The sequence below is a fragment of the Leptosomus discolor genome, chromosome Z, assembly GCF_034619465.1.
Source record: "Leptosomus discolor isolate bLepDis1 chromosome Z, bLepDis1.hap2, whole genome shotgun sequence".
In the NCBI taxonomy this organism is placed as follows: Eukaryota; Metazoa; Chordata; class Aves; order Leptosomiformes; family Leptosomidae; genus Leptosomus; species Leptosomus discolor.
In genome coordinates this window covers 6,561,356-6,832,596 of record NC_141419.1, presented here as the reverse complement: position 1 = coordinate 6,832,596, position 271,241 = coordinate 6,561,356, and the positions used below count along the sequence as shown (strand labels likewise).

Here is a 271,241-nt window from a genome sequence, read left to right as displayed (position 1 = left end):
TTTTCAAGTATCGATTCAGCTCGCCCCCCCTGGCACTGAGGTGATGCCGCTGGGCTAGCGGGGAGAAAAATCCCCCTCTCTGTTGCTGCTTGAAGCGCCAAGAGTGGTCTGGGGCTGGGAAGGAGGGGGTGGCTGAGGGTTGGGCAGAGAGGGGTGATGGTTTCTGCCCAAGTTAGGCAGCTGTAATAGCTACACATCCCTGTGCCTCAGTTTCCCTTACCCGCATGAGGGACAGGAGAAACAAAGCCTTTCCGACCTGAGCTCCTGCTCCTAGACTGCACCGCGGGAGCCTCGGTGAGAGGAGTGCTGCTACGTATGCGGTATCACTCGCTGGGTTTGCGGAGAGAATGAGCTCTTGGGAACCTAAATGATAGTGAGGAAATTAAAAAAGAACTTAGCAGCGGAGGAAGGAGCGGCCCTCGGTCCGTGTTAAAGGTTAACATTGCAGACACGTTTATAATCATAGCTTTCACCACCGCACAGCTCCTCAGGGGCTCAAGGCAGTCACTGAATTATGTTTTCTTTTCCTTTTTTTTTTTTTTCCTTTTTTGCCAAGAGACTGAAAGGGGGAGAGAAAAAAAACTATTTGTTTGTCTTGTCTAATTTAATTTATGTTATTTATCAAATAGACAGGTTATTTGGGAAACCAGATGGACCCAGGCTAAAATCATCTGTATTTCCAACATGTGAAAAATTATGTCGGAGTGGACACATGAAGAGAAGCGTGCGGTATGTTTTGTGTGTGCCTGTCACGTGAGCTGCTGCACCTCATCTGTCCTGGAACTTTAATCAGTCGTCCCAGACCCAATATGAGGGTTAAAGGACAAAAAGACCCCCAGGCATCCACGCAAGTGTGGACGGGGAGGGTGTCTTCTAGACCAGCCGTGTCACAATTATTTACCCTCTCTGGCTTTCAACCTACTCGTTAGCCGGTGCATCCTTTCTCCAGCGGTGATGGATGGGGAGCATTTTTGGGCCCGTGAAAACATCTTTAACGTGCACCTGGTTTTGGAACGGAGCAGGTGATGTTTTCAGTATCTGTTTCTTTTCCTTTGGGTTCTCCGTTATTAGAAAAGGAAACACAGAAGACAGAAAGCAGCAGAAATAGGCAGGAGTGGCTGTAGTTTGGCTGAAATGGAGGAAGAAACACAGAAATGCGACATAAGAATACAGTAAAAGAAAATGAGAGCCCTCTGTTACTGACGGGTGAGCGCTTTCCTCCCTCAGAAGCAAAAGATAACAGCAGAGAGGGGAAAAAAAAACCCTGCCCTGCAGGACTGAGGATGGGAAGGTGTTGCCTTGTGCAGGTAGGAGCGAGCCGGCGGTGGCAGAGCCGGCGGGGAGGATGGCTGCCTGGGCTCGCTGCAGGGTCCCCTCCTTGCCCCTGTCCCTGTGGCCATTACTCCTGCTGCATTAACCTGCCGGGGCAGAGCTCAGGGCTGTGGATCCACCTCGGCCAGCACCGGGGTCCTGAGGAAGTTCCTCCTGCGAGAGAGCGGCCCCAGCACACCCCGGTGCCCCCGCTTCGGCAGGGGTCTGAAACCAAACGGGAAACTTGGCGGAGACCTTCCCTCCCTGGGACCCCGCTGCGAGGGGCCGTGCGCGGGTGGGATGCCCCGACTGCCGCTTTGGTACCAAGAGCTGAGCCTTGGCAGCCCCCCTTGCCGGGCTTCCCTGCGCCCCGGGCCCCCAGCGCTCCGGGGCAGGAGCCGGGCAGGTGGGAGCAGAGCTGTGGGGGCTCTGCAGAGTCCGGCCGAGCTCGTGACATGGAAAACAGCTCTGATTCTTGCAGCGGGGCTGGGTTTATTTGGTGACCTGTAAAGCAAAAGTTTCACTCTATATTATCTATAAGTCATTAATATTAATTATAACATTGCGTGTGCTCCATGTGGACAGATGTTTGGTCCTTGGGGGTTATTATTTTCTCTTGTATCATCCAGAAGCCCAATTTATGGCTAACTCCAGCTATGCTTCTCCAGGCAGCAGAGATCTAAACCAGCTGTAATTAAAGAAAATGACATAAAAGATTGCAGCGCAGGGGGGAGGGGTAAGGAGCAAATCTTACAGCTTTGCGAGAGATTAATTTTATTTTCAGCTAATATTTTTTCTCTGCTCCTCAAGGCTGTTTTCGTGCAACATGCTCTGTGCTGCTTCCCTTACAGTGGCCCATTGATTTTCAATATTTGATGGTGTTCGTGCGCGCGGTGATGGAGGATCAGCATCCGAGAGGTGTGTTCCCTTGGAGGGCGAGACGTGCACGCGTCCATGTGTGTCCTCACACCCACCCGGCACCCTGAAAGCCGCCTGCAGCATCCAAGCCCTCACCTCTGCCATGGGTGATGATGCTACACAGAGCCCAGACCTCCTGCTGCATCCTGGGGTGGCTGGTTGGGCCGTGCCATGCTCAGCCCCGAGGTCCCGGCTGGAGGGTGGTGTGGGCCAGCGCGGCAGCGTCTTTCTGCGTTGCCTCATTTCCAGCTGCAGCGCTTCGTGGAGACTCGTTTCTGTGCAGGAAGAATAATTAACCACCGAGGCGCTAACGCCACCTCCCCGGCTCCTCAGGATCTGCGGAGGTGGTATTTCCACATTCCTCTTTTACACGAAGCCTGAAGGAGGGCTTTGAAAACCCCCGACCTTTTGCAATTAAACACCAGATTAGAGGGAAAAAAAAAAAACCGCGCCTTTTCCTTCCTCCCTCCTGCTCCTCAGCCCAGTAAGCCTAGATGGGGTGCAGGGGCCTGATCCTGCCTTGTGCAGTCCCCATCCCTGCCTGTGGGTGCGAGGTACCGGAGCTGCCCCTTCAACGGGCTTTTTCCCCCCTTGCAGTCCCAGGCTGGGATGGTGCCACTGCTCAAGGCTTCTGCGGGGCGAGTCGCTGAGGCACCCCGAGCCCGCCTCAGCGGGCTCGGGGTGCCTCAGCGACTCGCCTCACAGCAGCAGCCCAGTCAAGGACCCACGTAGAGGTTTTGGCATCCAGGACATTTCCCATCCCCTCCTGGCTCTGGTGACAGGGCAGTTGTGACCACAGCCAGCATCTTCCCCAGGATGCACATCCCAGCTCCGCCAGCTACGGCTGCAGCTGCTCCAACCAAAGGCAATGCAAAACCATCCAGCCCACTGCTCTCAAGAAGATAATTAAAGCAACAGGCAATTATACCTGCCATGTGTTCCCTATTCGGCATGACGTGAGGGCGATGCTCTTGGTACAAAGCTCTGAGCCAGGCATCGGGGAGGATGATCTCACAGGCAGAGCTGACCTTATTTTGGTAGCCTTCGCTCCACCTATGAGTTTGCTGAGCCTGTGTGATCTTCAGAGAGGGGATGACATGAGCCCCAAAGAATGATAACAGTTCCCGAGGTGTTGCTGCCGCTGCCTGACCACAAACAGCCCCCAGCCCGACCTGCCGATGTCATCCCATTCCCTTCTGCTGCAAAGGGAAAAGAAAAGGAAGGAAGAAAGGATTAGATGGGGTCAATGCAGTTGGCAAAGACCCCCGAACATCTGCAGGGGGCAAAAGCAGGGCTGGAGGAGCTGGATTTGATACTCATCAGCCTGCACCAAGGCCCTGAACCTGACTGAAGTCTGGAGGGGTTGGGATTTGTCCATGTGCTGGCTGGGTCTTCTCTGTAGCTCCTGCTAAAAGCCTCTGAGGGCTGCTGCTGGTGTCTCCAGCTTGAATGGAAACTGGAGATGTCAAAACAAACCCCATCACAGTCCTGGCGATGCCCCCACTCCGGCAAGACCTTGAGAAACCATCAGGCATTAAAGGGCACAGCGGGGAAGTGCTGGGGATGGCACAGCCGAGGCTGGTGCCCTTGGGCTGATGGGGAAGCCAGGGTGAGCTGAGCACGAGCTCTGCTCCGTAAAGCAAAGGCTTCGTCCCTAGAGCTGTGCTGCGTTGTCCATGGGATATTTTTAATTCAAAGATCCGCACCCAAACTTTGCCGGCCGCGTTGGTGTTTCCTGACCATCCCGCAGCAGGGGCTTGGCTCTCTTGGCCAGCTTGGCCACAGTGTCAGTGGAGCTTCCAGAGCCTGTGGCCACCTGTCCCTACTGCCAGGCACTGGCGAGGATGGCAAGTGGAGAGGGGACACGTCCCCACCTTCCCCTCCCAGGGCACCCTGTGAGCTGCCTCCCCTGGTGCTTGTTAGAGTTTTGCCCCCAGGAGGCTTCTTGGGGCCGCTATCGAGGGTGTGGGGCTGATGCGGCACCACTGCCCTGGTGTGAACCCCAGCAATGGGAGACAAGCAGGAGAGGACATTGTTCCCGGCTCTGCCTGGGTCCCCCTGTGCCCCATGGTCCCCCAGGCTCTCGGGGTCAAGGCCGGTGGAGCCGGCATCGCCGGGAGCTGCACACGCATCCTGCGAGGGGAAGAGCACCGCTCCCAACATCTGCTTGGCGTTTGTTTGTCTTTCATTCCCATTCCTACCCTGCCTCCCCCCTTCTCTTTCATCCTTCCATCTGCACGGGCCTAAAAATAGGGCCATAGCCCGACTTGGTCTGCTCCTCGTCAGCCCTTGGTGACTTCGTTGAGCTTCTCAGCAAGGAGGGGACAGGACCCGCTGGTGTCCCTCCAGTGCCACTTTCCTTCCGCAGAGCAGCGATGCCGTGCGGCTGTGTTGGTATCCCCGCACCCCCTGATTTTTGCTCCATGTGAGTGAACAGATGAGCACCGATCCCAGCTCCGAGCCCTGGCCCCGCACGCCCAGCTGCTGCAGCAGGGACACCTGCATCCCACTGGGAAGGACCCCGGCCGGTGCCGGCACCAGCCGCTCTCCCTCCATGCACCCAGCCATGTGCTGCCACCTTTTCACCCCTCCCACCCCCCTGTTCCCACGCTGAGCCCCAGCTTTGTCCGGCCACCACCTCTCCTTGTTTCAGGCCATTCATTTCGGATCTGCCTTGAGTTTGCTCCCCCAGTCCCCTGCTCCATGAAGGCTTCTCTTGTTGGGTGGCGGGTGCAGCTGGGGGGTGGCTGAGCCCTGTGCCCCCGTTGTGTGACCACTGGCCTGGCACCTGCCCGCTGCTGGCCTGGGGATGCTCAGCCACCCCCCACCAGCCCAGGCTGCCCACCCCGGTGGGACGAGGGTCCTGTCCTGGCTGCAGCATCCTTCGGTGGGACAGCCACGGCAGCCTGAGCTCATTTAACCCCGGACACCAAGCACAGCCTTCCTTCCTCCATGTCAGTCCCAAAACACTTTGTCCTGGGCATGGGGGGGTCACACGCTGAGCCCTGTGTTGGCCACTGTGTCTGTGCCTGTGCATGACCCTGCTGCCGTGCCCAGGGCTGGGGGGGAACCGGCTGCCACCTGGCTTTGCAGAGGTGCCCATGTGGCAAGGGAAGAGCAGAGGGGCTGTTCCCCCACCCCTGGCTCGTGCACCTCCCAAAAGGTGCCCAGGGCTGAGGGAGCAGAGCCACAAGGACCCCCTCGCTGCACGGCTGGTCTGCAGCGGGACTTGGTTCTGCCACCTGGGCTGCTCCGGGGGTCCCCATGGGCTGCTCTGGGGGTCCACGTGCCTCCCGCTCCCCAGGAGGACTCAGCCCCTGAGCCTCTCCCGGGCACAGAGCAGGGCAAGCGTCACTTTGGCACTTCCCCGTATCCCCCCACCCCCTCCCCAAGTCGCTATGAATAAATCATTGTTTTATTAAAGAGAAGCAGCTGCTTTTTTTCTTCTTTTTTTTTTTTTTGACACTCCAGCCATACCCACGCGAGCCCCTTGGCACATGCTCGAACGCCAAAAGCCCCATTGAGGGCCCCTGGAGCATAGCAATTGATACACAGAGATCCCCAAATCCTATTCAGGGCCTGCTTTTCTGCACGAGCAGCCTCTAAACAGCTAATTCACTGCTCTTTTTGTCACCGGGGTTAAGTGGTTAAGTGTGTGTGGATCCCATAAAAGGCCTTTACTCCATGAAAAGCTATATTTACATTGTAATCACCAAAGAACTGTTTAGGCAGTCAATAGCGGGGATAGAAAGGAGCAGCGATGGCGGGGGCTCGGCAGCGTGCCCCTCACCTCTCCCGCTCATCCCCCTGGAGCAGGACTTTTGTGGGATTACGTCCCCCCGCGCCAGCTGCCGGGGGGCCACGGGAGCCGACGCTCTTTGTCTCGGTGCGGAGCCGGGGACAGCCCAGGCACCCGACCCACCGTGTGTCCCAGCCGCAGCACCCAGCACCCTGCATCCAGGTGGCCCTGGTCCCCCTGGCAGGGATGGCACCGTGGGGTCCCACTGGTCCTGGGGTCAACCCTGCACATCGGGGCCAGGGCCAGCAGTACGGGGCAGGAGCCCCTCTCCCACATGTAGGGCCTGAGCCCCCATGACCCCATCATTACCTAATCGCCCATCGTTATCAGCCAGGACCTCCCTGGTACCTCTGTGTGTAAAGTGTGAGCTAAAATTATATCAATTTAACAAGATTAATTGAGCACAGCGAAGAATGGCAAAAGCTAAATTAATTCATTGAGAGTAAGGCGAGGGCTTCCCTCTCCACCAGGAGCAATTTCCACGTAATCAATTAGATGATGTTCCAACTGATATCCCTGTTAGCGAATGCGCCTGCTCTCCCCACGCGGGTGAGAATATTCCTAACAGCTACAGTTTAAGAGTAAGTATAACAGAACCCCCTCCATGTTCCCCTGCAAGCCCCCATGGGGTTTGCCCAGGAGGGGCTAGCACTGGGGCAGCTGGCAGGAATGGGATGCTGCATCCCACCGGGCACAGGGATGGGGATGGGGAAGAGGATGGGGATGGGGACGCTGCTACCGCCGGCCACATGCCAGTGGACATCACTGTTGGGGAGCAGTTGCAAACCACACTGGTCCCATTACAAACTGCCTGGAGTGAGGTAGCCACAGCCCATGGGACATTGCCACCAGCCCCTGGGTGCTGGAGCGGTGGCGTGGGGAGCTGCAGGGGACACGTGTGCAGTTGGTGGGTGCTCCCTTCCCCCTGCTGTGTTTGTCTTGTCTGCTCTTGAGAAACGGAAATTAAAATGGTTTTATAGTTATCAATTACACACTCTGACTTCTTCTGGTGCCGAGTGTGAGCTTTACAACAGAACAAGTTTAGAAGTGTTTTACTGCACCCTCCAGCCCTATGGAAACGGTAATTATGAGGCAGAACAGACTGGTTAAGCAGAGGAGGCGATTTTCCCCAGCGAGCAGCAACAACCCCCCCATGGATGGGGCTCTCGGCTCCAGGACAGCCTGAACAATAATTTTCCCCCAATACAAGCTGGAACCCGGGCACCTGGTGCCCCTGGTGTCCCTGAGCCATGCCCTGCACTGGCAGCACTGCGGCTCTTTCCAGCATCACCCTTTGCCCAGTCAGCACAGCTGGAGCCTGTGGCACCAGCACTGGCACCGACACTGGCACCGGCACTGGTGCCAGCCCGCAGCCCTGCGTCACCGAGCAGTTCACATCATTGTGGGGTTTTGTTTTCCCTCAAGTTTGGCTCCCGCCTGGATTTTTCAAAGGCTCCGGAGCAGCGAGCGCCCTTCCTCCCCCGGCCGGCGCACATTGTTCAAATTAGTGCCTAAATGAAAGGATATTGTTGGTTCCTGTTCGGAGATAATAACCTCAGTAGCGGAGGGAATTTCACCCATGCAGAGAGAATTTGCCGGGCCGTTCCCGCCAGCAGAGCCCCTCGCCGGGGTCCGTCTCGCTGGGACCCAAACAGGCTGATGGGAACGGACCCGCCAGGAAGCGGGAGTTTATCTTGGCGTGCTGCTCCAATTGATGAAAACTCTGCTTTCTGACCTCAAAAATGTGCCACCGCTCCCTGTCCGGCACAGGGGCACCTGCAGCATGGCAAAGCCGTGGTTGGGATTAGCACCGAAAAGCAGCGGGTGCAGGGTGCCAGCTCACACCATCCCTGAGGAAAAGTGCTCTTGTTCCCAAATGCCCATGGGATTTGGGTTTCCCTCTTGCTTTCCATCCCTCGCCTTCTCTCACGGCTTGGGGAGGTTGAACGCCCTCACCCTGCCATGGAAAAGGAAGAAAGAGGAAGGAGAATGAACCCAATCCTGGAATTCCAGAGTTTCTATTTTTATTAAAAAGCAGAGGATTTCAAGCACAAGGAAAACGTTGTTTTCAGTTCCAAAGGCGCCTTCTGCCACAAAGGCCTTTTCTGCTGGGGGCAACCTGGCCAGCAGCGGCACACACTGAGCGACGCCCTGCACCACACCGGGGCTGGCACCCTGCTGCCTCGACGGGCTGTCACCATCATCCCCAGCGATGGCATGCCCGGCACATGCCGGTGGAACCGTGCAGCTCCTAGCGATACAGGGCCAAGTGTGGCAGCGGTGGGGACGGGGTGGTGGGATGGCCCCCATGGGACCCCTCTCCTCGCAGGCTGCGCTGGCCAGATCGACACCCTGCGTGCGGAGCCCTCATGCCGCCATCCCACCTGGCTGCAACGTGGACAGCCGTTTAATTGCACACTCGGAATTTTAATTTTTTCAGCCAGTTTTGCTCTGATTGAATTTTAACAGATGTTTTGACTTGTTATAGGTGAAGGGGAAGCTGAGAAAAAAAAAAGAAACAAACCCAAAGTGTTTTTTGATTAGAGCTTGTTCAAAGTTCTCCAGTGGAGCAGTTTCCACATCAGAAAGTTCTGACTATGTGCAATCAAACATGTCATTTCCACGAATGCAATATAAGACGATTCCTTCAGGTTAGAATCTGTTACAGTTATTAATCAAAGCAGGGCAGCTGAAACAAAATCTTTTATCAAATATTGTGACAAAGGGATAAATTAAAGCATTTATGGAATGTATCAGATTTGTGTCCAAGACTGAAATTTCAAAATCCTGAAGTTTTCTGCGTTATGAGGTCCAAATGTGGAGCCTTTCTGTTTCAGGACAAGTGTGCAGCAGTTGGGGGGTGCAGGGAGCTGTGCTGCCGTGACCGTTTCATCTGCTGGGAGGGAGAGGATGGTCCCGTCACTGCCGAGAGGTCTGTGCCGCAGGACGTGGTGGTCGGGGACCAGTACGGGACGAGGACGGTGCTGCCCCAAGCGCTGGCACGGACTGTTTGCAGCATCGGTCCTGTTACACCAGCCCTTCTGAATTAATTACACCAGCCTATCTGAATTAATTACACCAGCCCTTCCTATAGGGACCCTCACTGCAGGGGCTTGTTTTGCTTGAAATGTTTTGGTGAGGCCATCAGCACAGTCGTTCCCAAACACAGGCCAAGCAGCAATCCCTGATCCACAGGCATCGCTGCCTTTATCGGATTCTGTGCAAGCTGGGAGCCCCCTGCCCAGAGCACCCCCATGTCACAGGCTGGGAGCAACCGACGGCCGGGTCTGCCTGGGGCAGGACACAGCCCAGGGATGGGCAGTGCTTGGGCACGAGCCGAGGAGCTCATGCTCAGAGGCTGGCGAGTGCCCAGCCGCAGATAGCAAACGAGGGAAAGATGGACAGCGATCAAAGAAAAAAAAGATACGCTTGAATGTACGCAGTGATTTTCAACCCCAAATCCTCACAGACAGCCAAATCCATCCGGTGGTGAACTTTGTTCGCAGCCAGACTCAGATAGCGGCCTGTGGCCGGAGCAGACGTGGGGACCCCGAGGCAGGGACCCGTCCCATGGCACAGGGAGATGACGCCGAGGGGCAAAGCCACCTAGAGCCACCGGCCGAGGCGGCGAGCGCCTGTCCCTCCCCCTTCCTCTCCGTTTCCCAAACAATTTCCTAATCAGACCTTGCTGTCTGGAGTTTATTAGTGATTCACAGGCCAAGAGGAAATGGTGATTTTTGCGTCCTGATCTGATGGAAGGGGTGGAGCTGGCGTCAATATTACCCTTTTGTAGCTCGGCAGCAGATAAACCCCAGAGGAAGCGTCTGTGGGACGCCAGCTTCTCTCTCTTGGCGGAGCACAGCTCCAGACCAAGATAAACCCCCATTTGGGGAGTCAGGGAAGCCAAAAGGAAGGAGGCTTCTCCCCCAACACGGGTGGTTTGGAAAGGGGGGTCTCTCCCACCGCTGGGTGATGGGGTCCCGAGGCAGAGCTGGGTCCCCATCACCGATAGCTGGTCCCTCCAGTGGGAGGTTCACACCTCCACAGCCCCTTTGTCCACTTCCTCCTCTTCCCCGGTACCATCCCAAGGGCTGATCCTCGGCACTGGGAGCTGTTGGGGGGAGTGGGCTCTGACCTCCAGTCCCATGGAAGCAGCCTGGCCTCCGCGGGATTCCTGGCTCCTCTGAAATCCAATCTGGCTGCAGATTCCTGGCATTTTTCACCAAATACGGTGCATCTGTCACTGCCTTTGAGTGTGATTGAAATATAATTTGTTTTACAGGTAGATGGCAGGCAGCAGGGACCAGCCCAGGGGCTGGGGCTGGGGCTGCGGGGCAGAGGAGCGGGGCTCGCCCGGATCCAGCCCCCTCTGCCCCTTCCCCTACCATTGAGTCGTGCTTTCCCCAGAAAACCCTGTGGGAAACGCAGATGATGGGATACTGTGTGTGAGGGCCACCGGAGGACAGGGATGGGGATGGGGACAGACATGGAGACGGGGACAGGGATGAAGATGGAGCAGGGACGGGGACAGGGCCAGGCTGGCAGCAATGCTCAGCTCCCGCTTCCCCCCTTGAGGCCGGTGGCTTTGCCGTCCCCTCTCCAGAGAGGAGCGCCAGCACTCGTACAGCCTGCGGTTGCTTTTCTTTCCCCCAGCTTACAAAAGCAACCAGGATCTATAAAAATAAGAGCGTTGGTTTTAGATTTTGTGAGGCCGAGAGGACAAACCCTTTACAGCCTCCTCCTCCCTCCGTCGGCAGGACCCACCAGTGCTCTTGACGTTAGGTTTTCCAACCCCAACCCTGCAGTCACGGGGCAGTGCGATGGTCCCGGTGGCTCCCATTCCCGCCGGCAACGTCGTACCCCAAGCCTTGGCCATGCAAAGCCCCTCGCAGCCAGGCACACGGCACGGCCACGCAGCCTGCAGCCGTGGGTCCATGGTGTTGCCCATGGCCACGTCTTCACCCAGCGGACCCAATGCTCAGCCCCGCTTCCTGCTGGGTGCTGAGAGAGCTGCTCCCGCTCTGCCATCAGCTCCCCCAGGACCCCCCATTGCCCCCCCTCGTATTTACCCGAATGTGTTTACAATTACACCGAATGCCGAGCCGCCGGTGGCCGCCGCAGCCGGGCCGAGTCAGCAGCGGGGCAGCGTGGGGTTGGAGGTCAGCACGCTGTTTACTTTAATTTCTCTGAGAGCTTTTTGGGAGATTTCCCTCCTCCGTTATTAAACTCAGATGAGCCGCTGGGGAGGTTAGGTCGCATGTGGTTCAGGGCACTTTTTACTTTTGTAATTTTTTTATTTTTTTAATTTTTTTTTTGCAATGTTTCACCCTTAACTCTTTCGAGACGGGTTTCCCATCTCAGTACCAGGTTCCTGGGCTGAGCCTGCTGGTGGGGCGAGGTCTCCCTGGGTGACCTGTGTCCCCGGTGGCCCGGTGCCTGGGTGCTCTCGGTCATGAAGGCGCCCGGCCAAGGCTGTCCCAGCATTGCTGTGTGGGTGAGCACAGCCCCACCACAGCCATCACCCATGAGAGAGGCCCAGACCAGCTCCCGCCACGTGCTGCCGGGCCGGTGCTCCGTGTAGGACAGGGTGGGAGATGGGAATCGACAGGAGACCAGGGAGGGGAAGAATGTGGAAATCTCCCCAAAACCATGTTTCATTTCCTTCTAGCACTGCAGCCTCCCACCCACACGCCTCCTCCGGCACACAGCCGCCCTGTGCACCGGCGCTCGCTCGCTTTCCCAGCCCGGGCGCTGGCGTGCACACAGTGTGGGCAGGCAGCGGGTGCATGTAGGGGTGCATGGCACGTGCACGCTGGGTGAGGGGCTGCAGGCAGAACCTGGGGAGCAGCAACGCCTGCACTCACCTGCTCCTGCACCCCACAGCTCCCCAGCAAGGCCACGGGGTCCCTGCCCTTTCGTCTTCCTTCGCCGTCCTGGTCCCCGCTGGCAGGGGTGGCCGTGGCCATGCATAGGTCTGTCCCGCTGCGGGTGCTGCAGCCCCTAACCCATCCCACACTGCGTGGCTTTGAACTCCCCTGTGCCTCCTTCCCGGCAGAGGGGTCGGGCACCCACCATGTCGGTGACACGGGGCTGACATCTCGCGGGTGCGGGGCCGAGCACGAGGGCTCCTTCTGGGACCAATTTTGTTCAAAGCCCGTGGCACATTGCAGCAGTTAGCGGGACGCAGGGCAGACCAGAAGCAGATGGCAGCCTGCCCATCGCACGGGGCGAGTGCGGGGTGCAGGGAGCCGGGTGCTCATTTTGAAGGACGATTTCCACCATGGCCAGTGCTGGGCTCCCATATCTGGTGTTTCCCCGTGGAGGTCTGCTGGTGCAAGGTCCCAGCAGCCTTGGAAGTCCCCTGGGTGCAAGGGGCCTCCCGCAGCCAGGACAGCTGCTGAGCCCAGGGGAAGGGTGCTGCATCCAGGGTCCCAGGGACCTGCTTTGGTGGAGAAATCTGGTACCAGTGCCTTCTGGAGTGGCGCTGGGGGGGCGTGTCACCCCAGCACCCTTCTCCCCTCTGAGCCCTGAGGTGCACTGCCCTTATCTCGCCCAGCTCTGAAACTCCAGCACATCAGGTCTTGCTCTCAGTCTTCTTAAATGGTTTTTAATTTCCTGGAGGGAGAGATTTCCATTTATTTTTGGAACAAAGTGGGGGAAGGGGAGGGGAAGACGACTCTGAAATCCATCACTAAGCCCCCACACCTCCAAACCTTCCCTTTCCCCCTGCCCCCACAGGGATCAGCCCAGCCTCCCTGTGTCCCCATGTCCCCTTGCTCCTGTGCCCTGAGCTGGGCTTTCCTGCAGCCATCTGCGCTGGCAGCGCCCTTGGGCAAGGGGCAGCAGGGCTGAGGGGATGGCTGGTTCACAGGGAGACGGAGCTGTTTTCACTGCAGGCAGCAAATCCCTCTGGTCTCCATCAGATACAGATAATCCAGGGGCTGGGGGTGCTGGGGAGAACCTGAGCTGCACCAGTGCAAAACTAACCGCAGCAAGACAGACCCCTGCAACCACTGCTCCCAGCTCCCTCCGTGAACCCAGCACCGACCCAGCTCCCGCCATGCTCAGAATTTGGCAGGGGGGAACCTCCCAAACGTGAGGGAGGTTCTCACCAGTACTGGTGGAGCTGGAGCTGAGGCAGCAGGTTTGCAGCAGGCTTCAGCATGTCCACACCCACCGCCCCCGCGGGAATTCCTGGGCTGGGGACGAGTCAGGCGGCCGAGAGAGGAGCAAACCCCGCTCCTGCCCCACGAGCCAGACTCCAGGTGAACTTGTAGTTTTCTTTTGCTCGTTGAAGTCTAAAGCGGGGATGAAAAAGCCCTGTTCCAGCTGTGCCTCCTCTCGGTAAACCAGGGAAGAAGGTCCCCAAACATATGAAAATTTCCTCCTTGCTCTCAGTGATGAGTATTTTGCTTTGCTTTGAGTTCAGGCCCCGAAACCAGCACTGACAAGCTCAAGCTCAAGGCAGAGCAGAGCAGAGCTGAGCTGAGCCCATTATTTGCCCAAACTCTTTTTTCTTTCCTGCCTGTTCACAGACGCGTCTGAGTCAGTTTCTGCCTTTCCTGTGTGACGGGAAGGTTTTGTTTCTTTAATCTCAGGCTTTCCTAGGAGGAGTGCCGCAGCCCGAGTGCCCCAGTTACAGCTCTTGGTCCTGCCCTGCTGATTTCTCCTTGACAGCGGCATTGAAACCTTTGGGGCTGGAGCAGCCTGGAACAGGAGAGGCTGCCTGGGGGCCTGTCAGGCAGATGGGAAGTTAAAAGAACTTATTTATCACTTATTAGCACTGTTGCACTGCTCCGAACCCTTGCAATGTCGTGGGGAACCATCTGCCCTTAGTGTTTCTCTCTCACGTCCCACCTCCAACAGTTCAGAGCTTCGGAGAGGATCTTGGGAGGATTTGGTCCACCCTGAAAGCACCTTCATCCCCCTCCTTCCTCCTCCTCGGGGCAGATGGGAGGTGCCGAGCTTTCGGCTTTGGACAGGGTGGGCTTGGGCTGTGGAGCCCATGGGGTGGCAGAGCCGTGCTCATGCCACGTCTGTCCCAGAGCTACCACGGGACTCTGGTGAAGGCCACGTTGGGTGGACCCAGCAGGAGATGAGACCATCCCCGCTTGAGGCAGCTCTGAGGGTAACAGGGAGCCTGTGGCACCTCGGCTGCCCCTGCCCTGGCACCCAGCCCAATCCCAATGCCCCCAGTGGTGAGTCTCCCCCCCCCCCCCCCCCGAACATGCACCCCCCAGCCCCACAAAGCCTCTTTATCTCCCCAAACCCTCATGGTGCTTCATGTGACCCCCCAGCGCCGTCCCGCTGCCCGTGGGAGCTGTTTGATGTTGCTGAGCCTTTTCCTTTCCCAGCGGGCGCACGCCCCGGCTCCGGGCGAGTGGAATAAAGGTCCCATTGAGACCATGGGTCCCACCGCCCCCCTTGTGTCCCCAGGGACCTGCTGAGGCTCACGGGACCGATGGGGCAGCGGCTGGGAAGCCATCGGCATGTCCCAAACACGGGATGCACCCACACGCACCCAGCCCAGCCCACGCTGGGGGCTGTGGGTGACAGAGGGGGGCTCCAGCCCCCAGCACCAGGGCCCCTCTCTGTGGCACGGGTGGGAATTTTCCTGCTGGATGCTGTGGGTGCTGTGGGATCCCGGGGGTGCTGTGGGATCCTGTGGGTGCTGTGGGATCCCGGGGGTGCTGTGGGATCTTGTGGGATGCTGTGGGTTCCTGTGGGATGCTGTGGGATCCCGAGGGATGCTGTGGGATCCCATGGGATCCCGTGGGATGCTGTGTGTGCTGTGGGACCCCATGGGGTGCTGTAGGATCCGGTGGGTGCTGTGGGATCCCATGGGATCCCGTGGGATGCTGTGTGTGCTGTGGGACCCCATGGGGTGCTGTAGGATCCGGTGGGTGCTGTGGGATCCCGTGGGATGCTGTGGGATCCCGTGGTGCCGTGGGTGCACCCAGGCGCACGGCACGTACGGAGCGATCGACACGGTCGCCCACGTTCGCGCGGCCCAGCCCGGCCCCGGGGCCGCCGCTCCCCGCTCAGCAGCCCCGCGGCGCGGCCGGGGGCTGGGGGGGGGGGGTGGGGGGGGGGGGGCGCGGGGGGCGCGGAAGTGCGGCCGTGACGCCTCCCCACGCGGGGCCGCTTCCGCTCCCACCCGCGGCGGCGGCGGCGGCGGCGGCAGCGGAGCGAGCCCGCGGCGGCGGTGAGTGCTGGGCCGGGGCGCGGCGGGGCCGGGCTGGGCCAGGCTCGGGGGTCGCACCCGCCCCCAGCCCCGCTCCCCGGCGCCTCCTTCTCCCCCCGCCCTTTCCCGGCGCAGCGCGGCCGCGGGCAGCGGCACCCACCGCCGGTACCGGGGGCGCTGCGGGTGCGGAGGGATGCTGCACGGCTCGCCTGGGCACGCACCCCCCACCCCCCGCCACGGGGCACCCCCAGCCCCACGCCTGCACGGGGTGGAGCAGCTTTATGGCCGGGGGCGGGGGGGGGGGGGGGCTGCGGTGCGCGGTCCCCGGGTCCCAGGCCTTCGGGGGGAATCCCAGGCCTTGGGAGGGGTCCCAGGGGTTCAGGGGTCCCATGCCTTCGGGGTGTCCCAGGCCTTTGGGGGGGTTCTCAGGCCTTTGGGGGGGTTCTCAGGCCTTTGGGGGCGTCCCATGCCTTCAGGGGGTCCCAGGCTTTCAGGGGTGTCCCAGGCCTTTGAGGGGATTTCAGGCCTTTCGGGGTGTCCCAAGCTTTCAGGGGTGTCCCAGACTTTCAGGAGTGTCTGAAGCCTTTGGGGGGGTCCCAGGGCTTCAGGAGCCTCTGGCCAGGCGGAGGCTTTTGCCCTCCTCTCTCTGGTGTCGTCCTTGCCCTTGCGAACAGCACTTGTAGGTCGGAGCTCCCCTTCCCCTGCCCCGGGCATCGTGCATGCTTGCGGGGCACCACCAGCCATGGTGCATCTTTATGGCTCTTCCCCTTGCTGCTGCGGCCTGCATCCCACGCCCCGAGCTGGGCACGCTGCACCCCAGACCCCTCCTGCCTCTGTGCTGCTTTCCAGGGGTGAAACTGGGACACTCGATGGGTTTTCCTTCGTGCGATGGTTGTGAGCATGTCCTTGCTGGGAGAGAGCTTGGAGATCAGCTCTCAGCGCCAATGACCCAGCAAGAAATGCTTTGTTAGCCTTTCTTTTTCTGGTCCTGCAGCCCAGAGGGTTTACTGGTTTGGGCGCTGGTGGAGACGAGACCCAGCCCACAGCCTGACCCAGGCAAGACGGCAGAGTTTGTGCAGAGGAGCCCAGGCAGTCTCACCTGCTTAAGCTGATTTATTGCTGCTGGAAAAGCAGCTCCTTCCAAGCAAACCTCTGCTGGCACTGAATTAATTGCATCTACCACAAGCACAAACGCTGCTGGAGCAGAGCGTGCCGGCTGCGTGCCTGCGCCATGCGATGCCCTGGCAGTCACTGAAGGGAAGCCACGGCAGCGTGGGTTTGGGCTGGAGCTCACAGGGAGAAGAGATGGGTGGGGGGTGCCTGCCCTGAGCTTCTGCATCGGGAGAGACGTTGTCCCTGGGTGATGTTGCCTGGGGCCACGCTGAGAGCAGCAGCCAAAACGCCCGGGAAGGGCGAGCCCTCCTGCCTTGAGCAGTCGGGCTTTGGCCTGTGACTGGGATTCAGCTGTTTTAAGGAGAGGCAAATTAGGAGAATATTTTATCTCGCTGTAGCTGATCAGAGTTCTGGTTGTGCCAGCCTGCCTACCCCACAGGCACGTTACGGCTCTGCGTCTCTCTTGCAGGCAGGAGACCGGCGAGATGTTTGCCATCTGCCCGCCTGGCGCCCCGGCGAATGCCCCGTTCCGGCAGGGCCGGGGGGGCTCGGTGCTGGGCACGGCCATCCCAGGGCCCGAGCACGGGCAGGACTCCAACTCCAACTTTGTGGGAGAGGTGTGTGACAGCAACGAGAACTGGAGCCAGCCAGTGCTGGGGACCCCGCCGGACGAGGGCTCCAGCCGGAGCGAAAACACAACAAATCCGTCTGATAATCTGCTGTTATTAGTGCAGAGACAGATGGTCCAGGGCCGGCTTAGGGACGCCGCCCCGAGCCTGGGTGCCGCGCGGCTGTTCCTCCCCGAGCGGGGGGTGCGCAGCCCCCCCGAGGGAGCGGAGGTCGGCGGGGCAGGGGGCCAAAACGCCGCCGTCGAGGAGCCGGCAGAGGGATGTGGCAAGACCCTGAGCTCCCCCGCAGAGGACAACGGCTACGCCAGCAGCTCCCTCAGCATCGACAGCCCCGACAGCGCCTGCGGGAGCACCTGGGACCCTCCGACCGCTGCCCCCCTCCTGGGGAGCCCACCCCAGCCAGGGGCGACCGAGCCTGAGCCGGGGACCCTCTTCCCAGCGCTGGCAGAAGCCGTGCAGCACCTCCAGGACAAGGAGCGCTTCAAGGAGCGGGAGAAGGAGAAGCACCACATCCAGCTGGTGATGTACCGGCGCCTGGCCCTGCTGCGCTGGATCCGCGGCCTCCAGCAGAAAGTCGTGGACCAGCAGAACCGACTGCAGGAGAGTTTCGACACCATCCTGGACAACCGCAAGGAGCTCATCCGCTGCATGCAGCACGGCCCGGCGTGCCCCGCCGGCACGGCTGCCCCCAGCCCCTGAGGTGCCACCGGTGCTGCCCCGGCCCAGCCCTCGTCCTCCCGGCAGGCATGAGGCTGGCTGGTGGCTTCTCCGTGCCACACGCCGGTGCAGAGCACTTGCTGGATGCCTGGGTGCCCGCCCTGTCCTTCCCATCTCTCTCCAGCGTAGCTGAGAGCCCCCCAAAGCATTCATCTCAATTTTCCCCCTGCACGGGAGCTCACGTCCCTCTGCACTGTGTCCCACCGGTCTAGGGGCTGTGGGGTGTTGGGCTGGGTAGACCTCAGGACCTTGGGGTTCGCTGAGCCCGGGGTGATGAGGCTCATCTTTTAAAGCTAATTTACGGTCATTTGCGTGAGCCTGGCTGAGCCACGCTTGTGCCGGGCCGGGCCCTGTGGTGAGACCTGCCTGGCAGCGAGGGCCTTGGGGCAGCGAAGCTTTTAAACCTCCCTGGGCAAAGCACCTCAGTGCCTGCTCGAGCACAAGCACAAGCTCACTTCATCCCCCCGCGTCACACCCGCACCGGTGTGCCCGTGCGGAAACAACCCAGCCACCGTTAAACGTTGTCGGTGGGAGCAAGGTGTCCTGAGCTGTTCCTCGGGACTCGCCCTGGTGCATCGCCTCATGGAGCACGTGGAAAAGCTTTGCAGATAAGATCTAAACTCGTGGAGAGAGAGGAAAAAAAAAATAATTCTGAAAAGTGACTTCAGAGTGCTTAAAAATAAATATGAGCGTCAACTGATTCAAATCCGACATATTTTTTTTAGATTCAGTATTACAGAAGAGTTAATTTATGTTTTTTCCTGACAGCCAGTGTGTATATGTGCACATCTGTCTGTAACGGGAGATGCTTTAACACGGTGCATGATCAGGAAGCTGCTCACAAACTTGTGCTGTTGGTGTTTATATTAATTTATCATTTGAAAGCAAAGAGAATATTTTTTTTCTAATCTACATTTTATCCAGTGAGGTCTGCACACAGAATACAGTCTTTAAGTCTTCTTAGATAGAGATTAAGAAGGAGGTGCTATGTTTGCTTGCTGTGTCTTACTAAGTGTTAATATCCCATGTATGCTGTTGGAGTTGCTGATGTGGAAGGAGCAGCAGCGGGGCGGTTTTGCTGCAAGCCGAGGGCTCAGCTGGGAGGGGACTGCGCTCCCTGTCCTGCCCGGAGTCGCTGTGCAAAGCCAGGCTCTCCTTTTGCTTCTCGTCTGCAAAAGGAGGGTGATGAGAGATTTCAGCGTTCCCCCAGCCAAACTCCTTCCAGCCGTCGGGGGAGCTGAGAGGCGGACGCGACTTCGCCTAGACCCCGCTGTGGTGCCGGGGTGCAGCGCCCGGCCAGTGGGGTGGCACAGCCTGGCAGCCCGGGCACATCCCGGCGTCCGCCGCCCGCTAGATGTTACTGCACTGCAAATAGCTAACCGCGGCCGAGCCCACCAGCCACCCGTGGGGGCAGGGGCTGCGACGAGCCTCCTCCTGTCCCGCACCGAGGCACAGCCGTGCTCTGCCTCCGCCCGGGGCTGCTCCCACGCATAGCTAAAATACGGATCTCTCTCAAACCCTGCTTCAGAAAAGGACATTTTGGTGGCAAAGGGTACATTTGGCTCAAAGCGACCTGTGCCGGCCTCTGCGCCCAGCGCTGGGGCCGGAGGGGTCCGGCAGCACCCCTGCAAGGCTCCCGCTGCTCTCATCGCCCTGCTCGCTCGTGTCCAGCGCCTGCTGCCTGTGTCGTGTCCCAGACGTGTGATCGTGAGCATGTCGCACACCTTAATAAAAGCCTTGGAGGTGAAAGAGCTGAGCCCCGGGTGCATTTGTTCCTCTTTTTTCCCTCCACAAGCCTGCTGGGCTCGCAGCCGCCTCATCTTCGCCACAGGGTGCTGGAGCGTGGGCGAGCGGCAGGTCGAGGGCGCGGGTCTTGGCACCCTCCTCCCAGCCCTGGGTACACGCGAGCGGGTGACACGCCATACCGACACTGGCAGTTAAGCCATGCTCAATTTAAAAGCCTTTTTGCTTTTTAAAACTCAAGGGTGACACCGCTCCTGGCTCTCCCCGTGGCCGTGGGGCGGCAGGGAGCCGGCACTGGGGTGAAGGATTTACCCTCTGCCCCAGGGAGAGCCTGGCTTGAACCGGGGGGACCGGAATCCCCGGGGGCACCCACCCACCCTGCCCTGTGGCCTCTGCTAATGGGGAGGGCTGGGGAGGCAGCTCGGGCAGATGGGGATGGCAGATAAAAACACCTGAGTGTTGACCCAAAGGTGACTTTGCCTCAGGCCTTGCAGAGATTAACTAGAGATGAAAAACCCGGAGCTGTAGCAGGCCTTTGAACCTTCCTTCACCTTTTTTCCCCTCCTTTCCTGCTTCTCCTTTACAGCCTCTGACTCTGTGGGAATTCAGGGGTGCAATAGCCCCTTGCACAGACACGGGCTGGGTCAGAAATTCGCCAAGGGCAGAGCGGCTGCACTTTTCTATCCTTACGTGAGCCCTGCAGCTACCGGGAGGTTTGTCCCCAGCCCTTGGCAGGTTTGTTGGGACATGCGTGTGCTCGGCTTTAAGGCCTGTTGTCCGCCTCGGCAGCTGCCCACGGAGCACACGCTCCAGCGGGTTTAGGGGAACATGAGACCTCCCAGCCCTGCAGAGAGACCGAGCGATTCTCTGTTTATCTTGGTCAAATGCTTTACACAAATAATTATTTCCAAGGTAAATATTGTGAAAATCCAGATTATTTGCTCAAGAAATGAAAGAATAACTGCGGGAGCACATCAAAGTGGCGGATCTGCTCCGCAAGCAAGAGGCTTCCTCCTCGGTTATTGGGAGCCCCGATGCTTATGCCCCCAGAGCTGGTTCGAGATGGCCAGTACTGATTTGCAAAATCAACTTCAGACAAGAGTTTTTTCCACCCCCCCCTGCTCCGGTGCCCAAATGAGATTTGGGAATTAATTAAAAACCCGACCAACTGCAGGGGGAAAAACAATAGACACAAAAAGCTGCAAGGCTGAGCCTGGGCCAGCTTGAGGGGGGAGCTGGGACCCCACTGTGCCCCCGGGCACTCACGGCCTAGGGGACTGTAACTCTGCAACCCCCCACCCCTGTGCCCAGTGCTCAGCTCCCTCTGCGAGTGCGGATCTGGCCCCTGATGCAGGCACTGGCTCAGGGCTGGGGACAGGGATGCACCCGAGGACCACACCAGGGCCATCGGCGATTTCCAAGCCTCAATAAATAAGGGGCTGGATTCTCAGCTCGCAGATGGATAACGCAGCTCTTGGGGGGCTTGGAGGAGATACTCCGGCTCCGAACACCCCCCCCCCAGGTCAGTGGGAAGGCTGAGCATTGCCAGCAGGGTCTGGATCGGGCCATTGCATGGGGTGGGCAGAAGTGGGGAGCCATGTCGGGGCTGGGGCTCGCACGTGATCGCTTCCACGGCACACGGGAGGGGAAAGGAGCTACAGACCCCGGGGCATGTGAGTTTGAATTTCCATGCACAGCAGACAGGGCCCTTTTTTTTTAAGGTCTCCTCTGAAAGTTTATTGTTATTATTGTATTAAATCCCTGTAACACTGGACTGGTTTTACTGCACAAAGCAAGATTTGGCAAATGTTGCCTTTCTTTGAAAGTTAGAATAATAGCATTTAAAAAAAAATCAAGTATTTATGAAGCTTTGGAGGGAAATATTTTACCTTGTAATTTGAATCCATTCTAACTCTTTCCAGTATTTTGTGGGCTTAAAAACCAGCCTTTAAAAGTAAAATTGAATGATGTGATAACTGATGCCATGAAAGCACAGAAGAAAATTAGTCATCTCGGGCCATTAACATCCAGAGATCCAGACTGGGACACACTTAAAGCATCCCGGGATCCCCTGTTTATTGTGTCTCGGAGACTTCCAGATCTCACATGTTGGGTTTGCAGCGGTAAAGGGGCTTTCCTTTGCTCTCAGCTGGCAGGGTGAGCCCAGCTGGGGCTGCTTCCCTCGCCCCAAACGCCGCACCCGGGCAGCACCCAGCGTGGCGAGGGGCTCCGCACCCCTGGACAGCCCCAGGTTCCCACTGCCACCGTCCCTCCCTGCTGCATGGAGGAGCGAGACTGCCTGAAGAGATGATCTCAGCCCTTATAGGATCCATATGTGCCGCCATGCTGGGAGCACCTGCCACTGCCTGTGAGGTCCTGGAGGTCAGTGGGGAACAGAGGGGGGTCTGTCCTCGCTGCACCCCGTGCAGGGCTCAGCCATGCCGCCTGCGGGCACCTGAGCCAAGGGCTGAGGGCCTCTTCCATGCAGCCCCTTGTCTGGCACGAAGCAGCACGATCCTGAAGCCCCCTCCAGAAGGGTGGGAGAGGAAAAGGGAGAGGGGGTCCGGGTCCAGGGCAGGAGTCAGAGGGGACCTGCCCTGCTCCTGCCTGGTGAGCATTGCCCGTGGACTCCCAGATGGGTGGCCTGGAGAGAGCCCTGAGCACAGGACGCCTTTGCTGCTCCTGCCTCTTAGCAGGGAGACGCTCCTTGCCCAGCCAGGCTTCGTTTTCCTGAAGCCCTGGGTAAGCGACACCAAGCAGTGGGCACCCGAGGGCTGGGGGCAGGTCCTGGGGACTCGTGTGTGGCCCCAAGCCTCGGTGCATCCCTTCTCTTCCAGCGGTGTCCGCTGGGACAGACCCCCCACAGATGCCCGACCTGTCCCTGCAGTGTTTGGGGACTGTCCCAGAGCGATGCCGAAGCCGTCCTGCAGCCCAGCACCAGCACTGCACCGGAGCCATCGTCTTTCCTCCCTCGGCTGGGCGATGAGCCGGGGCCGCATCCTGCACTGCGCTGGTTGAGGTGCTCCTGCACCCCACAGCCTCTGCGCAGCCGCCGGTTGGTGACCTCTGCGAAAGCTAAATATAAACCCAGCAGCACTCTGAGCAATTGCATGCCAGCCCAGCCAGAGCACCGCTGACATTTCAGCTTATTGGGGCAGCAAGCGCCGTGCTCTGGATTCAACCAAAACCGCTCAGCCCCTTCCCTACCCCAGGTGCTCTGGTGCGTGGCTGAACCACAAGTCACACGATTTTTCAGGGTCCCTGATATTTTGTGTTTGATTTTAAATGCATTAGATGGTTGGTATAAACACAGTCGCCTCGGCCTCCTGCTTGAAATGGAACAAAGCGGCTCTGCTGCTGGGAGCTCGGGATGGATGGAGACCGCAGGCAGGTGTGGGAAGTACCAGGGTCTTCCCCTCCCGCACGCACTCCTGACGTGTCAGGACACATTGCCAAACCCCGCTGCCCTTCCAGGGCGTTTCTAAAACCTCAGGATCCATGAAAACCCGGGCGTCGTCCCAGCTGGATGGCGCAGGCTCGCAACACGCACACGTGCGCCTGGACGCAACCCTCCCCAGCCAGGCAGGCGGCTGCATGCCCTGGCACAGCCCAGCTCGGCGTGCGGGTCCTCCTCACCCTGGCTGGCGTGTTTCTTTTTTCCAGAGCTGGCTCCCGCTCGTCCTTTCCAGCAGCGGCGGGATGGGCAAGACCCCGAGTGCTCGGCTCTGCCGCGGTATCTGATGAAAACACAGTTTGAGCCTGCCTTCTTTAATGATTCCCTTTGAAATGTTGTTGCTTCCGCACATCCCCCTTCGGGGTAGAATATTAAGCAAGAGCAACTCGGCTGGAAATTCAGATTGTTTTCGTGTCTGTTTTCATTTACATTTTAATGATAGAGAAATCTTAGAAATCTGGCTATTTGCAGCACGGCTCCTCAAAAAAGAAAAGATAAAAATAATCACCTGCAACCGTCTAACCTTTGCCCTCCACAAACCGCACCAGGAGCTAGGGATCGCCACAACTTTCTGTGTGAAAATGCTCTTTGCTCCCTTTTCCTGCCCAGGCAGCAGGGATTTCGGTGGGCAGAACCCGGCTCTCCGGCGTCGCTGCCATCGCAGTGGCTTTGCACCAAGGCGCAGGCATGCTGGTTTGGGGACGCATGCCCAGGCGCAGGCATGCATGTTTTGGGTGTTGGTGAAGGGGATGTGGTGAGAAGGGGCGAGCGGCCGGGTGCTCTCTGGTCGGTATGGTTGGGTGCTGGAGCTAAGGGTGCTGGGTGCTTGAGCTAAGGGTGCTGGGTGCTGCTCCAGGAGCTCTGCGCATCCGCAGGAGGAGGGGGAAAGGGGCTCAAGACGTGCCCAGGTGTCATCACCTGCCTTGGGCAGAGGTCAGGGGGATTTTACCGCAAGGATCCAGCCACATCCCAGGAACCAGCTACACTCAGCACCTTGCCAGCAGCCCATGGCTCTTCGGATGAGGTGTAGGGATCCAGGCCTCCCTGAGAAAACAGCTGGGAGTAAAGATCACTAGAAGAGAAGCAATAAACTCTCGGTTATTCTTCTGCCATTGAGGCCAATCAAGCTGCAAAGAGTGCCTCAAGGCCAGTTGTACATCATTATTTCATAGCGCGTTCCCCGTATGATGTAGTGGCTGTCTTGCTGGAGGGAATGCCTGCCTGGTTTTAAGCATCAGCACTGAAATATCTAGAGCCCTGGAACCATCGGTTTGAATCCCAGAAGCCTCAATGCTGCATTTTATTCCTCCAAAGGGATAATAATCCGGGTGCCACGCAAGCTGCCTGTCTATGAGCATTTGATTGAGGGCTTAAAAACAAAGGTTCTGCTTGGATGGCCAAGAAACACCTACCCGGCCCCAAACGGGGCTCGCTGCAATGCTCTGCTGGCTCCTTTTGGCCAGGACAGGGGAAACGATGCCCCAGGGGCTGCTGCATGTTAGAACGGGCCTGGGGGCTGCTGACATGGGCGCCAGCTCAGCTGTGGCACACGTGGGACCGTGGGATTGCCACCCTCTGCAGACATGGACCCCTGGGGCTGCAGACCCCAGGGACCAGGCTCAGCCCGGCTGGAAGCTGTGGCCACCCCAGCATGGCTGGACCAGCTGCCGAGCTCCCTGCGGGCCAGGGGATGCTGCGTGCTGCTGGAAGGGGAGGAAGGCTCAGGTCGGGGTGGGTGGAGGGAGGCTCCCAGCTTGTCTGTGCTTAGAGTCAAACTGAAATGCTGGCTCTGAGCAAGCCTCACTTGGCTGCGTTCGCAGGCTCTATCTGTGTTTTCCATCTTGGGATCTTCATTTTCCTCCATCCTGCCTTCATTTCTCTGCTCTCTGGACAGGGCCAGGAGGGAGAAGGTGGCTTCCAGTTCCCAGTCATGGATGGAGGCTGCATTTTGCACTAGAGCAAAACAGCAAAGAAATGCATTAGTTTTGGGTTTTTTTTTTAAGTCCATTGAGGGCTCAGATAGTTTTGGTTTGCCTTACAAAAGTCTCCTTCCACCCCACAGATCCAGCCCTGCCCTGCAAGCGGCACCTTCTATATTTTCACATTGGAGTCATGCTGCCAGGAGGAGCAGCTGCTGCCAGCGAGAGGGAGAGCACGGTGCCACTGGGCTGTGCCAGGACCTGAGTGGTGTGGATCTGATAACCATGCGGGTCCTTTCATCTGCCGACCTGCAGGAGAGTTTATTTCTCAAGCCCTCCAAAAACTTTCCAGGGTGAGGAGATCCAAGCTGACTTTCCATCTCCTTTGTTTTCTCCAGGAGGGCGAGGAGGGGGTGCCGAGCCCAGGCAGGCGCAGGGGCACGCACGCCCCGGCAAACCCGCCGAAACCTGGTGGATAAGACGGAGGCATGGAGAGGAATGGAAACTTTTTAAAAATTCATGAAAAACGAGGAATACAAAGACGAATTAAGAGAAGCCAGTAGCGTTGGGCTGAATCTGTTTGGTGTTGATACTGTGCAGAATTAAGCCACACTGGTCTTTCTTGTGGCCAGAGGGTAGGAAAAGGGCTCCCAGTGGAGAGGACCCAGCCCGGCGCTGGTGATGCTGAGCAGGGATTGATAACCCGGCGCGGGGGCGGGGGGGCGGCACGGCTCTGCCGCATGCTGCTCCGGGCCGAAAAGCCTGCATTTATCCCAGCGATAGCAGCCAAGCCAGCGCTGCGGGCCTTGGGGGTAAAAAAGGCTTAAAAACCCATCCTTCATTCATCAGGCAGCTGAGATGGAGAGGGGGAGGAGGGGAAGGCAAAAATAATGGAGAAGGAATTAAGAGTTGGGGGAAATCGGGGCGGCGGGGGGGGGGGGGGGGGGCTGCAATGCCATGGATGAAGGGCTCAGCCCTGCCCAGACCCTTGCCCCCAAAACCAGCAGCGGGCAGGAGCTGCGTGGGGAGATGCCCAACCCACACCATCCCCAGGAGGGACTCAGGACATGCCCTTGAAACCCAGCTGAGGTGTCACTTCCCAATCCCCAAATAATATCCCTTCCCAATCCCCAAATAATATCCCTCCCCAATCCCCGAGCCACCCGCGCCACCTCCACAGATGCTGGCAAGCAGGGGGGCAGCGATGGGTGCTGAGGTCTGGGTTGCCCTCGCCCGCTGTCCCCCTCCTGCGCCCCGGCGATGCCGGGCAGCTACCAGGAATTTTGCAGGCAGGGGAAGGGGGGAGGAAGGTTCATCAGTCACTTCTCGTCGAGCAAATAACGCAATGTGACAGCGAAAGGCTGCTGCGCGCAGCTAAGAGGGGATGCACGACTCTCCTGCACAGAAAGAAACCCGCCATGCAGAGACAATGCTGCCTGACAGTGCAGGCAGCAGGCAGGCAGGGACCTGCTGGGGTGGCGGGCTGGGGGCTGCCTGCACCGGGGGATCGGGGTGCACAGGGCGGGCAGCAGGGAGGGGACCGGGCGGGCGTCTTGGGGCTGGATGTGCTCACCACCGGGACATGCTGACCTGCTGGGAAGTGGGCCTCCCCCCAAAACGCCCTGCCTGTGGTGGGGAGGTTTCTGCTGCCCATGGTGGGCTCTGCCCGCAGCCCCCAGCTCTTTGGGACGTGCTCATGTCTGGGTGACTCACCATGGAAAACTTTCAAAAGGATGCGCTTTGGTTGCGCGCTGGAAGAAAACCAAGTTTTAAAACCTTGAACGTTTGATGAAACAGTTCTTGTTCCTCGGCCAACCCCACTTCTGAGCCCATCGGCTGCAGGGCCAGAAGGGACCACGATGAGAATCTAATTTGACGTTTTACCCGACACGGGCCAAAGAAACTCACCCAGTACCTTCTCCACCAGCCCCACAATTTCTGACAGCAGCTTCGCTTTCAGGAAAGCATCCACCATCTCTGCAGCTACGAATGAGGCCTTGGGCACATCAGTTAACTTCTTGCACCCTCCCAGGTTCAAAATGGGGATGACCACAGTGGGTCTAAGAGCCAATGTGGGAATCCCCCTCCTTATTCCTCTCTATGGGATCAGACATCTAAAGGACATTCAGGAACCTGCCCGACTCCGGGGAAGACCCTCTCAGGGTGCTGGGAGTGAGCTGGTAACACCCCGTGGTGGTCACCATGCTGGTCACCCACACAAGGAGCAGAAGTGCCACCACCTAACTTCTCCCCAGTGACAAGGGAGTCTCCTGACAAGTTGCTCGGTAGGGTCCAAAGCGCTAGGATTGCACTCTGGAAATAATTCAAATTAGGCATGCGTGTAATTACAGATATTTTATCCAAACAGGAGGAGCTGGAACATCACCGGGTATCTAGGGAATCATCGTGCTAGATGCAAAGTGGGAAGCGATGCAGCGGATGGGGGACAGGCTCACACACACACACCCCCCTCTCCAGCACCATGGTGCTGACCCTGCCTGGGGCTGCCCGGTGGGACAGTGTGACAATAACTGTCCTGAATCTGCAGCACTCACTCGGGCATCCCAGCCAAGCTAACTCCATTGGTGGGTCCTGCCTCCTGAAGGCAGAGCCTTCATCCCTCTCTGCCTCTGCTGTCCCTCCCACAGACATAGTATATCGTGGTGGGACAACTGCCCAGGCAGCAGGTATGCACCGAGGGTGTCTTGCATCCTACATGCTTGGAGGTGGCATGCTCATGTCCCACCCTCCTCATTTGCCACCTCTTTTCTCTCAGAGGAGAGCTTTCTCCCCCTCATCCTCTTTGCCACCCAATTTTTCCTCTCTCCCTAATTTATTATTTAGTTTTCACTCTTATCCAAGGGCTGGGCATTCAGGGGATGAGGCTTGGCTGAGGAGATGCTGTGAGAAGTAAAGATGTCCTGTCATGCCAAAGTTTCTTGCAGGGGAGCTGGGGTCCCCTGAAGGTCCATTTGTCCAGACCGCAGTGAGCTGGCGTGCATCGGGCAGGAATGCCTCCCTGCCTGCCCCGCCGGGCCCAAGTGTGCACCTCCCTCGGCAGCTCGTGTGCGGAGGACGAGGCCGTGGCAGCTCTCAGCCGGAGAGGTCAGGTCTGGAGACCTTCCAGGACCATGGCAGGAGCTACCAGGAGAGGTGTCGCTCGAAACTGGCCATGCTTCTCCAGGCCATGCCTGCTCTGCTTCAGCTCTGAGCAGGTTTTGCATGCCCTGGGGTTTGTTTTTTGGTGGTTTTTTTTTGCTTGGAACCAGCCCAATCTACCAAGTTTTGCCTGATTTTCTGCCTCTGGCTCCCAGCTCTCCAGAAACTCAGCCTCTGAGCTCGTGCCAGACGCCTGCCGCTGGCTCTTGGTGCTGCCAAGGCTGCTTGGGAGTCGCCAGCTCGAAGCCTGGGCACAAGCCTTGCCCTGTGCTCAGCAGCGGCCCCGCGGCTCCGGGAACAAGGTGGGGACAGACCCCGGGACACAGGCTCATCCCCGGTGCTTGGGCGGCTGCGCCCGTGCTGGCGCAGAGCGTGTTGGAGCAGGTTCCTCGCCATAAAGGTGAAACTCACAGGGAGCTTCTCTCAAATGAAAGGCAGCCCCTGGAGCAAGCTTTCCTCAGGAATTACCCTGCTGATTAATCTCTCCCGAAGTGACTGGTGATAAATGAAGCGATTAAGGGACAGACCTGCCAGTGGGGTTGGATATTTTCGGAGGGGGTGGGCAGGGAGGGATGCTCCCCTCGCTGCCGCGTTTTGGGCTCTTTGCAGACCCAGCATCTCCTAAATCTGTATCGCCAAACCAGCCCTTGCCTGGTTCCTGCAGCCTGGGCTGCACTGGGAGAGGGTCGTCTATGGCCACTGGCCATGCAGGGTCTGTCCCTGCACAGAGGGGGCTGAGGGGATTCGGGGAGAGGGTGCAGAGCCTGGTGAGGATGGAGCAACCCCCGTGTGGCGGGGGCCAGGGCAGAGGGACGGGGGTGCTGGTGCTCTCAGCTGCGTTTGGTGGTCCCTGAGTGTACCGCAGGCTAATGTGTGTGAAAAGCAGATTTATTTTTGCCTACGTTTCATATTCTTCACGCTCCACGGTGGGAGACAAAGGATGAGCTCTTCAATGGAGTCCTAAGAATAAACCTTAAACCTCATCAAATCCAATCCGGCAATAAAAATTGCCTAAACAAAAGGCCAGGGACTGAGGGTGGTGGCGGGGGCCTTTTCGCCACGATAACAAGTTTTCACAAGACTGTTTATCCGCACAATTCGGAACGACACTTAAAATCTCTAATCCCAATAGGCATGAAAGTGCTTGTCCTGAGCAAGCAGGTGGATTGTCCCGGAGCGGCCGAGTTGCCAATGATGCTCGGTGGCCGCCGCGGTGCCGTGGGGGTCACGGGGAATGTGCTGAGACGGGGCAGCTGCAGCCTGAATGCTTCTCTTCAACCTCAAAGCCTCGATTCCTCTCCCCCCACTCCACCCCTCTCCATCCCACCCCCTATTCAACCCGGTTTTAAAAGGCAGCAAAATGGTTACAAGGTTTAAAGCAGAGGCGAGCAAAATGCTCCACAATAGGGAGGACAAAGGAGTGCTGCGGGGCCGGTCCCTAATCCAGCGCCCATGGCAATGCAGCCCGGACCCTGTGGCTGTGAGGATTAAACCCGCTGCCAAGGGGAGGGTTTAGCGGCAGGCCTGGAGGGGGTGCGGAGGGGTGTCCCCGCCACCCTGGCTCACCAGAAGGGGCTTTCTGCAGCAAGAGCCCTCCAGGGAGGTCATCTCCTCCTGGTGGCTTGATGCAGGAGGTGGGGTGGAAGCAGCGAGGCAAAGCGGGGAGCGGTGCCCCTCTTTCCCTGGGGGGAGCGCGGCCGATTCTCAGGCTGGTGTGGACCCTGTGGAGGCTGGAGGTGGGATGTTGGGAGCCAACTGAGGATGTGAAACCACTGATGCCGTTGGCCTCAGCTGAGATGCTGAGGGTGGAGCAAGAGCCACCGTATCCACAGCAGCATCTCTGACTCCAGGGAATAATTGCAACAGCCTGCGGAACCGCAGAGCAGGATCCGGCCCTGGCCAACATCCCGCAGCCGAGACCTTGCACCCAGGGGTTCCCCTGGCCCACCCCAGGTGGCCGCTGCTGTTTGTTACTGCCCATCTGTGGGCACCCACAGTGAGGCTGAGGCCGTTGATGCCGCATTTACATTTGCCGATTATTGTGAGAAAGAAAAAGCATAAAGACATGAATGATCTGAAAAAAAAATTGCACAGGGCTGCACCAAGGGGTGAAAGAAGTGAGCAAGGACTGGCAGAACAGCATGGCCACGGGGCAGAGTCGTTGTGTCCTGGAGAGTCCTTTTAGCCCTGTGGGACAGGCAGTGGGTGCCCTTTGGACAGGGCTGCCGCATCTGACACAGTTCAGTAAATGTCTGTCGTTGGTCGGAGCGGGTCACAGCCGCCGCTGACAACCAGCCAGCCGGGTTCCTTGCCCTCCAACTACTTTCCCACAATAAATCCTTTATTCTTCCTGTTTTTGCACAAAATCCCATAAAGTCTTAACAGCAAACAGCAGCTAAGTTGCCTAATGGGGGCCTTCCAAGGCTGTGCCATGAGCCACTGGACTGGCTGGTTTTCCCTTACGGCTCTTGCCTCTGTGCCCCCAACTCAGTTCAGTGTTGTGCTGGGAGCTGATGCCAACCACCCCAACACAAGGCTGCGGCGAGGGGGGAACTCCCCTGCGGGTCAGGGACACGGTGAGCCACAACTCCCCCTGAGACCAGCAGTCCTGTGACCACCAGGACGGGTGACCCGGGATGCTCACACGCCTGCCCCACAGACACCTCGCAGCATCCTGCAAAACCTCGGCTCCTGGTGCGTGCTGCCCGCCCTCGTTTCTCTGGGCCTGACATTCATCCCGGTGCTCAGGAAAGGAGCCATCTTGCCATAGCATCAGGCTTCTCCTCTGTCTAAAGCTGGTCTTGAAATTAAGGTAATTATTTTCACAGTCTCCGCTTCTGCATTGCTGCTCCCGCATTATCTGCCAGAGCAAGGCGCCGTGCCCACCCGGAGTGCGCAGCAGACGGCAAGGGCTGCTAATCCCTTTAGCACCCCATAACTATCACCAAGACAGTAGCAGGGCTTGGGATGAAACCAAACTGACATCCCTTTCGCACATGGAAGCAAGGAGAGAACCGTCGGAGGGTCCTTGCTGGGAAGTGAGGGGGCTCAGACTCAGCTCGGGCGCTGCAGGGTGTCAGGGGACGCGTTACAGTGGCAGTGACACGTCCCACCGACTCCTCGCTGGCACTCAGGGCGGATGAGCGTTAGCACAACGCCACCAAGCCATGTCTGCGGGTGACAACTGTGGCACCGCTAATTGGCACCGCTGCCCAAGCCCTGCACCCCGCTGCAAACCGGCTGCGGTCAGGGCACGGCTTGTCCATGATGGAAAGCACCACCGGGCTCGTGGTCGACAGATGCCCCGGGTGTCCCAGGGGTGGCTGGGGCATCCCATGGGAAGGACGTTAGAGGAGAGGTGAGGGATGTGCTTCATCCCACTCCCCAGGGCTCCGGTGTGCCGCACTCCCTGGCCGCAGCTCCAGCCTGGGATGCTCCAAGGCTCCTGCTCGCTGCAGAGTCATTTAATTACTGTCAGCACCCGAGTCCCACGACACGTGAACTGCTCCCTCCTCTCCCCAAAGACGGGTCGGGGGCAGGTCAGGGATTTGGGCCATTTTCAGGCACAGATTTGTGATCCAAGGGGAAGGACAGAGATCCTGGGCACATGCTGTGACCGCCGGTGTTAGCGCAGCACGGCTTGCTTCTAACCAGCAGGTAGCAGCAACTCAACCCTGCCCAAAGCTGCCCAAGGTACCTCTGGTGAGGGAAAATTTCTGAGTGAAAAACTCTTCTATGCACAACTGTGGACACTGGAACCATGTTTTGACACACTCGGTCTGAGCCAGGCCACCCTCTCCTTCCCTAAAACAATCCACGTTTAAAACAACCTCTGTGAAACCAAAGCAAAAGCAACTCTGTATTTGGCCAAGTCGTGTATTTTTCCTTCCCAAGTTCATGGCAAAAGGAAAGCACTTGAATAAAGTTGAAAAAAAAAAAAAAAAAGACACTGAGGTTGTGCTTTAAATTAGCATTAATTTACAAAGCCCAGAAAGACCCGCTAAGCAAATTGTGCCCATTAATATATTAACAACAGATTTTCCCCTACTGCTCCTTTGGATCCAGAGTGAAAACAGGGGCTGGTGATTAAGGCTTTTTAAAATTTATTTTCTCCTAAGAGCCTCTATGACCGGGCTGGACCCAGCACAGCGTGCCCACGGCTGCCTGCTTTCGGGAGGGTGTCAGGGTGACCTCAATAAAGTAGGTGACCACGGCACCTTTAATCCCCTCTTTTAATTGATTACTCTCCCCCAGCCCCTGAGGCCATGAGAATGGGGGACCCACCCTCTATAGATTAGCACCCTTTAGTTTACAGATCAGCCACTTTTTCAGTCCTTTGCCCTGCAGCAATGCATGAAAATAACACTAATCTCATTAAGGACAGAAGGGAGCCCTTCAAAGTTTATTAATAATGGGAGCAGACAGGGAGAGAGCCAGGCTCTGGGTCAGATTTCAAAGCTGGGGAAGTGGCAGGAGCTTTCCAAGGGCTTGGTTTTGCCAGGGAAGAGGGGTTTTGCCATGTTTCAAGCCGGGTCTGGAGGCTGCAGAAGCTGCTGGTGGGCAGCAAGGGGACAGAGTGAGGAGCATCAAGGCTTCCCAAGCACCCAGGAAACCCCCCTAGATGTGGCTGAGCAGAGAAGGTCAGCGCTCCAGCTCTCTGCTCTCGGGCACACTGGTTTGGCTGCTCCCGGGCTGCTCCAAGCTATTTTCTTGCATTGCACATGGCTGTCTTTCATGCAGCCCCCAGCTAAAGAATTTCTTAAATGACTGCAAGATCTCAGCACCTGGAAAAACCTGATGAATAAGACCTTAAACTTTAAATGCCAGAAGGAAGAGGCCTGCACTAAAGAAGAGAGTAAGATTTTCAAGGCCAAAGCAGCATCATGCCACTGGTTTTGGTGTTTTTATCTCTTTTAGGCAGGACAGCAGCGTTCCTCCCAGTGCTACCTTTGCTGCTGGGGTCTGTTCAACTTCTGGCTGCATCCACCAGTGAGGCCAGCAGTGCACAGCCCCCAGCCCAGCATCCCTGACCCGAGAGAAGGCTGAAGGCTTGGTGTGCATCAGCTGGGCAGGAAAGCAAAGCTTTGCTCCTCTCCAAGCAGGACAGACCTCTGGGCTTCTCCCTCCATTTACCCTTCCACCAGCAGGAGTGGGACAAGCCTCTCCCATGAAAAGATGCCCCACAGGAGCTGCACCATTAACCCACTCCCTGTCCAGCAAGAGAAGAGCACAAAGGAGCAACCCAGCTTGCAGACACCCCCGGACAGCAGGGGCAGCTGCCAAGGCCCCCCCAAGGAAGAAGCCTCCAACTCAGTGCAAAAGCCCCTGCTCCTGCTGTGCCTCCTATTTATGCTCCTTCCCCTCCCGCTGCCCAATTATCACCCTGTTAAACTGCACAGCTGCCGGGACTTTCATCTTCAGACTTTTGCACTGCAGGTTTTAACCCAACCTCACACCACTGGTGTTAATGGGAGCTGTAGGATCAGTCACTCTCCGGAGGCTCAGCTCCTGCTCTGCAGAGGGGTGGGCTCCTGGAGGGGCACCTCCATCTGCCTGGGCTTTCGCCAGAGCAAGGTATTAATTAGTGGAGAGGAATCCAAAGGATGGTCTGAAACCCCAAGGGCTGGAGCAGCGCGGTCCCGGCGAGCTGATGCCATGCCACCCCGTGGGGCTGGGCGGGAGGTGAAACCCTGGCGTGGGGGACAGGCTGCCCATCGCTGCAGCCAAGGGGGGGAGCGGCTTGCGGGGGGGGGCTACTGGCACCTGAATCTGGGTTTGCTACATGCAGTTTGCTTCATCTCCCCCTTCCCTCACTGTGGGACAGGAGACAGAACACCTTTGTCGAGTGCTTTCAGACTCAGAGGTTTGAAGATCTATACAGGTGATGAGCAGGCAGTCAGTGCTCCAGCGGAAGCGGTTTATGAGAGATCACCCGATTCCTTTTAAGCTGCCTGAATCCCCACAAAAAAGGCTGTGCATTTTTAAAAGCATATTCCACGTACGGTGTTCCTGGGCTGAGATGTACTTTCAGGGATGAGCCTTGATTTACTACCTGACTTCAAACAGGAGAGACGACTGTACAGATGCTTTCGCGCCAGCCAAGCCCGCTTGTGCAGAAGCGGGATCCCGGTGCTGCCAGCCCCAGACTCTGCAGCTGGGATTTCCCAAGGAGCCTGCGGGATCGGGGCACCCCTGTGGAATGCTGAACATCCCGGGGCATCTGCAGGGGCCAGGGAGGCTCCTCACCTGCGAGGCGGCTGAACGCAGAGGGAGGATTTCCTCCAGCTACCGACACGTGTGGGGCTGGAGCATCCCCTGCCTCGCTGCCGGCGCGCGGAGCTGCACGGACCACGGAGCTGCCCCAGATCCGTGGGGCTAAACCCACCGATGCACTAACCCTGCAACTGGGCCGGCTTTCAGGCTGGGGGTTTGGGGTGTAACACCGAGGGTTTGAGGGGGGACGAGACAGAGCGAGAGAGGAGGGAGGGTCCCAGGCTGCGATCCCTCCAGGCCTAACCTAATCACCATCGCTCTGCATTATTACCCTGCCTAACGCGGCATGCTTTTAAATAAAATATGCAAAGATTTCTCAAATTATTTCCCCGGGGCAAGTGCGTTTTCTATCTTCGCTCGTGCATGTTAATCTGAAAAATGCAAATTCCGCACACACCCCCATCTGTTGGGGCTCGGCCATTTATTAACTTTTTCTTCGAATATGAAATGTTTCTTTCTTTTATATATATATGAAAAAGCAATGAGTTTTGTTATCTCTGCCACTATTTTATTTCATTTAGAGAAAACAGGTTTTAATGGATAAAAAAAAAATAAAAATAATAAAATGGCCCTGAGGTGGCAAGGATTACGACTCACTCAGCACCAAGAGTTTTAATCAGAGATTGGTGTTGGGGAGGATTATGGCTGTGAGAAGGCTGGGCCTGTTTTAAGAAGAAATGTTAATGTTCAGGGGACAAGATTTGCTTATTTATTTATCCCGGCTGACTTTGATGCTCTGGGATGAGCCAACAGCACATCCTGAGAGGCTGGCAGCCTCCCTAAGGCTGCCCAGACTTTGGTGGCACGTTCCCAGGGCTGCAGGGCTGTCCCTGTCACTGTCCCCATTGCCTGCCTGGGGGGGTGACCAGAGCTAGGGGGGTGATGGTCCCCGGGGTGCAGTGGTGCCACCGGGAGCGAGAGCAGCACCCTCACCCCCATTGTTAGGGCTCCTTTGCAAGATCATTAAAAACATTGAGGAAAAAGCAACCTCAGACAAAAAAAAGGGGGGAAGAAGGACCCCAGCGCAGTGTTTTCCCTGACAAGAACCCGATCTGACAGAGCTCGGCGTATTGAGCGTAATTGGCAGCCTCTGCCCAGGAGAGGCCCACGGACAAACTTGCTCCAAGACAAAATGATGCCCCGTCCCCGTGCCTTCGGGTCGCGGCGACCGAGGCTGCCGTGCGGGGCGAGATGGGGACTGTGGCTCTGGCACAGCTGCCTTGGGGGACATCAGACTTCACCTGAGTAATGAGACAAAACCCAGGGAAAATACACATGAAAAGGAAGGGAAAGAGAAACTCTTAGGAAATAAGATCAAAGTCCTGCCTTCAAAAATGTTGTCCTGCAGCGACGAAGAAACCCAGATAGCCCTAATTGCGGCAGTAGCGCACAGCGCTCGGCACAGCGCCTGAGCAAGTGCTGCCCATGCAATGGAGGACGGGCCTGGGGGGACCCTGAGGTCCCAGCACCCGGCCGGGAGGGACAGGAACACCGGGGCAATGCTGAGTTTGCTTTTTTTAAAATTTTGGTGTGCTCCCACTCCGATTCCCACAGGCCCAGGGAGCTCCGGAGCAACGTGCAAATGAGAAGAAACGTGGTGCTGGTCCTTGTGCAAAGGGTGGGTGAGGGTCAGTGGGGTTGGCACTGCCCACCTTTAAACCAGCTGCTTCTGACAGTGCCTGCGCATGCGGCTGCAGGAGACACGGGGAAAAACAAGCCCTAAATCTCCCGTCATTGGGTTTGCAAGCTGGGGTGGGATGCTCAGTCATCAGAGCCAGATTTTAGTGCGGACACGCTGAATTCCCTGGGTTAAACCAGCCCCCTGCTTGCTCACATATGGACTAGCCAGATTTGATGGGGTCCTGTGGAAGAGCCCCGACAGGGACCCACAGCACCAAGCCCAGCATGGAGCAAGGCTGCCTGCGCCAGGCAGCAGTCCCAGCTCAGGCACCCGCACGGCGTTTCTGCTCCGGAGGCAGGGGCTGTGGTGCAAGCAGGACCCTGCCAGCCTCCAGCACCCAAAACGCTGCCCATCCCCTGCCTGGCACCAGCCTCGCCCCCTCCTCTGTGGTGGTTAACGAGTACTCAGGAGCCGGGTTGGGCGAGAACAGGCAAGAGCTTTGTATTAATCCGTTTTGAACAGCTCAGCCCAAGTTTGCTCGGGCTTTGGGAAGAGTCCTGGTTCCTTCCCCGCCCTCGGAGGGGGACACTGCTCAGGGCACTGCTGGGGTGACGGCAGGTCCTTGCCCCCAGCTCCCCTCCTGTGCCAGCGGGCCCCTTTGTAGCTGTGACTTTTCTAAGGGATATTCATGCATGTTTTTTTTAATTTTCCCCTCACTGGATGAAGGAGCAGGCGGAAGCTGCTGGCTTGGGACACATTACACATTGTATTTAATACAATTGTATTAAATACAATTTTATTAAAATGGTTCTCTCTAGACATTTGAAAAAGAAACACTGGATAAAGCTCGTGGCCAACTGCTTGGACACGGTACTGATTAGAGCAAGTTTATCCATGGGAAATGGTTACAAAGGAGAATGGAAAAGGAGCTGCCCAGAGCCACTGGAGAACAAAGTCTCTCTCTTGGTAAACTGCAGAGAAACTCCAGAACTGAAGCTCTCCCAGGCTCCCCGTGCAACTTCCCGAGGCAGAACCAAGTGATGGAGCAGAGGGAGCCCAGCCCCAGCATGGGGCAGCGGGGGACAGGGATGCCCCAGGGGGACTCTACCTGCAGTGGGCCGGGGCAGCTCCGGATAGCGTGGAGAGTCACTGACCTGGGCTGGCTATTGCAAACCCCCTCTGTTTATTAAGATGTTCAATGCACAGATTTATTCTGCAGGCAGACACTTATTGCTCGCCTTCAAACAGGGTCTGGCGCACGGTGATGGATGAGCCGACAGGTTTGCCTCCTCTCGCTGCCGTTTCTGCAGGTCGCCTCTCCGGCCCTTCCTCTGCCACGGGCCCTGCAGCACCCTGCTCCTCCAGTGCATGAGCAGCAGCTGGTCCCCAAGAGGGGGGGACATGGGCCTGGGAGCCACTGCACCAATCCAGCCTGATCCCCAAGACAGGTATCAGGGTGCCTGGGTCCCTGCTGCGGTGGAGGGAAGCAGCTGGCTGGCCCTTTAAAGCCTTTTTTTCCCCTCTCTTGTTAAAAGATGTCTGGGAGGGGAACTGCCAATCTGAAAAATGATCCTTTCTTTTTTCCATTTTCTTCCTTCTCTCCTTCTAGCTCGTGCTCATCTGTTCAGGTGAACCGCAGGCACATTCATTAAATCTCTGTCTTTGACACCTCAGCTGCTTTGGAGCCCTGGGCTCCTCTTTCTCTTTCCTTTCTGTGTTTTTTTTTTTCCCTTTCCCCATCTCCAAGCCCGCCTGATCAGCACACTAAAGCAGCGCGAGCAAGCTGCAGAATAGTTAACTAAGCATAACTTTAACTGTGAGGTGCTGAGTGGCCAGTTTTGCGGAGGGCGCTGGGTGCAGCCACTGTTCCTGCCCGGGGACCCAGAGCATCGGGGCACTGCGTGGTGCCACCACTGGCACCGGGGTGGCAAGGAGGGGAGCCGAGCGTGGTGATGGCACAGCCTGTACCCAGCCAGCGCCCCAAGGCTGCGGCCGGCAGCCAAGAGCTTGGCTCACTCCGCTTCCCTCAGTTCCACTAAATCCTGTTACTCCTTGCAGGATCTCCTCCTCTGGCCCCCCTGGGATCCTCGAATCCGCCCGGGGCTCGCTGGAGCCCTCTCTGCCCATCCTCCTTCCCCTTGTGCACCCACTCCTTGCCTCTCACATAAATCCCATCCTGCCGGGGAGGCACTGAAACAGCTCAGCCTGCCGCAGATTTGCTGCTCGGCCAAGAGGGCCAGAGCTCATCTCCAGCAGCACGGCTGCGGCTGCCGCTGGATCGGCTTCTGTTGGCCTCCCTGGCTGAGCGGGGCTGGAGCGGGGAGATAACCCGCCCGGCTGCCGCCAGGAATGATTTGGCCTCGGCTGCGCTGGCCACGGGCCGGGGTCCCCGCCGGCTGCTCGCAGCCCTGGAAAGCCCTGGCGTCAAGTAGTGGAGGTGGCAAGGGGATGAGATGCTCTCCCACGGCCTTGGCACGTGGGACAAGGGAGGGCTGTGGTCTCAGCATGAAGGGGCAGGAGCAGGAAGCATCCCTTTCGGAGAGGCAGAGCCCCAGCAAGGAGGGCTGGGGCCAGACGCAGACACCTTGGGAAAGCACATGTCCAAATCCCAGCTCTCCCTGGGATGCAGAGCCTCGCACCCTGGGCACGGCAGGGCCGTGGGTCTGATGCAGAGATGCGTGTCCTGCCGGGAAGGGGACCAGCCCTGCGCGGAGGATGGGGGCCGAGCAGCGAGTGCGGCTCCGGGAGGCTCAGCGGGGCTGAGCCCCGTAAAGCTGTGAATTCCTGTGGAGTTTTGTTAGCGGGATCGGCACGCAGCCTGGTGCCCTGCTCCGAATTAATTATCCGCTGACACGATTTCGCTTCTTTCCCTTTGTGTTATTTTAATTAACAGAGATCTCCTCCAAGCAAGCCAGCTGTCATGTAAATTGTAAAACTGTCAGCATGTACAGGAACTTAACAGGGATTTTAAGAAAGCCTTACACAAAGGGATGTGCTACTTTCCCTTTCTGTTTTTTCTCTTTTTTTCTTTTTTTTTTTTTTTTTTTTTAATCTGGCACATTTGTAAAGTTGAAAAAAAGTGTGAAGACCAGGGTGGGGCTACAGACGGAGAAATCCCAGCTTTTACTTTAGATCCATTTCTTGAGGCAGAAGCGAGGGGCAGAGGTACTGCCCAAGTACTTTTGACCAGGATCATTTTCTTGCCGCCGCGCCGACGTGGCAAGTCCCTGCAGCCCGGCCGTTCCTCCCAGCTCCCCTCCCCTCCGTCCGAGCAGACTGCAGGTGGGACGAGACCTACCATAGGAAGGGCTCAGCATTAAGCTGGGCAAAAGGAAACATCAATGGCTTTGCTATCATTAATCTGGTCTGTGTCCATTGCGGGTTCAACCTCATCCGCATTCGTCTCGAGCTTGACATGACTGTGTGTGCCGATGGGCAGCTACCAGGATGGTATCAGCTCTCCACTCTCTGCTTCTGCACCCAGTTGTATCTAGGCTTGAGATTTTTAGCTGTGAGCTGAAATCAGCCAGTTCTTCCTAAGATTGGGCTCTGCAAACAAGCAAAACCGTGTTAATGGGCCCCATATGTCTTTGGTTAAAAGCCGCTTCAGCAGCAAGAGCAGCAGATGCAGAACTGAACGCGTGTAGATGGAGGTACAGCGGGAGTTCATGCGAGGATACTCCGTGGACATCTCATCTCCCCTGAATGCAAGCAGAAGCCTGTGGTAACCCTGCAGCGATCAATTAATAAATGTTTAGGGGAAGTCAATGAAGGTTAGCAAGGCCCCAGCTCAACGGGAGGCTCAGAGAGGACAGCGAAAAGCAGAGCTGCTCCGGAGCAGTGGATGGCTCCGGTAGACCTGCGGGATGTGGGGAGCCAAGTGGGAGATGGGCCGGGGCAGCCAGGGGTCTCTGCACCTTGGTGGGACCTCACAAGGACATGGGGCAGCAGGGATGCTCACAAAACCTGCTCCCTGCAGAGAAATGCCTCAGGCACCCCCAGGCTATAAGAAAGTCTGTATTTTTCTCCCTGCCTGATTTTAGGTGCAGAATAATGGCTCTGGGAAGGGCTCAGCTTTTCTGCAGTGTGGCTTTCTGTGCAAGTCCCTTGTCCCTGTGGGCTACAGACCTGGGTTAAGTCTGGATAAGGACTGAGCTACTTAATTCTATTTCCTCCCTTCCTCATCTGAAATGATTTTCCTCGTCCTTTCAGAACAAAGCAAAAAAGATTTCAAACCACATTTTGGTGAAGGAGGAGGCCTTTTCTTTCCCAGCAGCAGCCAGAGATAAAAGCCTCAAGACAGCTGAGAAAGCTGCAGCATTAAAGCCCAAATGCCAAGCTTATCCAGCAAGCACAGCCGGGCTGTGAGGGGTCCAGCATGTTGCTGAAGGTTTCGCAACGAGGCCAGTTTCCCAGGGGCTTGGATATGCCTATCACATATGGAGGTTCCCTCCTCAGCTCTGTTTGCCATGCCAGACATGCTGCCTTGTCCACTGAAACAAATGACCTTGAGCAGAGCTGCGGGTCAATAAAATAATTTGCTAACTGATCCATCTTCTGTGGCAAACAGATGAATCAGCTTCGGCTCCCTGGGCTGTTTTATGTACGGATGGGAGAGCCGTGAAGTTAAAATAACGTGTGCGTACACATCCATCTCCATGCAATAAAAGGATGGCTCCAAGTGAATAAATTTGTGTATTTCAAGATGGAAAAAAAGCACCTCTGTGTCTTCTGACACTTGACTTTCTAAGGTCGGTGCTCTTCCCCGGGACAACACGGCTTGGGCTGCCCTCCCCTGGGTGGTGCACCGTGCCTCCCTGTCCCCACTTTTGGCCTGTCTTTTCCAGCAGCTCTGCTTCTCTGGCCCATCCTCTGATGGCCCTTCCTGGGGGCTCAACCTCCGCGCAGCCCTTGACCACCCTGCCCTTGCCACCTTCATGAAGGACGGATCGAAGATTCGGGTCCCCAGGGCTGGGCTGAAGTTTCAAGCCCCAGGAAGGTGACTTACAGCTGGGGGCTGGAGCAGCGTGGGCGGCAGACTCTGCTTTTACTGGTCTCCTGTGCAGCAAAGCACTAAAAGCAATTAAGAAATGGCCATTTCCACCGTGGTGACACATCCTCCTGTGACACTTGGCAGAGGGTGGAAAGGAGCTGGAACCAGCGGGGGGAATGCAAACCAGCCAGCACTCCCCGGACCGAGGGTCTTGTGTGCGCGCCCGGACTGTGTCTCTGAGAGCACGGCAAACTGGGGCACTCGGAGGTACGGGAGCAGAAAGACCCTGAGGCAGCCTGTGCTCAGTGAGCCCCTAATCATGGAGAGGTGATTAATGCCCTTCTGCTCCCGTGCATCGCTGCTCCGTTCCCGTGCTCCCCTTGCTCAGCCCTGCTGCCTCGGCAGGTCCCACACCGGTGGGCACCAGGCAAGGGGCTTTGGAGGGGATGGCGCTTGGTTTTCCTGGTGCTGAAAGCAGAGATGGAGCTGGCAGCGTGGGGAAAGAGCAGGGCAGAGCCAGGGTTCTCACCCAGGAGCTCGTCCTTGGCCATGAAACAGTCTACGAATTAACAGCTGTCCCCAGGACACTGCCACCTTCCTTCCCAAAGGATCTCAGCACTGTGGGCCAGTGGGTTTTAGGAATCCCAGGGCTGAGGCTCAGACCCGGTTCCTGCCACATTCACACTGTTCCGACAGGCTGGAGCTGCTCCACATTGATCTGTTTGCAGATCAATCTGATGAACATGGTGCCTTCGGTTTTTGACTGGTGCGAAGAAAGCGGTGTCTGGGAGCAGGAGACAGCCCAAATTTAAGCTCAAGAGCTCCCCAGGGGGTTGCATCCCAGGTTTCAGTGCTGAGGCAGATGTTGCTGGGGATAAAAAACCCCTGCATCCTGCTCCTCTACCTGTTCATTTTCCAAATTCTTTATTAAAATTGCTGGTAAAAACGCAATTTTGCAGGAGGCCCCTGCAGCCCCTGCGAGCTGCTTGTGGAGCGGGAGGAGAGGTGCTGGTGACCATCCTCTGCGCCAGAAACAATCCTGGTGCCCAAACTCCTCCTCTGACAGCTGGAGAACAGAGCTGGGAGCAGAAAGGGGGAGTCCTGGCCCCCCCTTGCTGCAGCAGCTCTCTCCAGCTGCAGGACAGAGCCCTTCCCTGGGGATGCAGGTGGGATGCATCTCCCCTCTACTCTCCCACAGTGAGGGGCAAATTACCTGGCCCTGCTCCCCCGGCTCTCCCCGGCAGGTTAACAAGGTTAGGCACAGCTCAGCAAGGTTAGGCACAGCTCAGCAAGATTAGGCACAGCTCAGCAGCAGCAAATAATAAGTTAGTGAGTGGCAGCGAGCGGCCGTGCTTATTACGGGGAGGTGAGAGGTCACCCTTTGCCTGTCCCAGAGGTTAACAAACCCCGCACAGCTACCCCGAGGGCACAGGAGCTGCTTTAGCTGGACACCAGAGATAAAAGAGAGCTGCTTGGAAGGCTCAGAAAAATGGGGTCCCTTCCACAGGGCCATGGGAAACACCTTGTGCCCCCACAGCTTCCCACCGTGCTCCTCTTCCTCGGCTGGCAGCCCAGGGGCTGTGTACACACCGGGCAAAGCTCGCTCCGCACCGGGATTGCTGCGGGGCACTTCCTGCGAGCCATTAAAGCGAGCTGGGTAATTAATACCTTCCATGCATGAGGAAAAATGAAAGGCAGGTGGGAGGAGGAGGGGAGGGGAGCAGGGAGGAGGCAGCTGCCTTTGGAGGGCAGGTGGGGTGGTTTTCCCTTGGCATGTTGTTTCTCATTTGGAGCCTCCCGTACGCTGCAGCGTTCACACCTCTCGGGCACGTTATTCACAGCCAGGTCCCACGTGGCACCACGATGCTGCTGCCTGGGCACCCCAGAAAGCCGGGCAGGATCTGTGCTGCCTGGCCCGAGCAGGTCTCCTCCCTCCTCTTCCCCCCAGCACCAGTCCAGGACAAGCTGGGGCTCAGCACCCTCCAAATCCCCTCTGAAGCTGCCTGGCTGCGGAGGGTTAAGGGAAAGGCTCCTCAGTGCTAAAGAAATCTCCATTTCAGCACCTTAAATACAGTTTCTTAACAAACAAAATGTTTATTTTCTAAATCATAATAAAAAAAAGAATTCCAGCCTCAAGGCATTTAGTGAAATGGCTGCAAGCTCATTCGAGCGTGTGTCCATTACCGTCCCCCCGCTCCAAACCCTGCCACATCCCCAGCACTTTATTCCGGCAGAGTGACTGACAGAGCCCAATCGATGCTGATTTTGGTCTTAAATAAACACATTGGCCCCGGATTGCAGGAGAAGAGTGAGGTGTCGGCATCTGGCTGACAGGCAGAGAAAGGGCAAACTTTGCCAGATGGGCATTTCTTTGCAATATATTTTCTCTTCTATCAGCATTGTGGCATGGGAGCCGGGCAAAAGCTGGGATGAGGCAGTTAGGAAGGTTTCAGGACAGGGGTTATTTTGCATTTTTCTCCTGTAACGTGTGTTTTCTGTAGGCAGAAAGATAACTGAGATGGAGTTCAAATACTTAAATAGCATTTTCCTGCTGAAAGCCATCAGGCATCGCACTGTTGGCTGATCAGGCTATCTAGCAGGAAAAGGTGCCTTATTGTCGACAGTTGCTGTCAAGAGAAAAGCCCTTTGATAATTTGCTGAGCTATTGCAATTCACATCTGCAAGAGCCATAGAGCTCCAAGAAACCCCGAGATTCTTGGAAATGCAAAATGGGAAACTCCTCTCTGGCTTTTGCACCAGCGTCATGTACTTCTTGAAAAAAATTATTGGAAAAGGCACTTGAGAGATGAGTGAACTCGGGCTGCTGCAGGTTTGCAAAATATCACTCAGGCAATTTCCTGCCCCCCTCTTTGAGTACCATTTTGTCCAATCCATCAGTTCAATAAATCTCTAATGCCCGTTTCTTGCTTTACTGCAGTGTCAGGCATCAGCATCAGAATAGCAGCAGATAAAGTCTGTTGCTGCCACAGCCCTGACAATCTCCTCTGCGGCCACCCCGAACGCTGCTGTGCACCCGCATTCTGATGGCCCACTCATGAGGTGACTTCTTTATCTCTGCATCTCTGACCCCTGCGTGCCAGGCAGACTCCAGCCTGGTCAGAAATGAAGGTGCTCTGACTCGAAGGTCACAAGTAACTGAGCTGAACTGGGAAAGAAATTCCAGGAGAGCAGATTGGTATTGTTTTAATTAAAGGAGAGAGGCAGGGGAAGGGGGGCAAAGAAACACTTGAGCAATCAAACAACGTTTTCCCCTCGCAAAGACGCACAGTTAGGATTAAGAAGGCTGAAATTGTCTTTTTAAAGGAATGTAAAAATGTGGATGTTGAATGATTGACAAATAAAGGGCACTCTCCTTTAATTTAAATATGCTCCTAGTTTGTGCAGAATATGTTAATTTATACATTGCCTAAATAGCCAGTAGCTATTGTCTGTAAAACCACATCAGATCAGGGCAGCAGGGCAGTTAATGTACTGGCTAGATGTTATGGCTGGTCAGTGAAGCGATCCGAGCTTCCTTCCACTGGCTCCCAGACCCTAAATGGAATAGCTGAGCTGTAAAAAACTGCCAGGGGCATAAACTGAAGTTCATTCTGTCAGCCTTCAATAGGCCGAGGCTCTCCTTCCCACAAGGACCTATACGGCCCCTGAGACCCAGCCCAGCTCCTGCACCCTGGTGACCCGGGAGCTGTTCCCCTTCTGCTGGAGGATCCTCCGGAGCCCTGCAAGCCCCCCCGCCACCCTCCGCAGGGCTGGTTTCTCTCTCTCAAGGTCCCACAGCAGCTCTTAGCTGCTGCGAAAAGTCCTCCTCCCCTGCTGCCACGCCATGCCCTGCCGTGGGGGTCCTCAGCTTGGCTTCCAGAGCAGCCCTGGTGGTCCGGCTGTATTTTTAACAGTGACATTTGGCAGCCTCTGCCCCAAACAAGACCTGGGTGTGATCCATCCCTGACCTGCCTGTACCTCTGCCTGCATATGTAGCCACAACTTGGTCTGGTCACTGGAGCAATTTTTAATGCAGAGAGGCTTCTAATTAACAGGATTCTGAAGTTAATTAAGACAATCCTTCTCATCTCGTTTAGATCTCTCCACGAGCACTCACCAGGGCAATGCTGCTTCCCTGGGCTCCTGAGGAGCCTTCGCCCACCCCGCGGCTCACATCCCAGGGGCTGTCGTGTCTCAGGGCAAGGGTCTGGGATGTCGCCCTAAAGGCTGGCAGGTCCTGGAACATACGTTTGTCTAAAGGACCAAACGATCAGCACCGAATCTCAGAGTCCAGAGACTCCAGGACTATGTTTCAGCCTTCCTAGTCCCCTCCATTCATTTCTTGTAAAACCTACCGGCCTCAATAGGTGACTCCTAAGGGGAAACTGGCCTCTTGCCTCTCATGTCAGTCCAGCAAACTGGCAATGTTATGGACTCATCTTGCTTAAGAAAGGTCCGTCTTCTGCATTCCCAATGCCTTCCCATAGATCAGTCTGGATTAAGTTGAGAGTGATATGATAAGTAGTAATAATACTGCTGCCTTGCCCCTAATTATTTTCAATATAATTAGGTACCCTCAAGAAACCTTTTAAATAGCACACTCTCGTCAGTGCTCTGGTCCAAGGGATTCATTTGTTTCAGGAAAGAAATATTCTTGGGGCTGAATCCTTCATTAGTCTTTACTAGAGAGACTCCTCCTGAAGTCAGCAGGGTAACGTGTGCCCCATTCGAAGATGCGGGGCTATGCCCATCTGGGCAGCTGGCCACCAAAGGGAGATTTTGCAAGTGCCTCAGAATTTGGTTTGTTGGCAGCATAAAGCATTTGGCAAGAAAAAAAAAGCCTGGAAGTCTGCTGGAAAGTATCAGCGAAAGACTCCGAGTTTCACTGTCTTTTATCAGCTTATCACGCTTTCTTTTCTCATGTTTTAATTCCACAGAAGTGCTGCAGCTCTGATGTGTGAAAGAAAAAGAGAGATTAGATCCCTTGGCTGCTTAGCTCTGAGGCTTTATTCCCGGTATCTGCCTGGGCACGGGGAGGTGCTGAGTTGCCATTTCATCTCTCGGTGCTCTCCAAACCAACTCGGTCTGCCGGAGAGCCCGGTGCCCGGTGGACGTGCGCCTGTGCCGGTACACCCGTGGGTGGACTCCGGGGTGCGGCACGCAGACCTGTGCAGACTTGGCTTCTCGCCGTTGGGATTAAACTGCAGCTCCGCGCGAGTGCGAAGGCTGTCAAGGGAAGCTCCCCAAGGCACACGCTGTGTCTGGGATAACGCTTTGCCTGTGCCCCTACAGCCTGTGTGAGCGGGCGCTAAGGGTGCCAACCGAACCCACGTACCCTCGCAGTACCGTGGCACGCTGCCCGACCTTGAGATCAAAATCGGGAAGGAACAGCAAGGGCCGGCGTGTTTGGAGGGGAGGAATTAGAAGCATACATTGAATTCATGCCATGTATTTTAAGGGTGGCCATTGTTTTTTCCAAGCAAATCGACTCTTCCTTCAAGGTGCTTTCAGGTGGAGACCTGACTCTGGAAGCCCTGCGGAATTTCCTATAAAAGCAAGATGTCCTTGGCTGAATGTTCCACTGTCCCCGTTACCTGCTGCCCTCCCACCCCACCGCTGGCAGCACATCCAGGGGCCGGGATTCCTGTGCATGCTCACAGCCCACATCTGTCCCGATGTGCTCCCACCTTCCACACTCAAACCTCTGGGGGGCTCAAAGCAGAATCCGGTTTGTGAGTTTTAAGCAATTCATGATCTTTTAAAGATGAAAAATCTGTATAAATGGATGTTTTCCTACGATCTTTTGTTTTATTCTCTTGCTAGCACAATGGTTGAGAGTCCACCAGGACTTGGATCCTGCAGAGACTCTTCTGTGCCTCCTGGGGTGTCCTGAGTGCTCCCCTGGAGTCAGGGGGTTATTTCTGGTGAAGGAAGCATCTGTGTAAACCTGCGCTCAAGCCTCCAGACCAGGGACCAGGTACAGCGACATCGCCCTGTCTGGATCCCTGAAATCCTTCTGGGAAAGGGAGGACTCTAGCTGGGAACAGAAAGCCCAGCCCAGCCCTCTCTGTGCATCCCCGCACAACTTTCATTTCAGACTGTCCCTGCTCTGCACCAGGGTTTGAAAACTGAGGATGAGTTTCCGAGGAAGTTACCTCACTGAAATAGTTAATGAGAAATTATACCATCCCCCACCTCCCTCCCCCCAGCTCACCACCCCTCTGAAAAAAAAAAAAAAAATCAGAATAATAATTAAAAGATGCCTAGAAACGCTCTTGGAAGAGCATAAATTCTGAAGATGAAAGTAAATGATTAAAATAATTAAATACTTCAAGTTGACAAGCAGAAGCAGAATCTTGCCAACGGACATTTGTCGGTAATTAGTTAATTAATCCTAACACAAATTATAAGCCATAACAAACCAGTCAGGCTGAACGCAGCCGGCTGTTCAGAATTAAACTTAGAAAAAGAGGGAGCGAGAGAAAGAAGAAAGAAAAGTTTTAAGATTCTTGCGGATCTGAAGGAGGATGCTATGCAGAGGCCGGTGGCCCTGTGGGAAGCCCAGTTAGGGAGATGGGCCGGTTTGCTGGGGCAGGAGAGTGGCTGCTGGAGTGCTCCCCTTCCCTCCACCGCTCTCGGGGTCTCCCAGCTGCTCTGCCTGCTCAGCCCTCCGCTCTCCCCGCTCAGCTCCTCGCCAGCCTGCCCTCAGCCCTGGCTGCACACGGCATAGACCTTCGAGCACCTCTCGGTCCCCTCCGTGGCTCCCATGCAGCATCTCTGGGGATCGCCCAGCCCTGCCGTGCCACCGGCACCCTGAGCCCATGGGGGAGCGTTTGTGTCCTCCTCGTGCCCTGGTGTCTGGACGCTGCTCGGTGGATCACCACAGCGGTGTCAAATAGGAAGCACAGAAATCAGCACCCACTGGGAGAGGGGACTGGGAGGTGCTGGTGTCCCAGACAGCTCCGGCAAGGCTTTTGGAGGTGATGGATAGAGCGAGGATGGGGAGATGAGCTCTGGGCTGGGCTGCATTCCCACCCAGCAAGGCCACGGTGGGATGGGACGGTTGGAGCGGGTAGTCCAGAGCAGGACTCAGGATTTCCACCCTTTTTCTGTGAGTAAACGTGGAACAAAGGCTTCCCAGCTCTGCTTCCAGCTCTGCCACTGATGCCAGTGTGCGACTCGACTCACATCACTTAGCGAGCCAAAGAAACACGCTGGTCTGTGCAATCGGGGTCCCCTCGGGTCCCCAGGCAGATGGTGACAGTAACCCAGCGGTTTCTGGAAGACAGACACAGGCCAGCATCTCAGAAAGGCTCCATCTCAGGCTGTTGAGAGGGGAGCTGCAAACCAGCTGCCCATCAACACCCTGATTTAGAAAACATTTCTAAGACAGGCTGAAAAAGCAGGGTCGGTGCTTGGGAGCCGGGTCCAGCCAAGGGAAACTCGGTGCAAATGACAGCAGGCCACGTGCGTGGTCAGCAGGGACCTGGCGTGAGCCTGGTGCACGCCAAATCGCTGGAAAGATGGGGAAGACGGAGCTGCCGCTTTACCTTGAGCAGTGGGAAGAGGTTAATGAGCTGCAGTCTGGTTTCCCACCTCCAGTCACCTCGGCTCAAGTCCAATTCTCAGCCCCAGATTAAGTGAGCCCAGTGATCCACGGGCAAGACATGGTGAATGACAGCTCATATGCGGCAGCGTACCTCTGCATTAACACATCGGGCTAGGACTGTGGATGCACTGAAGGGCCAGGCTTTGCCCTTCCTCCAGCACAAAAAGGCTCTTGAACAGACAGGAGTTGGTGCTCCTAGGGAGAGGACCTGCACGTCCCCAGCACAGGGATATTTCTGTGTGACAAACTGGGCCAAAAGACAGCTGGCAATGCAGTTTAAGGGATGAGTGCGACATACAAGTTGCAAACGGGCTTTTATCAGTAAGGAAAAGAAGCCGGGAAATATTTTGAAAGAATAAACAGATGCCAGGGAAGTGTGACTTTCCTGCAGATTCCAGATTTTCAGAGGAATTGCCAGTGACTGATGTGCCACGTCTGGGTATGTATCATGTGAGTGGAAGCACGAACATGTGAGCACACATGACCATCTACTGATGTGTCTTACATGCAGGGGAGGAGAGAATTTACAAGACAACGAGAACTTAACACTAAAGAAATGTAAGGCTCATCTTTCTCAGCCAAAATTCTCTGAGACGTGTGCAAAGCGGGTTCCTGTTTGCCATAAAATCTATCTAGAGCTCTGCTGAGGAGAAAGTTTTATTCCGCATGTGTGTGAGCATGTGTACGCGCGTGTTCTAAGTGTTTTGCATTATGTGAGCTCTGACCTTCAGAGGGGAACAGAAGGAATATTTTCCCCCCTGGGGCTAGAGTTGTCAGTGAAATGTCTGTCTTTCTTAATAATTTCAATCCGGGTGACAGGGGACAGGGCATTTTGCTCTGAACGAACGTACTGTAAAAACTGTCAGATAGAATTTGTCTCAAGAAGCAACATTTCTATCTATTCAGGGTCATAATTACAGACATCTTATGACCTGTGGAGCAGCACATTTTTCTCAACCGAAAGAAAAAAGGAGTCCTAAAATAGCTGGTTTGGTCCTCTGCAGAGCTTTGGATTAAACCTAAATGGATTCTAACAAGCAATGGTGATATCCAGCAGAACGCTTTCTTCATTTGTTTGTTGGTTTGGGTCTTTTTTTAAATCCAGAACAAACCATGCACAGAAGTGACGTAGCAGTAAAGAAGGGATATAAATTGCCATTCACTGGGCCGGAGTAATGGCCTATTTTGTCCTATATCCTGTCTCCTGCCTGCCTGCCTCTCTGAATTTCCTCCAAACTGACAGTGGCCAGCGTCTTTTTAATGAACTGAATAAGTAACTAAATGGGTAATTAGCCAAATGAGCATGACGGTAATTTGATTGTGCTTTCCCCACTTTTAAAGCACAGGAAATAGTAAGAAAAGTAATAATTCAGTGACCAGGAGGAATTCAAACAGAAGGACAGAGCTAGAGGAGCTGGGGGGGAGCTTTGACTAGATGTTGCTGTCCATAAATCTCCCACAGCATTGCAGAAATCTGTTTGTTTTGTTAAACACTCAGATTTCTTGATTTGTGCCTCCTCAGTGGGGAAAAAAAAAAACAAACAATGACTTGAAGCAGCTTTTCTTTTTATGGTTTAATTCTACAATTAGCAACGGTTATGACGTAGATCATCCCACTGGACCCACTGTACAGTCACAGGTCACCACTCAGAGCTGGACGTCGCATTGGGATCACCAACCTGGTTTTGCACCACTGAGCTTTTGCAATATTAGCCTGCAGTGCCTGTTGCGTCCCCACCTCACCGAGCAGGTCTGAGCCGACATTCAAACTGGGAGAGGGAACCAAAAGTTACCACAGCGGGAAGCAGCCATGATGCTCTGTGCTGCTGGGGCGGGGGGGCTCCAGAAACGGGAAATCTGAGAAATAACGCTCCCTGTCCCTGGCCATCCCAGCTGCTTGCGGTGAATATCCTCTTGCCCACCGCAAGGAGACAATGATGACCCGTGCAGAACTGCTCAGGAAGGAGCATCTCGCTGAGGAGCAGGGCCCCAGCTGGCCTCTGGAACATTCTCACCTGCAAGATCAATCCTGCCAGAGACACATACAAGTGCTAATCAGCTCTATCGACACGACAGAGGGCAGGTTACAATCCATTTTCACCTGCACACTCCAACGGATGCCCCGTTCTTGCCATCACAGGTGGAGGGTAAATATTCTGCAACGGACCCGGGACCAGGGGAGCAGAGCAGCCCGCTCACCCGCCGCCGGTAGCAGGATGCAGGGCCCACAGGACCAACACTGCCAACACCGACAAGCTTGGTAAGATTGAGGACTCTTAGGAAGGAGTTTTGCTGGTGGCGGGCAGGGAGGACATACTCCCTCCACACTGACCTCAGCTTGCAGGAGAGGTGAGCAAAACAAACACGGGAAAGAAAGACTCGGCAGCTTTTGCTAGCTAAAACTTCAGCAAGTGCTGTTCTCCCTGGTGACCCAGAGGCATCTTGGTGAGGAGGACAGAGCCAGAATTGGCGCCACAGACTGCCCATTGGCCTGGGCATGGGAGGAACAACGCAAGGTTTGCCCCTGCCCGTCCCTAAGGAGAATCTGTTTAAATATACCGTGTTTAGGCCCGCAGAAAGTCAGCTCGAGGAGCTCTGTGGAGCCCAGACGGAGAGATTAAGAGCAAAGCTCCATGTAAGCCTTGCAGAGTTCAGTCCGGGGTTGTGTGATCCAAACGGCACGCCTCAGCAGCTAGAGAGGAGCTCGGTGAATCAAGACGTTTCTATTCCTGTCCAGTCTGCTAACCTGCCCTGTGATCTCCACTAAATCACTTCTCCCCTCCACGCCTTCATTTCCTGCACCTGAAATAGCAGGAACACGAGGATCCTTTTCTTCTCTGGAAAGCAGTGAGCTCCGAGCAGGAAACCTTGTCTAGGCATTACAGCAACTGTAACATCGACTTTACTAATACCATATTGAGACAGAGGACAGCAAAGGGCAAAAGGCAGTGCAAACACTAGACAAACAATCCCTAGAATGAAAAATACCTCCCACGCCGCAGTCACGCATCATACCACGGCCCCATGCCTGCTGGGCTGCCTTGTGAGAGGGGGACAGAGCAGAAAGCTGAGCCCAGGTGTTTCAGGCCAGCACTGCCCAGCTTTGGTTTAGCACTAGGCAGCAGCAATGCACCCAGGAGGGCTCAGGAATTTGGGATCACCTGGTTGGGGGACAGGGGTAGAACCTGCAGAGCTTTTCTCCTCCGCTGCCACGTTTAGGGCACTGTGTCCCCTCCAAAAATATGTTCTGCTGTTGTAACAGGTGGAAGAGGGACGGATGCCAGTCGTCAAGCCATTAGACAGCGGTCTAGGAGATCAGCAGGCAGAGCGCTTGCTCCTGGCCGAGCGGTTGCAAATGTCTCACAACTTCTCTGCACGGCAGATCTTCTGTCCGTGGCAGAGCTGCATCCGTACAGCGCGTGAGTCCGCACAGTCCCTGCGCCCATGGGCTTGTGCAGACCTGGGGTGGGCCCTGTGGGGAGCCCCCGTAAAGTGAGTTGATGTTTACAAATGTCAGGCGCGGGGTACGTCGGCTAAGCACCAACACGAGCACCACACACCGCCGGCGAGCAATTGCACTTGGGGTAGCCAGGCAGCCGACGCCTGGCTGGCGCAGCAGCGTGCAGCTGATCAGGTACATGGGAGCTCGTTGTGCAAAGGTAAGAACCACATCTGCAGTATCTCGTGGACAATGCGTGAAGAAGGGGTAAAAAAACAGCAGGGAAGAGAAAGAAATGCTGAAAGGTTTGCGAAGCCAGCTTACGTCTTCACGGACGCTTGTTTTCCAACTGTTGATGTAATGACTCCTCCGCGTTTTCTGCTCAGCTCTGGGCTCTCTGCCGGAGCAATCAGCACCCAGTAAAGAGATGGTGACGTTTTCCTCTGTGAATATCATCGTAAATGAGGAAGTACCGATCTGCCCAGGTCACTGGGGATGGACAATTACTGCCCAGGCCAGAGCCACGGTTGGCGTCAGCCCGACTGGCTCCAGTGGCTGTAGCAGGGCTCGGTGGGTTTGTGCTCCGTGCAGAGCTGACTCTCTGGACTCCACTGAGGACTCTACTAACTTGTACTGTTTCATAGGTTTCCCCACATGACTAACTACTTGCCTGCCTTTGTACAGAAAACATGGCAGCTATCCATCTGTGACAGCTTTTCCATCTACCTCTCAGCCCTCCCATTTTTTTGTTTCTCAACCAGTCTGTCCTTGACGAGTTTCCTTCGTGGCAATGCATCTTCACACCGATTTGCTGGTGTAGAGCAGTCCAGGGACTTAGGGCAAGTTACACAATAAATTGAAGCTGCTTCCTCCTTCATGGGTGATCTCTTTTTTTTTTTTTCAACTTCAGGGTTCCTTACAGGAGCAACATTCCTTTTTAAGATATCACATTTCCAGCTAAAGCACACTTTACTGGCCAGAAGCTGTGATGGGAGGACGTGAGGGCAAGCTCCCCTCTCTGTCACAGCCTCTCGCTTTCTGTGCTCCCATTCCTGCTTTGTACTGGGATGCTTCAGCCCCACAACTTATCTGGACCTACTGAGAAAAGACACTCCGAGGACGCCAGAGTCTTTGGATATCTCCATATATTTGGTACAGGATCTCAGTATCAGAAACTGTGTATCGTGTATCAGGTATCTCAGTACCTGCGAGAGTTTTGCATAGGCTGCTTAGCACCCCTGTGCTACCCACAGCTTTTGTTCCTGGGGTAACCCCCACCAAGGCTGTGTAGCACACACAGGTATAAATACACATAACTGCAGTGTTTGTCTTGAAAATAAAATAGGAAAAGGCACGTTCGATTTTAAGGCACACTGCAGCCTGGACAATTTCCCTTTAATGGTGGAAAACAGTCCCCAATTTCTGCTAGGCAGAGATGTCCTGCTGTCCTGACACTGATGTAACAATGTCAGAAGCGCCTTCACCCCGGGAAGAGGGGTAGGTGTGTACTGGATGCACGCGTGCTTCCTAAACAGGGAAATCCAATCTGTCAAGAAAATTCAATAACAACCTTAACATTTAATCGTACCCTAGGGCCCAATAAAAATCAACAAGGACGGTAGCTGTTGATTTTTCGTTAACCTTCTCTTAAAAAGGTCTCAAAAAATAACTGCGAAGTTAGGCTGGCTGGCTGCGCGTACATGTGTGATACGTACGGGGATCTACAGGGAAAAATGTGTTTCAAACTTCGGATTGGATCCACACAGAAAACACTCACGCACTGGCACAGGGCTGGGCCATTGTTAGGTAAAAGAAAACATCCTGTTTTGATTTATGCACGCAGCACTCGATTTAACAAGTGTAGCTACAGGCGATTGGAAAACAGTCAAAATGGTGAATTTGCTGCTTACACTCATTTATACTGTTTCCTGAAGACAATTTGCTGTTGCTTTTTGGCATGCTTCATATTTTTGAAACCACACAAAGGTTATGCCCAGTTCTCATAATTACACAGTGACTTTCTTGGTATAGGTGCCGTTGGGCGCTCGCCATGTGCTGTAGCATCCAGAGGTTTGTTTCCTGGGGCTGCCTCCTTTACGGCGACTGCCGCGGGGTTTTAATGCTTCGGTGGCCCCTTTCATTAGCGCGGGGCTGGGTCTTTGTGGAGCTGCACTTAGTGACCGATTAGACAGGGCTCAGGCAGGGGCAGAGGCTAATCAATAACCCAAGTGCCAGTTGGAGTTACTCTGCTCGTCGGGATGGCGCCCGCAGTTAGACAACGTCCAGGCAACTAGAGTATTTGTTTCGTTTCTCTTGTTGTTAATTACCTACATCACAGACACGCCTGGAAGCTTCTGGGTGCTGCACAGCCACCTAAGACAAGGCATTTTTTGCCCTGAGAAATGGAAGTAGACCGAATCGGGGGGGAAAGAAGGGAATAGCAGAGAAGTGCATTTGCTGATCAGCAGCTGTCAGAACCCACGTCTAGCCAGGTGAGGAAACAGATCCGATCCAAGCTCTCCACCTGAGCTCACGGAGGAGCTCTGAAGCCATCAACTGATAAGAAAATCTGCTGACACATCCGCAGCTCAAGAGTTTTCCCTCGCTGGCTGGCACGGACGCGTCAGTCAGGGTAAAAATGGGCTCAATAGGTGAGTCAAGCTAAGGCTCATCCCTTTGGCCGCGGGGGATTCTGCTCACGATGGTGCTTGGGGCAGCAGGAGGGACTCCGGACCAGACTGGCTGCAGACCAGCAGGCTGTCGCCGCAAACCGCAGCAGGAGCCACAGAGAGCCTTGCACAGCGGCTCAGGGCTCGGCTCCGCTGGCACCGCTGGCTATTCCTGACACAGAAAGATGGGCAGCAAATAAATCACTCCATCGCTCCTGGAAGGATTTCACTGTCTCTTCACAGCTCAGTTCCCTTTGACTACACAGGTCAGAGGCTGCAGGGGCACCCGCCATTTATTTCCAAAAGAATTTGTGCCCAAGGAGCAGCTGCCGTACAAGGAGGGTTCATAGAATTTTCCTCTTGGACCTCAGAGACCGCCAGCAGTGAGCGGCAGCCGCTCGCTCTAGCCGAGACCACCAACCCACTTTGGTTTTACACCGCAGAGCGTGGGGCAGAAGCAGGATGCGTGATTGCCCCCGCTCCATCTTCTGCATCGAGACTGCCTTGGAACTGTGCCCTTCCATAGCAAACACGGTGTGTTTTGGCCGGGAATGGCACCAATGACCCCGACTCACAGGATTTTTGCCCAAACCAAAAGCCCGGGACATCTCCCCGACAGGGATCCCAGCTTGCCCAAAACTCCCACCGTCCCCAGAGCACACGCGCAGCCCTGTCCCGGGGTGCGGGACACCACGCCAGCCTCGGGCAGAGCGCTGTGGGAGCCGACCGGCCGCTCAGCTCCTCCCTCCCGCCCCGAGCTCCGCTCCCGACGGCTGAGGCCTGCGGCCCGGAGCAAAGGGCTCCGTGAGGGGCCCGGGGGACGCCCACCGACCAGCCAGAGCCCCACGCCGGCCCCGTGCCGGGTGCCGCCCCCAGGCTCGTTAGGGCCAGGCCTGGAACCGGCGAAGTGGGCTATAAAGTGGGGAGGGGGGAAGGGAACGACGGACGGGGAGGGATACGGTTCCCGGCTGCCGCCTCCGCCGCCGGTTGCCCCGGGCAGCGCGCGCCGCCGCCGCCCCGCGCCACGTGACCGCTCGCCCCCTCGGCAGGCGGCTCTCGCGAGCGGTGGCGTCATCGCTGTGCGCCGGCGCCTGCGCACGCGAGCGGGTGGGGAGGAGGCGGAGGAGGAGGCGGGTGGCGGCGGCGCTTCGCTGTGTCACGGCGCGGCCTGAGGGGACGGCGGAGCGCGGGCGGCCATGGAGTACCTCATCGGCATCCAGGGCCCCGACTACGTCCTGGTGGCCGCCGACACGGTGGCGGCCTCCAGCATCGTCCAGATGAAGCACGGTGAGGGGCGAGGCCCGCGCGGCCAGAGCAGCCCCGCTGCTGCTCCGGTGTGTGGCGGGGCCCGTTAGCTCTGCCCTCCCCGGGGCAGGCCCGGCGGGGAGCCCCGGCCGAGCCGGGCCGGCCCTGGGCGGGCAAGGTGCCGCTGGGCTCCAGCTGGGAGCCGCGGCCCGGGGTGAGCTGCCTGTGCGCGGTACGGGAGCGCTGGCTCTGGCGTGGCCGAGGAAGGGCTGTGGGAACAGGCAGGTGCGGGGGAAGGTCGGCGCTGCTGGACGCTTGAGTGTAGGTTTTATTCGTTGTAGGGGCCGGTCTGTGTCACTCAGGTCCCAAAGGGCCGGTTGATCAAAGTTGCCGAGGCAGAGTGCGCTATGTTGGGTTGTCACGTTAACGTACCGGCTGAGGTAAGCGTTGACTTGTTAACCCAAACCTGGCTCTGTACCGCTATATGGATGTGTTAAAAGCCTGTACAGGGATAACAATTCATTAGTTGTGTCTATTCACTCGTAAAATGTCATTCATGGAAAAAAGGAAATATCGGAAGTAAAAGCATCAGGGAAATGCGTAGCATATGAGACAAGGTGTAATGTGTTTTTGGTTTCTTTATGTGGTAATACATCTTGGGGATTATCAAGCCTTTGGCATTCTCTAAAATTACTTTTTCTGCCTACTGTTGCAGTGCAAAACTTCTTACTGAGGGAAGAAGAGAAGATGCTTGAGTTAGACTGAAGCTTGTTTACTCGGTGTAGTGATCTTTCTACTCTAAATACTGTGGTTTAGAAGCTCTTTTTTCTTAAAAGTCATAGATTTTAGTGTTGATAAACATCCCATAAAATGATGAATGTTGCAGCTAGCAGTGCTTTTACTCAAAATCTTTCACTTCAGGGCTGTGAAAGTCAACTGGAGTAGTGTTAGAAAGGTGGTTGTGGAAGGTGGTGGCGCACACGAAATACAAATATAATCAGTTTAAACCCTCTTTATTTTTAAGTTAACATTGGTTCCAGGTAGGTTCATTGATAAACTTTAAGGAAAATAGGACATAGGATTTATTTGACTTTGGGTGGGGATAAAAAAACAAACTTCAGGTATTTATTTAGAGTATTGGCACTTACTAATACTTGCTTTAATTGGTAAATCGATTGCAAGGGCTGACCAGTGTCCCTGGCCTTTCCTGAACTCTCAAGACCTGCAGCTTCTGTGCAGCTGCTGGGCACTTCAGTGACTCTTGAAATCGCGGTAGAGGATTGTGACATTTTGTACTTGTCCTGCAGCAGAGATTATTCAGCAGCATTTAGTAAACTGAAAGAGAAGCTCAGAGGTGGAGGTGTAGTGTTGTTCCGTAGACCTGCCTTCAATATAGAGAAGTGGCCTTCCTTTCACACCAACAGCTACTTGAATTTTTCTGCCTCGGGTATCTGAGTGCCAGTCTGCTCTAGTTACACGAGACTGCCCTGTCTCACGGGAGCACAGAATTGTCTTCAGTCATCAGGACAACTTGGATTCCCTCAAATACACACAGACAAGTTCTTTAAACTGTGGTTGTGAGTAAAAGCGTAGCTCACTGTTTCTTACTTTCCATGTGTATCAGTGGGCTGTTTTATAGTTACTTAATATTTTTTTTTTTACAGTAAGTTGTGACAGGCAAAAACCTGTTTCTGAAAAAGTCCCGCTTGCCGAAATTGCTAATTTTTGAGGCAGTGGTGGCTAGCAGGAAGAGGGGATCAAGGAATTTGGTTCTGGATTTCCTAAGATTGCTTTTGCTTGATGTGTTGATATTTCAGCTTTATACGAAAGGGTTTGCTTCTGATGCAGTGCATTTAGATAAAGTGTAACGGTCACTGAGCAAAACTCATTCCCACATGCTGGAAGCACCATGTGTTATCTGAACGCAACATTCTGTGTCAAGTTTTAGTCTTTCTTTCTCTGTAGGAAAGACCATGTGATCTCTGAAACGCCTCCCTTCCCGAGGGAAGCACTTTGTGTGTTTCAGCTTGGTTTCTCTTGGTGATGTGGTTAACAAGTCTTGTGTACTGTGCCACCAGCTGCGAGAAGCTGGGCATTGGGGTTTGCTCAGGAAGACTTTTTATTAGTATTGCAGGTCATAACGTAGTTATCCAAGTCTCTGGCTTTCTTGCTTCTGAAAGAAGTCATGATGTGTTATGATATTGGCGAAACAATTTATTCTTTCTCATGACTATGCTCTTAATGTTACTTTTCTTTGCCTAGACCATGACAAAATGTTTAAGATGAGTGAAAAGATCTTACTCCTGTGTGTTGGGGAGGCTGGAGACACTGTACAGTTTGCAGAATACATCCAGAAAAATGTCCAGCTCTACAAAATGAGAAATGGTGAGTGAAGGAGAACAGTTACTCACTGAGGGTTTGGAAGCAGAGTTAATGATTTACAGTTTACAGTTGAATGCTGGCGGAAAGCGCTACATGCCCGTAGTATTTTCATTTTTCGAAACTAAGTATTTTAATGGTCCATACAAATATGAGCTACGTGAATGTTGGGGGCCCTTTTGTGGTTGTAGCTTTCAGAATAACCTGGATTTAAACAAATGTCATAACATTTTGTCACTAGAGAATATCTTGTTATTTCAAAATAGGAATGGGAAGTCAGGAAGTGAAACATGAATATGGATTTGTACTTTTATCAAATGTGCACGTTTCTTCTCCAGGTTATGAATTGTCTCCTACGGCAGCTGCAAACTTTACGCGACGAAACCTGGCTGACTATCTGCGGAGTCGAGTGAGTAATAGCTGAAAGATTTTGGCAAAGGCTTACAGGGGAAAATTTGAATTTTTGAGTCATGGAGTCTGGTGGAAAAGGTGGCAGCTTCTCTCTTTAGTAATGAATTCACTTTGCTGAAAGGATGTTTTCTTAAAATATAACTTGATTTGCTCATTTAAAAAACTTATCACATCACTTATCAATAACTGATACAACTATAGTCTTAAAATTCCGGCCTCAGGCCCAATAAACATTTTGTCACAAACACTGCGGACGGCTAAGTGAATTAAGCCTCTTTAACATCGAGATAAGGTTGTCAGTTTTCATGCAAATGCACTGAATCCGTTTAATCTTCTTGAAAATGATTTAGTAGAGCAAAGCTGTTTGATGTACTTGGCAAAACAAGTCCCTTTTGTAAACAACAACGTGAGGCTTTCAGTAAATATCAAATCCGAGCTGGAGCTGTATTTTCCAGTTACTAAACTGCAATTACTGATTTTTCTCATGGTATTTTTTTCAAAGTATGAGAAGATCTCAGGAAGGAGCAAACGGACATTTGAAGATCCGGGGTTAAGAAGCGTTTCGTTAGCGTTCTTCTCAAGGTGCTATAGGGAGGAAAACAAGAAGGAACAGGATGTTGAGGATAAAGTTGATCAACTGTGTCAGGAGTAGGGTGTGGGGTGAATGGTGTTGCTGCTCTAACAGTTTGCTGCACAGGCCTGACGTGATGTTTCACAGTAGCCAGTAAAGGCCAGTGTTAAGGTCAGAGCTGTAGTGTTGAGAGTTACACGTGTGGAGTGAGGCCCAGACCCTTCTTCACGAACTCATCTGGAGGGACAACCCAAGATCATTGTTCTCCCTTCTGACATGGCTGACAGCTGGAAGGAGCAAGCTTTCAAGTCACTGAAGTTGGAGCAAGTCAGTGAAAGAACTGAGTGCAGGGTCCTGCCTCAGTCTCGGACACGAAACGCTGCTCTGGCTGACGTGACTTCAGCCAGCTACGTGGGTTAAGCATGGTTGGGAGATGGTGGTTGGCAGTGGTGCTCCTTGCTTTAACCTTTGCTCAGATGTGGTTGGGAAGGTCCGTGTGTGTTTTGTGGAACTGTGCGTGGTTTTTGAGGTTGATGTGGAGCAAATGCTGCTCGGTGCCTGGCCCAGATGGCTGTCGGCTGCCTGGTGCTGGTGGCTCGTCTCAAGGGCATCTGACCCGCACAGATGGCGTAGGTGAGGCTGACACAGAGTGTCCTGCCCACTTAAGCAGGGTCAGCTATTGTTTAAAATGGATTTAAAGTACCTCTAACAGGACTAATTTAACAGGCTTTTTGGTAAACTTGGCCAGCAGGATGTGGCATTGATGTGATGCTGTCATCTTTCTCTGTTCCATGTCCCTTGAGGCCTGATCCTCCCTGTGCCTCCCCTCCTTCCTGAGCCCACGCCTGTCTTCCAGCTCACCTGCTCCAGATGGGCAGCACAGTGGGGAGGACACTGGCAGAGGCAGATGTGTTTGTTTACCGGAGACAAAATGTTGTGCTGTTGCAGATGGCAATGCCCTCGAGCAAGCGGCGCACTCTGACACTGCCGTCACACTACAGTGATCTCTGTACTGCAGGGAGAACTCTTTTCCTTTAAACATAGCGCTTAATGATTTGTTTGTGGGATTTAGAATTTGATGATACAAACCTTGCCATCAGAATTTTTTTCCTCTTGAGTTTTGTTACATTTTTGCCATAATTCGTAGGATACCAGAAGGATTAACACTACCCCTCTAGCTATTTAAATTGCATATGGGATTCCTGGAAGCTACTGATTTAATTATGCAGATGATAAAAATAAAAAATGGAAAGGTAAAACGTGCCCCCGCCTCCTGTTAGGAGCAGGAGAATAGTTTAGAATAAGAAGTTTGGTGGGGGAAAAGGTAGTTTGTTGCTGTGTTGCCACTCACCGTGTGAAGCTGTTTTGGTTGTGGAAGACTAGAAGGTGCGTGCAGGGGCGTGGCCAACGCTGAAACAGTACTTTTTCAGGCATTATGCTGTTGTTGTGGCCCAGCCCATAATAGATCTTGTTCTGCATCGTTAATCACCGTCTGGTTCCTCCCTGGGTTACCTAGTTTGGTTGCATTTATATACCTGGTGGCTCATGTAGCCCAAGTTCTGATACCTTGGGCATGGCTGTCTTGTAAGGCAGGGCCTTGAAGTTGTTCTTTTGGTGGAAAGTATCAAGTTGATGACACTGGGCTTGTAACTTAAGGCCATTACCTTGTTGCGCTCTTTTCTTCTGCTGAATAGTCAACACGTGGCTTTTCATGACCTTTCTGTTCTTAAAACATCGGGCTTGTGCTCCAGAGTAGGATCTAGACCACTTAAGCAACCTGGTCTAGTGGGAGGTGTCACTGCCATGGCAGGGGGGTTGGAACTAGATGATCTTTGAGGTCCCTTCCAACCCAAACCATTCTGTGGTTCTCTGATCTGAAGAGCTTCGTTGTTGACTTCCATTTATATGTCGCAGTTGAGGCAAAGCTAGAAAATGCTTTGGAGCCAACTGGCTTTCGTGTAGGTGAGGGGTGGGGGTGCTGTAGTTCCACTGTTACCTACTCCAGCCTCTCACTTGATTCACCTGCCGAATCCAGTGGTGGGTTTAGTACATTGAACATCCTGCTGAGGTTGCATGGTGGGGAGGAATAGGAAAAATAACCCCCTGCCCCTCCAAACGCGATGAAGTTCAGATTGTAGTTGCGATGCTGCGTTTAATTGTAGGTGACAGGGTCTGGCCTGAGTCCAGAGGAGGACTGTCAGCTCCTCGCTCCTTGTCCACGCTTGGCAGGATGCTTCCTCGCGCCCACCTTTCCCCCCTTGCTGTGACTTTGGCTTCCGCCAGATGTCACAGCGCTGCTCGTCGCCGCCCAGCCTCCTGCTGCTGATCTGGGTGTTTTAATGTATTTATTGCAACTGCTCCCTTCAGCTGTAAATTCTGAAGAAGTTCACACGTCTCTTAATTGCTGTAGTTACTTTAAATCAAATGGCATAAAGTGCAAAGCTACTTGGGATGAGAAATACTGCCTCTAATAGGAAGGTAAATTTGGAGGGGGGTGTGTGGAATTAATCTATCCTGGAGTATCAGTCATCCCCTCATTTGGTAGCCCTTTGATCACACCAGTCTTCTAAAGAGTTTAGGGCTGTTGGCATGGATTTAGTTTCAAAAGCCAAGGCTGCCTTTGGAATGGACGAAGGGATTGAGATGTACGAGGAGTACCAGTCCCAGCACGGAGGTGTTAGTCCCACTAAGAGGTGCTGTCTGCAAATTTCATTGGTGATCATCGAAGTAGTAACTAATTATGTGTCTTTTCTGATGGTTAAATCCTGCCTTTCTTGAATAATAGGAAGGCATGGGGGATACTCTATTTACATTTGAGTTCTCAGAAGTTGTCTCCTAGACCGTTAGCAGGAGAACTTACAACTGAAAAACAGCTTACAGATTTATTTAATGCCATTTATTTATGGTTGAGTATCTCGCATATGCCAATGTTGGTAATTCAAAGTCACACAATAATTTGAGTGATCTTGTGTCATGGCTCTTAAATATCAACTTGTGTGATGTTTCAGAATAAATAAATGATGAAATACAGACTAATTAAATGAGTACAGCTGCATGGTAACTTGTTTCCAAATATTCTTGAATGCTTTGAAGATTAAATCACACATTTTGCAGTGATATGTTTGATATAGAAGTGTAGCTTGCTTTATTCTTTCTTACTGCGTGGTGAAACTAAAAATACAATATCCTGTGATTTTTTTTTTTTTTGAGTGCAAATTCATTGTGCTTAGTATCAAAACGAACTTTTTTTCTATGATAAAAGTTAATGTTTTGGCTTTAGGGTGAAATTGTGTTTGCTTGTTCTGATTTATTGTTAGTTGCATCATCATTTTTTTTCTTATTTTGTTGCTTTGTTGATCTAGGCTTTCCAGCATTTTAAGAGATATCCTGTTAGGATGGTTAATAAGAAACAGTATGTAAACACGAAAATACTGGAAGTATATAAAAGCTGTTTTAAAAAATACATTCAATTCCAAAATTTTCTTCTGAGCCTACATTTAAAAATAATCCAGTGCATGTGTGTTTCACGATCTTACAAAGTACGTGTCTTGGAAGACGATAGAGACACCTGCTTTACTCATTTTGGTGAGACACTGAACTTAAAAAAACACGAAGGAAACGGCTAAGGAATTGCTAAACTTGCAAGTACAGCACAGGAAAAAGGCATGGTCGCACTGATGCGGTTACATGGTCGTTCTGGATAAGGTGCAGGTATTTCTCGCTTGTATGTAGCAGAGCATAAGCAAGAATCAGAGAAGATAGCAGCTAAAGCAGACTCCATTTCTAGTTTAAGAAAACTGTTTCCAACCAAACAAAAAAGCTACTGCTGATGTGGTGTTGCTGTATCTTAGAAGTTGGTTTTGAATAGAAGTAAGCCAGTTCCTTAGATCTTCGTTCTCGTGGTCAAGCTAGCCTGGCGGTAAAGATTCAGCTTGGTACGCGCAATAAAAACCTGCCTGCCAGTTAACGAGACGGCGCAGCACTGTGTGCGACTGTTTGCACTGTGTGTAAGCTTTCACGTGTGCTAAAATGGTCTGTGGTTAACAGTAGTGTGACTGAGAAAAGAGCGTGCTAAATTAACAAAGAAGTTCTTACAAACTGCAAAATGTTCACATTGTGCTCACATGTTGACAGTAAAAATACACGAGTTTTATGTTGAGATGAAAGAATCTGGTGTGAAAACATAATTAAAGTTTTCTTAGGTTTGAGTGCGCCGTGAAAGCTTTTTAAAAAATAAAAAAACAAAACCACACTGGTTTCCAGGAGAATCGGAGTTTTATGTTTTTATTTGCTTATGCATTCCCTGTTACCAAAAGACCTAATCGCTTTTAGGTTGAGACCCGTAGTCTCCTGCAGGCAGCACTGGCGTAGCCGCTAGTGGCGTTTCATGGCAAAGAACTGTGAAACCGACTGCGTTGCTGTTCCGTCGGTGGCACGGGGCATTCGGATTCCAAGGTTTGAGTGTGGCTGCTGTAATGAAAGCATCATTTCTGTTTGTAGACCCCTTACCACGTCAACCTTCTCCTGGCTGGCTATGACGACCACGAAGGTCCTGCCCTCTATTACATGGATTACCTAGCAGCTCTGGCGAAGGCTCCCTTTGCAGCACATGGCTATGGTGCATTCCTTACCCTCAGCATCCTGGACCGCTATTACAAGCCAGGTAAGTGGAGTCTATGGAGAAGAAAATTCTCCTGTTACCGATTAATAAAATAAAGGCTTAAAACTGAGGGATTGATGTCTGCCGAGTCAGATGGTCCAGCGCAATTGCTGTGGTGCTACGGATTTGAATTTGACCTCTTGTTAGAGTAAATGTAGCTTTAAAGATTGCCTTCTGGTTTTGCTGAAATGATAATGTGAAACTAGTCAGCTCCTTAAAGTGTTTTCCTGTTTGAAGCGTAACAGACTGTAAGTGAAGGAAGTTTCAATTTATTCGAAAACATGACTAGACTTCCCTGGACCATTAGCTGCTCGTAGTCTGTTTTTAATAAATAACGTTTTGATAACTTTATCTTCTATTTGCTCGTCTGTTGGCCATGACACGTACATTTTCCCAGAGTATCATTCTTCAGAGGGCAGTCCCGGATCCTATTGCTCCGCATCGTGGACTGGCTTTGTGGGCGATGTATTGAAAACATACGAGTGAAAAGATATTCCTAGCAAGGTTGTCTTCAGTACTCTGAAGTGGTGGTGATGAAGATTGGTTGGTTTGGTTTAGTTTTATGTGTGTGGTAGCTGTTGATCATACTTGTACCTGCCTGTACCTGTCTAAAGTTTTAATTTTAGAATCCTAATCTGATTCTTACCTGCCAAGGGGTAAATGTGGCCCCATCCCCACTTTACAGATGGGGATATGTACAAAGCTTGGAATATTGTTCATCTGACATCTTTGGCTTTAGCTACAAAGCTACTTTACTCCTGTGTGCAGAGCAGAGTTTAATCTCACAGCGAAGATGTTCGCTTAGTAATGCTTTCATCTATCTCCTGCGAGGACTGTAGCTCTAAACCGACAGTTTTATTCTGATGGGACTTCTGCCTGAACGGTGGGCGCAGGCCTGGAACAAACTCCAGGAGCAAGTGTTGTGGGATCTGCGGAGCTTAGTTGTTTTCTAGTCACGGCCCTTGAAAACGCTGCTGCTCCCTTTTCACCATTCCTTGTGCCAAAGAGAAGAATGGTGAGCCACAGCTCGTTGTCATGGCTTGTCGTCCCTATAGAGCGCTGGGTTTCCTCCTAATGTGCGAGAATAGCAGGGCCATCGCACACGTGCCTTTCCCATTATTAAAACTAATACCCAGCAGGGAACGCAGCACTAAAACCAGTCTCCGCCTACTGTCACTGACTCGCAGCCGGCTGTGGACAGATGGAGCTGATTTAAAACTGTAATAAACTCGAGGAGAGAGAGGCGGCTGGACTTCTCCGAAGCCCAGTCCCTGGCCATGGGAGGCAAAATTCCGTCATGCTTCCCGTTCAGTGTAACAAATCGATTCTCAATGGCTTGTTGCAGCGTGAGCGCTTCGGTGCAGGGTGTCCTCAGTACATCTGGAAAGTGTTTTCTGTGAGCTGGGAAGGAGAGTTCTTGGTGCTCAGCTGAGAAGTTGTTTAAATTTAATAAAGTTTCTGTTGAGAGAGATGGCCTCTAATTAAATCAATCTGTGGATGTTTGCTCTTTCAGGCATCACACGTGAGGAAGCTGTGGAGCTCCTAAAAAAATGTCTAGAGGAGGTGAGTTGCCAAACTTAGGCCGTTGTGATCTTGAGAAAGGACTGTTTGTTTGCATTCACTTGCTGATGTTTTCATGTTCCTCTTGTCGCATTTTTTTGCCGTCCTTGCCAGAAGGGGTAGTAAATGCACATTGAGCAGATGGGGAACAGCTACTGAGGAAAAGGATTTGTGGGCACTTGCATTGTCTTAGCACGGTTCACGTCCTCCAGAACGTAAACTTGAGGCTTAATTGCTTTTCTTTACTTCTGCTTCTTCCATGCTCAGCATAATATTGATACAGACGGTCTTTGACTTTTTCTCCTTATGTTTCTTCTGAGCATGATGCAAGCATCCCTCTCTTGTGTTACGCTTCACGAGTGTATGCTTCTAAGTGTACTTCTCTTCCAGCTTGTGAAGTGATCTCTGAGGTAGTGATTTGACCTTAAAGTTCATGATCAATTCTAGTGTAAACATAACCTTTTGGACTCTGAGGCTTTTATTGCAGGAAAATAGTCTTTATCCTTGTCTTTAAGAGATTGAATTGAATGTAACTGGGAAGAAACATCTGGGAAAACATCAGGAAGAAGTATGCTAAAGAGGTTCTGTTTGAAGTGTCTTTGATACGTACACTTTGTCCCTAAGCTGTAGCCCACTCTAGTCTTCCTGCTTAAATGCCTTCCTTGTTAACAGGCTTGTGTGTTCTGCGTCTCTAGCCTAGGCTTGTCTAACATGGAGAGTCCCATAACAGAGAGCGAACTCATGATAATTGATTCCTGAGCAGTGAAAAAACCCACTGTAGTTCCCAGTATTTCAAGTCTAGAACCAGGATGGAAATTTTGATGTGCAACAGCATATCCCTTAAATTGTGTTCTGCTTTTTTATTGAAGCTTTGAATGAATCTCATCTCTTTTTTTCTTTTTTTTTGTCTCTTGTTGAACAGCTTCAGAAACGCTTCATCCTGAATCTGACTTCTTTCAATGCCCGGTTCATTGACAAAGATGGCATCCATGAAGTGGACAATATACCTCTTGCAAAAGCGATGTCCTAACCCTCGAGATCTTTCTTCATCAGTCCTCTTTTTTGTTCGCTTTTGGTTTTTTCTATTCGTTTGAAGCCCACAAGTCATGTACTGCACTGGGAGATCAAATAAAGATTGACATTTATATAGCCAGTTTTATCTTTTTATTCCACTGATGCTTACTGAGAGCATTTAAGGAAATGGTTCCACAGTGAAGGTGAAACATGATTTACTGTTAATGGGTGCACATTCAGGTTTCTGATCTTTCTTTTCTCTTCTGGGATTTTACTCACTGCCTGCCCCGGGTTTTCTTTTGTGTGGGAAAACTGGTACTATATTTTCTAGATGACAATGCGCTGTCATCTGCTCTCATAATTAAAGCTCAGCAAACAATGGGCAAGTGTTTCATGCTAGACATACAGCATCTACTTTATTTTTCCAAAGACGTTACCACTGTTTGCTTTATAAAACAATCATAATCAGGTTTTCAAAGACTTAATTTGCTTTTGTTATACTTTGCTTCATTCTAACCCAAGTGAAAGGTGAAAGAGAAGGTTTCTAAGTAGAATGGATTTTAAAATGCTAGTGTCACTTTTAACTCACCTGGCCATGGTTCTGTTACTGGGAAAAAATATTCTCCTGCTGGCACAGTAGGAGTAACTACATGAAGTAGTTTAAAATATAAACTGGTGTACCAATTGTGATTTTTTTTTTTTTCTTGATTGCTGTATCTGTACATTTAGAAGTACTTGAAGGCAGTTCAGTGTGAAATAAAACTGCAGCACTTCTCATAAATCTTTGAATTACTCTCAACTAGCTAGAGCTTTGTTTCCATGAGAATAATCACGGAACTGTCTGGGCTCTAGATGACGCTCCCATATAAAAACTCCATTCATGGACCAGCCTCAGATAATTACCGTGTGGCTCATACTCGCAGTCTGCCCAGAAGTGATTCTGCTGAGAATAATTTTCATGGAGACCGCTTCCCTGCTTGAATTTGCATTGCATGAGTTAACCACTTAAAATGCTCCTTCGAATGCTTATATTATGTTTTGAATAAGCTTGGAGAAAGAATCTGTGAAACAGAAGGGTGGATGTGCACAAGGTTGGGTGCAGACTGTATTGCTTGTGTGGCATGGCGTAACACCGACACTCTCGGCTGGGAAGGTAAGGGACAGACCTGACTGTGTGTGCCAAAGCTTTTTTGGTCCTTCCTCCGTAGAGACTCCCCCGAAGAGTTGTCAGTCTTAAGGACCGAGTGTTCCTATCGTATCGAACAGGGGAGGGCTGGGTTAGAGACTGATGACACTTGCTTAATGTCACAGAAGAAATTGGCGGCTCCAGTGCCTTAACTCATCCTGCCTCTTAAGACTGCCCTTACTTAAATCTAGGTCTTAGCTGAAGTCCCATCAGGCCTTGTAGTTTAATTCTTTCCAGAACGAGTTTAATCATCAGCTGGTTTTGTTGTGGTCACGGCTGCAATGGCTCTTGTTTAAGACCCATGGCATATAACTCTGGAACATTTTGCTAAAATTTACTTTGTCTTTTCAAAAACCTCTTCAAACTTTTTCACACGAGGAGAAGCAGTCCCCAGCCTGGTTATTTTCTCTTGGCAGGTCACGCTTAACATGAGCAGAGCCCCAGTGTTCTAGCTCTGCGATTGAAATCTCACCCCTTCATGTTGCATTAATGTATTTGTTTAGCTTAATATGCAGCATCTCTAATTTATTTTACCACTGATGTTGACTATTTTTGCAGGTTTCTTGTCTCTCTTTTCAAAGTCGTCACTGCAGAGTGGCTGAGCTGATGTGCTGTTCTTGTCACCGCATATCAAAGTAGCGATGCCCCCTTCTTGGAGGTATGCGTTATTTCAGACCCCAAAACCAGGGTGTGGTGCTATTAGATGATGTGAGTCTGGCAGAGAATCTGCCTGGAGTTTTTATTGGCACCTATTTGCATGCAGGTGATTAATAAACATAAAACAATTATTCCCCTGCAAACACCCTTGTTGGATTCAGGTTGGAGTGGAACATATGTTTTGCCTGAGGGCAGGGCCCAGGATCTGAATCCCCTGTTGAGCGAGAGATAGAGGGGGTTGCATCAGAAGCCAGCGGAGCAGCAACCTCTAGGAATGAATAAATACAGACCTTTATTTCAAACCAGTAGAACAAAAGCATTGGCCCACGATGAGGTTGGACGGTAGCCTCTGATGAAGAAGATTCTTTTGAGGATTTGCCAAGAATTTATACTTTTAAGGAAAGGTGGGATACTTTTGCTGTATAACTTTGGATTGTTTCAAAGGTCTACAGTGCTGATCTTTGAATTCAGGAACACTCAGCTCTCATTTTTGACCATAATATATGGAATCTGGTTGAAAACTTAAACATTTTAAGTTTTCTGTTCACGTTACTTAAGGAGAAGAAAACTTCTTAGCACCTTCAAGTTCAGCCGTAAAGCTTTTTGGAAATCATATTTTGCCTAGAATCCAGGAATCCCTTTTGGAAACAATTCACCTTTCCATTTGAAAAGCATCTGTATTTATCATGACAGGCCTCTCCTTTCATAAGAAATCTCTGACGGGATTGAGCACGGCAAGTACTGCTTTCTACTAATAAGTTCTTTGGTTCTTCATAGTATAAAAAATTAACGTAGTAAACCAAGGTAACGTATTCCTGGGGCATTGTAGCCACAGTGAGCTGTTTGGTTATGCTTTGGCTGGTAATTCTGACCATATGTTTTACTACCAAAGCCTCAGGGCCTAAAGAGTTAACAAGGTACTTTTTCTCATTTCAGGTTTCCTGTTTAAGGACGGTCTCTTCCTGAGCACCACGCACGAAACAGATCGCTGCACCAGCTCATCCCTTCAGGAGCTTGGAGCCTGCTCTGAGATCGGTTTACAAGGGCACAGAGCCTCTGTGCCTTAGGCCACGTTACAGTGGGAGTGCTTTGCTGAAAGAAGTATGTGAGTGGTGGTGCAGCGCTTATAGGTCTTTTTCTTGGTGTTAATTATACCTTTTCACAGAAGAAAATCTGCGTTTTGTTGTAGACCTTCTCGCACACTAGAATCGTTGGCATGGAGGAGGTCATCCGTGCTCAGACAGCTGGCTGGCATAGTTGTCCTTCACACAAGTTTGCGGTGTCGTCTGGACAGTTCTGCTGTCCTAAAAGTGAGTCGATGACTCAAAGTTGTCTTGAGTGATGAAGCTTCTCCCTTCGTGGGATGGCAAGTGGCTGCTGAGCACAGACACTCAATTAAAAGTTGGAATGGCTGAAAGGTTAACAACAGCTACGTCCCCTACTGCTGTGTTCAGCCTTTATGTGGAACTGCTGGGGCGGGAGAGCGCCCCAGGATGATTCACCTATGTGGTTCCCCAAGATTTCTCCAGTCCAAGAAATCCATGACCCTGTTCAGTTAAACAAGAGACACTTCAGCTGTGGGTGTGTGAAAAGCTTGGGCAGGGGCTGCTTTTTCTGTGTAAACCTGTGCCCTCGGCAGGTCTGCTCGTAGAAATGAGTGAGCCAATGTAGAGACTACAGAGCGATAGAATAATCAAAGATAGAGAAGTAAAGCATGTTTGGAGCAATCCTACAGAGTGTTCTCAGCAGTCTTTGACTTCTGTTCGTGGTGGGGTGGTGAAACGGTTGCTGGCAGAAACTTTGTCTGCAACAAATGGAGCTTTCGCTTTTCAGACTAGAGATGGAGGAGCAGAGAGGAGGGATCAGGCTAAACTCTCCCAAGGATGTGTTTCCATTTGCTCTTGTCTCTAGTTTTGACAGTAAGTTCCTACAAGAGGTCTTAGCTGATGCCAGGGCTGATATTATGGATTACGTTCATGGCGCTTAGGATTTGGTTGATTCCATTTTCCAACCTGAAGCAAGGACAGAATATTCCTTTTGTGTAAAATAGCTTGACATCAAAGGAAGGAAAAACCTCCGACTTTGCTACCTGTGAAGCACTGTGCATATTGTCTGTGAGGAAAAATAAATTTATCCTACTTGTAAAAACCTTATCCTTCAAGCCATTTTAAATTCTTTTTCTTTAAACGTTTAACCTTATACAGAGTTTCCATGTGTTGTTATCAGTCTGCCATCAACAGTGATTAAGTGCAGGAAATTTTCATGTGAGCACTGATCAAACTAAACAGACATAAGTTGTTTTAACAGATCTTTAAAAAAAGCAAACTGGAAATGGTGGAATTAAAATACGCAATTTCTCTATTTTCCTGTGCTCTTGACTATAGCGGTTTGAATCTTTGTGTAATACTGACTGGCTGAGGACTATGTTAAAAAATAAGTTAGTTGTCTTGAAAATACGAAGTGACAGTTTAAGTGGTTTGTGTCTGTGCTAATGTGCAATTAGATAGTTATCCAATAAGCTTATTCATGTAGTCTAACTCAAGACAGCTGTGGAAGGAATCGAGAAAACCCTTTACTGTTGAGGAATGGTGAGAGGGGAAAGGGTGTTTAAACGGAGCTCTTTCAGAATTGCCAGTATGTTCTTCTTCCTCATGCAATATAGTAAAGCATTAAAGGTTAGCAAGGTTCATGAAAAATTAAATTCTGCTGGTCAAATCTACAGAGAAGTGAAACTAAAATGTGGATAGATGTGAATGCCAGTAGACGTAGCATGAGTTTGGATCTATAAATTAGCTCTAAGGCAACCATAGGAAGTGGGGCCAACCTAATAATCTAATTGTCTGAAATGATGACTTGGCTGAACATATTTTGATTTGGGTAAAGCGCCTTTTGCTTAATAGAGGCTTCCTTGGTGTCGTCAAATATTTCTCGTGTTTATGCATGAATGTGAAAATAGTGCATGTCCTGTAGTTAATGTACAGAAGACAAAGCAGGCTCCGTCGCACTTTGTGGCGGTATTTTTAGGATTATTGACAGAACCCTACTACAGCACCACCAAAATGCCTGTGGGCTTAAGCGATGCTTGATCTCCTCTTGCTAAACGTTGCACTTGAAATGCAACAGATGCCATTACCCTGCTACCAGCGCTCTGGGGACTCTGAGTTTGTGGCGAAAACCTGTGCATCTCGCAAGCCTCTTCACTTCAGCAGAGGGCAGTGATCCTGCACGCACACCGTGCCGCCCTGCAAACTTGTTGGGCCTCTTCATCTCTGAGCAGATATCTGATGGTCACAGGAACTCAGTGTTACGGAGAACGGGTCAATGCCTTGTCCAGTAGTGGCAGATAACATGTACAAGGCTGTTTCTTCCCTTGGAAGATGCACATTTTATTTTTCACAGGTGTTGGACTGTTGTCCCGTCAAACAGATAATTATCCACGTTTTACTGACCTTCCAAAATGACCAAAAAGAGTAGCTGGAATCCATCCTCTACTAGTTAGTCCAGGCACTAATGAGCAGGGATGTAAAGTTAAAGTACATCTTTAATTTTTTTTTAAGATAACACCATTCTCTCTTGCAAAAGCGCTCTTGACATTTACTGTGCGCTTGAAGTGAGGACGCTCACAGTGTTTTATCAGCAACAGTATGCTGGGGAGGAAGGGCTATAGCACCATGTGATGCTGTTTTCAAAGAACTTTCTGTGGTCCCATAGCAGAATTTGCTTAAGGAAAGAAAAAAAAAAAAATCAGGAAAAGTCTGTTTTGGAATGTGGAATATTATAACATGCTCGTTTGCCCTTACCCAACAAACATGTAGTGTGTTGGGCCATGCTGAAAGATATCGTTATGGTCCTGGGTTGAGCAGAAAATGCACTTGTCTGTGTAATGAAAATGTCCACAGCTGGAGTATATGGGAATCAGAAACTTTAAAGTACATAACCAGACTGACATCTGGGAACTGGGAAGCCTTTTCCTAAGCTGTCAGATCGTTTTGTGGTTTTCTTTTTTTGAACAGCAATTTCTTGAATCTTTGAAACCTCTGTTACTGGGCAAGGCCAAGTAGGGAATATAAAAGGATCTCCAGGGTTTACTGAGTTCTTGTTTTCTCTCATTTAAAGTGATACGGTTCAAACCTGTATCTCTTTTCATCTTTTTTATAATCATCCTTAAAATCATGTAGCTCCGAGTGGGCACCTTCAAGAAGAAGATGACTACAACTGGGTTCTAATTTCATTTGTCATGCAGTATTCCCTCAAAGCACATGAGACCTGTCCAAATCATCACACCCGGGGCTTCGGTCCGGTACGTCTGATATTCCTAGGCTTGTGTACTAGTATTTACCTTAGTGTTTATTGCCCACGCTTTGATGAAACATCAGGAAGGCTGGTTGTGTGAGCATTGCCAGAGGTCAGCTTGCCTTCATCTCAGATGTTTACATAAGCTGGTTGAAGATTTGAGGTTAACCTCTGCTGATGTTTTTAGGAGCCGTAGAGCCATACGTTTTTGGTTTTGGTTTCCATGTTGGCTCCAAAATTTGCAAAGAACTGAACCAAAAGGTTCTTTATGTTCAAAAGCTGTGAAAAAGCTTATTAACACATGACATTAATAGAAAAAAAATTTTGCTCCGAGCTGAACAGAGCTGTTTTTCCTTGCAGCACTCGGCTGAATTACTCCTTAGCTCAGCAGATTCTAAGGCACTGACAGCGTTTTTTCAGAATGCTTTAAAATGGGAATGTTCCTTTATTTTTTTCCCTTTTCATCAAAGACTTCAGCGCAGATTCTCTAAACTGTCCATCTTTCTTCCAAATGTTATGAATGATCTTCCATAGGGTGGACAGGTTTCCCACCTCTTTTGCCTTCTTCATTTTCCTGAGGACAGCTGAACGCTTCTCAGCATTCCTGAAACCTGTCTCTTGGCCTGGTGCACGCGTGGCTTTGCCATGCCGAGGCGGCTATGGACTCCTTGTCCCATGCAGGGCTGCAGGTGCACTTGCCCCCATTTTGGCTCCGGAGAAGCGTGCCAAGCCCAGTCTTCCTCACAAAAGAGGATCCTGAATGGGGCAGGGTCAGAGTTATCTGTGCGAAAAGACCAGTCTGGTTTAGCATGGTAATGACTGTGTTCTTCTGGAGGCTCCCTGTGATGACCAAATTAGCAGGAAACTGAAAGGTGTAATATGCTCCTGACATATGACAAGGCTGGGGGAGAGGAAATGAAATGAAAATGGGTCAGGAGTGGGAGGTCTGGGCTGCAGCAATTCCATGTGGTGGTGCCAGGGTCCATTTAGGAGTCAAAACAGCAGCACATTACAAAGAGGGTGTAAGAAAGGCTGTTTTCATTGTCCGAACTGAGCAAACTGGCTTTTCCACTTGTCTCCTCCTCAGCAGTGCCGGTAGCACCTGCAGCACAAACATTTCATGTGTTGCCTTCCTAGTTTGAGTGCTGTTCTGCCAACAAACCAACAGACAGCAAAGCAGAACAGGGATTCTTAAAGGAGATAACTTCTTATCAATGGAAATAAAGTAATAAACTTGTAGTCTGTCTTTGTCTGAAACAAACTGTTGAAACTGGTTTTGGGTTTTTGTAGCAATGGTGTTAGACTTGAATTACCAGGGTTTGGATCCCAGTTCTTTCCTACACTCCCTGTGTCTCCCTCCACAAATCACTTGAGCTCTATATGTCACATCTGTTTTTCTGTAAGATGCAGGTAACTTTTTTCTTTGTAATCTCATCTTCTGACACAGAAATTCTGGGGTAAGATCTCTTTGCACAGGGCCTGATACAATGAGGATTTGGTGTCTGATGGCACAACAAGGTCCTACTGGAATGTAAAAGTAGCCCCCCTGAAACCTAGTCAGATATGTTGATTGGATTGGGTTGGATGAAATGGTCTCACAGGAAATGCTGCTCTTTTGAAAATACTTGCTGAATGCTGAGAAGTAAACCCCTTGGAAAAGAAACGTGCCTGGATGATACAACCTGTGCAGGAAACACGGCTAAGTGCCCGCGTAGCTGTCAAAGTCTCCGAGGTGCGATGAGACTCTTATGAAGTCCAGAATAAAAGCATGCAGTATTTCAGCCACTGATGTTCCTAAGCTCATCCAGTAAAATACTCTGTGGATCCGCTTTGGTGGAAGTTTGACTGCCGAGTGTCCAATGGAAAGAATGTGATTTACTTCTTATAGCACGCACTTGAGGATAAATAAATCCAAGATGCCATTGCAGAATTAGCCAAAACTTATCTGTTCTTTGAGATAACAAATAGAACCACACAGAACACACAACATTTTGGGTGTGGACAGAGGATGGTGGAGTGATTGTCAGTTTTTATTGAGTGCAGGTCATTTGGTCACACCAAGAACATGCCGCCTCTTGAGGATTCTTAACCTGGTTTAAGGCTCTTTACAGTGGAAAAACTCAAGGGGAACCCAAGGCGCTTCTGCATGGACAGACCCATCATCAGGTGAGGATACTGAGGTGTCCAGATGCATCTTGACATGCTGCAGAACTTCTTGACTTGGAGAAATAGCTTGATCTTCCTCTGAACTCATTTCACACCCAAAAACCCTGAGTTGTTGCCATTTAACGAATCTTCTTTGGCTATAGCCTTTGCTGCTAAAATTAAGCTATCCTTATGGGAAATACTTCTAAATTTCAGGGTATAATTTTAACCTTTTCTCCACTGAAATGAGAAGCACCTGAAGGTGCCAGGATAAAAACATATAAAGGAGCCATCCAGAGTAACACTGGCAAAATTTTTGCTGCCTGCCTGCCTGCCTCGGAGAGGTTACTGGGATGCTTCAGCCCTGCGATTATGGGGTCAAAGATTGGGTGGATATTCACCGTCTGGAATTTTTATTGGTATTTATGGTATCCTGTTGAAAACGCAGTGATGCTCAGGTGGCCACAGTGGGAATTCTTTGCAATATAAAGGAGGTCAGGCAGGAAGACCAAAATGACACCTTCTGGCTCAATGTGTTCAGATTCTGTGTAATGACTGGCTGTAGACTCTTTCTCCCAGAGCCTGTTAGACTAATTGGGGCTACGGTCATACGCTGCACATGACACTATGCTATCTGTCTAGGCAGCTAAATCAATGACCTCTGAAGTAAGCATTTTGTCAACCTTGCAAATAACATTTGTTGTACTGCCTGATTTTAAAATGTTTTCGGTTTTGGTGTTTTGACTCACTTGCTCTAACAGGAAAAACTCCTTTTGTTCATGATGATGTGGCTCCTTGGGTCCTGTACGTAAAGTCTGGAAGTTAATGAACTCTCTCATATATGAAAGAATGCATTAACTACAGGTCAGCAAAGTCTGTTTATTGTGTTGTTTTACTACGGAGAGCTATTATTACCCTGTTGCTTTTAAGGTAGCCTGCTAAAAGGTAATTATTTAGTCTATCCAGAGCCATGCAGAATGCCAACACAACCTCTGCTTGTTTGCGTTAGTGATACAGCACAGAGTCACAGTTCAAGGTTAACCTCAGTTTACCCTTGGGATAGCTGACTGTTGGGGAATGAGGAGTTTTTGTTAATGTTCTTTTTCATTTTCACTTGTCAAGGATTGTCATGTGGTTTCCCTGGACTTGCCATTCATTCAAAATCAATTCAAAAAAAGATTTCTTTTCAATTCCCCTTTAGGATTGAAATTCCAGAGTGTTCTATAACAAGCGTAGAAACCATGAGCCTGAATCTATTTTTACTCCTTGACACAATCCCAAATATTTTCCCACGATAATATTTGTAATCAGTGTGGGAATTTATACCAGGGTTGAGCCCTGAATGGTGTAAAATGCCTTTTTTTCTCTTAGGATGGAAAGGCAAAGAACACACCAGGGGATGGCCTTGTGTGACAGTGAGCCGGGAGGGGAACTCCAGTACTAGCTCACTACGAACAAGAATTGGCCTGGCACAACCTCTGAAAGCTGTGCTCTTCTCAGGTATCTCTGTGGGCCTGCAGAAATGAAGGTGTCCCGAATTTTGGGAAGTGGAAGCCTCGATGCTTTTAGCAAGTTGCTCCTACATGACACGTCCATCGTTGAGCATCTGTGGCAGAATCAACAAGTGAATCCAAATCATCAAACTTCCTCCCAGTTAAAAGGTAATTGGTGGCATCCTGGCCTTTCAGGCACCAGACTGTTCCTCATAAAACATTCAAAAGCCTTGCAGTTACCCAAAGAGGAAAATGAGGAGGGAGGTATTTTTCCGCCCGATGGACATGGCATGTAATTACTGCAGGCATATCCTGATTCCTTGTCTGCATTGCTCATCGCTGCTATGTCTAAGAATTCCTTGATATTCAAAGAGTGCCCTAACTAAGTCAGGTTTTCATAATACGATTACATTATGAAATGGTATTTCACGCCTGTATGTTACAGTGTGCACACACATATTCGCTCTTCTCTGATACCGTGCACCAGGGGATGTCTACAAATTGAATTATTTCAGGATAGTTACCCTAAATAACTCTGTGTAGGGAAACCTGTATTGTAGCACAAAAGCACCTCACTCTGCTTTATCATAATCCATTTTAAACATGGATTATGCTGATGCAGAACAGGGCACTCCTATTTTGGAATAATTTTAAACAGGAATCGTTTTTGTGCTTTCAGCTCACACCCTGCATTACCCAAAATAGCTTTGAAGTGTAAACAAGCCTCTGATGTGTCTCTAGTATTTCCATTCTGCTCCCTGGCTCCTCCTTGTTCCCTGACTCTTCCTTTGGAAAGGTCCAGAGCAAAATCAGACCTGCAGAGCCTGTAATTTAGGTCTTTGCTTTCACAAGCTTCATACCAAGGGACATTTCCACTCCGATTCCCAATTTAAATGCATCCCTAAGCTTTTGAAGGGCGTATTTGGATGCAAGTTTCTGACTCTGAGTCATCTCCATGAATTATATTTGTACATAAAACATTTCCTTCCACACTTTTCTGAAAGGGAGAAGGGTTTGTATTTCTAACCTCCCGTCGTCCCTTTTGGGACCGTTTGGTTACTTCTCTGTTACCAGCCTATTCTGAAGCCTCCAGAGAAAACTGATGGGTACAACTCTGAGAAAGGTCCAAAATAATGAGTGCTGTAATGACTCAGGCCCGTGTCCATCTGCCCCATCTCTAGCTGTGATGAGCAGTGGATGTGTAGCAAAAACTGCGACCATGCTCTCTAAAATCACCCCTCTTCCATTGTGTCGAAAGCCTTTGACACATCTGCTTCCATGAAATGCCACGGCTTCTTGCTCGTCTTCTGTTCATTTATTTAAACCCACTTCCTGGCTATTTCATTTGGCGCCCTGCCTCTACTTCTAGTGTCATCTTGCCCTGTTTGTGTTCTTTCATGCCGTTGTTTTCCCCGCCTCTCCCATACACTGCTCGTGTCCTTCACAGCTCTAATCCCTTGGTCTTCCCTCGCCCAGAAGTCAGTTCCCACCTGAGATCTCCCTGGCTGCTTTTCTCCATGGCTTTACCAGTTGGGCTGTCCAGATCTGCGAGTGGCACTCAAGACAGAGCAACACTGTGCAAGCACACCTATGTCATGCAGCATAATCTTATTTCTGGTTTGTTAATCCCTCTTTAACAATTCCCATCATTTTGTTTATTCCTAAACTACTGTGAGTACAAGGTGGCTGGTTTAGAGTCCTATCCATAATGATGCCACAAACACAGCAGCTAATCTGGAGAGCTACATTGCATGTAGGTTAGTAGGGTTATTTTATCTGCTAATTTATCACTCATTGTCTCCATACCATGAGGTCCTTCTGCAGCTCTTCACAGACAGGTTTAGATTTGACTATCCCGAGTAGTTCTGAAACATTTGCAAACGCATCGTTTCACTATTCATCTCCAGCATCACCAGAGGCGCCGGCCGGCTTGGCTGAGAAGGCTTGTGAGATCAGGGCATTAACGCCAGCTCCTGTCATTCTCCGAGCTCTCTGTGACTGCACAGGGCAGTCAAACGTCAGCCATGGAACTGGAGGATGTTGTTTCTTAAAACTATGTAATATTTCCAGATACAAGCACAAAGGCAGAAGGATCCTTGTTCACAAAGACGATGGAGGTGCTTTCTTCAAATAAAAAGAGGTTTATTAAGGTAATGAGAATGACATTGTGGTGTGGGTGTTGTACATCTATTGCAGCATTAAGAGAAACAACAGCAAGTACAAAATCCTGCAGAACTTCTATAGTCATTATCATCACAGCCTATCTTGTCCATGCTACAGTTTTGTGTATCCAAAACTTCATTCCCATTTCTAATGGCAGAAAATCCAAAGACTTTCCTCTTTCAAAAAAAAAAAAAACAACCAAAACCCCCAAAACCAACCAACCAAACAAAAATAAAGGCAAAACAAAAAAACCCAATTCAATTTAATATAAATAACTTGCACTGGACATTTTAAAACTTTCAGATTTTAATTACACATAAATAAATATATACAGATTTAGAACAGTTCAGTTTGGCCTGGTTCAAGTTCTGCGCCTTGTGCTTTATTAATTATTATTAGTTTTAGAGACTTGTGTGCTGTTATCTGTAAGTTGTGGAGTTTTAATTAGTCCTGGGTTTAACTTAGCCTGCTTTATCCCCAGCTGTGACCGTAACAGTTGGGAAGGCTCTCCTTGATCGGTGCCTGCCCTGGGAACCACCGGGTGTGTGGTTCGTTCCTCCCCTCGTGGTACAGCTCAGGGCTCCTCAGCCCAGGGGAAAATCTGCCTTCAGTATCAGTTTGGAAACTGTAAACGAAGTCTGAAACTGCTTTAAATCCAAAGCAGCTCTGCTGGCAATTTTCTCTTGGCCTGGCTTTAGGACTGGGCAGTAGGTGGGGAAAGAGGAGGGTTTCCTGCGTGTTTGCCTGTCAAAACCAGCAGATAAATCCAGGTACAGCCAGCGACCCCCCTCCCTGCCCTCTGCTGCTCCTGCCTCTGGTTCGTGCTTTGATGAGGCTTTTGCTCTTTCTTCAGTTTTTCAGTTGGAACACATTCCTGGAGCGTGTCAGGATTTCACTATGGGTTTTTAAAAAACAAAACAAAGTAAAATTGCACATGACTTGGCTTCCTGCATCCACGAGTTATTAAAAAAAAAAAAAAAAAAAAGGCAAAACCCAAAAGCCATCAACCTGGCTTCTTTTCTCAATCTCCCGGTGTCCCTTCGAGTTGTTTTCTTCTCAAATTCTTTAAATCTTTTTTTTTTTTTTTTTTTGTCTTTTCTTTGTTTGCATTACGAGTTTCATCCCAAGTTCGAATGTCACAGTTCAGAAAACAGTGCACCAGGTCAGCTTTCCCCCCAGTGCGATCTGTCACGACTGGGGAAAGCTCCCGCCAGGGAGAGGGAGGGAGACAGCATGTTATTTCCGATGCTTCACTTCTTTTTCTGACACTTTGGAGTCTCCGGCCGTGTGCCCGTTCCCTGTGCTGTTCATGAACATTTTATCCAGCCCCTTCAGGGACTCTACCAGGTAGTTCTGGAAGGCTGTGAGCGCTGCGCAGATGGCCGGGCCCCCAAAGCCGTGGGTTATCAAGCTGAAATGAGTCAAACAGCTCTGGACACCGGGCTCTAGGATGAGTGAGGGGCGGCTGTTCCCCAGCGGCGAGCGATCCTGGGCTATCAAGTCTGCAAACTCTTTACAAATTTGCCTGAAAGAGAGAGGTTTGCGTTACCATAAATGCGGTTGGAAAGCTGCAGGGTCGTGGGTGTGTTTGGGGTTTCTTTTCCCTCTCCCTGCCCAAGCAGCTCTGTCCCCTCCAGGGGTTTTCGTCTCCAGCCTGCGGAAAGCCCCTGGGCGCAGAGTCGGAGCTGGTGCAGCTGCTGCTGCTCCCAAGGGGCAGTGCCGAAATGCTCCCCGGGGTTAGGGTAAGCTCTCCCGTGTAGGAGCAAGCCTTTCCGTCCATGCTAACTATGCACCTCGCTGCACGCCTTTCAGATCTGTGTGCAGCATACGAGGCCATCTCCCCCCTGCAGAAGAGTAAGCTTTTGGGGGTAACACTGCCCTTCCAGGCTGCGGGTGCCTGGTGCAGCGGTGGCTCGTTGCCGTCTGTACTCACTTGGTAGCCAGCAGCATGTTTTTCCTGGTGTGGAGCTCCGTGGGATCGGAGTGCTGCCGGCACAGGTACTCTGCTGCCGCCTTGGCCGGGAACTCCGTTTCACACACGTACCCGAAATCCCGAGCCAGGTGAACGGCTTCACCTACGAGCAGGACAGATTAGCAAGCTGTGTCAATACCTGCATGAAAGGGGAGCGCTTTCTGCAGCAGCCTCAGCCGTCTCGCTGGTGTGGCTTATTTCTGCTGGGACTGGAGCTCTTTCCTTTCTCAATCGCCACCCAAGAGCTCTCTCCACCTTTGGCTCTTGGGTTGCTGCAAAGACACCACTAGGAGTTTCTTATACTCATCTGTAAGACAATGAGTCTACATGGGTTCAAATGAACCACAGCCAACTCTGAACAGAAGCTGGTTCCTTCCCTTGATAGCTTTTAAAAAAAAGGATCAAGATGGTGCTGGAGTTGGAGCAGGTTGAGGTGCGACTCTCTGGGCTACTGCTCCACAAGGAAGAATGGCAGAGGTGTTTCTCTCTTGGTTCCTTCCCTTGCTGGATCTTTCTCTCCCTGCTTCTTCCAAAATGTTCTGCTTGGCCTCTCCAAATCGAGCAGAGATTTAAACAGGGGCTGGAGGGTGAAAAAGCGACCTTAGCCCCATGACCGCTTGACAAAATGGGGATGTGAGAAACAGGCAGAAGGAACGGGTTTACATCCTCCTGCAGTGAGCAGGGGCCCTCGGGCTGGACGTGCAGGCAACGTATCCATCACCCCGTGGAAGTGCCCACCCATTGATGGAATTGATCCATCTCCAGGCGTCCCCGTGGAAATAATCAGAGCTGATGGCAATTGATCATGCCCAACACCCGAAATCCTGGTCGGGCAGGCAGAGCTAATTTGACTTGCCCCCCTGCTGCTCATACGTATTAGGCCATCCATCCTAATAGCATTAACCTAGATCCCATCACAGCCTCCCCAGCTCCCGGAGCTCAGTCTGTGAAGCCATGTTATGGGAAAGTGTCTGTGCTTCCTGTATAGCATATAACTATGTGGCAGAGGGGCCACAGGAGCCTGTCTGGATGCACATCTCTTTCTGAGAGCTTAAGGATGTTTCTGAAGTGGAAACATAGCCCTGCTGCTCCCCTGGGCCCATGCTGGAGCTATTCTCACGGAGCAGGTGCCCAAGAGAGGGCACGCACTTGGTGGACCTGGCAAGGGCTCCCAGAGGAAGATGCGTTTCTACCTGCAGCCCTCATAGTGCCCCCTGGGTTCCCCAGTACCCACTCTCCCCCAGCTACATGAGTGGCTGTGGGTCAGCGTAAGAAAAAGTATATCATTAGCCCTCAAAAAAGCACCCAGTGTTTTTGGTTTTTTAAATTAACAGACATTGGGAAGGCAGAGGGGAGGAAACAAATTAAACCAAGACAGCAAATGTCCAGGAAAGAGGGTGCCTGGGGCGTAGGGTCACGAGCCAGTTCCTGCGTGCTGAGTAATGGCGATGCAGCAGCACCTTCCTCTGGGTGCAACATCTCCCAGTACCATCACCCGTATGTGCAGGAGGAAGCTATAGCCATCAAGTACACATGGCACCACTCTTTTGTTTACTATGAGCTGGGGAGCAGTAACAAAAACATCAGCAGCCACCTGAAATCAGAATGTACATTTCTTCCTTCCTTTCTTTCTTCCATTCTTTTCTTTCTTTTCTTTTAATGGAAATCAGCCTTTCATTCAGCAAGAACCAACTGCCCTCAGTGACAACCTCCGCCTAATGAAGCGGGTCATTTAATTTGCTGGCAACAATGGAGATGATTTTCTATTCAGAAACTGCAGGCAGCTGCCTCCAACACGCTGGGCGCAAACACAATGGATTCCAAAGCTCGAAGGGAGCCGGAGCTGTCATTGCATTTGTTTGCGTCCCGTGTCCTTTTCTTCCAAGATGCAGCGGCGACATCATCATTTCCATAGCGCGAAAAGTAGGAGGGGAGCAAATAAAACATGCGGCTTTAAGCAGGGGCACCTCACACGTCAGGGCAGGTCGCACGCTGCCTGCCAAGGCTGTGCTGCCCGCAGCCCTCCATGCCACGCTCCGAGGCTGGCTACGACAAACTCCACCCGCAAGATCTCAGAGCTCTGCGGCATCTGCTCGATGTCCTGCTTGTCCCCTGCTGCCCCAGGGGGACAGGACTCGGCTACGGGGCATCTCCTTCTTACGGGAGACAAGACACAAGCCTGAGTGTGGTGATGGAGCCTCGACAGAACAGGGCGACACTGCCCAAGGGCGGCACGGTTGGTGGCACTCGAGTTGTGTCGTGAGTGGGCGCAGAGAGCTACAGAACAGCTGCTAAATTCTTGGCACCTTTATTCAAGCTTTTTTGGTGTTTGGTTTCTGTGGACCTGGCTAAGTGTTATCAGAACTAGCTCACAGAAACAAGCGGCACACTTGGATGTAGCCAAAAGGAAGCTCGCGGCCCCGGTCAGGCTGTGGATGCCTTTTCCCCACGGGCTATGACTGGTCCGACAGAAATGTCTGAGTTTTGGGAGACAGACATGCTTGAATCAGCATGGAGACTTACACAGGGATATTTCCAGTCTCGGTCGGTGGTGACCGCTGCATACTTTGTTTTAAGCGTTCTCGTTTGTGGAAAGCTGCAAATGAGGGGTATTGAAGTTTCGGCACTCCCATCCTTTGCGAGAGTGGAAAGCGACTCTTACCTTCCACGAGGGATGTCAGCAGGGTGACGTTGGCAGCTTTGCGCCTTCCTGCAGGTAGATTTAGTCCAATTTTCTCCAACCTTTCCCTTAAACACCGACCCCCATTTTTTGATTTCGCTCTGTAAAGAGAAAACGAGGAGAGGGAAAAATCATAATGTAATTAATAACTATAACCCCAGTTTAAGCTTTTAGGTTTGAAAGGAAAGAAGCAAAAGCAACAAAAATGCTATTCCCCAACATACCACGGACCAGAATTTCCCATCTCTTAATCTGAGAGGTAAGAGCTGGTGCTGAGCACAAAGCCTGCTTCAGCATTACCCCCTGAATTTCAGTGCAGCCCTGTGCCCTTGGGCTGTCCCAGAGCTCTCAGGAACAGCTTACCTGCGGAGGACTCCGCCGAGGAGAGAGGCGTTGAGACACTCGGGGGGCGAGAGCCTTCTCTGCACCTCCCCGACAGTCACCTTGTACTTGGAAGTGGAGCTGAGAAGCGAGAGGCGGCCAGGCACGGAGCAGAAGACCTCGTTGGGATTCGTCACCCCTCCGATCAGCCCATCTTTGTTCATGGACAGGGTGGAAATGGTGGTGCCATTGGCCTTCGAGGGGATGGGCACTGGGAGACAGGGAAGGGAGAGAGAAGAGGAGACCGTGGCTGAGAGACTCCAGAGCCAGGGAAGCCACTCGGTGACTCTCCTGGCAGCTTTCTAGCCCCCCCGGACCCGTGCACTGCTGTCCGCAGACGCCAGCGTGGCTGGCTGGGATATCTCAGTTAGTTCCTTGTTTTCCTCAATAAAAGAAGAGAGGTGGGGTGATGAAACTAAACTAAATAAAGAAAAAAAAAAATGGAAGAAGCCTGGACTCTGCTTTCGCCTGCTTTCCCACGCCTCCCAGCTCTACTGTAATTAACCCCAAGGTTTTGGGCTGGTCTCCTGCGAGGCTGAGGACTGTCCGCAGCATCGCTGTCTGGACCTGTGACCAGCTTCCCCTCCCTGTCTCCTCTGGGCGCTCCGTGGAGGAGGGTGGCAGGGTGAAGTGCTGGCTCGTCGCGCTGGCCTGGGTGCCGTTCCTGTCCTGCCTGGGCCAGCCGCACACGGCTGCATCCCACCGGACAGCAGGGCTGAGCTCCGACCGTCATGCCCTGCATAAAACCCGGGCAATGCTGGGGTGGCTGAGAGCCATGTTTGCCAGCGTGCGCCAACAGAAACCGGTGGAAAGGGTTTCTTTGACTTCAGCTTTGGGATTAGCCCCACAACAAGCCGCAGCCCTAAACTTTCATCATCTCTGGCTTAAAGGAAGCTCGAGAAGATCAAACCAAATTAACCCAGCACAGGCTTCCTTCTGCTTAATGGGCAAAAGTCAATTAACACAAGAGGTTAGACAGGCAATGGTGACTGCAGCATCGCATCGGGCCCGTGGCATCGCACCCGGGGTGAAGTGGGCACGGTTTTCCCATACGTCATTCCAGTAAGAAACATGCTTAGACGCAATAAAGGTTTATAGGTTAAAACTGTGGCTGAAACATGTGCCAAATCTCTTTGGCTTTTATGTTTTGAAATTAATAACCAGCTTAACTCTGGAAAAAAGCAGGTTTTGAAAGAATCCAAAGAGGACTGCAAATGCCATCGCTCCAGATCATTTCGGCCCTGGCATTCTTTGTGGTTCCTCGGTAATGACTGTTCCACAACGCACCTTCAGATGGGTCCTGCAAGAAACGCAGCGACGAATACCAGGGCGAGATGCAGGTTTTATAAAGGAAATACACATGCCCAAAATGAAACAGAAAACCTGAAAATTAATTGGGGAGGGCACATAGACTGGGCCTATTAGGGGGCGCTTACAATCAGCATATTGTAAACACAGCTCAACAACTTGTTAGTGTGGCAATAAAAAAGTAGCACGTGTTACATAAAAATGGTTCTTGTTTTAAGACTAGAAGATGAATGGAAAAGAGCAAAGGAACATTAAGTTTCCTCTCAGCGTGGAACTTGTACAAAGTCGGGCGACTGAAGGGCAGGAGGCACCGGTGCCCTGCTGCAGTCAGCAGCTGTGGTGTTGGCATTTGCCACGACTGTAGCTGGTTGAGGGACAGCAAGGGGCGAACAAGCATGGAAACATCACCACGCAGTGTAGGAAACCAGAGCTATTTCCAGGAAGTAGCAACGTCAAAGCTTTCTTCTACAGTCCCAGAACAGGTTATATTTGTCTCTAGGGGACACCCTTAAAATAAAAAGTCAGAGCGTGTTTCACAAGTATCCGTGCATTGCTGCATGTGTCACTTCAGGTCCAGGTGCCCAGCGGATGTGGGTTCTGCTGCAGCAAGGGCCACCCCCAAACCAGACACCCCTGGAGAGCAGGTGTTGCTTGTAGCATCATATACTTTGTCTGTTCCTGAAGAGCTCTGTGTAATTCATACACTCGCGTATTTGTGCATGCCTGAAATCATGCGGTGGTGTGCATTCGAGCCGCATGCATGGCTGAGGACCTGCGTACACACGGGGGACTGAACAGCCATGCAGGAGAGAGGGGAATCGTGCCTCACCACACATGTCCATGAAACAGGGCACCTGGGGAGGGGGCAAACCCAGCCGGCACCAGTGTGAGTTAACGCCGGAGCTGGAGGTTGGTGCGACACAGCTCTGGTGCGTTCGCGAGTCGCCCGGCAGCGTGCGGGAAGGTGCAGGGCAGGGTGGTGGGAAGGCACGGATGGATGCCGATGCGCAGCACGGAGACACCACAGCACTTTTGAAACACGTACTGGCATTTTTAGGAACGATGCTACTGTCAGAAACAAATCCCCTTGAAAGCCATAACCCAGAGCCTACCGCTGCGGAGGTTAATGCCCCGAGCAGTTGGGTCAGCCCTGCTCCGTGCCACAAGCAAACCGTGCAGGCACCGGGCACCCGTAACAGAACATGGCTGTTGGCATTGCTCTTCTGCCTCGAGGCCCCAGCCGAGGCCAGAGCCCCGTCACGTTTGGCACGTGCAGGCGTGGGACGGGGCCGCCTGTGCCGTTGGGAGCCAGCACCCCCAGCAGCGGGTCAGCCAGAGTGCGAAGGGAGAAACAGGGCGGGTGGCTGGCCCAGCATCACGCAGAGGTTAAGCGGCAGCGCTGGAAACGGAGCCGGTCTCTTGAGTCCTGTAACAGTGCTTCAGCCATTAGACAACGTTGCCTCAATACAACAAGAATAAACATAGCCACGTTCGCCATTAAGTATTAATTATTGTTATTTGGCCTCACCTGCTGCTGTTTGCCTGGTCTGATCTGCAGCTTGTTTGCCCATAAACATGCTGCAGGAGGGAGACAAGCTACCATTAAAGCCTGACAGCTTTGTTTCCTTGGCTTTTGGGGAACCAAAATTGTCTCTTGTCATCTGAGTAAACCAAAAGTCCCCCTCGATCTTCAGTTGCTGCTTTCCTGTTCCCGCAAGCAGCAGGTGATCGGAGCACCTGAGCCAGCCTGCAGACAAGAAGGAAGCATGAGACCGTTGCGGGTCGGCACGGCACACAGCCGACAGCCCAACGCCCCGGCGCGCGAGCACGCCGACCCGCTGCGTCCGCTGCCGCCGCGGGCAGGGACCCTTCCAGACCAAGACAGGTGCATGCAGGTGCCTGCTACGTGCTGCTTCGCACGGCCTCGCATCAAGGGTTCATCCGAGCTACGGGGCAGAGAAATAAACGGCCAGAGCGGAGACGGGGTTTTCACGACGAGGTTTCTGGGCGCCTGGCTCCGAATAGCCATGACCCGAGTGGGAGGCACTCAGTGTCACTGTGCCCAAGCGGAGTGGCCAGCCAAGGCACGGACCTGAGCCCCGCACGGTGCTTTGCAGCTGGAAATAGAAATTTCACATTGGTGTCACTGCACTGGTCACCTCTTCTGAGGTTTCCTGGGTTCAGGAGATACCCGTCCTTGGCACAGGGGCAGGACGTCGCCTTTCCCTCAACGAGCCAGCTCTCACCCTGCTCATCCCCATGGACAGCTCCCACTCATGACCGTGGAGGACAGGGTTTTCAGCAGAAACACACCCCAGAGATGCTCATTCATACAGCGATGGACGGACGCACTACACAGGCTGATGAGGAAAGGGTTAAATGCTGGTGCCCAAATCACCGTGTGCCCATGGGCTTGGCCCCCTCACACCCGACCTTTCCTGATGAGTGAGACAGGGCTCAGCTGGGACACCCCCTCCCCCAGGAAGATATAAAGGGCAGGACAGAAGCTGCCTTTTCCTCTGCAAGGCTGTGTTTGGGTTGATTCAGCCAAAGAAAGGGGCAAAAGGGGGCGTTGGGCTTTTAGCAGCTGCTCGGAAAACTCCTAAGGAGTGCGAGGTCTTTTTCTCTTATGCCTCTCTTTGCTATCTGCTCTTGTTATTATTATTTCCTGATTGGCCCCGTGCGAGCTCTGCAATCAGCAGGTAGATGGATGAATGGAGGGTGAGCTGGGGAGCCTGCGGCAGCGTTGGGAAAAGGCTGGTCCCAAAAGCCAGGAGCTGCAGCCGGACCCACCAGTACTGGTGGCCTCAGATCAAGAGCCTCATGAAAAAGACACAGCTGAATCTGGGGCAGCCAGAGGGTGAACAGCTCTGCTGTGCTACTGCCAGACCTGTTCTCAAGCAAGAGGTGCTGTGAGCGTGAGGGGCTTTTGAGGAAAAAAGCTGCAGATTTCACAAACTAAAGCCCCAGTGAAGCATTTTGCCCTGGTGAGCCTCTGATCCTGGGGATGCTGCACCTGGGCTAGGGAGCAACACAGGTAAGCACTGCAGAAAGTGTCAGAGGGGTCTGATTTGAAAGTGAAAACTGATTTTGAAATAAGGTTATACTGACAGATCTCGAAGAGCTTCACATGTTGCTAATCCCCAGTCCAGTGCTGATACAGGATCAGGTACTTCAGTCATTAACTCAGTGCCTGGGTGAGCTGGCTTGCTGTTGCAGCTGGGGAGAATTGAGGTAAAGTATTTAAGTGAATTACCAAAGATCAGGCATATGGGCATGATCTGAATGCACACACTTCTGGTATATGGCAATGCTTTTGTAAGCAATCTGGGGTTTACAGCCCTTCCTGACACTTGGGCAATATCTATAGAAAACTGATTAAGTATGGCCTCTGCTTTTACAGCTCCAGACTTTCTTTCCAATGCTGTGAAATATTTGTCACTGCGTCATCTTGTCTCATGATGCTCTTGTGTTTGGAAGCTGGCTCCTGGGAATGGCAGCGAGTCAATAATAGGTGTACGATGTCTTGTTGAACATGGGAAGGGAAACTATCCTCATCTCACCCGTATAATGTCACAGGAAGCATTTCCACGAGGCTCAGCATCTCGCTGCCTCCTTTGATGTTGCCAGGCAGGTACCTCTTGCAATACATTAAGCATTTCACATTGAGCAGCACTGCAGAGTGACACAAACTGCTAGACGAGGCGCCTGCCCTGGTGCTACGCAGCAGGTACACGTGGCTTCATCTTCCCTTCGAACCCGCGAGGCTTGTGTTCTCCCATCAGAGATGCTTTTCTTCGTGCTGAGTTGGATCTGGTTTGTCTTTTAAACATACCTTGAGTGGAACTGTTGGATGATGAAACTTGCATGTCTCTGTCTGCTGTGTCATGAAAACCCCCGATTCAGAGAGCATGAGCGATTTCAAAACAGGCCTGGGTTTCCAAGAACACCAAAGGCTTCGTCCCTCGACTTCCCCAAGATTGAGGGCACCCTGCCTGCATGCAGTTGTCCCCCCATGTCCTGCCCAGCCAGCAGCCTGGGGGTGGTGGGGAGCCCGTGGGCTGGGATGGCCCCAGCCGGCTCCCTGGTCCACCGGAGAATTGTTTTATGACACTGAGCAGGTCACCTCCACAGTTTGGGCTTGACTGTCTCCATCAATAAAATGGAGGTAACAACATCTACCTGGGAGGGATGCTGCAATACCCAATTAAAACTTGCTGAGTGATCCCTGCTTGAAAGGGATCTCTGGGTGAGAAGTCCCTGGGTGGTAAATGTAGCTGGAAGGAGTCAGTCCAGAGCCGAAGCACAGGATGTGCTGACGCTCCCTGGGGAGGCAGACAGGCATGGGAAGGCAGTCCCCATGAGCACGAGGTCTCGGCACCTCCAGCGATGCTGCGGGTGTGACAGGCGCCTCAGCCCTGTCTCTGTGAGGGCTTTTCAGGAGACACCAGGCAGCAGGGTGAAAGAAGAGAAACGCCCCCAAACTGATGATCGCTCGGTTGTGAATCTAGTGGGTGGAGGAAGGAGCCTTGTGCCTTCAAGGTGTCCCAAGATAAAGCATAAAGTTTCTGACACTTTTGTTCTGGTTTGCAGAGGTGGGTCCCTCAGCTTTTAAGTTCCACGTACAAAGAAGAAGGAGCAAAAGGAACCTATTCCTTAAAGGCTTTTTACCCAAGGAACTAGAAAGCCTCGGAGAATTTCCTGCTTTTCCCCGACGAGTTTCAGCACAGACTGATCCGCAGCCCTCTGCCTCTGCTGCCTCATCGTCCCTCTCCCACGTGGTCCAGGGTGACAATGTTCTGCCCCCAAACTCCTGCGCTCCCTCTCATTCCTTGTCTGCATTCACGAACATTTGTGTCTCAAGTTACCACTAAGATTCCTGGAAACAGCCACTTTTACATGTAAATATTCAGTGCAAAAAAGTGCATCTGCAGCTCAGGCTGGGTGTGCAGGTGCTGCCAGGAGCTGCATGTGCCCGCGCTCGGGGGCTGACTGCAGAGCGTCGACTTTTGCTTTGAAGGGAAAAGAGACTTTACCTACAAAAAGATGAAGTACTGACTCATTTCCACACGAGGAAAGTGCTACCTGCTTGCAAAATGATTTGTAAGCAGGAAAATTTGTGGTACTTGGAAGCTGAATCGCTTGTCGTGGTGTTATTTGTTCGGTTCTATTTCCAGCTGGAGCTCAGGATGCTGCAAGGGGAAAAACAAGTCCAGAGGCAACATGCAAATCGCTGCCCGTCTTACGAGTCTGTTTTCTTCTCTCCTTAGATACGTTACAGGTAAATCCTCCTCCTCAGCAGCACCAAATCCCTGGATATTGGAGCTTTTGTTGCAACATCTGTGTCAAAAGTAGGAGTGTGCTACAGTTTAGATGGCGTTTTAAAGGGGTGTCTGTTCATCCTTTTAGAAGACTACCTGAGACAAAACAATCTCTCATCTCCAGGCACAGCACTGTCTCCAGCCACCCCAAAAGCACCTCAGCCCCCCTGGTCCCTCTCCAGGGCCATGCACTGGTCAGCTTGGCTGCGTCAGGGATTGCTGCGGGTTCAGGGCAGCCCAAAAAAAGGCTGCGGGAGGCCTGGGTCATGCTACCCTGCAAGGGGACGCCTGAACCTTGCAAACCTCTTTCGGCCACTCCTCGCTGCAGCTGCTGGGGTTTTGCTTCCACAATACTGCAGGTCAGTGGGGACAGCCCTGAGCCCCCCAGGTTTGTTCCCCGCCGTGTTCAGGTGTTCCTGCGGCTCTGCCCCGCTCCAGGCAGGCAGCGGGGGCAGCTCTGGCCGATGGACGGTTGGGCGCAGCCCCTGGTGAAAGGTGCTCCAGGAAGGCAGGGGATTACTGCTGTCTTTCAGGAAGAGCTTTCAGTGAACTAATCTCGCCTTCGTTTGAATGTCTCTGATGTAAATTATAAGACGGAGATACATATATAAATAAAGAAGTATCTGCATGTGGGTGTGAGCCAGAGGCAACTGCTCCTACCATCCCTTTAAAAGCCCTTTTTCACTGAGGAGGTGCTGCAGAGTTCAGCTGCTTCAATTTCCTGGTGTTTCAGCAGAGAGGTATTTATTGATGGTCCAGGGAAGGAGGTCAGTGCCATCAGCTGTATTTCAAACCCGCAGTCTGTAATTATCCTTTCTTCCCAGAGGGGATTATACAGGTATTTTCTTTATCTTGAATGCACAACCTGAACCAAGTCCCCATGTCAAAGAGCCTCTCTAGGAAACACCGTAATGGGCTCGAAGGCCTTTTCAAATGGAAGGATGGAACGAATCTTGGTTTTTATCTCTGGGCTTTCCAGATTGCAGAGTCCTGATAGGGAAATGGATCTGAGACCCTCGGAAGAGGAGAGGGAGCAGGGATACAACTCCAACTATTCCCATGAGAAAGCTAATCAGGAGAGGTCCCATGCCTATGCAAAACTCCCATACTCAACATTTTGTTTCCCATGCAAATCAATACATTAAGTTATGAACTACATGCTGAGGTGCCATGTGATATTAATTGCATTTTTCTTTCTGTGCCTCTGTTTCAGCCAGCAAAGTACCCGCCGTGTGTCACTGCAGGTCTCTGCTCCTGGGCAGCTTTGGGATGGCTCAATGGGCAGGAAGGTTCAGCCTCCCTGAGACTGGCGGATACAACATCTCAGTTAAAGACAGTACCTGCTTATTATATCGTGTCTTGATAAGAATGGCCAATCAATATCATGGCAAAATTCACTCAGACCTTTGCAAAAGCACCCCGTGCTCCTTCAGGACTGGGAAGGGGATTAGTAAGCAGTTTGTAATTAATAACTTCAGCTAATGCATTTCCCTGCTTTACCATTTAGGAATGATTCAGCCTGGAATGGGCTGCTTGCTCAGAGTATCTTGTGAATTTTTTTGGAAACTGCTCACAAACCATTTGTTGTGAGATCCCACAGGTTTCCCTGCCGTACTTCATGTTGTGGGTTGGGCCGTGCTGTCTGGGGTGCCTCTGATGTAGCAGCCTGAACTGTAACCTCAGGAACACACTGGAAAGCAGCAAATATTAATGGTTAAAATGTCCTCCCAACCAGTGAACCTCAATTGCTTGAACCTTCGCAGGAAATAAATGAAAAAGAATTTGGATTCTGCTTTTGAATGTCAAAGTGTATTTGCAGATATTTACTGCACATGGGTTTTGCCCTTCGATGAAAGAGCTGCTCTGGCACTGCGGTGCCCCCAGCACCCTCAACGCTGCATTTCTCACTTGTTCCTCTACAACTCCATTTCAAAGGTCAGTTTGTGCAGTAATTCAGATTATTTCACTCCCTCTGATTCAAAAATTTTTTTTTTTTTCTGAATCTGCAGCTAAGCGCCTTAGGAAAATAACTATTTAAAATTGAGCTCCATTACTAACTGCCCTGGAAGGGCCGAGGCAGCTCTGCCTCTGCTCGTGTAGAGCCCATGTGCTTCACAGCATGCAGGTGTTGGGAAGGCAAGAAAGGGAAATGGGAGGCTGCAGAGCCCGAGGATTTAAGCCAAAGGAACTGGAAACCCGTGCTGCTCTGTGCTGACGCCAAGGAAAGTTTCTCATCCAACGTCACCCCCGGCCCGGTTCAGCCGCGCTGTGCGGCAGCGAGTGCTCCCGGACTCGCACACACTCCACCGCTCTGCCCCGTAGCATTAACCATCACAGGTTGATTCATTTAGCAGCGCAAACTCCCATTACATTTTGGCAACCAGTCTACGGGATCTTTATGTGTTTAAACAGTATAATCCATTTTACAGTAACACGCTTGAGAGGTTTTCCCTGTATTCCCTATAGAAGCGCCTGAATTTGTGTGGCTTGGATCTACATAATCTAAAAAGGGAGAACAAAGATGCAGTGTCTTTTGCGAACGGCGGCGGATCCCACGTAAGCCACGGTAGTGTTGCTATCAATTTGTTAAAACGTATTTAGATTATTGAAGGGCAAAAGACCCTTCAGCAGAGATTAGGCATGAATAATAACAGAAAAATACTTCTCTTCATATAGAACTTGCTGCCAATCTGCAGAGCGTGCGGGAGGGTCTTGAGCTGAGTCTCAGACCGCAGCAATGTCAGTCTGTCGGGTACCTGTCGTTCTGGAGCCGCCGGCTCGCCCGGGGATCGCTCTGGGGAGAGGCATCGCTCTCCCACTTATCACAGTGAAAGTGCTTTTGCTTGTCCTTGCTCAGAAGGTGCTCTGGGTTTCTAATGCCTGGCAAAGCAGACGTGTTGCAGCCTGGTCAGCACCGTGCTCCAGCCAGGGCACACACTGGGGAACACCTCCACAGTGGCCGAGGCCCACCACGGTGCCCGGGAGGAGCCGTGGGGAAGGATGTCTGCATCTTTCTAAGGGGAAAACGCCAACCAGCCACAGAAATTGCATGGGAAGAAGTCAGCTGGCTGCGTGGGAGCATGCAGGAGACTGCAGCACAGCTCTTGCAGCATCTACGAACCCTCTGATGACGTTTCCTTGATAACTGCCCCTGTCTCCTGTTAACTTGGATCTTGTGCTTGAAGACACCCTCAATACCCTTGCTCCGATCCTCTGCTCACACCTCACCAGCCCCAGGACTGTGGCCCCACTTTCCCCAATGCACGGGGCCATCTTCCAGGGAGCCCTAGGGACACGCCATCCCTGCACAGCCACCTCGCTGGGGACACCGCTTGCTCCCTGGGACCTGTCCGACCAGTCCAGAGGGAGTAGGGCCTGACCCGATCCCTCACTCCCTGGCGCCTCGGCACTTGGGTGACTGATGCCAGATAAATGCCTGAGATAGAGGGTGGGGAGACTCAGCGCGGCTGGAATCCCAAGCACGCGCCACAGAAGCTGCGACGGCTTTTTAGGCTGCAAAGGTGAACCTGCGAGCAGCTCCCCTTGTCCTGCTCCAGAACCCCTCGCACCTGAGCTGCAGGCACACTGGTCTGGGCCATTTAATTGCAATGAGTAACTTGGGCTCATTTTTAGCAATTCCTTCTCACTCCCTTGTGCTTCTCTGCTCTTTTCCACTAAGCCACAACATTTAACTTCTCCCCAAACCAAAGGTGATACCCAGACAGGGCAGAGCTGGGTATGGGATGAGGCATGGAGACGAGAGCTGAGCATGCAGCAGCTCCAAGCATTATATCCACATTTGCTAATTAGTTCCTCTACTGAGAATTAAAATAAACAAACAAATGGAAGGACAGCAAGAATGAGTAATTCCCTACGATCACACAGGAAAGGGTGGGAGGGTTTAGTGGTTAGGGTGCTAGTCTAGGACTTCAGAGAACCTCATTTAGGCTCTTCAAATAATTAAGGCAGATTGCAAACATATTTTTTTCTGAGATCATGTATCTTGCAATATTACTAAACAGGGAGGAATGATCTACGTTTGCCTCTGCTCTGCTGCAGATTTGGTGTGACCCTGGGCTGGAGGCACAGGAATGGGTCCCCATGGGTCTTGCCTGTGTCTACAACGAGAAGGGTCTGCGGCAGTGGAGCACTGGCTGAGCCACTGAGCTGCAAAAACATCTCACGGCCCCAGAAACGGAGGAAGAGGTGGCCAGAGCCTGCCCAGGGCACCCATGTGCCTCGCTTGATGCTGTCCCAAGGAGAAGCCTCACCTGGGGTCCACCTCTGGCTGGACTTGGTTTAACTCACAAGCCAACATGCCAAAAAAGCAACCCAAGCTGGCTTTTCTGAACCTTTAAGAACTGCTCTTTACTTCTAACAAAGAAAAAATTCATTTGAAAACATCTAATTAAACATTAAGTCACGACAAGGTACATGAAACTTGGAGATAACACATGCCTGGGAGGCACTGGGGAGGTTGAGACAAAGCCCAGCGCCTTCACCGGTGCCCGCGTGTGTTATCTCACATGAACACACACCTGGGTTTATCCTGGTGCAATTATAGGACATAAAAAATATAATGTTAATGGAGGAATGGTGATCTGGATGCAGTTCAGAGTAAAAACTTTCTTTTAAGTTTCACTGTTTGGTTAGTAGGTGTTCCTGCCGCGCACACATGTGTGCGAGGGAGAAGCGCCCGGATCGGGAGGTGTGACTGTGTTTTGATGAACGCTGTATCTCGCGGTGTGTGCGAGGGCTTGTCTAAACTTTAAAGCCTTTGTGAGCGGCGCTAAGGCAGCAAAGCCTCCAGTCAAGACCCGTCTTGTCCCAGGTGAGCCCCTTTTCCCACTCAGGCAAGCTGCCGCAGCAGATAAAGCTGCAGAAAGCCAGGAGGGCTCTGCCAGCCAAGCTCAGCACCCAGCGTCTGACTGGGGTCCAAGCACCTCCGCCCACATCCGTGGACAGTCTTATAAAAGACGTGTCTTCGCAGCCCCGGGTGTTTTACAGGATGACCTCATTTATTACCTTGCTCGTCACAGGAAATGATGTTTATCTAATCTACCATTCTTTCAGGACTTTTTTTTCCTGCCACATCTGGCTTCATGCGGCAGTTCATACTTTCTCTCTGCGCTGAAACAAAGGAGAAATGGCACCGCTGCCACCACGCCAGCACCCTGGTCCCACCAGCAGCCCCGCACATGGAGCCCACGGGGAGATTTTTCTTCAAAACCTGGAGCTCGCGTGTGGTGGCGAGTGGATCTGAGGATCTCGGTCTTAATCTCCCTCCTCTGCTGCATTCTTTAGTAGTGACAGCTACTTCTTGCAGTATTTCTAAATGTGGGCTCGGAGCACTCTGAGGCACAGCTTTCCATCCATCTGTCCAGCATCCAGCCAAACAGGTCCACATTCCTGAGCAGAAACGCTAGCACTGCCACTCTGGAGCAGCTGAAAAGCCTCCGATGGAAATTTAAACCAGTCACAAACACGAGGGAGAGCGCAGCGGCCGAATCCTGCTGCCTCGACACGAAGCCAGGGGATTTCAGTCCCCACCAGCCAGGCAGCACCCGTGTGCCCTACACGCCTGGGTGCCAGCCTGAGCCCGTGCTGGCTACACCCTGCTCCGTCTGTACGCCAGGTTGTAAAACGCTGCAGCCAAAATGCTTGCCCGCGAGCGGGGTGTGCAGGCCCCTGCGGCTCTCCCCGCTCCCACTGCTCGCAGGGCCCCGTCTTGCCCCGGCCCAACCTCAGGCTGCTCCTGCACCCCAGTGTGCCCCCGGGCTCCAGGTGCCAGGGAAGGAGATTTGTGTTTCTCTTTGTAATAAAAAGGCTCTACCAGAAGCTTGCTGCTGATCCTGAAAGGATGTCAAAGCAGTAAAACCCCTCCTTATTTTACGACCAAGCTGCAGGATTTTTTGCTACCGAGGGCAGCAGCGTACTTCTTGGGTTGGTAAACAGACGATCCCTTTCTCCTCGCCCAGCCGAGGGAAGGACCCGCACCAGGAGCACCAGCTGCTTAGGGCTCGCTGGGTCTCCAGGAGGGTTTCAGGTCCAGGCACGAGTAGCTGTCCCAGGCGCCTAAACCCCAGCACAGCAGGTGAACAGAGCAGAAACCGCCCGTAGCTGCTGTAGCCTGAAGAAACCAGAGGCCAGGAGCAAACTTTTTCAGAGTTAATTTTACTGTTTTCAAGCCAAATATCTTCCTGGTCTTATATAAACGATTGGGAGGAAAAGAAAAAAAAAAAAAAAACAACCCAAAAACGAAAAAATAACAACAACAGCAAAAGGCGCCGAAAACCATTTCTGAAATACTTTTGAAAAAGAGGGAGAACGAACAAATGCATATACAAAGGATATTCATGAAAGCTCTGCGGCCCTATCCAGGATTTTATCCATTTAATTCCCAAACTAAATATATCCCCTATTTGTCACGCCACTACAGGGGAGCTGATCCTCCGTTTTTCAGTGCTATTCACAGCTTGCAGTGAAATCCCAGCTCTTCTTCCGTCCCACCCAGCACCCTGCAGCCAAATGGAACACAAACACACACACACACACACCCCCGCACCCCGCACCGGGGTTCCCCCGGGACCCCCGCATCACCCGGCGCCAAACGCCTCCAGCCCGAGGGCTGCCCACGGGAATAACGAACCGGAGCCAGTCCCGAGAGCGATGGTGCAAACGGAGTTCCGAACGCCCGTTTTCAGCCCGGACCTGCCTCCCGGCGCTGACCCCGCTGCGGGACCCGGCTACCCCAGCCCGCCGTGCGGGAGCCGCGCAGCCACGGTCGGGGCTGCGGGACCGGGATCCCGGGGCTCCCTCCACCCAGAGCCCTTGCTAAGGCGGTATCCCCCTTCTCCTCTCCCTCCGCCGCTTGCTAAATTCGTGGCCACCTGCAGCAAAAGGGGCCCGAGCGCTGCAGGCTCGGGAAAACACACCCGTGGGGTATCGGCACGCTGCATCCCTCGGATCTCTGCAAAAATCCCCTGTAATGATATTAACTGCTAAAAACGATGAAGCTTATTTAAGAAGGAAAGGGGGGAAAAACAAACACGCAGCCAGGGATACTGTGGCATCGCTCTCCGGGGCTCCGGGCGGTTCCTTCCCGCAGCGCCGGGCAGCGCAACCCCCGCGCCCGCTGCTGGGGCCCGTTCGTGCGGGGGGACACATGCAATGGCAGCGGCCCCCCCCCGCCCCCCGCGATGGGGACGGGCCCCAGAGCCCCCCGTTTCGTTCTAATTTTGACTGGGGGGTTCCCTGCTCTTGGCTGGAATTAAAAGCGCCTCCAAATAGAGGAGTTACAAGGTGGCTGCAGGGATTTGGGGCAGGTGATTAATATTTTGTTGAACCAGGACAACAGGATCTCGACAACTAATTAAGGAGAGATTTATCTGTTTTCACATGCACAGGTTTATATCAGGTTTCTGTCCGAGGGCCATATCGTCAGGAATTCAAGGATTAATCATCCCCGGTGCGATATTTGAGATCTCCGTGCGATTTATGACGGAACTGCTCTTTTTAACGTTTACCCTCACTCCCCACGGAGACGGGCGCACCGACAAACCCCGCTGTCCATCTGCAAACCTCCTCGCCTTCACTGTCTGCTTGGAAACCGCTCGGGATCCGTCTCTGATATTTTTTTTTTTTTCCTAATTCATTCCGGCCGCGGGGGCCGGGGCTTCTCCTTGGGCTCACCTCTCGTTGCGGCTCCGGGAGTCAGTTCAAAGCAGACGGAGTCAGTTCAGAGCAGACAGAGCCAGCGAAGGAAGAACGACCCCCGTATTATATATTTAAAAAAAAATAATAATAATAAAGCAGACTGAAAAGAAATTAATTCGCCCGGTTCGAGCGGGGAGCAGCTGCGTTTGCCACTACCGCCTGGCAGCTCCTGCGCGCAGCGCTGCCCCCGGCGCGGAGCGAACCGCCCGTGATTTGGGGGACCAGCACACCGCCAGCCGCCGCTCCCAGGGTCTCTCCCGGTCCTCGGGCTCACCGGCTGCCCGGGCTGCGGCGGGACCCGGGACCTCCCCGGAGACTGCAGCTTCCCTAATTCCCCAGCTTTCTTTTTGAGCCGAACTCGTCCGTTTTGGAGCATAGCTTCCAGGGCCGCTCCGCAGAGGAGGGGGAGCACGGCCATCGAAATACGGGCAAACGGGGACCGGAGACGCCGCCGGAGCCCGACCCGAGCACCGGGCAGCTGTGCAAGATGCGGCGCCCGGTGCTGCCACCGCTACAAGAAACCCCCCTGGTGCCTCCGTTCCGGCCGCGCTGCGGCTGCCGGGTCGCTGCTGGCCGCCTTGGGGAGGGGGCTGCCCGCGCCCCCCCCCCAGACATACACTTTGCTTCGGATTGATCCATTTCTCAGCTGCTCCAACAAACTCGGGGCTTTGAGCAGAGACAGGGACACCCCGATAGTGTACCTCCCTCAAGGCTGTGGTCGAAACCTGATTATTCTCCAAAAATATATCTGCGTCTTTATCCCAAATACAGCAGGAAAATAAAATCCCAACGAACCAAGGGAACCGGAATGGGGACAGCGAGTGTCCGCAGGCACAGGGGCTGCAGACGACCTGCACCCACAGGCCCCACTTTTCAGCCAGGGTTATTTTGTTTTGGTTTTGTTTTGGGGTTGATTTTTTTTTTTTTTTCAAGACACTAAAGATCCCCAGGCACAAATCTGGCACTAAACAACAACAAATCCTCCTGACGGGAGACGAAAATTTCTAAGTAATTTTTTCAAAAAAAGGAGGGAAAAAAAAAAAAAAAAAACAACAAACAAACCCCACTGTAACTTCAACCGAACTTCCAGGCAAATACTCTCACCGCAGCGTTTTGTGACGGTGCCCCGAGTGCTGCCGGCACCCACGGCCCAGCGAGCGCACGACCGGCGCTCCTGCCCAGCGAGCGCACACGCGTCCCGCAGCTTGTGGCAACCATTTCTCACGCAAGGATATTTAATGAAACGCCTCTCATGTGTTCTAATTAAAGCCAAAATAATTACGGTCATTAATGCTCCACTGAAATGCCCCGTGTAATGAAGCTGTGTTCTTAGCGTCGCAATTTTGATGGAAAAGGGGCTGTAACGCACCGTGAACGCCGCTCCCCCCGCGTAACGACTGCCACAGCCGATGTCGGCGGGCGAAGAGTCACACGATCGGGATATTTTTTCCCGATTGCCGGGGCTGGGCAGTTACAGGGGGTTCGGCTGCGGCCGGGCCATGGGAGATGTCCCCGACAGGACCGGGACCGGAGCTTGCTGCAGCCCCGGACGCAGCCGACGACCGAAAACTTCCCGTTTTCAGCGGTGTTTTGCCAGAGCCCGGGCCGGCCGAGGCCAGCACCCCCCCCTGCCCCCGAGGCGCTCGGTGTTTCACCCAGCGACCCCGCACCCCGCTGGGCTGCGGGCACGGGGCCGGGCCGCGTTAACCCCCCGCCGGGCAGCTGCGGTTTCGTTCGCCCGCCGGTGCTGGAGACCGTACCACGGAGCAGCAGTTATACACGTCCTTTCTATCCACGTAATTTTGTAAAAAATGGCGGGGAGAAGCCAAGAGCAGCGCTTGAATATTGCAAACGAGTTACCGCCCCGAGCAGCCGCATCAATCGCTCACGTCCCCCCCGCTCCCAGCAATGCTCCGGTGAAGTTTTTATTAGAAAAATATTTTATGGAATTGAGCTGTTTTAACCACGGGGCTTTGTCTGGAAGCAGAGGGGCTGTTTAGCAGGTGGGGGAGAATCGGCAGTAAATTAGGAGAGGCGGCGGGAGACATCGGGGGCCGTGCGGGGCCTCTGCCCGCTTCCCCGCTCAGGCCCCGGGAAGGAGGGGCTGGCCTCCCCGCCGGTCCCCGGGGCAAAGCCCCGTTTCTGGAGCCGCAGACGGGGAGTCCCGGCAGGCCCGGGTTGTTGCCGAGGCGGCGGGTGAGCCCCGGCGGGGGAACGGGGGCGGCCGCCCAGGGGGCTGCGGGATGCTCCCCGGCCGCGGGGACGGGCAGCACCGGTTTCTACGGCCGCGCCACCACCTCACCCCCGTTAAACGCGTCCTTCCCCCCGGTACGATCCCCTCCGAACGGCTGCGCTGAGCCTTGGCCCAGCGCTCTCCGCGCCCGAGGCGGTGAGGAGCCACGCGCGGCCTGGGCTGCCTCCCCCGCCGCGGGGCGCAGGGCACCGGCCCGGGGCGGCGGGACCGGCAGCGCCGGGACCTGCCGCTGAGAGCTGCCGGTGTATCCCCGGGGCTTCCCACACAAACCGTCGTCGGCTGCCGACGGGGAGGGCCCCTGGGCATCCCTATAGCCGGGTCCCCCCGTCCGGGTCCCTCGGTCCCCGGTACCGGGAAGAAGCGGCGGCCTCGGTACCGGCAGGAGGAGCCCAGCGGGCCGGGGGGACACGGACGCGCTGGGCCCCCGGGACTCGCAGCTTTCGTTTCAATCTCGCCGGGGACAGCAGCGAGCCCTTCCCGACGGGAGGGGAGCGGCCCCGCGGGACGGCTGTGGCGGGGGAAACCCGACGCAGGGGAGCCCCGAGGGCAGAAGCGGGGCGCGGAGCTCGGCCCGGTGCTGCGTCCCGCCGTGCCGCCGCGTTCTTACCTTTCTTGATCACGGACTGATCGAGCAGGTTCATCCCGCCGTCGTCCACGGCCTGAAAGCACCGAAGCAAGAGCCGTCACCCGGCGGCTCCCGGTGCGGACGGGCACCGGCCGCTCGGGGCGTGGGGACAGCGCGGACGGGGACAGGGTCACCCGCTGCCCCCGGGCAGGAGGGATCATTCGGGCACGGAGGAGCCCCGGTAACGGAGCTCCCGGCGCTGCGGCCCTCCTTGCCCTGGTGTACGGATGCTGCGGGGCCCGACCGGACACACACACCCCCCTGCTCCCCGGGCGCACAGGCGGCGGTGGGCTCGGTCCCCGCCGTGCCGCGCCCGCCCCTCCCTGGGCACCCTCCGTTCCCCGGTACCTGGATGTCCTCGATGCCGTGGTGACCGAGGCCGTGGAGGCCCAGCGGGCCGTCGGCGAGGCCGTGTCCGCCGTCGGGCAGCCCGTGGAGCAGGCGGGGCACGGTGGGGTACTCGCGGCGGGGATCGAGCCCCAGGGCGCGGTGGGTCTGCGAGAGCAGCCCCGCGTCGTCCTGCCGGCCGCGCTGCGGGGGCCAGGCGGGCTGCTGGTGCTGGTGCAGCGGGCTGAGCGCCGCGTACGGGTCCCCCAGGTGCGGGTAACCGGGCTCCTGGCCCTGCGGGTAGGGCAGCGGCGGTTGCGGGTACGGCGGGGGGAAGTAGGGCGGCTGGAAGTCGGCGGCGGGCGTGTGGCAGAGCGGCGGAGCAGAGCCGTAGGGCGCCTGGTTGAGAGCGGGCAGCTGCGGCAGGCGGGCCCCGGCCGGTGCCCCGGGCAGCCCCTCGGCACGGTCCTGCGGCGGCGGAGACAGCGGCGGTGAGGCAGGAGCGGACCCCCGGCCCCGACCCCCCCCCCCGGCCCGGCCCCGGCCCGGCCCGCCCCGCCCGCGCCCCGGCCCGCACTCACCATGCCCGGGTAGCTGTGCACTAGCATCTGTGCGGGCCCGCGGCAAGCCCCGGGCGGGCCGGGCCCCGGGGGTGCCCCCGTCTCCGCCCCTCTATCCCGCCGGAGCGGCGTCTCCCATCGCCCGCCCGCTCCTCTGCGCCGGCCCCGACTCCATGCGCGCCAGTTATAGCGGCGGGGGCGCGCCCGCCGCGCCGGGAGCGCGCGTCAGAGCGCGGGGACGGGGACGCGCCGCCCGCTCCCGCAGGGCCTCGACGGCTCCCGACGGCTCCCGACGGCGGGCACAGCGGGACGGCGGCGGGAGGCGGACGGGGCGGAGGGCGAGGGGCGCCCGCCGCCCCCGGGAGCGCGACCACTGCTGCTCCCCGCGCCGTCGGGCGACCCTGCTCCCGCCGCTCCCCGCGTAGCACGGTGCGGCACAAACCCCCCTCCGGTGCCACCCCCAGCCTCCCCCCGCCCCGGGCAGCGCCGCCTGAGAGCCCTGTCGGGGAGAGCCCCGAGGCCGCGCCGGGGACCGAGCCCCGAGGGCCAGGAGGGCCCGGGGGTGCGGACGAGCTGCGGGACCGCGGCGACGCTCTACGGTTTGACTTTATTAGCCCGAGCAGGGCGCGGGGACCCGGACCGTGAGCACAGTGAGGGCCCCGGCGGCAGCTGCAGCCTCTGCCCGACGGCGGCCGGAGCGGGGCCCGGGGCCGTTCCTGCCGGGAGACTCCGGGGGTCCCCCCAGGGGCTCTTTCCCCTTCCTCCCCGATGGAGAGCGGGAAGCCCCAGCCCTGGCCTGGAGAGAGAGAGAAATGTCTGGGGGTGCCCCGGGCCTGGCTCCCTGCCCGAGGGGACGGGCGGGAGGGCGGGCGAGACAGGGGAAAACGGAGAGCAGCGACAGGCAGCGTGCCTTCCTCCCCGCCCTCCTCCATCCCTCCCTCCTTCTCTCCATCCCTCCCTCTATTTGGGCCCTCCCTCCGTGGCAGGGCGAGGCGGGCTCGCAGCACCGGGACCCTAAGCACGGCACCGGGCACCGGCGGGGCGAGCGCCCTGTCAGCGGCACAGCGTGATCCCCACTGACACCCCGCCCCCCCGCCCCCCGCCCCGGTAACCCGCCCACGGCGGTGCGGTGCTGCACCCGTCCAGCGCTATGAGGGGGTGCACCCCCGCACCCCCCGACACACACTCGCGGCACCCGGGCACCCACGGACACACCGCGCGCTCGCCCGCGCCCCCCGCGGCCCATGGGGGCCGTGATCGCGCTCCGGGGGCGAGGGGGGGTCCCCGCGGTCTCACCGGGAGCAGCGGGCTGCCCGTGGCTGCGCGGGAGTTTCCATTGGTGGCCGCGTGTGATTTGTGGGCGAGCGGAGAACAAACCCTTCAGCCCCGACTGTAACGCGCCGCGATGTGTGATCGACATTAACAAACACGATCCCGCGTTGCATTTAATTTAATTCCGCTCTTCCTGCCCCGAGCTACGGCTCCCTTCATTTTCATTTTCCCTCTGAATTCCCACAACTCAGACCTCTTTGATTTCCAGGTTTAATTAACAATGCTCATTAAATGAATTTTTATTCATTTCTTTTAATATTACCCTGCCACCTGTCTTTAGGAGGCAAGGGCTGATCACTTATTCTAATTTATTTCTATTAAAGATGGCATTTAAGGGAGGGAGGAGGGGTGTGCAGAGGTGTAAAGGGCTGATCTATTCAAATCTCTTCATCCCCCTCAAATGCTCTTCAAGAGCGCTGTTGCTGAAAGTTCTGTATTTATTTTCCACCAGATCCGTTTCATTTGCTAGGAAAAATTGGATTGGACATGCTGTATTTTGCAGTTATGTTCCAGTTCATTCTTAACATCCCTTGGTCTTCTAGTCCGTATAATGCCGAGTCTTTATTCATCTGAAAGAGGCAAAACTGTGCAAAATCCGAGCAGGAAGGGCCACAAGCCGGCCTGCACGTGGGACCGTGGGGCGAGCAGGAGGATGCTCCCCGGCAGCAGCTCAGAGGGAGGTCATGTTTCCACCCCAAAATAAGACAGAACAGAGGAACCCTGCAATGCTGACAGACAAAGGGAAGGAAAAACAAAAGGCAAAGCTGCCCCGCTGCCACCGAACACGCCTTGGCAGTGGCAATATGGTGGGTTGGGGCAGGGGGCTGGGGCAGCCCGAGCCTGGGACACACACCAGCGGTGCCCAGGAAGGGGACAAGGGACCTTGCAACAGACCAAAGCGAGTGGCTGTGGCTGCTGCTGGGGGCTGTGTGTGTCTGTGCCAAAGGCAAGCTCTGACCGTTCCTCTCCTGCGGGCTGTGACCAGCCGCCAGCAGCTCCTCTGCCCTGGCACCCTCTCCGTTGGGAGCACAAGCAGTACCTTCCCAGCCCTCGGGTCCTGCCCAGCAGCACGCTCAGAGCCCTACAAGCAACCACACAGTCCTTGCAAGATGCCCAAGACCTCTCCGAGTCCCTCGCTGCCCTGTCCTCTCTGTACAGCTTTGCTAAGAGCATTTTCACCTGCCTGGTGATGGCAGACTAAACCTACGGGTCTGCCATGGGCAGGAGGCAGCTGTTAAGCCACCAGTGGTGATGATGAACAACTATTCACTTTAACCTGCTGTCCCGAGGTCCCAGGCAGGGTCAAGGACTGTCACACCGGGTGCTGCACACAGGACATCCCAGCAGCTGCCTGCTCCTGTTACTGGTTCAGCAATGTCAGAGCAATTCCTGGGGGTCATCTGAACACAGGGTGCTCGAACGCAGCTCTCCACTACCTGCTCTTTACCTCCCAGTTTAAGGACCACGTGCACATCCAGCTGTGCTTGTGTTTTGCTCTGCCAAACATCCTCCATGTTTGCTACCGCAACGGCGTGATCATGTCGAGGTCCTCAACGCGAGAGCTGCCCCCTTGCCCCGCAGCTACGGGGAGCGTTCGCTGTCGGTCTGGGCCACATCTCCACCCCAGGGACCACTTGTTGCTTTTGCACCCAAGCCAGAAATCTCTGAAAAACTGGTTTTGTAACAAAGGTCCCAGTGCTCCATCCCAGGGAGATCAATGCATGTGTCGGCTCTTCCAGGAGCGTGCAAGGGGCTTGAGGCACCAACCTCTGCTTTCAGGGGTCAGCAGCAAAAATACCTGCTGAGCAGGACGATAGGGGCATGGATACAAAAGTATGTGAGCACAGGTCTCTGCCCAAGCCAAAGACAAACTGGTTCTTCCCCAGAAGCCCAGCTCCCACTGACATCTCAGAGAAATGCAGGCGGCTCCTGTCACGTCCCACATCCCCTCCCTGGGAATCCAGGTGGGGAAGGAAGCTCCTCACTATGAGGCTGGAGAGCCAGGCAGGGCTTTGGGGAGAAGGACGGGGGCCCTGTTGAGGGCTAGGCAGGGAATGGGGCAGACCTTCTCGCTGCTCGGGCCTCCCACCCTTACCACCCCTGCTACATCTCACGGCACAAGGTCTGTGGGAGAGGGCTGCGCTTGGTTCCTGCTGCAGCACAGCAGCCAAATAACAACCTTATGAAATATTTAATTTTATTGCCAGTGTTTTTGGGGTGATATACAGTGTTTAACTGTAAGATAATGTATGCCATGGTCGGGTTTGCAATGGCAGTATGACATTTAAGCTGTCAAAGCGAAATAGAATGTGCATCTGCTCCTCTGGGGCCTTATCCATCTCGTCCAAGCCACGGTGAACGATTGTCTTGTTCCTGGAGAGCTCGCCCTGGTGTTGAAAATGCACTGGGAGATAAAGCATGGTTTGCCCTGGGTGTTGCTGGCTGCAACCTACTCTGTGCTGGGATCTCAGAGCACCACAGCAGACAGGGGATGTTAGATGACGCTGTCATCCACCTTTCTGGCGTTAGAGGATTGATGCCCGTGGATGCCAGCTGCCAGTGGCAGAACCTGTGGCTGGGCTTACAAAGCTCAGGGTGGCCAAGGAGTCACCCTGCAGCTTTTGAAGCCTTGGCCAGGCTGCTGGGGCACCCTCTCCCTCACGCTGGGCTGAGCTGCCGTGGGCACGCCGGGGCCTGCAGACCGGCCCAAGCAGAGCCAACGGAGATGCCTACATGGCAGGAGGCCTCCACTAGCTCCTGTGCTCTCCCCTCCTGAACGTGCTGTGCTCCCTGTTGTCAGAGCCCAGGGGTCTCAGGGAGGGGAACCAGCCTTTTAGGGGTGCTCTGTCTGAGAACACTCTTGGAAAGTAGTGTCCTGGGACAAGAGAGCAGTGATATTGTTCAAGGAGCCCTGGCATCTCCTCTGACGTTCAGCCTGGTAATGTTATAACTGTTATGCAAAGAAATAAGTACATGATGAGCCATCAGGGTCTCTGGGAGGGTCCAGCTCTGGCAAGGCAGGGATGGTCCTTCTCACATCTGACGGGACTTTCCACTGAAAAGTGTGAGAATGAGAGTCAGGCGCTCCTCTCCAGGCACTTGCTGGTGGCCAATCCCCACTGCCCTAGGACATGGTAAAGGATAAACTGGAGGACTTCCCTGGGTGCTTGGTTTGCTCCCAGGTAGCCTGCCTGGGAATTAAAGACTAGCAGCCAAGGGCCTCCGGGTCTAGGACTCCTCTGGTCTTGGATGGAGTCCTGCAGGCCCAGCCTGGATCTCTGGTCAGGTGTTGTGGAAGCTCCTTCCACTGCCCACAGGGATGAACGATGGCCACAGCGAGCCCAGCACAGCGCTGGGAGAGAGGGGAGAGCACCCTCCTGCTGATACAAGCGCGTATCTCTCATCAGCACTATTGATAGCTCTCCATTAATGGGAAGACCACACCCTCTGACCAGAGGCAGAACAGCATATGCGACTGGGAACAGTCGAAAGTAAAGCACTTGGGGGTTTGGATGTTTTTTCCGACAATCCAAAATGTGTTTCTGGCTCCCCCGACATGCTGATGTTTCCCGGCGGTGCAGAGATGAGGTGTTCTTGGCAGGATGGGGAGACTCTCCCAGCCCACGCTCAGGCAGAGTTCTGCTCTTTTCCAAGGCCAGGAGGCTCATTTGCTTGTTTGGCTTGCATCACTTTCTTCTGGTAGCAAGTACCTTTGTTCCAACTTGCATTAACTTTTCAGGGCTGAGCTGGAAAGATCAGAAACACACTTTTTTGAGCGACAGCAGGCGCCTCCTCTTCAGCTGTGTAAGGCATTCGCTTTCATAAAGCAGCTAGCTAAAAACACGACACAAAGCAGGAATACACCCAGACTCAGCCCTCCTTTTGAGACAGCCCCTCGCTTGATTTTTGTCTCAATCAGACGATTCCACAGCTCTCCCCCAGCACGAGTTCCGAGGGCAGGCAGGATCAGTGCCGTGGTCTGGCAAGAGAGCCGGTCCCCGGCGAGGCTGCTGCTCCCAAAGAGCTCCTCGACTGACACCTGGTGGAAAAGCCTTCCCGGCCCCGGCTGCAGCCCGAGCGGGAGCTCTGCTCCGGCCGGAGCCGTCCTCCACCAGCCAAGCTCCGAAATACCGGCCTGCCCCGGCTGCTCTTTCTGGGGGATTTTACGCTCGGGCTCACAGGGTAGCTGGGAGTCGGCAGCCCCGGCTGCACAGCCAGAGGTACAAGCGGTTTACTCCCATTGTACATGTGGCCTTTCTCTTCTGTGAAGCAAACAACTCCTCGGTCTGCAGGGAGTCAGCGAGGTGCAGTTCACTCTTTTCTGCTTTCACCATCTGTACCCGAAGCCTCTAAAGGGAGCCCAGGCCTTCGCAGGCTGAACCTCTCGCCTTGCAAGAGTGGAAAACTCCCCTCGTACACCCCACCCGTGCGGTGAGAGGCAGCTTGAGCAAACACACATCCCCACGGCTGCGCCTCGTGCGGGTGTTTTACAGGGCAAAACAGGCAACAGCAAGAGGTGCTGTGAAGGTTTTCCGGGCATGAATTTGGGATGACGGTACCAGTCATGGATATGAGCAGGGGGGTTGTCCCACAGCATGGCAAAAGGGCCTTTGTGCATCTTCACACTAGAAGGGGACAGGCCTGTGCCAAGTTACAGAGTTATTCTTGCTCTCTCGGTAAATTTTAAAGCTTCTCCTGTTCCTGCCTTTTGCAGGCTGCCACGTGCAGTGCCAGGTTACCTTATCAACATGTGAGGCCTCTGATATAAAATAAGGTGACATCCCAAAGGGCTTACTGTGACAAAATTGGGAGAGCATGTTCATGGGAGAAGCAGGCAACCTCTCAGGGCCCTGGGCAGAAATAAATCCCAACGCTGCCAGAGTTTGAAAAACAAAGCAACAGAAAGCATCTTTAATAATAAAAGAGGCTGTAAAAAGAAATACTGACAGAAGGTCAAGGAGGTGCACGTTGAAACGTTCTGAGGCAGCAACAGCTCTGTGTGTCAGGCTGGGGACAGTGCAAATCCCGCTGAGCTCTGCTGCATCACTCCAGTTTTATAAAGTTTGGTCACCGAGATGTTTTTTGTCCCCGCCTGGCACCAAAGGGTGCATGAGAAATGTTGAAGGGATCTTGTGCAGGTGTCTGGCTTCATTTCCCCCACCAGGGCGCTGCTGGCTCTTCATTGCTCAGACAGACACTGTTCCAAAGCTGCCATACCGTAAAGGTTGGCCCACTCCCTGCCGTGGTGTGACAGAATCACGTCCCTGCACGGCTTGCTGGCTCTGGCCAGCTCTACCAGCACGCCCTGGAAAGCGGTGATGAGCTCAAAATCCACCGAGGCTGGAGCGACGTGGGCCAGCAAGTCCGAGAGGGCTTCCAGCCACCGCGCCTGGAGGACGGCTTGCGGCAGGCAGGGGAAGAGCGGCACGCAGCTGGCCAAGGCCTGCATCCCCAGGAACCAGAGCTCACCGACATCAGCCCAGGCACTCGCGTAGGCAGGCGACACGGCGGCGGCTGAGCCGTCGCTACCGGGGTCTGCTTGGGCGGTGTGGGCCTGCGAGAGGAAGCGAACGGCGGCTCTGAAAAACTCCTCGGCAGACGGCGTCCCCTGAAGAACTGGAAGAAAAAGGAAACAAATGACTCGATACAGAGCTCGCTCGGCCAAAGGAGGGACCCTTCGGTGGGTCTGTCTGCAGCAGGGCTTTTGGGGAGAGCAGAATACCATCCTCCTGCCCTAGAAACCTCCTAATCCCAGCACACCGGCCTGCTGAATTTTCTGCATATTCCTTGCTCCTCCAGGGTTTTGGTTTTGTCACTTTTCTAATGACAGAAACTGGACCCATTTCCCTTGTTATTTGCTTTCTCCAGCCCAACCACCCAGACTCCAGTCTCTGCCCATGCAGAGCAACGCATAGCTTTTGCCAACTCTTCTCACCCGCTGAACTTGCAAGGATCCTGGCCATCATCAGGCCCAGGGTGGCGACGTTGGCCGCTAGAACCAGGTGATCTTTCTGGGGCAGCAGAAGTGGAAGAGACTTCAGCAATACGTCCATCAAGGAAGAAAAGGTTTTGTCTCGCCTAGAGAGAAAGCAAACCCTGAGACACGTTTCCTGAGCAGAGCCAGAAGCACCTGAAAATGTCAAGGTTAAATGCAGCACCAAGAGAGTGATGTAACTGGTGTTGAAAAAGGGACATCCCTTTTTCAGCGTAGTGCCTTAAAAGATCCTGCAAGCTCATTTCACAATGCACCCTCTTTCTTCCCACTGACCACGTTAAAGCAAGCTCCTGTGGCTCCACTACCTGATGAGGTCTGGTGCAGTCACAACCAGGTTAAGGAAAATCCCACACGTGGTCTGTAGACTCATTTCAGCGCTTGTCAGCGGAGTGAGGGACGTGGGCTCGGAGGTCAGCACCTCCCACTGATGCAGGAAGTACTCAAACAGCAGTGCTGGTGCCCCTTCTGAGATGAGGATGTCCCGGGGCCTGTCCTCTGCTGTTAAATGACAAAAGCCAGGTAGCAGAAATCTGGAAGGAGAAAGAAATTTGGAACGTGAGGTAGAATGGGTCTAAGCCCTGCATTTACATCCAGCTGAGGGGGGGGAAGAAAGAGCCATGAAGTTGGCACTGCAAGGAGAAGGGAAAATAGAGAAAGATTTGAGCGGGTCTGTGCTAAAATGCATCAACTCTGTGCTTAAAATACGCACCTCAGAGCATCCTGGGGTAAGCCAGAGCCCTCGGTGCTGACCAGCTCCGGCTGGGGAAGACTCGCTGCTGGGCTGCCCCCTTTGAAAAGCTTCTTGGCATAATGAACAAGGAAAGGCAGGAGCTCACAGATTTCCTGCTTGAGGGAGGATGTCTCTTCTGCCATCCAGGCTCCAAGGATTCGAACAGAAGCAAACACGAAAGGATCTTGCAGCTCCTCCTGTTTAACCTGCATGAAGAAGACAGACAGAAAATAGCACGTTAGGGCGACTGTCCTATTGAGCTACCGCAGGTATGAAAACCCCAGAGGGCCAAGATGCACATTTTGCTCTACACAGCTACGGCCACGAGCTGCTGAGCACCCATTAAGCCTTTCAGTGAGCGGCTGCCAAAGCCTCCCAAGGAAACCCACAAAACCACGCTCTTTGCTTGAAAGCCCTTCATTACCTGTTTCAGGTAGAATATGACAGCTCCAAATGCCTCCTCCATGATCCGCATGAGCTGCATTTTCTGCACCTCTTCTAGCAGTGGTTTCTCTTCTCTCAGGCACTCCTGGATCCCCATCTCAATAAGGATGTAGCAGGCTGTTATCACTTCTTTCTTCCCCTCCACCTCCAAGGGACCTGGCTCCTCCAGGGTCAGGCGGACCTCCACACAAGCTAAGTTTACCAGCAAGGCCAGGAACTTGCTTCCCGCACTCCCTGCTGGGATCCACTCTGACCCACAGGCCTGCACGAGGCAGGCAGCAAGCTTCAGAGCAGGGTCCCGCTGCGACTGGCTGAGTTTGCTGCCCAAGATGTTAGCCAGCCCTTTGTAAAGTCTATGGAGGCACTCAGAGCCCTGCGAGTCCTGTGTGAGCGGTGGTGACAGGGGGACAAAGCGAGGCAGAACCTCACACAGCTCAAATTTGGTCATGTCTTCAGTCTTGAGAAACTCATCAGAGAGCTTGCTCAGCACGGCCAGGAGGTGTGAAGCGTCTCTCTGCCAGCAGTTCTCCTCTGCTATGGCCAAAAGCCCCAAGAGCAGCGTCAAGGCACGGTCAGAGCCGTAACTGCAATTCACGTAGGCCTGGCACAGGGCAGACACCGTCCCTTTGGTCACCAGCATTCTGGGGCCCCTGGTAGTGGCCATGACAGCACTCAGACACTGGTATGCATCATCGATCATGGACGTGCTGTCTGGATTGCAGGGGGAAACCAGGATCTCGTTGAAGGTTGGGATTTTGTTCAGGATCTGGGAGTGACCAGCTAACTCTGGATCGGTGCAGAAACACGCCAAGAGAGTAAGGCCCAGTGCCCGGAAGGTGTGCTCGGGGCAGCCTGCTGGGGGCTGCCTGGAGGTGAGCAGGCGATTCGGAAACGTGAATCCAATTGCGTCAAAGATCTGGCGACGGGTCTTTGCGTCTACTTCTCCGGCTCTGACCGCTTTGGTCACCTGTAAGGCAAAATGGGGTGAGCATGCAGCACAGCAAGAGGCTTTGCTAAATTTACAGGACTGAACGGGGAAAATCAGAAGCCGAAACAACTTTCATTAGGACACAGAAGCACCCACCGAGCTGAGTGCTTGGTCTAAGGGCTGATTCAGCTTTACCTGAGTGTTCCGGAGCGCGGCAACGCCGACGAACCCTCAGCACGCCCAGCCCAAGGCCAGGCTCCCCCCCGCTTCGCTGATGGGGGCATCGAGGCCCCCCAAAAGCCAGCAAGCGCAGCTACAAACGCCGCTCGGGCGCTCTCGTTTCCAGAGGTGGGTTTCGCCTCCCCCCTGCCCGTTCCCGAGGCGATGGCGCCCAGGCCGCCGCTCCGCAGCCGCTCCTCACCAGCAGCAGGGCCGCGAACTGCTCGCTGTCGTTTCTCGCCTCTCTGAGCACACCCAGGCACCTCTTCAGCGTCGAGCTTCTGTCCCCGGAGTCCGAGGCCATGGCCGGGGAGGTTGGTTTACGGACAAAACGAGCACGGCCGCTTCCCAGGCCCTCTCAGCCCCTGCTCTCACTCCCGGCCCGCTGCGCCGTTGCCGCCTCTCAGCCAATCCGCGCGCCGCCGCCGCGCCGCCGGCCAACCGCCTGCCGCCTTGTTGGGCAGTCCCTGAAGCCACCGCCTTCGCGCGGCCTGTGGGCAAATCACCTGTGGCTGCCCGGCCTCCTCGCCCGCCGGCTGCGGGAGGGCAGCCCCGCCCCGAGCCGATGTGATCCGGGACAGCCGGCTCCGGAGCCCCGGTGCTGACCGGACGGTGTCCCTAGAGACGGTCCCGGTTCCGGGAGGGGGTGGTTCAGCTTCCGGGTGAGGGGTGAGCGGGTGCCCGCCGCTGCCAAGGCGCCGCCGCCGCCATGGCCGCGGGGCAGGAGGCCCCGCTGTCCCCCGGCCCGCCGCGCTGGAGGCCCGGCCCCGCCCGGTGCCCGGCCCCGCCGCCCGCCTGAGGCCGCCGAGGAGCCGCCGAGCTCGCCTCGCCATGCGCCCCTGGTAGGTACCCGCCGGCGGCCCGGTGCGCTCCCTCCTCCCGCCCGTCCCGGCGGGGCCCTGTCCCGGCCCCGGAGGCGCTGACGGGCTGCGGGCGGCTCCGTACCGGGGCCTCCGCCCTCGGCGAGTCCTGCCGGCCGGGCAGCCCGGCTGGTGGGCGCCGACGCCCTGGCCCCGAGTCACCGCGGGCGGCGTGGACCGAGCGGCCGTGGTCCTGCGTGGGGAGCCCCGTGGGAGCGAGGGGCGGGCGGAGCGGGGACCCGGCGGGGCGGAAAGTTTCCTTAACGACCTGTTGGCTGAACAGCCGCGGTTTTACATCTCCCGTCGTGGAGTTTCCCTGCCGTGTCCGTCCCCGTCCGTGCCCCTGCAGCTCGCGCTCTTCGCGGGTGAAAATTCCCTCGAGGTTTAACAATCGAGGAGCGGTTAAGCAGCAGCTCGCTGGTGGCCAGATCTGTGACACTTTTCCCTTTTGGTTCTCCAGAACTGACAGATTTAACTCCTTGTGCCTAATGGTGCTTCGTTACTCTTTAAAAATAGCAAACAGTTAATACTAATTACTTGTGAAATAACGTTTTCATATCACATCACCTAGAGCTGATGTAGATTTTGGTAACGAAAGGCTGTAAAGGAGCTTTTGACATTAGAAAGGCTGAGAAGGAGCATCAGTGCTTTCGTGGTCTCTGCCCTGCCGAGCAAAATACGATGTAAAACAGGCCTTTAGCTCCGTGTTTCTCAGCGTTGCTGTCTTCTCGTTTCTCTTTGTTTCTGGCTGGTGCCAGCCAGCATCAACATGCAAGCGATGACATCGCCAGGCAGATGTGCTGGGTTTAGCAGTGCCTGTGTTATGTTTGTGGTGCTGGCTGGGTGTCCCTTCCCTGTGGTGTATTTGAAACTGAAATTTCCCAGGTATCTCTTTGGAATCCAGTAGCCTGGCTATTTCCAGTAGATATTGGATATTTTGCCACTGAAAGTGGTGGCATCTGGAGGTGGAAATCACCAGGGTGAAGGGAAGGGCTGCCTCCGTGGCCCACTGCGGTTCAGCACTGGCAACTTTGCAACTCTGGGTTTTGTTTTAGTATCATATGTTGATAGTTACTTAGCAGCAGCTGGACTAAGTCACAGCAGATAAGATAAGATATTGCTTTTCCTCAGCGAATGCTCCGTGCTTTTCATAACGTCAGCTGAATCTGCACAAGGACATATCGAATGCCAGTGGATGTTTTGTGTCATATCTTCTATGTGTCTAGAACCCTGCTGCTGCCCACAGAGGCCATGGAGAAGAGGTTGGAAGCCAAGTTCAGCATTAGCGCCCGATTTCTGTCACAATACTGCCTGGGGAAACCTGCAAGGGAGCTGAGAAGTCTGCAGCTGTTCTACCTGTGCACTTGCCTGTGTGCCTTGTGCTCCTCAGCAGGTGATTCTTCTGTTTTCTCTGGGACTGGGCTTACATTTTTTATGATATTTATCCCTCTCACTTGTTTAAAATATTCTGAGCGGAAAGTGAAATTATTTGCTGCTAGACACTGTAGCTGATTTTAAAAACAAACACAACCACACCCTTAATAGTTACTAAATGAACTGTCAAAAGGGTAGGAGGGATGTGGGCCCTGAAGGCATCCCTTGTAACGCTGTATTGCTCTGGTAACCACCTGTGATTTTTGGGTCACCAGGCGGTCAGCAGCAGCGGGTCTGTCTGTCCCGCTGCTCCTGTCGTGAACCTTCATGTGCAGTGCTGGCTTTCAGGTGCCCACCGGTATTTCATAGAGCTTTCTCTGAGCTGAGAATCTTTGTTTGGTTTTATTTGCAAAAGGAACAAGTGATAATCTGGAGAATAATTTCATATAAGGAATACTCAAAGCAAGTTGGGAAGGCAGGAATTTTTATTTTTTTTTTTAGCCCTTAAGTGTTCAACACTCTCCTCAAACACAGTATGTCAATAATGTGTATTTGCCTACAGGCAATTGTTGTGTTTGGTTTTTTATTTCCTGTTCAAACTTGAGTAACCAACCTCCTGCTCAAGCAAATAACGAAGTTAGTGGCTTGTATGGAAGTTCTCACGTAATGGATTGTGTGGTGTGTTTGTTCAGGGGTTTTTCTTTTAAAGTTCAGATTCTGACTCTTCAGAGCGTCTTGCAAAGTTCCTGTCAGTGCTTTGAGGCCACATCTTCACCAAAAGGTGGTATTTTTCCCCTGCGTGCATGTAGCATTCACCAGATTCTAGTTAAGAAAGTTTGTCACGTGCCTTTTCCCTTCTTTGTTCAAGTTGCAGTTAATTACAGGTTTGAAGCAGTGGTGACCTCAGTATACACCAACCAGTGTGACAGCTGCCAGCAGCTTTTTTTGCTGGAAGGTTGCTCTGCTTTGCTTCTCGGTCATGCAGACGTGTTCTCTGGGCTGCTGCAGCATCTCTGTTGTTTCACCAGACCTTCCTGGACACTTACCGAGGGGTAGACTTGATTAAGCTAATGAGCTGTGTGACCTTGATCAGCTAATTTAGAACCTGGAAAGACAGTTGCATTCCTGGCCCTAGCAAAGGGTTCTCAGCACTGTGTGTCAGGTGGACCGTGTGTTTCCTTGTACACTGGGCTTCCTGCACGGCCTTTCCTGTCTTTAGTGATGTCTTCGAAGTTAGAGCTGGTGCTGCAAATCCTGTGTTGCTCTTGGAGGGTGTTCCAGAGGGTGCTGCTGTGTCTGAGGGCTGGCCTGCTTGAAAGAGTTAAAGCCATGGAGGCTGGTGCGTGTGCGGAAATAAATATAATTATATGTGACATAGTTATCCCGATGTGGACACTTTTTCCATTGTAGAGTTTTTGTTCTTTTGGTCATGTTTGTGGCACTTAGGCAGCAGAGTTTGTTAAACTGAGGAGGAATTATGGCCGCCTAGAAATGCCTGTGATCATGCAGTTACGTAAGAGGAACTATGTTGACATAATTGGTTACATGTGACAGATTTAAAAAGTCTATGGAGTCAAGTCTTTAACCATTAATCTGATATCAGGAGGATTAACTGCCTGGGCAAGTCTGTGAATCTGAGCTTATTAATAGCAACTGTTCTTGTCTGTTCGTTCCCCTGCTGTTCAGCAAAGCCAGGAGCTGTGTCGCTGGGACAGAAACTCCCGAGTTCCCGAGAGGAGCAGTGGTTTTTGTACTGATATACTTTGAAAGAAAAAAATGACAAAAACAACATTAAGAAGTGACTAAGCACACCCACTGTGCAGGCGTCTTGTGATTTGTGTTGTGCTAGGCTGGGTAGGCTGCTGGGGCTTAGGAGGGAGCTCGTCCTCAGGGACGTTCCTGCTGACAGGTTTCTCATGCTTTGCTCTGAAGCTGCTGGCGTTGATGCTGTCAGTGACTGGAGTTACTGGTCTGCTGGTCTGACCCAGCCTCTGAACTCTTGTCTGCAGCTGCCGTGTATGGTCACGTAGGGTCCAGCACGAGGAACTGGAAGGGACTGAACAGGCAGCTCTCTTAGTAAGCAGGGGTTAGTAACTCTGCTGGTGCCCCCAGTGCCTTCTCTCGTTTGGTGCGGGTCCATGTCCACCTACTACAGGTGCTGCACCAGGTTCTGTGGAGGGTCCCTGTTTGCAAGACTCTGAATAGCAACGTGTGGCTTCTTGTCACAACAGTTTGTTTGGCCTGTAGTGTGTTCCTGCGGGACTCTGGGGAAGGAAGTGTTTTGTGAACAGGCCAGGTGGATTTTCCTGCAGAAAGTCATTCATCTTTCCCGAGATGAAGTGCAAGTGTAGACTGAGGAGCTCTGCTTTCTGCCGTGGCAGTTAAATAGGGTTAACTGAACGTGTGATGCCCACCAAAGACCGCGGGACTTGCTTAGAGGAAAATCAGTGTGATTCTGTGGAAAATGTACATCTAGAATGCTGGACTGGCATGTTGTGAATGGCCTGTTCGCTTCTATTGTTCCTGAGGGTTAACTGAGTTTTAAGCCATCCATGTACAGCAATTCAGAAACAGTGTTGGCTAATTTCACATAAACGTGCCCTAGATGGGCATTAGCAGAGTTCTGGAAATGAATTCTGGCCAAAATACCATTCAAATCGTTGCATCTTGGTTAAGCAGTGGTTTAGATGAGAAGCAGAATGCTTTCAGCATGGTAGTAGTGTTGTGTCATCTGGGCTAAGTCATGGCTCTGGCATTCCTAGGAGGTTCTTATGGGGATTCAGGTTTTACATTTTAGATGAATAAATATAATAGTCATGTTATGTAGTGATTTTTCACAAGGGATATCTTCACTGGGAATGCTTTTCTCTTAAGTATGCCCCATTCTGTTTGTGCCCCAGTTCTAAGCCTGTTACTAGAAAGCTGCTGCTGCATTTCACTGGGTTCTGGGTCAAGCCTTAATTTGAATGGTGTGTATGAGCCAGGGCTGACAGCTGAGGAGAGATGGATGACACTGGTCGAGGAGGAGGGATTTTAGGGTTGTGGGAAGCAGCACATTTCCCCTTTGCACAGGATATATTTGGGATAGTGCTTCACCTTTAACAGAAAGTGATTTTTTTTAGGCTAAACTGAGTCTGAATGGGTAAGATCCTCTTGAAATTCACAGCGATAGTGGTGGTGTTCCGTTTGTTGCTTGTTTCTCTTAAGTCTGGAGCCTGCATGTATACATACACATACCTTTTGTGTGTATGCGCACCCACACACCCACATCCCTGTCCTAATTCCGGGCCCATCAGGTTAGTGCCAGGTGCTTGTCCCTGCCTGTGCGCACAGTCGTGTCAGGGTGACTGTCAGTCCAAGCACTAGGGAGTGTAATGAGGTCGGTTGTTGCCCCGGGCAGACAGACTGCCAGTCTGCTTGCTCTCGAAGGAAGTGCCATGTGTTGATGAAGTGTGACAAGGGTGGTGGTGATTTTAAAGGTGCTGATGTCAACTTCTCTCTCTGTTGAACATATGCAAAGTTCAATTGCACGTTGTGGTTGGACATTGCTGCAATGAGGAGCTTCCCCACCTTCTGCACCGTTGTGGGCTCAGACACCCGCAGGGAGCTCTGGTCCCCTGTGACTTGGTCACAGATCTCGAGAGCATTCTGTTGCAGCTGATGCTAGCTTTCTGGAGCCTTGTCCTCAGACTGCCTTTGCTGAGCTGGCTTTGCAATAAGCTGTAAATAACACTTTTGCTTCCTGCTTTCTGATGTCTCAAAACCAAACTTTTTCTCGTGGTGGTGCAAGTTCCCTTTTTGGGTTGAAATTCTTGGGTAGCAAGAGATTGCACACAAAAGGTACACGAATATGGCCACTCTTCTTCATTTCAAACAAGTGGCTAATCCATTCGGGGTGAGAAAATCATTGTATGTGGGTACCTTTAATGATCAGGAGTACAAAAGCTGTTACACATACTGTGGTGTTTGGGGTAGCTGAATTACGATGAAATATGTCCTCCTTCCCCTCTTGCTTTCTTTGGTCATACAAAGTTATAAAAGTGCTATGGCTTTGCCCTTTCCCCTGTAACTGAGGGATGGTGCAGGAGGAAGGGCAAAGCCGTAGCACTTTCTTATCACTAACTGTGGGTATTAGCTGTGATTCAGAGTGTCAGAGTTCCTTGCCATCTCGGTAGCATGAGGTTAAGTGTCTTTTTATCTGGAGTTTAAAGTTCTGAAGTCAAATGCTTCAAGTAGCCTGAAGCGGCCAGAGTGGAAGACACCTGCATCCGTCTGTACTGTTCTGCTCTCACAGTTTTCCAGGATTGATGTGTCAGGAGTTGAGGTTGACCAGTGCTTGTGAGCTGCAGAGTTGATCAGAACAATACCTCCCCCTCTGCACTTCTCACTGCGTGATGGTTGGCACTTGGAGAGCTCCCTGCTACGTGAGCCTCCTGTGGCTCAGCAGGGCTGTCGGAGTTGTGCCAGGCAGTGGGGACTGTGCACGATTTCTTCCAAGAATCATAAAACGCTCTGCAGTGCCATCACCAAATTACTTTGAGACATGGAGATCTGTATGGTCTTTCTCCTGTGCCTCAACATATTCCATCTTTAATGTGTTTGCAACTTGGAAGTGATGGGAGAGGTAGGGTGAGAAGTCTCAGATGGATCAGTAGAGATCTTCTGATTCCATCTTCTCAGTGAGACAGATGGATCAGTAACCTCTACAACCGTGCCTGTTAATTTGTTTAGTTCCCACTGTAGTGAACGTGGGTATAATGTAAAGTGGAGTCTGTATTCATTCAGAGTTACTAGAGTAGTAGTATGTTACTGGACTTTTCTTTATGTGCTGTCAAGAAATGGGGCACTATAGTTTAAATTCAGACTTCTTTAAAATAAAGTAAGAAAAAAGTTTCCCATTTGTGTTGTGTTCAAGAACTCTGTTCTTGACAGGCAGGGAGCCAGATCTGGAGTATATTCTCGAGCTGCACTACTCAGGGTCCAGCAACATAGTTTGTAAAGTAATCTTCCAGAGACCTATTATCCCTTGGATGCTGAACACAGCACAGTGTAACAGTCCCATAGGTCATTAGTCTATTTTTAGGGAGTCCTTAATCTGCAGAGCTCTGAATTTTGGAAGCCTTTAATCCATTGATCCCTGCAAGCACTCTAATTTTTCATGCTAAGAAGAAAAAATAAATAAAAAAATCCGTATGCAAAGCAGTTGCTGCCTTTACTGCTGATCTGAGATCTGAAGTAACTTGACTCTCAAAAAAAAAAAAAAAAAAAGAAAATATGTTTGACGTAATTTCTGTTACAGAAAGTGCTGTAGTGGGATGGCTGGTGAGGATAGGCCTTGCAGGCCTCTGTTCTAGAAGATGTAACAGCTTCTTAAGTGGAGCAATTTCAGTCAAAATAAATGACTGAGCTCAATCATCAGCATGGACCAGGAAAAAATGCCTTTTTACTATGAACCAAACAGTGTCACTGTTTCCAGAGTTCTCCTTCAAGGCAAACTATGGGCAGAGAGGCAATGCTACTTACTGGTTAGAGTAAGAAACTGCACTCGGGATTCCTGCGTTCGACTTCTGGCTCTTAACTTACTGTGAACCTTGGCCTCGCTGTTCAGTCTGTGCCTTACAGCCTTCTCTAAACAGGAGCGTTTCTGTTGTAGATGGCTTTAGCTCCATTACTGTCAAAAAGGGTGGTGGTCGCTTTGGTAAGAGGTGCAGATTGTTGCTTAAAATCTTGTGTGAGTACTGGATACTGAGGCCACGTACAGATGCTGAGAAGCCCCCGTTTTACTGTCCTGTACCCTTTCTCCCACATTACGCCTGTGCCCTAAATTCGTCTTAACAATAGTGATGAGGTTCTACTGTCCGCTGCTTTAAAGGGTTGAGAATTGTCTTTATTTGTCTTCACTCCCTTTCCCAGATGCAAACTGGAACAGATCTAAATGCGAGCCGGGGAGGATCCTGTTTGGTGGCCGTTTGAGATCGTGGGAAGATCGCCATTTACAGCTTCTGGAAGGGTTTCATACTGTGCGGTCCTGTCAGACTGCTTGCTGCCAGAGCCCCACCTGTGATGCCTTTTGGTTCTTGGAAAATATGTGTATCCAGGTGAACTGCACTATGCCTGGCATGTGTCAGGCAAACAGGACTGGCTTTTCTCACTCTGTTTTGGTGTTTTTAAAGAAATCAAAAAGCACAGAGCACTCCTTAAAGTTTCAAACGGAAGGTGATGTGAAGACCTGGTTTCACAAGTGGTTGGAGTGGGGCATCCCTGTCCAGAGGAAAAAAAGACTGCGGAGGTCATTGCAGAAGCGGAGTTTGGCAGGTAACAGGGTGGAACTCCTGAAAAGGGCTGTAGCAGCGAGCCCCAGCGGTCAGGCTGCAGCCAGAGCATCAGACAGCAAATCTGGGCACAGCCAAAGTGAAGCAGAGAGCTTGAAGGATCAAGTACCGAGGCGCTTAGTGGCAGACAGGCCGGTGCCTGAAGGCCATCCAAGTCAAAAGAAAGACTTGCTGAAAAATGGACAGAACCCAAGAGAGCAGAAAACCAAAAGCCCGCTCCCTCCTAAAAGCAATAATGTGAACGGATCAAGCAATGCAGGTGGTGTTGGCTTGCCACAGGTAAGTGTGATTGCTGGGGCTGAAACAGGGCTGCCTTGGACAGCTGCACCCTCCTGCTCAATCTTGCTTATGTGGACTTTGACTTAAAACTGCTTAAGTGATAGGATATCTTTCTGGATACCTGTTTTCAGCCTCCTGTCAACAAGGCAAGGCCAAGGGTTGGGGGTTTTGTTTGTGTTTTGTGGTGTAGGGGTTTTTTTGGCCCTCTTCCTAGCTGGGATAAACTGTCTTTGGGAATGTGAGGGGAGACGGAGGTCATGATAGTGCTCATTCTTTGTATAATCACACAGTGGACTTGCCAGATCGGAAGGAAAGGTGAGATGTGATGTCAGTGGGAAGTGTCTGGGAGTTGAAAACTGTTACTTGTAGCAGTACCTTTTTAGATCCACGAAATAAAATATGCTATTTTCCTTTGAGTGCTGAATTAAGGCAGTTAAATATGTTATTTTATAGACTCATGCACAGAGTTTCCAATGTACTTTCAGGTCAGCCTGCTTGCTTGAGTTGACATCTTAATGCCAACTTTTTTGTTGTGTTTTTGAAGACTGCTTCAGTTTCTCAAATCCACAAAAGCTTACATTGGCATTGGTTGAATGAAACCAGTTTAGTCTCTACTCTGAACACGTACAATGTTAAGCTAATAAATCTAGATGTTAGAGAAATTGGCACATTTGAATTGTTAAATGATGTTTGTGTTTTTAAATCTGCAAGTAGTTTTTTTGGGCCTTATCATACAAAAAAGCCTGTAGACACATGGTGGTGAAACAGAAAGAATTCTACTTTGTGACACTGTTCCTTAAATACCTTTTGCCGTGTTTCTAGGATTTGGCACTGTTGAAGCCTGATGCCTTTTCCTGTAGTTACATTTTTGTTCTGGAAATTTGACCGAATTTGTTTCTCTCCCTTGCATTCCACTCTTGGCTCCAGGTAGGGCTGTGACTGGTCTGAGCCACCACCCTGCGGAGCAGGATGTGGAGAGCAGCCAAGGGACGCTGCTGAGAGCTCCAGGGAAGCCCGGGTGGCGTGTGAAATCGTGCACTAAAACTTTACAAATGTTTGATTTTCCAGAACCTCACAGCATTTAAGGCTGACTCAAGATCTCAGCTTTCTCTCTCCCCCACAGCATTGCAGCATTCCCACCCTGCCTGTTCTTTCTTCCTCCTAACATTTGAGATCTACAAAGTGACCCCATTCTCTCAGTTGTTATGCGCGCGACATCTGGGAGACTTCGCAGCCAGTTTTAAATGTCTTCTGTTGCTCTTGGGTAATAGTTGTTTTATCTCCCCGCTTGTTCGGTTTGCAGCATTGCATTCCGAGCTGTCGTGTTATTACTATTCAGTGCCTGTCCGCTGAACTGGTTGCAAATATTAAATTACATGGATTAATTGGCTTCCGAATATTGCAGAGTATCCAGGATTTCCCATCTGTAGGAAGCGCTGCCATTGGCATTAAGGTGCGCTGTTGGATGTATGCTGGGGAAAGGTTTTTGTTCTCCTTGCTACTAAGAAAGTCCTTATCTCCTACAAAATGCAGGTTCATCAAAATAAAACCTTCTTACTAAAAACAGATTGGCTGCGATGGAATTCCTGGCAGTCATATTTTTGAGGTTTAGGATGGAGTTGTTGAGGAGGAGAAGGACTTAAAAAATCCACCTTAACAGGGGTATCGAGCTGAAGCTGGTTCTACCCAGCCCTGGGCTAATTCCTTGATTATTGAACCATCCAACTCTCACCTGCAAAATACAAGGCAAGCTATGCAGCTGTCCTTGCATTTCTGATCTGAGAGCAGTTTAATTTAGGCCAAGGATATAACATTCAAACCTGTGTACTTGGGACATGGCCAGCCTTAGCAGGAGGGAGATGCTAGAGCAGGGAGTTTTTCCAAGTTGGGCTGGTTATGGGCCAAAATAAGTAAAGTTACACACATGCTGAAATCAGTAGAATTTCACCTGGGCTAGATTTGGTCCTGTACATGGAGTGTATGGCTTCAGCAGGTGAATGCTGTAATTCCTTAAGAAGGTTTGGTGGATGGGCTGAAAGGTGGGGAGAGTACTGGATCGTTATTGCGTGCCAAGCGGTTCATACCTGGAAGCATCAAACATCTGAAGTGGGAAAGGACATTTGAGGTCAAAGTGGATCTTAACTCCCTTTTAAAAGGGGACAAAGAAATTAATGTGCATATTCTCCTTTTCTGTTGATGAGCACTGAATGTGTGGAAGGCAAATCTTCCCTTGGTCCTAGAGACTTGGGGAGAAGTCGGGCAACAGTTTTAGGAAAATACTGCCTCGGTGAGTTTTAATTTTCCCCTTGCAGTTCTGATAGCTCCATAGCCGTCTGCAATGTCATGTGCTAATGTGCTGCTAGCATTAACTTGAGGTTTTGCTGTGTCCATGCTGTGGAACCAGAGATAGGTGAAGGAGAGCGTGCCGGGGTAGAGCACAGTGCGCCCTGCTCATCAGCCCTTGACTAAGGAAGAGAAATTTGTGCTTTTCCCTTAAAGTGAGTGACACTTTCCAGGCACAATTTTTTCTGCCTCGCAGTAGAAAAACTTGTCAATTTTAAAATACAGCAATGCATTTAATAGCCAACCAGAAGAAGTATTTAAGTGCAGCACTGCTGATGAGAGAGGCTGCTGCTGCAGCACTGCAGCAGCTCTGCAGGCAGGCTGGAAAAAGCTGCAGCCTTTAAAGTGGAGTTGTTCCAACAGAACCAGAGAGCTCATTCCTGCACTCACAATTCTGGCGGCTGTTGGCCGTATAACAAGCCCAGTGTTTGACTCTCGCTGTCGTGCTTCCTGATAGTCCTGGGTGCTTTTTACCCTACGGGGAAGGAGGGAAGGTCTGTCTTCACAGCCAGCACTAACTCTGTTGCAGTTTGTGACGTTACCCACATTTTTGTCTTAAGGGTCCTCACAGACGTGGCACCTAGTGCAAACAACTAAGGACAATCTAAGCTGAAAAGAGCCTATTTTGTAAACTCAGACCAGGCTTAGCAAAGTAAGGCCCATTTAAATTAAAAAAAAAAAAAAAGAAAATGCCAGAACACAGGTATTTTTCTTTTAGTAACTTAGGTTCAGTGCAGATTCTGATGCTCATAGCTGCTCTAGTTCCATCTTAGAGATGTAGGACTCTCAGACAGGAAGACCAGGTTGCTTATCCCAGGCCAAAGGCAGTTAGGGGTCAGGATCAAAAGTGTGTGGCGCTGCTATTTTCGCTCAGGCCAATATGCCACTCCTCTCTACTTTCTAAGCTAATAAGATAGGACAGCTGGCAAACTTCTAGTCTCCTCCTCATTTATCCCCAAGAATGAAATCGTCTGTTCTTCGCTTTAAAGAATTCAGGGTTATGGAGTAAAGATAAGAAATGTCTCAGCTTGCAAGCATTAGAGGCATTTTTGCTGTTATGTTGCCCCAGGCAAAGCTTATCTAATTCAAGCTCTCTGCAGACATTTGGCTGTCAAGTCATCCTGAAGACTTCTGGGAGGAGGAGGATCTCTCTTCACTGTAAAGTGGTTTTTTTTAGATGTAAAAAAGTGAGTCAAGGAAGCATCTGTCTCACTGAAAATAGTACCAAGTGGTGACTGGGCCGCTGTGCCCAGCGGGCAGATGCTGGTCTCCTGCGCGTTGTTTGTGACAGCTGTTCTTGTGACCGGGCTGGGTTGATTCTTGCCAAGCAAAAAGTGATTTCTCATAGTGGTATGAAGTCATGGAGATTTTCTGCTCCTGTGCCTTTCCTAAAGAGCGTCTCGAATGTCTGAGCTCCTGCCTGGCTGTTCCCCTCCTGTCATGCCAGCATTTTGAACTTTATCTTACTCGCATACTTTGTAAAAGGGAGTCAGTATCCTGAGCTGACCAGAGCTGTGAATGGGTGTAAGATGCTCCTGCTCGGGACGTGCCAGTTTTGCCTGCATCTTTCTTCCAAAGAATCCATAGTTTCATTAAGCAAATAGAGAAAACCAGCTGATGTCCATAACACAAATAGTGTTTGATTCTTTGGTCCGTAAAGCTTGGATCTTAATCAAACCTACAAATGAGTCGAGATGTTTTAAATTCTGTGACCAAGGGAAGATTAGCTGAGATATGAGGAAAGGAAATGATTTGCCTGACTGCAATAAAAAAAAAAACCTTGCAGAGAAGCCTTCAGTGCCTTCATTGCTACTCTTGGCCGGGCAGGCTATTTAGTACATACACCATGGCTTTATTTTTACAACTGGCATTTAGTGTTTTCTGAAGCCCAGCCTATTTACTGACCAAGATGTTGCCGACCGTGGTCTAGAGCACTCTTCCAGTTCCTCTTTCCTGGACTGGATGCCAACAGCGTGGTATAAAAGCTTGAGAATATTTCCTCCAATATGAGCTTTTGATCAGCTCCTCTAGCGGGGAGTAGTGGTGGGCAATTCAGCTCCAAAATGATTCCCAAGTCAAAGATGGTAAATTTTAAATATTTAGCAGATGTTCTCAAAATAGTTAGCTCCACAAAATGTGCTACGCACATGTACTTCGTGGTGGAAGGTAAACTGTCAAGAGTATTGCCTGGCAGGCTAAGAACTGGAATGTGGCTAGGTACTGTGAAAGGAATTTTCTGATGAAAGAAAGGAAATTGTTCCTGCCACTTTGATTATTTTCAATAAAGTGGCTCATCCGGTATGGATGTGAGCAGACTTTCTGCCCGCAAGCTCAGCTCCCTGCCCCGGCAGCATCTCCTGTGGCATGCACGCAGGGAACTGTTTGTGTCAGGTCACCTTGCTTTGAAGAGTGATTCTGAAATAAATTTCCCCTTGCCGCAATGATTTGATTATTACACAAAAATGCCATTGCAATCCTCCTGCTTTGTGCTTGCCAACTGCAGCGCTTTAGAAAAAGGAATACATGGCCAAAGTACATGGCCCGAATGAACCCCAGTTCCTGGTCCGTGTTTTGGGTGGGGTTTTTTTTTCACTTCTGTCTTGTCCCACCTCTCTGTTCTTTTATCTCCACTCACTGCAGTTTTGAACTTATGTTTGCCACATCAACAGCCGTGGTACTTAAGATGCTGTAGTTAAATCTATAGTCTTTGGTGTTCAGCTGAGCTAGGAATGGCTTATCTGCTATGGAGGAAGAACACGGACAAACAATTCAGAAGACAGAAGAGGAAGCAGTAAAACATCCTGCTTCTGGGAAAAACAAACCAGGGACTTCTCAGCCTCCTTAACTGGCGGAGGAGAAGTACAACTTGAACACAGTAAAACAAAACTGACATTCAGAGTTCACATCCAACTAAGACAACTTTTTCCTTTGCAGATCCACAGAGCAACATCTGCACCAGAACCATCAGTGTTGGCTACATTCTCCAATCCTGTAGCAGAGGGCTTGACAGCCACAGGGAAGAGCAAGAAGCCTGGGCAGCCAGGTGATGCTTCAGTCCATCCTCACTCCTCAGATGTGTTGCCCACGGTAAGCCCCGTGCTGGCAAAAGGCCCAGCGAAGATGCAGACGGCTACTTCTGTGCCGAGTGGAGTTCTCACAAATGGCAGCGTTTCTACAATCCGGACCGACGCTGCTGCGTCACCGAGTACTACTGCCGCCGCACCAGGTGAGAACATGCAGTGCTCACTTGTCATCTTTTCAGGTTTTGGTGACAAGCCATTGCAGCACTGAAAAATAGGAGATGATTTCAGAAATTGTGGTACCTTTGAGAAAGTGCTGAGGTACATGCTTCAGCGCGCGTGCTGGTTGGACCCCATTAACTCATGAGGTCTGAGAATGGGACTTCGGCATCATAACTCTGCATGTGACCGTTGGATCTGTTTCCAAGAACAGCTTGAAAGTAATGGTGACATCTTGATTTCCAAAATGAAAGTTGAGACATGGTGCAAGGCATATAGCCCTGTGGAGCTTTTTTTTCAGTAGCCTCGATGCACTGCTGTCTATCAAGTTGAGCAGAAATCTTAATACCTGCCCAGAATGGGGTGTAACTGATTCTCTTCTGTCCCTGAAATGTCAATGCACAGTTCAGCCGTGGAGAACAGTACTTGGCCCTTAGCCCATGCTTTCCTTTGCTCTGCAGCAAAATGATGTGAAGGGTACATTTTCCAAGTGGGGTTTTGGTGTTTTGTCTGTTTGTTTTTTGGGGTTTTTTCCTACTGAGATCAGATTTCCTTTTGTCTTGGAACTCTTTGCAGCTGAAAGACTGGATGGAGTTATAATATCCCAAGGTCTGGAGTAACTGCAGGGGGGGAAGAATTTGATGAATTTATTTTCTTTTAGTTTACTGGTTAATTCCAGTAGGTAATAGACAATGAAAGAAGGGCTAAATGTTTAATGACATTTTCCACATCGTTTTTAACTTGAATTTTTTTGGTGTGTGTCTCTGAAACATTGTCTTTGACAGGGTCAAACTAGGGTAAAGCAACTTTAATTCTTGTTAATTCTGTGGATGATTCTCAGGCCTAATAGTAAAAAGACGAAGATAAAGCAAATGGAAAGGGAAGAGGAGGATGAGGAGACCGAGAGGTACTCTTCAGAAATGCAGTCAACTTTCTGGTTACCTTAATGCTAGTAACAAGCAGAAAAAAATTGTCACTGGCCATAGGTTACTGCTGTGGTCTTTAAAAACAAACTACTTGTCAATTTATTTGAAATGAAATGGCAAGAAAATTCTTAAGCAGGAGCAGAAAAGAAAATATAAATAAAGGAACAGGTTTGTATTTTGAGTTTCCACACTCAGTGTGGTAGCTATGCAGTTGTAAAAAAAAAACCTCTTGGCCCCCAAGCAGTTTTTCGAAAAAGAAATACCGTGGATTCTTCATATACTTGTGAAGATCTGGAATTGCAGTTTGGTAAATAGCAGTGTTTGTCTTGCTGTGCCATGAGACTGCAGCTGGGTTCTCTGCCAAAAACTTGTCAGGTAAAACCCGTCCCGTCCTTCTGGACCTGGGTGAGTAGATTCCCCTGCACAGGGCCCGAGGGTCACTTTTCAGCTCTTTAGAAAAGGAGCAGGATCTGCACAGTATCTGCAGAGAGGGAGGGAGATGACTGAGTAATTTTGGGCTTGTCTTAAATTTGTCAAACCCCATTAGTGCTTTTGCATTAACAACAAGAGCGAAACCTGAAACAGGAGCTATGTTGAGTGGTGGGATGTTTACAAAATACAGCCATTTGTAGCTGGTTTTTATTTCACAGACTCCAAAGCTAAGGTGGTTTTCGAGTATGTATTTATTTTTTTTTCCTGTTCCTCTTTCAATTATGTGCTTCTCTCTCTCAGTTATGAAGGAGCTGGTAGTTTCCGCTGGAGACAGCGTCGAAGTGACCCTGCCAAAGAATGAAGTTCGGCTGAATGCGTTTGTGCTTCCTGAACCACCACCTCGTAAGGCTTCCCTGGGAATTCTGCTAAGGGCTCGTGATGGTGAAATGGCAAATAGGCGTTATATACAGCATTAAATAAGGACAATCTTGAAAATGTCTTTTGTTAGAGAACACTTCCCTGTAGAAATTTTTCACCCTGTGCTATTGCCTCATGCCGCCTCTCACAGAAAATAGCAAGATGCAAAAAACATCGGAAGTGCTACGAAGTCATTAGGTTTGGGAGGTGGCATGTTCTCAAAGTGGTGTGTGAGGAAACGGTGGATCTTCAGCACCTATTTGTGATATTTGCTGATAGGTGACAAGCTGTCTTAGCAAATGATCTCTCATTTGGTGGATTGAAATCTGATTTGGGGAGTTGAACGCATTTTTATATACTCCCCGTTTCATCTTGCAAATTGCTCGCAGGTATTTGTAAAGTTCTTATCTGTAGCTCTGGCCACGATAGCAGTGGGAGACTGCAGGGGCGAGGCAAGCACGTTCTGTGTTGTGCAGCAACAGGGCTAGATGTGTTCCTGTTCAAAAACTGGTGTTATGTTGTGTCTGCAGGATTTGAGGGCACAATAAGACTTTTCTCTGTTATTGTCCTGAGCTGTGATTGTTCCAAAGCTCTTTAATGCCTTAGAGGCTGAAAGAGGGGTTTTGTCTCCAGAGTAAATGTGTTTAGAAACACAGATTGTCTCTTTTCCTGGGTATATTCTCAAAAAGCTGTAGCCCAAATTCCAAGCTGTCTCATTTCTCCGTAGTGCAGCAGAATATACCTTGTAAATGTTTAATACCTTTGCTGTTCTTTAGCATGGCAGAAAGGCAGTCTTTTAAAAGCAGATGTCTGGACTTTTTTTTTTTAAAGGAACCACTTATTCTTATGAGTGGGAATTGATTACTCATCCAAAAGACTACAGTGGAGAAATGGAAGGGAAGCACTCCCAGACCCTCAAGTTATCTAAGGTAAAGCTTTTGCTGGTTCGTATCCTGTTATGTTAAATGCCAAGTGGAGAAGATGGGGAGCCTAGCAGCCAGGAAAGACTTGTATGTGATTTCAGGATGAATAGGAAATTGCATGATGGGCAGGCAGCCAACATTTGACTGCAAGCCCTCTTCTAAGTCTCTTGTAAAAAGGAGATTGATCTGGCATGAGGGAAAGAAGAAATTGATTTCAGGATCTAAAAGCTGCCTACAAGCAGTGTGTCAAGCCATACAAATGGCACAATTTAGCATTGACAAAGCGTTGTGAATGTTTCTGCTAGTGAAACAGTGTGGTGGTCTGTTTAGGTCCGAAGCGTTGTACTACCCACTGAAAAAGGGACTTGCTGATTCAATTAATGAGAGCTGTGGAGTACCTTGTAGCATGTCCCTGGCTGCTGCTTTTAGACAAGCTCTAACAGTGAGAGCGTTGCCGGTTTCTGCACATGGGGATTCTTAACAAGGAAACAGCTTTAAATACCGTGTGAATATACAGTTCTGTATTTATGAGATACTCCTTTGAGCATCTTGGATTCTGCTGCACTTGGAAAAAATCTACAGGCTTTAGTCATGATACCATGCAGAGAAAAGCCCTTCAAGAGGAGCGTGGCTATCTCTGTCGGGGTTTCAGCCTTCCAGATAGGATGATTGTTGTCCAGCACCTAGTCCTCATCTTGGTTCAAAAGTGAAGGGCTGATTGCCTGACTGATGTCACCTAGAAGGAAGAGAAGAAATACTTTCCTTTGTAAAAACACGCAAGAAGAGATTTTCTTCTCTTACATGCAGCCTTTCTCATCTCAAATGCAATCTGCTAGTACAGATTCCTGTGGCCAGGCAACCTGAACTAATCTCTGTTATCTCTCTTGTGTTTGCCTATTGTTGCTAGAAAATAAAGCTTGACTGACAATCCTGTGGCACCTGTGGTAGGAAGAAATATTAGACTTTGGTTTCTGCATAGGCTTTGTAAACGAAGAGATACGTAATGCCATTTTGGTGTGGAAGCCATCCTTTGCTGTGTATGTGTAGGTTGAAGCATAATTGCCTGTCTTTTCCACTGCTACTGTACCAAAGCATGGTGATATGACCTTCTAATAGCTCCTGACTAGGTGCTACGATCCTGAAGGTAAATAATGGTGTGTGTTTCCTTTCAGCTTACTGTTGGTCTGTACGAATTCAAAGTCGTTGTTGATGGGGAAAACGCACGTGGTGAGGGTTACGTGAACGTAACAGTGAATCCAAGTGAGTTGGTGGAATTGGATTTTTCTGTAACTTCATCTGTCTGGCAAACCATGATAGCTGTATCGTGGTATGTTACTTATTTGACCAGACCCTGGTTTAACGTAGTGAAGACTCGTTGTGCTGTGGACTCAGTATACATGGATGTGTGTTAAGTCATTTCCTGAGATGTGAAACTATTGCTCATATACAAAACTATTTCTGCTGTACTGCATATAGGCCAACCGCTCAATAAAAGAGCTGGAATACGGATGCAAAAGTGCTTAGCAAATGCTTCACCCTGAAGGCCGCTGCTTCAATAAAAACTAGCTGTAACCAGGTAAAAAACTTGAAGCAGCAGGAGCAAACAATGAAGAGCTCTGAAGCTCCTTTGGAGGTTCTTTTATTCCCTGTCCAGTAAAGAGTATCACTCCCAGCCACAGGCAGGTTAAGTCAAATCTCACTCCTTGCTGTAAGATGTGGTTTGCAGATGAGCTGGTGTAGATGTGGTAGCTTGTGCTACTCACCAGGTCTCACTTTTTAGGTGGTCTGTGTGAAGAGGCAACCACAGGTTCTGCATCTCCTTTTATGCAAAAAACCCTTTATTTTGCACGCTTCAGTAAGACATTTTCTACAACCTTTGTGGGCAAAGAAGTGCTCTTGCACTCTCTCAATTAGCAAGAGTGTGTGGCTGGCCTTCTGGATGCTCTTGCTGATCATTTCCTTATAAGCAGTGAATCTGCAGCTGGCAGCGTGCATCGAAATCATTCATTTTTCAGAGCAGCAGCCAAACTTTGGCAAGAAGCTCTAGGTGCTGCTCTGTTAGAATGGCATGTGCTTGAATGCTTGACCCAGTATGGGAGAACTGATGCAGGCAGCCGTTTCCAGAGTACTAATGTGGTGGCAGTTCACCTGTTTGCTTTTTAAAATCCCTTTTGTTAGCACTCTTTCCCCGATTTGGTGTATAACTTGCTGAAAGCACGAAGCACTGTCGTTGATTGCGCAGTTCTCTGCGGCCTGTCTGACCGGTGGCTGTCTGGGAGCTGTGTGGCACAGCAATTCCATGCTTTGGGCTCCTCTCCTGGACTCGCTGACTGCAGGACTGAGGGGGTAGATAGCGCTGGGGAGAGGGAAGAGGGTGTGCAATATGTATTCTGCTTGCTGCTCCTGGTGCACAAAGGGAGAGTAGTTTTGCAGAGTTCCTTGGCCGGGGCTTTTTATCGTGATCAGCCTGTAGATGTCATTGTAACAGCTCGGTTATTGTTGCAGAGCCTCGGGTGAATAAGCCTCCTGTTGCCATCGTGTCCCCACAGTTCCAGGAGATTTCACTGCCAACCATTTCGACTGTTATTGATGGCAGCCGTGAGTACTTGCAGTTTTAAATGCAGTAGTCTAGCAAGCTTGGTTTCTGTCTGTTTGATTCTGGGCTGGCCCTTTGACTAAAGTTTAAGAGGAGCTGGCTGTGACACTATGAAACACACTTTGGTTAAAAAAAAAAAATAAAAATCAGCCTCTCTTGCCAGGAGAGGGGAATACGCACATGACAGCCTCTCCATGTTTCCTTTTGAAGGGCACTGGCCCGAGCCAGTCTCCTAAAAAAGGAAAAGCTCTAGAGGTTGCTGTTTAGCATAATAATTTAAAAAAATAAATTACTGTCAGTCAAAGTTACTGGCCTCCTGTGTTAAGCTTTGAACGTGTTAGTTGGCTAACATGCCACCCTTACTGATCCTGGCCTGCACTAGAGCTTTCCAGGAGTTTCTTTAAATACGTTTGGGTTGTCTTACCCCCAACTGGTATTATTTTGTGTGGGTTTTGGTTTGGGTTTTTCTGTCTTCCCCTCAGCACACATACAAACCTGGGATTAAGGCTGTTCAAGCAGACCTGTGAAACAGGGTAGAGGAGAGATACAGTTTGGGTATCTGAGCATAATAGAGACCTCTGGGCTTGGGCCAAAAATGCCTTTGCCCACTAAGCCCAGTACTGAAGCAGGGCACTGAACACCTGGGGTTTGTGAAGCAGCCTTTTCCAACTCTTTGTTGTGCGTTTTCTTCCGTGATTGAAACAGAAAGCACTGATGATGATAAAATTGTCAGCTATCACTGGGAAGAACTGAAGGGTCCTTTGCGGGAGGAAAAGGTTTCTAGTGATACTGCCATATTGACGCTGACCAACCTGGTGCCTGGGAATTACACGTTCAGGTAGGTTATGCCTGGAAGAGTTGATCAGCTCTCATTCCTTAGGAGTAAAATGTACAAGATTCCTGAAGTATTAGTCTGGTTTAAAACAACAACAAAAAACCAGCCAAACAAACAAAACCCCACGAAAAACACCCCCACAAACCAGCCCCCAAAAACCTCCAACAGGGGAGAACTCTATTTTGTGATGTACTCTTTCTCTCCACTCCTACACTTTCAGGTAGTTTCATAGCTTTTCACTTCAGAAGAGATAAGCTATCCAGCTACTTTTTATTCTGAAGTTGTAGTGCTAGTTTAAGATGATGGCAGACAGGAATGAATGGTTTGCCAGCGCTACAAAATGTCTCTTGAAATGTCAAATCTAAACTGTTTGGGTAAAGGCTTAGGAAGAAATGCAGTCTTTAAATCCAGTTTTTAAATGCAATGTGTTTGTCCCAGATAAGTGAATGAGGCCTAATGGTTTTATCCACATACCTGAGTAAAAGATAGTAGCTGGTTTTACTGTCATGTTTGTTCTGTGTTTTTCCTTTAGTCTGCATTTTGGTGTGATGTCCATGCCCTGCATCAGCAGATCTATTTAAAATAAAATAGACCTGAGTACCTATAACTGAACACTGTTTACCTCTTAAGCAGTTGGTATATGAACTAATCAGATTGATGTTCAGATGCAGGTTTAGCAAAAAGCAGTTCTGTTTTGTGGTACTAACTAGCCTACCTGAGGAGGCACGCTCTGTTCAGCCCACTTGTGGATTAGTGATGAACTTCTGTGTCCATGTTAATGAATGTTTCCTATTGGGAAGCAGTGTCATACTCAGGGAGATCTTTTCCATCACAACTGTATGCGAAAGCTGATAAAACTAGTGCTGTTTTATCTTGGAACTAGTTGACAGGTTTCAAGTGAGAGATGGATGCGACTGTTGAATTTCTTGCATTGCTTTGAGGCTGATAATTGGGCATTTGGAGGAAGTTTCTACTCAGAAAAAGCAGAGGAGTTGCCTCAAGCCATAGGTTTTTTTCACTCCTGAAAAAATTACTATCCTGTCCTTAAGTGTCTTGAGTTTCTAACTGTTCTTTTGCATTTCAGTTAACTCCAGACAGTATTTTGTCTTCAGCTCTGGTAATCATGACTCCTCACTGCTTCCCCCCCCCTTTCAGTCTAACAGTAGTGGACTCAGATGGTGCCAGCAACTCCACCACTGCAAACTTGACTGTGAACAAAGCGGTGGATTATCCTCCAGTAGCAAATGCAGGCCCAAACCAAGTGATCACCCTGCCTCAGAACTCCATCACCCTCTACGGGAATCAGAGCACCGATGATCACAGCATTGTCAGCTACGAGTGGCTGCTCAGCCCTAACAGCAAAGGGAAGGTGATGGAGATGCAGGTCAGTGCATGTCTCTGGTACTTGACCTGGATTACTCACTAGCTGGCTTTTTTCTCTAATCAAACCATTTTTAATTGACTGTTAGCAAATGTTTCTTATAATCCTACAGAGCAAGCATGTGATGATTAAATATATACTTAAAACTAAATCCCTATGAAGCTGGCATTGGCTTAGTGGCTGAGCTGGTGCACCAGTCTAGCCACAGGTTTTCATTGGCATCCTGTTTCCTTTCTTGAGTTTTGAAATGGTGCTGAAGAATGGAGGATTGAGAGAGATGAGAGTTCGATGGCTTTGGATTCTGATGTCTCAGCACAACTTGATCACGCCCACATATCTCCCTTTAACCTATGTGCCTGCTAGGGAGGCGTGTTCTTTCTCTGTTCAGTTGCTGACTTCTCAGAACATCAGTGATGGCTAAATCAGTGATGGTGTAATAGGGATACTTAGGTGCTATCAGCAGACTGTGTGACCTTTTAGGTAACTATCAGTCAGGATGGCATTTAGATGCACAGGATACCCCATTGTGCCAGCTCACGCGTTTCCCAAGCTGGGCAGGCACAATGGGCTGGATCTTTTGAGTTGAACCTTGGAGCCTAACCTATGCTGATACTGGCTAGGCACTCGTCAGTCCTAAACAGTAAAAGCTGGAACTTGTTTCCATATCCTCGTTTTTCTTTTAAAGATTATTACTGCTGTCAAATTTATGCAGTAAGAAAGTCCATGAATCAGGTTCACAGCGTGTATGACTTGCACAGGGCTCCCCAGAGGTTTTGCCCGAGTTGCTAACTATTGAATTGCAAAAGGTCTGCATGCCTATATGGCATTATTCTCGTTACGTTCCACAACAGTGTCCTTGTGGCTGTGCATAAATTCAGCTGTAAGTGCCTTGCATGCTTAAGTGGCACAGACTTCTGGCCCCATAGCAGGAGTTAGTAATAAGTCCCTTGAATCTGCTGATAATAGTTGGTTTAGAAGCAGAGTCTTCTGGTCTGTCATCATCTGTGTAAGGATTCTTTGTAATACATGAATATGTTTTCTCAAAGGGGGTGAGGACACCGGTCTTACAGCTCTCTGCAATGCAAGAAGGCGATTACACTTACCAGCTAATAGTGACTGATTCTGCTGGGCACCAGTCCACTGCAGAGGTCACTGTGATAGTCCAGCCAGGTAAGCCGCCTTTAGCTGCTTTTGCCACTTCCATTCCAGGGGTTAGAGGCGAGCATCAATCTGTCAGCATACTCTAGATCTTATGGTGGCTTTGTGCTGCTTTCAGAAAAGCTGCTCTAATATAGGAGCATTCTGGGCTGGTGTATTGCTGATAAACAAACAAAAGAAAGTTTCTAGGAGCATTGCCTTTCTAGGCTGTTCTCTTATTTTACACAGTGTAGTTTAACTGATGTTATCCCACCACAATGGCAGGATTGCATTTCCAAGGAGCTGTTTCTGCTCACAGTGCTAGGTCCTGGAATAGGAGCGGGAAGAGTGGAGTAGTACTTAGAGACTGAGAGCAAAAATCAGAACTTCTGGATTTCATTCTTATTTTACTGCAGATGTGTGAACGGAACGCTGATCTGAACTCTTAACTGCTTTTAGCCTCACTTTGAGTGCAAGGTTGAGACAGTGAGCAAGAAATATAGTAGGAATCATGGAGAAAATTCTTAATGCTGGGGGTTTAAGCTCCACCTTCTATGGCATGTGTATGAAAAATACTCTATCCTTTTTCAGAGAACAATAAGCCCCCAAAGGCGGATGCTGGTCCGGATAAAGAATTAACTCTTCCTGTGGACAGCACCACTCTAGATGGCAGCAAGAGCTCAGATGACCAGAAGATAGTCTCCTTTCTTTGGGAAAAAACACGGTGTGTATCGTCTTCCAGACTCTTCTCGTGCAAGTATCTGGTGGTTGTGGCTTGTAGAAGAGACCAACCATGTTCGATTCACAGCAATATAATGTGGTCTTGGTCTTACGAAGAGGCTGACTCTGTAATCAAACATCAGCAGGGCCGTCTAACGATGTTTTTGCAGTATGTTTGAATGAGGCAGTGCTCTGCTCTTCTCATTGTCATGCTTCCCTTCACACTCTAAATTCCCTGAGGTGCTTTAGGGAATTCAGGAAGAAGCCTATGAGCAACTTGCAGTAGCTTTTTCTGTTTGTTAATGCAGAGTCTGTGCAAAGCTCTTATAATATGAAGGAACTATTTTTGCTCTATACCTTTTCTTAAAAAAAAGTGGCTTATTGTGCAGTTCACAAGCCAATTTTGCTGAAAGTACCACTTTTTGTAAACCCTACTTAAATGCTGGTATGAGTGGTCCCCTGGTTTAAAAATAGCCAAAATACTAAACCACCAGAAATTATGCTTTTTGTTCTGAAAGCTGCACTTACTCTTTTGATTATCTTGCTGTAACTGGAGAAAATAATTTTGCTTTTTGTCATGGACTCTGCATTTCCAGGCAGCTGTCTGTTTGCATCCCCATAAACTCTGCTTGAGCTTGAGCCTCCTGTTTGGTGCGAGGTCAGCTCCCCTGGCCTATGCAAAGTTTAAACTGATCCTCTTATGCTTTGGTTAGGGGCCCAGATGGTGTCAAGCTGGAGAATGCCAACAGCAGCATTGCCACTGTAACAGGCCTTCAGGTTGGGACATACGAGTTCACTCTGACGGTTAAAGATGAGAGGAACTTGCAGAGCCAAAGCTCCGTCAACGTCATTGTCAAAGAAGGTATGTCCAGCCGTGAGCAGAGCTGCCCGAGACACAGGTTATCTCTGAGCAGTTCAGCAAAACCTGTGTTCAGAGGCACAGTAAGTGTTAAGGAATGGGTGAAAATAATGTGGAGAGCACTGAAATGGCCTTCTCCAAGTCGGGGGTTTACCCTCTTCTGGAGGAACAGTATCTTCAGCTGAATCCAGCAGGACGTAATTTCCCTTCTCTTCCCTCAGGGTTAGGTAGGGGTTTCTGGCTGACAGTGGAGGTCTAATGCAGTAGTTTTCGATTGGGTCTTAGCAGACTTTTCTCCAACTGCTTTCTTTCTGTTTGCTTAGAGATAAACAAGCCGCCAGTTGCAAAGATTGCTGGTAATGTTGTCGTCACCTTGCCCACAAATACAGCAGAGTTGGATGGATCCAAGTCTTCTGATGATAAAGGGATTGTCAGCTACTTGTGGACGCGGGACGAGGGGAGCCCTGCAGCTGGGGTGAGGTTTCTTTTTTAAATGGCAGTCTGCAGCGTCACAAAAGGTAGCGTTGACAGCTCCTGAGGAAATGTAAAGCTCATTGTTGCACCTGTTACCTTGTAGTGATATCCTTCAGTACGATAACATGTCATGCTACTTTGATCCCTTGTTTCCTGATCGTTATTTTGCTCTGCCTTCCAGGAAGTCTTAAATAATTCAGACCATCATCCCGTCCTCCTCCTGTCCAATCTGGTAGAAGGGACCTACACATTCCACCTCAGAGTAACTGATGCCAAAGGAGAGAGTGATGTGGAAAGGACCACAGTGGAAGTCAAACCTGGTGAGTCTGGGTTTTGTGCTGTACCACTCTTGCCTACGGTGCACTAGCAGGTCCTCTGTTCGGATGCAGTGTACTGAGATTAAAACGTGTAGTCTAGTCCAGCTCAGAACTGTAGCAGTCAAAAGCTTTGGGGGATGTGAGTGTGTTTTCATGTGGTTCTTGGGGGCTGACTCTTACTGCTTGCTGTTACCTGTGAAGGTCATAGACTTGTATCCCTTCCTACAGCGTGCTTCTGTAATTCTGTGTTCAAAGCAGAAACACTCTGGGAAGATACTGGAAACCTGACTTGTACCCAGACCGTTATATAGAAGTTCTGTATTCTCTACATTCCCACTAGATCCTCGGAAAAATAACCTTGTGGAGATAATTCTGGACGTTAATGTCAGCCAGCTGACCGAGAGGCAGAAGGGTATGTTCATCCGACAAATAGGTGTTCTGCTGGGGGTCCTCGACTCGGACATTACTGTGCAGAAGATCCAGGCGTACACTGAACAAAGGTAGGGCTCGCCTGTGAGTGTACGTGGAGAGGGACTGTTTGAGGATTTAGTAAACCAAGGGCTGCTTTCTTTTGGGAAGCAGATTGGACGATTAGAACATGTGGAGATGTTGCTTAAAATTTATACTCCTGCTTGCTCGGGTCAGCCAAGGAGTGTTGCCAAGCAGGTCTGGGGTATCTTTCCCTCTGGAGATGGTGCGTTGTCCTTGAAAGCTCTTTGTGGCTGTTAATGTCTTTGCCCCCCAGATCTGTAAAATAAGAACTAATCTTAATTGGTTTTGAAAATTGTGAAGACTGTCTGAAGGATGTCCTGCAGCTGTGATCTATGACTGGAGAAATAATGGGGCTTGGTACAGGAGTAGTTGGGCGGAGCACAGACGCCACACCAGAGGTGGTGATGTAGCAATCCCCATGGCAGTAGCCCTGTACGCCAGTGTCGTAGTTTTCTGTTAGCTTTGCCTATGCGACTGCTTCAGTTTAATGTGAAAGAAAATGTTGAAAAGCAATATAACTTTTGTTTGAAGAGATAAGGAAAACTTGGTTTTGATTGCTGTTTAGCTTGCAGTAAACTACAGCTGGTCTCTTCTAAACAAGTGGAAGTTTGCTTGCAGGCAGGGCTGCAGGCCAGGTCATGCTGCCTGCCTGGGCAGTGTTGCTCCGCCCCGGGTACAGTAACCAGCAAGTCCTACGAGGGCTGGTTTGGCCCAGCTGGATCCTGGCCGCGCCGCTTTGGCATGAAAGTACCTGATGGAATTCAGCTTTCCATCTCTGCGCAAACGGCTGGTCTGGCAAATTGACTGTTCTGCAGAAAACTTCAGTGACGGGCGCTGTAGCATTGTCACACCAGCAGCTGCACGTATCTCTGTGCCACCAGCAGTCCTGTCGCTGTGGGTGTGCCTGAGGAGGCCTCAACATGCACGTGAGCGGCACGGCAACAAGCTTATTGAGGGCAGAGCAGCAATCTGTCGAAATAAGTGTAATATCCACTTAATTTTTACTAGAAGTGGAGTAGTTTTAGGGTAGATAAAGCACTGAAAAAGATGTAAGGGACATGCTTAAAGTCGTGCAGCCAGTCAGCAATAAATCTGCAGTTATACTTTACACTTTCCTGCGTTCAGTAATATATCAGTTCCTTCGTGTCCGTGTTGCCTGCTGTAGCAGTAAAATCAGAATTCATTGTCCATGCAAACCTAAAGAGCTCAGAACAGAAGATCCAGCACTTTCTGTTGTGGTATTGCCTTTCTGTGTCTGCCGTGACCAGGCCAGCTACACTTGTTCTTCACTGAGCAAGGCAAGTAAGGGATTCTTGTAATTAGTGCTTCCTGTGCTTATGTGTTTACTAAGTAGACAAAAGAGTGGGAAGTGCTATAAAAGAGCAAAGATTATTTTCTGACAGATGGCTTTAAGATCTCATTTTTGCCTCAACTATCTAAGTAACTTGTACTTTTTAAAAAAGATCTTTCTCCTCTGGTGGCTGGTTTGGTTTTTTTTCACATACTCTGAGGGCTTCACTAATATCCTGTTGACTCACAGGCTCACTCGTGGTAATAAATCTGAAACATCCAACCATCCATTTGTGAATCTGAAGGGTACATGGGGCTCTGCAAGGCTAGCAAGCCTAGGAGAGCGGGTTCTTCTATCACAACGTTAACGCAGTAAAAGATGCAGGATCCTCCACGCCTGTGCCTTTCTCTGGCTGTAACGCTTCGCGCATTCAGACTAAGCTTTGCAAAAGACCGTAAACCTTCACGGTCTTCTCTGGTGCTGGAGCCCTGTGCTGAGCAGTTAAGTGAGCCCCCACGTTCCATGTGTAGTAAGGTCGAAGGATCCTACAGGGAGGGAGGGAGGAGATTATGAAAATGGTGGGACCTTAACGTTTAGGGATTTGTATGCTTAGCGTGAACATGCAAAGATGTGCTTGATTAGCAAACTCAAGAACAGTCCAGCCCTAGTTTTGAAAATATGGATGAGTCAGATGTCCTGAAGGGTTTTCTATGGTGTGTATGACCAGGTCTACTGTTATTGCTTTCAAGATGGAAAAGAAGTCTAGTCTTCAAAGAAATTTGGGATTCTGAGTAGGTCCCTCTGATGACAGACTGGGGAAAATGCCTCTCTGCCTGATGTTCAGAGAAGCAGCAGATAATCATTTTTGTCTGCCTTCCAGCACGAAGATGGTGTTTTTTGTACAGAACCAGCCTCCCCATCAGATATTCAAAGGACGAGAGGTAGCCTGGACGCTAAAAAACGAACTACGGAAACAACAGTCAGACTTCCTCATCTTCCGGGCGTTAGAAATTAACACAGTCAGTAAGTAAGAGCTGCTGTCGTACCAGCTGACATCTTCCCCCCCTGCCAGAATAAGGACCTTCATGTGTGCTGAAAACACCTGTGTGCGCACACACCCATACACTCGCTCCAGTAGCTTTCATGGGTTAGTAAATGGCAGACAGAACATAAGTCTGTTAGACTGTATGTTAATGGGTTATTCACCAATTGGTTCTGTCTGTTCAGTGTTCAGCTTCGTAGGAATGGTTACTTGTAACTCGCTGGGAAGATAAGAATTCACAAAATCCAAAGCAGGTTGATACTTAGGAAACTAAAATACAGTGTTAGTGATGTACAGCAATGACATGAGTGTCATACTGAAAACAATAGAACTACAGATCTTGGTGGCTGTGAACTTACTCCTTTCTGCTGCAGCACATACAGCAGTCTGAAGGAGATGTTTCCCTTCTATCATTTTTTTTTTTTTACAACTTTACATTAGTGCTGGTTTTCTTTTATGAGCTCCATCCTGTGAGGGTCATTTGCTGATCAGGTAGATATTTTAAACTAGAATGATGTCATCATTTTCATGACTTCCTAGTCTTACGATTTTGTGGCCTTCAAAAGCCACTCTTCAGTTCTGTTTGGTGCCTTTAAAGGACCTGTTTGCTTCTTGTCTGTCGCACAGGCTGGGTTTGAGCTTGAAAATCAAAACCTTATTTAAAAACATCTACTTAACAAATGCACAGGTTCCCTAACTTGGATACCAGAATCATGATTTATTAGGAAAGATGTTCTCAGGACGTTATGTGTGTTAGTTGTTAGTGAAGTGGGACTTGGTAGTTTAGCAGAGGGCTGGGGCTTATGTTTGCAGTTCTTGCTGCTTGCGATTTACTCCTAAGCAATGGATGAACTACAGAGTGACTAGATTTGAGTTGGAGCCTATGGGGGTTGGCCATATTGAACTGTACTGTCCCATTTTTGCCTCGTGCACAAGTCGTTGAGTTCACCTTGCTGGTTTTGGTCCCTAGCATGTCAGCTGAACTGCTCTGAGCACGGGCGCTGCGACTCCTTCACCAAGCGTTGTGTCTGTGACCCCTTCTGGATGGAGAACTTCGTCAGGGTGCAGATGGGAGACGGTGAAAGCAACTGTGGTACGTGCAACCCTCCTGGGCTCGTTCCCCTTCGGAAAGCAAACGTTTGAAACCCAGGGCAGGCAGAGTAACAGGTACCTGCGTTCCCCCCGTAGCTCTGGCATGATGCTCGCACAAGGAGATAGCCCCTGCCCTGGTCTCGCTACGCCTACCTTCTAGGCAGGCGCTGTTTGATAGGGAAGCGACTCCTCTTCAGACCCTCACGAAGAGATGGGTCATTCCTAGTGTATAAATCACGGCTCTCTTCTGTCGTGCCCATACGAGGCTTTCCTGCCACGGGCAAGCAAATGTTATAAATCCACGCCCATTGAAAAATGCCCGTGTGCAGCGAGTCCGCACGCTGGGTCTCGAGCCTCTGGCTGCCGTAGGTGAGTCAGTGCTGTCGGTGGTGGATGCTAGGCTCTGACTCTGCAGAGGGTCAGGCCTTTCTTCTTCTTGCCCAAGAATAGTCATCGAAGGCGCACGCTGTCGACTGTATGAGGTGCCAAAACGTCTTTATCTCTGGGGTGTTTTGCTTTCAGAGTGGAGTGTGCTGTATGTGATCATTGCATCTTTCGTCATTGTGGTTGCCTTTGGAATCTTATCCTGGATGGTCATCTGCTGTTGCAAGAGGTGGGACTGAGGCCATAACCCTCACTGTATCAGTGCTTCAGAGCCAAGTGGCTGCATTAAGAGGTGAAAGATTCAAACCTGTTGTCCCAGCAGGTCATCGGCGTAGCCCTGGGACATTAGCTTTGTCACTCAGTGTTTCAGGTGAAACGTTGAAGTCCTGGAACTCTGGGTTCAGTTAAGAAGCAAGATTTGGATTAGCCTATAAATGTGCAACTAAAGTAATGTTTTAATGGTTTGCTTTGTGATACAAACATAATCTGAAGTAAGCAAGTACTCTAGCTTTGAAGATCAGAGTTGTTTTTTCTTCCAGCTTTTTTAGAAATGGGCTGCCTCTTAATTCCTTTTCTTCCCCTTTAGACGAAAAGGAAAATCCAAAAGAAAAAGCAAATACAAGATTTTGGATGCAACAGATCAAGAAAGCCTGGAGTTAAAACCAAATCCCAAAGCAGGTAAAACATGAGAGGGAAGAGCTCAGCGTTTCCAGAATGCTGACTAAGAACGCTCTTTCTCAGTGGACTTAAAATCACAGAGTGAAACAAAGGTGGTGTTAGGCACTGACAGACGAGTCTCAGAAGATCTAAGAGCTTGTTTCAGATCTGTACATGGGGTGTTTAGTCATGTTTTCTGACTCTGGCTTAGAAATTGGGACTGAAACTGGCCTAGTCCTGATGCCTCCACTTCGTATCACAGCAGCAAGTGGATGAGTGGAAGCTGTGCAGACCAGCCTGATCCGGGAAGCCCAAAACTGGGTCTTGCCTATAACTTCTCTTGCTCTGAAGTTTTCCACTGTGTTCTGGTAGTTTGCTTCTTGCCAATATGCAATTCCTTGGCCTTGCTGTACAGCAAAGCATGAATTCGGGGTCACTAAACTGATCGGCTGTGGCTGGTAAGCAAAGGGACACCTGAAAGCAACCTGTAAATGCTCGTGGGCTGGAGAGAGCGATGATTTTTTTTTTTATTTTTTATTTCAGCCCCCCTGCTCTCCCACCCCAAATGACTCGTTCATAAATTTATTCGTTCTTGCCCTTGCGAACATCAGGCTCTGGAAGTTTCCCGCTTCAGCTCAGCCTCTAGTTTTTTCAGGAAGCAGATGCTTGTCTTAGGAGGGGACCCATGAAGTCCTCAGGGCCCCGTGTGGCTACAGGCCCGCTGGCCCCTTCCAGAAAGGCAGTCGTTTCTCTTCGGTGTTCTTAGCCAGCATTTTCCTGCCCACGTTGCTGCTCTGGAGAGGGCTTGTCAGGCGCTTTGCAAAGATCGTTGGGTTATTTCAGGCTGGAGTGTTTTTGCTGCGATTGTATTTGATACCTGAACCGAGGTCACCTGCTGACTGACCAGGAAAGGAGAGAAGTGTGGAAAAGTGTGCGCCAAGCACAGCCCCACCGATGCTGGGGAGCGCTTCAGCTGCTGAAATACGTGTTTCAGATCAGAGTCTGAGTCCTGGTTTTGTTTGGAGGAGGGTTATTTTGACTGTTCATGGAAAATAGTCCCTGATCCTTGTTTGCTAGTGGAAAATAACAGCTCATCCTAGTATTATCCCATTTCATGGTGTTCCAGCAAAGTGAGCAGTGCCTGACAGCAGCATGGGAGGGCATTGCAGCGACAGAGCTGATCAGACAATTCCCCCGAGAACCGGGCCGTCCCAACTGCACAAATACTGATACCCTTGAAGAAAAAGTGCACCCAACTCTGCTTTAATCAGACCATCTGTCACCTCGCACAGAAGAGCCCCACTGTTAAATAAAGGGCTCATTGTTCTGCAGTCTGTAGCAAATAAGCCTCAACCGTTTGCTCTCTGGTAACTAAACTCCTCTTCCTTCTTCCGAGGCTGGCTGCTGACTAAAGTCTTTTTGCCTGCTAGATATGTCCAGGGAGCAGTCTGCTAACAGAGGAAATGTTGCATTTCTCCATTAAGGGAAAGCTAAATTTAAATATTTCCTCTGCTGACAATATCAGTAAATGTGTCTCTCCTGTCCTTGCACATTAATCTAAATTCAGCCCGCTAATTTATCTCTCTTCCCTTGCAGGCGGGAGAAGCAGAGATGAGAGTAGGGAGGGTAGTAAGAACGCAGCGATCTTCCCTCACACACCTGCGTGTTCTTTTTACTGCAGCCGTGAGGCCTCGGAGAGCTTTCTAGGCAGTGCCCCGAGCAAGGTCAGGGAGACAAAGCTGCCGTGTGTACTCACAGCCCCTCCTGCTGTAACCTGCTTTCCTACCTGTTTGTTGTGTTTCGCACTGTCTTGAAGTGTCGTGACCTCTGTCGTGCCAAAGTGTCCGTAATGGGATCACTTTGGCTTCAGCGTTTGAGGGAGTAAGTGACAGACAGAGGGAAGTCTGGTTGGACTGTCCCTCTGACGTGATAGGGAAAGGAGACTTAGAGGGAATGGAGTACGGTGAGGTGGTTGACCAGTATTAAAAGTATTTTTTTTAACCTGGGACCCTCTGTCCTTCCAAGGTGGCAGACAGAAGGCCCAGGTCCTCAACACAAGCCTGATGCACTCGGAGTCTGAACTGGACAGCGATGAAGCCATCTTCACGTGGCCTGACCATGAAAAAGGGAAACTGCTCCGTAGCCAGAACGGCTCCTTGCGCAATGGACAAGTGATGCTCAAACCCAAGAACCAGCGGGAGGAAATCCTATAGCTCCCCTCGGGCGGCCGTTGCTGGAGCTCGGTGGGAAAGGCCGCTCCCATCCCTATCCGACAAGGGCCTTTGGAGGCCAGTTTGATTAGGACAATGCTGCTAACTCGTTTCACAGAAAATAACTTTGGGTTTGTGGGTTTCTTTTCATTCAGTTAAAACTGGTTGTACTTGAATTTGGACTTCAAGGGAAATCAAAGGGAGGAGAAGGCAACTGTGAACCCCAGGCGAAGCGTCAGAAGAGACGGCGCTGGCATCTGGAGAGCGGCAGGACAGAACCACTTGAAGCAACTGTGAATGCGCAGGACCCTGCTAGCCCACCTCAGACTGCAGTGGAGGAAACACCCTGGACTTTCAGCTCGCTTGCCTTGGGAGCTCCTCGGAGAAGGAAGGTCGAGGCTGTGCTTTGAGCTGTGCTCTGAGCTCCCTTCCAGGCTCCAGTAGCCTGCCAGGGGCTACTTTTGCTGTCGAACAGCTTTCTTCTCTTTTACTCCCACTTTCCCTAATGGTTTAAGCACTATTTTAATTTAGATTTGTCCTTTCACATGCACTTGGCTGCTTTTGGAGTGTAGAGGAGGGGGAATCTAAACACTATGGTCACACTCCATCAGCTTGCAGGTAGGAGAGGGTTTTGTAGCCGTTCTAAATTATGGTCAGGCTCTTCTCACTGGGAGTGTTGATGACATGGTGCCTGATCAGATGTGAAAACCTGACCTGTCTGTGTGATTGGCTGGGCTAGGAGACCCCTCCTGCAGCAAGCTCTCCTGCTGGGTACCAGAGCCGGGAGGGGACACCCCCTTTGGTACCTCTGTCTCGTGTCTGGCTTAATTCCAAAGCTGTGAGATGTTCAGTGGCCCCAGCACCTTCTGTTGGTTGCCGAGCCATCCGTGAGTCCGGACGTTAACCATATCTCAGTTATGAAATGCTATATACTGTGGGTTCGTTTGGGTTTTTTCCCTTAAAACTTGCACAACCCAGGCAAACAGGGGTTGGTATCTTCCGTTCCCAGCAGCTGGCTGCTCCCTCTGGCTGGCAGTGTAGTGGCCTGGTGCTGTTGTGGCCGAAGAGCCCCGCGTGCTCCTAATGCAGTGCGAGGTACACGCTTGGTGTCCTTCAGCCGCTGGAAAAGGGACCTCTCGGTACCCGAGGGCGTCGCGTGGTGAGGGCCAGCAGCAAGGGGCTGTGTGTCTGGGCTGCCCGGGCTCTGGGAGGCAGCTGGGGGGTCCTTTCCCGTCCGCGCTCCTTGATCTCACTGTGCTGCTTTCATGAGTTGCACCCCTGTCCTCGGGCAGAAATCAGCCTCCTGCTGGCATGAAGGATGCCACTGCTCCTCTGTGGATGGGTGGGCAGTTTATTGCCTTTCTTTGTGTTTAATTTAAAAACTGGAAACTTGTCTAATTGGCTTTTTTTTTTTTTTTTTTGAGCTATGAGAGCCAAAAGGCTTTAACTTCCTCAGTTGTATTTATATTGCTGCACTACTGATTTGTGTTGAGCTAGATGAAGATTAAACACTATTGAATGCGAGGGAATGTTCCCTCGCTGAATGTAGTCATGGCTGCTGCTGAGTTTATTTTTCTGGGCAATCAGCTGTCTTCCTCGGGCACCAGCGCTGGAGCCTCCTGCTCTCCCGAGGCATGAGCTTCATGCCCTCCGCCTCCGCTGGCACGGGGCTTGCCTCTCACTTGCCTGCGTCATGGCACGGGCCACCCTCCGCCTTGTCTGTCTCGCACACGGCTGGTGCTCCGAGCCAGGCTGCGCCTTCCCGGGCTGCTCCTGCACCCTCTCTCCCAACGGCTCCTTCCCTCCCAGCCCGCCTGGGACCACACACGGGGAGGGCTGATGCCGGGATGCTCCCAGGGAGCCTCAAAGGGGCACAGCCCGGGCGCTGGCTCCAGCGGAGCTGTAGGGTGGCCGGACGCTTAACCCTTGGGTGACGCCACCCTCTGCTGCGTTTCCCTTCGTTTGGATGCAAGATGAAACTACGAGAAAAGGAGGTTTCAAAGCTGCGGGGATCGGTCAGTGAGGTGCGGGGACTGTGCCTGAAGGCGGGTTGTGCTGTTGGACTCTCGCTGATGCTGCTCCCTGGGGTTTGTGCTTTTTGAACCTCTTGCTCCTGCCCGTCCCGGGGCAGTCCCCGCTGCAGTAGCCCGGCGCTGGGTCGGTGGTTCAGCCACTCGTTGCTGCAGAGGCCAGCACCCCTGCCAGGAGAGGCAGAGCTTCCAGGCGAGCCCAGCTGCTGGTTACAGGAGAGGGAATTAAAATCTTTTTTTATTAGCAGCTGTCACCGCCACCGCCTTTGCTTAGCCGAGGTTTGCTTCGTCCTTACAGCCCGCTCTGGGGGACTGACCGTTCGCGTTGGGGTGCTTTAGCCGGCTGCCAGCACCGCCCGCCGAGGCTGCGTTCTGCGGCCGGCTGGGCCTCCCCCCGCGCCCAGCCCCTCGCTTAGGCCGCCGTCCTCGCTCGTTGGTCGTTTGTCACCACGGGGAGCAGGTTGGTGACCGAGCACAGCGCAAGCTCCCGTTGGACTTCTGGCTCCCATTAGTATTCCCTGGCCGTGCACACGCTTCCTCGCTCCGCATTAACCCTCGGTGCCGCTGAGCCCTCGCTGGGCCGTGAGGAGCGGGGACGCGCAGCAGCGGCACCCCGGCCTCGTGGCAGCACAAGGGCCTCTGGAGCCATCCGAGGTGAGGACACCTCCCAGCTGAAGGCAGCAACTTTTGGCCCAGCATAGGAGCCCCCCGGCCCAGGGGAGGGGGCGCACTGTCTGCTGCAGCGCACCGTTACTGCAGCCCCCATCCGGGGGGGGGTGTGCCCAGAGTGAATGTGTTATTTTGAAATCCCTCTCCTCCTCCCCTGTGGTGTCACTGGTATCGCTGCTGGTTTGTTCCCTGAGCACCATGAGCGGGGCCGACCTTGCTCGGGAAGGTTTCTGCATTGCTATGCACTATGATTTCACAATTAGAGACGCTGGCTACAAGTTACCCGTGTGTGGAAGTTAAAAGCTGAGACATGTCTGTTAGGTGAACCATCAGCTTCACTTGGTTTTGTTTTCTCCTTTAACATTCAAACGCTGGTTAAGATGTTGGAGGCAAATGTTGCCCTCTAGTTTTAAAATAGTTTGCTCTTAAATCTTTTCTTCTTGTTCTGTAGAGTGGGGGCTGCCCAACCTCCCTGACCGTTTGGTTTAACAATGTTTGTTGATTGCAGTGTTACTTGGATCAAGACTAAAAGTAATTTTTTTTTTTTAAACAAAATGTTTCTGGCAAATAAACAGGGAAGATGTTTTGCTGCTGCTCAGCTTGCTTCTTTCTCCAGTTTCAACTGTGGGATGGTTCCTAGTCAGACCGCTGTGCGGCTCCTCTAGGAATTGCAAGTCCTCCCTCGTTCCTCTCGCCCCGTGCCTGGCAGCGGGGGCTCGGTGGGTGCTGCTGGGCAAGGGGCTGCCTCTGCTCCAGCCACCGGGGCATGCGGTGGGGCTCTAGCGCCAGCGCAGCCCCTGGGGCTGCCATGAGCTGGACGGCCAGCCACCTCCACACCTCGCTCAGCCACTGGTGCAGCAGCCTCCTGGTGGTCGCTGGGCTTTGCCTGGGGAGCAGGAGAGGCCGAGCCTGGTGCTACGGGCCCTGCGCTTGTGTTTTGACCCCCGGTTTGTTTATCTGCCCTTGCTTTAGCACAACCATAATTAGCTTCTGGTCCTTGAAGCCAACTTCCAGACTAAGCCCCCAAGGGCTTTTGACCCTGCTCTGCTGCTGACCAGGTACGGAGTTCCCTGACAGCCCGGGCAGTGTCTGACTGTTGATTTCACTGGAAAGCAAAATAGCAGCAGCGTCGGGGCTCAAGCTGCACCCCCAGCTGGGATAACTGTACCTCCTACTGCAAGAAAGGAACATTTATTAATTAGTGGAGTCCTTGAAGGAGATGGAGGAGGCTGCCCAGCTGTCACTGGGGCTGGCTGCTGTAGGGAACACATTTTAGCACCACGGGACACAGATTTTTTTGGAGAGGGGAGGAGGCTCAGCTTCAAAGCTGCCCTTCTGCGTGTCTCCCAGGGTCCATGGGTTGTGCTGGAGCCCTTGGATTTCAGACTGCTCAGTGTCTCCTAAGGACAGGAGAAGCCAGGTTGGTTGGGCTCCCCATCCCACTGCCTCTGCCCACAACTGTGGCAGCACCTGCCTGCAAAATAAAGGCCCCCCAACCCCCTCTGGGCGTCAAACAGCTCCTGATGCTGTAGCACACCTCACCCGGCATCAGAGCAGGTGCAGCCCCCCCTGTCCCCCAATGGGAACCTGCCTGGGAGCAGCCCCTGTCTCCGGAAAACCGAAGCAGTGGAAGGCTCCTGCCTGCCACCCCTCCACTATCGGTGCTCCGCTGGGTTCCTTCGCCTTGTCTTCATGCTCTCTGCTTTGTGTCCCTCTGCTCTGCTAATTTTTTTTCCTTCTGCTCACTCGCTGTCCCTGCGGGAAGCTCTCCGAAGGGCTGCCCTTTCCCTCTGCCGTCTGCTCGGCATCACTTAACATTTGCTGGCTCCTTGTAGAGGCGTGGGAGGAAACCCAGCGCGTGGCTGCGGGCGAGGGAGCCCCATGTCCCCCAGTTGGGGGCTCAGCTCCTGGGGGGGGCGGGGAGGGCAAAGCTTCCACCAGCCAGTGGAAGTGAGGGAGATGGAATTTCCCAGTGCCTCGAGGCTGAAGAGGGGATCTGGGTCTGGTCTGGAGCCTCGGAGCAACCCCAGCCTGCTCCTTACTTGAGCCTCTCCAGTCTGAGAAATAGGTTTGTTTGCAGGAGCTTCACAGCTCGAGAAGCAGAGGCAGCGGTGATGGTGGCCAAGGCAGCACCTCAAGGACTCTGCCCAGCGCTACCGCAGCTGTCCCGGCGTTTCGGTGGCTCAGCGGCCCGGGGGAGCCCTGGGGTCCCGCAGGGAAGGGGACGTGTGGATGCAGCCACTGGCACTGCGGTGCTGCAGCCGGCTGAGCCTGAGACCAGGGAGCTCAGCGTAGCTGCAAATACAACCCCGAGCTCCCTGGCTCCGCTTGTCCCTCCCTCAGCAGCGCCCGTGGCGAGGAGGAGTTAAAAAAGAAAAAGGCTCTTGCTGGAGCCTTGGGGGAGAGCAGGCTTTTTCTCTCCGCACGTGTTCTCACCCCTCTGCTTGCGCTGTCCTTGCTCCGACCATGTGGATCTGGCACCGCTCCCCAGCGCCTTCCTGCATGAGGATTCCCTGAACTGCTGCTGCTTCGCCTCTTCCAGCCAGGCTTTCCCCGGCCGCGTGGGCAGGAGCTCCCACACCTCGCCCGGGGTCCCGGCAGCCACGGGGGTGACACGGTGACGGTAACGATGTCCTCGTTAAAGCATCCCTGTGATGATGGATGTGGGCAGCCCCTGCAGCAAAGGGCACTGCAGGGATGCTGGTGGCTCCTGGGGACGCTGTGGCATTGCCGGCATGGCCCCCAACTGTGGGAGCTGCCCCCAGGGCCATGCCAGGGTGGCAGAGCTGGGGCAGGAGCGTTTGGTCATGGCCCTGAGCGAGGATGGGCTTTGCAGGGGGCTCGGCTGGAGGAGAGACCCTTGTGCTGGCTGTGTCCCAGTGGGAGCTGGTCACCCTGTCACAGCCCGCCCTGCTCCTCGCCACCGGCACCCTGCACGTCCCTCCTGGCTGGGCACAGACCCAGCGTTTGTCCCCGGGTTGCTGCTGGCCTGGTGGGTTACTTATAGGCATTTTGGGGAGAGCACGGCTGGCTCAGGACTGGGGCTTTGCACAGCGCCCCAGCTGCAGGCGCCTCCTCCCCTCTCCCACCACTTGTCCTGCTGAAGCAGGGCCCTCAGGGGCGTCGGGTGCGATGCAGGGGCTGCCCATGGGCACCGTCACCCTCCGTCCATCCCTCCATCTGTCCGTTCGTCCGCGCGGGGCCCCGTGTGCCGAGTGAGTCCCTCTTTCCATTGTTCAAACAATCTCTTTTCCACACTCGGTGCCAAAGCCTCCCCGCTTGCTCCCGCACGCGCCAGTATATTTAGCTGCCTCTAAGCCTCTACCTTTCCTTATATAGGAGAGGCCAAACGAATTTCGCACTCTCATTATTAATAGCCTGAGAGGAGCTCTTAGGAGGCTGCCAAAAATAGCAGGCAAACAGAGCGCACCCGGGGTAGGGAGGGCGTCGTGGCAGGCAGGGAGCCGCCGGGACCGCCGCGGGAGGGACGCCGCGCTGCTTTTTCTGGATTTTCCCTTTGGGAACCACAATAAGGTGTCTCCCAGCATCCTGCCCCCGCCGCAGCCCCGAGCAGGGGGTCCCCCTTGCCCTGACAGCTCTCCGCAGGCAGAGGTAGGAGTGGGCAGAGGGTGCCCAGGGTGGGCAGAGCAGCCCTGTGTCCCCGGGCTTTGCTGCTCCAGATGCTAGAACAACCACCCTGTGCGCGTTGGAGACACTCAGAGTGGGTGGCCTGGGGCAGCTTGGGGATCCCCATCCCCGTGGGGTCCCCCTGGCCCAGGGGAGCCCCTGTGGCTGCACTGGTGACAGGTTTCATCCTCCTGAGTGCCCCATGGGCTCCGCTTTGCCCTCCGAGCTGCCCTGGGCTGCTGCTGGGCCCAGCAAGGCACGCTGGCTCTCCCCACGGTGTTGCTCCAGGACCCCCGCCGGGCATCCAGGGGACACGGGGCACAGGGCAGAGGTGGCTGGTTGGCTGCATGCCGGTGGCAGCCCTGGCTGCCTCGTCCAGGAGGGAGAGGGTTTCTCAGCAGACATCACCCATGCAGCACCCCTGAAACTGGGCACACCACGAGCCGTGTGCCGGGGCACTGAGCCTGGGATGGGGCGTGCAAGGAGGGGGCTGCAGGGTGCCCAGTGAGCGGAGGGTCTTCATCTGCGCTCGGAGGCATCCGCATCCCAGGCAGGGTCTGCCTTAAATCCCTCCCTCCCTCCCTCCCTGGCGAGGAACTTCTCCGGCTGAACTGGAGGATGCTGCAAGCTCCTGCGGACGAGCCGGAGGAGTCCTGTGGCAAAGTCAAGGCGAGCGGGGAAGCAGCGTGCTCGAACCGGGTGTCACCGCAGCCCACTGCCACCAGCCCAGCCGGCACCCGGCCAGTGTCACCTCCAGGACCGTAAGTGGCCATGCGGGGCGGGAGGTGTGGGGTCTGCGGGAGCCAGCGGGGCTTTCCCTGCCACCGGCGTTTAACCTTCAGCGAGCGTGGCTGGTGCCGAGCCCCGCTCGAGCTGGGGACGCTGCTGCCGCTCGCAGCCCCCTGCTCGGCGCCTGGCAGCGGCTCGGTGTGGGCAGGGAGGGGGCAGCCCTGGGGCTGGGGGTCACCATGGCCCCCCACCACTTTGGGCCAGCCTGGGTGGAGGTGGAGGAGCAGGGGCAGCAGCAAACTCTTTGTGGGGTTGGGGGGGACAGTGGGGCACCTCCAGCAGGTGCCAGCTGCGAGGGGGTGGTGGGTGCTTGGTCCCACGGGCAGAACCCGGCCCATCTGCCTGCGGGTGCCCCCCTGCAGCGGGATCACTCGCCCCCTCCCCAGGGAGCTGGGGTGCCCTCGGCCGCACAAAGCGGGGTTGCCCCACGCCGGTGGGACGGGGTGGGAAGGGAAGCCCACCTCCTGGGCACCTCGGCATTGTATTTTGGATGTGCATGGGGGGAAGTTCTGACCACGGCGGCCAGGTGCACCAGGGCTCCACGTGCCCACAGCCCTGAAACGGGCAATGCCCACCGGCAAAGGGGTGGCAGGACAGGGGTCGGGGTGCTCCCCAAGACACCCTCCACCAGCTCTCCCCTAGCACCCACCTCCCTCTTCCTCACTGGGCCTCTTGGTGTTTTTTTAAGCTGCTCAGCAGCTGGAGTGGCTGCTGCAGTGGGTTTACTGGGGATGGATGAGCTGGGGGGAGCTTGCTGGGGGGGGGGGGGCAGCGCTGAATAGTAAAACTTGGAAAGGGCCCTGCGAGGCAGCAACTGCAGAGCACGGCCGGGCATGTGGCGCCGGGGGGAGCGGGGAAAAAAGATGCTTCCTTTTATAGACAGGCTGGGGCTGTTGGGTGCCGTGCAAACGCGTGGGTGCCCCGGCAGCCCCCCCCGGCTCCTCCACCTCCCCCTTGCAAGGCTGTTTGCCCCCAGTGCCCTCAAGCCACCCTGCCTGGGGCAGGGAGCTGCTCTTGGGGCAGGTGGGGGACCAGGGGGCTGTCCAGGTTGGGGGCTCCTGGCTGGTGTGGGGGCACAAAGGAGCCGTGGGAGAGGGGCTGCCCCAGAGCAGAGCTCCCTGGAAGGTTTTGGCTTGGGGATGTGTCCGCAGCTGTCAAGGGCAGTGCTGGGGCTGGGGCAGGCTTGGGGCTGCCTGTGGCATGTGGGCACCTCCAGGGCTGCGGAGGGGCTTGTGCTGATGACCCAGAACCTCTGGGCACAGAGAGGGCAGTGGGGCAGAGACAGTCCATGGGGCAGAGACAAGCTGTGGGTCAGGACAGGGGCAAGGAGAGGTGGTGGGAGCAGGCAGGAGTGGGCTGGGCTGGGGCTGGGGGAGATGGGGCGCCTCAGATGCGGCGAGCATCCCGCAGTGCTGCCTGCGGCCCTCCAAGGTCACCGGGAGAGCCTGGACGAGGGCTGCGGGGACGCTGCTGTGGGGTGGGGCTGTGTGGAACACCCTAGGCTGGGGTACCTCCAGCACCGCAGTCCTGGGAGGCTGCCCAAGGTCAGCCGAGGCGGCTGGAGCTGAACTGGGCTGGGATGCGAGAGCCCTGACCCTGCACCCTGGCTCTGGGGATTCGGGGTGGGCGCAGCTGCTGGCTTTCGGCTCCTGCTGCCCCCCAAGAACCCCACTGGTCCCTGGGATGTCCTGCACCCCTACAGCACAACTGCATGGCAGCAACCGGCTGTGCTGCCGGGTCTGAAGGGTTAAGTGGGTGCATCTCTGCAGCCTCTGGACACCTGCTCAGTCTGCTTTTTGGGGGTCCAGGTGTTCCAGTCCAGCTGGACGTGCTGGGCTGGGGACTTGGGTCCTGGGAGCCATGTCTTTGGGGTCCCCAGCACCGGCTCCCTGGGTACCGGCCATGCGGGACATCCTGGGGTGCTGGCGGAGCATCCTGGGGGAGACTGTGGCCGTGCTGGCAGCAGCCCTGCACCCCATGGTGATGGCGGGTGGTTCCAGGGGTCACCGAGCAGCATCTCTGCTGCCTGTGGGTGCGGCGAGCGGGGCCGGTGTCGTGAATGTGTACTTGGCACCCACCGGCTCCTTGCAGAGAGCTGCAGCGCAAGTGGCCACGGCTCCGGGCGCTGAGTCACGGCCGTGCTGGGCCTGGCCAGCCCCACGTCCCTCCTGCTCGTGGCCTGGCCCCCCCGTGCACCCTCACTCCTCCATCCTGGGAGGGGGCAGGGCTGAGACCCCCGGGATGACTCCCTGCACCCACCATCGCACTGCTGCCGCCACGAGTTTAGGGGTAGGAAGGTCGCCAGGGTCAAGGCATGGACGGGCTGTGGTGGCACTTGTCCCCTTTGTTCTCCTGCCCTGGCCATGCTGTGCCAGGGCCGGGGAGTCCCTCCACAACCCTGTTGCGGTCTCAAGCCCCTGAGGTCTCAGCTGAACCCCCCTCCCGTGGGCAAAGGCATCTCCAGCCTCCCCTGCCCAGAGCTGTGGGGTGGGGAGGGCCTGGACCCCCCCAGTCCTTCTCCCAGCCTTGCAAACGAGATGGGCAAGGTGGGTGGGGGTGTGGGAGGTGGGACCCCTGTCAATCGCTGCTCTGGCACATGGGCTGCAGCAAGGCGGGTGACAGGGTGGTGTGGGGGGCAGGGGGGGTCGTGGGGGGGTGCTGGGCCAGTGTGGGGTGCCAGGAGGGTGAAGCTGGTGCATCCTGACCCAGCAGAGTGGAGCAGTGGGGACCCCTGCCAAGAGCCAGGGCCGACGGGGGACCTCACTGTGGAAGTGGCTTTGGGCTTCACCGCGGCCACCGGCTCCTTCCAGGGTCCCACCATCCGGAGCCGGTGGGCGCTGCCGGGAGCGGCGGGGGGCCCCGTGCCCTGCGTGACCAGCCCCACGCCGCCCGCCTCTCCCTCCCAACCCTACATACTTCTTCATATGCCCATATGGAGTCGGCTGGCGTTATGGAATGTTAAGAAGTATGTATTTTTGGGTTGGGACCCCCACGCCAGGACCCCCCAGCACCAGCACTGGCCCAGGCAGCACTTCCGGAGAGACGGTGCGTCCCTGGGGCTGGTAAAAAGGAACCAGATCAACTTGCAACTGGATTTGGTCCCCTTCAACCAGCTGCAGCGGCGCATGGACTACAGCACCTTGCTGCCCCGTCCTGGAGGGGCTGCGGTCGGGTGGGCTGGCTGCATCCTGCCCTGAGGGGCCTCGGGGTGAGGAGTGAGTGCAGGGAGTGGGGTAAAGGGGGGGTTGCAAAAATGGGCATTTGGCTGTATGACGAGGCTTCCTGGTGGAAAGGAGGCAGCCAGAGGGGCTGCTGGCCGGTGGAAATCTCCCTGCTGCCCAGACTGCACATGCTGCCCGTAGTCCTCATCAAAAACCACGGAGCTTCACCGGTGCCAAACCTGGTTGGGAAATGCCCCATAAAGCCCCAGCCGCCGTGGCACAGGCGTGAGGGGAAGGGGAAGCCACAGCCCTGCTGCCTGGTCACTTCTGGCTCCAGCAGAACAAAGGATAAACACCGAGATGGGCCAAAAGTCAGAGAAAACTAAACCAAACTGATTTCTCGGAAATTGCTGTCCTGACATCACCAAAGGCTCCTGCTACCAGCCGAAGCTGCACTCCAGCAGCTCCGAGCTCTCGGTGGGTGGCAGATAGACAGGTTGGTGACGCAGGGTGCTGGGACCCCGTGATGGGTGTCTGGGGTCAGCACCCTTTTTCGGGTGGGGTGGGGGGGTGGGGGTGCGGGCGGAACCAAAAGTAGTGGACTGCTCGCCCAGCTGGGCTGGCAGAGTGGTTGGGGAGCCCTGGGCTGGGGAGTCTCTGCTGGTTTTGGGTGGCTGGGGCCTCTTGGGGGCAGGATGGGGTGGAGGGTGGCCTCGCTCGTTGCCTAAACCACCCTAGGAGGAAACTTGTTCTTGCTCCCTGAAGGACCGGGCTCAGACCGGACCCAGCACACCTCTCGCTCCAGTGACTTCTCCCCAGGCCAGCCCGCCATGGGTAAGCTCACGGGGTCGGGGGTATGGGCCCCGCAGTAGGCAGCACGGAGGACACAGAGCATCGGCCCCTGGGCACGTGGCAAACCTCCTTTTGCTTTTGAGCGAAGGCACAGGGGGCTCGGGGATGAGGGGCTCTCGTGGGATGGGGCCAGGGCTGGCATGGCAAGGACTCACTTCCCCAGCATTTTGGAGAAGGCGCAAGCTGCTGTCCCAGTGGTGTGAGGTGCCGGGATGCTCCCAGGAAGGGACACACGTTGCTCCAGAAGGCAGGAGGGGGCCTGGGGGGTGCAAGCAGGGGATGGAGGAGTCCCTTGCAGCGCTGCCCAGAGCAAGGGCAGCAGCTTGCCTTTGCTGTCAGCCCTGCCGACTGACCGCCCTCCATTTCTCCTTTGTTACAGTTCCTGTTGTCTCTACCATCGGGGCGACCATAGGGATCGGTAAGGCTCTGGTGGGCATGGGGACGGGTGATGCCGTGCGGAAACAAATCAAGTTTCCCAAGGATTCACACTGCTGCTCTGCACACACAGACCCCTCTTGGGGGGTGCTGTCCCGTCCCCAAAATGCTGCCCCTCAGCCTGTCCCAGGAAGCCCATGCGCAGGACCCCACTGATGCCCCAGTGAGGGAGGTTTGGCCCCGGGACCCCGCAGTACCGACTCTGCTCTGGGCTGTCCCGGCTGAGCCGGAGCTCTGCCTTTGGGGCTGGGAGACACATGCGGCTGAGCAGCCACCTGGGGCTGGGGGTTTCGCAGCCTGGGGATATGTGTGTGCCTGCGGGAATGTCACTGCTGCTGCTCTGCCACGCAGGACTCGCTATGGTTCTGATGCTGGCGGGCTTGTGTGCTCTGGGCCGCCACGAAGCAGGAGTTAAGTGCCTGTTGGCCATAACGCAGCTGGTCGGTGAGTGCTCCCGGCGCGGTTCTGTGAAGTACCCATGGGGCCACTGCGGTGCACCCCGTGTTTTGGCCTCCCTGGGTGGCACCAGCAGCGTGGTGAGGGCCTGGGGTGGCCATGAGAGCAGGGACACCTGGGGTCCCACCTGCTCTGGGGTACCCGGTGCAGCCCCGCTGGCCTGATGGCAGGAGGGAAGTGGGGTCTGGGGGGCTGCTTCTCCCCGGGGTGCTCCCCCAGGCAGTGGAGGAGGGGGGGGGGGGGGGGGGCGTCGGGCTGATTTCTCCTCTTTTTCCTCAGGGAAAGGACCAGTCCCCAAAGGCGTGAAGATTTTCCTGTCAGCCATTGCGGCTGCCATCAGAGCTGCCCTGCCGTGATACCCCCCCCCTCCGCCCCTGGATCCCCCCTGCGACCCTCACTGATGTCTGCCGTGACTCCTTCCACCCCGGACCCCCGCTGGGACCCCCCACATCCCTCCCCTGATTCCCTTTCCCGCTGTATCTGACACTTCCCCCCCCCCCCCCAATAAAGACGTCCCACTGCCCACCTCCGCCTCCTCCCCCGGGTCGTGACGCGCCGAGCGGGGGCGGGAACGGGCGGGACGGGGCGTCCCCAGCTCCCGGTACCGTTCCGGGTCGTCCCCAGCTCCCGGTACCGTTCCGGGGCAGCGCGGCGGGCAGCGGGCGGTGGGCACCCCGGGGTGCGCCCCTTCTCCCCTCCCCTCCCGGCCCGGGAGCGGCGGGGCCGCTCCCATCGCTGGCCGCTCCCCCGGGGGGGGCTGCGGGGGCAGCTGAAGCCGGGGGGTGGGTGCTGGCGGGTTGGGGGAGCTGCTACTCACCCCGCCCCCGCCCCCGCCCCTGCCCGGGCCGGCACAGGGCGCTCGGCCGCGCCCGAGCAAAGCTTTCCTGCCCGCCCCCCTGCCCGCCCCCCTGCCCGCCTTTTTCCTCCTTAGCGATGAAAAATAAAGTGAAAGGAGCAGCCGTTGGAGCCGCTGTCGGAGCAGGTGAGGGTCTGGGATTCCCGGGCTGGTAGTAGGGGACCCGGTCGGGGTTGCGGGGGGGGGGGGCTGCGAGGGCTGGGGAGGCTTCGGCTGCTGCTGCGAGGGAGGGGGCAGCGCTGGCCTGTGCCTGGAAACCTGCTGCCCCCGCTGCTGCAGCCCTGCACGCCCCCTCCCCGAGGCTGGGGTGTCCCCATCCCTGCACCCCGCAGCCCCTCGCTCCCAGCTCTGGCACCTCTGTCCTTTCTGGGAGGCCGGATCCATCGCACTGTGGCAGGGGGAGATGGGGGGTCGCGGGGACCGCCCTAACGCCGGGGTGTCTTGCCTGCAGGAGTGGCGCTCGTTGGCATCCCGGTGGGCATCTGGGCGCTGGGGTTTACGGGAGCCGGCATCGCCGCTGGGTCCCTGGCTGCCAAGATGATGTCGGTGGCCGCCATCGCCAACAACGGCGGAGTGGCTGCCGGCAGCGCCGTGGCGGTGCTGCAGTCGGTCGGTGAGTGGGGAGCACAGGGGGGCTGAGCTGCGCTGGGTTCGTCCCCGGAGGGTTGGACGGGGTTGTACGCTCGGCTTGCTGTAGGGCCGAACCAGCCTTTAACCCGTCATGGGGTTAACCGTGCACGCAAAACTGTGGGAAAGGGGTAAATCCACGATGCGGTAAGAAGAGTCTGGACTTGCTGGGGCAGGGCACCGAGGCCGAGGACATCAGGGGCCGTGCAGGTGGGCGCCTGCTCCTCTGGCGAGAACAACGCCTGCGTTCATCGGCAGCGCCGGCCGCAGCCAGAAAGGGATGGCAGAACGGGGCTGGCTGTGCTCAGGGAGCAGAGTCCGCTCCCAGGGCGGCTCCTCGGCACGATCCGGAGAGGTCCTTGGCTATCTCTGCCCAAGAGAAGTCCTTGGCTGTCTCTGCCTGGTGCTCAGTCCCTCAGCAGGCAGCAGTGATGCTCCTGCGGCATCACGCCTCTTTCAACCTTTGCAGGAGCTGCAGGTCTCTCTCTTGGTACCAAAATTGGGCTGACATCTACCCTGGGGTCGCTCGGTGCAGCAGCCGGTGCCAAGCTGTCCAAGGGGAAGACAACTCCAGGTGACAAACCTGAGTGAAGCCAAGAATGTGTCTGAGCCCAAGGTTCCTGCCAGGCAGCATGGCAGACACTGGGAAGCCCCCGCAGACCCCCCAGCGACTCGGCCACCCTCTTAAGGTCTGTGGATCCGCTTGAGCAATGAGTGCAATGAAACCAATAAAGGTGGTTTGCTGGTGGGGCTGGCGTGGTGGCTGGTGTGTGGTTGGGGCCCAGGTCCCCACCAAGCGCCTCGGGATTCGCAGGGTCCAGGAACAGACCCAAACCTGTGGGTTTTTCCAGTCCTGCGCTCTCTCCCCCTGAAAAGCTGAGATGCTGACAAGGCTGCGGATGGGTTTGTCATAAACGATGTTTAATTCACGTGGGGCGTGGTGACAGGTGACAGACCCATGGCTTGTGTCCCATACTGTGTCCCAAGCATGGGTGAACAAGGCTCTCCCTGGCAGTCAGCTGGGTTTTGGTTACTATACTGTCTATAATTAATTACCTAAAATAAACGCATTAAGTGACAGTTAGCAACAAGCAGGCAGGGTATTTCCCTACCACTTCTGCCCTTAATCACATTTCTAGTTCTCTCTGTCTCCTGAAGGGAACACCAGCTACCCCTGTGCACACCCGGCTTGCCTCAAATGACGGTATGAAAGCATCAGCTGTGCAGTAGGGGTAGTCATAGTAATAATAATAATAAATTAAGCCTCCATTAAAACAAGTGCTCTCCCTTACACCCCAGACACACATATGATGCATCCATGATGCCTGCTGGTAGTCGTGGCTGCACCAGGGTGCGCATCATTTTGGATGCTCATTCTTCAGGCTGCTGGGAACATTTAACCAGCCCTCGTGGCGTTTTTTTTGCTTGTGATATTGCCCAGATCTGTTTTCTCAGCAGCCTCTTTAAACCCAAAGGCTACACTGGCTGCACAGGCACTTGCCCGGCTGTGGGTGCACCAGCCCAGTCCCAAATAAGTGTAAACGAGCTGCATGAGCGGGGCCTTAAAAACTGCACCAAGTAAAGCTCTGGTGGCTCCTAACAGAGGAGCCTTCGGGACCGCACTCAGAAACCCACGAGACCTTTCCCTGCCCTCGCTGGAAGCCACATCAAGCACTGTGTAACGAGGTTCTCAGGCAAGCGATGGTGTTTCCGTGTCACTGTGGCTCTTGGGCGATGGTGGCATTTCGGGGCGACAGAGCACAGGTGATGTTCGGGGCCGAGGACTCTCCTGCTCACTGATGGCGTCGGGCACCGCTCAAGCAGCCGCCGGTTCCCCGGCGGTTGCTTTGGGGGGAGGTGTGTAACAAACTGCTGGTGATTGATCTAATTACAGCTGATCCCAGGGGCTTCAAAGAGGAGCAAAACTCGGTGCGAGCTGCTGTACGGCCACGGGGGAAAGACCAAGCCTTGCTGTGAAGATGTTGAGCTGCTCTTTTAATGCTGGCTTAAAAACAACTAACCCCCCCCCCGCCCCTTAAAATCAGTGAGATTCTGCTTTTAAACTTGGATTCCAACATCATGCAGGAAATGAGGATGTACTCTTTTATTAAGGTTAAAGGTTTTTAATCACTTTTCCAGAATACAGATACGATTCCAACAAAAGCTATTTTTGGGGTCTCAATAATTCACTTATTAATACCATACATTGAACTCTATAAATTCTCATATAAGAAAAAAGTCTTTTTAATATAGGTTATGATGCACTGGTGACCTATTTAAATCTTTTGAAGTAACACTTTGCAGTTATATAGCACCTTTCATCATGGGGCTGCAAAGCATCTTACGGAATTTAGCCTCCTAATGCCCAAACGAGGTAGGAAAGTCTGGCCAATTTACAGATGGGTACAACCGAGGTACAGATTGGCAAGGGACGAAACACAAGGCTTCATCGATACAACAGTAGTGACGTGACGTGTACGCTGGACCCTGGGCTATGTAAGCAGTCAGTGGCTTAACGGGGGAGAAAGTCAAGAGTCGTCACCCACACCCTTCTCTTAAAGGAAGAAGCCTGGCTCCCAGCAAAATGCTCTGGCTTTTTCTGTTATAAATATGTAGAAAAGAGAATAAAAGTCCAGGACTTGTAGACCGAAGACCCGGCATATCCAATAGTCGACTCTGAGCCACAACATTAACCAAGCCACAGCCAACGTGGCTCTTGCAGCCTGCTTCCCTAAGTCTGAACACCGGGAAGCTGGACCGGACTTGTGTTAATTGAAATTGTGGTAATTAAAATTGTGCACTTGGGATGCATTTTGAGATTGTGTGTTTAGCTTGGCTGTTTATTTGTCATAAATTCCCCCTTTCCCTCCAAGCAGGTGATAATCTAAGATATTTCAGGGTTTATTTCTTTAATAAAAAACGTATCTCTCCTGAAAAACCCTTAGCTCAGTGAATGGTACATCCAATGGAAATTTAAGTTCTGTGGCTAGAAGAATCCAAGATGCCCGAGTTCCTTTGAGCCTTTGTGACTCTAAAAACCATTCTACAGCTCTGCAACACTCCCTGGCCCAGAGCTAGCACTGGTGCCATCGACTGAGCACTAGTGACCTCCATGGCAGCAGCATCTACTGATGAAAACCGAAACAGAAAAAAGCTGTTGTGGATCTTGCAACTTGCCACAAGACAGCAGAAGCGCTGGCACGCGAGGTGCAGGGACTCAAACGCTTTGAAACTCAGGTGCTTTCTAAGTTTGTCCCATCTATGACCCATGCCCACATTCACTAGTTTTTCTTAATCCCATCCAAATGAGATGCTTTCAGTGTAAAATGATGAAACCTTGACACTTAAACACGCATATTAGTTCCTTGCTGTGTACGATCACCCACCTGCCCAAAGCACCTTCCCAGCACCCTGCGACGGCTCCTCTGCCACCGCTCGCTCGCTCTGTTGTTACTAGCTCTTTCTGGCAGGTCCAAAATAGTTTCCTCATAAAGCACAACACAGAAGAAGGAAATGGCAAGGGGAGGAAACTGAAACCGAAACTCCAATCTTACAGCTCAGCCAGGTGCTATGCGCTTGACATGGGAGCCACAGGAGGAAGTCACAGGGCATCTCTGGGTCAGACAAAATGAGTAAGTTCCCCCTTAGTTTAAAAAAATTCAACTTCTAAGAAAGGGCTGGAGCCAACCTTTTAACAAACGCAGCAATACTGTGCAAACACACCCCACCCCCCCTTTTCAAGCCAACCGTTTCGTCCCGGGGAAGATACAAAAGCAGAGTTAGTCCTACCTGCCCGAGCTCTGCAGCCGTCACGCTGGGTGAAAGAGCTCTCTCAAGCAGCTGGCCCCAGGAAGACAAGAACAGAGGTGACCGTGTAGGGACTAGTCTGGCCATTTCATCCGCCAAGGACGAGGAGGTGAAAAGCGGTGGCTCACGCCGGCTCCGCTCACACCAGCCCTCGGTGAGGCAAGACCTCTAAGAGGCAGAGCACGCTCCCATCCAGCTTCATTGTGCCTAAAACTCCTTCCAGACTTTCTCCTCAGCAATGGTCCGTGACTTTTACACATTTTTGGTGTTCATACTTGGTTACAAAACACCGTCCTCAAAACTGGGTAGCTTCCCTTGCAAAAGAAAGGAAAATAACTGCTTGGCAGCTCAAAACTTGTTATTTCTTTCAGCGTTGCAAGGCTGACGAGCCCTTCTGCTGGGGACAAACAGTAGACAAGCAGCTATATCAGAGAAGACTGCAAATCTTAATTTTGCCTCTGCTCTCTTAGGAATGTTTAAAATGGATGACACAAAAGAAAAAGAGGTTGGGACTTGTGCTGACTGGAGCAGAACTCCAGCCTAGACAGCGAGCGCGGTGCTGGCGGTTTGAGAAGAGCACCGTAAGGATTGCACACACGAGCGTTTGTTCTGTTTTCTTTTGTTAAGGCAACAGGGAAACTATTGCTCAAGGGACTGAGAAGAGTTACTGAGATTGTTACCAAAACCCAAAGGCTTTATTGCACGTTCAGAGTCACTCCCGTGACCCTGCCACTGAAACGGCACCGGTGGAGCCTTGCCGTTGTGCGAGCACACCCTGCGGAAACGTGAAATGAGTGACTTTGCTGACGTTCGCTTCAAGTCTCTGAGGAGCCATCGCTCGGCTGGAGACTACTGCCAGAGAAATCCAGGGGGTTCTTTTAGATCAGCAGTTGGCAGAATAATCCGTAAGATAATTTAACTTCTTGTCGCACCTAATGCGGTGGCATTCAGCGTGCCGCCAGCTTCCTTCTTCAGCAAACCGAAGCCAGGAGAGAGCAGCGGGTTCACACCGAGCACCTCTCGCGGCGAGAACTGCCAGAACCCCCACATTCCAGAAGCATTTTAAACAACAGTCTCTGCAAAACCCAAAGGCTCGCGTTAGCAGCCAGAACTGTGGGAGCACTCGGTGACGAGTAACGCCGACACGCTCGCTTCCAAGCTCTCAAATCGGTCTGCGGAGCCACGCCACCATCCCTGCCCTGGAAACGAAGGGAGCTGAACAGCACGTGTCCAGCAGCGGGAAGGCACAGCAAGAGAAACCCTGTTAGCAGGAAGTATCGTCTTCTATTTTTCACCTCTCACTCATCTTTGTTGTTTCTCTGTCCACACGGAGACTACAGCATGATTTTTCTCCTTAAAAGAATATTTCAAGTAATAAATAGTGTTGCACGGTCAGCAAACGATTTGGACATGTTTATTACAAACAACTTCGTCTCAGTGTTCAGAACTTTGCTCCTCTGTGTATGATTTATAAACACATTTTAATCCTTCAAGATAATCCACCTTCTAAGTCAGTGTGAACTTTAGCTGATGAGAAAAGCCTCGAGCGGCAAGGGGAGCCCAGGCACGCCCAGGACCACGCACACCGCTGCCACGCAGAAGGTATCTGACCAGAGACACTGAAACTAAAACTACTTGTTCTGTTAATTCTACCATCAAACTGCACTGAAACCGTTCTTATCTCAGAGCTGCTAAGTAAAAGGAGTCAGCACAATGTTTAACAACTTGTGTTCAGCCAGTCAAGCTTAAAGTGATTTATCTCGCCTTGCTGAGAGAGTATGAAAGGCAAATACCTTTCATTCCAAGTACCTGGCAAAAATTAACATACGTGAAAGTGTTCACAGACAAGAACCGTGAAGGCCTTCAGACAAAGAAAAACAAGTACGTTTCTCGCAAGATACAAACATCCTACTTCATGCTACGGGAATATTTCTGTTCATGTCTGTGAAGGGAAAACTCATCTGTAGTATTATTTTTTAGCCAATGCCCACCCAAGGAAAGCCTGCCCTCCCAACAGCTTGTCCTAACTGCTGCCTTGCTTATTCCCTGGGGGTGGCGAGGGGAGGAGGGAGCGGGCAAAGGCAGCCTGCTGCAGCCGAGAACAGCGGCACTCTCGCAGGGGATGCGCAGACAATGCAGAAATTCCTGGATCCTTCCCCTCTCCTACTGACATCGAGGTTCTGGGCACAGCTGCGTGCAACAGACCCAGCTCAGACTGCTTTTAGCCCCTACAGACCTACACACAAATCTCTCCAGAATGATTTCATCTTCCTTGAAACCTTCTATCGGCCATCCCAAGCCAAAATGCCGTGCCTGCTATTTCACTATTTAATATGACTAAGGGGAGGGACAGGTCAGCGTTCACAGAATAAGAAATGACCCTACAGGAGCGTCCCTGAGCCTCCAAGTGCCCGGGCAGTTTACTGGCAGGGAATGTGTTATGGCCGAAACACCTCCCCGGGGAGTGCTAGGCCAGGACGTGGAGGAGACAGTATCTTTGATCAGAAACGACAGACACAGATGGGCTTTGATCAGACAGAATCAGGGGCAGGTTTACTTTTCACATAGTTTTCTGTATTAAAAAATACATCAGTGAAATCTGTTACAGGCAGGGACAGGACTACCGAGTACACAACGTCAATAGACTACTTTCTGATTTTATTTTTGTTAAATTACTTTTGTTACTGCTAAAAAAATAATTAAAAAACAAAAAAACAAACAAAACAAAAAAAGGAAATATAATTCAAGGCTGTTGATTTTCATCTCTTGAAATTTTAGTGACAAGATCAAATATCAGACCCCTGTTACAGAAGATGGATAACTGACCAGAGCTAGATAAAAACCATACAATTCTCTTCTTTAAAAATAGTTTGGGTTTCCAATGAATTTGTGACCGCTGGTCATCAGAAACACACATCTATAGCTTGAGAAAACGGAGATACAGACAGTATCTGATAATGTCCTGTCCTCCAAACACAACGTGGGAGCTTTGCTCTTCAAAAAGATGCAGTAACAGCCAAGCCTTAAAAAAACCTTTCGATTTCCAGCACTATGACTAAATCTCTTTGGGTGGGGTGGGAGAAAAACACACATGGCAATGTACTACCACAGTTCTGTTGTCAAAGTAATACTGCATCCTTTGTACGACACCGCACGTGTTGCAAAGGTGGAAAGAGAAAGAGTGCATGTATCTTTCTTTTGAAATGACAAGGCCCTCCAGATTTGCCTTATAAAATAACCAAAACCATAGGAGTAGGGAAAGAGGAGAAAGGAAAGCTGCCTTAAGGGAAAAAAAATTTCCGCGCACCACAGTATTTGCTAGATTATATCGACAGACTGCAGAGCTACTGGGCTAGGTAAGGGATTCTCTGCACATACCCCAGGACAGTCACTCTCCTGTACATACCCCAGAAATGTTCATCCCGTAACACGTTCGCTCTGAAGTTTGACCTACAGCGCCTCTTCCACATCGAAGACCGAACAGAGCTAGAGTTGGTACGAGCCTGGACCGAGAGCTAGATTCTGGCATCGTGTGACCATCTAACAGCAGCCAGAGAGTTGTCCATGTAGCCAGCTTCCCTGGCAGACACGCCAGTGGCTTCTGCCTTCCTAACGTTTGATCCCAGTTTCAAAAAAATTATAAAGCATATGTGTATGTGTATTTATAACGGAAGGTGTCTGTTTGTCTGAATGTCACCCCTTTCCCTCCTGTCCCCGTGAAGAGCTCTAGGATCTCCACGTGTTCTTTGGCAGCAAGGACTGCCAGCCATCAGGCTGAGAAGTCACGTGAGCCACAGTCTAGCTCTCCATGCCCAACACTGTTATGGCAGATTTTACACAACCATTTTCCTTAAAAGTATCTCACAACTGTTTGAAATCCTAAACAGATAAAGGATTTATGCACCACTCAAATAGGTTAGTTCATCTTGAATTCATTCAGAGGATTTATTGGTGCCACAGGATGTTGGTTTTTGCAGCTTACACAGCTTGCTTCCTTCCAGTTCCAGTTTGTACATCCACTGTGGTTCAAAATATGCCTGTAGGTGACATTATCTTGGCTTATTTCATACACATTTTCCAAAGGCTGGACGTATTCACAGTTTGGTGCTTCTGATGTGTATTCAAAGGAAAATACCCCACTTCAGTTAGTCTGATAACTCAATATCAGAGTCCTCTGATTTGACTTTGGCAAGTTCTTCGTGTACCTCCCTCACCATAAGGATACGTGTTAACATGATGTCCAAGGTTCCTGGGTCTATTGGCAATGTGGAATACCACATGGGGCTATTGGGTACACAGGAGCGCTCAGGCTGAAGGTAAAACACGTCACTTCTCTGCTTCACGCTTTCAGAACTGTCAACGTAAAGAAAAGAGCAGCACATCATCGGAAGGCAGCATTAACAGTCCTACTCACAAAAACGTTAAGGAGAAACAGCAAAGAAAATGGACGTTACATCGAGATGACACTAATTTAAACAGCATAATTCAAGTCTTTTTGTCAGTGACTTGGTTTCATCCCTTCAATGTGGGGAACAGTTAAGTTATTTCCAGGTCACTTGGCATTAGTTGTTTATAAAGAAACAAAGTTAGAGCGACTTCTTTACAGATGCGGTTCTTCGATCACAGTATCATCCAATTAATGGTACTAGCACCTTGACGGGATCGATCGATGCATTTGACATTCGATCTCCGAATTAAACTGGTTCTAGTATTCCAGAACTGCTGTGCGCCTCGGCACAGGGAATGTTCGAGAGCCGGCAAAACTAAATCCTAGCTTGCCTGCTCACGGTGCAGAACGGTAAGCCCACTGGCTTGAAAGACTTGACCGTCTGACTCGAGGCCGCTTTCAGGCTCTGGTAGGAAGACACAAAGCCCTCTAGAGCAAGAATCCCTCCTGCCTGCCTTTGGAATATGCACATGAAAACAGCAAAGTGAAATTTTACTGCTGCTTGCACCACCGCAGGGGCTCAGCTATGACACATGATGAGGAGCACGAAAATGTTTTCCCAGCCCAAGGACAGCTAACAACTTCTAATGATACGCAAGTGAAGATGAGGAAGGTAAGAGGAGGGAGGACAAAGAGTCAGGACAGCTGCTAGGCATGCCTTTGCCTAAGTAATGGGGCTATTTGTAGTAAGCTCAGTGGGTGCTTTTTTGAGGGTGATTTATTTGAGTTTTAGCTGACACTAATGAGATGCTGTTTCATTTCGCATGTGTATTTCCTTTGAAGAGAGAAGAACATCATATTCCACCTGCTCAATGATCTAACTAAAGTTTATATAGAAACAGGAGTGACAAAATGATTTATATCTATGTCCTTGCTATATAGTCTCCTTCCTAACTCTTAAACACAAATTAATCTCACATTTCAGCAGAGAAAAGCTATCAGCAGGTTTACCTATTTCACACTTTCCTTGCCCAAATGCCTGTTTTAGTCTACATACAGATCAAAAATCAAGTCACTTACCATTTTGATAAGTAAAATTCATAAAGTCGGACTGGACATCGCAGGGGATTATCCGTATTTTCAGCCATTTCCACTGCTGTTGGAATCTCCTCGTCTTCACTGCGTTTCCTTTTGCCTACAGATAATTTATCTGGACACACAAAAATGGCATCACAGAAGTTCAGTGAAAAACAGCGCCTTCAAGAACAAGCCCTCGTCCCTTAGCCTAGCACCTAGTGATGGCACTTTGCATCACACAGAAACACTACCTGAACTGATTCTTTGTCACCTGCAAGTCAACTGGTTTGATCTGCTGTATGGGCAAAAGATTGCATGTGCTACAGGCCATTCACAGCCCACTCCTCTGCTAGAAAATCAACAAGAACCAGTATCTAGCAGAAAAATATGGAGGAATTAATTTTTCTTAATAAAGCCGAATTCATGTAACACACTGGAACTGTTAACTGAAGAAGCCAATAGGATCAAAGACTTCCCTTTTCCAAATACCAAAAAGTAACTGCAAACAAAAATCTGTCTTTGCCCCTGCGGTCAAGAGGACAGTCCCCCCTTGTGTGCAAACCCCAGCTTCAGCTAAACTGCTGTTCTCCGTGTGGGCTGCCTTGTTGTTCACCGCACAGACCTAGGATAAATCTGGGAATTAAATGGGCACGATAAGGGTCTGGACCTCAAGAATATGAAGTCCTGAGAAAAGGACTTCAGAAAAGGCCTCTAACTCATGCAGTAGTTAATAATGCTTTATGCAAGCCTAGAATGTTATAAATGACTATTGAACAAATTTGCACCCAAACGTGGCACCTCTTCTGTGAGTTTTTACTGGATGCCTCGGCTTGTGCAGAATTTCCCTTTAAACCTTACTAAAGTGAAAAAATTTTGAAAATGTACAGGATAACAGCATACTTGTAGCTCTGCGTGCTGCATAACATCCTTTTCTCCCCATTTTTAAAAAAAAGGAGCGGACAACACAAATATCATTGCCAAATTTCAGATGCTCAGAAAGCACTCACTTACCTGATTCTACCTCTTGTTTTTGAAAGGGTGGGAAAAAACGTAAATATGTCATCTTAGTATTATACTTCAGAGTTCGGGTGCGTCTCATTACATGGGCAAAGGACAGTTTCAGGTGCTCACTGACATTCTTTAGTTGGAAGTATTTGGTGTTGAAGAATAGAAGTGTGTTCAATAAAACGATAGGGGAATATGCACCCAGCTGTTTACATTCCCACAAGTGCTCCTCTTCAATTCTTGAGAACATATAACCTAGAAACAATGGGCAAAGAAAAAAGAAGAGGGTTATTTATGCAATTTTAGGGCTGCCCCATATTAAGTTACAAATGAACAGCTTTTACAGGCTGTGTCTAATCTAGCAGATTTTCAGAATTCTCCCAAAGCAATGAAAACATCATACTTGAGCAGGGTGGGAAGGCAGAAACGAGTACAACTAAGCAGGCAGTTTTTGCCAGCGATGCATCTAAGTCCCCTCTCAGCTAACCTTTCATATTAATGAACCGCACACCAGATCAAATTCAGACCTAACACAAGCAATTGTAACCCCAATAAAACCAAGAACCCTGCAAGCATGAACATAAGAGGGAGCAGGGAGAACCAAGCTGTGGGACAGCGGGATCTTCCAATACCTGAAGAATGGAGAGAAGGATATAAAGGAAGATTCCTGATACCAGCAGAATCTCACTAAGTTCTAATTTCACTGTATTAAACCACAGTCAGCAACTGCAAAAATGTCTAATTCCTAAGACATGGAGCACAAGTTAAAAATGTACCATCTTTATACACAAATAGCCCATTGTGATCATCGTAAGTCAGTTAGGAAAAGGAGATATGGGGAAAAAACCCCCCACCATCACTGTAAGCAGCAGTCTATAAGTAATTGGATTATTTCTGTATGAAATAAAAAGATCATTTTCTAAATGAAAAGCCCGTCCTGGATACACATACGGAGCTGCCAACATCACTCAAGTTTTGCTGATACGCTGACAAAGATCTTAAGTACTAATACAGCTGTGCCCAGCTTTATAAACTGCATGATCATACCTGAAGCCCAATTAAAACTACCTGCAGGTTTGGGAACTCTTAATCTGGAAGTGACTGAGGTGCAAAGAACTTGAAATCGAGACATCGAAACAAGATTCCAGTGATTTGCTAATGTGATCCTCGGATTTATCAGAAGGAGTATTTCCAGTACTAATAGGGAAATATCAATGCAACTGCACACGGTATTTGCAGTAACTCATCTCAAATACTATACACAATTCTGGCTACCTGTGTTCAAAAAAATTAGCTAAAACTTGAGGGAAGAAAAGAACTAACATGTTGACTACTGGGTTGGGAAGCCTTTCTTTCAAAGGAGCTGAGAGACTGATCAGAGGCAAAAGTATAGTTAAGTGTAATTCGTAACTGGTAGAGACAGACATCAAATCCATCACACTAGTCTACCACAAACAATTACATGGTGGAGAAAGAGGAGACCAATGTGAACGCCTCAGATCACATTCTTCTTCATGGCATTGAGAAAATACTAATTTATAATACGGCTTTTGTCATGCAGCTACACAAAACAAAATAATTGTCCTACCATTTGGAAGAATTGTAGGTTCCCAGATTTTCAAAAGTTTTGTAAGTTCAATCATAAACCTGGAATAGGGCTCGGTAAAAATGTTATCTATTCTACCATTCTCAAACAGGTACTACAAGAGAAAAAAAGGAAGACATACAGTTTGTGATTACATTACATTGCAGAGAAGATACAGGACATCAGATTCTTTTCCTTTCTTATGTCCCAGTGTCTTATGGTCCAAAACACTTTGTTGAAATCTTCAGTAAGATATCAAAGCAAATTTTCTGCAGGGACTGGGACCTCCCCAGTATGAAATGAGAGATCTAGGCAAGAATTAGTGTTAATATTCCAAGCTCTAGAGCTGTTTTCTAAAAAATCATCATCCTCTAAGCATTAAATGTTCTTGAAAAAAGCCTGCCTATAAAAACCAGAAGAGTTACTGAGTATTTTTCTGCTGAAAAGAACTTCATAGGCTAATACCTCCTGACAATGGATACAGGCCCAGCGCTAGGCTGCTGAAATAGCTTGACTTACAGCATCAAGGTAAAAGTCCCTTAAACACTTGTCAAGTAGTGGTCTAAAAACGTTTTCTACAAGTCAGGAGTGAGTACGTCAAAACTGGAACATACAAAAACTGCTGATACTCCTAGACCTTATCAATGGCACTTTGAACTTTTACTCTTCCTACATTTTTTTCAAGCATAGCCAGGAAAAAAAAAAAAGATAATTCCATGCCTCGTCAAATGACAGGTTTTACATTAGAAGCAGCTTTTGATTCCTTACTGCCAACGGACTGTCTAAGGAAAGGAACAAGCAGGGTATTCTAAAAAAAATCCCCCAACAGAAATATACTGAACACTATGAGTTTTAAACAGAAGTTAATATTATACTAGGTTTGTACTGCAACTGTTTCAAGACAGGTAGCAAGGACTTACCATGTTACTTTTAGCATTCATTAATTACAATGCTATTATTCCCATTGTGCTTTTTCTGCAAATATTGCCTACACCGCAGGTACCTGCCTAGCCACTGAAGGAGCTCAGTCTTTGCTGGGTAACCTCTTGCATGTAAACTTGTGTATTAGAAGAGCATTGTGCAACTATTTTAGATCTGAAACATTCCATCATAAAGCACATGTTTCTGAGGAGCAGATCCTTCCTATACATGAAAAAGGATCAAAATGTACCGAACCCAAAGATTTCTGTCTAGATAGAAACACCTAGCTCTCCATGCTACATTCCTCCCCAGGACAGAAGAAGCCTGTTCACTCTGATCATAAAAAGGTCCAGACAAATTAGTCAAATAGGGGATTAAGACAGACTAATAAAGCACAAAAAAAGACACATTCTTGCCTCCTCTACAAAAAACAAGGCAGCTACATGGGACCATGGATATAAAGCATAAAGAACCAGAGCAAGTGTTATATGTTCTCAGCAATACCCTAATTCTCTGAGTTACCTGCTGAATTCCAAGGCACAAGTATAAGATGCTGTCAGGATCATATTTTTCTCCATTTGGTCTCCGCACCTCTTGAATAAACTGGCACAAACCAAAACTCAGCTCAGCAAAAGTGCATGAGAGAATGTCCTCCTTGAGTTTCACAGGACGAACTGTGGCCAAGAAAATGATTAGAAAAATCAACTTAATTCAACAGATTAAATCTGCACACATTCCTTATTACTTCATGTCGGCAGAAGTACTAAATCTTCTATCTCATATATGAAGAACCCTGTATGACTAAATTTGTGAACTACTTCCTAGCTGGTGGCTAACAATTAAATGAGGACTTGGCCAATAAAGAACAAACCACCTGCATGTGCAACTGGTACAAATGCTGCAACTGGGTAATAAGGCTGCAGGTATTTAAAGCTAAGACACCTAAATGTTAGGGAGTCTGCTGAGCCCAAAGATGTGGCGTGGCAATGGCTGCATGTACTCGAGGCTGGCAGTGTAGGGTTGATAAATAGTTTTCACCTCTAGAGCTGGACTCAGGGGAATCCCGAGTGAAGGATCTTGAGTATTTCCTAATAGTTCTGGACATGAGTTGAGTGCAACACATTCGGCTCCTTAAAGGCAGACAGAATGAAGAGCTTAATGGGACACGCATGGGATTTGGAAAGGGAAGCAGAGCAACCAGGGAACTGATCCATCAAAGGATCTGCACCTTCCAACAGGGCCTGCTCGGGACTAAGCAGGGAAACTTTCTGGGAGCAGTGGGAGTGGACACCGTTTCCTGGAGCCAACTGTAGTATTTTCTTCCTCAGCCACAAGAAGAAAACACAGTAACTCATGTGATTACTCTTCTTCTGGGAAACAAAACCCAGCTGTTCTCATGTAATGACAACAAAAATTCCAAATAAGAGAGGAAAGAGCAGATGTCCTTCTAACTAGAGTTTTTCCCTTTGGGATCTTTCTTATATGAGCCCTGCCACACTTAGTTCTTTACAGTGCGGAAGTATTTGATATGGTTTGCTCTCTTCCCCACCATGCCCAGAAAGCTCAAGTATATTCCTAACTTAAACTCTCTGCTTGACTCTGAAAATTTGCCCCCAAAAAGCTCAGTCCAAGCATGCAGGACAGATTTGAAACCAGGGAAAAAGGGGAGTTAGACACTGCCAAATCCTAGGACTGCTGTGCTTTTGTAAAAAAAAAAAAAAAGAAAGAATCCATAATTAGAAAAACAAACGAAAGTGACATTCATATTGTCCTCATTATCTCTCTCCCCAGTGAGACATAAAGAACAATTCATGCCTTTTAAAGTTCGTTTCAAGTGCGGTGCAGCACAGAATGGGTAGGCTTTTGGAAGGTTTCCTTCCAGCTGTGAAGCCTAGAAATAAGGTGTTAAGATTTTAATGCTGTAGAACACCGTTTTTTTACAGCAAACAGTTATGCTGACAAACAAATACTTTGTGAATGCGTTAGCTACGGACAAAAGAGACGGGCCCAAGTCGGTGTTGTCAACTTGGAATTATGGCCTGATAATAGCTCAGTAAAGGCCCTGCAGCTGTGTAAAGCATCTCTTCTACAAATGAAGAATTACTACAGGCAAATGAACACAAAGCAGAGGTTAAAAGACTAATCTTTCTAATGTTGAAAAGAAATCTGCTATGTTAGAGCCAAGTTTTAATAGGTAACAGATGGATTAAAAATGTAATAGCTATGATTTTTAAATGCATGAAAAGACCTAAGACAGTATTCCAAAAATCTTTTCTCCACTCATAGATACTTTAAAACTCAGTAATACCTAATCCTAATTTTTATTTGAACAACATATCACACCAACTGCTCTTCAACGAAGTATTTCTGTCTCCACCGAGAGAGAAAAAATTACCCGAAAACTTGAGGTCCCCTTGTTCCTCCTGTGTGTTTTTCCATTGGACCCAGTTTTTCCAGGCGTTTACCCCATACATATACTTCAGGGTCATCCCCGAAACAGAGCATCCCGGGTAGGAGCCCTGCATCAGATTCCGGGGCTCTACAGAAACTACAGACTTCTTCCGTCCCTACAGGCAAACAAACATATCAAAACAAACACACATTTAATAAGCTCTTCATCTATGGATGCTTAACTTGAGATCACACAAAAAGGCCGTTATGCTGACATGATAACAAAATCCTACTCTCATGACAGAATCTGAATGGGTATGTCTGTATTTTTAATATGTGCACAAGTATTAACCACATTCTACAGAAAAGGTGCAATAAAATACAGTAATTCTCACTGTGATAAATATGCACAGTAATATATTCCTCTCTAAAAAGAGCATTTATTCTACTTAGTTGCAGAGGGGGAGTAAAGAAAATCTTATCTGATATAGCAGAACAGGAAAAAATATACAGCGTAGTTAAATTGAATTCTCATTCTCATCCTGCAGTAGTCTTGTTTTTACTTCTGAGAATAAGCATGCACTAATGTTATTACTTCAAATGCGAGGAACCTGTGTTCCAGAAGTACTCTCTTACCCGTCTTTTTGGCTGTGGGAAGCCATCTCTATGTCTCCGTCTTGCTCGTGAACGTGAATGCAAACCCAGTCCTTTACTGAGAGGGTCAAATGAGTCTGAAGTCAAATCAACACCATTAAGAGTTTAATTACATGATTTAACAGCCCAGGTAGAAGCATCACTTAGATACTGTGGAATACCTTACAGCTGTCAATCTCACCTGCATATTCAAATAATGCTTTTTCTTTGAATAATTAGGCGACCTATGTACCTTCTGTACAAAGAAAGTAAATTCTCAGAAGAGGAAAAAAGCCTCCCAACAGCGTGTGTACTTATTCAGGCAAACCTATATTCTTATGCACCACTCACATGGATTATATGTAGGAACACAGAAGTGATAAATTCAACGGAGTCAAGCAAGGCTACCTGCTACTCCTGTTGGGGGTTCTGTAGAACGCTGCCTTTAAAGATAACAGTAGTATTTTAAACCCAGTAATTTTTAGTAGAGCTGATATATTACTGCAGCTTTAAATATCCAGTTTTACTACATGAAAACACATACCCTTCATAAGCGGGGCGGGCTGCTGGTACAATGCCTGCTCAGAAAATTGTGTGTACTTTTATACAATGCATGTTTCTTCACATTATACAGACCTGATGGAAAATCTGCCTCCAGGTCCTGTTCCACGTCGCCTTTGGAGAACTGCTTCAGCTCTGGCTCTGGCTCTGGCAGGGCGTTCGATCGTAAGGCATAGTGATTTAACTCATCCTCCCAGCTGTGTGGCGTGGACACTGCTTCTGATTCTAGATCTCCACTATAAGTGCTACCTTGGTCTGCAATGAGAGCGAGCAGATACACCATGTGTTATAGGAAAGGGCAGAGAAAAACAGGAGTTTGCAAGAAAAGATGTGGCAGGATCAAAATCCATTCGCACACAAAAAAAAATCTAACTGACCTTTCTCAAATATCTTGGGGTCCAGGAAGAGCTCATGTTCAGATGTTTGAGAACCTTTAGAAAAAGAAGGAAATTTGTATCTGCAAATGACTGACAGCTTACCTAACTAATACACAAAACACTCTGAACGCCAAACCCCTATGTATTAGGTCATAATACTAACACGCATGATGCGTCTTCTCCACTGGAGTTCTCCTAACAGCTTTCTACTTTGGTCATGCTGTTATGGGAGAAACAGAAATATAGAACTAACCCACGTTTGGTGTTTGTTATTTGAGTAATCTGTAAGACAAGTAAGATATTTTGTTCATTTCTTTTCAGCTTGTTCCACTTTTATTACATGGGATGATCACTATCCAACACACTCTAACCTGCATCACCCTCCAAGAATCCACCATAAAAAGCCTGATAGGAAAATATTCTTGTAAAGCTGGCTTCTTGATTTTGACTCCTGCTAAGGCACGATGTACTGATCTTGAGATTACTCCCTCTAGTAATCTGTTAATGTCAACAAAAGTCAAATCAGCATCTAGGATCAGGGAAAGGGAATGCAAAGATATTCAAACCACTGTCAGTGCTCAGCATCTGACATAGGTTCTATGCTAAGCAGAGCTCTACTGAATGTTGACTGATAAACCTCTGTGAAATTACAAAAGCTTCGGAAAGCAACCGTAACAAGCACCTGAGATGGAAACTGCGGAGGAAGAATAAATTAATCTTAAAAGAAAATATGTTTCCAAAGCAAAGAATAGAATATTGTACACAGAGGCAAAACTATCTCCAAATATACAGTTCAGCTGAATTCCCAGAAGGCCTCCTCATTTTAAAACAGTAAGTAATCAAAATTGCTCAGACACGACATAAGCATTATAGTCTTGCCTAGGTTGGCACTTCACCTGCATGAACACTTTCATTGTGGAAAATAAACACTGGTAAGACAATGGGACGATTTAACTCAGCGTGCCTTCTTGGGAAGCAGCCAATACAGGCCCTACATCTTATTTCTCTACCTATTTTCTGTGACAAGAGGACCATCTCACTGCATTTAGTTTCATTTTTAAAAACACCACATACCACCATGAGAGTGTGTTTTTTCTTTCTCCTCATCTTCTGCAATCATTTCTGCCATCTGAAGGAGATCAGCTTCAAATGGATTTGTGGGAATCTTTTCCTTGATATCCCGAATAGTTTCAATGATCTTATCAGTGTTATCCAGGGTAGTTGGGAAGAGCATGGGAACTGGTACCTACAGAACACGTGGAAAACATTACAGCATGTTCAGGGGTGAAGGGAAACAGCCAGTACACAAGGGAGATTCCTCTCACGTAATCCTACATGTATTTTAGGACTACTAAGTCCTAATAAGTAATAATTAGGGCTACTAAGTCTTAAAAGAACTCCAGACTGGACAACTTGTTTCATTTCTGCAATAACTCTACCAACTGGCAGTTTTGTATGATTATGCTTAACCAAATGTGATGCACTAAAGAAAGAAATGGCTTCAACGACTCCAAATAGCACTTGCATGACTAATCACCAAACCCGATGACGCTGGTCTGTGTCCTGTTCAGAAACAAGACTCTAAACCACTTCTCTAATGAACTGAAGTGTAACTTACAGGTACTGGCATCCCAAGTGGAACTGGTGTGTACTGAGTGTAGAGGTGAAGGGGCACTGGCACGAACACTGGTACAGGAACAGGTACCACAATGATCTGGGGTTGAACTTCTTCTTCTTCTGTTATACCAAAAATAGAACAAAACAAAAATTGTTTAACCATATGACTATCCAGTACACTCCAGAGCGTCCACAATAATTGTTTGGACTTCTGCTTGTAACTGAGGGTGCACAGTACCGCGTCTTGGTTCATAGTCATCATTCACTTCAGCATTGTTGTCACTAGTATTAATACTACGGTTTGGAAATACACAGCACTGTGGCTATACACATGAATGCTGGAAGGGAAGAGAGTGGAAATAAGTATTAAATACTAAGGCCTGCATCCAAGTAAATGGTGCAATTATTGCAATTATCTCACTACTAACTACAAGACCATAAGAAGGTACCATTAACAAAACAACTACTATCTTCCCGCTTAACTTCATCTTCCTTACTAAGAGGTTTACATCAAGGCTAAGCACCCTGAGCTCCTTCTGTAGAAATGATGATGAAAGAAGCACTCCTCAATGGCAATCTGGACTATGTGACAGCCTTGGAAGGTGTTTCTATTTCCTCCCAGCCCTCCCACAGACAGAGGTTAGAGGAAATATGAATCTAATGAAATGATCTTAGAAATAGGGACTTAATTTTCAGAGGTTCTTAGTATCTGTATCTAATAACTAAAGGAAAGTGAGAGTTGAAATAACCTTTGAAAAATCATGCACTTTATTACAACGAGTCTGCTCTTGTGGCTTGAGCTGTGCAGGCCAAGAACTCACAAATTCTGTCCTCAGGAAAACAAGTTCCCTCTGTTGCCTTTTGCATGTCACTTAACTGTTGCACTTCATTGCCCACAGTTAAGATGATCACAGAATGCTAAGATGAGTTAAAGCAAATCTCAACATTCATCACACATGAAGCTTTATGGATTTCAAAGAACAGCAGATGTTCTATATCTGTAAGGCAAACTGCTACTTGGGAAATACCATACAACAATCTGAAAACTATTTAAGGTTTTAAAATACATTAAGAAAATATTCTCTGCTACATCAACCATGCATTACTCTCTCAACTGCAATACAGACTTTATAAAATGGGTAGGAGATTAGATACATACCGGTCTGGCATTCTTTGTTTTGTGTGTGAGGTTTGCATGAGGTGGCCTTAGTCTGTGTGATTGGCTTGCACAATAATGCTTTGTTTTTCAGAAGCCTTGGTGGTTGTGACGGTGGTAGCTTTAGGGCATCCGTCTGAGTGCTAGCCTGTTTGGAAAAGTACAAATGAGGGCAGAGTCAGTACTGGTTTGAAGGATATCGTAAGATTAGTATTTGTTCTCTACTATGGGAGGTTGAACAATTTAAAAACTCTTCTTGCTGACAAAAATAATCATTTAAGAAGTATTGCAAAATCAGCTTGCTAATGTATTTGGCGCCTTCTGGTCATCAATTTATTTTAATCAAACGATAGGCTTTTTTTTTTGTTGTTAAGAGTGCAGTGAACAAATCTGCAAGAACGTTCGGTTTCTTCAGTCAAATAACCTCTATAAACTTTTGACCTTGGAATTGTACCGATGGCAAAGATATAGAGGAGTTAAGATACTTTCGATGACTAAAAGTCTGGCTGATAGAAATACCCAAAAAAACTTAGTAAACTGATGTGAAAAAATCAAAAGAAAAGAAATAAAAGTAAAAAACGGACACAAATGCTGGCAGTACCAGTATCACCTCCAGACTACACACAGGCTGACTACTCATGTTTGCACTAATTTCTGTAAGTTACTAACTGTACGTTTCAGCCACGCATTCAAATAACCGGGTCTATCTCCTCAGGGAAAATTCATACTCTAATCCATAAATGACACTTCAGCTAAAAGCAAGGGTGTCAGTCTTCCAGAACCTAAGAGCTACATAATAAAATCTTCATTTTTTAAGAGAGTTGCCAGATGTATAGCACACACTTCAAAGAGCTCAAGAATACAAACTCTAGGAGTTATTCACAGATAAGCGGTGACAATGGTTCCCTACAGCTCCGTAAGTACGCTACTGGGGAGTGGGGAAGGAGAGCTACGCTGTCAGAGCTTGGTGATGTCAGCCCCAGCAGCCTACGCTGGTCCCCTTCCTCCCATGCTAGTCCTCTTGACATTACATCCCACCCTTGCAAACAAAAGCTAACCTCAGTACAGAAGCCACACACGAATTGCTTGAGAAGTACAGCCATCTCAAAAGCTACACTTTGACAAGCTTTGTCTTAAAACACCTAGTCAATCTGTCAGTGGACACAAACAGACTTTTACACCACACATGTTCTATCCATTTTTAAATAAGCATCTGCAAGCTCAATGAATTTTAAATCCCAGTCACAACCACGGAAAGCAGTTACAAAATGACAGTGCAAAGTTCTTGGCTACTTTACTTGTTATTGATACAATCTGGGTGAAAGGGAGAAAAAGAGTCTCTTGTAAAACTTACATCTCCTATTATTTTTGCTGTCACAGTAGGGACTGCACCTGTGAAGAAAAAACATACAATAGCCTGTGCACTTATGATTAAGGACTGTAACCCATACTCTGCCAAGGTCAAGAAGAATTCCCATGAAACCTCATTCCCTGGTGTATGTACATAAATTTAAGTCATTATTTACACCTAGGTAAAGGAAGGACAAAACTGTAACCATCTGCACTGATGTGAAGCATAATGAAGTGGCTGTTGTCCCTAGTGGAAAAGATCCTTCAATAAATATAAACATTCAGGAATAGAGATTTAAAAATACAGGCATCTTATTCAGCAGTCTTACCCTGTAAAACATTGTTGGAGTTAACCGTAGGCTGGGCAGCAGGGGTGCTTGCAAGGGACACCACATTTGCTATGACAGGGGTTGAGTCCTTTCTCAAGGAAGGAGGGCCTGATGAGGAAGCTGGTGTCATAGAAAGGTTTGCTGAACAGGGTGAAAAGAAGAAAACCAAAACAAGCAATAAGATAATTTATAAAACAGCATTTCTGAAACAGCACCCACTCTCCAGATTTAGCTCCAAATGAAAAGGCCTGCTGTATGAGGAGAGAATGTAGGTGTCAAACTGCAGCCTTTCAGTTTAAATAGGAGCTGTTCCACAAGCAAACTTAAGCTGTTTTCCAGTCACTGAAACATTTCAGAACTTCACCGTAGTATGAAAGCAGCTTTCTCTTTGTAATAGCACGTGTATTACAGCAGCATCCAGGAGACAAGAGGACTGGATGCCTCACCGTGCTCAGAAATGAACACAGGTAGCACAGAAGACAGTTGAGATCCTGACAAATAATGAATGAGGTGAATTTTATGAGGCTCTCACAGTCAAGAGGAATTCTTAGGTTCTTTCCATTTGAAAGCACCATCGGTTACTACATTACCATGAATTATCACATTTCACCAAAAAGCACTGTTCTGAGGCACTCCATTACCCTGGCAGCCCCAAGTTCAGAGAGATGCCTGGAGACCAGTTTTGCAAAGGCATTGCACTTGCCTCAGCTGAAGTTGCAGGCACAGCTCTGGAGAAGCAGGCCCACCACACATTTTGCTATCCTTACTACCAGCCAAATCTACTCACAATACCAGGAATGTCACACGGTATAGTTATGGCCTGAAAATATAAAGTTACTTATATATTACTCTTAATCAGGGAAGACAGCTCCCACCAATGTAAGCAGCAGACGTGCACAAAGTCAAAGAGCTGAACATGGCCTGGTGCACACTATAAGCTTTCAGTTAATATTCTTTACTGCTCTTTGGGTATCTTACTGTTGCAGTCCCCATGACTCAGTGGGAGATTATGCCCCTCTTTAGGATCAGTGCTATTTCTGCCCTTTGTTTCTTTTCATCTTCCTGTCTTTGAGGGCCTTTCTTCCTTTCTTCCCTTTGCATTTCATTCCCTGCAGAAACTGACAGTTCCTATTTCTATGGGCTTCATTCCCACCCTCCTTCCCATTCCATCTGCTAAAATAATGAGCAAGGAAACAGCTACATTGCACATTAATCTTGGCATTGATAATTCAAGGATCAACACTTAATGACATAGAAATGGTATCTTCATATGCCTACAGACTACACAGAACTGGGAATTTAAGTGCGTATATTGAAGTCTGTATTTACAACCATTAAGTCTACTATTTCATCACTTGATTTTTTTTGTTAAATGATTATTAATATTCTACCATATCTGGCTATGTGTTATCAAGTACAGGAGACGCTAGGTATTTTAACATGTCTTCAATAGGTATCAGTGCATTTTACCCCAACAAAATGGGCCTTTGTTTTACGAAAGTGATTGAAAAGCAGGTGGTTTTGCTTCATCTTCTTTAAAAGCACAATCTGGGTTTGGCATATGAAGCAAGCTCATTTCATACCTGCAGAAGTTTGAAATTGTCTGAGGTAAGTGAGAGATCTAAAACTGAGCCCATTCAATGGCAATGGGCAGGACCCCCAGTAGAAGATACATCTTTAAAAGTTCACTGAATCGAGTTTCCAAATCAATGTTCCTATCACTATCACACACACCAAAAGGCAATACTCTTCCCAGCCCGGTTTACCTGTGTTGTTTGGGGGTGGAGGGTCAGAAACACTTTGCTGATTACAGAACAACAGAATACAAAGCAGATTGCAAAAATGCTTGATCTCCCCTTGCCACTTCATGGACTCACTGAGTTTACCTTGTCTCTTACAACCATCGCACTTTGCCATCTAGGAAAAGAGAGTGAGGGAGAAATTAAAAACACTCGTAAAAGGCAACAAAGAGTATGTGTACAAAAATCTCTTTGCACCTTGCTCAGCAAATACGGTGTAAAGAAATCTGTAAGGGCGCATCATTTTTGCAGTGCAACCCAAAGCAGAACATTCAGTGTCTGTCTTCCCACAACCCGTATTAGGTTTTCTCTATACAGAAAATCAGTACTCAAGAAGGATTTACTCATCTCTCGCACATATGCAATATATTCCATGGACAGAGAAGTCAACGACAGGCAGTTCACTTAGCTCCTAACCTACCAAGATTCTTTTGCTAACATGTTCATATTCTAAAGGATGCTATGTGAGAATATTGCTTACCTGGTAATACAAGACTGTGAATTTAGACATGCAGTCCTCTGAGCAAAATTCCTCCATTTTCCCCCCAAAGTGATGCTGGACCAGTTTGGGGGAAGCCTGTAAACAGTAACTGCACATTTTACAGTGGCTTCCCCATCGCTTAGCCAAGTCATGTTTGTAGAGCAGTTTACAACCTAAAAGAAAACAGCAAAACCCAAGAACATCCGTCAATATCAAAATGACATTTGCTTGGCACTTCTTGTATTTAGTTATGCCTGTAATGATTTGCTGAAACATACTATTAAAATGTAAAGTGTGAACAAAGTTCTGTGTTTCTATACCTAAAAAAGTTTTCTGAGCTAAAAAGATTGGGCTTCTTTAAGTATCACCAATAATTTTAAGGCAAAACACTTCTGACTTGATTTGTCTGAGACACAGTCTTGCCCTTTCTTACCTTCGCTACAGAATGGTTTATCTATGCCTGAGAATCGTACTGTCTCCTTGATAATTTTCTCAATTTTGCAGTATTCACACATTGCCATCACACTGCTCCTCTTCTTATATTCATCACAGCAGGTCTTCCCACAGAACTGGAACATTTTACCCTGCAACACAGCCAGAATGTTTTGCTTTCAATGTTTCACATCCCAGATAATACATTTTAGTGGTTAATTGTTAATAAAAACTCAGAAGCGTATTTATGACCATGGAAATCAAAACCAGACAGCACTAGCAAATAAGTCTCCCCATTTAGCTCTATAACACAGCACAACTTTCTGCAGAAAGCCCTCACCAATGTGCTTTGTCCTGGAATTAAAAGGATCATCTCTGGGGCCAAGAATCAGGAATGTGCTTACCTAGCCAGACAATCATAGGGTCTGGGTTTTTTGGATTTTTTTTTTTCCCCATTTTTAAGATCAAAGAGCTACTATCAGTATTAATTTTGACAGTGGTTACATGATACCAAAATCAGTTCCAAATTCCTCCATAGCAGGTCACAGTAAGCAACACAGCAATACTGACAGACCGTTGCATATCAGCTACAATTTCTTGGGTTTCTGTGGAGAAACAGGAGTTTGAAAAGCCCTGATCTTTATTACCTTGTAGTCAAGCAGTTCTGGTTTGGTTGCAAACAATCTGTTACAGTGCTGACACCTGAGTTTTACAACAGGGCGGGCAAAAGTGACTTGCTGGGACTGGGCAGCCAGCCTCTGTAGACCAGCTGCAGCTGAACTGCTCACGGAGCTGGGGGACACAGTCGAGGTGGTGCCACCTGCCGATACCGTTGCCCCCGAGGGAATGCTTACAATGACTTGACCTTGTGACAGAGGTACCACTGAGGAGTTCATTCCCGCAGGCTTGTTGAACAAATTCTGCAAGAAAGCAAATTGAGGAACAGACTTTATTTTAGGACATTACGTATTTTACCCGACATCCCAGATATTTACACCATCCATTTATTATTCTGTTAATACAGCTAAGAAGAAATCCTAGATGTCACACCTGAAAAGCTACTACACAACTGTAGCTGCAAAAATTGCGTATGCTCCCATCTGACATAGCCAAGTGATACTGAGGGTTTGATGAAGTTTTACAGCTGTTGCACTGAACTTGAACACCTGAGGGTGAAACAGAGAAGAAAAAGTGATTTATGCAACATCAAGTGGTATTGCAGATAATTTTGCCCCGTGCATACAAAAACAGAGAATCTGAATGACAAGCCAAAGTACACACAGAAGCCCAAGATGAAGTTTCTACAGATTCAGAAGCAGACACTGCAGCTACGGTGCCTGCTGCTTGCCAGATCCTTTAATTAATCTCCCAGTATCCCTAGCATGTCAGTAAGCAATTTTCTATTTTACAAGAAAAATAGCTAAGATGTTTGCCTAGCTCAACACAACAGTAGGCAGAGGTAACTAAGCTAATCACCCTGGAAAACAAAGGGAAGAATAGTCACAGCAGTGGTACAGCATATGTCCACAGAAGTGGATTTGTTTAGCTGGGAAACCCACCAGATACACTTGCAAGAGCAGAAAATAGATTAAGGTTTATTATCACATTTAAGCTCTCTAAAAACAAAGCTGAAATGGCCGTACTGCCACTGCTGGTTTACCTATGGTAGAAAGTCCTTATGTTCCCATCTCAGCACCTCTATTAAAAAAAAAAAAAAAAAAAGCCACTTCCCACCCTCCCAAGAAAGAATACCAGCCTTAAATTTGGATATGAGCTATGTGAAATTATGCTTCTAAAGAAGTAAAAGGATAAACTTACCTGAAGAAGTAACCATTTTTACTCTATATGCTGACAAGCAGTTAACAGAGCAAAACAGTTCAGTTTTTCCCAAGTTACTTGTGCTCTCTATCATCTCAGCTGAAGATCTCAAAGATTTACACAGTGTGCAAGGTGTAATTTTAGCTGACTTCTGTGGAAACACGGAAATCTGTCATTCATCTGAAAGTTAGTATTTTTATTAACCTGGAAATTAATCACTAACACGTATGTATAAACGTGTATATGCTATATGTATATACACATATAAACACAGGTATAAAAGTGACTGCCAGTGCACTTGAGACAGCAGTTATTTTAATCTGTTTTATTTATGATGCAGATATACTTGTTGAGTCCTTCAGTATGCTTGCTGTATTCACACTTTGACCACCTGAGACTTGGGCCATCTCTCGTTCAGGGTAAGCGCTATCTTTGCAGCCCAGTTTAAAAAGTACCCAGGCTGTCAGGGTGAAGGCTTCCAAGTGCAAACACCGTTAGGTGTTGTAACAGCACGTATCAAGCACCTGGTATCAGACAGCTTCAACATTTTTGCTGAGAAGTAATATTTTGCTTATGATTTTTAATACATCAGCTATGAATGTAAGCATATTCCTATTTAACAGATGAGAAAACAAGAAACAGAGAAAAGTAGGTTCCCTGAAGACGTATTTGGCAGCAAAATGGGGATGAGATATATCTCCTGGTAATAATCACAGTTTTCAATCTATGGTCCACAGGCTACTTTTTAACAGAGACACAGAAAAGCTACCTTACATAGACACATTTTCTGTGTTTACAACAGTGAAAGGTTTTTAAGGTCTCTAAGTTCAGAAAAAAACTTCGAGAACTAGTGCACCAGATCATTTTATTGTGACAGCCTTAAAAACACACTTTGTTCTATCAACAGCTATTCCAGATCCTCACAGGAGGACAGAATAGAGTGTATGTTTCTACGGACTTAAAAGCACTCACAAAACCCCAGAAACTACCATAATGTATCTGATAATTAAGTTGAATGACATGTAAAAATCAATAAACCATAGATTAGACTTAACCATATAAGCTTTGGACAAATTGTATTTTCAGGAAGACTGACATATATGGGGTTTTGATGTGAGATGCAAAAGCAGCATGAAATCCCTCTCCTTTCCAGCTCATTTAATTTAATTCCAGATTTGTTTCAGAGAACGACTAATGTTGTAGGTAATTTTCCAGATGAAATAATTTTACCAGATTTTTTTTTAATTCATTAGGCCTTTCTTGGCCTAAGTGTCCTGAATAATGGGGCAGCAGAGTCAAGTCGCAAAATGAAGTTACACTATCTTATCAGAGGGCAATTTTTCCTAAAGTAATTGCATTAAAATAAGTCAGCCAAAAATAATTGAGCTATTATAATAAATTAAGGTTCTCTCAACTGCTCAGCTCTTTAAAAGGCTCCATTATAATCAAAATTAGAATATTAAAAGTTAAAAAATTTAAATCAAAATTATCAACTAATTATTACTTTTCTTCTCCACTTAATTCAAATGCTACAATTTAATAGAGAATACTCAAACAGAGAACCTCTCAACGGATGAAAAAAGTCACAGTGGACTGCTGCTGAGTGGTCCCACTGTGCCTTCTCTTACCCTGGAAGACTCTGGTTAAGGGAAACAAAGCAACGTATTTGGGCAAAGATTAAGAAGCAAATGGCAAAAGGAGGTATCTTAAACCAAGACAGTAACTGAAACAACCAACTAATAAATCGGGTGTTTCTTAAAACACCCAAAATGTAATCAAAGGCATATTTTTAAGATTGTGTCAAAATATACCTGCTTGTATGCTGTCACACATGTTGAACTGCAGAACTTTTTTGACTGTCCCTCTATTTGAAGCATGTGACATTGGCCAGAGCCACTGTAGCAGTACCCCCCGCAATTCTCACAGCAGTTCATGGTCAAGTTGTTAGCAGAGCGGAACTTGGAGAAGCAGGCATCGCTGCAGAGCTTGTGTACAACGTTCTGGTAATTCACTTCGTGTCTAATCTGGAAGAAAAGAAACAATATATAACAACGACAGAAAGAACATGTACATTCATCAGCAAGCTGTCCTGATCCAAAGGAAATTCAAACAAAAAAGAGGTTTGCAATTACCACTGCATTCTTCTGGCACATGCTGCACTTGGTTGAAATGCTGTTAGTATGAATAGTAACAACAGGTTTCCTTTTCAGTTCATATGTAGAAAGACAAGACTGGCTACAGAAATCCTTACTGGAGTTTGTATTGTCAAACTGGGCAGTGATTACATCCTTTGGATTTAGAATGTCTCTATGGAAAAAAGAAAAACAAACAAAGAGATAAAGAATTCATGTCGGTTTCATGTCAACTTGCTGTCCTTTCTTTTTCTGCAGACTAAACATCCTCTAGAAGAGGGTGGATGCATTTGATTCAAAGCTTTTCTTTTTGCCCATCTAAATACCTGTCTTAATTTTTCTCTTCCTATTAGGAAAGCAGTTAAGAAGTACAATTCTGAAGTAGGTATTTTGTGAAACATTTTGTACCTGGACTTAGGAGTGGCCTATAAATACATCGAGCTGTATCATTAAATCTTTTCAAAAGGAACTGGGAAAAGATAACTGTTTTGCACAGTCTCTACTAAAAAAAATAAATTAGAAAGCAAGATATGTGGAGTAATTCCCTTTAACAACAAGGGGTAGGGAAAAAAAAAAGGGAAAACCGAAAGGTCACAATTTCCGATCACCAGAGAGTTCAGTCCAAAACTGTCTGACTAGTATCGTAACTTTCCATCTCTCATCTCCCATCTATAGTTTTGTTTATTTGTTGCTGGATTTAACAAACTGAACTTTCTCCTTATTTCTCCTCTCTTCTGAAACAGTCATTCACAGAAAAGTTTCAAAGCTCTTAAGTCAAAAAACTAGGAGGAAATATTCAAATAACATTCTTGGTCAGAAGGATGCCTCCTTCTCACTCGTCTTGTCAGAGGTAAACCATTTTTCAACAGAATAAATACAAAGTACAGCCAAGACTGCTAAACTTCAATACAAGGCCTTTTCACACTGAGACAGCAAGTGAAAAGAATAATTAACTGAAGTCTCAAGTTTAAGTTCAGTTGACCTTAAAACTGAAAACAAATTTGTTGTTGAAGAATGACGAACAAAGCAGCATCCCTTTTGCCAAGTAACTTTCATAACTAAAAATAATACATATGAATAATTCTCTATAAACAGACTGTAGCACAATCAGTCTGCAATGTTATTGATTTGCCTCAAGCTAATGGTAAAGTAATATGACATTCTAAACAGCCAGCCACAAAGGTCTCCTTTTGCTAGTTTGGATGTAATAATAGAAATGAACACAAAATTTTAACAACGAAAATGTTTTTTAGAGCTGAAGATTCAGGCCTGCGTTTCCCACAGGACCGTGGAAAATGTAGATCTTTTCTAAAGAATTTTTTCCAAGTAGGCTCACAAAAGCAAACCTTGCCATTCCACTCTAGGTCTAGGTCAAAAGTAACCGATTCGGGTGCTGAAACACCCACTACCTAAAAACCTCAATTCTTAATAAATTTAGTCTCGGTACATCTTATGAAAGCGGCAGTGACATATTCTGAAGAGCTAAGACCTACAGAAATCTAAGCTCACAGAATGAAGCCAGACTGGAAAGTTAATTTTGTTTTAGAATCTAAGGAAATATCCTGCCTTGAATATATTAATTTGCCCATGTTTTATTTCATTTTAGGGCTTCAGTAAATCTATTTGCATCTAGAAGCAGTAATACACAAAATATTTTTTGAAAATGTAATTTTGTTAATGGTTTTGAGAGTGCAACGACATTTTACAACGGCAGGAAAATGTAACACCTTTTGAAATACAGGTTTTTATATTTGGCTGATTTAAATCAAAAAAAGACAAGACGCACACTTCACCACAGAAGCTTTTAAATCTTTGTGTCTGTAAAATCCAATTAACGAAATGGAACTGAAAGTGGACAGACCAATTAACAAGTAACAGTATTGGCCACGATTTTTTGAAGGGGAGCGTAACAGAAGCAGGCATTACAGAAACAGCATGATGCATAAAGAGAACTGAAGCCTTTCACTGTCTGCTCCAATATCAACTATTACTAGAACAAATTAAAACACTGTCCTACTTTGAGCAGCTTGAGCAGGTTTTCTTGGTAGAAGCTGGTGGGCGAGAAGCTGGAACAGTGTATCCAGTGAGGCACAGTGTGGAGCAGAAGAGCTGGGTAGAGCCTTTCCTCTGGTATGCGGTTTGCCCCTTCTGCAGGATTTTTTTACAGCCAGAACAGGAAACCCGAACAGCTGTGGTTGGAACTGAAGGAAGCATTTTACTCATGCCAGAGGATGCCACAGCAGGCTGGAAACCTGATGACAGCTGTGGAGCTAAAGAAAATAAAAAGCACAGAGAAAACATAGAGTAACTGTTATATATATATTACACATAATTCACTTCCATGCAGGGGGCAAGCACAGAGCTTATGACTTCATTTGGGTTGTCAGAGTCTAAGGGAGAATTAAACAGCAGACGAATTCGCCATAAATACATGCCCTGTGCCGTTTTCTGCATAGTAGATTATTTCAACTATGCTTAAGACTGATAATGCAATTTTAACGTCCCTTTCACATTCAATTTTCCTTTGCCTCAAAAATACAATTATTTTTCAAGCTCTGAATTTCATTGTCTCTAAAACAAACAATTTTTATTCCTACTGGGGTCAGACATAGCAAACCAGATGCAGAGTAAACTGCAAGACTATTTGCAGAGGTGATACATTTTACAGATTTAAATAAAGTTAGTCTTGCCTATTCCTTACCAAGAGGACTGCCACTGACTGAAAATACAGCACTGATTTTCAGCTCCCCTTCCTGAGTTTTTGGCTGTTGGCCGTACTCCTAAAACAAAGGGAGAGGAAAAGGAGAACAAATACACACATGTAATAACAGGTTACATGATTTCCATTCTTTCATAACGCTGTATTGAATCGTAAGGAAGAGCAAGTCTCCTAAGCCTGCTCCAAAGGCCAGGCTTACAGATGTTGCTGTATGAACACCACACACAGAACCTGCTCAGAGGTTCACAGCAAACTACAACTGAGGGTGTCATGCAGAAACGGAAAAGCGCAGCCGCCTGGGGCATTCCCCTTTCCAGCTGTACTCCAAGACACCTCAGACCTCAGCCAGACAAAGCTAAGAGAAATCTCTGCTTTCTTCTCACACACTCTGCTTTCCATCTAGAAGTGCCTCGCAGCCGTTGCCCCTACTCTCTGAAACAAGCTTTATCTCCACATTCACAGATGACAATAACGAAATAGAGACTGGTACCTAGATGGTGAGAACCATTCTGCCTAAGTGCCTTGGAGGAGCCTAAGGTGAAGCTCTGCAGCAGATCAAAGCTGGCACCACTAGAGCCAGACCATCACAGTCCCTGCTCAGACCGGCTTCAGCGAGAGGGGAATAACCTCACACTTTCTGCAGGATGAGAAAATCCCCACAGACAGTTGTTGCGGGATAGCCGACATACTATACATTACTAGCCTACTGCACAGCAGCTATTCATACTTTGACACCACGCTTCCTGCCCGTGCTCTCCCTAGAAATCTGAACCATAAAGCAGCTTGTAACACTTTACATGTAAATCTTAATAGGCTGAAAAGCATAATCTCTTGGAACTACAGAGATGATAAGATTTAACCTACTTACAGTCATTGGAGAGTAGTGAGGGCACGATGTCATGTTATGACTGAGCTAAACTCACAGTTGCTGTCTGGCTGCGAGGTAAGCCAATTCAAAATCACTAAGCAAAATTAAGCTCTCACTTCTCAGTGGCGGTGAACTGCTCCCTCAGCTTAAGCCATCTCCTAAATCGCACACTAACATCCACATAATACATGCTTAAACTTAACACTTCTTTTACTCCCGTGGGAAAATTAAATGTTTCTATACTAAGACAACCAAACTATTGCCCAACAGGTTTCCCAGGAGAACAGGCAATGGTATCTGTTCATCACGTGAACCATCAGACTGAAATATTCAACTCTCAAGTAAGAGAAGCTTTTAAGCTGTGTATGGGCAAGCTGCGATGATGGGTTTTAAAGCACCTTTTTTTTCTAAATATTACAATTTAAAAACAAGTTATCTGCAGAAATACAGCTTTTTAAGCATTTTAACTGCCATTTTATCCTTAGTCAATACTAGTAAGAGAAATGGAGGCAAATCCTGACATCAACTGTGCATGACCAAGCATAGTTTCACAGCAATGTAACAGTGCTGAAAGCCAAGAACCTTCAGCTCCAACTATCGGTTACAGCAAGAAATGCTCTTATCTTTCAGGACGCATAAAAAAAAAAAAAACCCACAACCAAAACCCCCACATTAATGCCAATCTAAAGCAAAACAAAATGAACCCTCATCAGTTCTCATACTTCTCCAGTATCAGGCAGAGTTGATAATCACAGGATTTTACTCCAGGAATTAATACTCTGAAGAATATGATATCTGATATTTAAATTCTTCAAGTTTTCACTTTTCCTTATCAATACGATCTTTGATAACCACAGACATCTTGCATTGCATTCCACACAAATCCACACAGCAGATGCCACCTTGGGAGGACCAAAGAATACACAGATTTAACTAATCTACACATGGTTTGACATTATATATGCCTAAGGACAAAGGAAAACAATCTTACGGACACTGAGCAAATCAGAAAGGCAGTGAATTCTGGTTTCAAATACTTAGTTTACTTCTTTATTTTATTAAGCCAAGAGTATTATGGGAAAAGAAGAAAAAATGTTGGGAAGACACGCCCAGAGAGAAGAGGAGGTACAGCAGAAGTACACAGAATGACGCTAGAAAATCTAATGTCTGCACAAGAACACCAGCACTCTCGTGTCGATGCAGGTGGGATGAATCACCATGGGAAGCTTTGCACACCTTTAACTGCATGTAAAGTTTGGCACATAACCCAAATACTAGCAGTGAGGAGATAGGAATTGCTACACAGCTCATTTCCCTGGTGTCACACGGCAAACCAGTGGCAAGGAGACCGGTTAGAGCTCAGCAATCCTTGCCCCAGCACCGCTCAATCCATAGGTCAGCCCTTCTCCATTTTGTAATTATTGAACTTCTACCTGTATTGTCATAAAAAATGTCAGTCTCAAATGAGAAAGTCACTTAAACGCATGCTTAAATTGACTTCACTGATGTGTATGTATTTAAATATTTTGCTAAGGTAAGACCTCTAACTGTTAATTTAAAACAAGAACAAACACCGAACCACTGTGCTCACAAAGATAACATTTAAGAGGGAAGTAGCAGGAATAGCACTGTTTCAACTACACATCTCTAACTGTCATTACTCAAAAAGTATTCAGTAAAACATGACTCATGTTCTATCTCCTAGTGAGACCGACTTGAGATAAAGTGTCTATACTGCCACAAATTTAATAATGTAAGTTTTACAGCACTTTTGTCTTGTCTCTAACTGAAAAGCAAAACATTTTCAGTGACATGGTAACATGACATCAAGAAGTTGGGGGTTTGGGTTTCATGGTAGTATAAGAGGGAAAAGTCCTTCTACTAAACTATGCTCTTCAAGTTAAATTTCGGTCAATAAACCAAATAAATTGCTGAATTTACGTCCAGCTTATGCGGTCAGCTGTCAGACCAAAATGAGAAATGCAATGGGAAACTTACCTCAGAATTATCAGGTTCATCTTTAATTTTGTCTAATAGTCCCTGCTGTGGGGCCATAGCTTTATCATATTCGTCATCCAAAGGCTCCTCCTTAATTCTAATATTTGGTGCAAAGGAATTCCCCAGCTCTTGTCCAATAGATTCCTTACTAGAAAATAGGTAGCTAGACTCCTGAAACAATAATATGAAAAAGAATTCACCCTCCTGCATCTGCCATTAGGAGTTGGGCTGCTGCCAAGGGGAGTTTCTGTTGCAGACCAAGAGAAATGGGTCCTGCCACTGGAAGGTGGGAGAAGTGATGGGCGGCAGCTGCTGCCTCTACCTCCCTGCAGCACCCTCTGACATCCCACCCCCAATCCTTTCACTCCTCTGGACAAAGCAGAAGCCACCCAGCTCGCTCAGTTGATTGTCAGTAGGGGCATTTGGCTGTTTGGGCAGTGTCTCCTGTTGATACAGCTATTCCCTGTCTCATCTGGAAAAAAGGCAGCAGGTCAGATGGATGCATCCAGGTCTAGATTCGGCTCACCAGTCAGTCAGACCATGCTGAACATGAAAGTGGCTATCGAAAGAATCCTCAATCCAAAGGGAGGGTCAGCAAAATTTTACAAAATTATATGCACTGTTTAAGTAGCAAAGATGTCTAAGAGTCAGAAGATCAGTTTTCTTGATACTCAAATTTACACTCAAATACAAAATACGTATTTTGAATTATTCCAGTATATTGCTACACTTGCAAAAGTGTTTGAAAGATCTATAGCTTACCCTGAAGTTAGTTTCTGGAGTTTGTGGCGCTAACTGCGTCCGTAATGTTTCTTCTACTTGATTATGAACTGAGGAAAACATATACATTAAATATAAATGAATACAGATTCCAATGCATTTCCTTTAAAACTATCTAGAGTCTCATACTGATCCCCAACCCCACAGTCTGACAGCACTTCAGAAGTATTAAACTACTCCCTTTCTCCTCCCTGCGAATAAGATGGTAATCCTTAAAGAGAATCGACATTTTTTTATTATTCTATTGGGTCATTATTTTCGCATTCCAGCAAAATGGTTGTAAAATTCTGAGGCGAATTGTTAATTCAGAATTTTCTACACCCCAGTGGGTTCTGAACTCTCCTGTGTTTTGACATTTAAATCAGAAAACATTTTTTAGAGCAACAATTTTCACCCTTTTCTTTGCTGTTCTGGTCTTTCGCCTTTTCCCCCCTTCTCAGGGAAGAGTAGCTTATGCTTTCCTAGCATGTTATCTTTCAAAAATTCTAGATTCTCCTGGATACTGGATGCTGCCTACGAGCATTTACTATTGTTGTTTCAATTACTGACTACTCTACCTGAGGCTGCACAGCTTTCAGCCACAATCTTATAACTCTAGGTGTTTACGGTTTTCTGAAATATGTCTTTCGCACAGAGACAGTCTTCACCTAATTTCTACCTGAAGGTAAAGAGACACCTTTAACCCTTCTTTATTTTAAAAACATCTGTATTGCTCCTCTATCATTTGTGCAACCTGGAAGCACTGATTTTAAGATGCTGTTACTAAACACACAGAGTTTAAATATGAGAATTGTAAGCTGTGAATCTGAACAAGTAGCCAGGAGGCTCTTACTCGTTGGCCAACCCTCTCTCCACACACTCTTCTAAATAAAATTAAATGGCATGTTCCAGCCTGGTTATTCTGAACTCCTTCATTCACTGTTCTACTGTAACTTTCAGAGCTTGGGAAGGCAAAAACAAGTGTGTGGGCAGCAAGGCTGTCAGGCTCCCTCAAATCAGAAATGGATTACAGGCATCTTTGGTTCTCTCCATGTTGGCTGGACAAAGTCCAAGACAAAAGTATCTGAGGAAGAAGGAGAGCAGTCTCCCAGGAAAAGCAGATCTCAAGTTACTCTCTGGCTTACTTCCTACAGACGCAAATACATTTCTAGGCAGCCTTTCTGTGATGTTACTATCAAATGCATATTGCTTTAAATACACATACATTAATGAAGAACTGGTACTTTGCTCAAAAAGAACTTTCCTGGCCATCAACTTAACCTAAATTTCATCACCTTCCCTTTTAGGGAGTTCCAAGGTCTACAAAAACCAGTGAAAATAAAACAGAAGGAAGCTTGAATTGTCACCCAGCTCGGTTTAGTGAAGCACAACAACAAAGGATATGTTGAGGCTTTGAAACAAGCTGTGGAGGATGAAACGCCCCCTAACGCTGCCAGGCCCTTTTGCAAATTCTAGTCCTAATACAGAGTTCGTTGTATTTCAGCGTCCTTTAGAAAACACTTCCCTACATACAGCTATGCATAATCTCTTCAACAAGATGATGGTTTGTAATAACTAGTCCTATTGCTAATTTCTGTCTAGTTCTTTCTTCCTCTTTGCTGGGTAGCCAGGTCTACGATGTCAACAGTTACCTGCTTTGTCAAGAAAACTGCTTTTCAATCTAGAATCCATATCTTTAGGGATTTTTTCCAACCGTTTTTCACGTTCTTGAAAATGTCCTTCTCTATTCTTGTCCTTTGCTGAAAAAGTCTCTTTGCCATTATCTCTTGTTATGCTAAAATCTTTTCGAATTGATTTAAATACAGGGCCCTGCTCAAACGGTGAGGAGAGATCCTTTTGGATCGCATTCTGAATCTGGATTTCTTTTTCACTGTCCAATTCATGTTCTGCAACTCTCTTGGCCTCTTCTAGATGGTCTTCATTGTGGATCACTGAAGAAAGAGTGTCTTTTGGAGTGAAATTTTGATCATCTTCGTTGTCACTCCCAACAACAGGTATGCCTGCAAGATCCCCAGAGTTCAGAAAATAATCATCATCATCATCGTCGTCATCATCCAGCAATGAGTTTTCAGATCCTGTTCGATTCTGTATTCCGTAAGATATGCTGTCAAGGGCAGGTGTTAAGTTGTGGTCAGCGTCCTCAGACATTTCTGCATCCAGAATTTCACCACCTAGGGAGAAAAAAAAACCCACATAAACAGTCAGAAAATTCACCAACTTTATGTGTAACAAAGGACAAATGTAAGTGTCCTTTGCTAATCTGTCTGATGTTGCAATTCCTTGAATACTCTAAGCGTTCTTGGGCCAACATTACTGATAAAATGTTGCTGACATAAGAAACAGTTCTGTCTCACTCACCACACAGTGAAGCAGAAGCTAAACTGAGTAAAACTAACGAAAGAAAGAAAAAACATTAACTTCAGTTCATCTCATTTGTAACACTTGTGGAGAAATCAATGCAGGGAGGGAATGAGTAGCAAGGGCTAGGAGAAGGGCAAGACAGTCTTTTTCAGCAGCAACGATACTTCTAAGAAATGTTTTGTGAAACTATGGCCTTGTATAAATAAATAAAAATACTTACATTTTTCTGTAATATCAAATACCGCATCAGATTTATCTTCAAACTGTAAAAAGGAAAGCACTATATCATTATCTTGGTCAGCTGCCATGTACTTTGCTAAAAAGTATCCGATCAAAACCAACAAGAAGGATCACAATTCCTCCTCCTTCCTTTCTTGCCCCAAGCAAAGTTCTACGAATTAAGACCATTACATTACTGAGAAGTCACATTCACCCTGACAAGCTCAGAAGCACATAGAAAAAGCACACAATGAAAATTTAAAATCAGTGTTGCTTCCCAGAGAAGGTGGAGGAGAGAGGGGAGGGAAGGGAACATCAAAATTTTCACTTCTACATGAGATACTTGTACCAGGTCAAGATCACAGATTCTGCCCTCTTTGACATCTACGAGTCTTCATTTCCTCTGAACGTTATAAATGGAAAACCAGCAGCATCTACAGCTTCCACTGACGTGGGCTGCACAGCTCCAAAGGTTTCATCTTTCTAACAGGGCACGTCCCCTTTCCAGGAACAGTGAAATGTAATGCTTAACTTCCCAACAGTAATGAGACAATGAGGGTCGGCATGAGCGTAAGCAAAGAAGAACCAGATGATGACTGAGTGCGGTACAGAACATCTGTTTACACTGAACATTCTCTGACAGATGTTAAAGTTGATGGCATGCCTGAATGCTGTCTGAAGAAGTATGCGCCCTCCGCATAATTAAAGTTGCCTTTACAATGTCCAACTCACTAGCATCCTTCCTTTCCGTCTAAAAGATAACAGCAATTCATTTAAGTCATCTCTCCTTTCTCTATGTCTCCAGCTCTACGCTTTCTTTTCTGGTAGATCCTCCTCACACTTCAATTCTTAAGCCATCTTAAGGAAAGTAATGGGATTTGATAGCAAAGGGATGATCTCTAATTTAATTTAACTCAAGTCATTTAGTTGATAAATCCAATATTCCACAGCACTGTGATGGGAACTATCAGTTTGGTAGCCACCAGCTCCAGGAAAGGATGACAACATATTGTGCTGGGGTTCATCTGATGTCAAAAAGTCCGTCAGTCTCTTTCCAATATCACCTGCAGGTCTACAAAGACAAGTTAGCTCCTTCAGCTTAATCTGACACACACGGAATAGTGAGGACCTGTCCAGCACTGTGAACATCAAGACAATTTGATGCTGCACCAAAACCTTCCAGCTTCTCTGAGCAGATAGCTGAGGCTGGAAAAGTGAAATACAGAACCAAAGGAAAAAAAAAAGTTACAAGTTACACTCCTCCGCAAGGCTGATGCAAGTCTATTCATTGTAATTATCTAGATGAAAAAAGAGTAAGGAAACACCTTCCAGGAAGGTTTGCAGGGCCTGAGTTCTGTTACTGCTATAATGATCCTAGGAATCTCTCCAGAGATGCAAGTTTAATGTTGATCTAGAAGTTCACTTGTAGTCAACTAAGTTTACACTAGTGTAAAACTAATCCCCACAAATATTGGAAATATGTAGTGCTAATACCAGACACTGAGGACAAGGCTAGTGGTGGTGCACTGTATTTATCGAAGGACAGAAAAAGGAACTTGTTACCATTCGATAATTCCAGAGTATGAAGCCTTGGGAGGCAAAAATGATGGCCTAGGTCCTTTTCTCTACACTGGCCTTCCTCGATCCTTCTCTTGCTTCCTGTCAGTAATGCTTGCTCTTCTCCAAAACAGTCTCAGACAATTTGCTGCTAGGGTGAGAGAAGTTTTCAGTTAAGATGAAGCATTAGATCATCCTTTTCTCAAAGGAGGTTTATATCAAAGTAGTTCTTTAACTCTTTCAAGATCCAGAGGACCTGTGGGTAAGTATTCTAGGTTCTACCACAGTCCTGGTTACTTTACACATCCAAACGCCAGGTACTCCTCCTCCCCTGGTGGAGACAAATATTTAACAATAGGTGACAAAACCAGAAATGCTGTTATTAGGAGAAGAATACACTTTGCAGTCTGGACCCCTCTAACTGTTTCATTCAAAGAAAAGACAACATGCGGTCAGCACAAGGGGCCACCTGCAAGAGCGCATTAGGGATAACCATAAATATTTTGGACAAGTTCGAAAACATTTACAATCCACCTGGAAGGAATCCAAGACACTTCCCAACCACAAGGTCACCCATGGAAAGAAAAAACAAACCTATTCTGTTTCTTTTCTCTTTCTTTTGTGCAACTATCAATACAAGAGATCATCCTGAATTTCCTTTAAAAGGTTTTAGGGTACAGAGGAAGATCTGTGTCTGTGGTCAAAAGCTTCCATTGGAAGCACTTACAAAACAGGAACTTCACCATCTGATAATACTAGCAGTCTTATCTGAGCCACCATCTAGTTATGTGATGGTAAACTCCCACATGGTGTAAATCTAAAGAAAGGAATCGAAGGGAAGTGTTCGTATGCTTGTGTGTGTGTGTACATATGTATCTACATACACAGAAATATATATATTTATATCCCAAATAAACTACTCATTCCATAACAGCCTATAACTGGACTATGCCCTGAAATGAGGGCTTGTATACTTTTTTCTGAATTAGTGTGGGGTATTCTCTCAATTATATACACTGATATTCCCTTCCTGAATCCTCTCACAATCTTGTTTAATGCCATCTCAGGAGGAAATTTTATATATCAATAGTTACATAAAAATGTACCACCTTAATCAGCCATATAAATTGCCTTTCATTGGATTATGAAATTATTACCACACAAAAATGTAGGTAATAATGCCCAACTTACTATTTCTATATTATTCTATTACATTTCTGCAAGGCAATTCCCTCTCTCACCAGTCCTTATACTTCCTCCTTTGATTAGTCCTCATCACTCTAAATTACCTTTATTTCTTCTACTCAGATTTTTTAAGATTTGGTGATCAGTGGAACAGAAGTACTCTAGAGGCAAACATGAAACTGATTCATCAGATGGCATTTCCTATGGGTCATCTGTGACAGATCTAAGAGGAGGCACCTCAATATTCCAGACCACCCCTAGGTAACTACAGAACGGAAAGTATCTGGAACAGAAAGCTTTCTGTCAAAATACTCTTGGCTTCAGCTCCTCAACGCACTTGCAGTTGTAAAACAAACCTCAAGAAGATCATATTTTAACACACCTTCTTTCAATCCCTTTGGCTAATATTTTGCTAGAGAATAACTTAACAATACTTAGTGCTTTCAAGTGGTGAGCATTCTCTAAAAGTTTAACACAGAACAGTTCAAGTTTGATACTAGCAAAATTAAATGTTGTAGGATATATCTTTCTTAGTGGCTCTGTCTCATTAGCTACCATTGTACACAACGTGCTGCTCTGCCTACTCAGTTTGTAACAAATAAATAAATTAAACAAGAATACAGAAATGGTGACAAAACAATTAGGTATTCCTGGAAACAATGTGTTTTGCTTTAAATTAACTACTCTTTACATAAAGACAGCACTGTTTCTATTAAAAAAAAATTACACTAGGTATGTTGCTATTTTTTATAATTGTAGGTTAGAGTCTAGGGGGACAATGTTACATCCTCAGCACTAACCCGTCTTTCCTTGGAGCGGGTGACAGAAGGACATTGTTTACACTTTAATACAATATGCTAATTTCAAATAACTAAAAACCTGTTCAATACTTTAATGGCATCCAAAGTTGCCATAGCATCCATAAATCAAACAATTAATAGATTATTTTTGTACAATATAAAGAGAGAAGCTGTCTATGGCTACGACCTTGCTTTGTACGCAAACCAGGGAATATCTTTTAAAAAAAAACCAAAACAAGTAACAACTTTGCATACACAAGCACATCTCTCTCTAGCAAACCTTTTGAAGTTTGCTCCTAAGTTTTACTGCATCCATAAGCAAACTGTGGAAAGGAAGCAGATGTTAAGAAAACTGAAATTAAAAATAGTCAGAGATGATTCTCAATTTCTTCTCTGTACAGTTTCCTTGTCCCTGTACACACAGCAGAACGCCCCACTTTCGAATTCATTAAACGGATAAGGAAGACACCAGGTGGGTTTTTTTTAAAAAAAAGTTAATTTAAATTGTAATTGCTATTCTTGAACCAGGTGCGGAGAGCTCAGGAAGCATCCCCTGACCTTTTACACACGACGTCCCTGGAAGGGATGCCAGGCAGGCAGCCAACCGCGCTGCACCTCTGCTACGGGAAAACTCCGCGGCACCAGCAGAATTAAGCAACGGGTCTTTCCCGGAGCTGCTTTCCACCGAAACACAGACAGACCTACCGCTTCATACCTTCGGAGCACCTAGGGAGGGCAGAGCAGAGGGTAACAAAGAGCCAGCCTGCTGCAGATACCTGCTACAGGAAAAGAACCGCTGCGGCAGGAAGAGAACCCGGCGGGGTCAGGCGAGCCATAGAGCTCGGCGCGCGGTGCTGGGCCTGCAGAGCCCCCTAGCCGCCCCGGCTCCGCGCCGGACCTCCGGCTGGCCAGCCGGCCAGAGGGACAACTGGCCAGAGGGACAGCCGGCCAGCGTGGGGCCTGGCACCCTGGGAACCTCTGCGGGCTGCTGCTGGGGGCTTCGCGTCGCTCCTCATCGGGGAGAAGGGGCTGTGGGCTGTGTGCGGAGGGAGGGAGCGCGTGAGCTCCGCAGATTTGGCGAAGCGTGTCCTTGAGGCTTCCCTGGGCACCTGAGCGATGCCCAGGACTTCAAAAATTATTTTTGATCTAGTCTAAGGGTAATTAAATGGATACTATGATGGCTGTTTTTAACGGCAAATCCCAAACAATCGTCCATACAAGTAAAAAGACAAAGGCAGGCATTTCTCAGTTTCTTGTGGCTCCCCATCTTGCTGCTCAAGTAACACAGTTTTACCTTGCAGCTCCCAATTTTTAAGTTTCAGGAAAGAAGATTTAGGCATGTGCTGCTGCCGTTTAATTTGTGCATTTTTAGAATTCTGAATGACTCCCCAGAAATCACGGGGAGCAGTTCAGCAGGTAAGTGAATCGCTCCTTTCTGTCCCCAGGCTTTTCTGACATTCCTGAGTTTTCTGAATACTCACAGGCCAATTCCAAACAAAGTCCCTGTTGAGCTTATAGCTTCCATATCCACCAGACATGCACACACAAGCTGCACACTGTCACCAACCGATATGAGGCCAAGTAAATGAGTCTATCAAAGACACAGAAAGTTACAGCTTGCCGTACTTTTTCTGAATGGCTGGTGGTTTTAACCTATACCTACAAAAAACAAGCCCTTCTCCCATCTGCCCACAAAAACATGGGTTTGAGAAGGAAGCAGCTCCACACAGGAAGGCTTCACCTCACAATGGTTTTTGCAAAGACACCAGAGCCTGATGTGCTGATCTGAAGCCTGCCAGCCGTGTGGGCTTTGCGAACTAAGAAACACACACAGACACAAAACACACATCAAGCAAATAAACCAAGACATCCACAAGAAAGGTTTTCTTTTAAAAACAAAGAACTTCTCCCTTCAAAACCTCACCCCTGGCTATGCACTGAACTTTCCTATTTCTGGTTAAGACACTACAAACAAGCACTGACGCTGGGGTTTTGGTTACACTAAATCTGTAAAAAAGCTGAAATTAGGAAAATTCCTATTTCTCACAGCATAAATCAGAAAAACTAAACTAAAGTTACATGGATGTAAAAATCACCAAAATCAGAGCAGTGTCCATACCATGACAACGTATGTTTCTGCTGTGATACTCAGCAAGCAATTATTCCAAACCAAATATTTCAGTTCAATGCATCCCACAAGACAGACGGCATTTTCCAGATTACAAATGTATACTTTTGGCCAAAGCTTTCAAACTATTTAGAGATTATGTTCTGCAAAGCACGCGGTCCCCTTAATTCCACTTAACTCATAAGCTGAGTAGCTCATTAAGAGAGCCATCACCACGTCTTTTAAGGCAAAGACAGTCCACATAACACAAGTAAGAAGCCACGAGGGTGACAATCTGGGGTGGAGGACCAGTACTACAACCGTGGCAAAATCCCTGTACTCAATGTCTCCCCCAAGAGGATAATTAACCATGGTAGTAACTGTTCGCTACTAGTTATGCTACTAATAGGAAAAAGAAAACCCAACCCTCTGTAAATTAATTTTTAAAGAAAGCGAAACATATATAAAGCCTAAATCGTCTGTTTTGGATTATAATTTGTCCTCAAATAAGAAGCCTACAAGATGGCTTTGCATGCAAATCAGGAAAATCTACAAATGTAGCACCTTCTGGCTGTTGATAAACACAGCAGGGATTATCAGCCCTCCTTCACAGAATGGTTTATATGTTAATAGGCCCACATGGGTGAATCATCTCATCTACCATTAGGTACTGCAAGTCTTTTCCCTTCTCGTAAAAGTTTGGTGCCAACAACAACAATTGGTGGTGAAAACTGGAGAGCCTGAATGTATATTCAGTTCTCTCTATTTCAGTATTTCTGCCCTTAAAGACAGAAAAGCAATCATGGGATCTACTTTATTCTTCAAAGTACCTTCCTAACTCAGGCTTCCTTTTTTGCTTGTTCCACTTCTTTGCCACGCTCCTGTACAGTTCTACGATTTTCTCCTCTCCTGTTCTTATAAGAACTGGTATTCCTCTCTTTCAGGTGGCCACACTTCCAGTGCCATTTGTAGCTGTTGCCCTGGTTGGCTTCTACTTCTTCTTTTCCTATGAAGAAGTGGTTCTGACAATAGGCAGCTTAGCTGGATCTTCCACCTTCTCTGCAGACATTGTTACAAGTACCCAAGGCTCTTCAGAACGAAATGCCTGAACACCTGTAAAAACAGGCAGAAAAAACCACTGGCACGATGTGACCAGAGCTCTCAGCAAAGCTTCTGTGATTGCTTCATGAAGCGCTCAAGAACTGCCCTGTTACATGAACAACTGAGACTGTCTGCACAAAATGCCTGCAAGGACGTGAACAACCATCACAGCGAGACAGTAACAAATACTGACCTACGTCTGCTTGATTCTTCTGCCTGCAAACAAGCGAGGGAGGTGAAGCTTGCCTTATATAGGCATCCTCCCCTCAATGAAACTTTCTTAAAACATATTTAACCAATCAATTTCGGAAGTTTCGAGACTGGAGAAATTTTGCCAAAAACCACAAAAAAGTGTAATTTTTTCATACTGCACTGTAACTTCTAAATAATAAAGACCTGTTAATAGTCTGTATTAACTAAACTTTATTTCATTAAAAGCTTTCTTGAGCAAATAGCATCATTTAATAAAGATGAAATCTTTCCATTTACTTTTTAGACTGTTTTAACAAATACCAAGATTCAAAAAATTACACGGATAAGTTATCAAAAAAATAATAAAAGAAAGCAAGGACTCAACAATTTCTCCTATAGGAATAACTCTGTACAGTTGTGCTAATTCTGTCTCAGGTTCTTCTTGCCTAAATTTAGACAACGAAACATTAGTTTATTAGGCTAGTGATTCAGGTTCCCTCTCTTTCCGATGGAAATGAAGACTCCTGCAGCAGCAATTCATCCTGGCCTGGGCCTGGGCAGATGATCTTTCAGAGATTCCCATCTCTCACAGTGATGGCAGAGAGTCCATAGAACCTGGGCGAGACTAGACAGGCAACTGGTTTGTGGGTACAGCTTACGGCGTGAAGATTGCAAATGGCACACGCTTATTTCTACACGCCCCTGCACGCTGCTAAGAAAGTCAACCCAACAATCTCCCGTCACAACTACCTGTCCTGTGCTTCTCACCTACAATACGACACAGTCTGCAAAGACTGTTTCGGCGCAGACACTGCAGACCGACACGCAAAGGCAACTTCACAGTGCTTGTTGGTTCAGAAGAGTCCAGAATTCTTGCACCTTGCTCGTGCTCTTCTGTGCCACCCTCTGGGGGAGGTGGTGCTTTCTGATCACTGCTGTGGACAGCAAAAGTCTGAGACATAAAGACTGGGTCTTAAGTAACAGCTAATCCTGATGGCTCTCAGATCCAAGCACTGAGCTAACTCAGGACCAAGACTCAGATTTTTTGATACTAAACTTCTCCGAGCTCTTGGAAGACTCCAAATATTTTACTGAATCTGGACCAGCTATCAAAAGGGAAAAGGACCAAATGTAAAATTGAAGTTTGGGTTTTGTTACCAAAAATCTGATGTAATAAACTTTGGTTACAATGATAATTATCACACATTTTTTAATGAAAACTTCAAAGGTATTAGACACAACACACTTTAAAACCACCTAATGTATATGTAAGTCCTTTAATACTTCAAGCTACTTTTAAAATTAAACAGATCTATCTAAAGCAGGGAGCAAATACGGTAACCAAACCTAAATACATTACCATCGTTCTTCAATCAGTATTTACAGAAAGGACAGAATGTATCATGCAATTTTTGGATCAGCACCACCTTGGTAAAGCACAGTTAGTCTTCTAAACGTCTTACTTCCCTTAAATTTCTGAGTAGCACTTCCACAGAGTTAAAGGAAGAGTACGGTGATACAGGTCATCTACTCTAGGTCATGAGGTTAGCCCCAATCTGCAGCCTGCTCAACACAAATCGGTCTCCCTTTCCTGATACAGTTCAAGAGCAGCTCGTGATAGCAGATTTCAATCTTTTTCAAAGTCAGCTGTCACATGGCTTTTCCTTCAGCCTGGTATGAGTTTCTAGAAATAAAGTAACTGCTCCTGGGATCGGCGACATGCAAGAGCTAGTTCATCACAGCCTCACACCTACAGCATTCATGGAACGCTCTGCTCCACCTTTCCAATAAGATTTCATTTTATCCTCAAGTTATTTTCCCCGATTGACTCTTGCTTACTCTCTTTTTTATGTTTCCACTGGACAATTAATTAAAACCCCCCAACCTTCTGGGTGTACTCTACCCATCTCCTTCTTTTGCCCCTGCAGAAACACATTTTTTTTTTCTATTGAAGAGCATAAGGCAGAACACGGGCTAAGACAGTAAGACAGTGAGAGCACATACGATTCTGCTAACATGTCCTTGATGGAACATCATCCGCTGGAGAAGCCTTATTTTGAAGAGTTTCGATGACCACAGAGAATAAGTGTTATGAGCAAAAGCAGGAGTGAGGCACAAGAGCCCTGCTTTTATGCCATTACAGCACTTACAAGATGGATGATGGAAATCATCCAAACAGAGTTAGTCATTGACAGAAAACCTTGAAGAAAAGTCACTAGATAAAACTTGCTGCAAGACTTGCTTAAGGAAAGGCCAACATGAATCAGAATGTCTGGAAGGAATGATGGGATACAACAATCATTAAATGAGAGAAAAGTTGAGATAATGTCTTTAAGAACATTGGGAGTGATTTCAGAACTAATTTTCACTGTCCTAATCATGCAAGGAGCCTTGAAGTGGGCGTAACGAGCTTACTTAACTTCCTTGTGCCTTTGTACAATGTGAAAAGTCCTAATGTAAAAGACTGCTGTCCATTATGCTTATTTTTAGAAGGTGAATTCAAAGATTATGACATCAAAGCATCCTTGAGAGGTGCACAAGCCTTTGCACAGAAATATTTCCATCGTCTTTGTACCATTCGCGAGTAGCTCAGTAACAAAACTTTCTAAATGAGATGAACACCTTCAATTTTTAATTAAAGCCATGCAAAATTAAAAATCTTTTCCAAACAGCTGTTTTATTGATGGAGACACCCAGGTGTTCACCTATTCACACCAAACTAATTTCCAAGAGCCCGAGTGTCAGATTTCAGTAGTTAGCACTGTACAGCCCAAATCATCCTGCCTCGTTCAATGGGTTGACAGAGTATTGCCATAAATAAATGATCACTGGATTCAAAATATAAACTGTTCAAGACAATGATATTATATACAAATTAAAGTTAAATTGCCACAAATATTTTTATAAACTAAATAAACATATGAGCAGACACTTTTCAAATTGATCTTGATATTATTTAGCAACTATGAAAAGTTAAATATGTAGATATGTTTTCATTAGAAAGTACCAGGTTTTATTTTAGGCAGAAATTAACCTTCTCTAAAATAGCTATTTAGTCATAAAAACTTAACAGATACTATTCAAAATGAAAATCAGACAAACTTCTACATCTGTCTTACACTGGCAAAAACTTTCATTTTAGTTTGTTGCTCATTATTGCAGATTGAGCTAAAACATGGCAACTGCTTACCAAAACGCCAGTTTCAGTATACATGCTTCTAGAATATATTTGCAAAAGATTTTAATATTGAAAAGAACCACTCTGAATACACCAGCACTTGCTATGTTCCTCTCTGAAGAAATTATTAACTTAGTCTTTATTTCTTCCATATGAAGGAAAATATTTTTTTATAAGAAATGCTCATTATTCCTTAGGCACAGAATGTGGAAGAGTCCATCATCTTGACCTCCTGTAGAACGGGAACTGGACCACTACGGGGCAGAGAAATGGGATATGCAGGTCTTCCACGACCTCATTAATTATGGCTTTAATGTCAGATATACAAGTGTGCCATATTCACAGTATGCTAGTCTCATTCTTCACAGGTTCCATCAGTCATTTGAGCAGCCAGGAAGGATTCACTTCTCCCCACGTTCCTAAAGAACATCTTGACACATAAACTGGTTTTGGGATGGGGAAAGGAGATGAGGAAATTAATCTCTCAGACTTTGAAGATTACAGACTAATACACCGCAGTGCACTGGTGCCACCATTTATTTCAAAATCCCATAGGAGCCTTTCTGGCACAATTAAGATTAACCTCACTGTCAGACTTGGGACCAGGAAGGTATTTTCCTTTAAGCAAGATTGGCAAGTTGTGTCTCCTCTTTCCTTACTTACTTGCCTGGGGTAACTGTCACTTTCCTGGATCATCCCTAAATTTTACCGAACAAGCTCTCTGCCTCTGCAGGAGTGGAGACTGTTGTCAATGCCAACAGCACGAGAGGCTTTCCATAATGTACAGGGACACGTGGAGCAATAACTGATGGAGACTTCTGGACTTACCACCTAGTGGTTAATTAGCCAACTGATAGAGAAATGATTTTCCCCGAGACCAGTGAGATTGATACTAACTTCACAAAACTTTTTTGTTATTCCTTAGCAGATAATTGGCAAGTTTGATAAGAAAAAAGGAAATCTTTTTTTTCCGCTGGTAATGCAAGGTAAGTTGACAGACAGATTGAGCACATCGAGGCAATGAGCATGAAGAGACCACTAGACACCAGGATGGAGACTGCACAACCTCTCTAAGGAACACGTTCCAATGCTTGACTGTCCTCATGGTGTAAAAGTATTTCCTTATGTCCACTAACACCTCAATTACTGGGAATTAAGTCTAATTTAAGACTTCTTAATTTACCGTCCTATATGCAGCCACTTCCCTTTAAACTTCTTGCAGATAGCCAAAATTTTGATCCCCCAAAGACTTTATACATTTATGGAATATCTGTGAGCAACTCCATAAAATTCTTTGAGTTTGCTTGTAAACAGGCACAAGTGTCTGAAAGACATGGGTCTCAGACAATTCAGCGAAGATGTTAATTTCCATAACTGCAGAGCAGCCAAACAACATCTGCGCAGCTCCTCCAACTAGCCCCTGGAAGGCCAACTGTTCTGTTTAACAATTAGTTTCACCGCAGTCACAAGTTTCATGTTCCCTGAAATCAACTCATCAACTTAAACTCTTCTCATATACTGGAATGGAAAACTTGAGCTTGTGTTCTTGTCTTTCTCAAGGCTGGAGAACGGGAAAACTTCTTCATCTTTGGGAAAAGGGAACAGGACAGCTCAGGGTCTTGTAGGGGAGTATGGACTCTTCCACTCAACTACAAAGGTGACTTAACCTCATTCCTACCAGAAAGTTTTCAAGCAAAAGTTACATGCATGTGGGAAAGAGGACTTCACTTGTTGCAAGATTATTTTGAGCACTGCTTAAAAAGTTCCTCTCCCTCTGTTACTTCACAGACTACAAGACACGGGCCACAAAGAACCTTCCATTGGTTTAAAAGACAAAGTATTTCTTCAAGCAGATGAGTCTGCCCAGTGTACTGACAGACCAAGCCGTGACAATGAAGGATGAAGTCTCAGGACTAGCACGGCTAATGGTACTCGCACAATGGTTGCAGCCTGAGCACCTAAGGACTGGATGAAACTGCCATCTTGACGACTCACTATGGTTGACATGGGCAATTGAAATAAATTCGAAAAGAGCAGCAAGAACATCGTGTTTTAAACAAGGAGACAGACGGTGCTGATGGATCCTGGTTAGCTGGATCCTAGTTTATTATTTAAGTGATGCCAAGACACTTGTGAAAATGATGCCTGGACACTCTCCTTATGGAGAACTACGGGAAAACTAAAGAAACCTTGAGGGGCAGCATGGCTCGAAGGCCAGAGGGGACAGCACTGCTCGCCGGCCTGGAGCGAGCGGGTAGCTGCGACGCACCGGCCGAGGGGCGCCTGTCCCCGGGCTGGAGGGGGCCCCGCACGCCGGGTCCGGGCGCTCGGCGATGGGGAGGGTGCTGGACCCCCGGCGCGGCGGGACCGCCGGTCAGGGCCCTGGACAGCGGCGGGAGCCGCGGCGCTTCGCACGCCGCATCCCCGCGGCCGGCGGCGCTCGGCGATGCCCGGCCGCGGCGCCCGTGGCCCCCTCCCGCGTGACCCCGCCCCCTGACCCCTCCCCTTTGACCTCCCCTCGCGCCCCCCACTCACCCTGGCGCGGGGGCCGGGCCCCTCCTCCTTGGCCTCCGCCATGTTGCGCCCCCCCTCAGCTGTCCCAGCCCGGGGCGAGGGGCCGGGGGTCACTCCCTTTCAGCCTTCCCCCCACTTCGGGGGGCGCCGGGGGGAGGGTCCGCGGGGTGCCGGGGCCGGCCCCGCGCCGTGCTGCGGCAGGAGGGGGCTGGCGCGGGGGCCCGGCGGCTCCCTCAGGGCGGCGGGGGGGGGTCGGACCCGCCAGGCCGCGAGCCCTCTTAAAGCTGCAACGACAAGCCCAGCGCGGGGCCCCAGCGCGCCTGCGCCGCGCGCCTGCGCACGGCACGACGTCCCCGCCTCCCGGCCCCCCCCACCTCCCCCCGCGCAGGCGCACTGGAGCCTCCTCAGGGCCAAGCTGGGTGGCACCCCCAGAGCGCCAGAGGCCGGGGGGGGCCGGGGGGTGGGGGGCGGCCCAGGGCGGGCACCCCCAGGCGGGCTCGGGGCGGGAGGTGCGAGGCTCGTCCCAGGACGTGTCAGGCCCTGGTGGGCCTCGACTGGCCCCATGGTGGCCACAGGGCCCATGACCTCGTGGCCTGGCTACCAGGCCCGGTCTGCGGTGGTGCCTGGCGGCGGTGACCCGCTGTGGTGCCATGGGCAGGCCGCGCCGCGCCTCGCCTTGCACTCCGCCAGGCCGGGGCTTGCTGACCATGACGTGATGCTCCCGCCTCAGCACCGCCGGGCTGCAGCACCTGCCTCGCGGCGCGACGCCGCCATGGCGCCATGCTCCCACCACGCGCCTCAGCGTCCCGCTCACCCCCCAGGACATCCCACCTCGTACCCTGCACCTGTGGTGAGGCTGCCCTGGGGATCGCTCCAGGGGTGTGGGGTGGACCAGGATTGCTGCGACTGCCGTGCAGGAACACTTCAGAAGCTGACATGTTGGACTCGCGGCCTTCCTGTTGGAGAGGGTATGTATTCGTTTATTCGACAGGATGCTCGACACAGCACAAGCCGTAATTTAACAAAGTAATTACATTCCAAGCCCAAAGCGATGAAAGGTTTTAATGTACCTTTGAGCCCAGGTCTATGCACTTTTAATTTTATACTGCTGTGGAGTCTAGAAGCGCTTCCTTCCTGTGATGAATCCACTGCACAGCAGTTTTGAAGACAGCATGGAGTATTTGCAGGACGTTCGGTTTGTTCCCTTTATTGGAATCAGCCGGAGAATACAGGCCGATCTGGTTTTTGTTTGTTGTGCCTCTGGTGTATCACTCATGAATGAACCATTATGTAATTTTTTAGTTAATTTAACGTTTGTTGGTACAACTGTACAACAGCCATGTTTTTCATGTCGGAATGGATGGTTTCTATTTGACCACATTTTTCCTCATCTGGTGTTGATCAAAAGTTCATTTACGGGTTGTTTCTACAGACTCTGAGGACTTGATCCCATGAAGATTTGCATATCTGTTTAACCTGAAATACCTGAGAGGTCGCATTTCGGTTGCAAAAATCAGTGTAACCTTTCAAGGTTAAAACCTAAATATTTAAAGCTTTGTAATGTTGCCTGTCATTTTCATGCTCTCCAATAATTGAGACACTCAAAACATTAGCAAGGCATAGGCCTATCAAGAAAAAATTTGAAACTCGGTGCAAGATACAGATTGTTGCCTTTTTTATTGTGAACAATGTCAAACATTACCAGCACCCACAAGCAGCTGATAAGAACAATGTGTTCCTTTCTCCTTACTACTTAAATAATCTAACTGCTAATTAAAACTTTGTCTGAAAGAGAAATCTCCGCTTCCTAGCGTTATCTGATTTGCACAATTAGAGGGTGGTATTAAGCAGCAGCTGCATTTCAGTGGTGAATGAAGTGAGCCTTATGTAAACACTGTCCTTCATCTGGCCTAAAATACTTGATACATAATCTTGGGATTCATTTAGGAAATCCTGTCAAGTCTCTCTTTAGAAATGACTGCATTCCAAGGACAGTGAAATAATGAATGTAATAATATAATTAATAAGTTACGAATAATGGTTTTCATTTACACCTTAATCCTCATCCTCAAGTATAAAATCATTCTAGCTGATGAGTTATTTTGAGAAATTTCTTTTAAAATTTGGTATTTTTTTATGACAAAGGGTGTTATATGTAAACTCTGGGCTTGATGTAAAATTTAATAATTACTCCAAAAGTACTTTTGTCCTTAGATAGTTACAGTTGGAAAAAATTAATATTTTTAATGGGTACAAAACATAGTAACAATAATATGTTAATATGACTGAATATTTATATTAGTATTATTTTTTTAATAGCTAGAAGTTCTAATGGAGTCTAAATATAGGGCTGCCACATGTCAAGGTTCCCTCAGACACATCCAGTAGTGCCCTGAGGAGACAGGAGGACATGTGGATGTTGTGGATAAAGACTGTGCACACGCCGATTTCCCAAAAGCAGCATGTGCGTAACAGCCCAGATGTGCTGCACATGTGGACATCATCTGAACACTGAAAATGCACATATTTCTGAGCAGGCTTTTCTAGGGAAGCAGAAAATACAGAGGGAGCGAAAAAAGAGGCAATAGCTCTCTTAGGATATAGATATTTATAAATTACCTAAACAAGTAGCAACAATGTTCAGAAATCCAAGTATTCAGAAGTCAAGAGAAAGACCTTCAAAGATGAGGTTGGTTTGTGAATTAAGATCTTAAAGATAACAAACTTGTTTTTTGGTTTTGACCTCTGGTGTCTGAGGCATTACAGTGCGCAGCCTTGGCGTTTTCAGGCTTAAGTTTAGAAAGTGTATGTGTGGGGGGCAGTTGCTTGTTTGGTTTAATTAAGCCTATATTGTCATGTCATCACAACTCCAAGTGCTCAGGCGTTCAAAATAATCTCAAATACTATGAGACTTCCAGTAACATCACAAGGCTTGACAGAACTGTTGTAGCTTCTTGGGGCTACGCTGTAAATTTCTGTAGTATTTTATAAAAGGAAAATTTTACATATCTTGTTCGAGCATACTAACAGGAACAAACATCTTTATTTCTTGCATGTTTCTCATAAGTAAATTGAGGAGTCGATGGAAATATTTGAACTTTCAACACGCAACTGAAAATGCTTTCAGACCACTGAACAAAGTATTTTGTTAGAAATAGATCGTGTCGTTAGCATAGATCATAATACAACCATATGCTGTTGAAATCTATGCCTGATGGAGGGTTTGCTTAAGCTGATACTGTGGACAGACGAGATGGTGTCAGTAAGCGTGGACCATTTAAAACTAGATCAACGCTGGTGTGCTCTGCAGGCGTCTGTCTCTCAGCCCGCCCTCTGGATAGGGCATTTGAACTAGAGCAGGATGTTTTCCAGCTTGTTCAGATCTGACTTACTTTTGACTCTAAATGAACTGTATATATACTAATGTGGCTAAAAAAGACACTGTATGGTATGTAGACAATGCGGTGATGACTAGTGCAGAACAGACCTAGATAAACGCCTAGATAAGGCAGGGAAAAGCTAAGAGTGTTCCACAGTATGGTTTTTGAATTGCTTTTTAATTTACTCCTGGAGTGCCCATATTATAATCTGCTGCACAATGCTACGTGAGACTATTCGTCTTTAAAGCAGTGACATTTAAAAAAGAAACGATGAAACTCCTTTCACATGCAGGCTGCAGTTCAGTGAACTGGATGAATGATCATTCCGCATACCCACGGGCATGCACAGCTGCGTGTACATCACCCAGAAAGCCTGCCAGCCGCACATACTGGGGTCTAGGCACTCCTTCCTCTGTTCCAGCTCAGGTTCTCGTCAGAGAATTGCAGTTGCAGGTGCTTACAGTACTGCTGCATATTTTCGGGCCAAACACATTAATAACCACGACTAATCTTGTTTCCTTTCCAGTGAGCTCAGTGAGCATCCAAATAGGGCAGGCTTTATGAGGTGGGCTGAGAAACATGGCTGTTGCGTGTGTTGTACCCACACCTGGGGCCCAAGGAAAGACTCAGAGGAACAATGTAGGATGTACTGTATGAAAATACGGGACTTTGGAGTTCGCAAAGGGTTATCTCTCCTGACTTCCAACGTACTGCATTAGGAAAGGCTGACCCAGCCGTGTAGCTCTACTGGCAAGTCGGTCTCGTACAAACATGCTTTGTGCTACTCACAATGTGCTATTGCCGATGGAGTTTCCTGAGGAAAATGCAGAGATTTTTTTAGGTTGTCCTCAATCCCTCTGCAAATTTTACCTTTTGCCAGGACAGCGTTTAGCCTCACTGGACACGGTGACACAAGGACAAGCATCTAGCCCAGACAACAGGCACGAGGCTTTCTAAGAGCGGTGTGCCAGTTCACTTGGCGTGTGACACCGAGGATGGAACCAGCAGATCTGGCCTAGGCCCACAGAGAAGACTGTGTTTAGAGCTCAGAGGAGGAACGAGGCTGAGCCTGGTCTGGGTGAGACAAACCAGGGCCTGGCAGCTTTATTTCCTACTCTCCCTACTGGTCCCTTGAACCTAGAGACACCTCCCCAGCAGAGCAGTAGTGACAATGCCAAGGGTTGAGGTTGGGCTGGCCACTAACAAATGACAGATGCTCTCTGTTAACCCCTCTCCCCTGCCAGGAGGGGAAGAGAGAGAGAATAAGGGAGAGAGATTTACGGGTTGAAAAAGAAAACTAAAACAGCTTTAATGAAGCAATCACAATAAAAGAAAAGATAATACCATTAATCAGAAAATAACAAAATACATACAAATGTATACAAAACCAATGTTGAACCCAACCCGCCAATGGCAATCACCTCACCACTGACGCTGAGGGCAGGCACTGGGCAAGTCCCAGACTGGAGTCAGTGGCAGACGGGAACCAGATTCAGCAGCCGGATTCAGGAATGCACAGATCGGGATTGAATACCAAAGAACAGACAGAGCCCTCCTCGGGCACAGGCCGCTGAAGAAGAGAGCTTGACCCTTGTGATCCCTCGGCTTTGTATTGGGTGTGACATATATGGAATGGAGGACTTTGTTGGTCACTTTGGGGCCACCTGTCCTGTCTGCTCCTCCCCGCAGATGTGACCTTTTTACTCACGGCACTTCAACACGGGGCACAAGATTTAGCGGTGACCTTGGTTTCTATAGGAGCAAGTATAAGCAAGAGCCTTTCTGCATGCCATTCCTCGGTGGTAACTATAAACATCAAGCGCTATCGCTGCTAGAAGCAGTCACTGTCTGGAAAAACACGTTGTTAACTTCAGAAAGTGCAGTCACTTAGAAGAGACGTAGCTGAAAAGTAAAATCACTGAAGAGAGAATTGGTTCTGTTCTAGCTCAAACCAGGGCAGACAGTTCTGGAGGAGATGAGCAGCTGGCAGCTTTTTCTGTCCCGAGATGGGCAGAACTGCAGAAACCTCTTCGGTTCAGGTGGCCCCGTACTGCAGACACTTCCAAGGCAGGGCTATAACGCCGTAAGCAAAACGAGTGGAAAAACAATTGCTAGTGGAGTCTGCTCTTGGGGCCTGAGCAGACTGGGGGGACGGGCAGTCCCAGGGGCAGCAGCAAGGTGGGTTTGTCTCCCAGTTCTGGGGCTGCTCTGCCTTTGTCCCCCAGGCACGTGGGGCTGGCTTGCTGCGCGGGATTTGCATTTCCCTGGCGCTGGTGATGTCAGGGGCCTCTGCGAGGTCCCCGGGGCTGCCAGGACAAAGGGGAGCAGGAGGCTCCAAAACAACAAAGATCAAGGATAGAGAAAAGCCCAAGTTTTAAAAAGAGACGCATTCAGCGTGCTTAGTCATAGATACACAAACGGGAGGGCTGGCAGAGGCCTATTTTCATCCTGAAACTCCCCCTCACGTCCCAGACTTACTGGGCTGTGTTTGCTGTGGAGATAACATCCCCTTCCCCCACCACCCACAGATTACTGAAGGAGCAGCCGTTGCAAAAGGGAAAAAAAAAAAAAAAAGCAGTTGCCTTGCTCTGCCTGCAGGAGAAATGTCAGGAAGTGTCTGGTGGTGGGTGGGATGAAAGGAGGAAGCTGAACTCTAAAGAGAATATTCTAGCTCTGCTCGTGCAGACAAATGCCCCTCTGTATTTTGCTTGATAAGAACATCCAGGAGCAGGTCTTCCTGCGTGCAGCCAGGACAAGAGTGGAATAGTCACTGACACATCTCTTTGTACACGCTGCGTTATCCACAGCACTCCATGAACTGGAGAGTGAAATGATGTACACAGCTGGGAAGAAATGCAGGCGTCATCAATAATTAATAGTGTCTTTTTGTAATGGGATTGATCCAGGATTAATTATGAAGTTAATTTCTATTTGGATGGATTTGTGGGTGTGTATGAAATTTGGACCAGGATTTAAGTTCAGTACAATCATGCTTTTATTCTAATTACAATAATTATAAATCTATTCTGCATCTTCTTTTTAAGTCTAAATAACACAGGCTTTTGTTTCCAAACATGCCAGACACAGTTTTTTGCACACCAAATATGGCAGTTCTCAGATCCCCAAAGCAAATCTGGTTATAAATACAAAGGAAATTGTTTTCATTCACTGTCACTGTGTAACCCTGTGGCAATGCGAAAATAAGCCCGGAACATAGATTATGATAAGTACACTGGATTTCTGAAATCATGGAGTCAAGAGTGATGAAGGAACTTAATTGCACACATCATGAAATATTTAAACAGATAGTGACCAACATGTGCAAATGTGGAATCTAGACTTTTACACTTAATTCTCTGTTGTAAACAGCTGATGCTACTCTGCGTCAGTGACTCTCAGTCTTTTTTACTCTGTAGGCTTAAAAATTGCCAGTACAGCATCCGCAAGTCACTGTTTCTTGCAGTGCTTTTGAGGCTTATTTTTTGTACTGGGTGATCTATTGTGAAAGTCTATGGCAGAAGCAAAAAACTCAGAGGAAGAAGAGAACTGGGTTTCTTACTTAACTGTAGGCCATCAGCTAAATACATCCTCAGGACAGCGATGCATCTAGTCCGTAGCAGGTTGCGGATGGAGGTTTTAGCATAGAGAGCACGCAGAACTCTTTGTTGCAGTAGGTATTGTTACACGGTCATTAACTACTTTCCAGCTGTATTCACACCTTGCTTGTGCTACCAGTATAGATTTATTGGCAAGTTCTTCTGATGGAGATCCAGTTTATAGTAACAGAAGTTTTGTGCCAGGCTTGTAGCAGATTCTTGTGTCAAGGCACAAGAGAGGAAATACGAATTTTCTCTTTGCTTTTGTGGCTTTGCTGTTGTTTTTTCATCTGCTCTTCTCTCCTCGCTGAAAATCTAAACTCCCACCCCACATAAACTTCCTTCCTGCTACTTAGCCCTGTGCTTCTTTGATCAGCAGTGGGAGAGTTAGTATTGGCAACAAGCTCTCATCTCTGAGCACCCGGAGTAAGATAGGGTGAGATTAGTAAGACCTCAATGAAACATTGTTTTGGGCTGCTTGCAGGATCTGCTAGGCATTGTGATACCATGATGTTTAGAGAGAATTATTTACCATAATAAGATGCCAAAGCCAATTAAAAAAAAAAAAAAAAAGGAAAGAAAAAGAACTGTTTGACTTTTGCAAAATCCGAGTGTGCTCAAGGTCACAAATTTTGCCTGGGATAGGCGTCAGGTTGCCAGACCTATAATCCTCTGGGAAGTCTGTTCAGCTGTCTGCTACAAATTTTACCTTAGTCTTCTGAGTTACTGAAAAATGACATGAAGAATCTGTGGAGTTGTTTGGCCAGTTCTGTTGTTTGCAGACCTGCTCTCGATTCTTTGTGGTGAGTGACACGGGAGTGCCCACTTACAAACTCTGGTTGCTGCTTTTTAACATCATCCTGAATTTCATGCTGTGACTATATCACTTTTTCCAAATGCAGAATAAAACTGTTCATTTGAAAACTTCTACCATTTTCATGTTAAGAAAAAAAAGGTTTTCTTTTGGTTATGGTTATTTGGTTATTTTCTTATGGTTATCCCCTGTATGTTTCCAATGTTCCCCCTTATGTGTGACTTTATGTTTTGGAAGTAACACTGGATTAAAAAAAGTACATAGAGAAGACACTACCAGTCTTTAAATTGTTGAGAAAGTCATGGCAGTCTGATGAAATACAGCATTGTGAGTCTACTCACTTTTTCTGCCCCACTTACATTCTTCGCATAGCCAAACATTAACCAGAACTGCAGTTCAGAACCGCTGGTATTTTTGCACAGCTGATGTATCCGCTTTCTGTTGCGTGCTCGTCTGGTCTGTAAGAACAGAGAACAGGATTCTCTTTAACAGCTACCTCCCATCCTTGTCACATATTTATTATCAGTGATAAAATTTGAAATTCTCTTAACAGTAGAAATGCAAGCTGTTAACTGTAGGGCAACAGGATGGGGTTTAGTTATGCATGTCTTGTTTTTCTCCACAGCTCAAGGAAATGTATAGATTGATGGCTTTGTCGTACAACTGTGCTGAGTGCTTCTGCAAGCCGGTAAGCATCCTTAACTCCAATTGACTTCATTGGAAGCAGAGGGCTCTTGGAGCCTCTTGGAAGACAGACTTGGCATGCTCAAGTGTGCCTTCAGCAGACACGCACAGTGTGTACAAGCATCACTCTGCCCACTGGCAGAACACAGCTACTGCTGGGAGAGGAGAAAACAGGCAGCCAGGAAGGGAAAGACCAGTTGTGCCAGTGCTCAAGACATCAGATTCCTGTTCTCGCCTTTCTGTGGATTGTGTGGTCTTGGAAAAGCCACAGGACTTCCTGATCTCAGAGTTCTCTGGTTTTAAGCCAGGATTTGAAGTTGAACGTGTTAAAGGTAGTGAGATGGTCAGATACAATGGCAGTGAGAACTGCACGAGTATGAATGGTAAGTACTTGCACTTCTTGGGTTATAATAGCGGTGTGTAATGCTTCTCAGGTTATCCTAGCAGTGTATAACTTTTCCTTCTTCGGTTCAGTGATTCCATTGATTCTTTTTTCAGGCCCAGTGCTTGGCTTACCCACCCAGTCTCACCAACCAAGCCCTCCCTCATGAAGGCTAGAACACAAAGCAGTGTCAGAAAAAACACTGAGGAGTAAAGCAATGTTCTTGGATCTGCTCAGCAGTGCAAAGTGATTGTAAACAGTCTAGAGGTTCCCCCTGTGACCTTCCTTGCCCATCATGGGAAGGGTAGGGAGAAGAGGGAAAGGGAAAAGGAAGAAGGGACGCGACCGGGGTAGTTTCCTGTTGCACTTCCTTACTGGTCTGCTGAACGTTTCTTTCACAGAAGACCTTATTTCTCTCTCATGTGACTTTGATGCTAGTTTGGATTTTGACAGAGGACTCAAAACTACTGCTACTTAAGACATTTCAGTAACTTAATTTAGTTCAGAGCAATTAGAAATGGAAAATCCTGAAATTTGACCCTCTCAGGTTGAGACAATACAGTCTTCAGCAGAACTGTGAACTTTTGCTGTCAGTAGCGTTCGGATAGCAGACTTTCTTGCACGTCCAATATTACCTTTTTTGTAGACTTTTGAGCCTGATTCGCATCTCTCTTATTCCACTGCAATCAAGATTATATCCACTGAAATCAGTGATGTTACTGTGCAAAGACAACTAGTCCCTCTGTCCCTCCTTTCAGTCTCTCCATTTGCTTGACTATCACTGTAATCTCTTATCTGGCCCTGCATTACTTTCACTCATCTGGGTTAAAAATGGCCTACGGGCATATTTGTCGTGGTATCCAGGAAAAACCTCCTGGAGAGCAGATTTAATCCGTGCTGAAAGAGGGAGTGAAAACAATGCGTGAGGGAGAGGAGGACTCTCATCATCAAGTGCCACAGGAAGGTTGCTGAGAGCTCTGCTGTGCGGCTGAATAGCCGTTAGCGCAGCTATTAGCCACTCCTTTCATCCTGCCTCTCAGCTTTGTGTACCAGATGTTGCTGTAGGCATTTTACTTCCTCCTTCATGCTGTAAAAGGTGACACTGTTATTCATTGAACTGTGTGGAGCTCTAGAATAATGAAACCCTTCTGCAGAAATCCCTGCTGTTCCAGACAGGTTCATCCGAGCACACCACAGACTTGACTAGCAGAGCCTGCACCGGGGTGAGGACGCTGCCCTGCACCTCTGGGTGCCTCACTGCTCTGCTCTCCCTGTCCACTCCTCCTTTTGCTTCCTGATTTCTGAAATTCCTGAGCATCTCTAGTTCTGTGACATACTTGAATTTGTGCAAACAGCCATTAAACTGTTTCCCTTTAGGTCAAAAATGCCTGGGGAATGGAGACACAGCATCTCCTCACAACATTTAATTGCTTCTTTCGAGGTGATACCATTACCGTGATTTATGCAATTCTGCTGTTTGTACATGGGACACTTACAGAACCTCATGGGGTAATTATTCTTAATTAGCCAGTTGGACACGTGCTGCTCTTTCCTCCTGCAATTTGCAATTAATAATATAGAGATAATGCAGATTTCTTCTTCTCAGTCATTTGTTTATGTTTATAAGAGGAGGAAATGGTTTAGGGAAAAATTACCTAAATCAACCACCTGCTGGGATCCATGCCTTTCTTACCTGAAGATTACCCTGCGCTCAGTGGCAGCTGAGACATTCGTGACTTCAGACACCTTGGTGTCAGCCTGATTCCCTTTCAAATATTCCTCTAAGGCTGGTGGCAGGACTTTTTCTCTTCAGTGATGGACCGCTCCTTACCGTGGCTTAACTCACTTTTGTAGATCAGTTGTACAGTATGAAAAATCTTCGGAAGTTGTAACACTGGTGTCGTCTTTTAAATAGATTATTAGTATTTTGGGGGAGCGAAGTGTCTCGAGTTCTCCCTCCTTTTTTGCTTCTCCCAACAGCCCCTGTTAAACTAAACCAGCGTATACATGCACTAACCATCCCGATGACCAGGCCAATGTGAAGTATAGAGAAATATTACAGAGCCACTTCAAATGTAATCACAGTCGTCACGAGGAGTTTCCAGTCTCAGGCACAACAATTATTTATGGTGGGACATGCTGGGGAGAACATCTCAAGCTTTCTTCCTCACTAGTGTGAATATTTACAAAATAGGTGGCTGTTACCAGAGGTCATTTTTATTTCAAGCCCTTGTAGCAATGTTGATGTTTCTTTGATTTCAAGCCCAGGATAAATACTCATAGTGCAGTTACAAAACACATAATCATGTCCTGGCCTCTACTAGATAACATGGAAATTCAAAGCTACTTCGTGGACTTGAGATAAGTTACAGATTTTTGCAGGAATGGGAGCAGAATTATACTCTTTATTTCTTTCAAAGGATGCTAAAAAGTAATAGCTCCCTAAAATACAGTTCACTTATACTTAGGACACAGCAAAGGCAAACCCAACCCTTTTGCACTCAATATTTTTTGTTGCTTCCTGAACAGACATAACCAGGTGTGACAGGGAGGCAACGGCAGTTGTTTGTGTGCCGGAAAAGCCAGTCCGAAATCTCTCCTTCCAGCGCTTTAACCTCTGAGACACCTCGTGGTGGAAACATTTACTGCTCGCAGAGCGGGGCTGGCATCTCGGAGAGAATCCATTTTACAGCAACTTGGCGCTTCCATTCTGCTGCGCTTGGAAGTGGTCGAAGTCATACAGCCAGTACCATACTGATTTGGGGAAAAGATCGTTTTATAGCAGATTTTTGTTTTAAAAACGTAAAGCCACGGGGAAACTCATTTTGTTAAGGATGAGGTCAGCCTTTGACAGCCCAGGGCTTCGCAAATATTTATGAGATTGATTGATAACATCACAGAAATGCAACAGTTACTACAGTTTCTGTGCAAAATAAAGCAAACGTGGCTTTTGCGTGGATTTCACATGGGCATTCTTTCACATGGGGTTCTTCAGACCCGAAACAGAATGTGAAACGTCAGTGGGAGCTTGGTGGATGGAAACCCTCGTGAAGTGAAAGCAAAACACTGTCCTGTTGTTCTAACCTTAGCATGTCTCCAGCCCCACACCGCTGAAACCAGTGATGTCAAATAGATGGAAGCTATTTTGGCTTGTTTTCTGCTTAAATTTTTCTACTGGAGAACCCCATTTTACATTTGGGGGGACTGACACCCACTGTCTTGTCAGCAGAGGGGACGGAGCACAGAGCCATGCCCTGCACTTCCAGCGAGTTAGTAACTCGTGGGCTGCTGTTCTCAAGAGTTCTCCTCTTTGGCGCTTCCCTGTCCGGCCTTTCAAAGGACATAGAGTGCAGGTGACCTCCCGTGTTGGAGCGGCCATCCTTGAGTGAATAAATAGGAATTTTTTTAATATCAGATTCGCTTTCAAAGTAGAAGTGAAGGCTACCGCCCGTGCTAAAAGTGGCCAACTCTATTTAGTTGAAAATATATTTATCTGAATTTTCTCCAGGCCAAGTCCGTGGCTGCTCAGCCGGCGGAGCCACAAGGCCCCGCGGCCCTGCTCCCGGAGCCGGCGGCCGCCCGGAGCCGCCCTGTCCTGGCCGCGGGGCTGGGCCGAGGGCCGCGGTCCACGCAACGCGTGGCTGCCCCGGGCCGGCGGCCGGGCCGGCGGGCTCCCGTCCGATTGACACGCCAGGCAGCCAATCGGAAGCCGAGCTTCTGTCGTGACTTCGCCTCCCGCCGATCAAACTGACCAATCAGCGCACAGGAGGTTAACGGATCATCCCGTGCCGACGTCGGCCGTCAAATGAGCCAATCGGTAGAGGGCAGGTTCCTTGCCAATGAGATCAAAGAGTTAGCGGAATAAGGAAATGCTATTGGTGAATTCAGCCACCGGTTATCGCCGTCGAGGCCAGTGGTTGGCTAGCGGGGAGGAGGGGGTGGCTTCCGGGGGCGGGGAAACTATATTAGTGGCGGACAAAGGCGGCGGCGAGGCCGTTCAGCTCGCCGCCATTTTGAGCAGCGGGGTCTGAGGAGCAGCGGTCGCGGCCGGAGCACCTCTTCTCCTCGTCCTCCTTCTTCCACCACCACCATGTCGCGGGATCGGTTCCGTAGCCGTGGCGGCGGTGGAGGCGGCTTCCACCGGCGCGGTGGCGGTGGTGGCCGCGGCGGCCCCAACCACGATTTCCGCTCTCCGCCGCCCGGCATGGGCATGGGCCAGAACCGCGGCCCGATGGGGGGCGGCCCGCAGGGCCCGGGCGGCCCGCCGGGCGGAGGCCCGAAGCCCGAGCCTCCGAAGCCGCCCGCGTCGACGTCTGCTCCGCCTTCTTCGTCCTCTTCAGCTGCCGCCACCACGGCGGGCTCTGCCGGCAGTCAGAGCGGCCCCGGAGCGCCTCCGCCGTCCGCGCTGCCAGCGGGGCAGCCGCCGCAGCAGCAGACCCCGGTGTCGACGCCCTCCTCGGCTCCCTCCGGCCCGGGGGGGCAGCCGCAGCCCAAGCCGAGCCCCAGCCCCACCCCAGCCGGCGGCCCTAAGAAAGGACAAGGACAGTCGCCCGGCGGTGGGCCCAAGGGACCGGGCGGCCCCCAGCAGGGGCCCGGCGGGCCGCACAAGGGCGGACCGGGGCACCGCGGAGGGCCCGGCGGAGAGCCGCGGGGTCGCGGGCAGCAGCACCAGGGACAGCAGAGCCTCTCTTCACAGCAGGGCTCGGCCGGTGGCGGCGGCGGCGGCGGCGAGAAGCTCTCGGACGAGGTGAGTCATGGCCCCCCTCCTCTGAGCCACAAGATGGCGGCGGCGGCGGCCGGGAACGGCGGTTCCGCGCGCCCTCGCCGCCATCTTGAGGGGAGGAGCGCGGGGGCGGGGGGCCCGGGAGAGGGCGAGTCGAGAGGGGCGGCGGCGAGCGGAGCCGGGCTGCGGGGACGCCTGAACGTGACGTGCGTGTTCCCTAGGTGCCTAGGCAGCTCCCGACGGCAGCCGGAGGGTCTGTGGCGGCGTGGGTTTGTATTCGGTTGCGGTGCCTTGGAGGCGCTTCTGGGCTTCCTGGCGGGAGAAGGCCGCAGCATGGCGGTGCAGGCGGCAGGGCTTCAGGCAGTGATGGCTCGAACTGGTCTGCTTCTTTGTAGGGTTTTAAAGCAAACCTCTCTCTTCTGAGGCGACCCGGGGAGAAGACCTATACTCAGCGTTGCCGCTTGTTTGTTGGGAATTTGCCTGCTGATATAACAGACGAAGACTTTAAAAGACTGTTCGCCAAATATGGGGAGCCAGGAGAGGTTTTTATCAACAAGGGGAAAGGCTTTGGATTCATTAAATTGGTAGGCTTTCATACTATACGTCCATCTATTTAATTGTCACGAAATAGTAACTTGTAGCTTATCTAAAGCCGGCTTTTAAACTTTCCTCAGGAATCTAGAGCTCTTGCAGAGATTGCGAAGGCAGAACTGGATGATACCCCCATGAGGGGTCGACAGCTTCGTGTTCGGTTTGCCACACATGCTGCTGCTCTTTCAGTGCGCAATCTTTCACCCTATGTGTCCAACGAGTTGCTGGAGGAAGCTTTTTCCCAGTTTGGTCCAGTGGAAAGAGCTGTTGTGATTGTAGATGATAGAGGTAGATCGACAGGAAAAGGCATTGTTGAATTTGCATCAAAGCCAGCTGCGAGAAAAGCATTTGAACGGTGTACTGAAGGAGTGTTTTTGTTGACAACGTAAGTATTTTGCTGCTTAGGATTATTAGTTTTAAGCTGAATAAAATTGTCAGCTTTTTTCAGAGTGGAAATTTTTATGGAAAAGTAAATTGAGGTTTTTTTTTGTTCAGCACTCCTAGGCCAGTTATTGTGGAACCGTTGGAACAGCTGGATGATGAAGATGGTCTTCCAGAAAAGCTTGCTCAGAAGAATCCGATGTATCAAAAGTAGGCACTGTCTTTTGGTATAAGGAGTATACAGATGGTGTGCATAGTGTTGTTCCAGACTCCGAAGGAGATGGAGTAATTTTTCAGAGACAGGCTTTGAATTTTGAGTAATATTTTCAGTTCTTGGTTTTTTGATAGTAGTTTTTAGGTCATGTGGCATACTGATTTGCTTAGTGTGTTCATAAGCATGACACAGGCAGTCTTTGGCATTGTATCACAAAGAAACAGTAAAGCCTAAGTAGCAACCAAATAACGGGTGGGTTTTGGTACATGTAGAAACTCTTGAAAATCAGACTTCAACTGTTTGTTCATCCTGTTGTTGAGAACTGTCATCCCAAGGTGTATCTCATGTTGATGGTCCCGTAGGGAACTTGCAAAGTGATGTTTATTGGTATGAAATGAGAAATGAAGAAAAAATTTAACTGATTCAATAATTAATAAAATCCGATTGCCTACAGATGTGCCTTGTGGAGCTGACCACTGGGCATAAGAGAGTAGATAAGAGTCTATAAAAGTCTTCCTAAGTAGCAATTTTAGGTTAGGATCTGTATATTAAACCTGTTTGCTGTATAAGTGTTGTATTTTCCCAGATCACAAAAGGGAGTTCAGGGGGGAGATCCAGTCAGTCTTGCTTCTGTGAGAAAGTGTCCAAAATTACTTGCTTTGATGAAAAACTACAAAGAATTCAGAGGCAGTGTCTTTGAAAACAGTGTAGATTAGTACACTGTTCCTAAAATGTTGAAGTCCTTTACATGGTTGATGAATGGAAAGCTTTTGAACTTTCCTAGTTTTATTCCATTAATTGCTGAATCTTAGAATCCAGTTTCTTTATGTGATAAAAGAAACTGTTGGCCCTCAGGCATTTTGAAAACCATTTAAGTGAAGATTATTACTTGCCTTTGACACATACGGCTTTGGGTAAGTCGGCACTGAAAAAGTCCATCTCTCTGTGTGCTGTTTTGAGCAGCTGTACGTGCTTGGGCAAAGGCCTGCGTTGGTTGAGGATTTTGCCCCTGGCAGTTGCCAGCAGTGGAGTGTCTAAAGGAGTTAAGAACAAGATAAACATACAGTGGAACTCTTAAGTGGGAAGATCGGCTTGGATGTGATAGCTCAGGAGTCTCCATATTTGCTATGGTAGATGTAGAATTTATATTACATGCTGCTGTTTAAGGGTGTAAAACGCAACACTGTTACCAGCATCCTGTCGCAGCAAGTTTTCTGTCACGTAGCTGTGAGGTGGTATTTTCAGGGCTCTTTGTTCCCTGGTAATTGTGCTGTTCTGCTTGTGATCTTTTACTGACCTTCAGTTGCCAGGCTTACCCAGTCTGAACGAGCATCTCCCTTTCTGCAGGGAAAGAGAGACTCCTCCCCGTTTCGCTCAGCCTGGCAGTTTTGAATTTGAATATTCCCAGAGGTGGAAATCTTTAGATGAAATGGAAAAACAGCAGAGAGAGCAAGTGGCAAAAAACATGAAAGATGCCAAGGACAAACTTGAAAGTGAGATGGAAGATGCTTATCATGAGCATCAGGCAAACCTCTTGCGTCAAGGTATTCAGCTCTGAATTCTGTATCTAATGCCTTTTTGCTTTAAATGCCAGCTTAGATGTATGGCTATTTAATGGTTTCATGAATAAATTCATGCTTCCTACTGATAACTTGAAAATTTCAGGCTTAAAGAGCAACTGGTAGTTTTTCAGTTTTTATTTAAATGAAGTCTTAAGAATAATGATGCTCAGGAGGTAGCTGTCTGCCATAGTGCAGATGAGGTTGATCTAATTCAAATCTGAGTCTAAATCTGACATGAATTTGTGAAATGGCAGCTGATGAGCTTCATTTCTGCAGACCTTATGAGGCGTCAGGAAGAACTGAGACGTATGGAAGAACTCCATAATCAAGAAATGCAGAAACGCAAGGAAATTCAGCTGAGGTGGGTTTGGCTTTCATGGGATTTTTTCCAGTGTTGCATTTGTTGTTTTTGTTGTGTTTTTTTTTTTTTACAATGACTTACAAATGAAAGTTTTTATTTTTCAAGAAACACCATTGCTGCTTCAGTTTGTGTATGAGAAATTGAACTGCAGTGTAAGTTTTTCCTTGAGTATTTGAGCATCTTGCGGTATCTTTTTTGCTGAAGTGCAGTCATTTGGTGCCTTTTAAATTGCTCGTGCAAGTGGTGTTAATGAGTGAACATGTCACACTCCTGGGGTTTAACAGTCTGCTTTGGGATGATCAGGCAGGAGGAGGAGCGTCGCAGGCGGGAAGAGGAAATGATGATACGTCAGCGGGAGATGGAGGAACAAATGAGAAGACAGAGGGAAGAGAATTATAGTAGAATGGGTTACATGGATCCAGTAAGTGAAATTGTGATGTTTTTTGGATACGTTACCATGTTCAGCAGTTTTTTGATGTATTTTCAAGACTGATCCATTTTGCTTCCTTTAGGTTAGATAATGTGATGTCTTGTGTAGGGGTAGTACTTGGCTGTACATGTGCTTTATCTCCTGAAAGATACGGATTGCAGGAGTTGATTACCTACCCATGCTAAAAGTTGTTTCTTCTGTGCAGAGGGAGAGAGACATGAGAATGGGTGGTGCCACCACAATGAACATGGGAGGTAAAGAATTTTTAAATAATTACTTTATGTGGTTAACTTAGAAATTGTCAGAATATGATTATATATTTCTCTTTCTTAGATCCTTATGCTTCTGCAGCCCAGAAATTCCCACCTCTCGGAGGTGGTGGCGGCATAGGTTATGAAGCTAATCCAGGAGTTGGCCAAGCAGCCATGAGTGGTTCTATGATGGGAAGTGACATGGTAATGTATCCTGTGGTGGCTTTAGTGTAGCACAAGGGAAATGTTGTGGTTGGGAGTTGAGTTCTCTACCAGCGTTCGGATGGCTGGGTAAATTTCACTGTTAACTGCTGACTTTCTTGTCAGGTATTTAACGTGAAGACTAGTGTGGCAGTGTGTAGTACTAGATTAGTTCTTAACCGTTATGGTAGCTTACACAGTCGGAAGTTGTTTGTAAGTGAATTCAAATGTGCTGTTCAGCATATTTGCAATTAACTCTGACTTTATTGGACTTCGGAAATTCTGCGTCACTGTTAGGCTTGGAAGGATTTTTTATAAATTCTAGAGAATCTGACAAATTTTGTAACTAAAGAATATAATGTAGTAGCTTTTCAGTAATTTGACATTCTGTATGGGCAAGAGAGATTTTTGTTCTCCTTTCTGATGTGTAACGTTGCATTTATTTTGGCCCTTCCAAGCCTAGTTAGGATTGATGCATGTTGGTATGGGTATGCTGTTAATTCAAAAATCTGCTCTCATGTCTAGTTAAGCAGCAGATTAACGTAATGGTAAACAGCATATCACTTATTCTGTATGCTGATGTTTGCTGTAGAAGAGCAGAAATGCTGTTTTTTAGCTTTAGGCATGTTCAGTGATCCTTGACTGTAGCTATTTTGTGGTTCCTATCTCACAAAGGAATGTTAGCCTGTTCTTGTTTTCCCCTGTGGGGCATGACTATATAGGAAGAGTTTAACGCTACAGCGTATCTCGACGGTACTGTTTTTGGCACACACTATGTGTGTGAATGGGCTTTGAGCCTGCTTGGTGTTATCACACTGAAGCAATACGGATGTAGAGTGAAGAAATGCTTAATGGGTAGGATGGAAATCTGTGGTGGTTTAGGTGGTGATATTAGTGTGCTTTCACCCTCCTGAAGGGATGTACACTCTGTAGCACAAGCTGAGCTAAATGATTTTTGGGTGGGTTTAGGCCTCTGGCTTAACGTGGTGAGCTGCCATAGTAGCTTGTCAAGTATCATCTGTTTTTTTGGAAACCATATCTTTGGAATGATAACGGTGCAGAGCATCGTTGATTCAGTAGACAGTGCTGTTGGCCTTAATGTATCTGTCTAATCTACTGATATTTAAGCAGTTCCTAAGTTTCTCGTGAACAGTTAGGCAGTCTGTGGTGAATGCTGTGTATGTTTTTTTTCCTCCTGAAATTCATGGTACAGGTGCATGCTGAACTTGTGTAACACTTGAAAACGTGATATGGTCAAAAGGTGTGACAGTAAGATGGTTTAAATGCCTTGAGTTTCTTAGGATGGGGATCTCTGCCACACCGTGCTGTCACAGTTACTGGGCTGATACCTTTTGAACAGAACTGGAGATAAGCTTAAGCTGCCATGAATTAGGCAGAAGGAACCTAGGTAATCTTCCTGAAATTCCTTTCTTGGAAGGATTGAGAATAACTTTCAGAAGTCAAGAACTTAGAAGTGTTGAACTTTCAGTTGCAGGTACCTTTTGTAACAACCAACCTACCATTGTTCTGTTACTCTGTAGTGGAAAACTTGCTTGAAATGAAAGTTTAAAGCTATCTTTGACTTTATAATGTGTCAGTTCTGTAGGTTGAATGCTGATCACACCTACTGATACAGTAACTGAAGTACGTGCAACTGGAGGTACTAGTAAACACCTGAAGCCTCTGCTTTATTGCAGGGTAATTTAGCTTTTACATCTTGGTGTGAAACCTTTCAACGCTGTGAAGTTGTGAATTTTCCAAGAGCTTGTGGTGAAGGTGGGGTGGGAAGGGAGATACTGACTGGATGCACACGCCCCTTTGTGCATAGTTCTAACTGGGAACATGGAATAAATTGTAGCTCTTTGAACACGTTTTGCATATTATACAGCAGCAGTTCCGGAGTACGTGGGATTTTAACAAATGCAAGTCTTTTGATCGAGCAATTGCGTTGGTTAGGTAAATCGCTGGTCACTAGCTTTTTTCACATTTTTTTTTTTCTTCTTGCAATCCAGTAGTGCTCACAATCAGTTTTGGTTACTGCCTAAGGCCTCTGCAGTTTAGTCAGCAGACCGTAGTCTTAACCCCATCTTGAAAAGCACATGGTCTCTATTGCAGCACATGCCATTAACTGGTGAGTAGGCATTCTGTTTACAACGACATTTTATGAATGTCAGCTCATACTTCAGTGAACTGAAGATTCGTTCTCTGGCTAGGCTTACTTGGAAATGACAGTGGTGTAATCTAAGCTTTTACTGCACTAAAGGTGAGAAGTTTGCAAGCTGTTTGCATTAACTTGGTTGAAAATTGCTAGAGCTCATTTGGAAAAGTTGTTAATTCACATCTGCACTAATGCTTACATTTCTAGCACTGCAGGGAGGATCTGTTCTTTGTAACAGATGTATGAGAATGCATCAAGTGGGAACATACCTCAAGGCATGTATTACAATAAACTAATTTTTAAATTACCCTTTTTTCCTTTCTATGTTCCCGGTACCTGTGGATCGGCTCAATGGTGATTGTATCGACGAACCTTGACTACGGAACCTTCTAAAAATATATACTTAACACACATGGACATCAACTACATATAATGAACTGTTAATTCTGTTCCAATAGCGTCCTGAACGCTTTGGGCAGGGAGGTGCGGGGCCTGTGGGTGGCCAGGGTCCTAGAGGAATGGGGCCTGGAACACCAACAGGATATGGTAGAGGGAGAGAAGAATATGAAGGCCCAAACAAAAAGCCCCGATTTTAGATGTGACCTGTAGTTTCATTCCAGTTTGTTTTTGTCTGTCTTGTTTAGACACCAACTTTTTAATTCTTGCATTTTAGTAAGAAAGCTACGTTTTTATGGATGTTAGAAACTTACTGACCTAATATTTGTAAGTGGTCTGTTTGGGCGAGTACAATTTAATTATGTAATGCAGTGTTTCAAAACAAATTTAGCTGGTTTTTTTGATGTATAACGTCCCTAACTTGATGGCAGTGTACCTTGTGCCACTGAATTCCCAAAGTGTACCAACTTTTTTTTACTGTGCTTCAAATAAATAGAAAACTAAATGTAGTAACTCTTCTTGCCATTCGTGGTTAAACGTACGAGGCTAAATACCACACCTTCCGCAGTAAACCAAGAGTCTTGAGCAGCGGTCAAACTAGACCAGGGTGTGGAACAGCAGTGAAGAGAGATCTCTTCCTGTAATGCCTCTAGTCTAATATTGGGTCAGACGTAGCCTGACGTTCCAGTAGGTGCAGATTTTTTGAGCATTAATTGTGCTGCAATAAGGAAGCAAATGGAAATCTCGCAAGTGCTGTAAGATACGATAATTAAAGCTACACTGCAAGCAGTGCAGTATGTAACGAATTTCCTATTTTAGCTCTGGATAATGGGTGGTGGGATGGTAGCGCTTACCACCTCGGCAGTTACTGCGTGGAGTCTTTTAAAGACTTTAAGCAGAAGACTATAGCAATGGTTATTTTAAAATAAATTCATAGAATGACTTGTATTGGCTGACGTCCTAACTAAAGGATTGTTAATGTGATATTTATGTGCTCTTAAGCTGTCTGAGATTACAGGATCTGGCCTTGCTCCGTATTGTATACCTACCTGAAATTGCTTGGCAAAAAGACCAGAAGTTTTACTGAGTGATTAAGGTTAACTTGCTTATGTCCTCATGCTAATTGAGTGGACTAATTTGCATAGTTCAGAATACAATCATTTGTATTACGGGGACTGCAGGAACTGTTCTTAAATCGTGTAGCTGGTGGGCAAATCCTAAAAACCTGTATGTAAAATACAGAAATTAGCTTGCTTGCATGATGGTTATCGCTCTTCTATTATTGATGTTTGGAGATAATGCATCAAAAGTAGTATCTTAATCTGGAGTTTAATAGTTAATACTTCACAGTACCAATAAACTCCCTTTAAGGTTCTTTTGTAGAAGACTTGATGAATTCGTTAGCTTGTTGTTCATTTTGTTAAGCCCCAGAAGAATTTCAAAGCATTCTGGACTCATTGATGAGGTAGTTGCTTTGCTTATTATTACACTGTACCAGATAAGCTGGGAACGTGACTTCCCAGTGTAAAATACCTTGGTGTTAATGCAGGATACATCAACCTGCTTGGCACAAAGTAGGTAAACTTATTTTGGCTGTACCTTCACACGATTCCCCAACTACTGAGCATTCTGTGAGTAACTTTAATCTTCCAAAGATCTTTCCATTCCTCGTGCGAAGCATTGGCCAGTTCTAAATTCTATGCTAAATTTTCTCTGCGGTTAAAACTTCAATGTCAGATTGCAGTATGTTAGAGTGCAGATGGTCCCTCTTGAAGTACTCACCATAAGTGCTGTTACTCCTTAAATGAAAAAATAGCATGTTGTGAAATGCTGATACCAGATAACACTGGCTTGGGATATTAAGCACACTAAATAGCAACACAGCTTGTTTGGTGAACGCTTCGTATTTTCCCAGAAAAGTTTGGGGGTTGATGACATGCCACAACAATGAATTGCTATTCAGGAAATTCTGAATTGGCAGTTCCTAAACTGCGGACCAAGTATTTGGGAGTTACTTGTATTGGACACTTAGTTTAAAAATCAGCAGTACCGATGCAATGTGCTTTATTGAAGTAGTATTAAATAATGCATATGTTTGCTGGAGGGTGTTCATGGGACACCCACAAAAGGTGAAGGTGTCTGAGATGGGGAATTCTGAACGTAAACATTAAATTAATTTTTTTCAGTTTATTTTTCAGATTACATGTCATTCTGTATTAAAGAGATGCTGGTGCATATCCTAAAGTATATTCTTTTGTAGTCATGTAACTTGGAGGAGTGAAGGATGCTGATGTCCTTGTTACCTTACAGAGGTGGTCTTTTGGTACCCCTGTTTTGTACGTAAGCTACTGTTGCTAGGTGTTTAAAAATAGCTGAGTTGCAAAACCTTGATTAGTAAAGATATTGAAAGATTTGGCAGTTTTCAAAACATCTGAAAGTTTGGTTAAATCTAGCTTTGTTGTAGCTGCATAAGCAGAATTTCTAAAACAAGTTCTGCTTTGAGTTGCATGTATTAAACAGGCATAAACTAGCCAACTTCTTTTCAAGACCTTTCAAAGGTGGTGTCTTAAAAGCTGGCAAATACATCAACTTTAAAATCTGATAAAGTTGCTAAATGTGGGAGGTGAGAAAGTTATGTTCCTTTGATCTGTTCCTATGAGGTTTTGGACTTTTTTTCCTAAAATCAGATGTATATAATTGAATCTTTAAAACCATTTAGAAGAGTGCTTCGTTGGTCAGACCTGTTTTTGGATGGTCTGGATCACTTGACACATTTTTGTACTGGACTTGGAGGACATTGGCTGTTGCAATTTAGCTTGCTTTATCAAAATTGAGCCCATTTTGACACTTGGATCTCTAAAAACTGCAGCACGTAGAAACTGGTATCGTTATACATATATCTTCACGCTTTCTCAGAAATGAATACAGAATAATCTTACCTTCTGGTGTAGACACATTACACTAATCATTTATACAGCTGATGAGAAACTGAAACTGCTTTTGAGATTTTGTGGTATTTTTGTGGTAGAAAAATTCTTGGCTTCTCCTTGGCAACCATTTACTGTGGCAGCAAGTTTTTGCTGGAGTTTGAGACTGCAATTTACACTTAAAACTAGTGGCCTGCTACATAACTGCACTTAGCCAGCATTTCTGCAGTTCATAACTGTGAGGAACGTAGTACCACAAATGGCAATGGACATTAGGACCCGGATGTAGTATTCCTGCTTGCTCCAAGATTCTCATTGCCGACTGCGTACAGGTAGGTAACAAGCAATATAATATAACTTGGTGACTTTCTATGTAATCTTATACTGTGGGTATTCTGACATCACACTTCTGACTGTGGAATTACAGTGCAGCACTCTTCATACCTGTATGTTAAGCTTGCATCAAAGCCGCGTGGTTTTCGGTTTTAAGCTTTGTCTTGTTCAGAGTCAATAAGCAACTTACTGTGATTCTTAGATAAGTATTTTCAGACCCGATTCCTTTGTACATACGACTCGGCTTGTGTGGATTTTTCTTAGTTCCGATGTAACGAAGATATCTTAGATGATCTCTGTTGGGGAAGAGGGGAATGTGATCTTAAACTCATTTAACTAGTCAACTAGGTGCTGTCAGTGCCTAGAAAAGGACTGTTTAAACTTTTTGTAGTGGTGACAAAATAGCCCATCTGCAGCGCATCCCTTTATAGAGTCTTGGCTCAGTAGGCAATGCGTTAGTAATCACTGCTCTAGCCCGGTGTGCACTGTGGGATAGGCACTTGGAGCTTGCTAATACAGTCAGCTTTGAGACTGATGTGGAATACTTTTGAGGACGTACAAATGAGTGCTTGAATGAATATCCCCGTGAGTAGTTTTCATAGAGCTTATTGGACATTTCAGTTGTCTTTTATCTTTGATTGACAAGCATAATGCATTCCTCTGCCTTTAATTGACAGTGATGAGATTCTGTATTTCTGCCTCATAGACTCATCTTAGTAGTGCAATGCTCAATTTCATTTTTCATCAGCCTTGGGGATGTAATTCTAAACTCTTCATTACTAGAAATACCGAATGTGGTGTTGCAGGATTAACATGCTCACATTTCCAGACATCCAGACATGCTGATCTCCAGCTCTTTTGCATTAGCTCTTGAACCTGAGTCTCCAAGGTCCCTGTTTCAGCACATGATCTAGCTCTTGTCTGATGTCCAGTTTATTTCAGAGGTGTTGTAACGTGTTTTCCTGCTTGTTCTGCAAAGTTCTGCTTTGCGTACCAGTTTCTGGGACTGTTGTCACATTTGGACCCTTCTTAGTTATCTTCCAGGCAAGACTCTTGCTGGTGAGCAGGGGATCTGCTGGATAGCCTTGCCCTCTGCTCTGTCTTCTCCTGTTCCGTTGGAAGCCTGAAGTAGCAGCTGCACCTTGGGATCGTAACAGCAGGTCTTTGGTTACACCACAGTGAGTGTAGCCGAACTCTATAGCTAGTGAAGCAGTGACACCACTTGTCACAAAGTCAGCTTGGCTTTTCATGATGGCTTACTCTTACCTGTGACTAGAATTCAGTAGCAAAACTGATGGCAGTATGCAAAAACTGAATTATTAATCTTTAAACCAGTGCTCAGATCTGACTAGTTTTTCCAGTGTGCTCTGGATACTTGACTGACCTGCAGGAATGTCGTGGAGGGGTTATTGGCACATCTGCCTCGTTCTACGTACTTGAACTAGCAGGTTTTTGACACTCTTGGAGCAAGCAATTTGTGAGTGAACCATGGGTCTCATACCAGCTCTGACTGTCTGCAGTATTGAAACTTGGTGTGGTAGCTAACTTAAAAGCAAATAGTCGTGTCTGCTCTAAGTCAGTCTGTAACAAGTGGGTACAAGTAATGACATTAAAGTGCTTGCATTGTGTTTCATCTTGGTTTTATCTGTGTGTGAAATACACTTTTTCTCAAAGGCTTACCTGAAGCTCAGAAGTGTGGTGTCAGAATACATTTGCGTACCTGCTAGGCCCTCAGATCCAGATACTGGTGCTGTCAGGAGAGAGCACAGCATAGCGTGTATGGGGGCTTTACTGTAACATTAAGCATACAAAGTGTTGATTTGCTTGCAGTTCTCCCCATAGCTAAACACTGAGGCCTGTGAGTAGTTTTAGGACTCGAGCAGTAATGGGGTTGCATGTCTCTGTTAATCATTGCCAGCTGCAGTGACATGATCAGGAGGGCCAGTGTTTTGTTCCATTATGTTAAATGAGGCTAAGCATGTTGGAAAGGCTGCATAAAAAGTATGCTGTTCTGGGTACTGACTTGGCTTCTTCCACTACTAGCAAGTTTGGAATCTGCTAATTAGCTTCAGATTTTTTTCTCTCCATACCAGCTAGTGGGGCTGTTAAATAGCTGCTTACTGGAAAAGGAAAAAAAAAAATAAAAGGGAGGATTGGCCTTCTCCCACCTCTGTCATTGCTGCTAGATAATGATTGACACGTTAGGACTTGGCTGTGCAATCCCGCAGTGGTCTGTGAATACCCCATCTCTATAAATGTTGCTTCTGAACACCAGTACTGAAGAGCTAACTGGGGAGGGCTGGGAGGAGTGTGGCTATAAGTGAATCTGGAGTGTTAAAAGGATGCACAAAGATATAGTATCCCTTATGCATGGTGTTTGTTGCTATGGCATAGAAAACAAAACGTGCATACTATACCTCTGCTCCTGAGGGCCATGATAAAACCCAGGTGGTGGGTTTGAGACTAAACTTGAGCTTTGCCCGGCCTGGTTAGTTCCCTTTGGGACCATGGTTTGCCTCCCCACTGGAGGTGTGCACAGAACCCTGTACTGCATCCCCGGCTGCTGACCATTGCAGTTTGCCCTCAACTTAGCTGTAGTGACAGGGTGGGACTTCAGAATCTGTTGCCGAGCATAAAAGCAGTCGACTGACAGTGCTAGTGTCTTCCTTCGGCTTTCGAAGCACTTCTAGGACTATTGCACCCGAGGGCTGCTAGGAGCCAGGGACATTGCACTCCTTCACGAAGGGGAAGAAAGAGGGCATTACTGCAGGAGACCAACTAGGGTAAAATAGTTGGAGTAGCTTGACAAAATTGTGAATGCCTTCACATAAGGGATAGTATACCTCTGGCTGCAATCAAACCTCATTGTACTCAGACTGGTGATTTACGGTTTGTGCTCAGACAAGGTGCAGTTCTGCAGTCAGCTACCTGCATACTCCTTCATCTCTTTACAAGTGTTTAGGGTAGCCTATTTCTGCCCCTTACTCTTCCACTTAATATTTTGGAATAATTTGTAAATTCCCCCTTGTAACTAATCAGTCCATGTATGTTAAAACTTTATTTTTAAGTTAGTTTTGAAATGGTCAGAATTTTCTGTGTGTTACTATAATAACTTTGGTTGTTATCCTTTAGGTGAAGATGAAAGCTGAGTGAAACCGGAGTGCTCATCCATGGGAAGTAAGCATAACTTCTAGTCTTGTTCGGAACGGGTGAAATAGTAAGGCTTTTGGACACTTGATGTTCGGTCACTGGGTGTCTTTGAATTGGTGAAGATTGAGAAATCGGTACGAGTGAATACATGGAATGTCTCGGGTAGAACTTGTTCCCGCTGTCGAGCTGTGGGGTGAAGCACCCAGACTCATCTGGGCTTGATGTCTTGACAGCAGTGGTTAAAAATACTTTTCTAGACGTGGGTTTGTACAAAAGATTTCAAAAACCACTGTGGGTATAACTTGCGAATATAACTTGCGAATATTTTTCCAGCTCAGGAGCTGAGCATGAGCACATCCAGCGCGATGCCCGGTGATACGTGGAGGGACCAAGGCCGCAGGTGAACAAGTAAGTAGCTGCTGTCCTGACACTGCGGTGGGAGCTCTGTAGCGCATGACCCTCTGATGCGTTGTGTAGTTCCTGCCTGAAATTTGCCCTTGATTACTCTCGATTTTATATAAAATTTCTGAATCTTTCTTTCGTAGAGCCAAGATATAACCATTGTTTGAGGCTTTTTCAGCCCTGCAGCATCAGATAACCTCTGTCTTCTGAATGCTCTGGGCGGTCAAACACAAATAACCACTTGGCATTCACGCTGCAGTGAGTGGGGTGGGAGATTGTCAGCAAGGAAAAAGGGGAACAATACAGCAGCTGCCTCTCAAATGTTAATGCGACTAGATGTTGTTAAAGCTACTTGGTGAGCGTTGAACTTTCAAAATAACCTGGAATATAAATCGGTGTGTACAGGAGCACCAGCAGAGAGCGATTTAGGGAAATACAGTAGCTTGCAGAGCTGGAATGAACTTGTTCCTCTAATTTACCACTTAAACTGCAAGGGGGAACTTCAGATATTTAAAATCTTGTGTGACGACGAACGTGCACAGTACCTTAACTCACGAGCGGTGGGTAAGTAACAGCTTAGATCTGCCACCACGAGCCTGTAAGGCCTGAAGCCAGTGAGATTCAGTGGGGGAATTCCTGTTGAGTCGTGTGTGATGTGTCACGGCTGCTCTTGTTTCTGGGATAGTAAAACATAAAGCCATTTCAGATCTTGGAAATCTATGAAGTAGATGAAGATGCGAATGCTGTTTGTTTAATCTCAAGTCTGACATGAGAACTGGCGATCCTAGAGAGCGTTTGACAGGCCCGTGGCCTGTTGTGATGCCCTGCATCCCTTTCTGTTGTGCGTGATGGCTGCTGGCATCGTTAATGTAGGTGCTAATTCTGTGCTTTACACTTGCAGAAGAGGATGGAGTGCAGTGAAGAGGAGCCAGGAACATATTTTTTTAAATAAAATATTTAAATTTTGTTATAAATGACTTCTGTTTTATTTCAGCGTGTACTCGGTAAGTGATCTGTTCAGCACGAGGTGCTACGGGTGGATTTGGGGAAACTGCCACCAGCGAGGCTGTAGATGGGGACACAGGAAGTGCTTGGGGCACTGGGGCAGGTCGTTGAATCCTGCTCCGTAGTGTGGCAAGCATGTGGAAGAGAAGCACTCCTAACCAATGAAAAACTGAAGTACATAATACAGCGTTTTCCTCCTGCTGGGGTGGTGCCATGGGCTGCTGCTTGTGGTTAAAATGCTCCAGTTCTCAGGCTACCTGTGTCCCTGACCAGCCGTGGGTGCCTTTGTGAAATGACGAGCTTAGTTACTGTTTTTTATAAATTACACTTGCACTGAAGGCACTCTGTAAGTATTTCTGGAAGTTTCAGCCATTCCTTCCCTCGTCTCTAGTACTGCAGTATATTTAGATCATAGAATTCTAAACATTCACATGTGCATGGTTGGGTTTCAGTAGTTTTCTTGGTGATGGCGCTGGTAATTAAGCCTGAGGTGCCAAAGTTGGAGTTCTTTGGAAGCCAGAACGGTGCTGGGTTTAGCTCTTGCAGCACAAGTCACCGTGATTCATGTTGCTTCATTGGATGCTTTGGACAGCCGTGCTGGACACACACGTAGCTCATGCTGTCGATTATCAGATACAATCCTTTGTTTAAATACCAAGTAATCTATTGTGTTAAAATGTGCTGGCAGTAGGCTCTGTTCATGCAGCTGCATTGTAACGAGGCTTTCCCCTACAGCCCAGGAAGAGCCACGGACATTGGGCTGGGAGCTGTCTTTGTCTTGCCAGACTAGGAGGATCACAATAAATTGCATTTCATGTGGCAAAGTCGTATGAAATGCTTGAGGCATGTCTGGGTGTCCAGTGGTGCGGGATTAGTTTGGACACGAGCAGCTGCTGCTGGGTACTGGGCCGGTGGCCTCACCCCTGTCGGGAATGTCACTGGGACTTGGGCAGAGGGAAAGGACCCAAACAGCAGCGGGGGGTGCAGGGGGGGCTGCCCTGTGGCTGAGCGGGTCAAGGTGGGGAAGGCTGGCGCTGCATTAAAGGCTGCCAACTGCTGCTTTTCACTTTTTCATGCCTTCAAGTGATGGGGAACAGGGCAAGCTGCAGTTGGTGTTTCACTCTTTGAGTTCTTCAGGGTATTGTCCGGATTCTGAAAAGGCTTTGGCGAGAAGAGGTTTTGTGGTTCCTCAATAGCTGCGCTGCAAGGGGCTGGGTTTCAGTGTCTTTGTCTCCGCAGCTCCTGCAGGCTTCAGCAGCCTTTTTTCCTCAGACTCTTATTTTTCCAGTAACTTGTCCTGATTTCTGCTGTTGCAGCATCGGCTGCTTCTTATGTGAAACTGTTCCAGCCTGAATGCGATTCCAGCGTTCAATGTGCTTGAACTTGTCCAACTCCCTTGATAAGCGAGCCCTGGTTTTTCTTTCTGTATCAAAATGGGAAGTGTTTCGGAGAACAGCGAAGCGCCCCAGAGCAGGAGGGTGACCAGGTGCCCCTCAGCGGGGCTGGCGCAGCCCTGGCCTTGGCCACCTGGCAGAGGCAAATGCAATGTTTGCACAAAAAAACAACCTCTGTCCTGGCTGTGAGCAGCTCTGCTCTGCGGTGGGGGCTGAACTCCGCTATAGGGGACAGGAGCTGCTTTACTTTAAGGCTGAAGGCAGGCGCTTTCAGGGCGCAAGTGTCTCCCTGGCCCACTTGAACGACAAACCTGGGAGCAGGGACAAAGGTGTCCTGCAGTAATGCAAAGCCACAGTCCCACGCTGCGGGTGCCCAGGCGCTGAGCTGCTGGTTCAGCACGGGTTTGGTCTGGTTTTACCCTCCCCCCCAAGACTCTTTCCAAGACAAGAAGGGCTGGACCCTGCCCTGGCGCTGTTAGCCATCCCTCAGGGCGAGCAGCTCCTCAGCTGCTCTTGCTGTGTCTTTCCCAGCAGAGCTGGGGAATGACGTGCTGCCAGGAGTAAAAATAGAGCTGCTGCTGCTGCTGCACCTCCCCTAAAGCCAAGCAGCCACCCTGGCGTTGGTGGTGTCCCCCGGGCCACAGGGTGCTTCCTGGTGCCTGTGAAACTGTTCCTGCTCTTTCATGATTTATGGGCACTAAAAAATATTCCCACTTGAATTACGATGGCGTTGGCGCCCGTGTGGCTCCCCTGGGCCCTGGCTCTCGCCAACCCAGGGTTGCCTTTTCCCGAAGCCTCAGCATGAGCAGGGCTGGTGGCGACGCAGGCCCGGGGAGGGCGGCAGCTGCCTCCTTTGCCCCAGCCGGCCCTCCCCGGTGCCAGAAGACAAATCCTGCGCTGCAGCTGCCTCCAGCACCAGCTCCCTGCCTGCACCGGGGTCTCCGTGGCCCCCACCACCTGGAGCCAGCGGCCCTTGGTGGGTGCTGGCATGGACCTTGACCTGCTCACGACACCCATGCAGCCCCAGCTGTGGGGGTTTTGTTTTTTTTTTCTTTTTTCCCCTTTTTCACCCAGCTCCAGTTTGATGGGAGGATGACGCTGGCCGGGCGGGTTGGGAGGGGGATCGCAGCCCCAGAGGGGGTGAAGCTGCAGATCCAAGCACCCACCTGCCCCAGCAGCACCCCATGGCTTGGGGGGGGCACACGTTCGTGCTCCTGCCCGCCCCAGCCAGGACGAGGCTGCCGGGGCCGGGCTAGGTGCAGCGGCCCGAGCTGAGCTGAGCCGAGCCGAGCCGAGCCGCTGGCCCCGCCCGCGCGACCCCGGCTCCGGCTCCGCCCGCCCGTCCCCGCCATGGCGGCGGCGTTCACCGCCCTCCGCGTCCTGCTCGGGCTCTTCTTCCTGCTGACGGGCGCCGCGAAACTCTCGGAGCAGCTTTCGGCCGACCTGCACCGGCACATGGTGAGCGCGGCCGCGGCCACGGCGGCGGGGGGGCGGCGAATCGGGGAGGGGGGGGAGCGGCCGGCCTGGTTCGGGGGGTGCAGGACCGAGCCCCTAGGGTGCAGGACTGAGCCCTCGCCGGGGGGTGTGTTGAGCCGTCGGGGTGCAGGGCTGAGCCTTTCAGGGGAGGGGGTGAGCAGGTTGGGGTGCAGGGCCGAGCACTTTGGGGCTCAGGCCTGAGCCTTTTAGGGGCTGAGCGCGTTGGGGTGCAGGGCTGAGCCTTTCAGGGTGAGCAAGCCTGAGCCCCTTGGGGTGAAGGGCTGAGCCTTTTGGGGTGAGCAAGCCAGAGCCCCTTGGGGCACAGGGCTGGGCCTTTCCAGGGAAGGGACTGAGCCCCTTGGGGTGCAGGACTGAGCCTTTTGGGGTGCAGGGCAGAGCCAAGCAGACTCACCAGAGGGGCTGTGCCCCCCAGCCCCAGGCTCAGGGCAGCTCTGCTCCCCTCCCACCCATCCCAGAAGTCGCAGTTCGTGCGGTTCGCCGAGGTCTTTCCCCTGAAGGAGTTTGGGTTCACGCCGGAGCCCGGCCGGTACCTGGAGGCGGTGGGCTGGACGGAGGTGGTGGCCGGGCTGCTGCTGGCGTTCGGGCCCCAGCTCCTGCAGGAGATCAGCAACTTCGTCCTCAGCGTCGTCATGATCGGTGAGAGTGAGCGGGCACCCACCGCCCTGCGCAGGGTCTTGGGGGATCACTCAGGGAGGGACCTCGGTTCCCACACTCTGCTCCTCGCCCAGGTGCCATCTACACGCTGCTGGTGCTGCGGGAGCCCCTGGCCATGTGTGCCCCCGCCACCCTCTGCCTCGGCCTACTCCTGCTGCTCAACATCCGCGGGCACGCAGACCCCCCCAAGCCCAAGTTCGAGTGACCGGAGGCGGGAAGGACGGGTGGCTCTGCTGGTGGGGAGCGATGCCCTTATGGTATTTTTGGGGACAGCATTGCGTCCTGCAAGGTAACTCGCTGCTGATGCACGGTGTGTCCTCTCCTGCTGCTGCTGGGGCCCTGGTGCTGGTTGTCCCCACGCTGCGGGACCTGAGCTGGTGCTGAGGGTCGGTGGCTCTGGCACCGCTGTGACACCGCCACTGCTCCAGCAGCTCCATTGCTAAACTCGCACAAGGTGGCCAGCTCTTCCCAGCGTTGGGCCACGTTGGGCTGGGGCTGGCTCTGCTTTCCTGGGGGCTTTTGTATTTTGGAATAAAGCCTCTTGTTTTTCACAGTTTGCCTTCCCTGTTTATTTCTGCCTCCCCCGACACTGAGCTGTGGGGGCCGAGGCGATGTCCCAGGGCTGGAGGTCCCCGTCCTCTGGAGCAGCTTCTGGGGACAAGGACCGGAGACAGGTGGGAACTGGTAGCAGCTGGCACGGGGGCAGACAGCCGGTGGGAAAGTTTGTGTGGGAGCGGGAGCCCTCCGCCCTTCTGGAGCCACCCGGCAATGTGCCAGGCCACTTGCTGCACGTCGGGGGGGGGCAACAGCAGCAGCATGACCCCCCCAAATCCTGTTCCTGGGCAGACAAATGCTTTTTGAGGATCTTCCTCCAATGGGGCTCCGCAGCCACAGAGACACCTCTGCCACCCTGGAGGGGCACGGCCAATGCCGGCTGAACCCCAAGATCACGTTTGAATCCAGTGCGTCTCCCATCAAGGCGTCTGGAGTGGCTACTGGGGGGAGACTGATCATCCTGGGATAAACAGAGGGGCTACAACATCCCTGTACCCCCCCCAGCGGGACCGGAACCACCTTGGGGTGGCACTTTTGATGTCCTAAAGATCAAGATCATGCAAAGCAGCGAGTCAGATGCTCTCACCCCCTTGCCCTGGGCAGTCCCAGGGTGGTGCTCTCCCTAAATCCAACTTTGAAGCCGACAAAAGCACTAAGAGCCGGGAGGAGGCAGATTCCAGCTTTCATCCCTTTCAGGGCATCCCCCTTTTACCCCAGCTGCCGGGTGTGGAAACTTGACCCTCTGCCGCTTTCATCCCAGCGTGGGTGGGAAAGGGGCCCTGGGAAATGGTCCTAGATGGGGCTGAGGGCATGCAGGGGGGCTGGCTGCACTGGTACCAGCATAGCTGGCCCCCCGCTGCATACCCCCAGCCCAGTCAGCCGGCGCAGGGAGTCTTAGCATGGCTCCAGCAGGGAATCCCCCATTACATACACACGCAGGTGCTTTCCCTAGTCCTGCGGCTGTCCTGCAGGCAGTGACACCCACGGGGGCTTGGGGTGGCGGGGGGTGGTGGTCAGGCAGCCCCTGCCCCCCCCAGCACTTAAAGCCTTCCCCAGCCTGGCTGGGTCAGACAGCGAGGAGCAGCCTGAGGGGACGCAGCTGCTCCAGCCTGAGCCGGTGGGGTAAGTAACCAGCTGGGTGTGGGTGAGATGGTGCATCCCCTGTGCAAACACGGATGGGGGAAGGGAAAGGGGACCACTTGGGGAGGAGGGAGTTGGGGGCTCCTTGGGGGTCTGCGCTGGCTTTGCAGAACAACTAAAGCTCACTGGGATGGGCCCTGCATCCCCCCTAAGGCTTGGCGGCTCATGCCCTGTGTGCCTTGGCCCCGTGCTTGGTGCTGCATGTGCCGAATCTGGCCTTGCCGTGCTGGAAAACACCCGCTGGGTGACTCAGTGCCGTCGGCGAGGTGTGGGCAGGCGGTGATGGGAGGTGAAATAGCTGCAGCCTGGGGATACAGCCGTTGCGGCACAATGTGGTTTTCCATGGCTGGGACCGGCAAACGACAGGGTGGCAAACCAGCCTCGTGCAGGGCTGGGGGGGCGCGGGGGGCTGCCAGCCCCGTGCTCCTATCCCCGTCCGTGCCTGCAGTCTCTCCACTCTGGTGCATGCTGAGCCAGTGGGTGACTTCTCCCTGGATGCACTGCGTGGGGGGATTTGGGGTGCTGGGAGTGGGATGGGGACCGGGTGGCCCCAGCAGGCACGTGGCTGCGTGGGAGGCGTTAAGCCCCACAGCTGCCAACTGGAGCCAGTGCAGCACCTCCGGGTGCTGCCGGCTGCGGCTCTGCCCCTCAGCTGCGACGCAGCTGCGCCTGCTGCTCCTCAGGGAGCCCTGCCTGGGTGGCTGAGGGTGGCCCCATGGCTCCTTCATGGCATGGGGGGATGTGGCTGGGGTTGAGCTGAGAGGGGGTCCCGGAGCCCCTTGTCTCCGGCAAGGAGCCGTTGGAGGCTGAGCTCCTCTGGCAGATGATGGCAGCCCCACGGAGGGGCTTTGCCTCCAGCGTGCAGGTCGATGTCCCTTCCCTGTCCCCCGAAGGCTGTGTTTGGGGCCATGCCGCTGACTGTCCCCTCGTCTTTGCAGGAGCCCGGGATGAACGGCTCAGCACCGGGGCTGCTGCCAGCAGGGCACCCCAGCGAGTGTGTGCCCAGCGACCCGGTGCAGTATGTGCTGGTGCCCGCTGTCTACTGCCTGGTGCTCTGCGTGGGGCTGCCGGGCAACCTGGTGGCCTTGCTGGTTTTCCTGCAGAGCGGCAAGGTGAGGAAGGCCATCCGCATCTACCTCATCAACCTCACGCTGGCAGACATCCTCTTCAACCTCACCCTGCCCCTCTGGATCCCCTACTACCTGGCCGGTGGGGACTGGCTGCTCTCGGAGGCTGCTTGCCGCCTGGCCGGGGCTGCCTACTACCTGGCGACCTACAGCGCCGTCACCTTCATGGCGCTCATCAGCTTCAACCGGTACTGCGTGGTGCGGGCGGCGTGGCGGGAGCTGCCGCTGACGGGGCGCCGGGGGGCCGCGCTGGCCTGTGCCCTGGCCTGGCTGCTGGGGCTGGGCTGCGCCGTGCCCACCCTGGCTGCCCGGCAGACCTTCCCTGCCCGTGCTGGGGCCACCGCCTGCTTCGAGCAGCACAGCCGGCAGCGGGCATACGCCTACGCCATGGTGGGCTTCTTCGCCGTTGCCTTTCTGGTGGTGCTGGGCACCTATGCGTCCATCGCCCGGGCGCTGTCGGCGCCTGCCACCACCACACCGGGCTCCCACCGGCAGCAGGCACGCGCCATGGTGCTGGGGATGCTGCTGGTCTTTGTGGTCTGCGTAGCCCCCTACCACCTCACGCTGGCCCCCTGGGTGGGCAGCCAGCCCCCTGTGCCGCTCTGCGGCCCCCCTGCCACCCTGGATGTGCTACACGCGCTGAGCGTGGCCCTGCTCAGCCTCAACAGCTGCCTCGACCCCCTCGTCTACTGCTTCTCCATCCGGCGCTTCCGCACCGACCTGGCACGGACCCTGCGCAAGATCGGCCGGTGCCTCCCACTCTCCCCACCGGACCCTGCCGTGCCCATGCCCAGTGCCCGTGCGTCCTCCTTTGCCTCCTCGTAGTGGGGTGGGCACCGGAGTCCTGCCCAGTGGGAGACACGGGCCCTGGCACCAGGCTGGGGATGGGGAGCCGCGTGGGAGGATCTCTGGCTTCATGCACCCCCCTCCTCCCACGCCAGCTCCACTCTGCGCATCCCCACGTGCTCACGGGCCCACGGTTTCTGATCACGCACGGATCCTGCCCTCCGCCTTTGCAGGCACCGGGAGGGAAGCTAACCGGCGAGGGGGGGCTGAGCTGCTGCGGGGGAGGCTGAGCTGTGGTGGGACGTGGTGAGACAGGACAGGGAGGGATATCCAGAGGATGCTGTTCCTTCTTGGGTGTCTCCATCCCACGGGGACATGCACGAACAAAGACACCTGTGGTGTAAGCTGGGCTGCTTGGGATGGGGGGCGGTTTGGGGCCTCGTGGCCGGTCCCACCCTGCAGCATGTCTGAGCCCCACACCCACATCCCGCTTGCTCTTGGCCAGGATTAAAAATGCATGAACCAAAGGTTTCCCCAGTCTCTTTGCTGTCGGTGCCTGTGTTGCACGCCGAGCAGCGCCAGCCGCTCCTGCACCCCGGGACAGAGCTGGGTGTGGGGCAGCCCCCATCCCCCCATCCCCAAGCCCCTCATCCCCAGCCATGGCTCAGCCCTGCTCCTGCAGCAGAAGCCTGCACCAGGGCAGCTCCTGCACGGGGGGCTGCTGGGCCCTGCTGCCCCCTGCCCCATCCCCTACCCTGCCCAGGGGTGGGTGGCCACGGTGGGCACAGCACAGCCCCCAGCCCTGCGCCTGCTGCCCACCTTCCCAGCGAGCCCCGGCGAGCGGCGTGGGCGGCAGAGCCGACGCAAGGCCGTGGGCGGCTGCGTGGGTGGAAGATGGTGTTTTCCCAGCCCTGGCTGGTTCCTGCAGCCACCGCAGCCCGGCTCCCCGGCGCTGCACGGACGGGAGCAGGACGTGGCTGTGCAGCCACACGGGCTCTGGGTGGTGGGGGCTGGGAGACCGGAGTCCATCACCTGCCCCCCAACCTGGGGTCTTGCCCCCCAGCACAGGGCTGCTCTCCATCACGCTCCAGCCCACCGGTGCCTGGGAAGGAAGCGTGAGGCATCGGGCAGGAGGAGACGGGCTGCCTGGGGGACAGCCGGCTTGGCACGGGCAGGGTGGCAGCCGGGCACCAGGCTGGCTGGGTGATGCAAGGCCAGGACCCCAAGGGGACAGAGTCTCCATGTGCCATGGGAATCGTGCACCATCGTGGCTCAGGCAGACCACAGCACAGGCTCGCAGGATGCCGGGCTGCCTGTGGTGCCCAGGCGCTTTGCTCTGGCTCCATGTGGCTGTGCCCACGGGCTGGGCTGGACGGTGTGCCACGGCAGAGTCAGGTCACAGCCGAGGGTGCCTCTGCTCTGCACCCAGCTCTGGCCCAGCCATCCTCGATGACACGATTGTTCCCCTTTCGAAGTTCGCATTAAATTTTAATTGCTTTATGTAACTGCTCAGGGAGGTGGGCAGAGCTCTGCTCCCCACGTGCAGACAGGAGCAGCCATGCTGGCAGCAATGAGGGTGCTGCGGGGCTGAGTGAGGGCTGGAGCTGGGGCTCACCCTGCCCTGGGGGCAGCAAGGCATTTGGGGGGCTTTCTGTACACCAGGGGTGGGGGCAGCCCCAGCTCCAGCTCTGGCTCTGGTGGGGTGTCCTAGGGAAGGGACTGTTCAGTGGGGGGGTGGGGGACAGTGATGGGGGACACAGGGCTACTAAGCAGTGCACCTCGAGATGGGGGTGGCTTTGCAGAGCAGCAGCACTGGGAGCAGGGCCCGAATCCGGCCTCGCTCTCCCCACAGCGTGCTGCTGTCCCGCTGCCCTGTGCCACCCCAGAGAAACACCCGTGTCCCCCAGCTGTGGCTGTGCCACTGGGTGACTGATGGCGTGACCGATGGGGACAACCCTGCCTGGTGACACAGCCAGTCTGGTTAAGGACCACAGCGCTGGGACGTGGATGCGAAACGCCGGGACACGGCTGCTTAAAAGCCTGCTCGAGGTGCTTGCCTGGGCCATGCCCCCCAAGCTTCGGGCAGGGGCTCCCACACGGCGTGGCGGGCGGCACGTTAACCAGGTTATTGTTCCGCTGCACTTCTAACCCGCGCATGCCATAATAATTACTATTATTACTATTAGCAAATTACATGGCGCGATGAGAGGGGCACGGCGGGTAGCAGCTGGTGGCCCTCAGTCTGCCAGGGGGAGGCTGGGCCCCTGGGGCTGTCCCCGTACCCCGGGGCTACCCCGGCACCTCCCGGTCAGGCTGCGTGGCCACAGGCAGGGGTGGGTGATGGGTCCCGGGGTGCCCCCCCTGCCTCGGGGTGCCCCAGGGGGATGCCCACGGGTGGGTACCACCTGTCCCGGTGCCAGCCCAGCACCGCGGGGCAGAGCCTTCTCCCTGCGCCCCGCCGGCGGCAGCTCGCCGTCCCCGGTCCCGGTTGCGCCCTGCCGCTCTCGGTGCCAGGGGTCCCGGGGTGCCGGGAGGCGGCGGCAGAGCCGCACCGGAGCCATCTTGCGCCGCCGCCCGCTCTGACTCCCGGGGAAAATCCACCGCCGTGTCTTGGCTGCGCCGCGGCGGCGGCGGCGGCAGCAGCAGCAGCGGCGGCGGCGGCGGCCCCGCTCCGCACCGCACCGCACCGCTCCGCACCGCTCCGCGCCCATCCGCGCTGCACTGCGGGGCCGCCGCCACTCGCATGCTGCCGCCCGCCGCGCTCCCACGCTCGGGTGCGCCGGCCCGGGCCGCGCCGGGACCCAACCGAGCCGGGACCAACCGAGCCCAACCGAGCCGCTCCGGTACCAACCGGGCCGGGCCGTCGGGGAGCCGCCCGGCAGCGGACGGAGGATGTAGGCGTCGGGTGCGGGGTAAGAGCGGCGGGGGCGGTGGGGGGCGGGGGAGGTGTCCCCTGAGCTGTCCCCGCCGGCCGGTACCGCGGGGCATCGCCGGGCGGGCGGGGGGCCCGGTCCCGGGGGATGTGCGATGCTTGGCGGAGGGGGGGGGGGGGGGGGGGGGGTGTGCTCTCCCCGACGGAGCGCCGGGACCGTGCGGGATAGGGCCCCGGGGAACGGGACGCGTCTCCCGGGGACCCATCCATCGCCGCCGAGCGGGTGCTGGAGGGGGAGCTGGCAAGATGGCTGGGGGCATCATCTCACCGGCACCGCGGCGCTCAGCTCAGCCAGCGCGGCTGGTCGGGATCCCCCGGCGGGTGCGGGAGAAGGGGTGCGGGAGAAGGGGTGCGGGCATCCCCCATCTCCTGCTGCGGGAGGATTTGGGGAGGGGGCTGAAGCTCCCAGCCCCTCCAGCCTCTCCCCAGAAGGTGACACCAGCCATCCTGGCACTCTCCTGCTGTGGAGGGCTCGAGCAAGGTTTGGGCAGGCCCAGGACCCCTCCCCAGCTTGGTGGTCTCCCCTCTCGCCAGCCCGAGAGGCTGGGAGGCAGCAGAGGTTGGTGCTGGGTGCGGGAGCCGTGTCCCGGCTGGGCCGGTGCGGGTCTGGGGCTTCCAGCGGGTGCTGGGAGCTGCTGCAGAGCACGAGTGGAGCTGTGGCTCTCACGGCACATCCAGGCTTCTTGGTCCTACCCAGCCTCGCAGGCAAGAAGGGGAGCCTGGGTCTGGGTGCCTTCCTTCTCCCAGATGGTTGGGTTTTGCTGGGGGAGCCAGTCTGGTCCCTTCATCCCGTGCCAAACCTGCAGAGCAAGTTGGTGCTGGGACCGCTCGTCTCTCTCCATACAGTGACATCCAGGCTTGCAGGTCATCCCCCTCACAGGGCACAGGGTCACACTCCCCGCGGGGGGTCCCTGCCTGCTCCCTGGCATGAAGCCCCGAGTGGGCAGGAGGGGACAGAGCCAGGCTGTTGGGTGCCAGTTGCCCCTGTGGGAGTCTGGGCTGGGAGCAGGCAGCCTCCCTTGGTGTAAATCGGGGCAGGATCCGGCCAGCAGCGCAGATTCGCCTTTAGGAAATGGATGCAATTTCCCATCTATCTCGGCTCCTTGTCCCCGTGCTCCCACTGCCCTCCCGCAGGTGTCCGCGGCTCCAAGCCCTTGAGGACCCCATCTGCTGGGGGATGGAGCAGGGGGCTGGCCACTGGGAGACGGGCACGGCCGCACTCGGAAGGCTGGAAAGAGGCATGTCAGCCCTTTTAAAGCATTATTCAAGCGCCGGCAGGGCCGAGAACAAAAAAATAGCCATCAAAGGGACTGCGGAGCATCTGAGCTGGAGGAGCCCCTCTTGGCTGTGGGGCAGAGAGAGTACCAGTGCGCGGCAGTGCAGGCATGAGCTGGGTTTGGGGCTGCCTTGGGCATTGTTATCCCACCCAGCCTGGGCACCAGGACTGGCTCTGAGCATCCCTGCTGCAGGGAACGGAGTGACACAACCGTGGCACCCCCCACGCAGCCTGAGCGAGTTGGTGCCAAGCACTCAGTGCCCAAATCTCCCTCCCGAGTGCCAGGGCTTGTGCCGTGTGGGCTGGAGGAGCAGCCCTCAGCCCTCCCAGCCCTCCTGCCAGGCCTGGCCCTGGCAGCCTGGGCAAGGAACAGAGAGGGAGTGGAGGGTGGTGGGGAGTTGAGGCTGGGTGTCCCTGGGGGAGCCCTTCCTTTAGCCTCCCCATCACTAGCTCGGAGGCAGACCCATGCTGGGACGGGTCACAGAGCCTGTGCAGGAGCCCCGAGGTTGGTGGCTGTGCTGGTGCATCAATCTCCACATGTCTGCCCACCCGCGAGGGCAGGATTGGGCCCTGCGCTGGGGTCTCGTGCCCAGGTAGTGCTGCTGCGGCTGGGGCTGGGGCTCCAGATCCAGGTTTTGCAAGACGCTTGTGTCTCTCTGACAAGCTGATCTGAAACCCTGGATCCCACCCAGCCAGAAATTTGGATCTGGAGCCAAAGGTGACTCTTGGCCCTTATTACCAGCACGGGCGAAGCTAAAATCTGGATCTGAGAGGCGATGTGAGGAGCCTGGGTCTGGCTCAGGAGCTGAATGTGTGGCTTGTGCTCCTTCTGCCCATCAAATTGGATTTCCTGAAATAGCCTGTTGAAGACCAGAGCCCGGCAGGGACTGAATGACGGGTCACCAGGGGTGTGGAAGTCCCACCACGATCCTGGCTGCCTGCTTCAAGACATTGGCAGCCAGCAATAATAGTAATATACGGTGCCATTGCCGGGAGAGCGCAGCGCTGGAGAGCTAAGAATAGCAGGCGAGACGTGCCGGCGGCTGGGGGACTTGCGGGGAGGGCCAGGGGCTGGGGGTGCATGGTTGGATGGGTCTCGGGGGACATCCCAGCGATGGGGTGGATGGAGATGGCAGCCCACCTCTGTTGTGGGGGGGAGGACATCCCTGCTGTGCAGGTGGCACAGGGCACGGCAAGGTGCCAGTGGAAGGCAAGGGGACGGGGACCCGCAGAGCAGTGTGCGGTGCTGCCAACCCTGCATAGTGCCCTTCAGCATGGCCTCGGGGCTCTGCCGTCCCGAGAGCTGGGTGTAAAGCCTGTGCTGCCAAAGCGGCCTCGGGATTGTGGCCCTCTCGGTGGTCCTGTGATGCCCAGTCCCTCTACGTGCAGCAGCAGGGGGGGGCCACCCTGGGAGCCAAGGAGAGGGCCAGGCTCTGAGCTCAGCACCCCGCGCTCACCTCCCCCAGGCTGGGCAGGATCGAGCCCCTTCTGCTCCCCCTGCCCTGCCCAACAGCTCATCCCCAGGGCCGTATGGCATCGGCCACGGGGGGACTGAGAGGGCATGGCTGCCGTGGGCACACGAGCCGAGCTGCGGGGAGGCCGGGCTGCTCTCTGCCAGCCGTGGCGGCGGCACGTGGCAGCAGAGCCAGTGCCCATCAGATTAAGGAGCATTAATTTGTACTTTCCCTGTTTCTGCGGGGCTGGGGGTGCTGCAGGCATCCAGTGTCCCCCTCTTGCAAGCAGCTGCGCTCCCGCAGCTCCCATGTCAGTGCCTCTACAACCTGCCCTCAATCCTAATTAGATTTTCTACATATCCCCCGCACCCCCAGCTCACTCCTTCCCAAATGCTGGAGCAGGAAGGAGCCATGACATGATTTCTAATCAGCTTCTGAATTCAGATTTCTCTTGGCTGTCGTTGGAGGAGGCTTTTCGCAGCCTTTGTCTGGTGCTGCCCGAGCAGGGTGCTGCTCTGCAGTTCCCCTCGAAGCCGCGGTGGCGGGCGATGCTGGCACCCCAGGGAGCGAGCGGCTCAGCACCGCGTGGGGAGGGCAGCCGGGAGACTCTACAGAAACACAGCGCTGTTTGGAGCCGGGCACTTGCAAGAGCATCACCAGCACTCGCAGATCCTGCCACGTGCGGCCGGGTGGGAGCCGAAGCAGGCGGCCTCCTCGCTGCAACCCGGGGCCGGTGGGCGCTGGGGCTGCCGCGCGGTGCAGCGGTGCTGTGCCAGCGGCGCCAGCTGCTCCTGGCAAGCACGGAGGGCCGCTGCTGCTGTTTTCCTGGGGCTTGTTCTGCGTTGCTCCCGCGGGGCCAGGCGGCGGGTGTGGGAGCTGGGCACTGTGCCCCACGTGCCCTTCCTGGCATGGCTCTGCTGCGGCCGGTGCATTGCTGGGTTTGGCTCCTTCCCCAGCACCCAGACCTCATCGGCAGCGAGTTGTGGCTCTGAGTGAAGCCAGGGGATGCAAACACTTCCCAGCGCTGCCAAGCCCCAATTAATAGCCTGTGAATCATGATGCCGTTGGAAGAGCAGATGTTTGTGGCATGGTTGCCAGTGCTCGGTGTTTCAAGGAGGGTCTGTTTGGCCTTAAACCGGCAGCTTTGGGCGGCAGGTGGTGGTAGGAGCCTTGCTGCCTGCCTGGCCCTTTCGCCTGGCGGGGCCGGGAGCTGTTTGGGCTGGGAATTAGCTGAAGTTTTTGGTGGGCAGAGTGGAGCGGGAGAACAGCCTGTCCGTGGGCGTGTGGGGGTGCCGCTTCGGAGTGAGAGGACTGTGAAAGCTGAAGGTACCGAATCCCAGCGTGACGCCTGGCGGGGGACATGCCAGTGTCCCATCCTCGGTGCTGCAGCCTCAGCCTGGGGCACCCCCCATCTCCCCAAGGGGCTGGAGGGGCTGTGGTGGGACTGAGGACCCTGGGTCTGTCAGTTTGGGGGTGGTGAACTGGTTGTTACTGGGGAAATGCTGCCTGTCTTGGATGTGGCTGTCCCTGCTGTGGTGGTGCAGCTTGGCCGGGTCGGTGTCCCCAGCTGGCAGGTCGGGGCGAGACTTCATGGCAGTTGATGCACCCCAGGTCAGTGCTCTGGGTGCCGTCGGTGCAGCTGAACCAAGGGATGGTCTTGGTGTTTCAAGGCACGACATATGTCTGCTCTGGGGTCCCCTGAGCCCTCTCTGGGCAGGGGGCAGTTTGGGACAGCCCAAAGCCGGGGGAGCTGCAGCGGGTGCCAGCAGGTGTCAGGGGGTGTGGGTGTGTGTGGGGGCTGGTGGGGGCGAGAGCTGCACGCAGGTACCTGCAGGGTGCAGAGGAGTGGGTGGGCGGGCGGAGGGGTGGGGGCGTGGGGACGTGGTGGGGTGCGGGGTGCACAGCGCTGCAGCGGTGCGGGAGCAGCTGGTTGCGCATGGCTGCGGGGGCCTCCAGGTGCACAGGGATGCAGCAGCGTGGGGCGGCCGTGTGTCCGTCTGTCCGTGCGGGGCTATGTGTCTGTCTGGGTGTGTGGGGCTGTGTGTCCGTCCAGGCATGTGGGGCCATGTGTCCATCCGTCCGTCCGTGCGGGGCTGTGTGTCCGTCCGTCCGTCCGTGCGGGGCCGTGTTTCTGTTGGTGTGTGCGCCTGTGTGTCCGTCGGTCCGTCCGTGCGGGGCCGTGTTCCTGTCGGTTTGTGCGCCTGCGTGTCTGTCCGTCCGTCCGTGCGGGGCCGTGTGTCCGTCCGTCCGTCCGTGCGCGGCGATGCAGCGGTGCGGTGCGTGGGCGTGCGGGTGCCGCCGGCGCGGGCAGCCCCTTTCCCGGGGGTGCGTGGCTGTGCGCGGGGGTGGCTGGAGCGCGCCGGGGAGCGCGCGTGGGTGTGTCCCAAGCGTGCGGGGGCGCCGGCTCCGCCACCGCCTCTCGCCAGCTGGAAGGTGCCGGGGTTGGCCCAGGCACTGGGAGCGTGGCCACCGCCGTGGGTGGCCGTGACCCCGGGGACGCCTCCGGCCGGGCCGGTGGCCGCTCGGTGTGCGGCCTGGCCGCGGCATGGGCAGCCCGCAGGGGGGTCGCAGGAAGAAAGCGGACCCAGCCGCCGCGCCGCTTGCGTCCTCCGGCTCCCGCCGAGCCCAGATGGGCGACTTCGTGGTGGCTTAGCGGCCGCGGCAGGGTGAGTGGGGCGGCGGCGGCAGGCGAAGGGGTTGCTGGGCGGGAGGGGAGCGGGCCTGGCTCCGTGCAGGGGGGTCCATGCCTCGCAGAGCCCCCCTCCCAGGACAGCCCCGCTTTACGCCCAGCAGTGTCGATTGCAGGGGATGCGCTGGGGAGGGGGGAGCCGAGTCCCTCCAGCCTGGGCAGAGCGGTAGCCCACCCCCCCGCCCCCCTCCCCCAAGCAGCCCGCACCCCCGCAGAGCTGCTCCAAACCCTTTCCTAGCCGAGTCCTCCTCCCTGGCAGCCACCTCCTCGTCTCGGTGTGCAGCGTGTGGCTCCCGGCCAGCCCTCGCCCAGACAAGCCTCAGCACAGCCTTGAAGCTCGCCCGGCCGGGATGGGGAGCTCCCAGCCCAGAGGTCTCTCCTGCCTTTCCCTGCAGCCCTGCGCTGGGCTGGGGGCCGTGTCTGCTGGGGCCGGGGGCTGTGCACGTTGCGGGAGGGGGTGTGCTGGGGCTGAGGGCCAGGGGCTGTGCACGTTGGGGCTGGGGGCTGCCTGTGCTGGGGCTGTGCCTGAGCTGAGCTCACCCCTGGGGACACGGCGCGCTCAGCCCTGGGGACACGGTGGTCTCAGGGTGGGCATTTGCTCGGGATGAAGGAGGTGAGACCCCGTTGCTCCAGGCCCAGCTCTGCACGGGGCCACGCTGTGCTGACTGTCCCCAAACTGTGCAGCAGTGGGGTCCATGGCTGGCTGCGGGGGCGAGGAGGGAGTGGGCTGTGCGCGGGGGAGGCTTTGCTGCGTGCTCAGAGCTGGGGGGACATGCTGGCCTTGCCCGAGCCCCCCGTGGGGTGGGTGTTCGTTTGCTCACCCATTGTGTTCCACAGAGCAGAGCAAGGAGCAGAGTCCCAGGGCGGCCACGCCGAGCACGTCCCAGCAGTGTGGGGAGCGGGGCAGGGCTGCACCTCCATGCGTGCGAGGGACGGGGTCCCTTCTGTGATGTCTGTGCGTTGGCCATGGATGGAGCTGGGGAGCCCCGGGTCTGCCTGCCTGCCAGACGGCCCTGCTGCCGGGGAGCGGCACAGCCGGTACCGACATCTGTGCTTCGAGCCCTGCCTGTCTTCAGTTCAGTCCTTGGCACAGTCACAGTGGCAGTCAGGTCCCTGCGTACCTCTCCGTGGCTTTCCCCCACCACCTTGCCTCTCCATGAGACAAACCTGTCTTCTCTGGTGTGTTTTCTCGGAAGAGAAACTGAGGCAGGAGGGAGGGAAGCTGCAGAGCCCTCTCCGATCCCTGCCATCCTCGGGCTCAATCCCACGCCTCGCCCTGGGTTGTTTTTTCCTGTCAAGTGATGACAAGAGCCGGGGGGAAACAAGGGCGTCCTGGGACACAGCTCCTGGCCGTGTCTGCCCAGGGCCCTGGAGCCTCCCGGCTCCTCCTGCCACCGCCTGATCTGTCCCTGCCCTGGAGCTGCGAGCGGGGCTGGTGGCGGGGCTGCGAGGTGGCTGTCTGCGGCATGGTGCCGGTGGTGGCCATGGTAGTGGTGGCCGTACTGGCTATGGCGGCGGGGCAGGTGCTGTCTGCAGTGCTCATCACTGCTGTCCGCCCGGCCCCACGCGTGTCCTGACCCCTCGGTCGCCCCCCGGGGGTGCCGATAGACACGCTGGGGCTCGGGGTCCCCCTGCTCCCCTGGGGACATCCCTACCTGTCCCTGGCCTTTGATGTGCGGCAGCTCCAGACAGGGCTGGCGGGATGGGCGGCCACCCCACAGCCATGCCCGCCGCCGGGTGCTGCTAATTGCCTCGCTGTGCAGGTCGGACAGGGACGGGGTGCCAGGAGTTGGGCTGGAGAGTGGGGCAGGGCAGAGCAGTGCGTCTAGGGACATGGGCCACCAAGGCTCCGTCACGCCCTGCTGGGTTTGGGGCAGGCTGGAGGGGTGCTGGTGGCTCTGCTTGGTGCACCCAGGTGGGCATGCGGTGGCCAATGCGGCGTGCCCAGGGCAGCACTGCTGTCTGGGGACACTGCGCCCACCTCCACCCCCCACCCCGAGCCATGTCCCCGATCACGGTGCTGGTGTCAGTGCTCCCAGAACAAAATGTCAAACCATGCAAATGAGGCTGCGGGAGCGGCTGATTGAAGGGCCCTGCCCCGCCTCGGAGTTGCAATCAAATATGCAAATGGCTCCTGAGGAGGCTAGTGAAGGCTATTAATAGCGGGGGATGAGGCTGTGAGAAAGCATGGTGTTCCTTGAGAGGATGAGGCTGGGGGCTGAGCTGGCTCTGCTTGTCCCTCTGCCCTGCGTGTGCCACCCAGGAAGGGACCCCCCGCTCTGCCGCTGCCGCGTGGTCCCTGCGGGGAGCCCATGGACACCAAGTATCGCTTTGGGCACCGTGACCCTTTGCAGAGCAGGTGCTGTCCATGTGCCTGCACCCCTGCCTGCCGTCCTGCACAAACGGCACGTGTCTCCGTGCCGATCAGCCGGGAAACCTCATGGGGAAATTGCATTCGCTGAAAACACCGAGCTGAGATTTCTCCCTTGGGGTCTAACCTCAAACAAGGAGGAATTAGGTACCCCGGGGGACTGGGGTACTGCTTGGGGGGGTTTACTGTGGCTCAGTCTGGCAAGGAGAGTTTGGCCTGAAGCAGGCATCACTGTTTTGGTGTAGGGAGGGAGGACATATCTGGGGAGGGCTCCTCCTGGCCCCCCATTCTTCACTCTCTGCTTTCATCTCCCCTTCTCTCTCTGGTTTCGTTCCATTGCCATCGAGGCAGAGGACGTCCCTCTCCTGCCAGCTCCAGTGCAAGCACGAGGCGGGTTCCCACTGTGGCACTGGCAGGCACCGCGCTGTCCCCAGTGTCCCCAGCCGGCACAGGGGGCTTGGTGTGTTTGGGACCCCACCGCAGCCCCTCTGCTCCATCTCGTGCGTTTTGGGAGCTGGGAACCACCTGACCTTTTTAGAAAATTGTGGGAGTGAGGCTGGAGACAACAGTAACTAATTATTTAAAATCTGAAACTGGAATAATTAGCCCAATTAACAGTCTCAGGTGACATCTTATTCCATCTGATAACGGCCTGAGGAAGAGGGAAGTTAATTAACCCGTCAGCCTGACGTTTGTAGGTCACCGCTGGCTCCTCGTGCCTGTCTGGGTGGGAGCAGTGGTGGTTCAGGGGTGCCCGTCCTGCTTGGTGCAAGGGGTCTGCGTCTTTTGGGGGTCTTGGTGCAGCAAGGGGGGGCTGCGGGTAAGCCCAAGTGCCCAGGGAGACGGGTTGGGGGCTGGTGGGTGGGGGGAGAGGGTGCTGTGGTGTGAGGCCAGGGTGATGGGCAGGGGGACGGGGCTCAGCGTCCCCCGGGAACGTTACCAGCGCAGGTTCGTTAGCGAGGCGGCAGCTGTAGGCCTTTGAGGTTGCTGTGGAAACGGTGGTGCTCTTACCGGGAGGAGCCTCCTGCTTTCCAGGCAGGGCCCCCCCATCATTGCAGGAGGGGAACCCCCACCCCGGACACCTGGGACCGCACGGACCCCCGTGCCTGGGGAGGGACGTGGGGAGGGCATGGCCGCGCACATGCAGGCGGGTGGCATTGGGTGAGCAGCTCCCCGTGGGCCAAGCCCCCGCCCAGACCCCCCTCCCTCGTCCCCAGCTTGTCCTTGGCGTGTCCAGTGGCCCCAGGCAGGGCTGCACACGCATGCACACGCATGGACACGCGTGCATCCCTGCGCAGCGCTGGGTGACAGCGTGCACGCCTCGCCGGGCAGCGCAGCTGTGCCCCCGCACCCCCTCGGGACCCCATCCTCGCACCTCCGCCGGCACATGGCCGTGCGTGCTGCCGGCATGGGAGCGTGCCCATGTACCTGCCTGCGCCCCAGCCTGGCACCAGGGCCGCGGTGCCACGCCGCCTGCCCTCCCCGCCGCGCCGTGGCACGGGGCCCACGGGGTGCAAAGCGTGCCGAGGCAGAGCCCCCGGCCGCAGCCCCGCGGGCGGCTCGGTGAGACCTCGGTGCTGCTCTCAGCTCTTGGAGTTTTAATGAGGTAAATTGTATAAAAAGCTCCATTTGCCCTAAATGCCCATCCCTGCGTGAAACTGCTGCGGCGCAGCCCCGGCCCACCCCGGGAGCTGGGCAGGGGGCTGCGGGGCTGGGCACATGCTCCCGGGCTGGGCACGTGGCAGCGGCAGGAGGAGGAGGAGGATGAAGGCGTTTTAGCACATTTGCAATCATTTCCCTCCTCCCCACTGAAGTTTACAGCTTACCTCAGCGGCTTATCAGCCTCCAATCTCATTAAATCAGGCAAATTGTAGCATCTGATATTTTATGGAGATTAAGGTGTGCGCCCAGACTCTATAATTATCGGCAGAGATGTATTTACAATACCTTGTTGCTAGTAAACAAAAAATAACTTCAGATCAAAGTGCTTTTACAGGGAAATAAATCTGCTGATAGAGCCCTGCTGCAGCGCATGGCATGGAGACATCTGTGCTGCCCAGGGCGGGTGGGCATTGCGGGGGGGACACACGGGGGCGGTTCAGGGATGTCCCTGGTCCCACGTGGCCACTGTGGGTCCCATGTGCCAGGGCAATCCCCAGGCAGGTGCCCTGTGCCTGGGTCTCCCTTGCTGGCATCTCCCACGGGTGCCTCATGGCACCCATCCCTCCATCCACCCATCCTGGCTCTGCCAGGGATTTCAACCCCAGAGACCTCCCCGCACCCCTGCTGACACAGGATTGGGATTTATTGCCACAAGTGTGTAGTGCCTTGCCCCTCAATTTTTTCACCGCGGTGGGAGCGCTGCAGATTACCGATGCGGTGACGCTGGTTTATTGCAGCCTGAAGTGGATTTATTGGCACGGTGGGGCCTGGGCTCGCCACCGGTGTAAATCACCACAGCGCGGCCAGCACAAGCCCAAGCGTGGTGGCTGCGTCCCACCGGGCCAGGGCGTTCCAGCCTCCTGGGGGTGTTTGTGGCTGAGCCGTACGCTGCACACCCTGGCTCAGCTGCCCAGCAGCAGGCATGGCTGTCCCTTCTCAGTCTCACTCTTCTGCCCACTGAAACGAGAATAAAATGGTGATAATGTCACAGACGTCCTCTGGAAAGGGCTCTGAGGCAGATGAAAAGCCCTACTTAAGAGTAAGGCCATTATTATTAATAACTCGGAGCGAGGCTGTAAATTCAGCCAACACAGCTATTACGGGAAATGAACCCGCTCACGTGCTGGATCCAAAGCTGCCGGGGTGCGGGACAGGGCTGGGGACAGGAGAGCGGGGCTGGATGGCCACATGGCTGTTGGCTGTCCACAGCCATTGGGGCAGCATGGCTGGAGGGGGCAAAACCTCTTGGCAAACGTTGGCTCTGTCTGGGCTTGCTGGGACGATTTCTCGGCTTTTTGAGGAAGGTTGGAGGTGTGAGGGAGGGGACCTGGAGCATGGGTCTCCCCCCAGCAGGAAAAGAAGTGGCTGAGGTGTGCAACAAGGCTGAGACCTGGCTGAAGCTCAGGGCAGGGGTGGTGCAGCCTGTGAGGAGCATGGCTGTGACTGGCGCCAGGGCTGGGTGCAGGGAGAGGGGCCACAGTGCCGCAGCTGGCATGGGGCTGAGCTGGGCAGGACCCACCGTGACCGTCCTGGCGCAGGCTGGCTGTGCCCATCTGGGGAGCATCCGTGGGAATATTACACCTCGGCAAAGGTTACATTAAAATAAAAATAACCCCGTGCCATTCGTCACCCGGTGCCTGCAGCCAGGTCAGCGAAAGGTGAAGAGCTGCCACGGCTCCTGCATCGGGATAATTCACCTCCGGCGTTGCTGCCCCATGAGCTGGGCGACTGGGGCACCTGCTGGTGCTGCCACCCTGGGGCTCGTGGGCTGTGGGTACCCAGGATGGCAGAGCTGCGTGTGGGGCTGGGCAGGGGGTCCTGTGAGGGCGCGGGGTACCGCAAGGTGCCGGGGCTGCGGCCACAGGCTCGTGCTGCTGCCTGCGCCCGGCTCGGGAGCTTCTGCGGGGGAACGAGCTTTGATATAAATATCTTTTTGCTCAGCACACGACCTACTTTCCAGACAATGCCATTAGCCTCCCGACTCCCTCATTCATCTTCCGCTGTCCTCCCCCAGCCCGCCCCGCAGTGGCACCCGTGCCAGCGCTGCACGCCCGGCCATGCTGTTGGGAGGCAGGACAGGCACCTGGCTTGGTGGCACTGTGGGGACCCCTGTGCTGGGATTCAGGGCCAGCCAGCAGCCCCTTCTCTGCTCTGGCCTTGCAGGGGGTGGCTGGGTCCCCTTTGGGGTTTCTCCACTCCATCCCAGCTCCATCATCCCTTCCTGCTGCCTCCAGCCTCATTCCCCAGCACAGTCTGTGCCCTGGCCAGCAAATGGCCTCATCTGGGGACATCCTTGTCCAAGGACAGCCTTATTGGGGACGTCCTCATCAGGGCAGGGGGGGAGCATGGTGAAGCAGGCAGCAGCCAAGTGTTGGCTCCAGGCTGGCCCGAGGGCAGCACGTAGGGACCAGAGCTCCTCCTGAGGCCCCCTGGAGCATCCCTGGTGCTGGGGCCACATATGTGTTTCATCCGGGGACGATCCCGCGGGGGCTCCCATGTGGCCGCAGGGGCTGTGCTGTGCCATTGGCAGCTGGCGAGTGGCTGGTGGGATTAGGGACAGGATGGGCAGAGGGTGCCCGGTCCCACTGGCATGGGGCTGCCTGGCCCCCCCTGGACCTTGTTGACAGCCCTGGCATCGATTTTCCCCTGAAAGCTGGAAACGCCACCCCAGGAGGCAGGGCAACCCCCCGGGTCCACCGCCCGCACACCTCCACGTGCCCCCAGGGCCAAGCCCCTGCTCCTCCCCTGCAGCTAAAATTAAATATTCAATTTGTCTTGCTGGTAAATCCTGTAAATCTCTTTTATCTCTAAGCTGTTGTAGCAGGAATATCAGTGGTGTAATCTCTGCAGGGGCCCATCCCACCGCCCTTTGCAGCTCCCTGGCTCGGACCACGCTCCCCTTTCCCCACGTCTGCCTGTGGGATGCTTCGGAGGCTGGTGGTGGAGCAAGACCCTGGTGCCTGCAGCAGAGCACCCCATAGCAGAGCACCCCGTGGCACCCACCCTGCCTGCGCTGCTTGCTGCGAGGTTAAGGGCATGTGCTGTCCCCATGCTGTGCGTGCTGGGGATGCCAGTGCCTGGGTGACCGACGTGGTCCCGCCAGATTGTCCCCCATCCCTGCCATGCCCCTGGCTTGTCGGCCCTGTACCTCACCTTGCTCTGCCCCCGCACCGGGTCCGTGCTAAGAGTGTTGTGCAGAATTAGGTATTTAAATATTTAGGTTTTCATCAGCTTTGCAAATTAAGCTCATCCATTAAAGCAGCAGTTTGGGTCCTCTGCTGGGGAGCTGGGCTGTGCCATGCCCCGGGCTCACTGTGCTCATCCCAGCCCTGGCCCCAAGGAGCCCCGGCGGTGGGATGTAGCCTGGGAATGGGGCACAGTGGCCTGGAGCATCCCTGCTAGCACAGGGACCAAGGGCTCTGCTTCCTTGCCATCCCAGGTCCTGCTTGCTGGAAACCCTGGCCCCTGCAGCCCTGCTGTGGGAAGAGCCATGGGACGGGATGATGTTGCAAAGGGAACCGGTTGGGATGGGTGTTATTTGAGGTCGGCGCGGAGGGTGTGGAGTGCTGGGGAAAGCGGGGCGCGGAGAAACACCGGTGCCAGATGAGAGTCCTGGCACAGCCGAGCACCCTGCAGGAGCGGAGTTGGGGATGGAAGGGCCAGCCTGCCCAGAGGCTCGGTGGGGATGTGCAGGGAGCGGCCAGAGGTTGTCACCGCTGCCGCACTCTGCGCTAACGCTGTGCTGCCCCGAGCTCGCCAAAGCAGCTTTGGAGTGATCCCCGGCTTAAGTCATTACACTGTGTGGCCGGGGAGGTAAGTGGCTTTTTAAGCCCAGGCAGCATGGCCAGTCCTGCCGATGGGCGTGCGGGTGGGGATGGCGAAATGGCACAGCCCGGGGTGTGGGTGGAGAAACAGGGTTCATCCAGCACCGCTGCCAGCCAGGGTCCCTGGAGCAAGGTGCCCAGTGGGGACGTGGGCAGAGTCCCCAGGGCGAGTGCGGCACCAGGGGATGCCCTTGCTCATCCCTTCCCTTTGCTGCAGGTGGACATCAGACACGTTGGTCTCATGTTGGCTCTCCATCCCACTGCGCTCCCCAGGGTCACCTGCATGTCCCCCCTTTCCACCAAGCACTGGAGGGGCACTGGGGGAGCATGCCAGCTGCTGCTGGCCCCAGGCAGCGCAGGCAGATGTTGAGTGCATCCGTGGGCATAGCTGGTGATGGGTGCTCATCCACGCAGCACAGCGCCCATGAACCCTATGGAAGCTGCTGTGGGATGGGGTCCCCAGAGCCCTGCCTGGCCTGGGGGTCCCTCCAGGGTGATCTAACTCAGTCAGCTGCACTCCTGCCACTCTGGCTGTGGAGGTCCCACCTCTGCCAGTCAGCTCCCCCTGTGCCATGTCCCGTGGGCAGGAGGAGCATCGCTGCGAGGCTGAGGGGGCCAGAGGTGCCTGTGCCTTGGGGCAGCTCACCCCTGCCAGCCCTGCCTCTACCTGCGCCCGCCCGGGGACGGTGGCACAGCTCCTTCCCTGTGCCACCTCTTTCCTCCTCAGCAAGATTCTTTGCGGGCTCTGGCTGCTGGCCCTGGCCGCTCCCTGCTTGTACAGGGCTTTTGAAGAAGCAGCTCTTCCACCAAGATCCAGGTTTGGGCTTTGCAGGGATGGAGCGCCAGGCTCCCTTCTCTGCTGGCTTTGCCCCGGAAGCTCTGGGATGCTCTGGCTCCCTTGCACACCCTGGCACAGGAGCGTGGGCTCTTGCCCTGGGGGAATTGGCTCTGGGGACTAGGGTGTCTGGCTGGGCAGTGCTGGGCAGTGCATCCTGTGCAGGGCAGGGGGTCCCGCTCTGCCCGCGACAGCGATGGCCAGAGGCACCTGCGTTGCGGCGGGGAGTCCCAGTGCCGGTGGCCGTGCCGGGATCCCTGGCAGCTGAGGCGCGTCGTGGCCGTATTTCCTCGCTCTGCTCCAGGAGTAATTGCTCAGATGGGGACTTGGGGCAACTCCCATCCCTCTCCCGGCATGGTAATGAGTCAAGAAGACTCAAAGACAAATGGCTCATTAAGAAGCAGTGCTGCATTGCAGGATTTTTCATCCCACCAACCGCTGCATCAGCAGAGGCAGCACCTCTCACGCTCGCTCTCTCCAGCCCTGGAGAAGGAGCTGTCAGGCAGCTGGGGCTGGTGCCAAAATTAATCATGTGCTTAATAACCTGCCCCTCCCGTCGAACGGGCTGTCCTCAGCCTCCCGGCACACGGAGCAGGGTGGCAGCGCTGGGCTCGAGCCCTGAGGCACCGTGGGTTTGGTGCCTGGGGAGCACCTGTGCTCAGTGAGGAGGGACGTGCCGGAGCAGGGCTGAGCCAGGGGAGATGCTCCCTGCCATTGGGATGCCAGGGCCCCCCCAGCCTGGCTCCATCTGGGTGCTAGCCAGCTGTGCTGGGCAGTGGCGATGCTCCTGGCCCCTCTCGGCGGCCTCAGTAAACACTCCTTGCTCCGCTCACATTTGCAGTCCTTCAGCTGGTATTTGTCCTTCGTGACTTTTGAAAAGTCTTGCCTCATCCCTTATTTACAGCGGTGCCCACTTGGTTCCTGCCCCTTGCAACCCCCTCTGGGCAGTGCCTGCCTGCGGCCTGCTGGGTTTTCTTTCATTAACAGTAATTAGCTTTGATGTCCTGATTGCATCGAGCGTGTTTGCTGTGATCTTTGCATCCTGCTCACTCCCCTTCTCCTTCCCCTTCCTCTTCCTCTTCCCCTTCCCCTTCCCCTTCCCCTTTCCTTGGCCAGCCCTTACCTACGGGGGGGTGACGAACCTCTCCCTAATGACGCTCTTACCTGCCTGATACAACTAATGAACCATTGGTGAGCTGCTTTCGGCTAATTCAGCTTTTAAAAAAATAATGACTCAGTGCAGAATTATGTACTAAATTAGGTGATCTCATACAAAGCCCCTCTTTTTTTTTTTTTTTTTTCCCAGGCTGAGTAAATTTTACTAATACGGCCTAATAAAATAACAGAGCAATTAGTAATAAAATAAAATGTTTGCTTTCTACAATCCTTCTCGCTTACAACGAGTCAGGATAAAGTAAATAGATTAAAAGCACAGTGGAAGCAACCTGGCGGTATTCCATATTTATTTTCTTCCAACGGCCGTAGATCAAATTTGCTCAGCTCCTGAGTGGGAAAACCGCTTTATTTTTTATTTTTGCCCAGGCTCCAGCTTGCACGCGGTGCCGGCCGCTCACGCTGCATGTTTGTTCTCTCCTGCTTTCATCCCCAGCCATAGAGATCCCCAGCAGGACCCGCACTGGCAAAACCTCGTGCTAATTTGCAAAGCAGAACGGGACGAGCTCGCACCTCTGCTGGGCTGGTGGCTGGAAAAAAATGCCTTTGCTCAAGCTGGAAAGCTGGGCTGGCGGGAGGAGGCTTTGTGCAGCATATGGCCGGATCCGGAGCAGATCAAAGTTGATGGCGAGGTGGCCGCTGGGCTGGCTCCAGTGCCTGCTGGCAGGGAATTGCATAAGAGGATGGGGCTGGGGATGGTTTTGGGGCTACGCTGGGCGAAACACGTGTCCGTGTCCATGTGGAGCCATCCCCATCACTGCCGGTGCAGGCAGCGCTGCCTACGGGGTGGCCTCGGGAGAGTAGGAAAGGCAGGGCTGCTGAAAATATACACAGGGAGTTGGGTCAGGCTGTTTTTTGTGGGAGGAACACCCTCACTTTTCTCCTCTGGGCCTCATCCCCCTCGTATCACATTCCCCAGAGCCTGCTGCCCCTGGGAGACCCAGCGTGGAGAAGCTGCCGCCGGCCGGGGCCATGAGGACAGCATCCCCCTGAGCGCCGGGCGGTAAGTGCCACCGACGGGCTTCACTGGGACCCCGGCATGCACTGCTCACGTCAAGGCCTGCGTGGGAAGGGTGGGGGACCGGGACCCCTTTGGTGCGGGGCCATCAACCCCAGCTCTTGGGATTTGACCTGGAAATGTTGGAAAACCCAATCTTGCCCTGTGCCAGGGCGGTTTGCCGCACCCAGACGTTGCAGCGGGGTTTTGCTGTCCCATCACCTCCCCGCCGGTGGTCCCAGAGCTGGAGGAAAGCTGGGGGGACCCTGGGTGCCACAGGGTCCTGAGGGAATTCATGCTCCTGCCAGGGCTGCCCAGGGTCCCTGCAGCCCTGGGCCTTGGCGCGGCGCTGCCTCCAAGGCAGATATCTCACCGGGCGGCTGCTGGGAAGCAGAACCACCTCTGCCAAGTGCCCCTGTGGGAAATCAAGCAGGAGGGTGAATTTCGACTCAGCCCGCAGCACTGGGGGCTATGGGCCCCTCTCCTCCCTCTGCTGACCCTTGCGTTGGGGAGAGATGTGGTGGAAGCAGACGTCAGAGGGAAGGTGGCGGTAGGGGAATCGCTGGTGGGAGTTCCTCCAGGCTTGGGATGCAATAAAGGCAAGAAGTGAGTTATTTGTAATGGTAATTATGCTCTTCCAGTTTATCCTAGCACATAATTGTGTGGGCGGTAGGTTCCCACTGGTGGTAATTACCCTGGTGTTAAATGGCACAAAATTCATCTGGGCTGGGGTTATTTTCCCCCCTTTTTTTTGAGTCTGTGGTTTGGTGGCGTAAATCCCTGCCTTCCCGAGGGCTGCGCAGCACCAGCAGCCTTCAGTGGGACACGGCTCCGGCTCTCCGCTGCGGCCGTCTGACTCCAACCGGCTGCCCTTGCCACGTGGCAGCCTCCTGCCTGCGCTGCCCACCCTGGACAGGGGAGAGGAGAGGGCTCGGTGGCTTCTCCTGCCCTCTGCGTGTGGCCATCCCCGCCGGGGCATGGGGACGGGGACCCTGGGCTGTGCTGCCTGTGCCGAGACCCACAGGGTTGCTCCTGACCCCTTCCCCATCCCCAGGGTGCCCGTGGGGGGACCGGCTGGTCCCCAGCCAGACACCTGTGTGGCTTAGGTGAGCTGGTATGGCTGGGTCATCACATCCTTCACCATGGCACGTCCCCATCCTCTGCTGTTGCCCCTGCTCCACCGCTGCCTGTGGCTGCAGGAGAGTTGCGGCGCTGCCTCGCCGGCGCGGCGGCGGAGCCCGGCTTTGTTTAATTCCTGCACCTGCGAACACAAAAGCCCGCCGGGCTCGTGGTGACGGGCTGCTCAGCTATTTTGACTCCTTCTTCCCGCTGCAGCAGCAATATTTGGATCAGCCGAGAGATTCCCTCCCCAAGCAGGAGATGATAGCTCAGCCTGCGGAGGCAGAGCCGGGACTGGAAGCCCGTCTGTCCGTCCGTCCTTCCATCCTGCTGCCAATTGCCGGCTCGATCCCAGGGCAGGGGAGGCAGCCCCCTCCCATGCTGCTGTGCCTGCTCCTCCTCACAGCAGTTCTCCTGGGAGGGGAGAGGCATTTCTTTTTGTAACAGGCTGCAGCATCCTTTGGCTAAGAAGCAGCAATTAGAGAGCCTCGTTAGAGGACGAGCATGATTGTGAGGGCAGGGGGGAGAGGCGCAAGACCAATCCATCCAGCCTTGAAGCCGGGAAAGAAGGTGGCGGCAGAGGCTTTATTAGGGCAGACGCGTTCCCCAGTGCTGTCGCAGCCCCATCAGCCACTCTTCACCAACCCTTGTGTCACCACCCACCCCCGCACCCCTCGGGGTCCTCCAGCCCCGCTCCCCAATTGGGGCTCCCTCCCTGGGCATCCCTGACCCACCTGGTGAACCTTGTTTCCAATCCCCACGTGTCTAGTGGACCCCATGTGTGTCCTACCATCACCTTTCCCTGCAGCCGGTCTCAGAGACGGGTGGCCTACAGCACCCTGCCCAAAGATGATAACAAGAGCATTAACGATACCTGTTAATTAGCTGAGCTACCCTGGAGAGTAATTTCCTCGTTTACAGTCATACTAAAGGCAGAGCCTTTGAGGGACTGTAAGGAAGACAAACCTTCACGGGTGCACGCAGCTCCGGCATCCCGGCAGCCGGCGTGGGGCTCAGCCTGGCTCGACTTGTTCCATCCTCCTGCTTCTATGTGGGGCTGCCCCACACGCAGCGTGGCCGTCTCTGCTCCCTGGTGCTCCATCTATGGGGGCTGGCAGGACCAGGGGGGCTGGCAGGGTGGCCGATTGTGGGTCTCCATCCACAGTCGGGCACCGCAGCCAGGGTTGTGCGGGGAGGACGGGCTGGATGGAGACATCAGAGAGCGCCCCCCCCCCCCCCCCCCCCGCGCCCTGAGCCAGCTCATTAACGGCTCTGTGAATCGCAACGGCTGAAAAACTCAGCCAGAACCATCTTCCTAATGGAGAAACACTTCATAATATTTGGTGTTGGAGAAGAAAACAAGTTTCTGATGATGGCAGCGTGTCCTCCCTCGCCGTCTGCAGGCCCTGCGCTGCCTGCATCGCTGCCGGCAGCTCCTTCTCCTTCCCGCTGCCCCCTCCAAGCAGCTGAGCTGGGGGTGACCCCAGGTGCCTGGTCCCAGCACCATGTCCTCCTTGCCCTGTGGAGAGCTGGGTTTCTGACACTCCAGCCTGGCTTCACAGGGGCTCAACCAGGGTCAGGTCCTGCCCTGGGAGCTTCCCAGCCTTCTCAGTCAGTTCCCACGGGATAACCCCAATGTTTTGCTGGCAGTGGTTTTGCAGATGGGAGCGTGACGCTGTGCTTGTCCCTGTCCCCACAGATGAACCTGCAGGGACCACCCTGCAGGATGCCGAGGCTATGGGGCGGGTGCTGACACCATGAAGGGCTACCATGGGGAGCGTAGCCAGGCACAGCCCTCCTCCGGCCACCGCTGCCGCTGCATCCCAGAGGACTGCGAGCATCCCGCCAACTACGTCCAGCACAGCCCCGAGGGCCGACCGCCGTACCTCCTCAGCCCCAGCGAGCCGTGTTCCCTGGAGCATCCCTACTGCCCAGCGCGGAGCCCCGGCGCGGCCAGCGAGTGCCCGGTTGGGCCTCTGAGCGAGCCGCCCTCCACCAGCGCCAGCAGCACCTTCCCGAGGATGCACCACGCGCAGCAGCCTTACGACTCCTGCGACGAATGCATGGCGACCGCCCACCCCGCCAGCAAGATCAACCGCCTGCCCCCCACGCTGCTGGACCAGTTCGAGAAGCAGCTGCCGCTGCACCACGACGGCTTCCACACGCTGCAGTACCCGCGGGCCGGCGGCGCCGAGCCCCGCAGCGAGAGCCCCAGCCGCATCCGCCACCTCGTCCACTCCGTCCAGAAGCTCTTCGCCAAGTCCCACTCCCTGGAGGCGCCGGCCAAGCGGGACTACAACGGTGCCAAGATGGACGGCCGCGGGGACGGCTACCACCACCACCACCACCACCACCATCATCACCACCACCAGTCCCGCCACGGCAAGCGCAGCAAGAGCAAGGACCGCAAGGTGGACTCCCGGCACCGGTCCAAGATGATGGGCTGGTGGAGCTCCGATGACAACCTGGACAGCGACAGCAGCTACATGGTGTCCGGCCGGCACGCCACCGACCAGGGCACTCAGTACTGCGTGGACGCTCCCGAAAGTGCCTTCAGAGACTTGACCTTGAAGAGTCTAAAGGGCGGCGGGGAAGGAAAATGCCTGGCCTGTGCCGGCATGTCCATGTCTCTGGACGGCCAGACGCTCAAGAGGAGCGCCTGGCACACCATGACCGTCAGCCAGGCCCGTGAAGCCTACCCCAGCGCCGGTGGCACCGAGAAGACCTTGATGCTTCAGGAAGCAAAGGCCAAAGACCGAGCGTACCAGTACCTGCAGGTGAGGGGCCAGGCGGGGCGGGGGGGCTGCCACCCCGGAGACCGCAGCTGGCGGCGCCGTGGGGTGAGCTGGGGCTGGGACCCTCCATCCCAGCAGCGCGGGGCACTGTGGGGATGCTCCAGCTCTGCTCAGCGTCCCCAGCACCTGCGCCCCATCCCCCAGGGTCCCGCGCCGGTCCCCGCTGTCCCCTCGCCGGCAGTGTGAAGCCCCATCTGCTGCCTCCTGCCCCGTGCCTGCTGGATTTGGGGTCAGACCAGCTCTGTTGGCTCGGGGCTGCTGGTGACACCGCGCTCGCTCCCTCCTCTCGGCTTTTATCCCGCTTGCGCCTGGCTGGGTGCCAGCGCCTGCCTCGTCACTGGGCTCCCTTCTAGGTCACCCCCCTTCCAATTAAAAACTAATTAACTCTTCTCTCCCTTTCCCGGGGGAAGGAGACAGGGAGCAGCAATGCTGTGCTGGCCGGGGGCGGGGGGTGGCCGGGGCCCCTCTCTGCCAGCAGCAGGGGCATCAGAGCAGGGTGCTGGCCCCACCACCCTCCCCATGGGGCTGGGGGATACCGTGCCCCTGCTGCAGCCTGGTAAGGACCCCGTGGTGCCGGCGTCAGCAACGCGTGGCAGGACCAGCAGCCGCTTTGTCAGCCAGGCGGCTGTGCTGGCATGGGTGGGATTTGGCCCAGCCGTGCCTGCCAGGGGGGCTGCAAGGTGGGACCGGCTACGCTACCCTGCGTTTTGGGAATGGCTCCGCAAAGGGAGCTGTGGCTGCTAGGAGGGATCAACTATCCTGGATTTAAGGGCTTTCTCAGGGGGTCAGAGCCCCCAAGGTCCATCCCTGCAGCTCTGGGGTGCTGTGGGGAGGGCAGGAGAGCCATGCCAGCACATGCATCAGCCTTGGGCCATGTACACACGCTGGGTTTGGGCCATGCATGCACACCAGGCTCCGGGTGGAATGTGCCATGTGGCAGGCACAGGGCTCAGCTCTGCATCCCAACCGCGGGACCCCGGCCACTGCATCCTCCCATGCTTGCCTCCTTCTCCAGGTGCCACAGGACGAGTGGAGCGGGTACCCAGTGGGCAAGGACGGGGAGATCCCATGCCGGCGGATGCGCAGCGGCAGCTACATCAAGGCCATGGGCGATGAGGACAGCGCAGACTCGGACGCCAGCGCCAAAGTATCGCCCAGGGCGGCCACGCGGCGAGACAGCTACCGTCGCTCCTCCAGCGCCGACCAGGCCAGAACCAAGTAAGGGCTGTTGCCTCCTGGCCCCGTCTCAGCACGGGGGTCATGGGCTGGGGCTCCCCATGAGGACACGCGGCATTGTCCTCGCTCGCGGCCGTGCTCCTCAGTGCAGCAGCGCCGAGCCCAGCTTCTGCGCTGTGGCTGCCCTTGGCGGGCACTGGGGAGGAACATGGCTGCACTGGGCTTCGGGGTGGGACCTGCTGCTGCAGCCACGTGCAGAGGTTGGGGAGAAGAGGCACGTTCAAAAGGAGATGACTGGGATGTGCACCAGTCCCGGTGGGTGACAAGCTGGCTCCTCGTCCCCAGCCTGGCTGCCTGGAGCAGGCACGTACCCCTCCAGTGGCCCCACACCGCTGGGGGATGGCTCCTTACCCCCAGGACAGCGCTTTGGGGCAGTTAGGAGTGGGGCAGTGGCGTTGGCCAGTGGGAGCATCGCTGCAGCTGCGTTTCCGAATGCTCTGCTTGAATGTGTTGCTTTTGGTACCATCCCTTCTATTCCCACTGTCTCTCATTAGGTTTGCAAGTAGGCACTATTCTGATTCATATATCTGTAACTGTCCCAGCTGCTGCACGCCACCGCGAATGCTCCCGCGGGGACAGGGCTACGGGCGTTCCTTCACCACCGGCCAGGTAGGGTCCCATGTCACAGGCACCGCGGGGCAGGTTGGAGCTGGGGGGGGGGCGGTGGATGTTCCTCTGAGCACCTCCTGCCCTGCTCAGCCCCAGCTCACTGCCCCCAGCCTCACCCGCCGCTCTCCCCAGATCAATGACGAGCTCAACCACCAGTTTGAGGCCGTTTGCGAGTCGGTTTTCGGCGAGGTGGAGTCGCAGGCCGTGGAGGCGCTGGACCTGCCCGGCTGCTTCCGCATGCGGAGCCACAGCTACCTGCGGGCCATCCAGGCGGGCTGCTCCCAGGACGACGACTGCCTCTCGCTCTTCTCCATGTCGGCCCCCGCCGGGCCACCCATCACCAGCAGCATCCTGAAGCCCAGCACTTGTGAGTCCTGGGGTGGTGGCGGGGGCTCGATCGTGTGAGGGACCCCCGCATCTCCCTGCCTGCTCACCTGGGCACCTGCCAAGGGCTGCTGCTGCCCCCGCCTGCCCCCGGCCCCATGGAGCCCTCGGCACAGGCATGAGCATCCCGCTCAGGGCACGAGCATCCCACTCGCAGCTCAGCGCCAGCACAGGGCGTGAGCATCCTGCTCGTGGCTCGGTCATGGTCAGGGTGCTTCTTTGTGCCCCCAGCACCCATCTGCCGTTCCCTCCTCTTCTGCCCCCATCTCTGCCCCTTGCTGGGCGCTGCAGCGGCACAGCCAGCGAAGGTCTGGGGTGGTTTCGGATCCCTTTCTGGGGATGAATTGGCCAAATAGCCCCTCTGAGCTCCAGCCCAGATCCCAGCCAACTGAGGTGCAAACGCTGCAGGGCCATGAGCCCTGTGCTGCGGGAGGAGGAGGGCAATGTTCCCCCGGGGCCCCTGTTTGTGGCGGGAAATGAGCAAGTGTCTGTGTTTTCACGTGCCTTCTCATCCTGCGCCTCTCCCACAACAGCCTTCAGTTACAGAAAAGCTCCACCTCCCATCCCTCCAGGAACCAAAGCCAAACCCCTCATCTCCGTCACGGCACAGAGCAGCACCGAGTCCACCCACGAGAGCTACCTGCCTGGCGAGGTTGCCCGCGGCCCCGCCTGGTCCAAAGACGCCGCAGCCCGCTGCAACTCGGCCGAGAGCCTGGAGAGCTCCAAGGTGACGGCCGTGTCCCTCGACCTGCCTCCGGTCCAGCCCCGTGCTGCTCCGAAGCCCTCCACACTCATCATCAAGGCCATCCCTGGCCGGGAGGAGCTGAGGAGCTTGGCTCGGCAGCGGAAGTGGCGCCCCTCCATCGGCGTCCAGGTGGGCTTCGCTCCTCCCTGGGGGCTCTGAGCCTGCCCGAGTGGTGTGGGCAATTCTGTGCCGTGTCTCAGAGCCACCCTCCAGCGCTCTCCCTCTACCCCTCGGCAGGTCGAGGCCATCTCCGACTCGGATACGGAGAGCCGGAGCCAGAGGGAGTTCCACTCCATTGGGGTGCAGGTGGAGGAGGACAAAAGGTATTGCATGGTCAGGCTGGGCTGAGACCTGCCACGCTCACTGCACCGAGGGGTTGGGTCCCCCCAGGGCTCCCTGAGCTCCGCACGCCACTGCTGCCCCACAGCATCTTTTCCTTCTCTCCTCTGGCTAAGACCCCCAGAACTCAGCACCGTTCCTGTCCTGGGCCAGCTGCACCCACCTAGGGCAGGATCTGGCCTTCCCTTTGCCTTTGCACCTCACTGCTGCCCAGGAAAGGGGCTCCCCTGCTCCCATCCTGTGCTCGGCTCTCCTCCGCTGAGGCTCAGCCCTGGGCTTTGAGCCCAGCCCAAGCGCAGATGAAACCTTTGGGCTTTTCTGCAGCTAAACATGACGTTTTGGCTTGTTTTGGCTGGGGTGGGAGTGCCACGTGCCAGGACTGCACGGCCCACGGGAGGGGAGCTCCGGCAACGTGCCCACGCAGCCCTGGTGCACGCTCCTCTCCATCGCCGGTCCAGCACCGGTAGCCATGGAAACGGGCTAAGAGCAGAGGAGATGAGGGACCAAGTGGGTTGCGGCTGCTCAGGGCTGTCCCCGCAGCCCCGAATGCTCCGGGATCCAGTCTGGGGTCCCCAGCCCCATCCTGCCTGCAGGTGTCCCTCACCCTGCCCCTACCCACCACAGTACCCGGGGGGAGGACGGGGCGATGGGGCTGTCCTGGCTGGCCGCGAGGGTCCCCACGCGTTTTCGTTCTCCGCAGGCGAGCGCGCTTCAAGCGTTCCAACAGCGTGACGGCGGGCGTGCAGGCGGACCTGGAGCTGGAGGGCTTCACCGGCCTGGCCGTGGCCACCGAGGACAAAGCGCTGCAGTTCGGGCGCCCCTTCCAGCGGCACTCCTCAGAGCCCGAGTCGGGCCGGCAGTACGCCGTGTACAAGACGGTGCACACGCAGGGGCAGTGGGCGTACCGGGAGGACTACCAGCTGCAGTACGACACGGTGGAGGTGCCCCGGCGGGATGCCTGGATGGAGCGGGGCTCCCGCAGCCTCCCCGACTCCGGCCGCGCTTCGCCCTGCCACCGCGACGGGGAATGGTTCATCAAACTGCTGCAGGCGGAGGTGGAGAAGATGGAGGGTTGGTGCCAGCAGATGGAGAGGGAGGCCGAGGACTATGACCTGCCGGAGGAGAGTGAGTTGGGGGGGGGTCGCGGGGTTGGGAGGGACTGGGGCTCCTGTAGAGCCTGGGGGGACACAGCCGCAATCCTGCAGTGCTCTCATCTTGTGGCCACCGTGGACCATCTCCCCTACCAAGGATAAAGAGGTTGGATGGGGGCAAGAAGCACTGGGAAACCCTCTGGGACTAGTGGGGTCTGGAGGAGAGAGGAGATGCCACATGCATTGGGGGTGTCCTGAGCTGCCCGGGCTGTCCCGCTGCCCTGGAGGGGGTGAAGCTTGCGCAGTGCAGGGGAGAGGCTCCGTGCCCTGCGGGAGTGCTGACTGTCTGCTCTCCCCCTGCCAGTCCTGGAGAAGATCCGGAGCGCCGTGGGCAGCGCCCAGCTCCTCATGTCCCAGAAGGTGCAGCAGTTTTACCGTCTCTGCCAGCAGAACATGGTGAGTGCCGGGCAGCGGTGCCGCAGGGTCAGCCGTGGTTGGTGGTGCATCTCGTACCCTTAGCTGGTGGAAAAGGGACTTTGCAACACCACGGGGGACAGCTGGACAGAGACCCCCCCAGCAGCGTGGGGGCGGGATGGCTGTATGGCCAGCAGAGCCAATGTCCTGCGGGCAGACATGACACTCCGTCCCTCTGTCCCCACAGGATCCCAATGCATTCCCCGTGCCCACCTTCCAAGACCTGGCTGGCTTCTGGGACCTCCTGCAGCTCTCCATTGAGGACGTCAGCATGAAGTTTGCGGAGCTCCAGCAGCTCAAGGCCAACGGGTGGAAGATTGTGGAGCCCAAGGTAAGGGCAGGGCTCTGCCGCTGGCACTCATTCCCTGTCACTTTTCCCTCCCTCCTTCTCCCCAAGCACTTCTGCACCCAAACTGCTGCTGCTGGGCCGTTGCTGGTGGTTGCTTTTAGTAAACACTTGAAAAAAGAGGTCGAAAAAAACCGAGGCTAAAGAAGGGGGTGTTCCCCTGCCATGGTCTTGTGGCTGGCATGCTGGGTGTTTCTGGGCAGCGCTGCCTGCGAAGGGCCGGGCAGGGACTCGGCACGGGCAGGGGCAGCACGCTGCAGGAACCTTCACACCTATGCAAACGGACGAAGGGACACTCAGCCCTGCCTCGTAACTCTGCGCGGTGCAGGAGCATCCGTGGGGCCGTCTCACCGTGGCTTTGGCTTTGGCACTCACGGCAGCACCATGCACGGACGTGCACATGTCCCGCTGGCTGTGCTGAGCCCACCAGGATGCCCGTTCCCTGGACGTCTTGGCCCTGTGCCCGCCCTGAAGCCCCTGTTGTCTGTGCAGGAGGAGAAGAAGGTGCCTCCCCCGATACCAAAGAAGCCGCCGCGCTCCAAGGTGCACCCGGTGAAGGAGCGCTCCCTGGACTCGGTGGACCGGCAGCGGCAGGAGGCCCGCAAGCGGCTCCTGGCAGCCAAGCGAGCTGCCTCCTTCCGCCAGAGCTCGGCCACCGAGAGCGCGGACAGCATCGAGATCTACATCCCCGAGGCGCAGACCCGGCTGTGACCGCAGCCTCCGCTTTTCTACCCGGACTGGACGGCGCGGCCGTAGCTCACTGTGATGGGGGACCGCGGGGACACCCTGGGGCTGCTCTTGGCCCCACTCACAGCTTTTCTCTTTTCTATCTTAGACCTTTCGTGGATCCAACGGCGGGTGGACACAAGCGCGGTTCTGCCCCAACCCGTTGCCCCCCCCCCCCCCCGCCCGCATGCCCCTGCCAGCCTCTCCCGGGGTCTGGGGCTCTCCCTCCCTCTGCCCTCCCTGGGGCCGTGTCCCAGCTCTCTGTCCCCTTCCCACTCCCCCAAGCCCTTCTGCACATCCCGCCCCCCCCCCCCCCCCCCCCCCGCCTGCGTCCCAACCAAAAGAGAGGTGACCCTCAGCCCCCGGCCCTGCTGGGCTGTAGGGGAGGGGGCTGCAGGCA

General features: G+C 51.5%; 11 protein-coding genes across 16 annotated transcripts; 8 read left to right on the top strand and 3 right to left on the bottom strand.

The window, feature by feature from the left end:
• Positions 1–16,810: 16,810 nt before the first annotated feature.
• On the top strand, positions 16,811–17,653 carry CZH1orf216 (chromosome Z C1orf216 homolog). Its single transcript, XM_086480374.1, has one exon. It carries the CDS (start codon positions 16,811–16,813, stop codon positions 17,651–17,653), a length of 843 nt encoding a protein of 280 aa, XP_086336500.1.
• Positions 17,654–55,743: 38,090 nt separating this feature from the next.
• PSMB2 (proteasome 20S subunit beta 2) lies at positions 55,744–66,525 on the top strand. Its single transcript, XM_086479347.1, has 6 exons — positions 55,744–55,837; positions 58,058–58,180; positions 58,513–58,583; positions 63,657–63,819; positions 65,330–65,379; positions 66,299–66,525. Exons 1-6 carry the CDS (start codon positions 55,747–55,749, stop codon positions 66,404–66,406), a joined length of 606 nt encoding a protein of 201 aa, XP_086335473.1. The 5' UTR covers positions 55,744–55,746; the 3' UTR covers positions 66,407–66,525.
• A 13,038-nt stretch (positions 66,526–79,563) lies between these two features.
• TFAP2E (transcription factor AP-2 epsilon) lies at positions 79,564–101,519 on the bottom strand. 2 transcript variants are annotated; one of them, XM_086479645.1, is made up of 8 exons: positions 101,493–101,519; positions 100,933–101,379; positions 100,567–100,618; positions 86,197–86,415; positions 83,343–83,571; positions 82,962–83,080; positions 80,261–80,402; positions 79,564–79,852 (listed from the first exon to the last, which is right to left on the bottom strand). In XM_086479645.1, exons 1-8 carry the CDS (start codon positions 101,517–101,519, stop codon positions 79,564–79,566), a joined length of 1,524 nt encoding a protein of 507 aa, XP_086335771.1. The 2 variants fall into 2 exon arrangements, with proteins under 2 accessions (XP_086335771.1, XP_086335772.1); XM_086479646.1 differs by lacking the exon at positions 86,197–86,415.
• A 6,163-nt stretch (positions 101,520–107,682) lies between these two features.
• Positions 107,683–111,464, bottom strand: NCDN (neurochondrin). The gene is made up of 6 exons (XM_086479575.1): positions 111,322–111,464; positions 109,953–110,939; positions 109,508–109,734; positions 109,104–109,328; positions 108,739–108,881; positions 107,683–108,419 (listed from the first exon to the last, which is right to left on the bottom strand). Exons 1-6 carry the CDS (start codon positions 111,421–111,423, stop codon positions 107,983–107,985), a joined length of 2,121 nt encoding a protein of 706 aa, XP_086335701.1. The 5' UTR covers positions 111,424–111,464; the 3' UTR covers positions 107,683–107,982.
• Positions 111,465–113,230: 1,766 nt separating this feature from the next.
• Positions 113,231–145,144, top strand: KIAA0319L (KIAA0319 like). Of its 2 annotated transcripts, XM_086480478.1 has the most exons (21): positions 113,231–113,372; positions 119,267–119,707; positions 119,741–119,964; positions 125,242–125,533; positions 127,205–127,306; positions 128,153–128,250; positions 129,417–129,504; positions 130,750–130,842; positions 131,546–131,678; positions 132,831–133,059; positions 134,103–134,226; positions 134,785–134,917; positions 135,627–135,775; positions 136,096–136,247; positions 136,428–136,566; positions 136,904–137,063; positions 139,227–139,369; positions 140,359–140,481; positions 141,003–141,093; positions 141,451–141,542; positions 143,547–145,144. In XM_086480478.1, exons 1-21 carry the CDS (start codon positions 113,231–113,233, stop codon positions 143,732–143,734), a joined length of 3,336 nt encoding a protein of 1,111 aa, XP_086336604.1. In that variant the 3' UTR covers positions 143,735–145,144. The 2 variants fall into 2 exon arrangements, with proteins under 2 accessions (XP_086336604.1, XP_009945147.2); XM_009946845.2 differs by having other exon boundaries at positions 119,267–119,964.
• Positions 145,145–154,099: 8,955 nt separating this feature from the next.
• LOC147413208 (uncharacterized) lies at positions 154,100–157,868 on the top strand. The gene is made up of 6 exons (XM_086480016.1): positions 154,100–154,292; positions 155,239–155,277; positions 155,646–155,738; positions 156,682–156,732; positions 157,058–157,219; positions 157,703–157,868. The coding sequence occupies exons 1-6, from the start codon at positions 154,100–154,102 to the stop codon at positions 157,822–157,824; spliced, it is 660 nt and encodes a 219-aa protein (XP_086336142.1). The 3' UTR covers positions 157,825–157,868.
• A 7,088-nt stretch (positions 157,869–164,956) lies between these two features.
• Positions 164,957–194,125, bottom strand: ZMYM4 (zinc finger MYM-type containing 4). The gene is made up of 28 exons (XM_009958481.2): positions 194,038–194,125; positions 193,088–193,627; positions 191,439–191,506; positions 190,677–190,847; positions 187,793–187,871; positions 187,109–187,361; positions 185,092–185,266; positions 184,771–184,983; positions 182,960–183,110; positions 182,192–182,307; positions 181,789–182,061; positions 181,143–181,293; positions 180,710–180,882; positions 180,196–180,346; positions 178,430–178,570; positions 178,105–178,142; positions 176,754–176,898; positions 175,596–175,714; positions 175,052–175,223; positions 173,978–174,031; positions 173,676–173,855; positions 173,043–173,137; positions 172,411–172,582; positions 170,538–170,689; positions 169,098–169,209; positions 167,516–167,764; positions 166,508–166,637; positions 164,957–165,393 (listed from the first exon to the last, which is right to left on the bottom strand). Exons 1-28 carry the CDS (start codon positions 194,123–194,125, stop codon positions 165,186–165,188), a joined length of 4,569 nt encoding a protein of 1,522 aa, XP_009956783.2. The 3' UTR covers positions 164,957–165,185.
• A 25,491-nt stretch (positions 194,126–219,616) lies between these two features.
• SFPQ (splicing factor proline and glutamine rich) lies at positions 219,617–234,574 on the top strand. Of its 3 annotated transcripts, XR_015184065.1 has the most exons (12): positions 219,617–220,273; positions 220,645–220,833; positions 220,924–221,225; positions 221,336–221,431; positions 222,783–222,979; positions 223,274–223,358; positions 223,662–223,779; positions 223,994–224,042; positions 224,122–224,243; positions 233,187–233,231; positions 233,538–233,612; positions 234,508–234,574. XR_015184065.1 is itself a non-coding variant. In XM_086480364.1 (11 exons), exons 1-10 carry the CDS (start codon positions 219,617–219,619, stop codon positions 233,205–233,207), a joined length of 1,836 nt encoding a protein of 611 aa, XP_086336490.1. In that variant the 3' UTR covers positions 233,208–233,231; positions 233,538–234,574. The 3 variants fall into 3 exon arrangements, 2 of the variants coding, with proteins under 2 accessions (XP_086336490.1, XP_086336488.1); XM_086480364.1 differs by having other exon boundaries at positions 233,538–234,574; XM_086480362.1 differs by lacking the exons at positions 233,187–233,231; positions 233,538–233,612; positions 234,508–234,574 and adding an exon at positions 226,857–228,186.
• Positions 234,575–237,355: 2,781 nt separating this feature from the next.
• Positions 237,356–238,379, top strand: TMEM35B (transmembrane protein 35B). Its single transcript, XM_086480299.1, has 3 exons — positions 237,356–237,463; positions 237,958–238,138; positions 238,231–238,379. The coding sequence occupies exons 1-3, from the start codon at positions 237,356–237,358 to the stop codon at positions 238,359–238,361; spliced, it is 420 nt and encodes a 139-aa protein (XP_086336425.1). The 3' UTR covers positions 238,362–238,379.
• Positions 238,380–240,798: 2,419 nt separating this feature from the next.
• On the top strand, positions 240,799–241,803 carry LOC147413207 (platelet-activating factor receptor-like). The gene has a single exon (XM_086480389.1). It carries the CDS (start codon positions 240,799–240,801, stop codon positions 241,801–241,803), a length of 1,005 nt encoding a protein of 334 aa, XP_086336515.1.
• Positions 241,804–263,853: 22,050 nt separating this feature from the next.
• DLGAP3 (DLG associated protein 3) lies at positions 263,854–270,826 on the top strand. 2 transcript variants are annotated; one of them, XM_086480488.1, is made up of 10 exons: positions 263,854–264,873; positions 265,907–266,109; positions 266,622–266,736; positions 266,869–267,103; positions 267,654–267,994; positions 268,103–268,188; positions 268,905–269,329; positions 269,660–269,751; positions 269,957–270,100; positions 270,608–270,826. In XM_086480488.1, exons 1-10 carry the CDS (start codon positions 263,854–263,856, stop codon positions 270,824–270,826), a joined length of 2,880 nt encoding a protein of 959 aa, XP_086336614.1. The 2 variants fall into 2 exon arrangements, with proteins under 2 accessions (XP_086336614.1, XP_086336613.1); XM_086480487.1 differs by having other exon boundaries at positions 266,827–267,103.
• Positions 270,827–271,241: the final 415 nt, after the last annotated feature.

Bases quoted from the DNA above. Each gene is read 5' to 3' on its own strand.
- CZH1orf216 (XM_086480374.1), top strand. From the start codon at position 16,811: ATGTTTGCCATCTGCCCGCCTGGCGCCCCGGCGAATGCCCCGTTCCGG.
- PSMB2 (XM_086479347.1), top strand. From the start codon at position 55,747: ATGGAGTACCTCATCGGCATCCAGGGCCCCGACTACGTCCTGGTGGCC. The intron at 58,181-58,512 runs GTGAGTGAAGGA...TTTCTTCTCCAG, and splicing joins GCTCTACAAAATGAGAAATG to GTTATGAATTGTCTCCTACG. The intron at 58,584-63,656 runs GTGAGTAATAGC...TTCTGTTTGTAG, and splicing joins CTGACTATCTGCGGAGTCGA to ACCCCTTACCACGTCAACCT.
- TFAP2E (XM_086479645.1), bottom strand. From the start codon at position 101,519: ATGCTAGTGCACAGCTACCCGGGCATG. The intron at 101,380-101,492 runs GTGAGTGCGGGC...CCGCCGCCGCAG, and splicing joins TGCACAGCTACCCGGGCATG to GACCGTGCCGAGGGGCTGCC. The intron at 100,619-100,932 runs GTACCGGGGAAC...CGGTGCTTTCAG, and splicing joins ACGGCATCGAGGACATCCAG to GCCGTGGACGACGGCGGGAT.
- NCDN (XM_086479575.1), bottom strand. From the start codon at position 111,423: ATGGCCTCGGACTCCGGGGACAGAAGCTCGACGCTGAAGAGGTGCCTG. The intron at 108,882-109,103 runs GTAGTGGAGCCA...CTTTCTCTCTAG, and splicing joins ACTGCACCAGACCTCATCAG to GCGAGACAAAACCTTTTCTT. The intron at 108,420-108,738 runs GTGAGAAGAGTT...TTTTTCTTCCAG, and splicing joins GATCCTTGCAAGTTCAGCGG to TTCTTCAGGGGACGCCGTCT.
- KIAA0319L (XM_009946845.2), top strand. From the start codon at position 113,231: ATGGAGAAGAGGTTGGAAGCCAAGTTCAGCATTAGCGCCCGATTTCTG. The intron at 127,307-128,152 runs GTAAGGCTTCCC...TTTTTTTTAAAG, and splicing joins GCTTCCTGAACCACCACCTC to GAACCACTTATTCTTATGAG. The intron at 136,248-136,427 runs GTGAGGTTTCTT...TCTGCCTTCCAG, and splicing joins AGGGGAGCCCTGCAGCTGGG to GAAGTCTTAAATAATTCAGA.
- LOC147413208 (XM_086480016.1), top strand. From the start codon at position 154,100: ATGGGCATTTGGCTGTATGACGAGGCTTCCTGGTGGAAAGGAGGCAGC. The intron at 155,278-155,645 runs GTAAGGCTCTGG...TCTGCCACGCAG, and splicing joins CGGGGCGACCATAGGGATCG to GACTCGCTATGGTTCTGATG. The intron at 155,739-156,681 runs GTGAGTGCTCCC...TTTCCTCCTTAG, and splicing joins GGCCATAACGCAGCTGGTCG to CGATGAAAAATAAAGTGAAA.
- ZMYM4 (XM_009958481.2), bottom strand. From the start codon at position 194,125: ATGGCAGCTGACCAAGATAATGATATAGTGCTTTCCTTTTTACAGTTT. The intron at 175,715-176,753 runs GTATGTATCTAA...TTGGTATAACAG, and splicing joins AAACAAAGAATGCCAGACCG to AAGAAGAAGAAGTTCAACCC. The intron at 166,638-167,515 runs GTAAGTGAGTGC...TTGTGTGTCCAG, and splicing joins AAAACAAGAGGTAGAATCAG to ATAAATTATCTGTAGGCAAA.
- SFPQ (XM_086480362.1), top strand. From the start codon at position 219,617: ATGTCGCGGGATCGGTTCCGTAGCCGTGGCGGCGGTGGAGGCGGCTTC. The intron at 221,226-221,335 runs GTAAGTATTTTG...TTTTTTGTTCAG, and splicing joins GGAGTGTTTTTGTTGACAAC to CACTCCTAGGCCAGTTATTG. The intron at 224,043-224,121 runs GTAAAGAATTTT...TCTCTTTCTTAG, and splicing joins CACCACAATGAACATGGGAG to ATCCTTATGCTTCTGCAGCC.
- TMEM35B (XM_086480299.1), top strand. From the start codon at position 237,356: ATGGCGGCGGCGTTCACCGCCCTCCGCGTCCTGCTCGGGCTCTTCTTC. The intron at 237,464-237,957 runs GTGAGCGCGGCC...CACCCATCCCAG, and splicing joins CCGACCTGCACCGGCACATG to AAGTCGCAGTTCGTGCGGTT. The intron at 238,139-238,230 runs GTGAGAGTGAGC...CTCCTCGCCCAG, and splicing joins CCTCAGCGTCGTCATGATCG to GTGCCATCTACACGCTGCTG.
- LOC147413207 (XM_086480389.1), top strand. From the start codon at position 240,799: ATGAACGGCTCAGCACCGGGGCTGCTGCCAGCAGGGCACCCCAGCGAG.
- DLGAP3 (XM_086480487.1), top strand. From the start codon at position 263,854: ATGAAGGGCTACCATGGGGAGCGTAGCCAGGCACAGCCCTCCTCCGGC. The intron at 264,874-265,906 runs GTGAGGGGCCAG...CTCCTTCTCCAG, and splicing joins GAGCGTACCAGTACCTGCAG to GTGCCACAGGACGAGTGGAG. The intron at 269,752-269,956 runs GTGAGTGCCGGG...CTGTCCCCACAG, and splicing joins GTCTCTGCCAGCAGAACATG to GATCCCAATGCATTCCCCGT.